At 32.1% G+C, this 278,019-nt stretch overlaps 15 protein-coding genes and 2 long non-coding RNA genes across 19 annotated transcripts; 9 read left to right on the forward strand and 8 right to left on the reverse strand.

The window, feature by feature from the left end:
• Positions 1–723: 723 nt before the first annotated feature.
• MFS3 (major facilitator superfamily transporter 3) lies at positions 724–13,308 on the reverse strand. The gene is made up of 11 exons (XM_085185301.1): positions 12,756–13,308; positions 10,675–10,883; positions 8,899–8,989; positions 5,546–5,694; positions 4,747–4,894; positions 3,949–4,109; positions 3,377–3,526; positions 3,128–3,260; positions 2,640–2,795; positions 2,122–2,207; positions 724–1,600 (listed from the first exon to the last, which is right to left on the reverse strand). The coding sequence occupies exons 1-11, from the start codon at positions 12,787–12,789 to the stop codon at positions 1,430–1,432; spliced, it is 1,488 nt and encodes a 495-aa protein (XP_085041427.1). The 5' UTR covers positions 12,790–13,308; the 3' UTR covers positions 724–1,429.
• A 337-nt stretch (positions 13,309–13,645) lies between these two features.
• Positions 13,646–28,956, forward strand: LOC146538861 (mitochondrial coenzyme A transporter SLC25A16-like). The gene is made up of 6 exons (XM_085185358.1): positions 13,646–14,075; positions 14,227–14,453; positions 24,011–24,199; positions 24,547–24,703; positions 25,233–25,374; positions 27,188–28,956. The coding sequence occupies exons 1-6, from the start codon at positions 14,012–14,014 to the stop codon at positions 27,363–27,365; spliced, it is 957 nt and encodes a 318-aa protein (XP_085041484.1). The 5' UTR covers positions 13,646–14,011; the 3' UTR covers positions 27,366–28,956.
• A 354-nt stretch (positions 28,957–29,310) lies between these two features.
• Positions 29,311–48,246, reverse strand: mts (protein phosphatase 2 catalytic subunit mts). Of its 2 annotated transcripts, none has more exons than XM_085185361.1 (7): positions 47,928–48,246; positions 41,645–41,854; positions 36,554–36,858; positions 33,809–33,994; positions 33,116–33,169; positions 32,419–32,502; positions 29,311–32,291 (listed from the first exon to the last, which is right to left on the reverse strand). In XM_085185361.1, exons 1-6 carry the CDS (start codon positions 48,027–48,029, stop codon positions 32,430–32,432), a joined length of 930 nt encoding a protein of 309 aa, XP_085041487.1. In that variant the 5' UTR covers positions 48,030–48,246; the 3' UTR covers positions 29,311–32,291; positions 32,419–32,429. The 2 variants fall into 2 exon arrangements, with proteins under 2 accessions (XP_085041487.1, XP_085041486.1); XM_085185360.1 differs by having other exon boundaries at positions 32,423–32,502; positions 47,928–48,245.
• A 987-nt stretch (positions 48,247–49,233) lies between these two features.
• Rack1 (Receptor of activated protein kinase C 1) lies at positions 49,234–51,379 on the forward strand. 2 transcript variants are annotated; one of them, XR_014877989.1, is made up of 5 exons: positions 49,234–49,409; positions 49,696–50,062; positions 50,262–50,468; positions 50,570–50,821; positions 51,127–51,379. XR_014877989.1 is itself a non-coding variant. In XM_085185359.1 (5 exons), exons 1-5 carry the CDS (start codon positions 49,301–49,303, stop codon positions 51,298–51,300), a joined length of 951 nt encoding a protein of 316 aa, XP_085041485.1. In that variant the 5' UTR covers positions 49,234–49,300; the 3' UTR covers positions 51,301–51,379. The 2 variants fall into 2 exon arrangements, 1 of the variants encoding a protein (XP_085041485.1); XM_085185359.1 differs by having other exon boundaries at positions 49,696–49,904.
• Positions 49,238–53,747, reverse strand: Mvd (mevalonate diphosphate decarboxylase). The gene has a single exon (XM_085185357.1). The coding sequence runs from the start codon at positions 53,611–53,613 to the stop codon at positions 52,459–52,461; it is 1,155 nt and encodes a 384-aa protein (XP_085041483.1). The 5' UTR covers positions 53,614–53,747; the 3' UTR covers positions 49,238–52,458.
• A 592-nt stretch (positions 53,748–54,339) lies between these two features.
• SCAR (wiskott-Aldrich syndrome protein family member 3 SCAR) lies at positions 54,340–74,639 on the forward strand. The gene is made up of 10 exons (XM_085185362.1): positions 54,340–54,559; positions 66,691–66,848; positions 67,594–67,745; positions 67,940–68,208; positions 68,540–68,717; positions 69,956–70,087; positions 70,377–70,527; positions 70,746–70,870; positions 71,005–71,208; positions 71,575–74,639. The coding sequence occupies exons 2-10, from the start codon at positions 66,727–66,729 to the stop codon at positions 71,769–71,771; spliced, it is 1,530 nt and encodes a 509-aa protein (XP_085041488.1). The 5' UTR covers positions 54,340–54,559; positions 66,691–66,726; the 3' UTR covers positions 71,772–74,639.
• A 2,134-nt stretch (positions 74,640–76,773) lies between these two features.
• Positions 76,774–77,554, forward strand: LOC146538866 (uncharacterized). The gene is made up of 2 exons (XR_014877990.1): positions 76,774–77,102; positions 77,368–77,554. It is a non-coding gene; the product is annotated as an uncharacterized LOC146538866 (long non-coding RNA).
• On the reverse strand, positions 77,492–78,859 carry LOC146538867 (uncharacterized). The gene is made up of 3 exons (XR_014877991.1): positions 78,329–78,859; positions 77,980–78,123; positions 77,492–77,821 (listed from the first exon to the last, which is right to left on the reverse strand). It is a non-coding gene; the product is annotated as an uncharacterized LOC146538867 (long non-coding RNA).
• Positions 78,860–79,510: 651 nt separating this feature from the next.
• Positions 79,511–82,429, forward strand: Ing5 (inhibitor of growth protein 5). Its single transcript, XM_085185581.1, has one exon. It carries the CDS (start codon positions 79,762–79,764, stop codon positions 80,584–80,586), a length of 825 nt encoding a protein of 274 aa, XP_085041707.1. The 5' UTR covers positions 79,511–79,761; the 3' UTR covers positions 80,587–82,429.
• Positions 82,430–84,070: 1,641 nt separating this feature from the next.
• Positions 84,071–94,484, forward strand: LOC146538869 (low density lipoprotein receptor adapter protein 1-like). Its single transcript, XM_085185799.1, has 6 exons — positions 84,071–84,231; positions 90,617–90,790; positions 91,490–91,595; positions 92,786–92,957; positions 93,256–93,318; positions 93,592–94,484. Exons 1-6 carry the CDS (start codon positions 84,183–84,185, stop codon positions 93,673–93,675), a joined length of 648 nt encoding a protein of 215 aa, XP_085041925.1. The 5' UTR covers positions 84,071–84,182; the 3' UTR covers positions 93,676–94,484.
• Positions 94,485–94,646: 162 nt separating this feature from the next.
• Positions 94,647–96,737, reverse strand: LOC146538870 (lysozyme 2-like). The gene is made up of 4 exons (XM_085185929.1): positions 96,689–96,737; positions 95,981–96,157; positions 95,235–95,308; positions 94,647–94,819 (listed from the first exon to the last, which is right to left on the reverse strand). The coding sequence occupies exons 1-4, from the start codon at positions 96,735–96,737 to the stop codon at positions 94,673–94,675; spliced, it is 447 nt and encodes a 148-aa protein (XP_085042055.1). The 3' UTR covers positions 94,647–94,672.
• Positions 96,738–100,824: 4,087 nt separating this feature from the next.
• On the reverse strand, positions 100,825–110,976 carry LOC146538871 (lysozyme-like). Its single transcript, XM_085185709.1, has 4 exons — positions 110,815–110,976; positions 104,063–104,236; positions 102,912–102,985; positions 100,825–101,126 (listed from the first exon to the last, which is right to left on the reverse strand). The coding sequence occupies exons 1-4, from the start codon at positions 110,879–110,881 to the stop codon at positions 100,980–100,982; spliced, it is 462 nt and encodes a 153-aa protein (XP_085041835.1). The 5' UTR covers positions 110,882–110,976; the 3' UTR covers positions 100,825–100,979.
• Positions 110,977–115,924: 4,948 nt separating this feature from the next.
• Positions 115,925–122,350, forward strand: LOC146538872 (PAT complex subunit CCDC47). The gene is made up of 11 exons (XM_085185372.1): positions 115,925–116,066; positions 116,782–116,927; positions 117,027–117,130; positions 117,562–117,666; positions 118,285–118,459; positions 118,975–119,105; positions 119,299–119,457; positions 120,171–120,361; positions 120,838–120,985; positions 121,362–121,496; positions 122,140–122,350. Exons 2-11 carry the CDS (start codon positions 116,789–116,791, stop codon positions 122,242–122,244), a joined length of 1,392 nt encoding a protein of 463 aa, XP_085041498.1. The 5' UTR covers positions 115,925–116,066; positions 116,782–116,788; the 3' UTR covers positions 122,245–122,350.
• Positions 122,351–123,187: 837 nt separating this feature from the next.
• LOC146538873 (uncharacterized) lies at positions 123,188–124,950 on the reverse strand. The gene is made up of 2 exons (XM_085185671.1): positions 124,811–124,950; positions 123,188–124,725 (listed from the first exon to the last, which is right to left on the reverse strand). Exons 1-2 carry the CDS (start codon positions 124,838–124,840, stop codon positions 124,246–124,248), a joined length of 510 nt encoding a protein of 169 aa, XP_085041797.1. The 5' UTR covers positions 124,841–124,950; the 3' UTR covers positions 123,188–124,245.
• Positions 124,951–125,123: 173 nt separating this feature from the next.
• Positions 125,124–131,030, forward strand: LOC146538874 (sperm flagellar protein 2-like). The gene is made up of 2 exons (XM_085185651.1): positions 125,124–128,468; positions 128,967–131,030. Exons 1-2 carry the CDS (start codon positions 125,167–125,169, stop codon positions 130,993–130,995), a joined length of 5,331 nt encoding a protein of 1,776 aa, XP_085041777.1. The 5' UTR covers positions 125,124–125,166; the 3' UTR covers positions 130,996–131,030.
• A 3,663-nt stretch (positions 131,031–134,693) lies between these two features.
• LOC146538875 (beta-1,4-N-acetylgalactosaminyltransferase bre-4-like) lies at positions 134,694–276,968 on the forward strand. Its single transcript, XM_085185373.1, has 10 exons — positions 134,694–135,004; positions 264,901–265,001; positions 266,012–266,216; positions 266,868–267,163; positions 267,368–267,503; positions 270,414–270,511; positions 270,957–271,146; positions 272,110–272,232; positions 273,440–273,535; positions 273,886–276,968. Exons 3-10 carry the CDS (start codon positions 266,047–266,049, stop codon positions 274,016–274,018), a joined length of 1,242 nt encoding a protein of 413 aa, XP_085041499.1. The 5' UTR covers positions 134,694–135,004; positions 264,901–265,001; positions 266,012–266,046; the 3' UTR covers positions 274,019–276,968.
• LOC146538876 (uncharacterized) lies at positions 276,294–277,765 on the reverse strand. Its single transcript, XM_085185374.1, has 2 exons — positions 277,607–277,765; positions 276,294–277,406 (listed from the first exon to the last, which is right to left on the reverse strand). Exons 1-2 carry the CDS (start codon positions 277,687–277,689, stop codon positions 277,202–277,204), a joined length of 288 nt encoding a protein of 95 aa, XP_085041500.1. The 5' UTR covers positions 277,690–277,765; the 3' UTR covers positions 276,294–277,201.
• Between the last annotated feature and the right edge of the window lie 254 nt (positions 277,766–278,019).

Below are 278,019 nucleotides of genomic sequence, written 5' to 3' on the forward strand. Positions count from 1 at the left end.
TATTATTATACTTGTAATTTATTATTGTTTGAAATAAACATCTATAAAATGAGAATAGATATAAGATGGCAGAAATCATTAAACCAATCTATTATTACTATGGTTTAAGTATGTACCTACCAAATAATAGATACATTTGTAACAATTTGTACATTTCTATAAAATATATATTTTATGTCATAGAAGTTCTTCTTCAGCTTCAGAGTTTATCCCGCACTCAGCAGGGTAGGCAGAGAGAACTTAGTGTTAAGACACTCCGTTACTCACTTTCTGCCGAATTCTGGAGGCATTGCGTCTTAAGTGGCAGAACTCAATGTCATATATTATATATATATTGTTTTTATAAAACAGAAAAATGAAAAAAAATGGATTTTGCTTTGCTACATTTATTGATACAGAATTGTCTTTGGTAAGAAAATATTTTATGAAGCGTTAATAACTATATCCATTTATATTAAAACAATGCTTCTAAAGACAAATAAATTAACAATATTTATATAAATAAATATTTAGACAAATATTGTATAAAGTATATATAAGTATATTGTTCTTAGTCCTAATAAGTACTTATAGTTTATAAAACATCTTAGTATTATGTATGGCTCACACTTACTTATTAAAATAAATTATAATTGAATAAAATTTAAATCTTACTTATATAAAAGTACAAAAATTTAATTAGCTCATATTATAATCAAGTATAAAAAAACTATATTTTTACGGTACGGTACCCTTAAAAAGTACTTTAGGGTTTCTAACTTCTGTTTGTTTGTCCGTTACTTGCACTTAGCAATTTTATACAAAGTTTAATTTCACTTGTTATAAGTGCTTATTTGTGTTAGTGTATGTGAAATTTTGCAGGTGACAATGAAATTCAATATAATCAATATTCTTATGCCATAAATGAATGAAAAATATATTTTTTATATACTCTAATCAGTATTAAATGCTTATAAAAATGTGTATTATCTATAACTAGTATTGTAAGTACTATTTTTATGGCACACGCATATAAACATCTTTACTTATTGTTTTATATCTAAGTAATTAGATTACATTTTTTAATTTTTTTTTATTTATTCAATATGTATGTATCGTAATGATATGATAATATGCATCATTTCATTGTATAATGAACATTTTTAGGCCGTTCAACTCAATTAAAAAAATATTTATTTGTGTAACAGGTTACAGGAGGTGTTCTTATCACAGTTTTTTTCTTTAACGACACGTACGATATTGAAAGTTTTCACTTGCAATTTACGTTAGTTCTGACTTTACTCGTTTGTTTAAAAAAGAGATTATAATACCCTTAGATAAGAATTCCCTTTGTTTTTTTTGTTTGTAAATGCTGATGCTATAATGCATCGTAACATCAAAAGTGTTCCTCCCCTTGCCTCCCTAATAACACTCGCTATAATAAAATAAATTAAACAGGAGTTTTATTTCCATTCTTCAATGGCGTTTCTTCTGGTTCATCTTCTGTCACATCGTTCCAGGGCTGTTGCTCTCCAGAGCCGAATAATGTATAAACTACTATTTCTATAATATACAAAGCGATTGTAACAAAGAATATAACACGCCAGGCTGATATCGTTTTCTGTAACGAGACAAGTTTTAGTTATATTAATTTATTTTGATTTAAAAATTAATGAAAATTTATAATATAAACTAATTTCCTATAAGTAATTTAATAAAAGCTATAAAACGCTAAAGCTATAAGCTACAATGCGATGATAAGCTATAATGCTAATTTGCACTTAGCATTATATCTTCATGCTGTATTATGCTGCATGCAGGCTGCAGTATATGCAGAGGGAACCTAACGCAAGCAATTAAGACAAGCTGTTACCCACTGCAATTATTTAAATTTGAATGACGAAACAACTCGCGCACTTTTTCTTTTTATCTAAGCAAGGAGTAGGAAATAATTCATTTCCCGGGTAGGAATTGAACCCACAGGCGTAAATATGTTCACAGTCATGCCTGCCAGTCGGCCTCTTCGCCACGAATAATTTTAATATATTGTTTTATAGATTTTAAAGAATAATTCAATATAATTATTTTTTTAAATGACAAAAATATTTTTCAAAATGTCAAATACTAAAAATGTCAACTTACATTATCATGTGTCAAGAATCCCACAAATATGGGCACCACGATTCCCGGTATAGTCGCCACGGTGTTCGTCATTGCCATTAAAGTTCCTATAAATCATTAGAAAAACAAATATAATTATACAAATATTTCCTATTTATTATTTTTTTAACTCCCGATGTAAATACGAGGATATTTTGTATTATAAGCTAGACGTGTCTGTATGTGATATAAATCCATAAGTACTGCATTTGTTCAGTAGGTATAAAGAAAATATGTAAAAATTTTGATATATATATATATATATATATATATATGTTAAGATAGTGTAAAAGATTTTGTATAATTTTATAAGAATGATTTAATATATTTGTATCATTTTATAAGAAAAGGAAGGAGTTGGTGGATTAAAAGCAAGTGCAGGTCTAGGATAAGTGTGCATCAAGTAGCGTTAAGTGTCAAGTTAAGCACACGTTAAGTGTGAATGCAGGTCCATTACAAGTGCAAGTCAGGTATGAGTGCAGGTCTTCACATATACTCACCAGCAAAATTAGGTGCAATATCTATATGATTTGATAGAAATCCACAAAACATTCCCCCAATAGAAGTAACCCCGATTGCCGTGAGCGCTACGGCGAGCGCGCGCGCGCAGCCCACGTAGCACAGCCACAGGAGACACGCGGCGGGGACGGCGGACGCTGGGGACAATCATTAAAAAAATATATTTTTTTATGTTATTTTTTTCAGCTGCACCCCACTCGAGGAAATGAAATATTTATTTAAATTTATATTTTCAATTCTTCGCTCTAGTATCGAGGCAAGGTGCGGCGTTGAGTTCCGCCACTCAACACACAATGCTTCCAGCATTCGGCGGAAAGTGGGGAACATTGAGTGTCTTAACACTTTCTTACCTTGCTGTATGCGGGATACAGCGTGAAGGTGATTTAATTATTTTTTTTAAAGATATACGTGATAAAAGATATGTGTGTAAAAGATATATTATATGTACAGGTACCATACGAAAACTTACCAAACAAAGTACCAATTTTCCTAGCAGTGGTTGTAGTAATATACGCTTTCCCGCGCATCCAGTCTAAGAACCTGCTGAGCCCAATACTAAAGATCCATAGTGAGAGGAATGGTAAAGCTGTTGTTACGGCATTCTGAAATTATTTATTTTGTATTATAATTGTAAAAATATTAAATTTTAAAATATAATAAAAGACAGACATATCAATTTTATTTATATGTATAGATATACAAGGAGAGAAGATCTTACCTCAGTCATATTGAATTTAAGCACTTGTTTCATATAAAAGGGCAGTTCAATGAGCAACATGTACCAACCCCAGTTGGAACACGCGTGCGCCACCAGGATGGCTAGGAAGGGGCCTGACGTAAATACGGCCTTCCAGGGCACTGGACGTTTCTAGAAACGTTTTTTTATTATATATAAGTTATTAAATTTAAGCTTTCTTATACAAATCACGGCTTTGAGTTGGATGGAAAGTGGAGAATGGAATGTCTTAACACTTCCTTCTGCTTACCCTACTATAAGCGGAATGCAGTATGAAGTTATAAAAGAAATAAAAACACTTTCTCAGTTATAGAAAACTTTTAAAAGATAACTTATTAAACAATGCTTTCGAGGCTTTCTATGCAGTGCATACAGCTTTAATTACATATAATACTAGTCAATGCTAAATGCACTCTAACGTCTACAATCCGATCTAAAATAATATCCGAGAAAAATTCTATAACTAAATGCTGAAATTATTATGTTTTGTAAATTATTATATATAATAATTTTTTTTTTTTGTAAATTATATTAAAACAATCTAACGGTACTACCTTATGTTCTTTATCGTTTCCTCCAAGTGATGCCACAATCATTGCTCTCTCCTCCTTACTGATAAGAGGTTGTGTTTGAGGAGAATCTTGCACCAACCACACCCACAGGATACACCATATGCAGGACAGACCACCCATCACGTAGAACACGCTTTCCCATCCTGGTAATATTAGTAATATTGTAATTGTATACATATTATTGACGCTCGCGGCTTCGCCCGCTTCTAAAGATAACTATTTATTGTCATATCATTTTAAAAACAATATCCATACATTGAAAACTAAAGTTTCAGTCCATTCGATGAGACACTTTTTTAGTAGAAATATATGTATAGATAGATATACATGTCGTATAAAATAAATTCTTAGCATGTTAATGTAGAACAAATATAGGTCCTTTATACTTATAAATAAGACTATATCATGTTATATAAAACTGCTTTTAAAAAAATTAATCAACCTAATTGAATGAGCGCATTTACGTAAGTCACAAGAGGACGTTAATGGAATTGAAATTTTTTAAATTAAAAAAGCTCAAACAATTAATATACATACTCGTATATTATTAATACGTTATTATCGTAGTGACAATATAATTACTTGCTTATAAAAAACATTAACAACTATTAATGTCTCCGCAGTCTGATAAACAAAATGCGAGTTTTAGACCCGCCAACCAACACATATAATTCTAAAAATAGCGAAAAATAAAAGGAAATCCCTCTACCTATTACTAGTATCAATGTCTAATATATACCTAACATTAAAAAATAAATTAACATTGAATAATAAATTTACCAATATTAGCAGTGAGCACGCCTGCCATCAGCATAGATATGACGGTGCCCAGCGACGTGCCCGCGTACACGAGCGCCGCCAGCACGCTGCGCTCGGCCGGCGGCGCCCACTTGGACAGGAGCACGTGCATCGCGGGGAATGTTACACCCTATTTATTATATAATAGAAATATATACATTAATTCGTCAGATGCACCCGCTACTACTGCAGCAAGTGGGAATCGAATCCACAACCTTCGCGGTCACAGTTGGAACCTGTCCTACTGCAGCACGATAGTCACGATAGTGGAATGCCTTAAAAATTATATTAATATCATTATTTACAATAATATTAAAATAGACTATATATTCATTTAAACGTCTTTTTTTAATGTTACATGGCTTTTTAATATTAAATTTGTAGAGTAGTCTCAACATTATTATGGGATGGGCACGGCCCGCTCGGCTTGTTCTATCCCTACGCCCATGATGGTGGCGCTGTAAGACTGTTTACAATTTTTTTTCAACTTCACGCTGTATCACACACACAGCAGGATTGACAGAGGAAACCTAGTTCCCATCGTTTCCCATTTTCCACCTCATTCTGGAGGCATTGTGTATTGCCGCGCTTTGCCTCGACGCCAGGGCGAAGAAATGAAAATATAAATTTAATTTCCTCGAGTGGGGATCAAATCCACACCCGGTAGCGTTTACAGCCACACACTTGTGCCTCTGCGCCGCTGGCCTAAATTAATGTTTAACGACAAAAAAAACGACAAATATACTTAAATTATGTAGTAAATTAGAAAAAATCGACTCACCCCTCCAATCCCTTCCCCCACTCTCATAACAACCACTGCCACGTAGTGAGCTTCGGCCATCACCGGCGTGAGCAAAGTGCATACCACGTTAATGGACACACTGAAGAACATCACCCATTTGGCAGAAAACAATTCTGCTATACGACCACCTGGAGGAGAAAGGTTAGTTTACTTCCTACTAAATACTACTATGACTATAGTATTAATAACTTTTATTCCTCCACCACATATGCTGTTATAAGTAAACGATGTTATGTGTGTCTGCTTTCTTCTTTTCTTGAACTTTAACAAATAGAATATACTTTTATTAAATTAGTGAATCAATTTTACATTTTTAAATATAAATTATTATAAAAAAGATACATTTAAAAATATATAAAACCACTCTTCCGAGGGCGGGACAAGGGTCCAAGCCATCGGTGGCTAGGGCTCCAGAGAGAGGAACCGCCGCACAATACGTGCCGTCTCAAGTAATACTGCCTTCTGTATCCGGTTCTTGATCCAACAGCTAAGCGATAGCCTCTTAAGGTGTTGGTCGAGGCTTTTCGCTATTAAACCGTTAACCGAAACCACTATCGGCACAATGATAGTCGCATTGACATCCCACATGGCGGTAATCTCATGGGCTAGGTCCAAATATTTAGATTGTTTTTCTTTTTCGGCCTTCACGAGATTGTCATCATGTGGGATAGTAACGTCAACAATCACTGCGCGGCGCGCCACTCGGTCTACTAGTACTATATCAGGTCTATTGGCAACAATATACCTGTCAGTAATAATAGACCGATCCCAGTAGAGCAAAGCACAGCTATTTTTAAGAACAGACATGGGATTGTACCTGTAGTAAGGCACCTCCAATTCTACAACGCCATATTGAAGAGCAAGTTGCTGGTGTATTATCTTGGCTACTTGATTGTGTCTATGCAAATACTCACCATTAGCAAGATGAGAACAACCAGAGACAATATGTCTGAGGGACTCCCCAGGTCGATGACACGCCCGGCAGATGTCGATAGTGCCATCTTTCATAATGTCTCTGGTAGTTCCGTGTCTTGATAACTTCGTCCATAATTACACAGACAAAACCTTCAGTTTCTCCGAAAAGATCCCCGAACTGTAACCAAGATAATGATGAAGCAGTATCCACGTCCTGGCCCACTAGGGCTCTATGGAATCTACCATGCAGCTCCTTGCTTTTCCATACAGCCATGCGATCAGAAGTAGTAAGTACTACAGGCCGACGTCAGTTCTCTTTGCCCAAAGAAAGAGGAGTAAGGCCTTTGTCAACTGTTACCACATCCTTGTGCATATCCACGTCAATCTTGAGAAAATATTCTCTAAGACTGCTCGTGGTTATGGAGGTTCTTGACATTCAAAAAGCCACGACCTCCACACTTACGCGGGATATACAGTCTCATTACAGACGAACGCGGATGGTGCATTCGGTATGTCGTCAACAATTTACGTATTTGGCGATCTACGGAGTCTAACTCAGTCTGTGTCCATCTTACAATGCCAAAAGTATAGGCTAAAAGCGACATAACCCAACCGTTGAAAGCACGCACCTTGTTGCCACCAGATAAAAGGCTGCCAAGCACTTTTTTCAGGCGACTAAAGAAACGCTCCTTCACCAATTGCTTTATGCTCCGCTCATCAATACCCAATGCTTCAGACATTCCTAGATATTTATAAGTCTCACCTTCACCAAGAGTTCTGAAGGAAACAGAATCTGAAATGCAAATATTATCAGATCTTATCACACTCCCCCGCACTACATTCATGCTAGCACATTTATCGACGCCAAATTCCATTCAAATTCAAATTCAAATTGAAAATATTCTTTATTCAAATAGGCAATTATTACAAGCACTTTTGAATCGTCGAATGAACATATGAATAAAAAGCTACCACCGGTTCGGAAGGCAGTTCTGCTGAGAAGAGCCGGCAAGAAACTCAACAGTTGCTCTTTTCAAAGTCAATGGTACAATCTATTACATTAGCTGACAGCTGTCCTGCATTACATTCAATAGACATTAATTCCATACATGCTTATCCTCTAAATATTCTTGAACTGTGTAATACGCTTTACTTGTTAGAATTTTATTACAGATATTTTAAATTTTTGTAGTGGCAAACTGAGAATACACTGCGGAATTTTATTATATACACGTATGCTCAGACCCATAAAGGATTTATTAACTTTTTGGAGGCGAAAACTTGGTGTAACAAGCTTATCTTTATTTCTCGTTCCTATCGTATGACTGTCACTATTTTTGCTATGACAATGTATATTTTGTCGAACCAAGAGAATGTTATAATATAGAAATTAGGAAGCAACTGTAATAATGCCTGCAATAATACCTGCATTCTTATATCACTACTAAAAGTTTGAGTTACCTTTAGTAGCGGCAAAAGATCAGAACGTTTTGACGCAAATAAATTCAGATCATCCATGTACAGCAAGTGAGATATGACCTTACCCCCCCGGCGAAGACGAAAGCCTAAACCTGAATCCTCTAACATAGTGCTAAGAAGATTCAGAGCTAGGCAAAACCATAAAGGACTCAGACTGTCACCCTGAAATATACCCCTCTTTATCCTTATCGGTTCAGACGTTGCAGGAATATCACACTCCCCTAGATGACGAAGGACAGTGACCCATTGTCTCATACAAGCCTCCAAAAATGATCTCAAAGTAATATCAATCTTATCTTATCTTAACTCCAAGACCTTCAAGAGCCAAGTATGTGGCACTGAATCATATGCCTTCTTATAGTCTATCCAAGCAGTAGTGAGATTTTTCCTGTTCCGTCTTACCTGTTGGCTTATAGTTGTGTCAATGAGAAGAAGTTCCTTTGTACCACGGCCACCAGCCTTACATCCATTCTGAGTCGGTGCCAAAATTTTGTTACGAACAATATGTCCTGTGATTTTTTTATTCAGAATAGATGTAAGGAGCATATAGATGGTAGGTAAGCATGTTATTGGGCGATAGTTTTTGGGCTCCGTGGTACATCCGGATTTGTATGACAGGAATGTTACACCTGTTGTCAAAAATGTTGGTAACGATCCAGAGTCAAGGGCATCCTGGAATTGTGTTGCGAAAACGGAATGTGAACTGCGAAACCACTTCATCTAGCCCGGGACATTTCCAATTACTACCATAACGAATAGTTACTAGCATAACGAATTATTATTATCGTACTTCGATCAGAAAATTTAGTATAATTTAAACTCTGAACTCTTGAGTTAGTCTCTTAATATAAGTTTCCTTGCAACAGTTATGGAAAAACCTAGATAACAAGTATTTAAAGCAGCTGGTTTTGATCATAGCAAATACGTTGAAGACTTACCGGGAATTTGAGACACGAAATATCCCCAAAAATAGCAACTCAATATTATTCCTTGTATTTCTGACGACCAAAGAAAAGGTCCATCTGCTTCCTAAAACAAATAAGTTGATGTTGATAATGATGCTAAACGATGTTGCGGGTTCGATTGTCTCCAGAACTCAGTGGAAAGTGGGGAACGGAGTGTCTTAACACTAGGTTCCCTCTGCCTACCCTGCTGTGTTCCTCTGCTGTGTTCGGAATGCATCGTGAAGTTTAATTTTAAAGTTTGATTTAATTTTAATTATTTCAGTATTCTATAATAATTTTCGAAATATTTTATTTTTACAGACACTTTAACACTTTAACAAATAAAATTCTAAAACTTATACGAAATAGCCAAAATAGGTGCAAATTTCCCAATCGTACCAAGTACGAGTACGAATATATCTTCAGTGAAGCCAAACTAATTCTGTAAATAGCCAAACTAATACCGTATGGATCATAAAAGCTCCATCAACTGGCGACAAACAGAAATTACATAACACTTTGGTTCTACCATTTATTTTCATTAAAATCCATTAGAAAGTATTCCAATAAATACATTCCAATTTCATTTGACCATACGAGTATATCTTATTGGTCTTAATTTTTATGTAAACTCAAGAGAAGTAAAAGTGGTTTCAAAGGAAATCTCTCTGGATACTTAGTTTTTAGACACTGTTCCCGTTAAAACACTTCTGTTTCTCATTTTCCGCCGAATTCGGAGGTATTGCGTGTTGAATGGTGGCCTCGTTACCAGAGCGAGAAAAATATCAAATATTTTATTTCCTCAAGTGGAAATCGAACCTACAAACTAACATCTTAACAGTCGCACACTTATGCTCCTGTGCCACAAATGGCCTCAACAGCAACACAAGTTACGAATTTACTTTAGTTATTTTACAATGTTCGAAAAGTGCAGGTTGATATAACAAATGATTATTTTGCAATGTCTATGTCTATAGTAAGGTCAATATAAATTTTTAGTATGCATAAATTTATTGGAAGCAATCCAAAGCAATATCGGAATTTATTTAGATAGAGACCGAAATTAGATTCGTTTGTGGGTGAAAAAATAAAAAGGCTTGAATACTTTGAAATTTGATGGACCATATCTACAGCTGTTTTTCAATATTTTTTAACGAAAAGATTGAGAATTAAATAACAATATATTAAAATATTTTTAATATAATGTTTTTATTATAAAGAATATTCGACTTTTTATTCCTCCCATACCACACGTCAATGGTAAGGTAATGTAAGGACTTAATTAAGTTATTATTATTGGTATATTATTTCTTCTGTTAAAATATTGGTATGCAGTGTACGCCATAGGCAAGATAACAAAAGGTCATTCCCTTCATCCCATTAACAGGCCGTGAAGCCGCATACATGTTTTGATATCGAAAACACCACAATTATAAATAAATTTATACATTAGTATCAATCTATTTATAGGTTCTAAAAATATCAAAAGGGATTTTAAAAAAATAGAGAGAAAATTTCATTAAAATTATCTAGGTAAGCATGCTCCACCATCGTTCGCATCGTCACTTACCACCAGGTAAGATAGCGGACAAATGCTTGCATATCGACAATAAAAAAAAATCTCTACTCCTAAAGGTTCTATGGTAAAAACGGGCAGAAGGAATTAGGTTGTGCAGTTCTAAGGGACACTCCCCGAAATGTATAGATTATACGTAAATGTGCGTATAATTTTCATTTCCTATATGAAGAACAAATAAAACATAACGTTACCTTAACAACGGAAGAGCTTCCAGCAGGCTCACAGTCTACATCAGTAACGACAGTTGAATTTTCTACATTTCTTGCTTCATGAGCTAATTCTAGGGCTGTGTGATTCAACATGCCCACCATAGCAACGGACAGGTTCACTTTCAACCCATAGACGATCGCCATTCCTATCGAACCCAAGACCGCGAAAATGTACCGCGCGGGTACTAATCCTATAACAAAATAAATAAATAGGATAAAATAGTCTTTAATGAAAAACAGAAACACAAATGCATATAATAATATTAAAGGCCGTTGTGGTGCAAAGGCACAAGCGTGTAGCTGTAAACGCACCGGTGTTGGGTTTGATTTCTACTCATGGTAAGGTTTACTATTGGCTTGAGGGTAAAGAATTTTTTTTTATGTCCTCGCTCTATTAACAAAGCAAAGTGAGACGTTGAGTCCCGCCTCTAAGCACACAATGCCTCAACAAATTCAGCGGAGAACGGAGTGTTTTAACACTAGCTTCCATTTGCATCTGCGAAAAACGATTCGGACGGAAATCAATAAAATCTTTGAAGGCCGTTGTTGTATGTGGAACACAGCGTAAAGCTAAAAATATAAAATGTATGCAAAAGTGTTTTATCGCTGCAATCAATCTCTTACAGATAACCTCTACAATGGACAGGCCGTACAATAAGAAAAGGGGAATAAGGGTGAGCCTTTATGTACTGAGGCAGTTCCCACTCGGGGGAAAAATTGTTGTTATTTCCTCGCTCTAGGAATAAGCAATATTTCGAAAATTGAGCTGTGCGTATGGAACGGAGTGTCTTAACACTAGATTTCCTTCTCCTACCCTGCTATATAACTATTTATCATTTCATTAAAATATATCCGAATGTATTTATTTATATTTTACTCATTACATAAATGAGTTTATAGGTCAGCCATTACCTCTCTCTTATCAAAATTCGTAACACATTTAGATATGGCAATACACAAAATAATGGCTGATCAAACTAGTTTTGACGATTCCATGGCGTAATTGTCATAACTTCCTCCAGATAATGATTTAAATTAAACAGGAAAATCTTTAAATTACGGAAATATTAATTTCGTAATAATTATTAACCATTTCTTAGAATTAGCAATTAAAATTCCTATATGACTAGGTTTAAAAATAGAAATAACAATGACTAATATCTGACCGACTTAAGTACAATGTGTAATATATTATATATTTATAGTAAAATATAAATAAACAACAATAATATTTAACTTAAATTTTCCTTCCTAGATATTCTAAGGAAAAACGTTAACAGAACCCATATCACGTTTCTATATACATACATATCAGTAAATAATTAGCTAATAGCTTTTCTAGATAAATTGCTTGTAGGCAGTAAACAGCAACTCTAAAGTTTCTTAGAAGACAGAATATTGTTGGGTATAACTTATATGAGAACTTCTATATACTTCGTATATATGATGTTATAATAATATAAAATAATAAATTTGAAAAAAGTTCAATGACGCAATTACGGGAAATAGCTAGGAAATAAAAAGAGGTGTTACATTCTCAACAAATATTATTAGAACTTCAAAAGTTTAAAGTCATATGAGAAAAGGGAATAGGAAAGTAAATTTACATAAATCGGGTCATTGACCTTTACGGTCGTAGCATACAAACATTAGCTTATTAAAAAATAGTGTTACTAAATTATAAACAAATAACTGTTCAATTAATTTGTATTAATTAAAGGTATGGATGAACTTTTTGGGAAATATGGTAAATGATTTACCAATGTAATGCAACATAATTGCAACACAATTTCCATTTTTTTTAATTTATACTTTATTTTTTTCGAATTTATTATAACACTTTTATTGTTAATATTATATTATTTGACTGAATACTTCTATTTTATTTACAATATATATATATTTTAAATATTTATAACAACTTTAAAATATAGACGCACTCAGAATTAACAAAAAAAATATAGTTATTTCTGTTTTATATTTATTCATAATAAAATGAACCTTACATACTTTCTAATTATTTAAAAAAAATACAGCAAAAATAGTAAAAACCAAATACTTACGCCCCAAAATATTTCCTTTAGCCGGAACGTCCATTATCACTTAAGTATATTTTATATTACAGTAATTTAAAGCAAATTTTGATTAATAATCAATTATTATTAATAAAAAACAAACTTTCAACACGTATTATTTGTAAGCTACCAACAGGACTAGTGAATAACTCTATACAAGCGTATTTCTAACGTGTATTATATCACGCAACATATTGAAATCTTATTTGACGGCGTCTTGTTTACTTTTATACCACAGTGCGATGTGCAACGTGCGGACAGGCATGCACCCGAAAATTCAAATGACTTCATAGAGCGTCCATTACTACTCCCATTTGAGCTTTCGCGCTCTTTCAAGGTGACCTTCAAACCTTCGAGGATCAATGACGCACGTAGCAAAAGCTCCTATTTCACGCCCCGAATGTTGAAAACTAACATTCCTTTTTTCTTTTTTAAGTAAATACTACTGTAAAAATGCTATAAAATATATTAATATACTATTTCCATATTTTAAATTACAAATATTTAGGAATTAATTATCTCTATTAATTACGTATGCCCTTTCATTGTAATTTTTCAAACGTTAATCGTAGTCCTTACTATAGAAATCAAAGAAAATATTCATTTTCCAATAATGATCGAGTTTCCTAGTTTAGTATACGTAAACTAGATGGCGACTCCATTTTTGCTTAAAATTTAAATATTAATTTAAACTGTTAAACAGTATGTATTCTTTTTAGTTTCTGTATTCTTTTTAGATATCATTATACATTATTAAACTACTTTATTATTGCCTAGTGCATGCCAAAGCCAAGAAATTTGGTTTTTTTTATTTATTTTTACTTATAGTAACACTTTTTTTTTGTAGAAATTATGTCAATGTGACGACTTGACGAGTGTCAGTTGTCAGGCGAACGTCAACCTTGTGACTAGGTTGGCAGTGTGAACTTGGAGCGATTTCTGTTGAATTATGTTTCTGACAATTATTAGTTAAAAAAATATATATTAACTCTGATCTAAAAATTCAAAATTATTTTTTTGTCCGCATTTTTAATTTATTGTTGTTAATGTGGCATTATACAAGTGATGAATGCGGGAAGAAAGTTTTGTTTGTCCAAAGTGAAAGTGTGTTTATTATGTTACGTGCTAATTCGTGAAGAAATGTCCCTTGGTCTTCATTAATAATTAGTGTCAAATAGTTAGTCGAAACGAGTATTAAGTGGACAACGAGGAAAATATTTGCACATACTTAATTTTATTTTAAGATGGCTCTTAAAATGGAACCGAAAAACAATCTCGATTTTATACTCAAAAATTTATTAGCTGGTGGTAAGTTTATTGACTTATCTTATAAACTGAAAATAAAACAATAAACACGTGTACTAACTAGTAGTAACTTTTTAGACACATATCAAATAAAATATAAGTATACATTCAACTTTATATTTATTTTATTAAAATATAAATATTATTCTTTCAGGTGTTGCAGGAATGTGTGCTAAGACCACTGTAGCTCCTCTTGATCGTATAAAGATTCTTCTCCAGGCACAGTCAGCTCATTATAAGCACCATGGGGTATTCGGTGGACTCATGGCAATAGTGAAGCAGGAATCCCTTATTGCTTTGTATAAGGGCAATGGTGCTCAGATGGTCAGAATTTTCCCATATGCAGCTACACAGTTTACAAGTTTTGAAATTTATAAACGAGTGAGTATTAAATGCATGTTTTATTTAAATTAGTTAAATAGTTATAAAAAACCAGAAAAATACATCAAATAACTACTTAAAATATAATTTATTTCTGGATTGACTGCTTTACATCTTTATCCTATTAATGTCAAGATATTCCATTCAAAAATTTCAACCCAAATTCAAATAGTTGTGTGTAGTGTTGTGGAACTCACAGCTATGCCTTATCTTTTTACTAGAATAGGGAAGTGATATATAGACATTAATTTGTCCCCCTTAATGAAAATCATCACAAACTACATACACACTGCTTTATAATATTCTTTGTGGTTACGAAAATTGTTATTTTACAACAACCTCTTTCTACTGCATGTTAACTTACTAAACATACAGTGCATATCACTAATTGCAATGTTGAAAATATCTTAGGTAACTTACACTAAGAAAAGTTACAAAACATTCATTAACTGCTTTGTGTATTGGACGAGAAGCAGCATAATGTGTGCTTTTTTACTATCTCTCGAAAATATAAAATTATATTAAAATATTTATTAATTCTTCTTATTGTGCAAAATTTAAATATATTGAATAAATTGCATTCTATCTAGTGTTGTGCTTGATTAATCTTAACAATCATATTCTTTTGTGTAGTGGAAATTCTCCCTATTTAGATAGTAACAAGAAAAATAAGTTATAACAGGCATACAAACAAATTCAATGCGAGTTGATAATGGGGGAAGTTTGCAACACATTTCTTATTTCGTATATAATTTTTTTATATATTCTGAAATATTTTTTTACAAATTTTCATCGTATTTTATAAGTTTTTATTAGTCATCGCCCATCAAATTTTAGACTATACTCAGTATTGCATTTTAAATAATATTTTAATGAAATGAATATTTATAACATTAAACATTAACCTTCTAGAAATATATATTAAGCTCTATTAATAGTAATATGATTACTACTTATATAATTCAGTCACTATGTTTTTTAGTAAATAACACATCATAAATATCTAAAAAACATGAATTCTAACAGAATAAATGTTACAAATACTTAATCGTGACTAGTATCGCTTATATACTGGAAAAACCATATAATTTTATGCTCACATATTAAATTATGTCTTAAACATCATATAGTGGCAAAGGAAATTAAAAATGACTTCAAAGTCAAAGTCAAAGTCAAAATATCTTTATTCCATAAAAATGCTTAACATTCACTTGGACATGTCATAAAAGATAAAAAAAAAATGGAAAACAAAATAACCAAAAAAAATGTGCAATTTTGACTTGAAAAAAGCCCGTTCAAATGGTTGAGCTCATGAGAAGATACAGGCAAAGAAACTCATGGCCACTCTTTTTAAATGCCAACATTTGTTATAAATCACAATTAACAATTTTAACTTAGAAATAGAGCAACTCATTTCCAAACATCTTTATCGCGAACATAATCTTTAACAGAGTAATAAGCTTTTTGGCAGAGCCTGTGCTTTACCACTTTTTTAAATTTGTTCAGTGATAAATTAACCACGTCGTTTGGAAGTTTGTTATAAAAGTGTATACTTTGACCTACGAATGAGTGAGACACTTTATGGAGCCTAGAGAAGGGCACAGCAAGCTTATTTTTATTTCTTAAATTATATTGATGGAGGTCACTGTTTTTATTAAATTTATTAATATTCTTATGCACATATACTAAGTTGTCGTAAATATATTGGGAGTGTAGTGTGAGGATGTTAAAGTCTTTAAATTTATTCCTTAGTGACTCCCGTGGACCCATTTTATAGACTGCTCGGACAGCCCGTTTTTGGAGCACAAAAATGGTATCTATGTCAGCGGCACTACCCCAAAGTAATAGGCCGTAAGACATAATGCTATGAAAATAGCTGAAGTATACTAAACGCGCGGTGTCAACATCGGTCAGTTGACGAATCTTACGGACAGCATACGCTGCCGAACTAAGTCTACCAGATAAAATTTCTATATGCGGACCCCATTGTAACTTAGCATCTAATGTTATACCTAAGAAAACAGTTTCATTAACTACTTTAAGTTCCTTATTGTTCATCAAAACCCTGGTTTCTACTTGTTGAACATTCTTAGTAAAGAACCTGATACATTTAGTTTTACTACTATTTAAAAGCAAGTTATTGGCACTAAACCAGTGCAATATCCTAGAAAGAGCATTGTTTACATCGTCAATTTCCAATTGCTGTCTATTAACCTTAAAAACTAAAGATGTATCATCTGCAAACAACACCATTTCACAGATATCTCTCATAAGGTGAGGTAAGTCATTAATGTACAAAAGGAACAAAAACGGACCCAGAATAGAGCCTTGTGGCACCCCCAATGCTACAGGTGACCCGTGTGATAGTTTCCCGTTGACATTTACCTTTTGAATCCTATCACTTAAATAAGAAGTGAGAAGATCCAAAGCAATGCCTCTTATACCATAGTGGTGTAGCTTCCTGATAAGAGTTTTATGCTGCACACAATCAAATGCTTTGGATAAGTCACAAAACACCCCAAAGGCATCACGTGACTCCTCCCAAGCCGCGAATACACTCTCTAATAATTTGACCCCAGCATCAGATGTTGACCTTCCACGAGTGAAACCAAATTGACCTGTGTGCAGTAATTTATTTTTATTAAAATAAGTAAGAAGCTGACTGAGTATCAGCTTTTCAAAAATTTTACTAAACGTAGGTAGTACTGAAATCGGTCTGAAATTTGTGGGGTCTTGCGTACTACCTGATTTAAACAATGGAGTTATTTTACTATATTTCATCAAATCAGGAAACACTCCACAATCAATACATCTATTAAAAATTGTAACTAAATCAGGAATCAAAATATCAATTAAAGAATTTATGATATTAACTGAGACACCCCACAAGTCGGCTGTCTTTTTCATACTAATTGATTTGAAAGCTACACTAATGTCTGAATAATTTACATGACGGAAAACGAAACCATTATAAAATTCGGGAACATTGTCTTTAATTAACGATTCTGCAATAGTGGTGGAAGAACCTAAATCGTTTGTTAGACTGACTGGGAAAGTAGAGAAAAACTTTTCAAATGCAATGGCCACTTCCAAATCGGAATCAACAATGTGACCGTCAATACTAAGTTTAAAATTAGAATCTTTCACCCTAGTTCTCCCAGTCTCGGCATTAACAACCTTCCAAGTGGCTTCAATTTTATTATTACTATTTCTGATTTTTGTTTTAATAAATAAAGATTTAGCAATTTTGCAAACTCTTTTGAAAATTTTAGAGTAAGATTTTAAGTACTCTTTAAACTCTTCACCACTATTAAACTGTTTTTCATAATATAACATATACAGTGTCTCCCTACTCTTATAAATACCTGCTGTGGCCCAGTCTCCAAAGATAGGACTATCAGTAATTGTAATCTCTTTGGGAGTAAATATTGAATGAAATTTATTAATAAAAGAGTAAAAAAAAGAATTGTACAAAGAATTGGGAGGTAAAGTTATATCTAAAACTAGTAAATTAGTTAGTAAACTAACTCTCATACGTTCCAAACGACTAGCTGTGACAGGTACAACAGCAATTCTTTTCTTAGCCACCTGTTTTTTCTTACTATAGAATTCTACTAGCTGACCAGAGTGGTCAGAATCCAATTTATTAATAATGCTTTTGTAGCATGGAATAATGTCAGTAAATATGTTATCTATACAAGTACTAGTCGTAGGAGTTATTCTGGTTGGCTCCATAAATAAATTAAGTAAATTGTGTGACTTAAAAAGACTTAATAAATTAATGGTGGGACTAAAACTTTCCAAAATATTAACATTAAAGTCCCCACACACTAACAAAGGCTTACCCGACTTGGTAAGTTTGCTTAAGGCCTCATCCATTACTTCTAAAAATAATTTTAAATTGGCGGAGGGAGGTCTGTATACACATATAACAATGAATTGCTCTAATTGAACACACGCTAATTCGATAGAACATTCTACAGAAAGGGACACAATATCTTTCCGTTCCTTGAACTTAAGGTTCTTGTTTAATATTATAAGCGACCCCCCGTGTATTGTGTTGATTCTGCAGAATGAGCTTCCTACCCGGTGGTTTCTGAAATTAAACATGAGCTGGTTCACCTTTAACCAATGTTCAGTAATACACAAAATACTAATTTCCTCCGAGTTCATGAATAATTCCAGCTCTAGCTGCTTGCCCCCCGTCAAGCAACAGATGTTCTGATGAACTAATCTAATAGAATTAACATTTTTATTATTATTTTTGCATGGATATTGTGATGATGTGCAATGTGCGTGATTATTGTAATTTAATTGTAAAGCTGGCTGGATCAAATGGATATTTAATAATAAATTAGAGCTAGAGGTTGCTACCTCTGTTGTCTGAGAAATTAATTTAAATGTTGAGAAATGTCAACAGAGTGTAAATTATTAGACATAATGTCAGTATAAATTGGAATGTCAGTCTGCTCAATAGAAGCAGTTGAAGTAGTAGCCAAGTTCTTGGCTGATAAGTCAAAACTTCTTAGGAAATCCTAAATTCCTTCTTACATTATAATTAAAGTTAAATAAATATTAAATATTTTTTTGTATAAAAGTATATATGTTCCAAGTCGCATAATAGTTTAATCAATTATAGTTCGAAAGGATGTCTCAAAAACAGTAATCTTATATATATATAAAAGGACTTGTCCTCACTGACTGAGGTAAGACGCACGCACAGCCGTAACCGCTGATGATAGAAACGTGGAATTTGGACAGATGTTTACTTTCGTAATCTGGACATCCACTAAGAAGGGATTTTGAAATATTTTAACCCTAAAGGGGTGAAATAGGGGTTGAAAGTTAGTATGGAAAAAAATTTAAATCGGCACTGATTCTTATAAAATTTAAAATTAAGACTCTTAAAAGTATTAAATTGAACACGTGTTTCATGGTTTTCTAGAATTTTTTCCATAAGGGTGCAAATAAGGGGTTGAAAGTTTGTATGGAAAAATTCTTAAATCGCCACTGATTTTTAGAAAATTTGAAATTTAGACTCTTAAAAATATTTAATTGAACATGTGTTTCATGGTTTTCTAGAATTCACCCCCTAAGGGTGCAAATAAGGGGTTGAGAGTTTTTTTGGAAAAATCTTTAAAACGCCGCCGATTTTTATAAAATTTGAAATTTAGACTTAAAAATATTTCATTGAACACATGTTTCATAGTTTATTAGAATTCACTCCTAAATATGTAAGCGAAGCTGCGCGCGTCCGCTAGTAAGATATGTGAAAATAACAGTAAATGAATATGTAACGGGGAATGAAACGCAACGTAACGTTGCCGTTACGGTGTACTAGACTTGCTTAAGGATTCAGCTTGTTTATTATACTGATTAATAAATTAATATATACTAAAATATTTATATTATATTTAAAGTAGCGACCGGCACGCGGCTTAGCCCGCTTAAACTAAATACAGTGAATTACACCGCAACCGCTATCTCGTCTCTCTTTTTTTTATATTTAATATTATTAATTTAAATATAGTGACAAAAGAAACATGCATAATAAAAATATACAAAAGTAAACACAGCAGGATCTTAATAATGCGGAAAATTTTTGCGTTACAAATTATCTTAAAATGCGTGCATAATTTATCTTAAAATTTGGTGCTAAATTTTATAATAATAATATCTTTATTTAAACACTTATAAGATATGCAATAGTTGGTTGAGGTACTGTCCTCTTAGATAGGTTACAAAGTAGCCCGTAGTAAAGAGAAGTTTAAACTTAAGTGGTTAAAGTAAAACTTTATCTTGAAACGCCATTACAATGAACTGTACACCACACTAAATTAAACTGTAAAATATTTTTAAAATAGCTTGTTTTATTGCAATTTTTCTTTACAAATTAATTATTAATTCTTTGTTGGAATATGTATGTTATTATTCATTTTAATAAGATTTATAAAAAAACCACACTTCTAGGATGCATAATTACTTTAATGCGCTTTAAATCACAATTCATGGCTAGAACTGTTAAAATCCAAAAATGTGATATATCACCTTTAGCAATGCATCCTCAATTAGTAATTAAGATATAGAATGGAATGTTGATAAAGCAGTAAAAAGATTTGATTCTGGTTGTGGCACACTAACACGGTTCTTTAAGGTGCGGTCGATGGCGTCGCGACCGCTATGACTGTGCGTGAAGCGTAAATCCGGAATCGAATTCATTACCATATAGGAAAAATAAATAAATGTATAGTACCTACACGCTACTAAAATACTTAATTATTTTATATATAATATAAAGTATTTACATAATAAAGATTGTATTGTTGCTTAGTAGAATGTTAATCAGTCTCAACAAGTTGTATTTTCAAACGGAATTACTTGACCGAGACTGTGCTTGTATCACAGAATTAAAAAAAACCATTCTCAGTGACTGGCTGACTTAACTAGCGTAACATTTCATCTTTTAATCCCATATTCTTTAACTAGAAATTGATAAAAATGATATTAAAAATATATTTTTAGTTCTGGCCCTCGATAATTGTTGATTTTCATAAAATATCGTAAAATTTCTTACAAGAAAATATAAAATATATAAGTACTTACAAACCATTAAGTTTAAATACTGACAACAATATTCGTGTTTTTATTATTTAGACGTGCAATTATAATAGCAAATGTTAAATGTAGCGTGAATGATTATGTTTTAAATGCAATATCACGAGACATGATAATGGCCTTATAATCAGGAGGGTTTTTCTTCTATTATCATATTTATAGTAATACAAAAGTTTCACTAAATATATATAAGTATTTATTTATAGGTATATTATAACATGGAAGAGTAATAATTTCTAATTTATAAACGTTTTATTTTATTAACATCCCACCTCATTTGTGTGATCACCTCTTTGTACCTCCCAAAGAGAGCTTACCCCCAGGCCATTACTTGCAGTGGAAGTGGAACTCGGAATTCGTTAAATCGATTACGTAGCCAAATAGGTCCTTGCAAAGAAAATTTACAGGGATACGCTCTGGAGGATCAAACACATGTGACTGCGGTGCCTTCCCACAAACGATGGCACACTTGCTGTCCATCTGGACTGCTCGTTTGACGATCTGACTATGGCAACGGATACTGCAGTCAGCGTGGCTAAACATTGGCAAACCTGAATTTGAGCAATCCAATCATATGATACGAAGAAGAAGAAGAATACTCAATTTTGAAAAAAATAAACATGAGTAAAAAGAAAAAATGGAAGCTGTTTTTTTATATTAAATCTGTAGGTACTATTAAACTAGGTAATGTCTATTTCAGGTTAGGTACGGTAGTTCATTTGAATGTTTACGTATTTTTTTATCTGATCGAGCCGCAGCCATGAACTTAACCTCGGATGCAAAATCAATATAGAATTTGTACCTTTTGAGAGGAAAAAAATCTGATATGCTTGTATTGAGAACGTTATCTCAATATGACAATATTAAATAGCTGTTTTTGATTTTTTTAGACGGCTTATTTATCTTTTATACCGTATATTTATATAATTTAAAGGATTTACCATAAACGCTTTTAATATTTTTTTTGTTTACGTTAATATTTGTGTCCATCTATCTTTATGTCATAATGTCTATAACTGAACATATTATTATGATACAATTATCATCAGCTTCACAGCAGGGTAGGTAGAGGGAACCTAGTGTTAAGACACTCTGTTCCCCACTTTCTGCCGAATTCTGGAGGCATTGCGTGTTGAGTAGCAGAACTCAACGTCGCGCTTTGCCTCGACACCAGAGCGAAGAAATGGAAATATAAATTTAAATAAATATTTCATCTCCTCGAATGGGGATCGAACCCACAACCACTCGACTCGCACCGTAATGTTATATAGCCTATACTACACTTCTGTAAATGCAGCATTCATACAAAACAAAAACAAAGTGAATCGGACTAGTAGATCCAGAGATCTTAGCGTTTAAACAAACAAACACTTCCGTATTATTATATTAGTATAGATAAATATATAGCTTACTAACTTGAAATTCGTTTAACTGAGTTCCCTCGAATTATCGAAATGATACAAGATTACCGATGAAATATTTGATTCTACTTAAAATTACAATATTTTTGTTCAATCGAAACTTATATGAGGTTGTTGACCAATATAAAGTTCAAGACAATTGCTTTCTATCGTGGCGTGATTAAAGGATATAAGTATCTGATATACAAATTGACTCTATTATTTTAAATTTGAAAGTCACGAGGAGACCATATGACATAATTTTAATCGATCAAATAGTTTAATAAAGCAATATATATATGCTTTCTCATTGATTGGTCCATTTTTTGTAATAATATTTTGGTAATCGAGTATTTTTCTAGTCATGGCGCGGGTTCCCAATGCAGGAAAATTAAATATTTAATATTTTAATTTCCTCGCTCTGGTAAGGAGGCAAAGCGCGACGTTCAGTTCCACCACTCGTAACGCAAAGCCAACAGAAGTGAATGGGGCCGTAGTGTTTTAATAGAGATTCCCTCTGGTATAGTCCTCCTTAAAACGTGTAAGGACCGTGTAAAAATATGTTATTGACGCCATAATGTAAGTGAAAATTTGGATTTTTACAGCCAAAGTACGGTGTTAGGTTCCACCACTGTACCTATGTATAAATTGTAACGAAGACGGAAAAATACTGTTTTCTGGGTTATTACTTTAAATAGTATATTTATTATTATATACTCATATACCTATTTGAGAATTTTTAAAAGATTTTCTTTTAACAATAAGATAGTCTAGTTTTTCATAAAACACAATCGTCACCGAATAGAAACGTAACAGAATTTTTAAAAGCACATTTGTATACCGTTACATGTGTAGTCGCAATGCATTAATGTGAATACAGGTTTTTAATGTCATTAGATTCCGTTCATGTAACACTTTTCTATAATAATACCTACTATTATTATAGGACTCACGAATTCACGAATCTTATGAATGTCTTAAGCCTTATCTAGTCTTATTATGTTACAAGTAAACTAACATTAATATCAATTTAGTAGTCATTGTATCATTACCAACTTTACATAAGTTCATTTGTTTTATAGAAAGATTTTTTTACTACATAAATTATAAGTAATTTATCTTAGGAGTTAATTATCTGACGTCAGTCAATAACTAAATGGAATTAAATATATAATTGACTTTGACGCATTATACTTAACAGCGTAAGCAAATCAATTAAAAAAATATTCATAAGAAAATTTTCTACTCCTCCGTCCACATAATATTCGTAAAAACAAGTACCTACAAAGTTTTTGTTTTATTTATTATTTATAAAAAAATTGTAAAACTGTAAGTAAATTCCAAAATTAAATCAGCTTCACGCTGTATCCCGCACACAGCAGAGTGAGTAGGAAGAGGGAACCTAGTGTTAAGACACTCCGTTCGCCACTTTCTCGACACCAGAGCAATAAAAATGGACATATAGATCTAAATAAATATTTGTGCCCCTACGCCACGACTGGTGTCAAACTAAAAGTAAATGAAGATTTCTTCTTCTTTCAGTATCTAGGTGGTCTAAGTATACCATTAGTTCAACACGGTGATAAGTTTGTCGCTGGTGCCGGGGCGGGAGTGACTGCGGTCACCCTGACTTACCCCCTGGACACTATTAGAGCTAGGCTGGCCTTCCAAGTGACGGGGGAACACCGGTACACCGGCATTGTACACGCTGCCACCACTATATTTAAGACTGTAAGAGTTTTATTTATAATTTATTTAAGTAGGTAGATTTAGATTATCGTAAAATAAGGGTTTCATTTATTTGATAACATTATTTAAATAAAAAAAAAGATAATAGAAATAAATCTATAAGAATTTGAACTCTAGCATAAGTCTAAATCTAAGTAATATCTAAAGAAAAAATAATGAAATAAAATGTATAATGTGATAAGTCTGTAATGTAAGCAAGAATTAAATAATTTTTTTAAAAAAAAAACGCAATTGAGTTACACATAATATATATATTTTTTTAGTTTTTCTGCATTGGGATCTTTAGTTTTTTGATTGAAGCAAATATTCCTTTTTTTTGTACATTTTAGGAGGGCGGTATACGCGCATTATACCGTGGCTTCGTACCGACTATGGTGGGGATGGTTCCGTACGCGGGGTTCAGTTTTTATTGCTTTGAATCTCTAAAATTCTTTTGCATGAAGTATCTTCCGAGCACATTGTGTCGGAAATGTGATAGGAATACCGGTAAGTGTACATTTCACTTTTAATCATAAAGTATTTAATTAGTTATGTCTTAACATATAAAATTATACTTTTAATAATGTCGAAGTTCTTCATATCTATACTAGCAGACGCGCACAGCTTCGCCTGCTTATTTACACCCTTAGGGGTGAATTCTATTAAACTACTACACGTGTTCAGTGAAATATTTTTAAGAGTCTAAATTTCAAATTTTATAAAAATTGGTGTGGTATTAAAGTTTTTTTTCTATACAAACTTTTAACCCCTTATTTTCACTCTTAGGGGGTGAATTCTAAAAAATAGTGAAACACGTGTTCGATTAAAGTTGAAAAGGCAAAGATATATTCCCATACTCAAAAAATACAATAAAGAAATTCGGAAACACGTATGTAAATCAACTTCTCGCTGTATTCCGCACACAACAGGGTATGACAGAGGAAACCTAGTGTTAAGAGCAAATAGCATTTGCCTTCCGTAACTCCCACAGATTAAATATTCATAGAATTAAAACTTATATAACTTTAATCGCTAGGTGGTCTAGTCCTAACCGTCCCAGGTAAGTTGGTGTGTGGTGGACTCGCGGGCGCGGTCGCCCAGTCTGTCTCATACCCGCTGGATGTGACGCGACGACGGATGCAACTCGCCTGTATGAATCCCGAAACAGCGAAATTTGGGTAAGTCTTATTTATTACTAGCAACCCAAACGCTTAAACTTATTATTATTATTATTTTTTTTCACATCAATTGTAGTCTATATGTTATTCTGATATATTAGATTTCCTGTCAAGTTTCATTTAAATCCGTTCAGTAGTTTATGCGTGAAAGTGGAACAACAAACAAACATCCATCCTCACAAACTTTCACATTTATAATATTCGTAGGATTGGTATACGTAGATTAGGAGTATTTTTAGTAATCGTTTCGTTTATTTTTTGTTTCTTTTTTGTGGTGTTAGAAAAATAGGGAGATAATTTCTGTAGAAAAACTTTTGGCTTGATTAAAATACCTATAAAATTTTATTTATTACTATAAATATATAAAAAATATAAATGAAGATATAGGCGTAATTAGCTTCAGCAAAAAATACAATTAAATATTCTAGAAGTGTAGACAATTTTATTAAAGAATCAGGTACGTATAGCCTTGCCATGAAAATGGTAAAAACAAATATTGCTTAAAAACTATTTATACATCTCGCATTCGGTATTTAGAAGAATATTGTTATAATAGTTTATGTAGTGAGATGAAATTTGCTTGTATGTTATTTTTGTAATATAGTCGTATTCTTGAATAGTCTACACTGAAAACTTCAATCTATACGAAAATATAAATTGATAAGCTAAAAATAACCCAATATTATTTCAAAAACTCTCTAAAATAACACGCAAAATATTTATTGCACAAGGTAAAACGCAAAAAAAAATTATGCACAATAAATATAATATTTGTAGCATTGCACCTGTAAATAGTTAATGCTACCTTTATGCTTATATTATATTTATATTTTAAAAAATTATATTGCTCACTTTCTTGTCCTTTTAGTTACTAATTTAGATAATAAATAATATTTTATTTTTTATTGCATATTTCTTGCACTGGTGTTGGCAACACTAACAGAAGGTTGGTATTACCTGTAGGTCTTAGTAAAATAGATCTATTTTTAATTATGCCATTTTTCATGATCATGCTTTTCATATTTTTGTTAATATTTTAGAGTACCGCTTCAACAATTTTTTACAAGCTTATTCATTAACCCAAGATGCTTTTGAATTCTTTTTTGCTATTGTTTTTCTGAAATTTTTCGTTAAAACTTAGTTATCATTACAATCCTTGTTATTGTTAATTATTCATAAAAAAAACATTGTTCCTAGTATTGGGAATGCTAAAAAACATTTAATTACTTTTTCAATTACTAATCACAATTATAAGAAAAGGTTTCAGTGAAATTCTTATTTTTAATTCCTATAAAATATTGTTATTCTAATCATTTATTTATTTTCATTAATATTTTGCTTTCTTCACTTAACCAGATTGGTGTAACGACTAAAATACTAAATATAAACAAAAACTATGAGTGAAATTTAAACCCACAACCATTATATTTAGTTGTTCGCTAATTCAAGGATAAAACTATTAATTTACCGTTTTCGTTAAACATTACATGATAAATACCTGTGAAAAATTTCCTTTTATTAAGTTACACAATCAATAGACATTTATTTTCCTTGGTATATTATTGTTATTTTTTTAACATTATCTCTGTATTCCGCACACAGTAGGATAGGCAGGGGGAATTCAGTGTTAAAACACTCCGTTCTTCATTTTCCGTCGAATTCTGGAGGCATTTACGTGTTGCGTGGCGGAGATCAACGCCGCCCCAGTGCCACGACTGGCCTCTAATATTGTATCTAGTCGTTTTATAAACGTTTTCGTTTTATAATGTGAATAAATTTAATTTAATCCATTAACAAAAAGGAACATTTTCAGAACGGGCATGGTTAAAACTCTGACACTCATATACCGTGACAATGGTATCGTCAAAGGTTTGTACCGCGGCATGACCGTCAACTACATACGAGCCATACCGATGGTGGCCACCTCCTTCTCCACTTACGAGCTTATGAAACAACTCTTGCATCTGGATACAGGAATGAAAATATCTTAAAAGATAATTAAGATAAGATGCAATAAATATTGTTTAGTTAGGACAATCAATTTTCTGCTGATATGTAGCGTTGTTAGTGTTGCCATTTCATTTTTGTTGGACAGTTTTGGGCGAAATTTCAATCTTTATAAGTTTACAGAGTTTGTAATCTATTTTCTTGAGAGGCTATGTTATAACTAATATAATGGTATGAACTTCTTATAACAAAAAACTTGTATTAAATTAATGAACTTATCATTTAAAATATATTGAAATAACTTTTTTACAAATAATTAACATTAGAAATGCTACATTTTCAACAGATTCTACACAAAGATATTTTATAGCGATATGTAAGTAATAAAGAACAGGTTGTAGGTTTTTTTACATAAAATTGTTTAAATTTATATAAATGTGAATTTTAACTTATTATTAATTGGTTAGGGTTAGTAAGGAATGAGGTACAGCTACCTGTATTTTTCCATTTTTTATATTTCAATTATTTTAGAAAAAAAAACTGACTTTTTTGTTCTTTCCAGTATTATATTTTTTTTACTCTTTTAAAGTACTTGATGTCATTTAACATAATTAAAAATTAACATTTAGCGTTTTATAAGAAAATAAATGATATTTTTAAAGTATAATTAATATAAGATTTATCTATAGTTTTCCAAATATTTAAACTTTATAGAATCTATGCCTATTTAATTTATTATCGTGTTATTTTTTGTTTAAAACATAATGCGCTCTTGACTTTTTATTGCAAAATATTTGATATTATTTATTGGAGAAAATATTTAATATTACTTGTTATATTATTTGGAGTCATGACTAGCAATTAAGTTGTTAAATTATGTTGTGTACGAGTTGTCTATCTACATAAGATTTATAACAAAAGGAAAGAATTTTGGTTTAGGGTACAAATTGTTAAAAAGACATAAGGCACCAACATGACAATTAGAACCTTTTTTTTAATATTTTCAGTGACTAAATTTTCTAATTTTACTATTTAAAAAATATATATATGATAAATACTTCTCGAATTACCAATAAAAAATATTCTCACAATCTCTTTATGTACAATGTCTCTAAAAACAGAAAAGTATAGAATTGAAAGAAGTAAGTAGGTATTTTGGAATAAGATGCGTAGAACTCAAAAGTAATAAGAATTAAAGTCTTTTTTCAATACCTATATTATAAGTTTTTACTGATTCACTATCAATTATATTTTACATTCCTTGACCTTAGGTCTTTTTTTATGTTTCAAAATGAAAAATAATAATGAGCATACATACATATTAACGAGTTATTTTTTGTATGTTAGTTTAAAAATCTTCTTAGAATTTATACTTTAACAAATATAGTGAGTTGCTTTATGATTTTTTTAAATAATTATGTAAATTGGATATTTATTTTTGTATTAAAATTTTGGCGGCTTTTATCATACCGTTTTTTATTGGACATCAATTACAATGGAAGGGTAACATTTTGGATTGTAGAATAGAAAACTTTATAAAAAGTATTGAAGTAAGAAGCACAACGCCTTGTAATGTAAACGTTATTGTTAAGCGAAATTATTTATTTTGGAAATAAATTTATATCTATGACAACATTTATTTTGTTTTCTTATCCTTCTACTACTAAAGTATGTAGCTACTTCTCAAAAGATTTTATTTTGTCTAGAGTTCACTAGAAAAATTCACATAAATTCACGATAAATTAAACAAATAAAAATATATTATATGAAAAACTACGAAAATTACTAGAAACCATGCGAAATAATTGCAACTCAATTACGTAGTTGTGAATTTAACACGTTAAATTGACATTTGCCGCTTAGCTATCGTATGGATCTCTGTGGATCATCTTTGCTTGTTGTGAAATGTAAACAAAGAAACGTAAAGAAATATGATTGGAATATTTTACATATTAACTTAAAAATCAATTAGGGAGATGTAATAAAACATTATTATAATTAATTTTATTTATTATCTAATTTTAATCATCGGGCATAGTACAGAGTTGAAAGAATAAACCGTTCCGTTCACTTTATTGCATTCATCGACTTCAAATTTGGATTTTAACCATATAATATAATGTGTATATAATAATAACGACGCAACAACGCAACACTACGACATTCACGTACAAAAGTTGTTATACTTGCGGGAATCGAACGTCGACCTATGCGGGTTGCCAGGAAAGCCTTATCAATAGACACGAGCTTCGTGCGTGCGAAATATTTCCAACGACGTAATAAAACCAAATATCAAATACGCCACACTTACTCAATTTCGCACAAACGAAGCTCGATTTCGTATATTTTTTTGAGTTTTTAATATTTTATTCGTTTACCTAACTTACAGACTTAATACTTAAACGAAACGTGTGGCTTCCGATCTCATTGGTGGGTAAGTCTTTGTATCGAGTACACACGCGTTCAATTGAAGTGCAGATTTGGAAATGTTACCTTGCTTTGTAAGCGATTATAAATTATAATAAGATGGAATCATACTTTAATTTTCATATAGAAAATTGCCACATAGTGAATAGTCAAATAAATAAAACAAGTCGCATGTTCCATCGCCACTATATATATTTTTAGTACGATTTATATTACAAGATGGACGATCATAAACGATGCTGATGAAACATTGCAAATCGTTGATCAATACTAATCAATGGTACGATACATTTGTTAATTAATTTTGACATTTCATTAGAAAATCGACCACTCATTATCGTCCATCATCTAAAAATTATAATTCCAATGTACATTTAACAGAGACCGATAAAAAAATGTATATTTCATTATCTATATTTTTTTCGAAGGGATACATCATATAATGCAATATGCCTTGATATTATGTTTTTACAAGAGCATATAAAAATGATGAGAAAGCTCCACGCTTGTGAAACATTATTCTGTCAAACAGGTACTGTGGCACAAGAACAGGAGAAACTAAGATATAATCAACCAAAAATGCACATCTCAAACGTTTTATGGCAGAATGGTACGAGCACTCTAAACGCACACATCTAATACTTTACGTAACGTCCTTCGGGCGAATATTATATATTAATTAATAATTATGTTAATTCCACCATTCTGTCATAAAACTAAATGCTTGCCATTGTTCTGCGAGGAGCGCGGCGAGCGGGCCCTCTGGAGTTGTGCGTCGCTCGTGACGTCACGTCCGGATACGTAAAATTGAAAAAACAAATTCAAATCTGTTATTCTGTATCTGTTATTTAAAAGCTAAACTTTAAAAGTATCAAAATCGGGTCTCGCACAATTTCAAGTGACAGATTTATAATGATAGATCGCAAAGTGCCAGCCCGGCCGGTATGTCCACGAGACGACGGGAAATAAAACTACTGGATAGCAAATGTACGCAGTTTAATGAGGTCTAAGTGTGAGTTTGATACATCGCAAGTTACACAGGTGAGGTCGCGCCGCAATGAACATACCAGCAAGAGTGCCTCCCGCTTCCCACCTCCCGCGTCCCGCCTCCCCTCGCAGGCGACGGGGGGTGGGGCGCGGACCTAGGACTGCTGTGAGCGGCCACCGCTGATTGTTGCAAACAAATTACTTAACGATTAAATTTTACATACATTTACACCGCCACAGCCTCCTCCCTCTACTCATCGCTCCTTCTCAATTATAATCGCTAGACTATTATACAATAAGAGTACTAAGCGCTGTAACGCCATTTTATATTACATTTACATACCGACATTCGAATTTAAATTACATTAATGGCTTCGTGTGCGGTTTTAGTATTGATAATTAAGAAAAATTTACGACATTCTCCTCCTGTTTTATAACCAAAAAAGTTATGATTCTTGAAAAATAAAATACCATAATGTTTGTTGTATTGTCTATCATTTAACCAAATAGAGTTACAGACGCGAATTTCATAAATTTTTCAATATTCTCAATATATACGTACATTAATACTACAGTTTCACTTTATAAAATTATAATTCACGTTACAGATTTTCAAAGTACAACCAATACAATGTTGAAAATAATAAAAAAACGCACTATTAATATAATATTATTGGCATGACATCTTGCATCAATGTGAGTGTGCGCAATGATTTATGTCAGCGACAATATGATGCTGACATCGTATTTTCGTTACATTTTTTTTATAAAAAAAACAACTCAAAATAAATACGTGTAATAAAGCAAAAGAAATAAATGGTTTTTTTTTATCGTTTCAATTTACACGTTTAAATTTTGTCATTGTGTGAACACACACACACATCTGCACTGCCATGCGTACTATGAAATGTACAAATCATAATATAGATTAAAAATATATTATTATTGCTTTTAAATTGGCATTAAAGAGTAACAAAAATGGTGTGTTTTCAGAAATAAGTAGTATAACAAGTGACAAGGGCGGCAGTTACCAAGAGTAGTTTGTATGTTTGTGTTGTACCCATCTCCTATCACATGGCCGGCGCGAGTGACGGTCGGGCACGGAGGTCGTTACACCGACGTTGTTTATATATCCTTATCAGATGTGAGTAAGTCGATAAGACTTGCATACATAATTTCTACACCATCATTAGCATTAGGATTGCTTTATCTATAGGGTGAATAAATGACTAAGCCGATAGATCTGTCTCTCAGTGCACAAACCAACCTTGTAAATTTTACATAATTCTCATACTGATGAGATAATTATGATTAAAAAGATGATATCTTCAAATCGAAATATTAACTTACTCACACCTGGCAAAGTATATACGGGACCATAAAGTTTGTTACGTTGGTAGCGGTGTGATAGAGGGTGGGTCAGATGTCGGCGAGCCAGTGCGCCACGCTGCGCAGGCCGTGGCGGCGGGGGCGGGGGTGACGGGTGCGGGCGCGCGGAGCGCGGCTGGCGGCCCGCCGCTCCTGCTCCAGGTGCACCTTCACTGCGAACGTAACAACTGTTCAAATTAAACACCAGTGTATTTATTTTTCATCAAATTTTAAAAAAAATCTAATAAAACTTTAAATTTAAGGACAAAACACTCGGCAAATTGCAAATAAACCTCAAAATAAAACATTAGCTACCTACGTGCAGCCTACATGAAGTAATCCGGCGTCCGCCGCGTCACGTGCGGCTCGCCGCGTCGCGGGGCCGGGTCAAACTGAAGGCTGTGCAACAAATCATATATTGTGTTTAATATGTTTAAATTATATTAAAAATCAAAGTGTATATCAAGTAATAAGGTCATAAAACTTCGATATCCACAGGAAAAGGACATTATATATGTCTCATTTAATTTGCTTACGCAAATTAAATTGTCATCACTTTGCGCTGCTAATCATTCCAAAATAAATCAGATATAAGATAATTAAAATACAATAGAAGAAGTTCTATCCCCATTCAATAATATTTAATATAACTATTTATACAATAATAATAGTATATTTGCAAGTGTTCTTAAGCTATACAAATAACTTGACGCTATATTTTTGGTTAGGATAGAGAAGATAGAACCTAATGTTAAGACACTCCGTTTCCCACCCCAATTGTCAAGACAATTTTGTTCAGAGGCGAAACTCAACCCCGCAATATATCATTTCATTCTTATTTCACCTACAACATTAGAGCTAGCATATAGCTAGAATACACGAGAATGACTATTTATAATAATCATTGTGTATTATAATAACACATATAACAAATTAAATAATAACAAATATCGTAAAATGTATTTATACATTCTAATGATACTATAAAATATGAATTACAAAAGAAACTTACAATGAGTACTTAAGCATATCATCCAATTCCATTATGGCGGCTTGGTTACCACACCTGCAATTAAAAAATATTATTATACAGGGTGGAATTGTCAGCACCACTTTAAATGAAACCACAGTTTTAACTTCTCTATAAAAGCCTAATATAATTCGGAAAAAAAATTATTCCCAAAAATGAAAGTTATTTTTTCAAACAAAATAAATAATAAAATTATCGTTTTAAAATAAAACGCCATTTGTAAAGTATAATATAGGCACGCACACACTTACCTGTCAAATCGGAAACGTCGCATACGTATGTGTGCGTCACACGAAATACAGTTATGGATAAAAATGGTGAAATGAAAAAAAAATCCTACGTCCAAACTGTTGAGGTACCTTGTTTAATTTCTTAGGTGTGGGTTTGAAATATATTACCCTATATGCAGTTTCAATAAAAGAAGCGCTGCCTCTTCCACCCTGTATATCATTGAAAGCATTCTTTCACACTAAAGACATAAAATTCTATTTACACAACATACACATTTTTACCATGCCGGAACTCGAACCGGCGTCTCTTGGAGACTTCCCACTAAACGTGCAACTTAGATAATATTTTTTTACACTTCACGCTTATTCTCAAATATAGCAGGACAATCAGAAAAAAATTAGTGTCAAGACACTCCATCCCCCAACTTTCATCAATTCCACAAACCTGTAACAATAATTAGGCGCCGAGAATATAGTGACGACGTTGCGATCGTGACACCAGTTGTAGCCCTCCATGACGAGCTGATGCGCGCGCGACACCAGCGTCAACCCGTTGCTGTGGTTGAACGTCTCCGAGATGTCCTGGCCGAAGGTGTAGCCGGCGCCGCGGGGGGATATACCCCATCCGCCTCTGTTAGAGCAAAATTATATTTATAAATTATATCCCGCACGCACCAGGGTAGGCAGAGAGAACCTAGTGTTGAGACACTCCGTTCCCGACTTTCCGCCGAATTCTGAATGGCCATGGCTCAAGGCCCAATATGCTGATATTATTTAAAATACTTTTACACGAACTAAATAACATATTTAGTATTTATATATCTTTTTCCTTTTAAAATACATAACATTTTTATTTTTCATAAATTACAACTAAATAGGTAAGATAAGACAGGTAATTATTTAAACATTATCATTGAATATTTTATTGTTTTTACTTGAAAAAGGAAAATTAAAAGAAAAAAAAAAGGGTTTAGGATTATTCTGTACATTCGAATTATTTATTATGATGATTTACCTTACTGCTTTTGAATATTCAATTAATATAATAAAAAAGGCATTTATGGTATAAAAACAGAGATATGCTAAACATTGATACATTAAAAAAATATTCGTTTAGATGTAACATCATCATAATAGGTATATTTTAATTGGCCACAAAGAAAAAGGTAAAAATCTAGGAAAATATATAAAATTACATAACATTTTATTCACTTATATAATAATGTGTTAAAGTAATTGTTGAAAATGTAATTACTAGCATCTTCTATAAAAATTATAATTGCGTAATAAATTATATTTAACAATTACGTAGCTAATTGTTATTTAAAAAAAATAGTAAAAAAATATTATTTTTATTAGAAAAACGTGCAGCTCTTACACGTAAAAACAATTTACCATTATTTATCATTAACTATTCAAAATTTCTTCGTTTGAAGCGCGTTTAATTAGCGGTTGGTATTTTTTGTAAACAAATACAATGAATCACAAATGAATAAATTACGATGCGATGGCTGCTGGTGAGGAAACGTGTGCGACCTCAGCCGGCTTATAAGGTCACGTTATGTAAGGACCAGAAAAAATGCACATACTTTTATATATATACAAGCCAAAAAAGATGAAGAATTTTCCTTGTAAGTAAAATCTAATATCTTTTTAGGGTCACATATCTCCAACATTTTTCGGGGTACGCAGAATGAAACTTCATAATACATCACTATGTTCATATCTCATTATATAATACTTGGCATTATACTTCATCTAAAAATAATCATTTTTATTTGAAATATATCGTTCTTTAAGTGGGAAACGAACTAAAAATATAATATAACTGTATTATATAACATTTCTTATCTATATATATAAAATCGAAAGGTCACTCACTCATCACGAAATCTCAGAAACTACATGTGCTAGGAATCTGAAATTTTGCATAGGAGTTATTTATAGGACGTAGGTGCTCGCTAAGACGGGAATTTGCAATATTCGACTTCTAAGGGGTTGTTTTTGGGGTTGAAAGTTTGTATGAAACTTCGTTACTACAAATGCTAGGAATCTCAAATTTTGCATGGACGTCACTTATAGGACGTAGGTACTCATGGAGGCAGAAAGTAATAATAATGTAGTTCACGCAGGCGAAGCCGCGGGCGGGCCGCTAGTACACATATATAATCATTAACGGCACCATAATTTGGTAACCGCTCCAAAAAATGGGATACAGCGTGAAGATTTAAATCAGTTATCCCGCATTCGGCGGAAAATGGGATTGGATGGAAATTTATTTAAATATATGCTTTTGTAGTGAACCAAACGATAGCGCGATTCAAGAATGCCATGAAAATGGTCAACGCCATCTCTCGACAATACAACAAACATTTATATACATCAGGGAGGGGGTGCTGCCGACTAGTAATATATAAATATTGCAGTGTAAACTTTTGCGGAAAATATATATATTAAGTGATATCAGTGAATCAATGTTTTGACTGCACTACAAGATCCGGGGACGTCTGAGGCATGCCCTTGTCATATCACTAAAAATGATTCACTATCACCAAGATAAAGCTACCAAACACTGACTGGACAGTGTCTGTTCATACCAGATATCTTGATTATATTTCCATATATTGATTTTTACGAATGACCCAGATATTTCTGTTGCGATTGATTTAATGATTTAAACACTGTTATTAAATCTGCTCAAGTTGTACATTTTAGCTAAGTTAAGTTTTCGAATTAATAATACGACTTTGGTCTTTAATAATAAGTAACACGATTTTTCATATTAATTACTTACGAAACGACATATAAGGATATAGTATTTATAATATATCTGTTGTATGTTCGTGCCATCTTAGTTCAATTGTGCGAAATAAGAGTGTGCAATATATATGTATAAGCCATAATAAAAAATGTTGGTGTGAATTTTCCGCTATTTTTATCAATATTTTATGAGATAATAAATATTTTTATTACTACTTACTATCTTTGTACTATATGTTTTCTTCACTTTAAGTTTTCTCACTGTGTTATAATAATTCAAGCAGTATAAATGTATTATTCACAGAAAGAAAAATTGTTTGTTTTTACAATTGCATGTATTATATCCGGATCCAAACCACAATCACTATTAACCAATAGACCAAATATCTTAATCAAAACCAATAATTTACAATATCAAAAACAATCTCACCTGTCATCAGGGTCACTCCACAGCAGGTCGCACATGGGTCCCTCATGGGGCACTTCTTGCACGCGATCCAGTGCGCGGATGTGATCCAAAGTGTCTATAGAAGGACTGAGCCCACCGTGAAGGCAGAATATCTGTCCATCTACTAAAGCAGTGAGTGGCAGGAAGTCGAAGAGATCCGTGAAGTGCTTCCACACGGACGCGTTGCCGTATTTACGGAGACACTCGTCGTAGAAACCGTAGACTTGGGTGATTTGACGTGACTCGTGGTTGCCGCGGAGGATTGTTATTCTCTCGCGATACCTAACCTGTAACGATAAAAAATAGTTTTAGTTCAAGTTCAAAATCAACTTTCATAAAAAAAAATGTTTTGGTTTTTTTTTTGTACAAAATTAAAAGTTATATTTTATATATAGCATATTTTATATATAGCAATAAAATGTTAACCTTAAAATATTGAAATGGTAAACCTGAGGTCGTACTATCTAAATACAGATACATACTATAAATGTCTTTTAACTACATAAAGACCAAATCTCAAATGTTATTATAAGCCTATTTAAGTAACAACGCCTACACTTTATAATTTTTTTATCTATAATTATACATTTATATATAACACAACAATTTTATGATCCATATATTCTTGTTTTTACCAATTAAAAATTCATTTGTCTACAGTATCTCTTGTAATATCATTCATACATTATTGGATGCAAAAAATTACATTAAAACAATTATTACATTTCTCACATTTAACTCAACAAAAACAATACAAACCGAGCAAATAAAATTACCTACTAAATATAGCAGATGCTTTTTGTATGACTTACTTAATCATTCCGTTTAATAAACAAGCCTGAAAAGTGATTCACATACCAACGCGAAGAATTAGTGTTACTATTAACACGCACATTGCTGCGACCTTCAGTATCTCATTTAAAGGTATATCTTTCCGATTCATGATGATTAATCAACGATTGAAATAATAAAATCAATTTCATTATTAATAATGATAAAAAACATTGTAGAGGCCGTCGCGTCATGGCGCAAAAGCTGTAATAACTGGGACTGTAAATGAGATGGTCGTGGGTCCAATTCCCACTCGGGGCAATATTTCATATTTTCATTTCCTCGCTCTGGTAACGAGGCAAACCGCAGCGTTGAGTTCCGCCACGCAACACGTAAATAACTCCAACAATTCTACGGAAACTTGTCTTAAGGGAGTATCTTAAAATTAGGTTGCCAGTTTTCCTTCTGTCTACCCCGCTTTGTATGGGATACTGCGTGAAGCTACACAATAAAGTATTTGCAATTGTATCTTAAAAATTTTAAAATTTTATTAATGTATTAACGAGAAATATAATTCTCTATATTTTTTCTAGACACAATACCTAACAATAGTTCTATTACAATTGAAATATATTTCAACTACTATACCAGAATGGTAAACTTGGTGTGTAGTTGGAAATATTGCACACAATCTAAACGAAGGAGTTGAATACGTTGAAATGCTCCAGAACATTTGTATGAAGCCATAACAAATCTGAACTTTAGAACGATAACAACGTCAATTTCCGTTTTAGTTGCCCTTTAGTATTATGTATCAAGGATTATATTATTATAAGTACATAGTACAGATGTGAAGTATCTAATTGTAACAATGATTAAAGGTTCAATCCGTATTGGGGAAAATAAATATATATCAAATATTTTCATTAAATTACTTGGGGATAAGGTCTATCTACTGAAAAACTATGATATGGGCGGAAAGTAGAGTACAGATATCTTCTCTCCCCACAAGAAACGGGAGACGTGTCAATATAAAAACTCTTTATAATAGCAGTTCATATATTTTTTTAACGTTTATCGTTGATTTAATTTGATTGATTCTGATAGATTACACACGTGTGAAGATTGTAAACAATGTAACTAGCAGCTGTTCGATCAATGATTTCTGGTACTTTTTGTGAGGTGTGTCCAATTTAAAAATAAACAAATATTTAAGTTATTGGGCTCGTTTTAAAGAAATTAATTGGAAAAATAGCAAAATTTATAATTTAAAAAAGCCAGACAATAAATATCACTACTATCTTAGTGTAGTGATTATTATAAGTTGTGGGTAAGTCGAAATAAAGCGTTGGTTTACCCAGTTGTGATCGGACATTAAACGTGTACAAATCAGTTGGCATTTTATTCTAATATTATCTCGAAAATACTACACTTAGTAAAGTGCTTGAACTATTAATCTTAATCTACTGAAACATAGCTAGCTAAAAACCACCGCCATGAATAAGGCTTAAGAAAAATCGCACTAAAATCGGTTCATTAATTCAGGAGCTACGGTGGCAAAGACAGACAGACAAACACGTCAAATTTATAACTCTCCTCTATTTGCTTGGGAGCTCATGAATGGACAATGTGTAGTAATAATAATGTAATAATTTAAATATTATTAAAAGAAAACGTGATAACAATATCGTACAAGGTATACTATTTGGCGACCTAATAAACTACAATTTGGCATATTTAGATTAAATCGTATCTACGGAAATTGTACCCAAATTGTACTTAGAGTACAAAATACTTGAAATTTATTGATCTTGCATAAATATGCAATATCAGTAAGGTAAATTCCTTAAATAAATTATATCTGTGTCTTGAAGTGAAAAATTTCAACTGATTATATTGCAGAATATAATTAAAGATTTTAGATTGCATTATTTTTAACCAAACCGAAAAAGGCTGAATTTGCATGTAAATTATCTCTAGCAGAGATTTGAACTCCCAATCAAATACGTAAAAACAAACGAGTCCCAATACCACAACGACACAAACACCACAAATAATTTCAAAAACAACCACGATCAAAACATCACCATCAGTGAAAGTAAAGCTGATGATAATAATCTATTTGATAAATGTAATACAAACAGTGACCCCGACTCTATCTGAGATACCGTCAGATACCGTAGATTGCTCTCGCATCGCAATGTTGGGAACAATGAGTGTTTTGCTATGAGCTTCTCAGTATATTTTGTTGTTTACAGTAGTCGATGACTCGTCGCCGCCTTGAACAGTTAGCTGCGTAGTTTTGAATTTACGGTTTTCCCTTCTTTATTTTTCGTTTCATACTATATCCCGCAAACAGCAGGATAGGCGATGGAACCTAGTAATTAAAACACTCCGTTTCCCAATTTCCGCCGAATTCTGGATTGCATGTTGATTGGCATAACTTAACGCCGCGTTTTGCCTCGACACCAGATCGGACAAATGAAAATATTAAATATTTCATTTACAGTCACATACTTGAGTCCTTACACCGCAACCGGCCTTATTCTGGATTTCTCTCAATTTTTATTTTTTTTAACAATGGAATTCAGAAAACTTAATTTCAGGGCGACCACGACTCGTCAACCCTACTGTAGCTGAGTGTTACCGTGTTAATTAGTCAACAGAATTAATACCGGTTGTAGTGGTCTACGTGACACCGACACTTGTTTATCTTTTACATTAAGATACATCTCATAACGCTACATCTATACTAATATAATAAAGCGGAAGAGTTTGTTTGTTTGTTTGTTTGTTTGAACGCTAAGATCTCTGGATCTACTGGTCCGATTTACTTTGTTTTTGTTTTGTATGAAAGCTGCATTCTTCAGAAGTGCTATAGGCTATATAATATTACATTACACATATATACTAATAAATTAAAATACTTTCTAATTTGACATGCAATTTATTCTGCCATGTTAATAACAACCGTCGTCGCTACGCGACCGCGTTCGTTACCGCGTCATTTTGATATTCATCCTTATGAAAATAAATATAATAGTCACTTTTAGCATTTCATCTAGATTGAAATTATATTTTTATAGAAATTATATTCTTATATTTCAAGCAGGCGTAGCCGCGTCCGGGTCCGCTAGTCTATAATATATGTATAATTCACAGATATCCATATAAATAGAAATCAACTAATCTTATCTTTACATAATTCGTCTAGTTAAAAGAAAATTAAAAAAAGATAATTCAAGAAAAAAAACGGTGAGTACATTTAACAATCTGCATTATATCGACTGGAATGAAAAGGTAAACAGGACGTTTTTGATCCGATCGATTTCTGGGAAAAGATTACATTTGTAGGTGATGAAGTAGTTTAAATATACCACTTTTTTTATATAGTACTTTACTATTTTTTATTAAAAGAATTAAAATCTTCAGAGGCATAGGTATTTTACTTGTGTTTTTGATATCCCCTATAGGAGACGAACTATAGTATAGGTATATAAGAATACAAATAAGCCTTGTCACTCCCTCGCACGTCGGTTACACAACGTGATGTCATTGAACGTAATGAACAATCTCAAGTATTATACAATAGAGATCCCACAGGGTTCTATTATGGGTTCTACAGTGTACGTTATATATTAGTCACTTATATTATACGTAGATTGAGCTTATGAATTGTCAAAATTTTAAGCAAAACATTTTTTTGGCTTCGCGCTGTATTCTGCACCCAGCAGGATAGGCTGAGGGAACCTAGTGTTAAGACACTCTGTTCTCCATGTTTCACCAAATTCTGGGGGGCATTGCCTGTTGACTGGACCTCGCTCGAGAACAGAGCGAAGAAATGAAAATGTTAAATATTTCATTTCCTTGAATGAGAATCGAACCTACAACATGTCGCATTTACTGTCACACGCTTGTGCCACTGCGCCACGACTGACTAGTAAATAAAATATAAATATAAAAAGACTATAATAACAACTGTGACTGGTAATCATAATTAAACAATTTACATATAATAAAGACTATTACTTGTTACGTAGCATAATGGATGTTTAATATGTGCCATTTTCACCTAAGTAGTTAGAATTTATTTATGAAACTATTACCAACGCCAGTTAGTCTTACTACCAGATAATTTACCTAAGACTAGACTCGTTTTATAAACACAATTTTACTCCAATCTCATGATTATATCCACTTCATACATATTATTAAGTAATAATCACACAAAAACAACAAACAAACAGTAGAAAATCCTATAAAATTTCAAAATAAAGCAAAAAGTAAATAAAGTTACCGTACCTTAAGGGCAACCAGCAATGTGACTGTCTCCACACTGTAGTAGCCGCGGTCCACGTAGTCGCCCATGAACAGATAGTTGGTGTCGGGCGAGCGGCCGCCGATGCGGAACAGCTCCATCAGGTCGTGGAACTGGCCGTGGACATCGCCGCACACGGTGACTGGACATTTCACCTCTTGGACGTTGGACTCTTTGCTCAGAATCTCTTTTGCCTGTAAATTAAAATTATTACATTAAAAATAAATTTTCAATGTAGCACAGAATAGAGAAATTTGATCAAATACATGAAATTTAAAAATTCGAGGCGTGGCGTAGCGTCGACAAGAAGAGGCACAAATTAGTGACTGTAAACGCAACTGGTCGTAGGTTCGATCTTCATTCGACTCGAATATTTCATATAATAAAATTTATATTTTCAATTCCTGGCTCTGGTGTTGAGGCAAAGCGTGGCGTGGTGTTCCGCCACTCAACATGTAATGCTTACAGAATTCGGCGGAAAATGAGGAACGGAGTCTCTTCATTTTTAACACTATGTTACCTCTGCCTACCTTGCTGTATAGCGTGAACCTGATTATTCTTTTTAATGTTTTACATGAAATTTATTACTAGACTCTACATGGCACATATACGAATTAATTCAATGTAATGTAAATTTAGTCGAAACTGAACAACCAAGATGTTACTTTCAATAGATATTCAAGGCCGAAGTGTAGTAATAATTAGATTACTTCATGTATTCATCAATATGTTCTAGCCTGAGCATAATGAGTACAATATACATATTTAGTCGTAAGGTTCTTGTAAGGACAATAAATTAGCTTCACGCTATACAACATGGTAGGCAGAGGGAACCTAGTGTTAAGTGTTAATATAAATTTAAAGTTGTATTTCATTTCGTCGAGTGGGGATCGAACCCACGACGTTCGCGTTTAGTCATACTTCGTGCCCCGGCACCACGACGGGCCTCTAAGGTAAGGTTCTTGTCCAAAACTAATATTTAAATCTAACACATTATCGAAAGTTTTGCTATTATAGCTGTAACATTGATGCTCTCACCTTGCAAAAACTTAGTGACCTTCAAATTCCAATATTTACATATTTCATATTATGTTAATCAGTTAACTGATAAAAGTATAAATAATCGACTACTATAAATATGTTTTTATTATAATATTGTAGAAATAATATGAATATAGGAAAAAACCTTTTAACAATTCATTTAATAATCCAGCTATTTCTTATTTAATTTCAGCTATGTTTAGTTGCAATAAAGTTGTAGCTTAAGAACTACTAATTACTATACAGTATGATAAACATAAAGAAACATTTCTCCATAAACGAAAGCATTTGGAAAATAAAACGCACTAAACGTAACCCCCGGTTACGAGAGAATCCGGCAGCCAGATGTTAGGAATAGGAAATTGTTTATTATTTCATCGCAAACGGACACGAGTCTCGCATTGAATACATCACAACCACCAGTCCCGCTGATATCACACACAGAAATGCAATAACACATCGTGTGTTTACAAAATAATATATGAATGATAATGTTAAAGTTAACTAATCGAGGCCACGTGATCGTAACGCGACGGTTGTGGGTTCAATTCCCACTCGAGGAAATGAAAAATGATTCATTTTCTTTCCTCACGTAATGCCTGCAGAATTCGGCAGAAAGTGGAGAAGGGAGTGCCTTAACACTAGACTCCCTCTTTCTACAGAACAACACGTATGACAATGTCTTAGTGAACTATTACTTAATTTCACACATTACATAATAATTACCGTAGAAACGAGACAAGTTATTATGTTTCGCTAAAACGGCGTGAAAATAGAATTGTTTTATAATATTCCTGATTTTACACAAGCCGTTGGTTTCCTTCAAGAGATTGGGTACAAGAACTTGTTACGTGACGGTCCAAAGTAGGTTCGTAAGATTTTCTTTAAAGCTAGCATCAGTTGCTTTGCAAATCTTTTTGTTTTATTTTAAAAGGAAATATTTTCTTAAATATACTTTTTTTTTAGAAAATAGTTATTAATTATTCAGACCGGATGAAGCTTTAGTATTTACTGGAAAAAGAGTAATAATCGTACGTAACACAATCAAGATGCCCTCTCGACGGGTTTTATATCCAACCAGTTACGGAAGTCTTAGTAAGGTATTTCCCTGAACGAGATTAGTGAGTTACATGTTGAGGAAATATAAGGAAATTATAAAACTTTCCCTATCTCTATGAACAAAACAACAAATATGAATATGCACTTTAGACTTGCGTCTCGTCTTAACCATTATTGAATTTTTAAATGACAAAAAACCGGACAAGGTTATCTATACGTCGAAAACGCATACGTTTTTTTTTGTTTAATCAATTTTGTGAAATCTCCAGCTACAAATTTAAATTCCATAAAAATGTTTTAGAAGATTTTTTTTCTTCTTATTATTCCCAGCCACTAGAAACATATAGTTTCATAAATATTTACGACTTACATATTATTAACATTAAATTAACTATAAGAAACGATTGGCTAATATTTAATTAAAATAGTAAATAATATTTTTATAATCATTTACGTAATACTATGATATCGAAAGTGTCTCTTTTATATCTTACAGATCTTTCTATGAATAAAATAAGTTTTGTATCATTGTTTAAACAACTAATTGGGGTCAAAACTTTCTTCTTTAATTGAAATCTTATTTAATTATGATAATCCTGTGAATTAAACATCATATTCATTTGTATTTTTCGAACACCACCGAATATTTAAAAAAATGTGAAATCAGCTTCACACAGCAGGGTAGGCAGAGGGAACCTAGTGGTAAGACACTCCATTCCCCACTTCCTGCCGAATTTTGGAGGCATTGCGTGTTGAGTGGCAGAACTCAACGCCGCGCTTTGCCTTGACACTAGAGCGAAGAAATGGAAATATAAACGTAAATAAATATTTCACTTCCTCACGTGGGAATCGAACCCACAAGCGTCGCGTTACAGTCACACACTTGTGCTTCTGCGCCACGATCGCCACATGTCATGCCAAAAAAAATTTATTTTAATGGTATCTAACTTCACATTTATCTCTTACAAAATTAACTACATCCTTCTTGATAAGTTATTATACAAAATGACTCCGTTATCTACTATTATAACATACTATAAATTTCATAAAGGGTTTGTATAGTTTTATCCATATTATACATATGTCCAAATCTTAGCAAAACATAAAATGACGACAAAAGATTTGGACTAAAAATAGAAATGACTTATAATTACAATTAATTCGTACTCTCTTCATGTTCTCCCAAATAAAATTTTCAAACACTATTTACTAACATGTTTACAATAGCAAGTAAAAGACTGAATAAACCTTTCCTTTCGTCATAAAATGTGTACATAATATACTTTAAAACCGTTGCCATTACTGTTCTTACATAGAATAAGTTTGCAAAACTATGAAAAATGACCTGGATATGTATTTTCAGGCTAATCCTTAACCTGCAGAGTGCACTCTAAAGGGGTGGCCGCTCGAGTGGGGTGGGCGTCGGGGAGTATTTCAGCGAGTTCAAAGGATGTATTTCGAGAATTTGAAATATCGAGGCCTAAAGTGAGCGCGAAATAATCTTTTTTTTTATTTAATTCATCAAAATTTTATCTCAGCAGAAAAGGGTATAAATTGTTTTGGTATGATTTCTTCTAAAGATTTTTTTTATTTATATATTATAACATTTGTTCAGATTATAATTATTTCAATTAAACATACACATAGCATGTGGCCATGAGCAGAGTTTACGAAATATTAGCAACCAAAAGTATATAAGTACAGTATGCAAAGGGCAAAGAGTGCAAATCCAAAACAAATTTATTAGTTACTTTATTGAAAATTGATTGTAAAAACAAAAACATTGTTATCTTATAAAAGTAACAGTGTATCTAAAAATAATTGACAATTATTAAAGAAATTGATGTATAAAGCCATTATATTTTCAAGAACAAATATTACTTGCTTCACCGGCAATTCAACCTTCAAAATTTGCACATATCATCATAATATATAAATTGTAAGTGAAATTTAACTCCACATTAAGCTATCCTAATATAAGAATTTTATTTTTATTTATACTTGTTTGAATGAGGGCAAAAATATGATACTCAATGGCCTGCATAACCATAGTCTATTTTTATTGAAATCTATTTTTATTTTATACATACATAATTCTATAACTATTAATGTTGATAAGAAATAGAAATAGCCACTTCTGGTGTATTTTAAGTGGAAATTGTAAGTCTCTATGTTGTTATAGCGTTGTTTAGCGTGTTATATACTTGAAATTAAAGATTTGTTAATTTCAATAAAACTAATACATGTTAAAATGTTTTGAAAAGCTTGGACCTATAGAAGTCATATCAAAACTAAAAAGTAGGATATCCAGATGAGAAGCAAAGATGATATATTGTGGACCAAGTGACAATCACAAACTGTTTTAAGCCACTCAATTATTACCCTTATAAAAGGGTAAATGAGAAAACATTATGTTGAGACAGCATTTATTTTTTATTCATTACATCTCAATATTATTTTTTTTATTAAAAAAAACTCTACAAAATGAAGTAAAAAGAAAATGTTGATTGTCATTGTTTATATACAAAGGTTTTATTGAACTTTGTATGATTATATTTATTGTTCATTGTATGAAGTGCTATTTAATCTTATATTAAAACATTGTAACTTTACAATTTACTTACTGAAATAATCTTTTTTACTAAGCAACTAGTGTGAATAACATGAGTGACAGCATATAGAATGATACAAAAGTACCTAATGTGTCACAACATTCTATTTTCTATTTTCTGCCCATATTCCTAACATATCATTTGATGGTAGAGCTCAACAATGCACTTTGTCTTATCAGAATGGGTAAACCAAAATAATTCACTCCCCAAGTGGGAAACCAACTATAATCATTTTAACAGTAACCCTATGCCACTGTGCCATAAAGGTCCCTATGCTATTATAGGGTTGCATTTATACATATAGTATTGACACATATCTTCAAGTAAATAAATCCATCCAGATCTGATAGAAATAATTTTGTATTCATTTATTTACGAACCTCAAATGAACATATCATTTTATTTGGTTATTTCATTTACCAAAGTAATAAATTAAGATTTAACATATTTCTTTACAAAGCAGAATAAAGAGAATGAAGGAATTATTTACTGTTTAATCCTGCCTTATAAAATGTATGTGTGACATGACATAATTAATTTAATTAATGGTACTTGTTGTTTACAGTTTTAAATGATTTATTTTTAAGGTTGTAAGAGTTGAAGAGTACAGTCTTGCTAGAAGAGGTAAGTTAAAAAAAATGCCATACTTTAAATGCATTCAAAATGTTAAAGGACTTATAGCAATAATATTTATGTTTACATTTATATATGATGTTATTCCTATTGGAATGTAACAATTACTTGGTTGTAATTAGCTTAGTAGCTACAGATAGCAAAAAGTATATATAATAGTACTTTTAAACCTAAAATTTGGTCAAAGTGAATATATTTCCTAAAGTTATAGACATGCTTCAACTCTAAACTAGAAACTATTTTACAAGCAATTCATAATATTAGTTCAGTTAACAATAATAAGGATTAACAACTGACTGGTTTATTCCTCTATATATTAGTAGCCAAGAAATCATAGAGCAATATAAAAAATAATAGCAAAGGAGGTTTAAATGCTTTATATCAGTAACAAAATGTGAAATTTATCAAAAATATAATATTTATATAGTCTATCAGTTGTGATACAGATATAAATGACTCATTAAAATATCATTAAATCAAAGCCTTTCTTTACAAAAGTGAAATGGAGTGTTTATTATTGTGAAGACATGTTCTTATTAATACTGACAGTATTGGGCCACAGAGGAGTAATAATTATTAGCATTAAAATCATTTCCGTGCCTCATCTATAAATATCCTATACAATTAGGCTATATTACTGACAGAATAAAAACTGAGCTAGCTGGGTGTGTCGACACAAACAAACACTATCGCAAATGTCAAAGCTATCTATTTGTATCATCCTTAAAAAGAATGATTATTAAACCGAGCTTTACTTAATTTCCACACTACATACGCGATCTCGTTCTCGCCTATGTATGTACATGAATCATTCGACATAAGTATAAGTGGACACCAACCTATACATAAAGTTTGAGCCTCAAAACAGAATCGATATAAGATAAAATATAAAAGAGTATTAGTTAAATTAAAGTATTATTACCTTATCGCATAACGTTTTCACTTGGTTTTCTGTCAATTGCTTGCATTCATTTAGCTGTTCTATCCATTGATCCAGTTCTTTTAATGACGCCTTGTCCTCCATAATTTGTGTCGGTGAATTAACGCACTAGACGTTAACTTTGTTTTAAGATATTTTTATCTATTTAATGTACACAAAACCATGCGAATTTTGTATTTTACACTGTGCCTAGAAATACTGACTATGGCAGACACTTACAAAATGGCGTAGGTACCAATTGCGTGACGTCAATTTGGTTCAAAAGAGCGACAGTATGAAGTATCCCCCAAGCGGAAAATAAAAGCACTACACTATGATGCTAAATATTGATGCATTCACTATTTCGAATTTTACATTATCGACGTATTAAACGTGTATATTCTTAAGTAATACATAACATTCATCAAAAATGTAGTAAACAGTAATTATATTTCTTACATTATTAATAAAATGCGATGAATCGGCCATAAAACATTTCTTACATAAATAACGTTACCTTTTAAGTGGCAATTTTATTTCTAAAATATTGCAACACAGATATCTTACAATAAGATATTTTTCAAAATATAGAAGGTGCAACGGTTTTCGATTCGTTTATTTTGATATTTTGTTAAGTTTTGTTTTCTTTTTCTTATACGTTCAATACTTCTTATGATGCATATTTGTTTAAAAAAAATATTAAATTACGGTGTCTCTATAAAATTTAAACAAAAAAGAGCAGAATTATGTTATGTTAGCAAGTAAGGGAGTGGATTTCCATTGGGGTTAGGGTTTGCTAACTTGGAAAGCTTTGACACAATTAATAGGAAGACAATTTAAAGATATTACCCACAAATTGATCAGAAATGTTATATCAATGTTACGAAATCTTTGATTTATTTCTGTACTGATAATGTGACAAGAATATAAATTGATTAAAATATTTATTTAACTTAGAAAACTTAGAAAATAAAAAATATAAGACATTTTTATCAAAAGTTACTACTTATAAATAAATATAATATTCAAATAAGACATTATGTTCAGAAACAATATGTTACTACAGGCAAAATCAGTTAATAAGAAGCAATAGGACAATGACAAGTAAAGCATCATATAAAATAATCTATATTTGTTGCATGTTTTCATATATTTTTAAAAATTAACTATCAGTTCTATCTATTACAGGCGCTGATTCAAAATATTTAAAATTATAATTTAAGAATTCGTTCAATTTGAATGAAATTTGTCTATGCCCTTCACAAAATTCCATTCATTCGTTCATTATTCACATATTCAGTGACGCGCCGGACTTTTCTTTCTTTTATCGCCAGCTTGGTGCGACGCGTAGTGGGTTTAGGCTCGTCGAATTGAAAATGTCGGAAACTTTACAACTTAGGGGTAACCTTTACGGGCATAGCGGATGGGTTACCCAAATTGCTACGAATCCGAAATATCCGGATACTATTTTGTCTTCTTCTCGAGGTAAGTTTAACATAATTTCAAAATGTGACAAAATAACCTAACACATACCTTTTTTAATCGTAGTTCATCGCGTATATTACTAAATTTATAACGAACACAAATGTGAAATATACAAGTAAACTTAATTTACTTACCGTTTTATTTCATATTTTACTCTTATTATGATGAAATCTACTTTTGCCACGCGATTCCTGAGCGGCAAGCGGATATGGGGCTGATAATTCCTTTATAATATCACATATGTAGATTAATGCCAGCAGAATATTAAGAAAACTTCATATTTCAGATAAAACACTTATTGTTTGGAAGTTGACCCGTGATGAAACCAACTACGGTATACCACAGAAGCGTTTATATGGACATTCTCACTTCATCTCGGATGTGGTTCTGTCCAGCGATGGAAACTACGCTCTTTCCGGATCTTGGGACAAAACTCTTCGTCTATGGGATCTCGCAGCTGGAAAAACCACCAGGCGTTTTGAAGACCATACTAAGGTGTGATAGAACTCATAATTCGTTAGGGTTAGTGCCGATGCGCGGCAGAAGATAGTTTTAAGCGCCTTTGCGAGGCAGAAGATAATGTGTTATCTTAGTGTGTATGTGCCTTTGCGAGGCAGAAGACATGAGACAATCATCATGTGCCTTCGGTTTCCGTAAGTAGATTTGTTAAAACTTATGGATAAAGGTAAAGCACATAACTTAGCTGTAGGATATTACAACATCGTCTTCAAATGTAACATTTAGAAAACATTTTCGTGTATGTAGTTAGTTATCACTTAACATAGAATTTTGCACTTAAACAGTATAATAAGGCTTGCATTTCTTTAATAAATCTGTTTTTATTTCTAACAGGATGTCCTCTCAGTAGCATTCTCAGTTGACAACCGTCAGATTGTATCTGGCTCCCGAGACAAGACTATCAAGTTGTGGAATACTTTAGCTGAATGCAAATACACAATTCAAGATGACGGTCACTCTGACTGGGTATCATGTGTGCGTTTTTCACCTAACCATGCTAACCCAATTATTGTTTCTGCTGGTTGGGACCGCACTGTTAAGGTAACTAAATTACAGTATTAGATTAGTAGAATTTTGTTTTTTTATACAAAATCCATGTTACTCTAGTTATTGTAAATACTTATATTTTATTTATTTAACAGGTCTGGCACCTTACAAACTGCAAGTTGAAGATCAACCACTTGGGCCACTCTGGATATCTTAACACTGTAACTGTTTCACCTGACGGTTCCCTATGTGCATCCGGTGGCAAGGACATGAAGGCTATGCTTTGGGACTTGAATGATGGAAAGCACCTTCACACCTTGGACCACAATGATATTATCACAGCTCTATGCTTCTCGCCCAACAGATACTGGCTGTGTGCTGCATACGGACCCCTGATCAGGATCTGGGTAAGTTCATAATATGATTTTTTGCTTCACACTGTTTACAAATAGCAGAGTATGTAAAGGGAGCTTATAGACACAACTATAACACTTTCTGCTCAATTTTCAAGACATTAAGTGTTGCACTATTTTAGCTTGCTACCAGTGTAAGAGGAAGTAACCAATTCCCTAGATTGGGAATCAAACCCACAACCGTTATTTTTGCAAACAGACAAGGACCACAACCGTCTCCAATTATGGTTTTCAAATTACAAAATGTGTATACTCCTGATTTTTTTGTTTATTGATTCTTATTACAAAACCTTCAACAGGATCTTGAAAGCAAGGAAATGGTAGAAGAATTAAAACCTGATGTCATCAAGGACACCAAGACTGATCCTCCTCAATGTCTTTCCTTGGCATGGTCTACTGATGGCCAGACCCTCTTCGCTGGTTACACCGACAACATCATCAGAGTCTGGCAGGTTTCAGTCTCTGCACGATAGGACGTAAAATAAGAAAATAGTTTCATTTATTTTTGTCCTAACATGAAGAGTATAAAAATAAATGGAATTGACTTGACTATTTAAGTGTTTTTATTATGATCTCCATGTAGATAAGCTACTACTCAGAATGCAGTTGTGTATCTGCAATCTTTTTGTATATTCGTTTTTATGTAAATAAACTCTTTGTTAAGTATTTTTAATCTTTATTGCCTCTTATCCTTAACTATAAATTAATAACCACAGATGGTGTATACATAGAATAACAATATATAATAAAGTTGACAATTAATTCTCTAACTATTAACACACAATTTTGTTTTTATTTATATAAAAACTTGTTTTGAAGCAAATAAGCATTTATGTAATTAAAAAAAATTGTTACAGTAAAAAATATTTTTTCTTAACACAAACCATCGTCTCTTAACAAGGATAGTTTCCGATTACCTATCTACACTATTAAAACTACTTGGTAGAATGAAAGAGATAAAAACGTAAGTTTTCCCTTTCGATACTTTACCTAGGGACCGTCAACATTATTTGTATTTTTTTTGTGTTAAGTAATTATTAAATTTGAGAACCCTAGTTGTGCCCTTTTTACCTTCAACCTTTATCCCTCATGCAAATAAATTAAAAAAATCCCACATTCCTAGTTAAGTGTTAAAACAGCATTTTACAAATAAAATAAAATCTAAAATACAGAATAAACACCATAAAAAAATAAATGTCAGGGGAAAGTTATCTTAAGTAATACTTATTATAAGTGATACTTATTTGATATAAAGCGGAGACCCAAATCCATCCATCCAATCCACCATGTAACCACACCACGCAACCATGTAACTATGGTTTCATACCACAGATTTGTGATTATACAAACACCCAACAAGATAAATATAAAACATACAGTCAAATTGATAACCTCCTTTTCTTACAGAAGTCGGTTAAAAAAAAAATCAGTGAAATTCAAATTCCAAAATATGCTTGCAATAGCAATGATACACATAGAGGTGTAGCATGTTCTCAGCCTGCTGCAGATCAAAATTCAAATAATAAACATATACTATATTGTTAATTTGAATTCCTAATAATAACAATAGTTTGATAAATTAAAATTCAATATTGCTGCATGCATATAAATGTTAAGTAAGAATAATATAATTATAAAATATTTCCTTCATTGTCCATAAGATGAGGACCATTTTCCATAATTTTTGGGCCATTCCCAACCTTTGTGTATATTAAATATTTTATAAAATCTTTTTCAAATGGTTGCATAGGGAACTCTTTTAGTATGCTTTTGCTTCCAGTATCAGGTAAATCTAAGCCCTTTACAAATTGGTCATTAGAGGAAGGAAAGATGTGTTTTATAAGTGATATCACTTCAGGTACATCTTTTTCTAATAAATACAAACAAGCATTAGGCCCTGCATCAAAAGTGTAAGCTACTTTTACTTCACCAGACAATTCATTATACTTATGTATAACATCAACTATTCGATGAGAAACATCAGTCATATAAACACATGGTGGATATGTGTCTAGACATACTGCATGAAATTGGTTACTGTCTTTCATTGTTATTTCTGCAAATTTGCCAAAATCTTTATTTGCAATAGCTTCAGTTATTTCTTTAACCCTCTTTGGAACACAATTTTCGACTCTATGCTTTAATAAATCTGACGTTTCTACTGATAATTTCATTCCTTTGGAGGAGCTTGTGTGCTTCATTGAATCCTTAACCACAAGAATTAAAATCCTCATTTCGGGCCAATGCAAAGAATCAGTAATTTGAGATGCTATAGAATCGCTTCCATCATTGTTACTGCCTGCATGCCACCTTACAAAACCACCATAAACACTTCTACAGGCACTTCCAGACCCCAACCTCGCAATTGCACTAATATCCTTCTTAATGTTATACAGCTTAGCCAGGGCTGCAACTAAGCAAGCGTATCCGGCTGCTGAAGAAGCTAACCCAGCAGCAGTGGGAAAATTATTCTGAGAGCAAATGCGAACATTCAACTTCAAAAAATCTTCATCAACACTATTTTGTTCTTTTGCTATACCTTTGATTGCACTTAAACAATTTTGTAATCGCTGATTATTAAATGAAGTTTGAACTCCATTTAACCATATATCATTTGCTGGGATGTTTGCGTGAGCACATACAGAAGTTTGCGCGCACATAACGCTCGTATCCAAAGTAGCGCTAACGGAATCATTTAACGGTAATATTAATTCTTCATCACGTTTGCCCCAATATTTTATCACTGCTATATTTACTGGGGCTACTACTGTAACAACGCCACTCATTTTAACAAATAATGTAGACAAATTTAAAACAAAGTATTTTATATATAACTTTTAAATTGACTCTTATTACCGCGCTTCTACTAAAAGACAACTGCCAGCCAACTGTCACGATAATAATCTGAATTCTGAAAAATATATTAACGTCAAAATACAAAAGTCATGGCCAAATGTATTCAGGGTTGCCACTTGCCAATACCGGTTAGTGATTTGGTATTATAATGTTATTAATAAAAATGTAATATTTAGAGACAAAATAATTATATATTCTATATGTAGATATTAATGTACTTATATTAACAGTTTATTGCATATTTTATTATCATATATATTTTAGCCAAAATAATTATAAAATTCCAAGGAGAACAATAACGTTCAAAAATCTTAATGATTTCTATACTTATAAGTTTGATTGGTTTCTATTATTAAAAATAAATAAAAGTCAATATTATAAAATATTATCAAATATTGTATTTTTTTAGCATTATAAGCTTACTATGGATGGTAAATATAAAATAGTAAAATTTACATCCATATAATAGAAGTATTTTAAGTTTTAGAACAATATAAAAATAATTCAAATTATACATTGTTTACTGGGCATTCTGTACAAACATGAAAATATTAAAAATCAAATGTATGATCGGATTATAAGCCTGCGTGGTGTATACGGTATGACATTCTAAACTCAGTAGAGAGGGTAGAGATAGTGTTGTCAGATTAAATTAAGCATTTTTTTTAGTGTGAAACATCAACGCTGCCATTTTCGTTTTGTGGCACGGTTAAAGCGGCAGCCGTAGTCAAATATCTTTATATTAACTTTTATTTATTAGTAGAATTAGTGCTTAAAATCAGTATATAGTGTTTATTTATATGTGACTGTCGTGTAATACATAAAATACGTGTGTTTGAACTATCAAGTAATTGTTGACTTCCTTGGGTGGATCGGGTGAGTACGTCTTGCATCAATATTTCGCTTATTTTCCGGCGATATATTACTTTTTTCTAATTGTTACTAATCTTGTGAAGATAAGTTCAGTTGTAAATTATATTTAGTCATTCAGTATTAACAATATAGCGCTAGAAAGAGTATATGCATTGCACCAAAGAAATGGGCGTTGTGATTTCAAGAGTTCATAATATCGTCATCCTATTTGTAATGAGCTTAATGATCTTATTTTGTGGTTTACCTAAATATTAATATTTAATTGTTATGTCATGAGGTGTATTTAGTTATATTTGCGTAAAAATAATAGAAAACTCTTATGAATTAGATTTTTATCAAAATCTAAAGACTAGTAAATGTATGTACTAAAATACTAGTAAATGTTAATGTTATTGATAAACTTTTATTTAATACTTTATCTTTCTACGCTTAGTTTATTTTTTTATTCATGCATGTCTAATATGGATCTCTATTATACTATACTATTATTGTTATGAATAATGATCATACTTATTAGAAAAGTAATATCTGTGTATAAACTGCCTTGTTAAATTGTCATATTAAATACATACTCTCCAATTAGAAATTATTCAATAATTAATAGTCAGTAATTAGTAAAAAATATATATATTTATAGTATTTTATTGAAATAGTTATGGTTAGGTTAATAAATCTATTCTTAATAAATCAGTGTCATTTGCTTGATGGTTTAATTTTCCTGAAGATAATTTACTAAACTATCAAAGACACTCTATATTTACTATATATGCAAAAAAATATATACATATATACCTATATATTATTTTATACTTTTTATTTGGCTTATTAGTATTGTTGTACACTTTTTAAATTATATTTAGTTATAATTATATCTACATACAACTATTTTAATAGGAATTATTAATTAAATATTATAATAGGTTTAAATTAGGCAGTTATATTTAATTTTAACTGCCCAATTTAAACTCTTAAGAAGATTTTCATTTTGTAGAAATGTGGTTAATGGAGCTGTGTGACACAATCACACAAAATGAGAAAGTGTCTACTGTTATGAATTTGTTACCACTCAAGGGAATGATTATATTTTAATTATTAATTTTGTCACTTACTATGCATATCTCGAAAATGTAGCATAAAATAGAGAATGGAGTGATTTAACACAATCTTCCTTCTACTATTACTATGCAGAATAAAGTGGGAAGTTGTTTTTGTTTCCTTTCTTTATTTTAATGTTTCTTTTTTTATTAAGGAAAATTAAATATTACCTTATAATGAATCATGCAACTGTCCCACGCAGTATATCTGTATAATGGTTATTGAGAATTGTCCCAGGTCAAAGAAATGAGCCTCATCCCCTCCCCCTTTTGTATGAATGTTTTGTTTTTTTTTCTTTGGAGATTTACTTTCATTCATGGACATCCTCCGGTTCAATAAAACATAGTAAGGATGATGAATGGTTTGGTTTTTTTTTCTGTCCTTTTAAATTTGTATACAAAAAGAATTAGCATTCTGTAATTTAAAACATTATAAAAGTTATTGACTTTGACATTTTGAAACCTGGCAGTTAACTGAGGAATATTCTAATCAAAATTGTCTTTGAGAAAACTGAAATGTTTTTTAAATATTATAATAACCTTGATGCTGAGATTAACCCAAAAAGTTATTTAAACATTTAAGTATTTTTTGTTCACTTCAAGTTGTAGTCCGTATGTTGCAGAGTAGACATTGGGAGCCTAGAGTTAAGACACTCTGCTCTTCACTTGCCTCTGAATTCAGGAGGCATTGTGTGTTGGGTGGCGGCCAACGCCACGCTCTTATCTTGTGACACCAGAGTGATGAAATGTAAATATTCAATATTTAATTTCTTCCACTGGAAATTGAACCCAGAAGATATCCTGTTTACAGTCTCACGCTTGTCCCCCTTTGCTACAACTGGCCTCCTATTAATATTGTTGCAACAATATGAACAGTGATTAGTATAAATATGGCTTATATTTGCACATTTTTATTTTATCAATTAATAATAATAATAAAATTATATCAACACATAAATCACTATGAATTATAAAATAAGTTTACAAAAATAATTAATAAAAATGTATAATATAAATATTTGAAATTGAAATTGATTGAAATGTCTGTTCCATATTGACGCATATAGTGATATCGTGCATGCGAGAGAAAACATGTCGAATAAAATTGGTTCGCCAATTAAAAGTACGAGACATTGGTGCTATTGTCGCTCCTACCTACCTATTTTTAAATTGCGTGTCGTACGAACGTTGCTAACTAAAATTAATTTCCATAATTTGTTTGAGGGGGACGTTGAAAGTGAATCACTATTGGAAATACTGTTTTTTATTAGCTTGCTTGTTTGTATATTATTTTATATATGATTATGAAAATCATAATCATATATAAAATAATATAGGCGTAGGGGACCGGGTGGCCCGTGCCCACCCCAGGATAAGGCCCAGGTTCTCCCCCTCAGAAAATATGACTAGATACGCCTATGTCGGAAACATAGAAAGAAAACTGCAGAGCTCGAGTTCCTGTCAAATATTCAGGTACTTCCACCTTGCTATAGTTCTAATGAATGGGGTTAATTAGGTCCTTCCAGATCTTTCGATTCGACCCGTAACCTTCAAGGCTATATTAATAAAACAAAGCAAAATATAGCTTATTTCGTCGATTTTTGTCAATATATGTGACATTTTCAATTTTAGACAAAATTACGACGTATTCTTTTACATAAATAATATACTACTTAATTAAAAAACTAAAAGTCTTAAAAACGTAATTTTTTGTTCTCAGGAAATTATAAAAAAAAGTGTGAGAATGGTCATTCAGCTATAGAAAGAAAGCAATGAAAGTTAGTTATTGTAACAGTTGCAACGATTGCAGTGGATAGCGCGCGTGAGAGATAGCGCAAGGCGTTAAAGTGACCCACATAATGAAAGGGCTCTCAGCTTTAATATATTTTTTGTTACTTATTAATACTGAGAATACTTTTATTTTAGAATTGCAGTTTTTGCATGAAAGACTTAATATATACAAGTAAATAAAAAGAATAAATATTGATTTTTACTAATATTCAAGAGAAAGAAAGAACGCAAACATAGAATAATAAGGATATCTGGAATATTGGTTGGTCTTTACATCGTATTATAAATATATAATGCAACTTTCGCATTTGGTCTTATAGCACGAGACCAGTACGTCTACCAGTTATTGATAATTTATGTTAATTGTAAACTTTTTTTTATTTCACATATATTTGCGCTTTATACGTTAGATACAAAAAAGTCCTTACATACGTAAACATCGCAGAGTTATTTGCCTTGACTAACTAATAAGATTGTCCCTTGAGACCAGTCGTGGTGTCGGGGCAAAAGTGTGCGAATATAAACGCGACAGGTTGTGGATTCGATTCCCAGTGAGGATATGAAATTTTGAATATTTTCATTTTCTCGCTCTGGTAACGAGGCGAAGCGCGATGCTGAGTTCGATCACTCAACACGTAATTCCGCATGAAGTGTCTCAATAGGAACGGAGTCGCTTAAAACGTGGTTGCCAGGTTCCCTCTGCCTAATTTGCTATATGCAGGTTCTTAAGGCGTCAAGCTAAAAAATCTAATAAGACTATATAATTTTTATAAGTATCCATTTACTCCAAACGTTAACATTTGTTCAAGTTATTATTGAACATTGAATAAAGAGTTTACAACAACGGATGTGTCAAATTTATTCCTCCCACACGCGTCGCTATTGGTTGTAGACTGTAAGTAATACTGATAATGCCCTAATTATTATAGTCGATATGTTATTATTATACAATATGTAGAAGTCGTTATTTCTGCTTGAATGATTTTGAATCTCGAAATCTGTAAATAATAACGGCTGAGTTGAGTTCCTGTTTGTTCCTGTAGTGAATGTCTCAAACCCGACGTGTTTTTTTTCCTTTTCTACTTTATGAGGGACAAAGTGTGAAGCTAATTAAAAGATCTAATTTTATTTACGTAGTAAAAATATTAATGAACACGTTATGGTTCGGTTCAGTTCAAATATCTGAATACAAATTTGTTTATGGGTTCCCATACTCCGATAATATAATAATATTGTACTAAAAGACATACTAAACATATAAAGCTCGCCTACGCAATGTTTTTAAGCATCACACTGTATCTGGCATGAGTAGGCAGAGGGAACATGGGAACCTAGTGTTAAGACACTCCGTTCCATTAAACATTTTCTGCCGAATCTCAAGGCGTTGCCTGTTAAATGGCGGCGCCGGCGTGCCGGCGGCGTTCAACGCCGCTATATTTCTATAAGCGGAAAGTGTTTTTTTAACCTTCGTATAATATACATTTTGAGAACATTCTCTAAACAACTAACAAGTAAAGCGTTTGTAGGTCGTGAAGTTAAACCATTTGACACTACATTAATCTTATCTATATGGTCTTGTAGAATCTGACGTAATCGCTACTTTTAAGAAACCTAGACTTGTTCCCAGTATCACACATGTATAAGTTGATTTAATTATAAAAATGAAATGTCATCTCAATGGATTACAAGCTTATATGTAAATAGCTTTAAAGCTATTTACATATAAGCTATTATCATAGGCTTAAGCCTATGATAATTTGGTGCGATATTGCAATATGCAAAATTTCATAATGTTTTCATATATATGTGGGTGGAAACACTTTCTTTTTATTTACGCCTTTAGCTTTTACATACATATATTAATGACTTAAACTTAAACTGATATTAAATTAATATTATGTTTAAATAATGCTTACATGTTATCTATAGTGTGAGTTAATGTTAATTTTTACTTCCTTGCACGACGTAAAAGAGGGTAATGTGTTTGTCAGTTAGTGTATGTATGTTTTTACAAACATTTATAATGTGTAAGCAAAAAAGCAATCAACTATATGACTACTAAATTTCTCATTTAACAAGGAGGTACGTGATCCAATTGAATCTTTTATGCAATATAAAATTACAAGGTCATTTCGTCTATGTACATGTTTCTTACACAAGTGTGAAATCGTTGTATTTCTTTTCCTTTAATTGCCAAATTGGGTAATGTGCTTCCTTTAGAGTAATTATTTATTAATATTATTATATCTATACTAATATAATAAAGCGGAAGAGTTTGTTTGTTTGTTTGAACGCTAAGATCTCTGGATCTACTGAATCGATTTACTTTGTTTTTGTTTTGTATGAAAGGTGCATTCTTCAGAAGTGCTATAGACTATAATATTACATTACACATATATACTAATAAATTAAAATACTTTCTAATTTGACATGCAATTTATTCTGCCATGTTAATAACAAACGTCGTCGCTACGCGACCGCGTTCGTTACCGCGTCATTTTGATATTCATCCTTATGAAAATAAATATAATAGTCACTTTTAGAATTTTATCTAGATTGAAATTATATTTGTATAGAAATTATATTCTTATATTTCAAGCAGGCGTAGCCGCGTCCGGGTCCGCTAGTTTATTTAATAAACCTTAGATATTTTATTTGCAATTTAGGTAAATTCCCCCGCAACCGCTAACAATAAAAGGGTTAATATAATAAATCAATGAAGCCGTCGCGGCGCAGCGGTGTGACTGTAACGCGACGGTTGAGAGTTCGATCCCCACTCGAGGGAGTGAAATATTTATTCACGTTTATATTTCCATTTCTTCGCTCTGGTGTCGAGGCAAAGCGCGGCGTTGACATCTGCCAATCAACACGTAATGCCTCCAGAATTCGGTAGAAAGTGGGGAACGGAGTGTCTTAACATTAGGTTCCCTCTGCCTACCCTGCTGCGTGCGGGATACAGCGTGAAGCTGATAAAAAATGAAATCATATTAAATAATATTTCATGTCGTCACTTCAGCTTTATGCGTGTATCATTATGCTAGTATAATGTCAGATAAACAAAGTTGCATCGATGATTTGAATACAAATAAATACGCTATATTTATTTGTTTCATGGCTATAAGTGAGTTACTTTTGAAAGCAATCGTTTTAGGAGCCTTGACATATAGCATAAGCCTTTATAAGTTTTATGCTATACGTTTATTCTGGTAAGGGCATTGGGATTTCAAACTATAAATTTCAATTATATTTAAATATATTTTGTACTTACGTGAACGTTTATTCGTTTAGAAGAAAAATATGACAAATGGATAGTGGGAAGCGGAAGTTAATGGGATCGGGGAAATTTAACATAAGGTTCCCAGGTTCCCTCTGCCCACCCTCCTGAGTGCGAGATACAGCTATAATATCCATAAATCGTACTAATTATACTATAAACGTATAATATTCGCCTATTTTCAACATAGTCGTTTAAGTACATTGTCGTTTCATACAGGATAATCTTATCGAGCACAGGATGAGACCGCTTCGTGTTGCATAAAAATAACTTTGTAAATACTGTTTCAACGAACGTGTTTTTTGTTTATAATATTATTTATATTTGTAAGTTCTAATTATAAGTAGTTTACCTTTACTGTTTCATAACTACGCAGCACTGGTAATGTTGTTATGCTGAACACTCGTATTTATATAGGGTAATAGCGTTTTTAGGGTTCCGTACCTCAAACGATAAGAAACGGAAATCTTATAGCATCATCTCGAGATCACGTAATGGTATCTGGAATCTGGAATTGATATCAAATTTTTAGGTGTATGGTCCCTCAGAGCACAGAAAAAATCAAGGTTCTAAGTCAACGCAATCAAAAGATACGAGCATTTATAGTTATGCATCGATTTTCCTGCATTTTTTACGAAATAATAATCAAATACAAAAACAAACGACAAAAACGACGTGAACGATTTGCCTTCTTGCCTTGCGAATAAATGTAAATATTAAATATTTCATTCCCCCAAAGTGGGAATCGAAACCACAACAGTCATGTTTACAGTCGCAAGCTTGTGCCTCTGCGCTATGACGGCCTGAAATATTAATGATTCATCTAATTATTTAAAAATATCACAATAATTACTTTTCGTATTTTCAAAATGTTGAGAATAATAAAATAACCCATACTTTTAGATTTCGTCCATTTTAAACGTGCAGAAACAAAATTACGTATTCATTTTGATTGATTAAAGCCTTGCTTTGGAGACTTGCCATTACGGCCAGGCAGATCTGGTATAATCTAATCATAGTGCTGTGGAACAGGTTTTCACCTAGAGAGACAGTCTACTAGTATTATTAGTATGCTCGAGCTTTTCACTTTATATTAAGAAATTGTTTTGTAAAAACTTATTTTATCTGTGGATATTAATGTATAGAGAAGTAATCATATTTTTTAAATATTTTATTAATTATTTTTTTTAGTAGAAAATACCTAATATTACGTTTGTTTTTGTGATTTCATTAATCTTAAGACTTTTTTTACTTATTTGAAGGTTAACTTATTCACGAACATTATTTTTTTTTATTAAAATTAAAGTCTGACAGAGCCTGTGAACACGTCATCAGGTTGTGGGGTCGGTTGCCATTTAATGAATGACACATTTAATATTTTCATTTTTCTCGCTCTCGTAACGAGGCAACAAGCGGCGTTGAGTTTCGCCACTCAACACTCAATACCTCCATAATTCGGAAAACGAAAGTATTTCTAACTCTAGGTTCCCAAGTTCCCTTTGCCTACCCTGCTATGTGCGGGTGAGGATGTGAAGCTAAAATGATATAGTAGATACACATTTGTATTACTCATCATTACGCATAAAAAAGTCCCCGAGGTTATAATGGTTGAAATTAGATAATCTGAACATTTAATCTGTTGTAAAACATGTGCTTGTATTTGAAATTATTTAGGTATCATATGTTTTCATTTTCTATGAAACGTCTAGACGTCATTGAATCCATGGTAGTCCATGATATTAATACTTGTATATTTATTTCCCCATAATTAAATACTTCTTATTAAATTATTTTATTAAAATAAAAATATATTAAAAACTAAACACATATAGGTAATGTAAAAACAATAATTAAATTGTTTGTAGTATGTCCAAGATCTTAATTCGGCTATTTCTGAATGAATTATTAATTGTATTGTGGTCTCAGTCTGTGGAGATTCGCAAAAGGTCTAACATATTCATTGAAGTCATGAAATTTTAAATTGACAGCTTGCCCACTTCGAGTCGGCTAGAATTAAAAATGGATTTCCTTTTATTACTATTTGCACTAACTTTCAATTGGATGATAAATGTTTAATTAATACTAGCTATTGCCCGTTTTCTTATAAACGGCCCCATATTAACGAACCTTTTTTTGTTAACTTTATATTGTATCCCGCATTTTGCAGAGTAGGCAGAAGAAACAAATTAAGAGAGAGAAGAGAGAGAATTAAGACACTCCGTTCCCCACCAACCAAAACGATTACCTAAAAAAGGGAAATTTATTATTACGTAGCAACATTAGAAAACGATGTTATAAAATTTTCATATCTTCCGAACTCTCCTCTCATTATATTTATATGATTAAACTTTCTTATTTATTCAGTGTTAATTTTATCAACCGTAAATTAATGCGCATTTTGTACCAATTTATATAATGTTGTAATTTTATCATATTTTATTCAGCTTTCCATTTTATCACGTTTTGGGTTTCTTTTAAAGAATGTGACACTCTCGTTATATATCTATATATATAAAATCGAAAGGTCACTCACTCATCACGAAATCTCAGAAACTGCAAGTGCTAGGAATCTCAAATTGCATAGGAGTTATTTATAGGACGTAGATGCTCGCTAAGACGGGAATTTGCAATATTCGACTTCTAAGGGGTTGTTTTTGGGGTCGAAAGTTTGTATGAAACTTCGTTACTACAAATGCTAGGAGTCTCAAATTTTGCATAGACGTCACTAGGACGTAGTCATGGAGTCAGAAATTAATAATAACATAGCCCACGCGGGTGTAACCGCGAGCGGGCCGCTAGTGTATGTATATTAAAATAATGAAGCCATGTTGAAAATGATTTAACAAATACTTCATTATAGATTTTTTTTTGAGAATAATATCGATCGTAACTCTTAAAAGCTTAAACTGGGTTACTGGACCTGAAGTGGAGCACACGACACTCTTTCACAAACGATCCTCTGCATTTGTTACTTAAATTTTTAAAACTATGCGTACCAACTTCAATAGAAAAATATATTTTTTTTCACTATCCACCTCGGCCGATGTGAAGGGCAATGTACTAAAACAAAAACATTTTGTCGGTTTTAGATATTAAACATTTTTATATGACGAATCAGTGTGTGTATTATTAATTGGCACAGCGTGGGGTTTTAGCGACGGTTGTGGATTCGATTCCCACTTGGCAGAATGAATTATTTAATTTTCTATTTTCTTGTTCTCACATTCTTGCATTGTCGCGAAAATTCGACGTAAAATGTGTGTGTGCCCATCATGCTATTTGTGAGATACAGTGTGAAGTTGGAAAATTAAAGAAGTTACCAATCTATGGACTCTACGTTTTATTCATATTTCCTTTTTAAACAGATTGCGAAATACCACAGAATAAAATTTGAACTTTTAATGAAATTAGTAAACTAATATTATAAATTATTTTTTTAACTTTTTTTAAAACATTTCTGTGACAGAAATAGGAAAAACTTCACTAATTTGCATGTTATATTTTCCACTTCCACGTGGCGTGCACGTTTCACGCGCGCTGAACATAGTGGCTTGGAGCGAGTAATTTACTAAATTGCCAGGAACTATGACGGAAAGTGGCCGAGCCGGGAAATCGTCAAGCGTGAATTATTAAATTTACTGACCAAAGGAAGTAATTGACTTATCAATCTATCGCTGACAAGTCCCGATCAAATACCAATTTTATTCTATAATTTTTGTATCGTTGACTTTTATCAGTATTTATTTATATTTATCAAGTATCTTTTATGGTTTTGAGGTCAGTGATGGCGTAGGGGCGTGTGTTTGTAAACGCGACAGGTTGACGGTTCGATGAAGTTCGATGAATTCAAGGAAATGAAATATTTAATCGCTCTGGTGTCAAGGCAAAGCGCGGCGTTGAATCCCGCCACTCAACACCTCCAGGATTCGGCGGAAAATGGGAAGAGGGGTGTCTTAACAGTAGACTCTCTAAGCCTACCACGTGAGATACAGCGAAAAGTCTGCTCTGTAAATTATTAAATTATAACTTATTACTGACCTAAATAAAAATGAAAACAACGAGTTATGCATATATATAACTTACTAATAATGCATATAAATATGCCTTATACATATTACCAGTAGTAATATATCCGTTAAGTAAATTCAGTGCAGTAAATTGTGAAACTTACGTTACTTACGTTATCTACATTATAATTATTTCAATTAACCAGCGACGAGGCGCGCTGCATATATATCTTTACAAAGTACCAGGAGCAATTAACGGATTAGTGTTTAGTACTATCTTATGCTAATACTACCACCACCAACAAACGCCGGTCCCGGCAGGACGGAAGCTGAAGGAATAATTATACGGCAGCAGACACATTAAGGGAGATGTTTTACGGATAGTGCTTGGGGTTTTATACCGGTGGAAGTTTTATGGTCTCGTTCTTCTTTAATTATTATATTTGTCTTGTTGGAAATTTCGTTTTTGTCTTGTTTTAAAGTCAGTCAGACAGGGGCACAAGGGTGTGACTGTGAGGTGATGATTATGGGTTCGATTCCCACTCCAGGTAATGAATTGTTATTTGTATTAATATTTTCATTTCCTCGTTTTGGCTCCAAAGGAAAAGACTGGTGTTATTTCCGCCACTCAACAGGCAATGCCTTGAAAAATTCGGCAAAAAATGGACAACGGAGTGTCTTAACACTAGCCTATTAAGCATAAACCCTACTTTGTGCGGGATGCAGCGTGAATCTAATAAAAAAAATGTATGGAATGAATGTAGAGTATCCATAAAAGATGCGTATTTCGTATGTTCTTTGAAAACACGTGTTCGATGGTACTAGAGGACGTTCATGTATCAATGATTGAAGAGTACCTGAGCTCATAGCATATAGGAATGTTGATGACTGGAAGTCTGTAGGAAGCGCGAGAGATTAACGCCTTAGCGTGGTATAATTCTGGTATCTTGCTACTAAGCCAGTGCGTTCCATTCGTGGGTTCAATCCCCATTCGAGGAAATGAAATATTTATTGAAATTTATATTTTCATTTCTTAACTCTGGTGTCAAGGCAAAACTCGGCGTTAAGTTTCGCCATCCAACACGCAACGCCTCCAGAATTCGGCGGATAGGGGAACGAACTGTCTTAGCACTGAGTTCTTTTTGCCTACCCTGCTGTGTGCGGGAAACAGCGTGAAGCTGATTTGACTTTTAAGCCAGACAATTCATAAAAAATAAAATAATGTGCTGTTCATATCGAGTCAATCGGAATAATTTTATTTAATTTACAAATTGATCGCGACTAATCTCCAAAACAAACCCCTATCTTCTCACGGTCTTTAAAGTGGAATGACGGAACCTAAACATTCGAGAATGTAGGTACACGTTTTTTACCTATACCAGTATAACTGTTTGTGGCATTATGATGTGATGCGTTCCGTTGATGGCCTCCAGTTCAGTTCGGCTAATGTTCGAATCTATTACTCATTATATATACGATATATCTATAGTAAACATTGCTGATAAAATGTATTTACTGTATGTCGAAGCCGAATGGAAAGGAAAAATTGATAAAATGATATTTTTTTTGTTGTCTTATCGTAATTTCACACTAATTCTTATATTTGTTAATTGTCGTTGTTTTATATTCACATTGAAACAAAATTTTTTTTACACATTTTCTGTATTCTTTGATATCTCCAGCATTTTCCGACCCATATTTTTCAGACATTTATCTTTGTCTTAGTTAGCTCTAGCTTGTATAAGGCCTATAGTTTTATAACCCTGCTCTTAACTCTGAGATCCATCTTGAGATTTTCATTCATACATTATAATTTATGAATGAAAACGATCACATCTCAAGATCAATCTCAGCGCTGAGAGCGATTTTTAAATACAGGCCTGTCTAGAACCATCGTTTTAACTAATATAATTATGTTTTATATATTTCATTCAACTTTAATCAATATAATATAAACATTATCAACAGTGATGTGCAGAAGGTAGCTGGCGGCGAGGTGCAGCCATGCCGCTGCCCAAGCGTTGCGTGGAGCCGGTGCACGTCTCGCGCGGCACCGTGCCCGAGCGCCTCACCGTGCCCTCGGAACTGGAGGCGGTCACCAACGGGACACTGGCCAACACTGTCAGGTAATGGACCTCTTGATCTGACTCTGTGACCTCTTCATCTTTGTGTCATTATGCTTATTTGAGTACAGTATCTTAAGACATTAATCGACATATTTCCTATATTCTTTTTAGATTCTGAAGTCATTGTATGTTTATTATAAAATTGAATTTAATACTTAATCGTAAAACTAATAGTATTGTAATTTAATATCAATTTATGGAAATGTTTGTTTTATTAATTTTTGTACCCGATATAAAATTAAAGCGAGAGAGATGTTTTTTTTTTTGGATTTTTATATTTGTTAGACATTAAAAGTTTTAGTATATATCTTTATTGCAAATAAATGTTAGATAGTAAAACGTCAATATTGTACAATACAGCTTGCATTCTCGCCAGGTCACAGCAAATTGCGCAGTTGTGCCGCATACAGACGGCACTGATTATCTCTTAACAAGTTGATATTATGATTTTTTCTTTTATTTCCTTTAGTAATCGTCTAGATGTAGTATAACATAGGATATAATGTTAGCATATAATTTTTTACATCCTGTGTGTGATCTGTCTGTGAATTTTACTCTTTCTCTAACTTATTTTATGGAAAAGACAAAAATAATTATAAATTATTTTTAACAAATATTAGAAGCAAAAAAAAGATTGATATATTTGCCAATTTTTTTTTTGCCTAATTTATGTATAGGTCAGACTAAGTTATTAGTAACTATATCTAGAATATTTTGTAATTTCCATTTTTACCCACTGTTACAGGCAATTATCATCGTTATCCAAACATGCGGAGGACATGTTCGGTGAGCTGACGCGGGAAGCGACGGGTTTGGCGGAACGCACTAATGTACTGCAAGCCAGGATAGACAGGCTCGCTATTAAAGTTACTCAGCTGGATTCTGGAGTCGAAGAAGGTAAGAATCTTAATATAGAATATTTCATATTAACGATTCAATAACACTTTATGTAAGTTATTCAAGTGTTCTCTAGAGCAAAATGTTATTTTTAAATATGTAACATATGAAAAGTTTACCTTTTTAGTATCATTACATTATAGACAACAAATTACTTAATTTAAAAAAATCTATTATTCCTTTATCCATTCCAGTGTCACTTCAAGACATACAAATGCGGAAAGCTTTCCGTTCATCAAGAACGTTCCAGCAACAGCTGTTCTCGCGTACGACGATGCCCTCGGCGATGCTCGCAACCTACGCCCGCTGCGATCGACCGCCGCCTTTGGAGAAACTCAACGAATTCAGAGACGACGGAAGGGATGCTAGGAAGTTCTATACAGATCCGGATTACTTCTTTGAACTGTGGCGTAGGGAGATGCTGCAGGATACGGAGAGGATTCAGCATGATAGGGGGAAGAAGGTAGTTGGCTTTGTGAGACTATTTATTGCGAGTTTTGTTAATATTTGTGAAATGTTTAAGTTAGTTCTGTTGTTAATAAAGCAGCTTAACATGTTTTTGCATTGTCTAGAAAAACTCTAGAAATTTAGAAGAAGAAGTAGAGAAAATCTTAACAAAAACATGAGATCATTGTTTTGAGCAATAACCATCTCTAGAAAATTGCCTGTGGTTACACAGAGATGGATTCCGGTTGATGCGTCATAGTAAATATTTTTATATTCTTTTTAAGTGTTCCAAAAAATGTTTCGTAAGTGTTAAGAAAGACTATAATAAAATATTTTTCTTTGCACAGGTCCGCCAGCCCCGCACTGGTGGTACAGATGGTCGTGGTACAAGGCGAGTCCGAGTCCCGCATTCCACTCGCGACAGGCAAAAAGCGGAAGTGGTGACCCGTGGTGAACATATAATGGCGCCCAATCAGTTGAGACGCTACAATATTGAACAGTACCGCCCGGATCCGATGTATCAGAGTTAGTATAGCTTTTGAGCCTTCTTTCTTTTTTTTTACGTATTTTTCCTATAATTTTTGAGATATTCCGTGTGTTGAGTGGCGGAAATCAACGCTGTTTTGTCTAGTTGTCAATGTGAGGAAAAGAAAATAGCTCATTCCTCCAGGTGGGAATCCAACCTACAATCATCACTCAATATACAGGGTGGAAGAGGCAGCGCTTCTTTTACTGAAACTGCATATAGGGTAAAATATTTCAAACCCAGAATAAAAAAAAATAATCAAGGTACCTCAACAGTTTGGACGTAGGATTTTTTTTTCATTTCACGATTTTTATCCGTACCTGTATTTCGTGTGACGCACACATACGCAGGCAACGTTGCCGCTTTGACAGGTAAGTGTGTGCGTGCCTATGTTATACTTTACAAATGGCGTTTTATTTTAAAACGATAATTTTATTATTTATTTTGTTTGAAAAAATAATTTTTTTTTTCTGAATTATATAAGGCTTTTATAGAGTAGTTAAAACTGTGGTTTCTTTTAAAGTGGTGCTGACAATTCCATCCTGTATAATAAAATCAAAAATCAATAATAAATAAATAAAATAATTAACATTTGTGTGTTAACTGTTTATATATTACAGTTAAAACAATTTTTAAGCTTAACACTGTATTCTGTATTAACAGAGTGAACAGAGGGAACCTTGAGTTAATGTTAAGACATTTATTTCCGATCCCCATTTTCCCCGTAATTCTCTATATTTCTAGTACATAAAAAATAGTATCTAAATATTGTGTATGTATCTAGAGTATAATACTTATAATACTTATTACATCTGTAGCAACAACAATAGTCTAAAATTGTAAAGTGTATGAAAGGTGGGAATTTATGTCAAAGATATTGTGTGCAACATCTGATAAATATGTTAATATATTTTCTTGCCTTCACGAGAACCATATTTAGTTCATGCATAATACAGATTCCTATATGATAATAATAATTTACATTCACTCTTGTATTGAATAATAAATTTAGTGTATTTAAAAATATTATTTCTTTTATATTATAAGTTTTTGTTGCCAGTTTTTGCCTGTATTATTGTTACTTGTTTATTGCTTATTTAGCAAAATATTCTATTTAAGTAATAACTTGAAAATTACGTCATAAGATACTTAAATACTTAATAAGATAAGATACTTAAATACTTAATATAAAATAAATAAATATTGTTTTTATTTAATGATTATCTTTTTATTATAGCAACGACAGTGACCGACGGCGGCTATAGAGCATCTCAAAACAGGCCGCCGTCTTCACAGCCGGCGCGACCGAATTCGATTGAAATAGAAAACCAGCAGAATAGAACTCCTAGACTCACTGGGAATGGACATGGTAATTACTTATATACTTTATTGCTTAAAACTTTAGTAGTTTTTAATTTAACTGCTAAGTAGGCAGAGGGAAGCTAGTGTTTAAAGGTTTTTATATAATATTTTCTTTATTTGATTGAATTGATTTTGCTTTGTAAGACCATTGGAGTCATATAAGCGATAGATATAAAATTGAGTAAAAGACTTACTGTAAAAATATTATTTATTATTTCCTTGTTCTTTAAAAGAATGCTAAGTATTGGTATTGTATGGTTTACGTTATAAATTTCCTAACACCAATTTAATTACAGTAATGGGAGAAGAAAGTCCATATGGTCCAATAGAGCCCATCTATGGGGGAAGCATCGCTGGGACTCCCCGACGGGCTCGACCCTCTATCCCTCCGCCCGCGCCTCCAGCGCCACTACAAGCTGAAACTCCACCCCATCATACTCCTACTAGGTCAGATATATTTTTTAGCTGTTTTGAAGCGTGACGCTTTATAGCAGGGAGAAATAACTCGATGCCGTGCTTTATCTTAGCAGAGGAGTAAAAAAAGAATTGAAATTCTCCAAATCCTTGAAAAAGTACAACGAAAAAAAAAGCTATGATAATATGTTAATTATCTTATATTATTATTATGTATAATATGTATATTAAAAGATCAAAAATATTTTCAGATCAGCCCTCCCGCCGCCGCCCCCGCCACCTGAGAGCGCATCCCCACCGCCGATCCTTAACGGCGCTTCGCCCCCGCATCGTACCGCACTCGATGCACATCTCGATCAGATGCATGCTGTTATTGGTAATTGACAATTTTATATATTTAGCAAATCCCATTAATAAGCTATAGTTTCTTATGTAGCAACACATACGAAGGTAAATCTATAAAGACCTCAATATACAGTATAACAAATATGATCTTGAATGAATTATCAGGTATGATGTCCAATGAGGACCTGCCACCTCGAGCTCCAACGCCGCCCCCCGCGCCGCCTGCGCCCCCGCCGCCCGAGGAGGACCGCCCTAGGCCTCCGTCACCTGCGTCCCTACTAAGAGGAGCTTCAGCCCTGAAGCCACCTCGCCCAGCGGCTGATCCGGCGCCCGATCCACGATCTGATCTGTTGAAGGCTATACGTGAAGGTAATTTATTTCATTTATTTGAGGTATATTATAATAAAAATAATATTTTACAAAAGTGTTAAAAAAAAAAGAGTAGCAAATGTGAATTAATAAAATAAAATCATCATCACAGCTATGTCGATAATCTTGTAGAAAAGCTTGTGATGTTATTTTATTAAATTTCATAATAAATATAATACAATTTTAGTTTTATAAGTAAAAATATATTACATTTTTATACCCATGAACAAAGTCCAATTATTAAAAACAAATTACTAAATCTTGGGGAATGTGTTTAGAATGTGCTTTAGAAAAAAAATGCAATAAGAAGACAGTGTTTTCGTATTTTTTCTCCATACACATTTTGAATAAAAAAAATATTTCCAGGTATAAAACTCCGCAAAGTGGAAAAGCGAAGCGAAGAATCCACCGGCAAGTACGACACGCTGCGAGGCGTGCCCGCGCTCCTCGACGTGGCGTCCATATTGGCGCGCCGCGTCGCCGTCGAGCAGAGCGACACCAGCTCTGGCAACGACTCCGACTCCGACTACGACGAGGAGTGGCCCACCGACTCCCGCGCGTGACGCAACGCCTCCCCGCGCCCACCGCGCGACCCTCAGCAACCCCAACTGCCCCCGGCGCCCCCCGAGTCCAAACACCCCCCGGATGCCCAGGACAGTACCCATATAGAGATCAAACATGCGCCGGCCACCAAGAATGATATGACGCAAGATGAGTGTTATGTGAGAAACTCGTCGTTTTTAAGCAAGGACATTGAAGCACAGAAAGCGAAATCCGCTACAAAAGCTAGTCCGCCCAAAACGTCCGTACTGGTTGCAGCTCCTCCTAGAAAGAGTAGTTTGATTAAAGAGAACTCGAAGGATGGCTCGGTTTCTAGTCCGTCGATCAAGACTCCATCTCCACCAGATGTAATAGTGGCGTCCCCGCCTAAGAAGGAGGTGATCAGTAAATTAAATCACATTCCGCCATTTAGAAATGATATAAAGCAAACCCAGAAAAATGAAGTTACATCACCACCAGTTAGTAAGGTTATGTCTCCGCCATTAAAGAAAGTATTTTCGCCGCCGTCGAGTAGAGATTCTCCTACGCAAAGTAAGAGCGAAGTTCTTTCACCACCTTTTAACAAAGGTGTAACGTCACCACCCATAAATACCTTTAAATTTAACAGAGCAGATTCGAAATCTGACGAAAATATTCTTGCGAGTAAGAAGAAAGAAATTGTATTAGGTAAAGAAGCGCCTATTAAATTGGAGAAGCTTTCATTGACCACAACTAATGATATTTCAGATAAGATTGCAGAAAATGATACTAATAGTTCTAATAAAATTGAGGAAACAGAAAATGGAGATAAGACTGCAAAGGCTGGGGAATCCAACGGGGTGGGAGATAAAATAAGAAAATTTGAGAAAGCCGCAGAAGATGCAAATGTCAACGCGGGCAGACTGTCGCGGCCGGGCTCGGTTCGCGGTCGATCTCGGTCGGAGAGAATTGGTTCTGACAGTAAGGATGATCTGCCACCACCAGCCACACCTTTCAAAGATCATGTTTTCTTCGACATAGGCAACACAGACAAACCTACTGAACCTCCTGTACAGAACACAGAAACACAAGAACGACTTGTAACTAAAGGTTTAGTCAGTTCAACCGCTATGAAGTGGCAACGCAACGAAGAGGAGAAGATACAAAAACCGGAACCACAAAAGATAATCAAGCCTGAATTTAAACCTATGCCGTCTCCTATCGACGTGACCATACGTTCCCCCAGCCTCGGAACTAAACTGCCAGATCAGTTTCCATCCCATGGGACCGCGTTCCGCAACGTCGCGTCTCCCGACACCGCCCGTCCCAAAGCCGATGATGTGAATACTCAAAATAGTTTTAAGTGTAAGCTTAAAAATAAGGAGAAGTACTCCGTCAGCAAAGGCTCCAGCTACTTTACACGAGGATCAGAGGAAATATGGCTTGTGAAGAAGAAGGATATAGAAGAGATCGAGGAGCGTGTGTTGGATTCGTTCCGGCGTGCCGGAGGTAACATGTGCATGAGAAGTGAGTCAATGCGCCCCTCGTCTGATAGTGGCCAAAGCACAGCCTTCACTCACGCTACTATGGGAAGAACTAAACGACAAATGTATGGTCGCAGTGAGTCCTTAGACCCTCAATGGGCAGGTGCCAGAGCACAGACCCTGAAACGACAGTCCTCTGTGGCCTGTACCTGTGGCCATGATAAGAAGACGAGGGCCAAAAGCGTCGACACAGCCCCTCGACCTCGGTCCCGCTCCCACGGTGATGATAACAACCAAGCGCATGTCCTCGATAAGTATGAAACGCTGGTATAGCTGATGTAACATCTCTTACCATTTGTTTGTGTGAGAGAGTTATTTATTTCACTATGAATATGCGACTAAGTTGTACGTACTCGGTGCGCTTTTGTGCTGTGTTTTGTAATTTAATCTTTAAATTTAAATCAGTTTTGGAGTGATGAGATTTCGCTAGGCATTAATGTATGCGGCTATTGATGATGATGATGATAGCTATAGGATTGAACAGTTTTAATGTAAACCAAATATATTACATATTGAATTAAACTAGTTACGAGACGAGACTAGAGTAGACTCCCCTAATCGTAGAGTTATAAGAGTTGGCAGATTTCGTATTTTATGTGGCGCTTGCGTTGTTGTTTGTAAGTCTATTTACTTTTAAGATATCAAACCCGTTTTCTTCTCGAAGCCCCACCTCAGCACAATATCTGTATATGGTGCTTTCCAAGCTTGTTGAAATTTGATATGTTTCTCATAAAAATCTTTAGTGGTTGTGACAATGTGTTTGAGATTTAAATATATTATAATTTACATCGTAAAATGCTTTAAAATATATTGTTTATCGTAACGTAGCTAGTCCATTTTTTTTGGAAAGAAACGGATGATTTATATTCTATTTCACTTTTTATTCTGCCGATTGAGTATAGTCTTGCAATTTTAGCGGAGAAAGTTTTCTATTGACATGTTTATTAGGTGATGAATATTTGTAATTTAGATGTCTATACAACTATAGCAAGAATTTGTACGTGAATGTAAGAAGTAAATTTAATATTCTGGTGAAAAAGACAATTTCAAAAGTAGCATAACTTAAACGGTGATAGCCTGACTGAATATCTCAATGTTTTTAATTTAAATAGTAAATTTACTTCTTATTTTTGTACTCTTTTAAGTAAAAAAATAACATTAAAATAAAACTAATAAAACATGATTATGACATATTGTGACCTGCATAAGTAGTGCCAATAATTAAAGTTATCGTTTAAATCAGTAGCTTCCATTTAAAAAACTATATTCAGCTTAGTCTTTGCAATATTTTAAATTTTGTATTAGAGGGCTAGCGGATAGCGAATGAGATTTTTTATAAATTTATATTAAATACATTTTTTTTTATTTTAGGAACCTTTGGTTTTTTTATTTTTATATGCATTCCACAATGTTCAGTTGCTCACTAAGTCCCCGCAACTAATGTTTACTATAATGGAAAAATGAGCAACGAATGTGTACCAAATTTTTTAAATATATAGAGATTTGTATGTAGCTAGGCTTAAGTTGACACTTCATTTAAGTACCTTATATTTTACTTATATAGTATATATATTGAGCGGAGTTAAGCTGCTTTTTAGATATTGAATTTGAAATCTTATAATATGGATGTAACTTGACCCTCGTATGTATATTCCTATATATACTCTATATTTATGCGTTTATATTTTTGTATACTGTGTTCCATTAGTATATAAGTAATTGATAAAAAAATTAAATCATCTTCCCAATGTACCCCGCACATAGCAGGGTAGGCAACGGGAACCTAGTGTTAAGGTACTCCGTTTCCCACTTTCTGCCGAATTGTGGAGGCATTATATTTGAGTGGTGAACTCAACGCCACGTTTTGCCTCAACAACAGAGACAAGAAATGGAAATATAAATGTAAATATTTCATTTCCTCGAGTGAGGATTACAGTCGCACTTGATGACCCTGCTCCATGATTGGCCTCAATAAGTAATTGAATATTAAAAATTTCTAATTATACATGTTGATTGTAACCTTCGAAAGTATTTAATCCAATCATCGATATCCACGTAGTCTGTACATCCGCGGACGGTGTTGTAGCATATTAGTAATAACTTACGTATATGATCACGGCTAGCGTTAAGAAAATGTAAATTATAGATGTAAGAAATTAATAAAGCATGTTTTATATTTTGTAGATTATGTAAACGAACGCTCCTTTATTTTTGTCGTTCGACCGACAAACGCTAATTATTTATTTGCATTTTTTACCTTTAAAGTTTATAATTTTAATGTTAAATGTAAAGCAAGTTGTTATATTCGCTGAAATTGAATAGTCCAAGTAAAAATTTTTGCATTTATTGTTTTGTGGGTTACCGAGTGACATCTGTATAATTGTTGTTCAATATATAACAAATAATATCTTTCATTGTAACAATATATATTTATTATATTAATCCAAATATGATCTTGTAACGTGATTATTATTACAAATAACTATATAACCCATATCACAATTTGTGTAAATTAAGCTAAAGTGCTTTGTATCCCGGACTAGTGTCATTTCTATTAAGAAAATATTTTATAACTTGTTTATTTGCTAATACAATAAAATATAAAAAAAATGGTTTTCTTATTTAATGACACGTCTTAACAGTTAAATAATGACAATACTTCTTGCATTATTTTTTTTGTTGTAACAATTGGAATAAACAAAATGGGTTTATATAATAACTAATTAACCCTATGAGATATAATTGCAACACTTTCTCTCGAGATTATGTTCATGGTGAATAGAAGAGACATTCATTATATATTTATTTCGCACCAAAGAAAGTGAAGGGAATCGTTTCGAGTGATTTTGACACTTTGTATAGCTCAGTACTTTGGCCATTTTTACCACGCAATCAAATATATCAAAGTAATAGTAAGAGTCCAGTACAAGGGTTACCTACAAGCTATATAACTATACTAGCGGACCGCTCGTGCCTTCACCCGCTTGAACTATACAATTATTTATCTGCTAATCTGAATTACTTTCGTGTTCTAATAACATTATCATTTTAAAGATATTATCTATACTAACATTAAAACCTGAAGTTTCAGCCAATTCAATTGAACAATTGTAGTAATTTAATCCAATTAAATACTCTGAATCGATATAATTTTTTTTATTTATGAACCGATTGAAATTAAATATACATTAAGTATATGCTTAGGCAACCTTTCCAAAATACAATAGTGAAAACTGATTTTTTATCGGCTGTGCCGATTCTGATATTATAACGCCCGAAATTAATAATGTATCTCCGATCTCCAGTTAACGTCAATCTTGGAATGTTCGACATATCTATCCAATCTCTAACCTGCATGCCAATAACCATTTCGGATAATGTCAACTTATCATCAAAAGTGGATTGCAGGGCCCTCCCTGCGGTAACGATAGTTTCGTTTTACGTATCTTTTTTTAATTAACAAAATCCTAATATATATGCTAAATTAAATTTAATTATTATTACTTATAAAAGTCCTATAAAAACTATTTTTAATAAAATAATAAATCTTTAAGTCCCAAAATATTAAAAAAGAATAAAAATTAATAATATTAAAACACTTTTTAAAACTTAATGCAATATGCTTAGGTGCGTACAATGGAACTTGAACATGTCATTTTGACAGCATATGTTTTTATAATATAATAATTAATTGTTAGTTTTAAGATACTTTATTCCTAACCCATTTTCATGTATAAATTATTAAACATAACTTGAAACGCCATAAAATTACAACTAAACTGAACTAAAGATAATTATTTTAATTTAATTAATGGAGTCCGGCATAGTAAGGTAAGTATCGTATGTATTCATAATTTTGTTTATTAAGTTTAAATATACATGCGAAAAATTATATAAAGGCGTTAGCCTCTATAGAATTTTTGAATTAATTATAATATTAATATCGTTTTGCTTGGCTATTTCAATTTCATATTGTTTATTGCTACATTGGATAACAAAGAATAAAATTTGAGATTAAATGCAAGATTATTATTTTAACTTATATTGATGAATGCTTTATTGAACAATGAACTAATAAATACTTTATTTTTTTCAGTAAAAACAAAACAGTGATTGCAAGATATTCACTAAATATTTTGTAGCTTATAAGAAATGTATGGAGAATAAAGCTGATAAAATTACTAAACATGGAGCAAGCTAGAATTAAGAAATAAAAAATATTTATATAAAGAGACAAATAAAAAAATAGGTTACATTTTTTTAATAATAAAAAAATTACAATACACATTGTTTTCCTTATTCACCCCCAAAAACAAGTAAAACTATGATTAACTAACAATCTTCTCACTGAAGTAATTAATAAATATAAAATATTTGAATAATTATTCATCTTATAAAACAATTATTTATGTCCTTTCTGTGATATCTTATATTGCAGCGCTGTCCTCATTATCTATCATGTCATGAAGGTATTTCCATTCCTGGTACTTCCTCCAAATTAAGATCTCTGCAAATGGAGTGCCATAATATGAAATTATCTTGCAAATGTTCTAAAAATATAAAATTTCTATATTTAGTATATAATTCATGAATATTAATAAGTTTAATACTATTTACACATCATACTAATAAATTATAATAAGATTTTTTTTTATATGGTCCGTCCCCTTTTTTCCATACCATAGGTAATATTAGGTTAACATAATACCTTTCTAATATGTTCCTGGTTTAATATATGCTTGCTTGCAGCTTTGCTTTAGTACTTGGATTAAGGACTTGTGTTAATAAATATGGTCTATTTGGTACTTTAATTCCATTGATTACCATAATGTCTTGCATCACATTTTGCTGCCTATAATAAAATATAAAATATTATTTTACAAATATATGAGATAGTAATTTGGAAAATCAGCAATTGAAATTAATAAGCCCAGAGCTCAAATTAAGAAATGATATGGTAATTTGTAACTGAGTTAAACTGAGACTTATACAAAAAAAAGTTTCCATAATTTGCCTGCTTTTGTAAAGAAAACTTTATATAACTTAATAATACTCACATGGCGATTAAAAAAATAAGTGTTCGAGTGCAATCAATTGCAGCAATAACTCCAGGAAAGGCACCAACTTGATAGAAGTTTTTAGCACTCTCTTGATATATTTTTATATTCTCACTGTATATATTTGTAATTGCTGACACTGACTACATAACACTATCATTACTATCACTCGAAGAAATGTCACTCCACATATTTATTTACTTTAAAAATCAAATATAATATAAATGCAATTTTGCAATCCGGGGATATGATAAAGTAAACCCCAAAATATGTCAGATCGCAATTAGCTGTCATTTTTGCTATCCAACGTAATGTCAAAATGGACAGATCGTTTATTGGCACGCACAAGCTGTAATTTTCATACAAAGTTCCCTCTTCATCTCCAGTTAGTCCTCCCAACGATAGATTGAAGTTAAAGATTGAAAATGAAGTACTTCGATAGGTTATTGGTAAGCTAAACTCAAAAAATAGATTGATATTTTAATCTATGGTAGCAATTTATGGATTAGGATCGATTATTAACATTGGGCGTAAGTAAACATACGTATAGACAGATAGATAAAAGATTAAGAAATCCTTGTGTTGTTTCTACATTAATAAATTACTAGAAAAATTAGCTCCCTAGGAATTATTAAACAATAATATGAATTTTGAATTAAATGCAATGTTATATAATACGCATGTTTTATTTATAATAGCTTAACTGTAAATTTGATGTTACAGTATGGCTGAAAAATTACCACACCAGTACCAAAAAACCATAAAGATTGACTGAAATATAACAGTAATGAAAATGGTTATTTCGTAATAAATTAATCTGTTCTTATAAAACTGGTAAAATTTAATTCATAATTATTATATAATTTATATAAGTTATTAAATTCTTATAATGTATATACATTATTTATCTGTGATAATGATGCGAAATTGAAAGTAAAAATTTAAATCACAGGTTCCACAGATCCGTTTTACGTAATGTAAGAGCTAATTTCAAGTTTACTTAAAATATTTTGAATCCTTATAGATTTTTCTTAAAAAATCCTGGTATTTTTTATTAAATATTGATAAAAAATGAGACAAAAATACGTCATATATATTTTAAGTAAAAGTAGCATTTAATTTACATTTTGCCAAAAGTTTACTTTTACTTATATTGTTCAGAAATTGACATAGGAACGTGCATCGTTAAATTTAGTTCGTTTGATTGGCAGACAGTAGAAATTGCTTGTTGTAATGTAATCTTAAATTAATACAAAGCATATTTTTTCGTTTTATTTCTTCGGTTATTCAATGATTTCGCAAAGTTTCTATGAAATATTATACTGTCTGGTTAATGAAAATTAAGTTAGTGTAAATTTAATTAATATCTTCTTTTCTTTTGGCGCGGTTGTATTATATTTTAATAGAGTGGAGTCGTTACAAAATATTACAAAATGACTTCAGCATTATATTTGGAGCATTATCTGGACAGCTTGCAGCATTTACCCATAGAATTACAAAGAAATTTTAAATTAATGCGAGACCTCGATGATAGGGCGCACGGTCTAATGAGGACAATTGATCTTATGGCCGATGAATTACTGCCCAATATTCCCAAAATGGATGAAGAAACAAAAAAAGAAAAGGTAAATACCATTCAAGGATTATTTAATAAAGCTAAAGAGTATGGAGACGATAAAGTACAACTCGCCATACAAACATATGAACTAGTAGATAAACACATACGTCGCCTTGATTCTGACCTCGCACGTTTTGAATCTGAAATTCAAGAGAAAGTAATGAATTCTCGCGCCGCCCAACAACCCACTGCGGACCAGGAATCTAATCCTGCTACTGTTAAAAAAGGAAGGAAAAAGCATAAGGGCAGTGAAAAAGCTGCGACAGCAACTGGTAAGAAAAAGCGAACGGGTGCATCAAGTGAAGAAGATGCTGTCGCGAGTGGTCGCTCTGCGGCCAAAAAGAAGGCGCAACGGAAAGGTGCTACAACCACAGCCATTGCGGTTAAGGAACAAGAGGAAAATGCGGATCTGGACTCCGTCGCGGGCATGGCCCACCCGAGTGACGTGCTCGACATGCCAGTCGACCCTAACGAACCAACGTACTGCCTTTGTCATCAAGTGTCCTACGGAGAGATGATAGGCTGTGATAATCCAGACTGCCCTATTGAATGGTTCCATTTCGCTTGTGTAGATCTTAAAATTAAGCCAAAAGGAAAGTGGTACTGCCCTAAGTGTACTCAAGACAGAAAAAAGAAATGATCCACAATTAAAGCACCTGTTAAACCCACAGAAAAGACTGTGACAGTGAAAAAAGAAACAAAGTGATTGTATTAGATTTTAGGCATAGTATCTAATATAACATATTGTTTTCTATTTAAATATATATTAATTAATATAGAATTAATTTATTTTTAGTGTAAATTGATCAAATTAATCTAAGAGTAAATTAAATTGACAAAGAATCTTATGCCTATATAGTTTATATTCAATAAGCAATATTGTGGTTGAATGGATGAATGTTATTTTATAAAACATTATTATTCATAATAAATTAATTAAAGCTACTAGTTCCAAAAATAAAATTCTCATTGTAATTTATTTTTATTACATAGGCAGTGTTACAATCAACTATATAAATGACAAAACTTAAATATTAGTGCTTCCATTGCTAATTCAATTATACATAATCTTGTATTGTATGCACTTTTGTAACAAATAGAAATATAGTAAACTTGAAGTAAAATTCAGTACTTATAAGTTACTCAAGTAAAGACTGAAATTAATTCTAAATCAAACATGTTTCAACTTGTTTATGTAAGTCGGTGAACAGAATAGGTGCCACTACAGATTTCATATTTTATTATGAAATTGAAGCTGTAGTTTATTCCATTAAAAAGTAATAAATAGTATGTGACTTATCAACCATAAATGGTGTTTAAGATAGTTAAGACATAGAATGACATGTATTTATTTCAGAAATTGTTACTTACATTTTCCAAACAGTTTGATCCATTTAATAATTAAAAATATATTTATCAGATGTTTGATAACATTTTTTTTTGTTAGTTGTAAATGCTATATCAATACCTTAGCTAACTTTATCTGCATGAACACCATTTTCAAGAGACTCGAAAACATTGTTATTTTTCACAGACTACTTATGAAAAAATATTTATGTTGGTAGATAATATATTAGCTATTTAAGACAAACATATATTTTTTAATAAGTGATCTGGTAACAACAAGGTTTTCAGTATTTCTTGTAAAGTTCACACACATGAAGTTGGCTGGTTTGTGAATCAAGGTAATAATATGTTAATCATCTATTTGGTAACAAAATTATGTTATTAAAATATTGTTCAAAAAAGAAAAAATGTTAAAATATTTTACAATAAGTACAAAATATAACTATAATACAGTTAAAAACACCAATATATGTGAATTAGGTAATCGTGTATCCACAATAACTCATTAATAAATAGTATAAGTGTTCAAAGAGAATGGAAATGGGCAGCGTATATTGTTCTTGTCATTGGAACCTTATATTGTTATTGATCTACTAAATGCTATATTTTAATTATAGTACATAGAAAATGTTTTTGTTGACGAACATCGCTTGTTACTTATTTTAAATGAAATTAAAATGCATTACTGTACTGTCCATAGCAATGTGCATTTATTAATAATTAAGGATTCTATTTCATATTAATTGACAAATCAAAAATGTTTTTTTTAGTTGCACATTAACAATGGATTGAGGCTGTTGAGTCAGAGTGGAAAATAAGTAGATTAATTAGATTATCTTTATAAAGTTTTTGAAGTTTGCTAGATTAGAAAGTAAGAAGAATTAAATAATATATTTATTACTATTATCAAACACAAGTCGTAATATAAGTATCAATTGTAGAGGAAATAAGCTTTACATTTTTATATGAGCTGTGTCACGCTGTTCTGCCTATGGTGGTTCAGCGTGATAGATGAAAATTTGCACTTAAATCATAATATGAAAATTAGGTACCAATTATTGTTGTAAAATAATAAGTTATACCATGCCAATATCTATATATCATTTATGTTATTTTTATTACATATAATGAGATCACATCTTTGTTTTATTATCTTTGAGAAATCCTTTTATTTACTAACCAATTTTTCTTAATTTGATATGTGGAGATAAAAATAATAAGTATACTATAATATATATATTAACATATTTTTCTATTTTATTTAATAATTAGACTTATGATAATGTAGGCTTAATTTTTTTGTATAAACTATGTTTTTAATTTTGAAAATTGCAATTCCTATATTATTTTATACAATCTTTCAATTATTATTTATTACAATCTTTCAATAAACCAATGTTATAAATTTATGTGATACAATAATTTCATATAATAGTTATACAGTTATGATTTGACTAATTCGTGATCTCTGTGCATTTAGTTAATGATTCTTTGGTACAAAAGTCTTTCCGCTCAATTTTAGTTATTGTGACCATTTCTAAATATTTGTTTGTCATAAATGATTGCATTAGATACAATTTTACACTGCTTGTTAAATAAATTATTATAGTAACAAATTGTTACAAAATCTACAACAAAATCAAAAGTTATTATTTTAAATGATGCAACAGTTGGTGATCGATCATATATTTTGGGGCAAGAACGCAGGCTTTGCGCGCGAATCGAGTTTTACCTCGACAGCCGTTTTTTGCCCACAAATAATTACTTTTCATGCACGAACAGGGTTCAACGTAACCTAATAACACAATAATTTGGTACTTTTTACTAATTTTCGTTCCCATAATGATATTTAGAGAAAATGAGTTAAAATAACATTTGTATGCCTTTTATGTATTTACATCTGCATGTTGTATCCACTTACGTACGTTTTAATAAAAAAAAAATAAAATTAAAAAATAGAATTTAATAGAAGACATTTCGGCTCGGTTCGCTCGTCACGCCCTGTAATAATAAAAATATAAACCAATTTTTTTGTATTACAGCCTACAGTGCTTCCTCATGTTCGATCTTCCTAATTTCACACTGCTACGGAAAAATCACAATATTTTTTTAAAATATAAGATGAACTAATGGAAAAACTTAAATATTGATTACCCCAGAAGTGTATTGAACCTAATTATAATTTCTTCTATTAGCATTAATAGAAATAAAAGTTAAAAATCTATGGAAGTACTTATTACTTAATTACGTACTTCTAGCAGAATAGCTGACTTTTTCAGAAATAAGTATCCGTCTAAACCTTTTCGAGTTAATCAAAATTGATAGTTTTCTATAGGTAAAGAAAATTAAAATTAATTACCAAGCAATGAATGACTTTTCGTCATTCAACTAGAACTATGATGTGATATGAAATTTAAATACAACTTGCGTGCGCCTTATTCCTTTATTCAACGATTCTACTAGAAATTGCTATATTTTTTAAACAGTTGAATTAATAAAGTATAATTTTATATACATTATTGTCCAACTGTGCCACAACCAACACAAAATATGTAGGAAAACTATTTTATTTATATTCCCTAAAGTAAATATCTTGATATCTCAGTAATTCAAATACTTACATTTCAAATGAGTTTTACGGTAAGTAAAAATATACATATAAACGCGAAAATTGTAGTTTAAAAATATGAAAGAACTGCTTTAATATTTTAATTATTTAATTATATTATATTTAATTATTATACACTTAAATTATAGCGGTTGTATATCGTGAGTCCATATCAAAGGGTTGTTCGCGGCTCACTTGCAGTTATCTGTAGAGCGCGCGCGGGAAAAGCTGTGTCCCACATTTATTTTTAATTTTAATAAAAGCTAAAAAGTAAAACTATAATGACAATGTTACTAAGAAAAATGTGGAAAACTCATTCGAAGCACAAAAGTGAGAATTTTATTTATTATTTTGTTAAATAAAAATTATATTTTTTACTATAATTTTAAGTTATTTAAAATAATATGCTACTTTCATGTGTTGTATTGTCATACTTTATTTTGAAAATCTATGTAATTTTTAAAGAATTATAGAAAAAAATGCTATTTATCTTTTTATAATGTTATTTAAAACTAGGCTTATTATTAATTTAATTTCGAGAAATACGAACAAAAAGTTGTAGCATGCGCTTTCTTGAACTTCTTAGTATTAAAATAAAGTTGTCGAGTTAGTGTTAGTTTTCTTTAAAAGTCAACTGTTAACAAGATATTTAGATTTACGTGATTTAACATTAAATCAATAAATAAGGTAATATGATAAAAAACTACAACATTTTTTTTATCTGAATACTGAGTAAATTATAGAAATAATGAAAAAAATATGCTATTATTTTTTTTTGGAAAATTTACGCTGATTGCTTTAACGGTGGTGTAAAATTGTATATATAGTGAAATGTCAATTACTTACAATAAATTGAGTTATAATTAATCGTATTTTACATATTGTATTAAAATTATAAGCATTATTTTTGTCTTATAAATTCTACTTACATTTGGTCGAAATATTTATTTTTGCCATTAATGATATAAAAAACTATTTAGACGCAATGTGGATATTTAGTTCGTTCTCTTAAATTTTTCATAAAACTCCGAATAACCAGATTTATTGTTTTTGTTTTTTTTTTTATTATGGGTCACTTATGGGTAGTAAGTAAACTTCATAAATAATATTTTTTTGGTATTTTATTTGATTTTGCATTTTATACCAATAACGGTTAGTTCAGTTCTAGGTATTTTAGGCCAACTCCGCGTAATTCCCTATCTCGCGGGAATTCCGAGACAAAAAGTAGCTTATATGTTGCACCATATTTTCTATCGGACAGTGAAACTAAAAAAAAGATTAGCATGGAAAGCTGGTAACGGAGTGTCTTAATATTAGGTTCCCTCTGCCTGTATCCTGCACATTACAGGATGTGAGGGATACAGCCTGAAGTTGAAAAAAGTAGAATATGATAACCTTGATGTAACTTTTAGGAATTTACTTTTTCCATATGGGTAAAAATGTTACCTTAAAGCTAAAAACTACTTATTTGCCAATTGCTTGGCACTGGGATTCGCTATCTCCAGGACACACCTAAGTCTGAGCAAGTTTTTTGTTTTGTATCAAGTTGGCTCATGCCGCCATGTACGGAAGTGAATCAAATACGTAGCTACACCCTGACTTACATATATCTATGTTATATATACTTCTACTATACTTAATCAAAGCACGGTCGCAAGAGGTTCCCCCAGGTTCCACTAGTATTGGGAGCAATAACTAAAACATTTTGCATTTAATAAATAATTATGACATTATTATAATAAAAAAAAATACTTGTGTGTTCTTCATCATTTCTATCTTAATGATATTTTTTTCTTATAAGATTTTCTTGTGGACATGATTTTCATAGTTATACCAAAAATTCAAACGTATAAGATTTATATCAATATGCAAGATAAGTAATAAAAGTTTTATTCATATTACAATTACACTTACTCGTACATTTTATAAAAGGACTTAATTTTCTGAATGTAAAAAAAAAACGACAACACGAAAACTTCACTTTTGACACTTGAAACAATGTCTGCCTCTATACGTGTCGGTTGTTAATTCAAATCATTGTCAGGGGAATTAATTATTTTTATTTCTAGAAAAAAAAAACGCGGTGTTCAAGGACGAAAACGGAAAATGAATCTTGCAAAATGCTGTAATATAAGCAACATATTTAATTCCCAACTTAACTTAAAATTTTATAAGATGTATGCATATAACGGCAAAGTAGAGATTCCGTTTCTCTTTTTTTCGCGACCACGTTAATTTTCCACGACACGTCAAGCCGGACGAGGAACGGGAATTTTGTATGACTATATACGATACTATCACTTTAATAAAACTACTATCTTTTAATGTTCCTGTAGTTAATAATTTTGAAGATACTATATATTTTTTTAAGATTCTTGTGATATTAATCACATAAAAATGACAAATAAATTAGGTATACTTAGCAAAAATTGTTTGTAAAAAAAGAAATTAAAAGCTTTTTAGTATATAAAAAGCTTTAGTTATTGATGAAGTTTTATAAAAGAAGAGATAATAATAAATATGTACGCGTGATATATATTTATTATTATCTCTTCTTTTTGATTTATTTAAATATATTTATAAGGTAACCAAGCAAATACTTGTAATAAAATATCTGTACCGTTTCGGGAATAAACCTTCCGCCGCCTACCCGCTGTGAAATCAAATTTATTAAATCAACAAATGCATAATTATTATATAAATACATAATTATTATATAGTGTTCCTAGAATTCTAATTTCAACTGACAGTGTACACAAGTACATCCTCTCCAAGGCTAGAGAGTCCTAAATTGATAAGAATTGCAAATTGTGTAACAATAGTATGGTTTGTAAACATGAATGAAAAATATAAACATAGATTTGTAAAATATTGTACTACCGTTTTAAATAAATGAAGAATAAAAAGATAATTTAATTGCAAAGCTTAAAAGAAAATGTTTTTGGGGACTCTATCACTAATGAGAAATTAATCTTTTAGTATTTTAGTCTTAATTATTACTATGAAAAAAAAAAATTAAATAAGGTAATATTAAAAAAAAACAATCACTCAAATAATTTTATTTTTTGAACAGGTAACCCTATCAAAGCTCTACATTATAAATTTAATAATAAAATAAACTCATTTTAAATAAAAACACTGTTATTTCTATGTTATCCATAAAAAGAAAAATAATATAGGCTGTGACATATTTGTAACCAGCTTTCTAAGAAGCAAAAAGGCATCCGTTTAGCCCACTGGCACTTTCTAGCGTCAACAGACCTTTATCTAGGGTTTATGAACGTAGCAATTATAACAGTGTATTTCTTTTAATTACTTTTATATATTGTTTTGTTTTCACTGTAAAGAGAAAATGAATCAGCATCTTATCGATTTAAATTAATTTCTTTTAAGGACACCTTTTTGTAAATCATCGTAGATATATAGTAGTTAAACTTTAAGCTTACTTAGAATATATTTCGTTTTAAATGTTATTCTTTTTTATGATTATAATTGTAATTAATAGTATATAAAGCAGTATAACTTGAAGTAATTATATATTTTATATTTTCATTTTCTTTACTCTGGTGTCGAGACAAAGCGTAGCCTTGAGTTTCGCCACTCAACACGCAAAGCCTACAGAATTTGGCGGAGAGTTGGGAGCGGAGTGCTTTAACACTAGGTCTGTCTCTACCTACCCTGCTACATGCGGGATACAGCGTGAAGCTGTAAAAAAATCAAATTAATCGTACCGATGTTACCCACTGTACCTGCGGTCAAAGTATTATTTCTATTTGACTACGAGAGCGAAGTTGAATATAAAAGTTAGTATTTCTATAAGTGGGTTTCCCAATCACATTTATCAAATCCAAACACTTATATCTATCATAAAAATAATAATTTTAACAATAACAAATATTATATGATTCATTAAATTTAGTATGTATGTATTTGCTATTATCAATTTATTTCATTTTTAATTACAGTATATATGTATATAGGATACATATCTTTAGATGTATATGTAGCTATTTATGTATTTGAATCATTATGTGTCTTCTTTATTATTATTACTTTTAATTTCTTATTTTATTTCTCTCAGTTTTAAAACTGCACTGCAATCTCTTCCCGCTGTTGGACAGTCATATCCACTTCTTTTTGTTGGCTGGAAGAGCGCATCTTTCATTTCGCGAATCTTTCAATTTTGTTTTACTTATATGTTATTTTTTAAAGTGCAATAAAGTATATATATATATATAAATATATAAAGTACAACTACAAACAAAACATATATAAAGTAAAGCCATATAGGAATGGCAACGATGTGTTTCTAGACATAGTTAATTTGAAATAAGTTGTGCCCTGCGACAGTTTGATTGTTGTGGAGAGTGGGTAACGGAGTGTCTTTAAACTAGATTCCCCTGTAGTACCCTGCGGGAAAAAAAATGTTGTAAACAAATGTTTTTTCGAAAAGAATTTGGGGTGTCTCTTGCAGGAATAACCTAGGAAAAAAGCTCAAAAAATAGAGGAAGCTTAGAAGAAAAATGAGGAACGGAGTGTCTTAACATTAAATTCCCTCTGCCTACCCTACTGTGTGCGGAATACAGTGTGGAACTGATTATTTTTAGAAAAAAAAAACAATAAATAGATTTTTCTATTTTTATTCAAATTACAAACGTTTAACTTATACCATTATTATGAAATTAAGATAATGAAAATTGTTTTACGTTGTTTTAGTATAGTAATTGCGCCTAATATCTGACTGACTGACCTATGCCCTATTTCCGTTATCGCCCGTCTGGCCTAGATAGTCGATAAATACTTTAATATAGCGGCAATGGCGCTCACAGATTTGCAAATATACTTTTAGGTTTTTATTTTGGGTAAACAAGTTTAATAACAGTCTTTGGGGTCAGGGTCGAGAATGATAAATATTTTTTGTTTTGTTAGTAAATCTGTTTACTTTGTTTTGTAAACATTTTAAGGAACTTTTGTTGCTTTTGGAGTCTTTTGGAGTTTTACTAAAGTAAATTTATTTTAAACAAAAAGAAAATAAATAAATGTAAATCTAATTAATATATCAATATAGAAAAACATAAATATCCAAGTAATTTTAACACATTAAAGAAATATATTTCCATAAATTTGACAAACTAGGTTAATTATAACGCCGATTTAAACTAATCTTGTTTTACAGCATGTAATAGCTATAAGCTCGCAATTTGTTCTCAGTATTACACCCTGTTGCAAAACACTTTATAAATTTAACCCCAAACCTTCAATTATGATGGATTTTAACGCAATAAACTCTCGTTGGGTAAGTAATGCCAGCAAATTATTTTCTAATTCTAGTGGCGCTTGGACATTTATGTACCTGCTTCCATAATTAGTTATCGTATAGACTATAATTTTATACTATAACTTTTTGTATAATTATATTTTTATATATAAAACTCTGAGAGATAGACAACGCACAGACAAGACTTAGAAAGTAGATATTTGAACCTACATTCATTCAGCTTAGGTAATAGGGAGTGTAGGTGTGCGTTAAGGGAGGAATTTTCGAAATTTCGATGGCATAGGACTGGATATTCTATTTTATATAATAGGTATTTATATGCTTAAATATTTAATTTCCATCCGTTTATTCTGCTTTTATTTAATCTGTATGAGTTTAAATATAAAGCGCACAAATATTTTTTTATTTTATTTGATTCACCAGGATAGGCTAGGATGGAATTAAAATTAATAACTATTAATTACCCCATTTTCTACCGAATTCTGGAGGCATTGCATGTTGAGTGGAGAGACGCAATTCCTCACTTTGCCACAACAGAGCGCAGACATGAAAATATTAAATATTTCATATCCTCCTACAGATGGAGGAGGATTTACAGTCACTTGTCCCTTTGCCCCACGACTGGTCTTCTTTGAGCATATTATAGCTTAAAACTTAATTAAAATCTATACTAATTTACATTAAATATGCACTCTGGACCGATAAATTGCAATTGCACAATAACGTTCGATTATAATAACAGTTTATTATTAATAATGATATTATTACTTATTATTTATTTTATAAAGGAAATCGTGGTAGTTGCGATTAGCTTATCGCGCTCCGGTCGTTCACTAGAGCGATTTATGCTTTCTATAATGTTATAAGATAGTTTGCATTTTTTTATTAGTACAAAGATGATAAATTTATTATTTATTATAATTTATTATAAGGAAGGCCAGTCGTGGCGTAAAGGCACAAAGTGTGACTGTAAATGCGACAGGGTGTGAGTTCGATTCCCATTAAATATTTCCATTTTCTTCGCTCTGGTGTCGAGAGAATTCGAGGTGTTGAGTTACGCCACTCAATATACAATGCTTCCAGAATTCGACGGAAAATGGGGGATGGAGTGTCTTAACACTAGGTTCCCTATGCCTATCCTGCTGTGTGTGGGATTCAGCGTTACGCTGAAATAAATATAATTTACTAGCTATTCATAACTAGTATTTTCAATAGTTTCTCTATATTTGCAACGGAAAGCGAATAGTTCAATAGAGTTAATTAAGAGACGTTACGTGGACATATAAATAAAGAATTGAATTCAGACATTTTAGACAAACAATATAGTAGAGTTATTAATATTAAATTAATATTTTTTATATATAAAATAACCAAATAGTATAAGAATAATCGTAATTTTCTCTTAAGATCTAAAATAAAATTAAATTCAATTTTCAGAGCTTTGCGAAGAGTGGGCTTTAGCAGAATGCGAAGGTGAAGGTTGGTGGCGAGAAGCTCGCGAGACTAGAGGAAGTTGCGAAGTACGGTACGCGGGGGTCGCGCCGGTGGAGCGGGCGGCTTCAGCACCCGCTACCGCTCTCGCTGTGCGATCCGCTTTACATACTGCTAAGAGTAAGTACTATTAAATCTATATATATAAAATCGAAAGGTCACTCACTCATCACGAAATCTCAGAAACTACAAGTGCTAGGAATCTCAAATTTTGCATAGGAGTTACTTATAGGACGTAGGTGCTCGCTAAGACGGCAATTTGCAATTTTCGATTTCTAAGGGGTTGTTTTTGGGGTCGAAAGTTTGTATGAAACTTCGTTACTACAAATGCTACGAGTCTCAAATTTTGCATAGACGTCACTAGGACGTAGTCATGGAGACAGAAATTAATAATAACATGGTTCACGCGGGTGAAACCGCGAGCGGGCCGCTAGTTATGTATAAATGGAGATACCTGAGTAAATTCTTATTTATATTCTTATTTATTATAGTGGCGGAACTCTACCCCCACTCAACACGCAATGTAATGTCATATCACTAGGTTCCCTCTGTCTTAAAACTCTTTCGTTCCCCACTTTCCGAATTCTAAAAGCATTGCACGTTGAGTAGCGTAGGCGAGGGAATTAAATTATTCAATGTTTCATTTTCTAGAGTGGGAATCGAACCTATAACCTGCCACTCTTACGCGACATCCCAGCTTATATTCTGCACCGCGACTGGCCTCAATACATTCTTTTACAATTTTACCTTGTAAACTGAAATAAGTATTTTAATTTTATTTCTTTTCTGTGATATAAAATTCTATCATGCTTTTTTCAGCTTTGAACAAGAAGTTGCAAAGAGTGAACTTGGATATAAGTGCGAGGGGAATATTAGTTAGCGATGCGGAAACTAATAAAAATGTCTTCAGCGTATCGATTTACGAGTAAGTATTACATATTTTTTTCACGCTCTATCCCGCATGTAGCAGGGCAGGCAGAGGGAGCCACTCTCCACACTCTCTCCACTTTCAGCCGAATTCTAAAGGTTCTTTGTTTTTTCGCCAGAATAAAGAAATGGAAACATTAAATATTTCATTTCCTCGGTTTGGAATCGAACCCACAACCTGTTGCGTTTACACTGAATAATACATAAAAATAAAATAAAACTATTATCAATATTTTGTCCATACTATTTTATTCTGTCGTAACAAAACATATAATAGAGACCATAATGGTAATGTGGAGCAGGTCCTAATGTTAACATAATTATTGTGAGTTTAATGCCTACTCGCAATGCATATTTTTTTATTTTCCCGTTTTAATAAGATACGGCGTTAAGTTTCGCCATTCAGTCTCTACCTATTCTGCTGTATGTATGTCGAATACAATGTGAAGAAAATAGAAGGTTGTATAAAATATAAGTAGATTGTTATATTTGTGTATTATACATACGAATCTATTATGGACATAGAATAATAAAAATATTATTATAATTCATAAACAAATCTGTTTATATAAAGAGAAACCAGAAGTACCTATATATTTTTTATGTAACCACAGAAAAATCATTGACTTCTTTATCTGCTTCTGACCTGCAAGTCTCATCTTACATTTAATGCTGTGATAAAAGATTTATGTCAATAAATTTAACTGACATGTCGTGACTATTTGTATAATAAAAAAATTTTATAAAATTAATCGATGGCTAGATTGATTTCTATAAAAAATTTAAGGTTAAAGGTTATCTTAGAATTAAAATCAAATTCTCGCCTCCACTCTCCGAGCTCTTTCCTTTACTTGACCGAATATATAGAGATATTTTAATAGATTTTGGAGAGATTTCGTTTTATACTAATAAAAAAACATACTCAAAACCTATTCCCTGGTCAGCTCATTGCTATGTTCGGACGTCAAAATACTTGACATTCGAATGGAATTCCATTGACATGGAACATGGAACATGGAACTGTAAATTTTCTCAATAGGTTACGTAATCTATGTTTTCACACAGGATGTTCAAGAATAATACTTAATTAAATTGTTCTTATCGTATTGTTTTTATTTATTATCTTAATAATAGATAGTATATTTGAGGTTATATAGATATAATAAGTAAATATATATATTTTTCTAGGATCTCATACTGTTCTGCGGACGCGGCAAACGCGCGAGTCTTCGCGGTGGTGGAAGGCAAGAACATGGGTGGAGATGAGACACATGTTGTACACGTGTTTGTTTGTTCACGAAGAAAACAAGCGCGCGCCCTGGCTTTGTCCCTGGCACACTCTTTTAACGATGCCTATCAGGTAGGAATAACTGCAAGTTAATTTGGAAAGTTATTCTTCCATCTATCTATGTATCTATCAGCTTCACCTTGTATCTCCTTATCTAGTCTTAGACACTCCGTGTCCCACTTTCGGCCGAATTCTGGAGGTATTATGTGTTGAATCGCAGAACTCAACGCCGCGCTTTGCCTCATCATCAGAGCGAAATTTTAAACATTTCATTGTTCCTGCGCCACGACGTCCTCAAATTTACAAATTATATTTTTGAATGTTTACGAGCTTCTTTGAAATTATTATGACTCTCTTTTGTTCGTTTCAGGCTTGGCAAGCAAATGAAGCGGCTTCGTTCAAATCAGATGGCAAGCGCTTAGTAGCTCCTTGGGTAAGTTACCATATTACACCTTTTATATCGATATATATAATATATATCGTAAAACTTTTCGTATTAAAAATAAATCTAGAGGTAAGAAGTTTTGTTCTGTGTGTTTTCGCCAAATTATGTGTAATAAGCATAATTTGGCGAAAAGATAATTGGATTAGATTGCTTTTTTTATTTACCTCACCATTATTCTCTTAACTACACTACATGAAAAACCACTTTGGTCTATCTTTATTATGGTAATTTTAACTTTATAATATTAAACTTTACAACAAGGAGGTGCATTTTCCGGATGAATCTGAAGAGGAAACTGACAGCGAACAATGGCTTGCCCCAGCGCCGCTGGTCACATTCGCTTAAAATATTTTATATTATACTCGTAGGTTATTATTATAGGTTTATGTATCAAAATACAAATTATTTGGTAATTAGTTTTAATTAAATGTATCTGTTCTATGGTATAATGCTTTCAATTCTTTTAAAAATAAGTATAATATAGTTATACATCCAAGTGACAGTTTTAAAGCTGATCAAAAAAAAATTGCTTAATTTTTTTAGTAATGATGTAAGGTTAATTTTTTTTATAATAAATAATGAGGCTTTATTATAATACTGTAAATTATTTTTTACACAGTAGCGAAAAGTAATGAAAAAATATATTGGAAACATTCTCTATGTAATATTTTAAATAAAAATTACAATCTTCCATGTTTTATTGTCTCGAACTGTAATCGTTATTGGAAAATTAATATGAAATATATTTTTCGTTCTTTTTCACATATATAAAGATCCCAGATATAAAAAAATATAAGATATACAGATATATATGTACATACTATGTGTACGTATCGTATATACATAATATAATGGATATGAGCTGTATACGAATTATTTATTTAGAATTTTGCAACAGATTGACGATTCTATGGTTTTCTTTTCGTATGAAAATATTTTATTTAACGTTTTTTAGACTTAGTGTACGATACCCAAATAAAAGATAAATTTTAGATAATAAGTATATTAGCCTTTATATAAGTTATGACTGTTACAATAATAATAAATTAGTACCTACGATAATAATGATAAGTCATGTTATAATATTATTAAACCTTTGCAAATCATGTATTAAGAATTTATGAAAATGAAATATACAATTTTTAATATATCAATTTGTTTTTCATTTCACAATTTTTTTCTTTAATTATTCGACAGTACCTTAACTATATTAAAATTTTAAAAAATGTTACTAAATGCTATTGTAAATGTACTTTCGTGTGGAAACTATGTACAATAAGAGTAAAAAAAAGTCAAAATTGATTAATTTATTACGTATATTTTGTATAAAATAATAATCAATCTAAGTTTGACCTAACCGACACTCCTGATAAAGCTGAAGTCTCCGTCTTCCCAAAGGTGTAAGATGGAGAGGCTCTGAGCAGGACGCGCCGTGGTGGTTGATCATCATGTAGTCGTAGCAGTCCGTCACACCGTCTTCATTGCAGTCCTAGAAAGTGTAAAAATAGGTTTTAATATATTTTAGTGAATTTCTATAAAAGTTTTGTTTGAATTTTGGCTGGCTTCTGGCTTTATTATTTCACAGAAGAACTTTAAATTTTCTTATGATATTGAGTTTGGAATAGAAGAAGTTTCGTTAATTTCGGTAACTGTAATACATTTCGTAAGTAATTAATATCGTCAAAATCATTTATGTTCAATTTTCAATACCTCTCATAGTTTGTTTTGAACTTTAAGCATTCAATCAAGTTTTGACTACATTTATGAAAAAAATTATAAATAAACAAATGTCTACAAAAATAAAACTTTATTAAACGTTTATTAAAACTGTAAAACTTTATTACAGCAACTTCAATACAGATACAAGATAAAACAAATGAAAAATGGTGTGAAGGCGACCCTACCTTCCCGAATTTCGCCATGTAGTTTTCAACAACTCTTCTTGCACAGTAATATTCTCTAGCGCAATCTTCATAAGCTGAAACATTAATATAAAGGTTGGTATTATTACAGTATTATTGATATTTTATACAGGATCAACATTTTTTTTTTTTTTTTCTACATAAGAAATTATTCGCTAAGATGAAAATTGGCTGCTAAGCAACATATAAAAAGTACAAGTACTATTAAAATATATTGTTATATCATCATGATATAACAATATATTTTAATAGTACTTGTTAAACTTAGTTTAAAATACTTGTATAAATTAGTGAATCAATTTTACATTTTTAAATATAAATTATTATATAAAAAAAAATACATTTAAAAATATAAAAAACCACTCTTCCGAGGGCGGGACAAGGGTCCAAGCCATCGGTGGCTAGGGCTCCAGAGAGAGGAACCTCCGCACAATACGCGCCGTCTTAAGTAACACTGCCTTCTTATATATTTATTACGATTATTGTCAAAGAAATTCCTTAACAGCATTGGAAATAGGAAATAATAAAAAAGCATGAAATTCACGTTTTATCGCGCATGAGTAGACAAACACACAGACACAGACTCTATCCTGGTAGACACAGACAGTCTTACAAAAATATTCTTTCTACCCAATTTTTTGTATTTCTTCATAAAAAACTTTTCTGTTAAAAATAATTAAATGTTTGCAGAGTTAGCTACACTATAATATATTACTAAATATTCGTACCTTCTCTCCTCTCTGGGTTATCTTCAGGCAGCGTTGGCTTTCCAGCGTCTATCCAGTACAACCTGGAGATATAAAAGGGCCCACAGTATCCCCCTGAACAACCGTGTGATAAGTCGCACCCAGCGACATGACATAGGCAGCGTAAGCACGAGTCATTTAAATTCGAAACATGGATACCTGAAATTTGAAAAATTAAAGGATATATTACAAAAAATATAGTAGTTTTACGGTATAGTTGTGAATATATGTCATATATATATATATATAGGTATATGATTCGATTCTTACAAGAGTCTCCCAAATATCTTTAAGCGTGAAAAATTGAGAAAACAAATGGAAAACATCTCAACATTAGATTTTTCACTTGATACAACGAAATATTAAAACGTGAAAGAGAAAAGTATAATAAAACCTCAACACCAAAAAAATTCAGAATCAAAAATTTATATGTTTATACACATATACCTACATATATACCTATAAGAAATATACATATTATGTTACTAAAATAGTTGGGAATCAACAATTGACTTCAGAATATAAAGTTTCGTGATTTAAAACCGAATTAAAAATATTCAATGTATAAATTAATGTAAAATTCATACCTATTACATTTTCTAAAAATAAACCACAAATAAAAACAATAAAAAATATTTTCAAAGACATTTCTTTATCCAAATAAGTTATGTAGAGACTTTCTTCACACACTATTTAGCTTAGAGTGTTGCTTAAAAACAAATATGTCGAGAGGTGACATAATATACACAAAAACCTCTAATAAAATACCTGTGGGCTCTCAAACGGATGTAGAATAATTGCAAAAACCCAAGACTTCGATACTCGACTGTAGATCACGTACGGACTTATTAGTTCCTACTTTGCTATATAAATTACTATGAGATGCTATTATTATAGTAACTATTAGTACTTACTTACCTACGAGATGAGTGTCGTGAGAAACTTGTTTAAACTAGCTTTTAACCTTTTACCACATATCGATGTTTCTGTTTTCTGAACTACGTTTAAATATTTTTGGCTTAAAAGCTTTTATTTTCTTCGATTAATTTGTGAAAACACAGGCACATAAAGAAATATTAATTGGTTCTTTCTCTTTTTAGATTAACGCTGTAATCGCATATAGCAGAGTTCCCCACTTTCCCTCAAACTGTCGGGTTATTACGTGTTCAGTGGCAGAACATGGAGTTTTAAGCGCTACGTTACCAGGTTCCCTCTGCATACCTTGCTACGTGCGAAATATAGCATGAAATAAAAACATATTCTATAGTGAAGGACATTTTGCAAAATTAGTTTTTATATTCCACCTAAAAATTTACTACAGTCTATTAGGTACAGTTTGTGTAAACATTGGTAGGGTCTCAAAACAAATTATTGTAATATATCAATCATATCTTCTTGTTATCTTATTCTGTGAAATAAATGACATTTGAATTGTCCATTGGATCGATGTATTAAATGTAACATCCGGTGTAACAACTCTAAAAGCTCGGACGCTTAGAAGGTTACTCGAAATAAAGGTCACTTCATTTTTATTTCTTTTTAAGTATTACTAAAGACCGGATAGGATTTTAATTGTAATTGGGATTTTATATTTTGTTTCTTTTTATTCTTTCATTAGACATGTCGTGCAGAGTGGCAAAAAATAAATTTATCAAATTGGGATTTGTAAGTAATAAATATATTCCCTATAGATAATTAGTTCCTGGGGTGCGACCTCCCGGACGCCCAAGGAAGCGCTGGTTGGATGTCGTGATGCAGGACATGAGAGCCAATGGTCTAACCATCGAGGACGCAAAAGATCGTGCAAAGTGGAGTAGGTTGAGTAGGAAGGCAGACCCTGGTAATAGCCGGGATTAATGCCAGGAAGAAGAAGAGATATTTAATAATACGAAATCCATTCCTTTTAATGAGAATTCAATCCACAATATATTTATCCTTATTTATTTATTTATTTGGGGTAAAAATGGACCGGTTCTTAGTAGAGTACCTACTTAAAAATTTTTTTAGATATTTAAAATACTGCCAATTTGCCATTGCCATATATAATACTAGTGGACGCACGCAGCTTCGCTTGTTTATTTGCACCGTGAGGGGTATATTCTATTAAACCAAGAAACACGTGTTCAATAAAATATTTTTAAGTCTAAATTTCAAGATTAAAGTTCAAGATTTTTCCATACAAACTTTCAATCCCTTTAGGGTTAAAATTTTTCGAAATCCCTCCTTAGTGGATGTCCAGATTACGAAAATAAACGTCTGTCCAAATTTCTACCATGAGCGGTAACGGCTGTGCGTGCGTCTTACTTCAGTCAGTAGGAACACGTCGTTTTATATACGAGTACTAGCGACCCTATTGCGGCTTCGCCCGCTTTTACTACTGGATTATTCATATAACGTATGTTTGCGTTTGCAAAGCACTTAAGATAATGTGAAAATTAATTAAACCCTAATGCAACCCGCATTTTCGTAGTTTCAATAAGGATTTTCCAATTGTTTTACACAGCAAGGATTTTTTAGTAGATACCGTAATTTTAAATCTGTGCTACTAATCATTTCAAGTACTTATTAAAATATATTTAAATTACTATTTTTAGATAGTTAAATGACATTAAATAATACAACTCAACTCGAATTATCCAATATGTGCAAACGCATCTAAATCTTCGTTGCTATAAAGGCAGGCGGGTTTTTTTTTTTTCGAGCTTGTGGTTAATGCTGAAGAGGGTATTCTGTCCCTGATGAAAAGCAAGCACTACGTGGCTGCCTGTGACGAAAATTAAATAGAATGCATCGGCCGGGAATTGAACCCGGACTGCCCGCGTGGCAGGCGAGCATTCTACCACTGAACCACCGATGCGTGTAAGGCAGGCGGGCGCGGCGGACTCGCTTGTATAAGCATAACGTCGCGAGGCGCGTTTCGCAGGAAGGATTTTTTGATATTGTAACAACTTCTAAAGTACTTATTAAAATGAAACACAGAAAAGACAGTTTTAATCTACATTAAATGGCCAACGTAACTAATATACTTATTTATATGCTGAGAGTAAGGGATAAGTGAAACTTGACTCGATACAGTTGATGTGTGAACGGCGTGATGTGTCAATAATTAAATGCGTTTTTCTCTAAAACTATTCGCAATTTCGAAATAGTGTAAAAAGCAAATTTTATCTTCGTTTAACGTAGAAAATTAATAAAGTATTTTAAAGGATAAGGATTAATACCATTATAAAAAAATATCCCTCACAATAAAAAATATATTCAAATTACTATTTTTAGACAGAAATATGATCACTACACGTTATTCTTAAAAGATACGAATATGCCATCCCGGACTTTTTTGTAGATCTTATTAAGAGGAACAATACTCCAGTACATTTTTTTTATGTAGTATTTACCATTAAAGCAGCGCATGCGCCTAAGTGTCTCAGCGGGTAGGACTTTATACACATTTATCGTATTTATGTTAATTTACATAAGAATGTACAAATAATAAACTATATATAAACCTTCCCTGAGAAATACTCGACGTAATGGTGAAAACCGCATCCAAATCCGTTGGGTGGTTTAGAAGAAGAAGAGTTCAGACAGACACAAAAAGCGACTTTGTTTTATAAGATACTAGCGGCCGGCTCACGGTTTCACCCGCGTGAACTATGTTATTATTAATTTCTGTCTCCATGACTACGTCCTAGTGACGTCTATGCAAAATTTGAGACTCCTAGAATTTGTAGTAACGTAGTTTCATACAAACTTTCGACCCCAAAAACAACCCCTTAGAAGTCGAATATTGCAAATTTCCGTCTTAGCGAGCACCTACGTCCCATAAGTAACTTCTATGCAAAATTTGAGATTCCTAGCACATGTAGTTTCTGAGATTTCGTGATGAGTGAGTGACCTTTCGATTTTATATATATAGATATATATATAGGATAAAGATTAAACAGATCAAATGTTTAAAGTACATTTAAAATCTATTGATAAGATCAAATATAAATAAACAATAACATTGATTAGATATATCTTGTGTAAATACACGTTATAAATGTTATCAATAATCTTAATATCCAAGTAAGTACTAATTTTGTAATTTACAAGAAAGTTTTTTTCTAAAATGACATATCGGGTAGGAGGAAGCAAAACTTAGTCGAATCGAGGTCAGCGCAGGGGCACAAAATGTAACTGTCAAACCGACTGGTTGTTGGTTCGATCCTCACTCGAGGAAATTAAATATTTATTTACATTTTTATTTCCGTTTCTTCGCTCTGGTGTCGAGGCAAAGCGCGGCGTTGAGTTCTGCTACTCAACACGCAATGCCTCCAGTCTCTCCTCCTCCAATCCAGCGGAATGAGGGGAACGTAGTGTATTAACACAAGGTTTCTTATGCCTACCCTGCTGAGTGCGGGATACAACGTGAAGTACCTGATTATTAGTACTAGTTTCCATTAGTGAAGACTGTGGGAACTTGATTGGTTTGTTTAAAAAAAAAATGTGTACTATATTTAATGTTTACTAAATTTAAATTAAAAAAAGGGATAAAGGGGTCCCATCAACTCCACAATATTAAGGTTGCAAACTATAAGAATAGCTTTGTCTTTTGTTTTGTGTGACAAGAGGCAGCCTTAAGTTTATTAGCATATTTATTACGTATTTATGTTTTTATTCTTTTGCTTTTATACTGCTTGTAATAATGACCCCTAGCTAGTTTGTTAATGTAAAATGAATTGGTAAAATAAAATAAAACGAGTAAAATAATATTATAACTATTTTAATTTTAAATACTATATGAAAAAAATATATTGCAATCGCCATTAAATCATTTTTTTCACTTACTAAAAAACTTATAAATCTAAAAATGTATCGATATTCAAATGTAACGTACATATTTTTTTACTTTTAATTAAATAAATGACATTTTCGGTTTAAACTATTTTATACTTATCAAAAATTACATCACAATGAAAATGAGCAAAGAGCTAGGACACTAGCCCTGGTATGAGGACACATAGTCGATACACTGATTAAAAACGTTAACGTATTGGAAAGGTAAGTCCCCGGAGCACCCGTATCCTCCCAGCTTGTGGATTGCCATAAAGTCGAGGCAGTCGATTTTACCATCTTTGTTGCAGTCCTGAAAAACAAAAAAATATGGTTATTTAGTTAGGTAGTTGATGTGGTCGTAATAATTTTAGGTTACTTAATATTTGGTTCCCACATTTAGCAGGGTAGGCAGAGGGAACCTAGTGTTAGGACATTTCATTCCCCACTTTCCGCAAATTTTTTCAAGGGATTGCGTGTTGAGTGGCGGAACTCAACGCTGGGTTTTTGCCTTGGCCAGAGTGAAGAAAATAAAAATATTTAATATTTAATTTCCTCGAGTGGGAATCGAACCTCAATTGGCCGTATTTGGTTATTTATAGTCAAAAATGATATGATTGTGGCACATGGTTAATGTGTTAAGTATTTTTTCAATTTCACTCGAAGATGTTAACTATTTATACGTATTATTAGGCTTTTTTGTCTTTTTATCAATAACAGGAAATTATTGAAAAAATGTTAAATAATAAAATAAGTTAAAATTATTTATTCTTTTTCTTAAATACATCCTGTTAGATGCCCTTACGTTGTTTTTTATCTAATCTAACATCTAAAAATATATATTTCCATTTAACACAAGTGACATTTCACGGCCAAAAAAACCGCGAGGACTAAACTAGTTTAATGACATCACTCTCCACATATTCGACAATGTCAATGTTGAACGATTATGCAAATTATTTAGAATGAATTACGTCAAGTACAATACAAAGATTGTTTTGTTATATTTAAATGTCATGAGTTCTTTTAATTTTGATAGACTACAACGAATTTTGTTAAAGCTAAATTTTCATAGAACTGCCATAATATTTTTTCCTTATAAAAATTGTTTACTGAGCCATACGAACCACTAGGCTAAATAAATATTTTTCTTTCCTAAATGTTAAAAATGTTGAAAATTTCTACTCTCAATTTCGCAATATGAGGAAAACCATTGGAAAAACAATGTTATATTGATATTATTGCCCAGATATTTTATTGTCTACTTAATCTGAAATTGATAATTTAAATAATCAACTTATTACATATATTTTTTCTAAATTTAATTAACTTTTAATATTTTATATTTTGTTTATAATATCTACCCCAGTAATATAAGTAATATAAGTAATATATAGTGATTCTAACAATTTATATAACCTAGATAGCTCTAACTTCCTTTATCTATAATTTATTATCTATAAGTTATAATAAATAACCTTTGGATAAGCAGAAATTATCAATTGTTTTTGTTTACATGTCAACTTGTGAGTAAAATGATCTCACGCTTCTATGCAAATTAGTATAGACTATAGACCTAATAAGACATTCTGACATGCAATCCACCCACTAATTTACATATATTTAATAACCATGAGTAAGTAAGTTATAGTTAAGTCGTCTTTGTTTGCAAAATCCGGTTAATTTTGTTCTAAAATAATGAATATTACGTTGACATCATATAGCTTAAGTCATATGTGAAAAAGGAAAGAAAATATCTTATTTTTTTTCGTCAGTTGTCTTGTTTAAATCTAAGTTTCTAAGTAAAGAATACTATTGACTAACACTAAAAATATCTTACATCAATGTAGCACATCAGCACAATATTTGACTGTAAGCGCGACGGTCGCGGGTTCGATTCCTACGGTGAGGAGTGAATTATTTTTACTTCGTCGCTCTGAAAACCGCCATTCACCATGCAATGGAAATTTTGGGGAGAAAATTAAACGGGCAGAAGGCTACGAAGTGTTTAACACTAGATTTTCTCTGTCTACTCTGCCACGCGTGAAGGTATTATTGTTTTTCATAAAGTGGAGAAATAAAAAAAATGTAGTGTTACCTGTCCGAATTTCCTCATGTATCCCTGGACGGCACGAGCCGCGCAGTAAGGATCGTTGGTACAACTTGGGTAAGCTGTAAATAAAATAAAGGTTTCATTAAGTACACATTCCGGGATTTGATTCCATTACGTTAATAATTAAGAGATTTTACTAAAGAGCGGAAGAAGGGATTTAGTTTAATAAATTATTTTATCGAAATTAGTTTTTTTTAAATGTAAATAAATAGATACAAATCGCAAATTAAATTGTTATCCTGCTGTCGAATCTTATTAATAACTATTTTAGCTTATTGTTAAAAGAAAAGATTTTGAATCACAGATACTGAGAATTTGATATTCAACTTTGACCTAGAGGTAGAACCTTGGTGATCCACGGTCAATGCTTACTCATTTTTAAATTATTATCATCGATTCCGAAAACATAATATAACCCTGATATTTAAGTACATATATATATAAGTATTTACGACGTAATATTTTCCTTATGTCATCAATAATGGGACTTCCTTTTAAATTTGTGGCTAAAAGACGAGAACGATCGAGATTAAAGTGAATTGTCTTAGGTGAATTCACACAATGTCTTATTTTAATTGCTTTCGTAGGTATTTTAAGCTTATAACATATTTTATATGAATACTTTTGGAATTTGTAGGTTGCTTTGGAATATTCGGATTACTTTGACCCTCTGATTTTTTTTAAGATGATACTTATTATTCAAATTCAAAATATTCTTTATTCAAATAGGCAATTATTATAAGCACTTTTGAATCGTCAAATGAACATATGAACAAAGAGCTACCACCGGTTCGGAAGGCAGTTCTGCTGAGGAGAGCCGGCAAGAAACTCAACAGTTGCTCTTTTCAAAATCAATGGTACAATCTTTTACATTAGCTGGCAGCTATCCTGCATTACATTAAATTACCATTAATTCCATACATGTTTATCCTCTAATTATCTATTTTGATGATACTATTACTTTTATCCATATATGGTAATACATCACAGATTAAAATTATAGATTAAATAATATTACTTATTAAGAAATCACGAAAATAATTTTATTATTTATCAATTTTTCAACAAAATGTAAGAATAAGTATTTGAAATTTTCTTTCTAACAGTATAATATTACATATTTTCAAAATAATTACCATCAGGAGCATCAGATGACCTTCCATCCAGGGTTGGTTTGCCAGCATCAGCCCAATACGCCCAAGTTATGCGGAACAGACCGCAAGCGTCTCCGTCGCACGTCAGACCCGCTTTACAGCCAGACACTGCTTGGCAAACACATCCTAGACATGCTTCTGTGACTGGATTCTCTCCTGGAAAGGAATAATAAATTTTAGTGAAGATGATGATAGTATATAAACTTATAATGCCCCTTTTTGTTCTTTTCTTTATAAAAGGTAAACAATGAATAATCACTGTTGGCGCTACGTGAAAAATATTTATATATGTAAATATTTTACCTGTAAACCGCAGTTTTAAGAATTGCTTTGTGTAATTTTTATAAAATTTATTTTTATTTATATTTTCATATAAAAGTAGAAAGAATAAAAGAAAAAATGTTCTGCAGAAGTATCTGTATAAAAATACATTATATAAACTTGGAAAATCTATGTTTAACTTCATTTAATTAGTGAACATCCTTCTTAAATTTTATAAGTAGGTACTTTTAAAAAATTAGGTTAATTGATATTATGCAATATGTATTCAATAATATTCATAAAAATAAGACAATTTAAATGCGGACGCGGTTTCTAGATAATTCCACTAACTAGAAAAACAATTAATTAACAATTTAAAATCATTTTCACAATAATAATAATGCTAAAACTATTAGTAACAGGAGGTCGTCGTAGAGCAGGTGCACTAGGGTGTAACTGTAATGCGACTTTCGTGGGTGCGATCCCCACTCGACTGAATGTGTTAATATTTATTAATATTTTAATTTCGCCATAAGGGCAAAAGCCCGGCGTTCAATTCCGCCACTCTCGACACTGAAGTGAAAAACAGAGCTTATTAACACTAAGTTGCCTCTGCTTTCTTTATTGAGTGCGGGATACAGCGTGAACTACTATTTTTATTAATATTAATAAATATAGGCATTATAACTTTGAGCTCTTAGTATAATATTAAACCTATTAGTAATACAAATGGACTCATTTCCAAGCCTTCACTCAGATCCGGTACGAGTGTTCGTCATAACTCACAGTTATTATTTATCTCATAGTAATGTTGCGAGTGACCTTTTATTGCCGCTTAATTGAATGATAACTGAAATCGCTTTATAATATTCTAAGAATATGTAAGCGCAACTAATATGAAACATTTTTTTATATTAATTTATTAGAAGATCTATTATAAAAATATGCTAGGAATACGTTCTGATTTATATGTAATAATATAGTTTTCTTATTTTAATGAAGTTTTTGTTAAAAGTTCAAATACGAGTATATAAGATCAAATTCATAAGTCTCGTTGACTGAATGATACATTTTAATAATACCAAATATTCAATTTGTTCTTAAATGTTCCGGCTTGAAATGTGAGTTACAGTAGTTTTATAAAGTTAAAATTTAAATGCACATGTATTATACATAATGGAAAAAGTTAATGACGTACTTGATACGGGAGATTAAATTAAAATTAATTTTCATGAATTTAATTAATAATATTCTTGAATTAACTAATATTCCCAATAGTTCGGAGTGTCTTCACACTAGGTTCCCCCTAAAAAAAATATTTAATATACAAGGCCACAACCAATTCATCCAGTTACACACACCAGAAGTAAGAAATATGGAATAAAGTAGTTGCATTGTTTCTATATATGTATATTAATAAAGTCATACATATAATATGCACATACAAATTACAAGGCCATCTTAACATTATGTTGTTGATATATATAAAACTTGGCATTGTAAATAGGATACAAGACGAAACAATGGATTTTAAAATATATTATTTTCGTTATAAGTTATTTATTGACATTACTGGACTTAAATTAAAATATAATTTGTTTTTCAATTTAATACATATTAAGATATGTAAAGTGCACATATTAAATAATAAAAAGTCATATTAATAAGTGTAAAAACATAGTAATAGTCCATCTAATGCTGCATCTGTGCATTTAAGACATCTCTAGTGACTATTTTTCATTGCGTATATCAATTCTGGATTGAATGATATAATACTAGTTGCTATCGTGTTAAAGGGAGAAATAATATAATATATAGTACATTTCTACGATTGGGGATTGAACCCATAACCACCACTGCGCCTTGACGACCTTAAGATAGATGAACATAAAATAACAATCACTGTGTAATTTGATATATGGTTGTGTCTGTATATCCTCTAAAATGTTCGAGATGCGTGAAGATGAAAAAAAACCTTAGCAAAATATACTTAGAGGAAGCAGAGCGAATAATTGACCTATAGATCGTGATCTAAGTCAATAAGTATGCTTACGGATGTAGAACGATATGATACACATATCTCAGGAACCGTCCAAGCGAAGAAAACATTGATACTCATTTACATAACAGATTGTTATATTAATTATTTAACAAGGATAATTATTGTAAATATTATTATTTATTACTAGCATTTGAATTTATTCTATAATAATCTCGCTGGCGCAATGGTCCAAGCGTGTGTCTCTAAACACGACCGTCCTTGGTTCAATTCCCAGTCGGAAAAATTAATTATTATTTATTAATATTTCCTTTTCCTCGATCTGGTAACAACTGCCACTCACTACATTAGTAAAAATAAATCAAACGTCATTCATTCACTAATATAGTAAACGCGTTGATGTCTTTAATATGCAAAAAAAAATCAAACGCAATTCCTCAATTATTTGAGTCTTGAGTCTCTTTGAGAAAATTATTATATATTATAAGTAAATATATGAATCTAGAAATCTGTAAACGGGTTGAAAGAGGAAAAATCTCTCCGATAATTACTGTGGCCATAAATAATAAAATAAATAATGATGCATTAATGTTATATACAATTTATGCGTAAAGGTATATGATTATTTATAAACAGGTTTTTCTAAATAATTTATAAATCATAGCGTATATATCGATTATATAAAAAAATCACACTAATATTATAAATGTGAATGTAAGTTTGTTTGTCACGTTTTCACGCCAAAACTAGTCAACCGATTATCATAAAACTTTATACATATATTCTTAGAGGTGTTGGATTTTAATTTAAAAAAATAATATATTTTTAAAACATATTATTAACCTTTATCTATAATATGAATAAATGTCAAGAACTTGTTCTGTATGAATACAGTAAATGCAAAGTATTAATGTCGATTCGATAAATAAATACATTGTCAGCTTTAATATTCCCATATTTTTTTGTAAAATTTTAAATTTTATTAGCTGGCTTACACTCTTACATTAAAAAGGAGATGTTACGTGTGTAAATTTAAATATTTACAAGATTTTCTATGTAAAACAGTCAGTTAATATGGTGTACAGCAAAGACCTAACAACTATGTTGTCAGACGAGTGCTTCAGGAGGAACCGGTCGGCATAAAGAAAAATATTCATAACCAGAGTAAATTAAATGTAACTTGTTTTACATTTAAATGGAGAGCTGGTTTCAATGTGGAGGGAATATAATATTATTATATGTATAGCCACTTGTTCGAGGACCTCTATGGTTTTTATATAAAAATAATTTATAAATTTAATTTATTATACATGACTCGATTGACCGACGACCTGAAGAAGGTTGCTGGCTTCGACTGGATGCGGAAGGCGGAGGATCGGGAGCTTTGGCGCACCCTGGGAGAGGCCTATGTCCAGCAGTGGATCCGAAAAGGCTGATTTGATGATGACATAATACAAATAATGGAACATTTACATAAAAAAGACCTTAAATTAAAAAGATAAAACAAGAAATACAAGTATAAGTAGAAATTAAGGTTGAAAATCCCTGAAATAAATAAATATTCTGTACATACATATATTGAAGAATTCAGAAGCGAGATTTAAATATTATGTATAGCAAATGTCATTACTATTATAAATAAAATATTCAAATAGCCGTACCGTGCCACCATAAAACGTAAACAAAACGAAAACGATTATTATAGTATTATGCCATATTTATTATAACTACTCTATGAATTAAGTCTAAAATTATGCAAACTTGTTATGGAAAAAAAAGTTAACTTTAATATTCGAACTATTATTATATTTTCCTTTTCGCATAAATGTGTGAACGTGACTGGTTGTGGGTTCGATCTCCACTTGAGATAATGAAATATTAATATGAATTTATATTTTAATTTCTTTACTCTGGTGTTGAGGCAAAGCGCGGCATTTAGTTCCGCCAGTCAACACGTAATGCCTTCAGAATTCTGCGGAAAATGGAGAACGGAGTGTCTTAACACTATGTTCCCGGCGGCGTAAAGCTGATTTTAATTCAATATTTTCCTTTTAAACGGAACAATTTATTTAAAAGGTTGATAAAAATTTGCAAAAAAAATTAACTTCTGAATTTTGACCTTAACCTTTACGAAAAGATGGTTAAATTACGTAATGTCGTAGAGGCTCTATAATTTATGTCACCATGACTGACATTCAGAAACTACAATGATAAATATAAAGAAGGTGGTTTGGCTTGCATAATGACCTCTAGTGTTGAAGTTAAAACATATATGTGTAATATTAAAGTGTTCTTATTTAAACTTACAAGGTAAATAATATTTTTACTTTAGACATGTCTCCATATTGAGTTTACTTGTAAATGTATGGGGGAAAAATATCTAAAGTATTCATTCCATAATTAGTTTCTGGACTATCATTATATTTATTATTAAAGCCATTAAAATTATTTGCACATTCTTTGCTAATTGAATATAAATGTCTATTACTATATATACACAATAATAACATAATTGTTGCTTTTACCAACTTTAGTAATACTTTTTTGCTTCACGCTAAATCCTGCACACAGCAGAGTAAACGGAGAAATAGGGTGAAGAAAACACTTTATGCCCCATTTTTCTGCTGATTTCTGGGGGCATTGCGTACTTAGTGGCAGAACTCACCGTGTTTTGGCTCGATATCAGGTCGAAGAAATGAAAATATTAAATATTTCATTTCCTCGAATGGGAATCGAACCCAAATCTGTCATGTTTACAGTCACACGCTTGTGCCCCTGCCAAGACTAGCTTCAACATAATTATTAATAACTATTAATGTATTTTCCGTTTTATATGTGACAACGAGAAAATTTAGATTTAAAAACCAAAATTAAGTTTTAGTATGTTTTTAAATATGAAAAAATAGCAGGAAACACTACAGCCGTCAGTACCTAGGAGCCAATTATGCAAAGTATGACGAATCCGGAAGGTTTTTTTCTTGCTACGTATTACTCGCATTGTTATATATCATTAACATAATTTTTACAGTTGAAGTTAATTGCATATATATACGTAGGTATCATCAATCAAATATTTTGCAATAAGATTAATTAATGTATTGCAAAATGAAGTTAAATTGCTGTAATTGTACAGAGTTTTCTTATTAATATAGTCGAAGCATTCTCTTTGCTTAATGTGGGTTAAGATTTACTTTAGAAGTAAAAGCTACTGTTCAATAGAAATAGAAATAGAATAAGATTATTATAAATATATGTAAACATTTTTTTTATAGGGGCTTTTAAATAGAGAAAAAAAGCTGATTGAGACAGAAAGAGAGATCTCGTATTTTTTATGCTTAAATTTTTTTTAGCTATAAAGCTAAAAAAACTCGCACATAGTAGGGTAGGCAGAGGGAACCAGGGAAACTTATGTATGCGGGCGCAACGGGCATCAAAAGGAAAGGGGCATCAAAGTCGACGATAATTTTTTTTTAAAGGTAGCCCCTTTAAAAAAAGGCGTAGTCCCCTAAGCCGCACCGGGCAGCAAATACCCTAGCTACGCCACTGGAGTGGGGATCAAACCCACAACCTTTCCCGTTTACAGACACATGCTTGTGCCCCTGCGCCACGTCTGGCCTCACGTTTTGATGTTACTAAAATCGACTTATGTTCAATGGAAAATATCTCGGTATATTTATACGTTAATTATATCATTCATCAAGCCTATACAACAATTATAATGTCAATATTAATTCTAATACTAGCTTATAAAGTTATTAAATGTTTTTCTTTCTTCTCATATCCGATTTTATAGACATTTTCTACTGTAAGCATTAATTATTTAGATATTAGTTAGCATTTTTAAAATTTTATATAAATTTTCCTCTATAATTAGTTTAAGGGTTATATAATAGGTTTAATTTGTTTATCTATATTTTAAGAAAAGTTTTTCTGTATTATAAGGGACAAAAACAAAACTCAATTACGTATATATAGAATGGAATCTTTATTAAATAATTCTTATACATCTCCGCCAAAATTTATTATAATATAACATAAAATATATAACATTAAAACAATAAAATATATAACATACTTTTAACTTTATTTATTTATTTTTAGCTTCACGCTGTATCACGTACTTATAAGGCAGAGAGAATACCTATGAGACCTAGTGTTAAGACACTTCCGTCGACCACTTTCCACCGCATTTTTGAGACGTCTTAAATGGTAGAACTGAACGCCGCTCTTGAAAATATAAAATATTTAATTCCCCTATGTGGAGATTGAACCCACAACTATCGCGTTTTTAGTTGCACGGTTGCCTTGTGCCACGACGGCCTCAATTTATTAATACCTAGTATATACATACGATATAAATAAAAGAGTAAGGACTATTTTATAATGTCCATGTTATTTATTTTAGTTTATTTTTTCAATTTGAATTTTCCTAGCATGTGGAAATTAAATTTAAATATTAAATAATTTTACTGACCAATATCGGCGAAGGCGACTCCAACCAGCAATAATATGGCACTAAACTTAATCACGGCTGACGCCATAGCGACAATATAAAACTATATAAATAATATTAAAATATTTTAAATTGTAAACGTCGTATGCGCACGCGCATCTGCTCTCAACTGGCATTGGTCTTGGCCTTAAACCCTCTTATATGCGCGTATGTTGAGTCAGTGGATTCCATAAAAATAAGTTTATATTTAGATTTTTTGTTTTTCATTTTATTGCAAGAAGGTTTTATATTTCTGGAAGCTATGGAATAGATTTACTTGATATTTTTTTAATTATAAAGATAGCTGGTTCGCAAAGGTTGTAAATATCAATGTTATTGTAAACTTTACACATTATAATGTAAATATGTTACTATATAAAGTAAATTAAAATTTAAAAAAATAATGAAGTCAGCTTCACGTTTCAAAATACATAAAATAAAGAATAATAATATAAAAAGTAATCCGATTGCCTGCATTACTATAGATTAAATATCTTAAATGATAATATACCAGGTACCGGGTGCGCAATCCGAGACGTTTGTTTTTCATATTAATATTCGTGGAAGACTCTGTATTGCGTTCCCAACGACGGTGTCAACAAGTTTAATTAGAATATCACCCTAACATATATTATTACAGATATTTCTGTTGACACGTAGCTTATAATTAATTAAAATTTAAAAGAATATATTAGTTTATTTTTGAATAAAAATATTTTTTAATAACAATTAAAGGTTCCAAAACTTGACTATATATATAAATAAATAAATAAACATACACAATTATATAGCCTTTAGATAAGGGCTCTATAATTATTAAAAATATGCGAAACAAGTAGGAAATAAATATATGAAGTATTATTGCAAGAAAACAAGAGTAATTAGTTAAACCACTCTTAAATATATGTAGTAATAAGTATAAATAAGAATTTATAATTGAGCTATATATGTAGGTCTCAAAGTTCGTTTATGTTTTTAAATATTATATTTAATACTAATATCGATTGAATCATACGTGTTTGTGTTTTTACGTCGAGATAGCCTTGACGTATAAATTCATATTAATTAAATTTTTACAAAATAAAATCCGGGAAAAATATATTTTCTCGGAAGCTCTTCCTCAATTGCTTATTACCTTGAATTCAACGCAAATAAATAAGTAGCTGTCTACATCTACTATCATAGAACATAATTTAAAAACCGGACAAGAGCGAGTCGGCCTCGCCCACAGAGGTTTCAGTACAAAAATGGGAAGTCTCGAGCTTTTTCTGAAATTCAATGATTTAACCGCAAATATGTAGTTTATTTCTTACTGAACTTATACCACCTGTAGATGCTAGCTGCGAAATTTCATAATTTTAGGTTAACCGAAAGTACTCTATCAATTTGGATTCTCTTTATAGTGTTAAACAAATTATTTGCTATATAAAACGGCCATATCTTTTTTTAAGTAAATGTATAAATATATTTTTTTCAGGAAATTATGGGTCCGATTTAGGTATATGGTTTGAATTTCAACTCGTTATCTCCAAGCGATAAAGCCTCTTGACGGACAGAAGGCAGATAGACGGACAGCAAAGTGATCTTATAAGGGTTCCTTTTTTCCTTAAAAGGTACGGAATCTTAAAAATCGGACAAGTGCGAGTCGGGTTCACCCACCGATAGTTGTGTACAAAAATGGGAAGTTTCGAGCATATTCTAAAATCCAAGCGGAACCCTAAAAAACGAAACAACTATGATCACAGGGTAAAAATTATCTTAACTTCACGCTATATCTTTAGCGGGGTAGTCAGAAAGAACGAAATGCCAAACGCCACAGTCTCTGCATACGTCTCGTTCATTGTTATCAACCTCTTCATACATGCCCTCCGGGGAGGTCTTCATGCTTTTTACTTGACCTTCCTCAAGTATCATTAATACTGTGTTTTCGAAGGTCAACCGAGGTCTCCCCCTTCCTCTCTTACCTCCCACTTTTCATCACTTTCATCACTCATTCGTTCGACGTGCCCAAACTAACTGAGCACGTTCTTCTTCATTCTTTGCTTCGTTCCCAGATCGAGAAAAAGAAAATATTAAGTGTGAATCGAACCCACAACCATCGCGCTAACAGTTGCACACTTATGCCTCTGCTCCACAACGGCCCCAGAATTATAACTATATACTTTACAAATTTAGCATTATTTGTGTTATTAGTTAAGCTAATTATAAAATACTTATATAAATTGGTCAGAAGAAATTGAAAATTTCTTGTATACTTAAACAAATATATGCATAAGCACTAAAAACAATCATCACATATACCATAAAAGTATTTTTTAATAGGTTATTTAAATACGTAAGAACTGGCTTCAGAAAAGTTTAAGAAAAATTGTATTAATTGGAAAATAAATTAAAAATCATTTAGCGGGTTCCTTACATTGTGTAAATGACCTACATATAGGTCTTAGGACTACATTTAATTGTATTATTAATTTCTAAATGTATGTGACATTTACTAACACATGATAAGTTTGTTTTAGACGATTGTTTTTAGGCGATTAATTACAAGCAGCAAAACCTGATTTCTAAAGAAATTAAATAATAATAAAATTAAAAATATCTATAGATGATATATATTTTTTAAAAAATCTAAACTTAATTCGTGATTAGTAGGCGTCGTGATTGTATAACATAATATATTACAGATTCATATCTTCAGAAGGAAGGGAAAACCCAGTCCCGACATGGTCGTGATTTCATTGTGTTAGTATTATCACTAAGTCAAAATGCTTTTTTTTTGGTATTGACGTCATAATTCGTATATTTTTTTTATGGTCACATATCTTCTACATAAGGGCTATGCTAGTGATAAGTGATAACTACTGTTTTTATTGCCAGTTTGGCTTAGAGACATTAGGAAAGTAAAGAATAGATAATAATAAGATCAAGTTTACTATTTTTTTGTCAATTAACAAAATGAACTATATGTTTTTATAGCTACTCTGCACATAGCAGGGTAGGCAGAGGGAACCTTATGTTATGACACGCCGTTCCCACTAAGACACTTCGGTACCCTATTTTGCGCGGAATTCAACAGAAATTGTGTGTTGAGAGGCGAACCTCAAGGCTGTGCTTTGCCTTGTTACCAGAGCGAGGAGATGAAAATATTAAATATTACATTTCTTCGAGTGGGAATCGAAACAACAACCTGCCGCTTTTACAGTATCGCACGCTTCTGCCACTGGGCCACGACTAATTCTATTCAATTACGCCAATTTATGTCAATTAACGAATATAAATATAAAATACCTAACTAACTAAATATGACTCTTAATATCCAGAAATTTCAATTTTTCAATATATGTAAGTACGTAGTGAACGTAGTAAGTATAAGATTCCGTAAAAAATATAAGTTAATCTGTATTAATATTCATACATTATACCTATTTGATATTTTGTCGTACAGGATTTCGATTACACATTGTATTGAATCATTGAATCGTATATTGTGCAGGAAGTGACATTTAAAAAATATAAGTACGTACAAATAGGTACTATTACTTTATGATTTGTTATTTTAATTAGGCTACATGGATTCTATATTAAGTGTTATTGGACAACCTAATAGAGCAGTGGACTGTAAACACAATGGTTAGGTGTTCGATGCCCGATCGGGGAAGCTTACGTTTAAACTATTTTCGCTGCCCGACGATTATTGTCTTTTAAATTGATAGAAAATAGAAAACGAATACTCTTTTTTATCCTTAGTTCCTTAACTCTAGGATTTCTAATTCCTTTAATGTGAGATAAATGTTACGATAATACTTATTATCTTATATCCGTTGTGGCTCAGTGGAATAATGTCTGACCGTAATCGTGACGGTTGTGGGTTCGATCCCCACTCGATTTAATTAAGTATTTTCATTTCCCTGTCTTACTAGATAAAGTGCGGCGTTTAGTTTAGCCTCTTAACGGAGAATTTCAAATAGAATTACGGAAACTAGGGAATGAAGTGGTTTAACACCATGCTCTCTCATTCTAACCTACTATTTTAACTTTATTGTTCAATAATCGTATTTGGTCAAAAAATATAAATTATATTGTAAAAAAACTACTTTAAAAACATAATTAACAAGTATATATATTTTTTATGAAATAAAAAAAACTAAATCCCAAGTGATTTGAAACAATTTTGATTATAAGTCGGTATGCAGTGCAATTAAGCTATTGATTTAAAGGCAACAATAAAACATTTATAGCAACCCCAAATATACATTTTGGTTTTAATAATTATCTTGTTTGACAACTCGTTCTGACATTACAGTATTTTACAGATTAGCATTATAAAAACTTGTTTGTATTGTTATGAGGACATTAACCTGAGTGTAGATGGCTTGCTGCCACTATTTTATTATTAATTTATACATAGATACCGTAAGCGTATATGAAAATATGATTCATAAATTATTATTGATAAGAAAGCCATAACAGAATACGCAAGAAATTAATTGAAAAATACGGGGCTCGTACTAAACTTAAGATTTACAATGCTCTTACGGCATCATACTATTGAAAACTTACTAAATATTTTGCTACTTTGAAGATAGAACAAAAAAAATGTTAGATGCAATGAAATTTCTATTAATTATTCTTGAAGCCAGAAATAAACTGAATATGATAAATTAGTGAAATAGAAAATAGCTAAAAAATAAGATATATATTGCTTTTTGTACTCTCGTTTTTTTCAGTCAGTAGTTATATAAAATTGCAAAGAAAAGTTAGCATACTATCGTTTAAAATACTTAGCTATATTTATCACAATAATTTGTTTAATTTTTTATCTACTTGAATATGATTATCAATTTTATATGATATAATGGATGCATATTATATTACTTTAAAGTATGATTATGAAATGGCAACACTGTATGACCAAGCAATGTCATGTGACGAAAGAGAGTAATGTCAATGTCAAGAATATTAAATTGTTTTATATTACCATTCTTGTTATTTTGTATATTCTATTTTACAACGAGGTTCCTGATTGGTTGAAAATTTGATCCTAATGTTATTCAACCAATCAGATATTCCTTAATCGTACGTTAAAATCTATAGAAAACGGTACTATATATATTAAATTTTGTGCAAAGTAATGTAATAGTTATTTAGAGTAGAAATTATAAAATCTTATTAGATAAGTTAATTGAATTAAATGAACTGATTTATTATTTGTTAAGTAGTGCTGATCCTAACAGGTAAATTATTGAATTGTAATAAGTGATAGTAAATAGCATTATAACGGACATAATACGCAATGCGACGGACTGCATTTAGATTAGGGTTTTCTTTAAAATATAGACTTAAATATATGTTTTACTCTCAAAATATCGGTAATTTTACGTCAATGGTCTGTAATTATGCTGGAAGAAGGTTAATTTGTTGGCAATTTTATCACGTATCAGACTACTTAAAATAGGTCAGCAATAAATGCATTATATTGTATGAACTGTAAGCTCTTAGTAACTTGTTACTTCAGTTTAACTTAAAATCTGAAACCTTATAAATGTTTACAACTGTTTCATTTTAAATTTGTGGCAGCCTTGGCCTAAAAATCCAACCAAACAGAATGTTTATGACATCATTTACTTAAATACTTAAAAACACCAATAATAATAATTTGCATAAAAATTAAAGAAAATTAAAAGTTAACTTAATATCTTCTTAACTTTTAACTTCATAGTTTTTAATATTCTTCCTAACAATCATACCAAATTCTTATCAGATCAAACCTACTTACCATTGTAAATAACCTTGGAGATAAATTAAAATATTTATTAAGTGCTTAGTCTCTTAACAATTATATTTTTTAAAACAAAACAAACATTCTCTTGTTTAAAATAAGAGTAATTATTGTTTAATTTACTTTAAACTACTGTATTTAATTATTAACAGTCACATTCTTGATTTCAGAGTGAACATGCGTATAATAATATTTTCCATAGCATTTTTGCTATGTAGTGTCTACATGACTCAGGCTTTTGAGGACACTACATTAGAGGATGATGATTTTGCTGAATTTGAACAATTTGAAGCTGATGAAGATACATCAGATGGAGGTAATATGTTTAACATGTTAGTCATTAAATCAAGTTTTATAGATCTGGTGGCCTGGAATAAGTTTATATGTAACAAAGGGTAAAATCATATTTTTACAGCATTTAGTGAAGAAGAAGCCCCAATATTGAAGCCAAAATTAAATGCTGCCAACAAAGATCAATTTGATGTCACAGTTGAAATAGAGGATGACATTATTACTGAGGTAACATTCAATATAATACATGAATATTATTAATATTTACTTAGGCACACCATGTTGGTGTCAATTTTTCCTCAATATAATGATGTTTATTGTAGAATACATACTTGTTTATTCATTATTCCTACTTAATTAATAAAATTTTCAATATTTAGTAATATGAGGTTATAAAAAATAATATTAGATATTATCATACATCACACTTTCTTTTAGGTTGTATATTCTTAATTTGACTCAGTAGTACTTAGGCAATTGCAATGATTCTATTGGTTCTATTTCTACTTTGGGGAAATGAAAAATTTGACAGTGTGGCATTAAGCTCCGCTGCTCAGCTTACAATCGTTTAAAAATTAGGTAGAATATGGGGAATGGAGTATGTTAACACTAAGCTCCCTCTGTCTACCCTTCTATGTTAAAGTTTTTTTTTTTTTCAGGAGGAGGATAATGAATTCGAACATTTCCAAGACCCTGAAGAATTTGAGGGCTTCCAAGAGACCACCCCACGGACTGTTGAGCAACCAAAGATTACAATTTCAAAGGTAGTTTTAACAACATTGTAAATTTATTATTTTTGAATTTGTCATGTTAAAAGATCACTTGTTTTAAGTAATGTTGAAAAATGATGATATTTAAGCTTAATAATTGTACTATTGTGTATTTTAATTATTATTTGAATGCTAAAACAGACTATAGTTGTGGATTTGATTCCCACTCAAAAGAATAGATTGTTTTTATTTCGATGTGATTGTGTAAGATTAAATGTGGGGTTCAGTTCTGCTGTTCAACATATCTTGACTCTAGGTTATCTCTTATCTTACTATCAAGGAAATAAAAAATGAAATTAAGAAAAACTTCATTTTTTAAAAAAAGTCTTGAAAACACTAATATTAGAATCCCACAGAGATTTGCACTTGTGCTGCTTGGAAACTGTCTAAGAACATAATTCCTATACACTTATTACATTATTAATGTATAGAGTATTAAGTATAGTAGAGTATTAAGCTATAGATTAGATTTTTACAAATTTCCTAAAGAGATTTTCAAATCCCACAATATAAATAAAATTTATAACATTTCAAAAATATATTTCTTTTCTAAGTGTATAATAACTTTAGAAATATAAAAAATACTAATCATATACAACAATTTGTCCCTAGGTTCCTATAATGGTGCGTCCACGATGGGACGCATACTGGTTAGAAGCAATACTCTGTTGTCTACTCGCTTCATATGCACTGGCATATGCGATAGGTCGCGCAAAGAATACTTCTATAGCTGTTAATTTCTTAAAATTACATAAGCCATTGCTAGATGAGAATTTTACTTTGGTTGGTAAGTCAATTTTATCTTTTACATTTTATGAATTAATGTTAGGGTATTATTAATTTTTAATTGTCTTTATTATATTTAAGGGTCGTAATTTTCACTATTATGTCGAAAATATTATTTGTAACATAATGATAAGTAATGTAATGTGTAGTAGTAATGTAAAATGTAAGTAATATAGCATAGTGGGACAAACTCTGGTAGACAAAGCTCGACGATGAGTTGCACCGTTCAACACTAGTAATGATAGTAAAAAAAATCGGCGGAAAGCTTAATGGAAACGGACTGTCTTAACACTAGATTGCAATTGCCTACCCTGCTATGAAGAATGCAGGGTGAAGCTAAAATATTTATCATTCGTTTTTGTGTACGTACATCTCATTTTCTTACTACAAATCCTTAGAAGATTGCTTACAATAACAAAACAACATATTTTTTTTTTTTTTTTGTCTGTATTATTTATATTTTTTTATTTGTGTGCAATAAACTATATGTTATTTCTATATTATTTTAATTATCAGGAGAAACAGGCCTAGATGTAGTAGCGGCAGACGAGCGCGGGTGGAGACGTGAAGCGGAACATTGTTTCACGATGTGGTGCAGTGGTCGTCAGTGCTGTGAGGGGATGCTGCTCACTTTGAAACTTATCAAGGTATATAGGTTCAATTCCCACTTTTATTGAATACTTGAAGATAATTTGTGAATTATGAGAGTAGATGCGCGTAATTTATAAATTTTTATAAGTTATATTTTTCGTTGACCTATCCTAATCCTAAAATTGGTACGAGTGGGCGAGTCCGACTTGCACTTAACCATTTTTTTAATATCTGAATATTTTTCCACAGCGTCAAGACCTAGTCCACGTGTTATTAGGTGTAGTCAGACCGACACCCGACACGTTACTAATAAGAGTGGAGCTCGGCAAAGATGACTGTGACCCGTTCGTGCTGTGCGTGGCCCAGAAGAAGATTGCTACGCGTTTGGCTAAGGAGATGCAGGATTTGGTGAGTTTTTTTTTGTAAATTTGACCGACTTCTGTAAGGAAAAGAGGCTATCAATTCGACTTTAAAAGGTAGTGCTTCCTGTGTAGTCCCATTTTAATTTGGTGGATTTATGACAATTGTATCCATGAGAAAATCACATAAGTCGTGCATGCATAAATGGACGAATAACTAAATATTTAATCAAGCGTTTCGATGATTTTTTTTTTTGGAATAAATACACTTCAAGGATAGTTTAGGGAAAGTTTGGTTAGGTTAATCAGAACCTAACCAAACTGTCCCTAAACTATCCTTTTCTTTTAAATTTCAACCAGATCCCACAATCACGTGGGATTTGGTTGAAATTGGAGAGGTCAGTTTTTTTGTTAAAAATTGTAATTATGTATTGATATGAGTCGTGGGACTGAGGCACAAGTGTATAACTAAAAGCTAAATGCGAAATGGTCGTGGGTACGATTCCCACTTGACGAAATGAAATATTTAGTATTTTCATTCATACTGGGAATGGAGTGTCTAAAAAAATGTGTAAGTTGGAAGCCATTGAGATGGTCATGGGATCTTCACTCAGATAACTGAATTATTTTTATTTTCTCGTCTTGTTAACAAGACTGTTGTGACGATGAACAGAGTATCTTATCACTTTTTCAGCGTACATTTGTATGCTGGAAACGGCGTAAAGCTAAAAAAACATATAAAACTGAGAATTACCTTTCCAGAGCGTGTTCTGCCCTGAACGCCGCGCGGGCGACAAGCACGGGCTGCCGGCGTCCCTCGGCGTGCTGTCGGAGTGCGCGGAGGCGACGGCGGGCGTGCTGGACGCGCGCGTGTGCGCCGCGCTGCAGCGCTACCACCAACACGTGCAGTACGTGCACCTGTCCGACAGATACGCGGGGGTGAAGCAAGTGGAGTGGGTACCGTTTTATTTGTTTGTTGAAGTTAGATATAATTGATAACTAGCGGCCTGCCCGGCCCCTTTATTTGGTTGTTATTGACGCGAAAAGCTCTAAAAAGTATACGAATAATTAATTAGGAAAGATCTCATTATCTTTAAACGGCTGAACCTATGTTCTAATATCATAGCTAAGGACACTCAAATAAATTAATTTTTAAAGAATAAAACTAAATCAAAATCGGTTCATCCTTTTGATAACTACGATGCCTCAACAGACATAAGACACACAAACACAGACATGTTAAGTTATAATGTACCTTTGTTTCCGCCGGGGGTTAAAGAGTATCTAAAAAGCGTCAGTATGTGGCACGTACTCGCCGTCTCCTTTCTTGAGATCTCTGCCTACCCTGCAACTGCTAAGTATAAAATAGCGTGAAACTAAAAAAAACCAATTAAATACATATATTTAACACCTTTATTACTATTTACAGAGAAACCGTAGCAACAAAGCCGCCAGTGACTGAAAAAGTATTGTTAATCAGTCTCGCCATTTCTCCTGAAGGTGAAGAGGTCAGACCGCTACTGCAACTAGTCTTTTATATATTGGATAAGATAAAGAGACTTAGGTTAAGTAAGGAGGTGAGTTTGTGTGGATTTCCTCATTATTCATATATCAAAAAGTTTATATACTTTGTAGTTTAGTTTTTACATATGTCCTTATGTAGTAGTAGTCAACGGCACAAGAGGCGCCGTTAACGCGACTGGTTGCATGTTCGATTTTGACTGGAGGAAATGAAATATGTGGTTTATTTTCTCGCTTCGAAAAGACTTTACGTCTTTTCGAAGCGAGAAAAAGCGCAACGTTGCGTTCCACTGAAGTTGTCAAGAAATCGGCGGAAAGTGTGGAACGGATTGTTTTATCCCAGGTTCCCTCTGCCTATTCTATTATATTCGAGATACAGTGGCAAGCTGAAAAAGAAAATACACATATTAATTAATTAAACCAATTAAACAGGCATTAGCTAAATGTGAAAAACGTCGTGTCAAAGCGGCGGAGGCGTGGATGAGAGGCGCGCACGCCGCCCGACAGGAGCAGGCCGCTCAAAGGCGGGAAGAGAAACGCAAGTTGGAAAAGGAAAAGATTTTGGCGGTAAATTTAATGTCATTTTTTTATTTTGACAGGTACTCGTTTTTTTTTTTCAGATATAGCTAGAGTATGTAGGGTAGTGTTTGAGTTTTGATTTTAATTTATTTTCTTATTTTACCATATTTTAAATATTCACTCTAACTATACCTAGGTGGTGCGAATATACGAATGATTTTTTTACTACATGTTTATTTTAAATCACCGCCCAATTTTTCTTACTTTGTGTGAAACTTTGTTTGAAAAATCCTTATATCAAAACATCTACAAAATCAATTAAATAATGAAACAAGTTATCATGTCGCACGCAATGGGACAGCGTGTGATTCTACACAATGTTTGTTGATTCAATTCTAATTCAAACAATTATCATACATTATTGATTTTCTCCCTCTAAAACAGACAAAGCCCGGCCTGTCATAGCGATCGACACAAGAGTGTGACTGTATACGGGACACGTAATGGTTTCGATTCCCACTAGAGTAAATGAAATTTTTAATATTTTCATTTGTTCGCTCTGGTGCCGCGACAAACTGCGGCTTTAACTTCAGCCACTCAACACTCAATTTCTCCAGAATTCAGCGAAAAGTGGAAACAGAATGTCTTAACACTAGGTTACAACATAGCATTTTTTTTCTCTATGTTACAGGAGGACGATCCGGACAAACAGCGTCGTTGGGAACTAAAAGAACAAAAACGCCAGCAAAAGCGTAAAGCCCCCAAAATGAAGCAACTCAAAGTGAAAGCGCTTTAATTTAAAGCAATACAAGTGCAAAATAAATGAAATATTATTTATCTTTTTGTTACTTATCCATAAGTGTTACGTTCAGTCATGTGAATAAATAATTTTTCTTTACACACACGGTTGTTTGATTTTTAAATAACATGTTATATATTTTTGGGAAGTATTAGAAACTGATAATATCTTTAATTTTCGCGATTATTACACATTTTTGGAAAGCCGACTAATCCCGTTAAATAGTTAATTTAAAATATTAAAAAATTGCTTTAGTTTATTTTTATAGTTTCACAGGATACAGATCCTGCATATAGCAGAGGTAATCTAGTATTAACACATTCCTCACTTTCCATCCAAATAGCGTGACGCAGTCAGATGTTGTTGATTCAATCCCCACTTGAGGGAATGAATACGGACTCAGGTCCAGTCGAGAAAATGAAATATTTAATTACCGTTACGCGAGCGATGATATGAAAATATTTCCTTGCTCTGGCAAGGAGGCAAAGTTCGATGTTAAGTTCCGCCACTCAACACGAAATGCCTGCAGAATTGGACGGCTAACCGTCCACTAATGGAAAACTGAATTGCCTTAACGTGAACGGAGGGTCTTAACACTAGGTTCTTCCTCCTTGTCTATTACTAGACTTCATTAAAAAATAAATAAGTTTGCGACTTTTTTTGGTTTAAAATATAGTAATATTAGTCTGACTGCTAATGTAATAGTTGTAGGTTTGTTTGCTGAAGGGGGAATTGTTTTCATTTCTTTGTTTTTGCTCAGATAGACAAAAAATTGGGTAAACATACATTCTCCATTTAGGCAAAAGGTTAGAAAAATCATTATACACACATACATTATCATTGTACACATATTTTATATTTCTTGTATGAAATGTGTAAAATTTATATTTTTTTCTTTTCATTGCTCTTCAAGGAAAGTTTAAAATAAATAAACAAAAATGCATATTTCAAGGCAATATTTATTTAAAATATTTGTTGTTTAATAAGAAAAAAAATAACAAAATATGTTAACAAACATATTATTATACATTTAAAACTAATACTAAGTCACAAAAGCTGGTAAATAAAAGTGAAATTTAGTTTAAAATCAACACAACACTTAAAATTCTCATCAATATGTGATGATATGAGATCTCCTTTAAACACTTATTATTTAACAACTGTCTCGACTACCACACATAATTTTTTATTAACTATTCTAAAACAAATTATAAATAACTCAAACACAAATAAACAAACGGAAGCCAGTATTATATCTGTAACTTATAATAAACTAAAGATTTGTTCACAATGATCTTTTAAAATAGGTAACTATTTGACCTTAGTGGTATTTTTTAGGTTTACAGAAAGTAGAAGTTTGCTATCAATTGTATAGTTCATATTAGATGCCATCTTTAATTTATTTCATATGAATATTATGACTTTTTGACACTTCCCCCATACCCATTTTGCAATAGTAATATACAATTGTTAAATTTAAACTGTAGTTTGGAAATTATTTTTTTATTAAGCACAGTTTTTGTTTTAATAGTCAGATATTATATTTAGAAATATGATGTTATTAATTTAAGAACCCTTCCCACATTTATAGATGGATCTTTAGTAATAAAATCAATTAAATATTTTAAAAATGTTAAAATAAAAAAGATTTCATTTTATTAATATGCCTGCATAATCTTATGTGAAGGAATTAATAGACATTTACTTGCAACTGCAACCACTACTTACAACTATCTAGATAGATTATTTTTGTCTTCTACAGCTGTTGAGCAATACTGCCATTTTCCTGATACTCACCATCATTAGTAAGTAAGACAACATGCAAAATTAATTTAAATTAGGATCTAGGAACATTTATAATCATTTACTAAATTTTCGTACTATCATACAAATTCATACACAAAAAAATAATTTGCAGTCCTTTGATCACTCAACTCTTCTAGCTACCAACTGTAATGTACATGCATAATGCACTGAGTTGAAGGTTTAATTTGACTGTCATTCATCAACTTGCAACTTCTGAATTCTTGTGGAAACACAATCCATATCAGGAGAAACTTCCGCATTCGGCTGGGTCTCTACATTGAGATTTAAATTTTCCAGTGACTGGCATCGCTTCGCGGGGCTCTTAATATCGAGATTATCCCTCATATAGGTACTAGTAGATGGCTCCAGCAAGTTATATTTAAAATCACAGCTGCTGTCGTTCGCGTCACAAGCAATGGCATCCGAGTTTTCGCTCTTAGTTCTATGCCTCACGGGCAAAACGTACGGGCAAAGTCTGTTTTTGTTTGTGCTTCTTTTCATGCAATACCCCACAGTGACATTCGACACGTACCGCGTGTTCAGTCGCATTACGCCCAAATTAGATTTAGATTCCTTTAAAAATTCACGCCTCGCTTCGGTTATTGCGCTCAACATACCCAAGTCGTGTAATGCCTTATCCAAATTGTCCAGGTTCATATGATGGCGAGGTTTCTGTAAACAACGTAATATAACCACATGAAACAATGCTGATATAATGGCGATGACTTTTTACTCACAATATAAAACATATATGTACATTTTTTTCGAATTCATTGCATTTCATCATGAATTGATCCCAATGATATTTATGAAATATGCAAAAACCGTGCGAAAATAAACATCACAAAAAAGTCATAATAAGTGATGACATTTAACGTGGCTTGCCATGTGTAGGTTATTAAGTTTGTTTATGTATTGCCAGGTTTCAAAAATATTTCATATATTTTGTAGTAATTTTAATCCAAGACATTTAATTGTTTTAAAAATATTTTACATTTAAAAGTCAGACTGACTACTGACATTTTAATTTCATTTCATATTAATTCATTACAAGGTCAAATCAACTCGTTTCAATACAGTAAGAGAAAGCCGTTAAAGGTTAATAATTTGGAAATGGCAGAAATGCTAAAAGACTGGCTTTCTCAACGACTACAGCGGACTATATCATGGCAAGCTGAAGAATTTGGAGACAAAATGAAAAATGGCCACATTATTGCGTCCGTCTTACGAAGTTATTACATCATTAATGACGACAAATATTATCTTATGAGACCAAGTAATCTAGAGGAAGATGTCAAAAGAAATTGGAACTATCTTAAGGAATGGCTTCGTGATATTGAAATCATTATAAATGACGTTGACTTAAAGAGTATCATGGAAGGAAAGGGTTCGACATTACTTCGTTTATTTTATCAACTTTTTCTACATTTAGACAAGAGAGATCGAACTAATTTCATAAAACAAGAAAGGAAAGCTGCATCTAAATTAATAGATAAACTAGATCATCGTTTTGTAGTTGAAAAGGTGCCCGAAGTTCAAGAACCATCTTTTGATGATTTATCTAAGCCTATTTTAGACCATACTTTATTCATTAAATGGCAGAAAAAGAAGGCAAAAGAAGTTGAAGAAGTATATAATTATATGAAACATAAATATTCGAAAATAATTAACAAAATAGACGAATCTAACGTACCTTTTAAGCATGATGCCGTTAAACTGAATAAAATGTCTTCTAGGGAAAAACGAGATATTGAAAAATTTTCTATGAAGTATCCTTGTGAATTTCATAATTATACGTATGATGAATTACTGGAATTAGAACAAAAGGCCAAAGAGAGGAAAAGAAATTTAATAAATTCGGAATCAGCAATAAATTATATGGATAATCTTTATACTAAAATGCACATAAAAGCTGACTCGGAGCAATTTCAAAAACAGATGTCAAATGCGATTAGTGGTTCATTATGGGATATGACTGTAGCTGAAGAAGAAAGTAAATTGGATACAGAATTTGCTAAAAAAGTAATGAAGTTATCGCAATTTGAAAAACAAATGTGCACTCAAATTATGGAAACAAAACAGCAAGCTCGTAATTTAGTAAAGAACAGAATTGCTGGTGAAACTGAATTTATAGATCAAAGGACACAACAGTTTGAGCAATATCTCGATAATGTTAAGGAAGAAATAAATTTAGGGCTTGGTGAAATTGATTTTGAAAAACAACGACAGAATATGCTGCATAAGAAACTATATGACGAAAAAATGAAAAGAAAAAGGCAACACTATTATGAAATTTGTTATGATACGATGCTGTCTATAGTTGATTTTGCAGTGAAATATGCTTATTTTAAAAAATTACTTGAAGACGATATTCCGAAGAACTTTTTACATGAATGGAAGCAGTTATATTATAAACAGCAACCGATATTTGATATTCTTGAACCAATGGAAAACATTCTAAAAGAAAGTCAGGATGAAGAAGAAAACATACAAGAGGAGCATATTATACACTTAGAATTAGATAGACAAGAAGCTTTGAATGAAAGCGAATTTACAGATTATCATAATTACTTATATCCATGGACTCTAGATTCTTTAATACCTAATTATGACCCTGAATCTGAAGAAAGAAAGTATGAACGATTAGGTGAACATATACTAGGCCATGTAGTTTATACTTTACTTGAAATTAAGTACCCTTATCCACCACAACGACTACCTGCAAATTTACCCAATTTCTCGTCAAAAGCTATTGTACGTGGCATTCCGGATAAGCCTGTAGCAACAGCTATGCAAACACTGTTACTTGCCAAAAAAATTCATGTTGTGCGATTAGAATGTGCTATTAATTATTGTCTTAGAAAATTCAAGACTGAAATGGTTGGATGTACAGATATTGAACTGTCTTATGACAAATTCATTGCAGCAGCTCAGGAAGAGGATAAAGATATGATAAAACTAATGAAATCTGAAGATGAATTATTAAATAAAAATAATGATCTTAACGTAACAGTAACATCGGGTCAATTAATTGCTAACGTCAAACAAACGCAAACTCCAAAAACGATTCCTGAGGAAGATATAAGTTTATCTGAATCTGCCAATCTTGGACGATATGCTTATGAATGCTTGAATTTTGGTGATTCACTCACTGACCATTTGATTTGTGCTATTATTGTCGAATATATAAAAGGACTGGAAGACATTAATGGATTTGTTATCGTTAATTACCCTAACTCGTATCGCGAAGCGCAAATTTTAGAAGAAACTTTTTCAGGGCTCGCACCGCCTGACGATAATCAACTAGAGGGCCAAGACGATATTTATCTTGAAGAAAGTATTATTAAACATAGAAAAAAAGAGAAAGATGAGTACAAAGAACTAAGAATATCGCATCTTGTAAATGATCCACATAAAAAACAAAGTCACATACCTTTCTCCAGTTATTTTACATGTTATCTAAGGTTACAAGAATCGGAAGATATTCTTAAAGAATTTTTCATATGGAATTTAACTGATGAAAACTCTGAACTTATTGATAGGTTTTACGCTATAATGGGAATAAATTACAGTATGTATTATGAAGTAATAGAAAAATATCAGCTTGCATTAATATGTAAATATATTATTGGAGACTATACAATGCACCTAAAATCAACTGACAAACTTTTTGGGGAAAATGTGTTGAGTACTCTTGATTTTCCCTCTTCTGATGACAAACGCGCTAAATCAAAACTGATAAAGCCAGAAGGTTCTAATGGAAAATCAAAAGAAACATTACGTCGTAACTCTAAACTAAGTCGTTTATCTTTTTCAAACGAATTGAAAATTGTAAAAGAACCTGATTCATCAACAAATTTCCAAGAGGAAATATTATTTGAAATGAATGAACAAGAAAATGAAGATCAAACGTCGACAATAACAACTACTTCAATTGAAATTAAATTATTAGCAGGAGAAGAAGATTGGATATATGGTGACATACCAGTTCCCGAGGATATTGGAATAGCATTATCTACTTGTTGGGAAGAAATAGAAAAAAATTATATAAAAGATATGCAACAATTATTTTTTGGAAAGAGATTGCAAATGAATTGCATTATACCATATGTTAGGTTCATTAGGGATAAAATGGAGCAAATTATTACACTTCCATCTCATAAACAAGATTTAGTTAGTAGATTCCAGAAGGAATATAATGATTTTGAAAATGATTGGCGTGATATTCAATTGACCAAAAATGAATGGCACTGCAGAATTAAAGAGCTGCAATATAATTTGTTCAAAATCTGCGATGAAAGAAAAATTTTTGCAGAACAACAAAAAAAAGCCCTTATTTGTGAGAACTGGACAATGGAAGAATTGACTTTAATGGCTAATACATACATTTCGTGTATGCAGACTGAACTAAATAGGTATGCTGTTTTAAATTATTCAATTAAAATTTTGTATAATGAGTCACACCAACCCATCAAAATTTTACTACAACAATTACTGCCTTTAATGGGCATAGTCGTGCAGATAATAATAGTTTTTGTTTCATCAAAATCGGGCCAGGATTTCCAACGTTACATCATTGCAAAGTTTCACACATTTTTATTCCGTCAAGACCCTACCTGACGTCACGCAGTAGCGGAATAATAACGAAACCGGGAGAGAACAACGAGCTGAAGTAAGAAGGTGTTCGCAAGCGCCTATTGGCCAGACGCGACATAACATCACACGCTCAGTGGCGGATGTCGTACTTTAATGTTTAATATCGCAGTCATTTTTGTAGATAGGAAAAAAATAAAAACAGAGTCTTTCGTTTTCCTTAGAGTTACCTATTTTTTAGATATGCTGAAAACATAAAAGTTGGTGTGAATCAATTATATTGTGTTTCAATAATTGAAAGACTTGTATTTTATTTACAGATTTATTTTGACGTATCAGATTTTGCATGATTTCTATTTCATTATGTTAAAGCGATCTCCTCCTAGTGATAGATTGGTATCCAAAGAACTTACAAAAATATTAAGAGAGTCAGATGAGACAACTGGTAGTAAAAAAGGAGGAGAAGATAAAATATTTAAACAATTGAAAAATTATTTTCAAGATATGCAAATGAAAAATATTGAGGTAGATTATAGTAACAATCCCTTTAACATGATTATTGAAAATAACGTAAAATTTGCTCTGAAAGTAATCAAAGAAATAAATGATTCCTACAGATCGTTAGTAAGTAGAGAATACAGTGAAATAGCAAAGATAGTGCCATCTGCGAAGAAAAAGGAAGGAAATACTTCAGAAGAGTCAATTACTTCGGAAGAAGTTTTTAAGAGTAACGCTCTAAAATGTATAGAAGAATGGACTGTGGGTATAAATGGAGAAATGTTTAGGGCAAGTTTACGAATGCTAGTTTTACAATACAAATGTTATAAAGACATGAAAATTTTCAATGACAATATATGCAAGGCATTCTCAGATATTCAGAATGATATAAATAATTATTATTTAAATGAAATTAGGTCAGTTGATCGTCTGTGTAAGTTCTTGCAAATTGCTGTTGAAAACGGTAAACGAGTTCCAGAAAGTCTTATTTTAGAGGAAGATTTATTACTCATCGATCCAAATATGTTACAATATTCTGAACTACAGCTAGAAGCAGACGGTAGTGTCTCGAAAGAATTTGTTATCAGCGACAAGGAATTTAAAATAAGCCAGCTAGCTAGATTACGCGATCAGTTCAAAATATTAGCTCCAACTGGTATCGCTCTACAAAAATCGTTTATATATCTGGTACAAGATTTTATATTTTTCGGTAGAGAGTCGTGTGCTGGACCTATGTTTCCTGAAGCTTGGAAACATGTTGATCCTGAGCAAATATCTAAATTAGTATTCTTATTATTTGGGGAGACATCGTTCATTGATTGGCGAGACTTTTTAATATATTGCTTAAATATTCCATTTCCTACATTAGAGGAGTTGTTATTACTTCGCAAGAAATTCCGATGCGAGGATCTTGATTCTACAGAGTTGATTTCTAGGAATAAATTTATCGAGGAAACACTTTGGTTTGAAAAGGATATAGATGTTCAAAATAGAAGCACAAAATTAAGAAATATTTTGACAAAACATTTCTTATTTGAGTTGTTTGAATCTGATGAAAATTTAATGAATTATTCTGCTTTCTTGCTAGCATTTTGTAAGGGATCAAATCCAATTGAAGGTTTTACAATGGCTTTGTCGATGGCTATTGGAAAACAGTTATGCTATTTAATAGAAGAATGTGAAGAAGTAATTTGTAAATTAATTAAAGACAAAAGATATAAAGATGAATGCCTAGCGTGTGCTAAAAAGTGTGCAGCCCATTTTTTGGAAAAATTACTTATAAATGTGCTAAATATATGTGAGGGCATTACTGTAGTAGAATTAGAATATACTGAAACTGTACCTGAATTAGACAAGAAAGGTAGAAAAACCAAAACTGGTGCAAAATCAAAAAAAATTGAAAGCGCTCGTACACCCAAAGCCCAGAAAAGCATTACAAGTGGTAGTAAAATATCTCCATCTACGATTGATGTACAATCTACATATATTTGTAAGCCATGTGAAAAAGATATTGAAACATCAGAAAAATTACTTGAAGAGGAAGAAATAAAGGAGGTGAAAATTGAGCCGGAGCCAGATCCTAACCTCGCATATGCTGTCAGTCAGTCGGTTATATATAACGTATTAAAAATATGCCTACCGTGGTACTTTACATTGACTGAAGAACAAGGAGCTCCTCAGCATATGGAACATATAAAAGAAGTCTTAAAGCATCTTGAAGATGATACTGATAATAAGGACATTTATGTTTGCAAATTTATTTCTGACCCAAATATATGCAAGCTGCTACGCTCGACTAAAAAGTTTGTTGCTGTCAACCTAGCAGAAGAAATTATCAAAGTGTCTATATAAAAAAGTAGTTTAATTTTATTACATTCAAATATTATGTTGTTATGTTCAAATATTACATTGTTTTAGATTATTTTGAAGATATATTAAAAAAAATTACAACAAACCCAAACTTATAATTTTTTTATACTAGTAATAGTATTATATAGGTAATATAGCATGCACGCCGCGCTTTACCTTGTTACCAGAGCGAGGAAACGAAAATATTAGATATTTCATTCTCCCAAAAAATGGAAATCGAAGCCACAACCCTTTACAGTCACACGCTTGTGCCGCTGCGCTACGACGGCAACGGTTGTGGGTTCGATCCCCACTCGCGGAAGTGAAATATTTATTAACGTTTATATTTCTCTCTTACGTTTTCTTTTCTTTCTTAACGTTTATATTAACGTTTATAGTCTCGAGGCCAGCGCGGCGTTGAGTTCTGCCACTCAACACGCAATGCCTCCAGAATTCGGCAGAAAGTGGGGAACGGAGCGTCTTAACACTGTTCCCTCTGTCTACCCTGCTGTATGCGCGATACAGAGTGAAGCTGATTTTGATTTTATTGTTAAAATTCAATATAATGCACAAATACAAAGTACGAAGTTAAATATTGTGTTGCGTCACATAGAAATCGGTGTTGCACAAGATTTTTAGGTCAACAAGGTATTTTCTATCTTCAAACCCACTCTTCTGAAGCATAAACACACATAGCTCGACGGTAAGAGGGTTGGCAAGCGATCAAAAGGTCGCGGGATCGATACTCGTGTCTGGACCTTTTTGCTGTCCATGATGTTTCTGTAAGATTTTTGTTGTTTGTTTTATTATTCTTTTGGACTAGCAAAATTCGTTGTAATAAAGTTTTTTTTTTATTTTTGTAACAATAACATACGGATTTAAGCTAAAACTTTAACGCTAGGATTACGTAAATAGGTATTTACTTATTTACGAGTACATTTAAAAAGCTATTCTACAAACATTTTAATTAATGCCCAATGAATTTTTGAGGCCAGTCTGATTATTATAGCATTAGGGCCTATTCTAGTACGATGTCATATCAGTAGAGATGACCTTATTATAAAGAGAATTATAAAGACAAGAAAAATCTTCACGTAATACATTCCAACTTTGCAACGAATAATACTTATTGGATTAATAAAAATGTTTAAGTTTTTTATTTATTTTTTAATATTATAATGAAGATAAGAATATAAAAGTCCATTCAAAATAGAACCTCATTTGATATTTCTACTTCCTAAAACGTCCGTCTTAATATATTTTCCGAACAATGTTTGAACGAACGTCGTTTAAAATAGAAAATTCAGTAGTCTACTTACAATAAAAAGAAGCGGCAGGAAAAATCTTTTGAGTCTTGCTTGCGTTGTATAGAGTTACATAATAGCCCCCATTTTTTACTATGAACGTAACATCGCGAAGAATACCGTCCTCGATTTGATACAAAAATTTGAATGGTTTACGTAAAGTTTTCTTACTTTATTTTTATGAGATTAAGTAGGTAAATGATGGTCTTAATTGCATCTGTCTTTAAAATATATATATAGAGAGAGAGAAAGAGAGATTTTTTAAGTTCACTTAGTATCCCGCACACAGCAGAGTAGACAGAGGAATTCAGAAGATACTTAATGTCAACACACTCCGTTCCCCATTTTCCGCCGAATGCTGGAGGCATTGCGTGTTGAATCGTGGAACTCAACGCCGCACTTTCCGTCGACACCAACGCGAATATTTTATTTCATCGAGTTGGGATCGAAACTACAACCAGTGGCGTTTACAGTCACACACTTATGCTCTACGCCACGACTGGTCTCAAAACAAAAAAAAAATGTCTCCGTAAAGTGGGGAATGAAAGTATCTCAATGTAAATAGCTACACGATGTATCCCGCATTTATTTAATAAACTGCTTTATTTTTTTATATTTTTTTATTTTCTTACTGTGGAATATCACTTTAAAGTAGCTAAATATTTTATTCTTTGACCCCATTTACCTACAGCTGTAGTTTGCGCTATCATTCAATAGTGTTCTTTTAAAATCAAAGATAGGTTTATACTATTGGATATTTAAAATATTATTTCAACATTGGATATGTTTACAATCACATCATTATTTTTGTTTACATACATTTAAGGCATCTCATGTATTCGAAAATAAAAACCGGTCAAGTGCGAGTCGGCTCACTCACAGAGGGTTCCGGATAAATTTTAGGATTGTAGGTAAGTCAACGGTAAGTACCTAAAACGGATCTATGAACTCATTTTGTGTGAACTTAATAATAATCATTTCATAGTTTCTAATAGTACGCTAAGCTAAGTAAATCTATAAATATTCATTTTTCAGACTATCAGCCAGAAACAATAAAGGCAAAGGAGTAAAGATTTTACGTTTTTATATTAAACATTAGTTATTAAAAAAATATAGTCTGTCAGTTTATGTTTGAAAAAGAACAGCTTTTTACAGTCCAATATATTCGCTATATATAAATATTTAATACCCTAATACTCTTATAATAATTGTATTCAATCGATTGCAAGGCGTTAGCAGTGACGTGGATCGCCCACGTAGTGGGTACTTTTATGGAGAACAAACACAACTGATAACGTCATGCCGACTTATGTATTATTGGGGGTAATTCTTTTATTAATGTTTATTTATAAATATAAACTAGCATTGTATTGCATTGATTTCAATTCTTGAATTGTTAGTTTTTTGACATATTGTACGTAAGTTTTCTGTTTTGCACGGAGATCATTTGTCTTTGTGTCTTTCACTCAAATAATCTAGTAAAATAGTGCTTCTTAAACTTTTTAATTTAAAATTTCTATTTAGGTATATGTGATGCCATAGAACAATCGGTAGTCAGATTCTCAGTCATGAAAATACTATGCTTACAAAACTGCGTAAATAAGCTAATTGTAATTTAAAGTTACCATCGAAAACAATAGCAAATAATATAAGCTAACTTAAAATAATATTTTCAAAACAAATGAGAAAATAACACACGCCATTGATGAAACACGATTTAGTTTTGAACAGTTTTTTGGACCGTTAGTTTACTTATAATAATTAAACATTTCTTTGTTTACATCTTTCTCTGCGAACCCCACAAAATCCGATAATATGCAAAAATTATAGCAAAGATAAAAAAAGATATTTTATTATTTTAGGGTATTCTAAAAGAGAACAGGCATCTTATTTTTTAGTTGGCCGGTTTTTGTTCTGCTATTTATACTTACTAAATATATTAAATATTTTCAAGAGGCGAAAGAGGTATGTAGAAACCCTAGTTTGGCGCTCCGTTCTACCCCGCTACCCAGCCAGAAATAAAGCGAGAAGCTATATAAGTATGTATATAAGAACCATTTTTTTATTATATCACTGCCTATCGTTTAAGTTCTTACTATTTCAAGTTATTGTCAAATGTATTCTGCTTTTAACGGAACGTAAACGTAGTATCGAAGTGTTACCCTATTCATTAAAATTCCCTCATTTGTCCGAACAACATCAGGCGCTGCCAAGGACGTTTTTACTTAAATAATTTTATCTTCAAAATATTTAGGGTTCGTTGTAACTTATAATATTCTTTTAGTTCTAGTTCCTTAAGAAGCAAAAGAATGATAGTTTTTCACAAAAATATGGCGATATTTTTACACAGAATCAGGCAGCTTTTGGTATAGAATATGGTAACTCGTAGCCCAAGTCTTTAGCAAACGTCAGTTGAATATTGCGGCTTGCGGTAGTTGGTGACCTCTTGGGGGATATTTCGTATTTTCTATTATTATATTTCGCACTTTCACCGTTTTTTTCTCATGTTTATGACATTATAAATATTTTTATTTGTGTTGAACATATTATAAAATCGACGAACTTTGTTATAATTGAGTGCTTTGTAATTCTAAGTTGTGTTTAGCAGAAGACAGCAGTGTGTTTTTTGGACTGACAGATTTTTTGTGGGGAAATCTGTAACCGTTCTGGCGCAAGTTCTTCGGAATACATAAAGGAATATTAATAAGGTTAGAATTCAATGTCAATTAATGTTTATTTACATATGCACTAAAATAAACATTGATAGTTGTTAGTGTGCGTCGTTCTATATTTAGCATGTTGTCCTCCACTGGGAATAATGATTTAACACAACTTATATTATTTTATTCAAAAAAATACGAAAAATATAGATAATAATTTACACATTTTTTTATCAATTTTTGTCAAAGCTTATTGTTTTTTAAAAATATTTAAAAATATTTTACATTAAAAATATTTAAAATATCATATGTCAGTTTATTCATTATTATTATTACCTAAGGGATAAATTAAATTGCTAATTAATAAAACATAATATTTAATTCTAATATAACTAGAATGGTATATATGTGTGAATAGTTTTTTATTTTACTTTATTAGGAATAAAAATATTCTTTTATTATTTTAAAAGCTCAATATAAGCTTTTCTTCTTCATTGCTAAGAAGCTGATAAATAAATGAATATAAATAATTTTGAAATTGCTACTCACACAATATATTAATTTTCATTTCCCTGCAATGGTAAGAAAGTGCAGCATTGAGTTCCACTAATCAATGTTCAATGTCTTAAACTTGGGTAGAAAGTAAAGGAAACGGTGTGTCTTTAAAGTACTGTTTTTGAAAAAACTGTGTCTATATAATTTGTCTCTGCCTCTCTAAAATCAAGTATTTATGATAGATTAGCAAATAATGATAAGAAATTTAAATTGTAAATAACATTATTATATTCATTACAGTTCTATTTTAGTTTATTAAAATTATCACTCCTGACACTCCATTCCCATTTAGGCACTTCTATTTTTCATATTCTGACCATTCTGGAATGGCATAACTCAATCCCACACTTTGCCATGTTACCAGAGTAAATGAAAATATTACATATCTCATTTTCTCAAACCCACAACCAAGTTCAATTTACAGTTGCACACTTTAGTTTTAGTTATTTTAGTAATAAATAACATTGTTATATACTGCGATTATTTGTGGCAAGAAAACATTTTTAAATAACTTTATCTCGCACATCTTGACATTTTGACATAATTTCTAAAAAGCATACTTTTCAATCAAATTTAATATTATGCTATACATGAAATATTTGAATGAGTGCCTGAATTTTTCATTAGTTATATTGACAATCAATAGAACTTATAAAAAAATTATAAAAGTTAATTAAACAAAATAAATGTGCGATTAAAGCATTGCACTGTGGAGTAACAATGCATCTGATGATAATGCAACAGTTGTGAGATTATTTCCACATAGAGGAATTAATTCTTTACATTCTCGTCTTGCGTCCCTACTTATTTGTTGGATACAGTATAAAGTAAAAAAGATATTAGAGTTAATGATTGAAAGACAGAATAATATATTATATATTTTGCATAGAACTATGTTTCTATAAATTAAGTGATAAATAATAACAGTAAATAGATTATAATTTAATTTGTACAATTCTTTTTTCAATTTTTAAACCATAATAAGTGTAAAAGCTAGTTCAAAAGCTTATTATACTGTCAACACCTTATCACATGTAGATTGGTGTTAATGGTATAACTGACTGACAGACAAAATTGGTTTTTAAGTGGCCATTATGTGCTTCTCAATGTAAAGGACAGTAAATTTGAAAATATATAAAAATACATGATTTCAAATGCAATATGTTAAAGTTATTAATTTCATATATTACAATTATTACTATATATAACATAATTGCAGCATTCTCAAAAAAAGTATCCAAGTTTTAATTTTAAAAAAGAAATATGTACTGTTAGTTATAATTTGTCATCATTTTCTTTGAAGACTAACATGACATATGGAAACATTTCTTTTTTACTTTACTTTCACTAGGTAAGTGAGTTAAAACACGTATAATATTTAACGCATTTGTAGGGTAGGTATAAATAATCTGAGACTCTCCGTTAATCAGTTTTCACTCGAATACGAGACATTGTAAGTAGCGGAACACAACGCAGCGCTTAGAGAGAACACAGAGTAAGAAAACATAAATAATGCATTATTCCGAGTGGAAATCGAACCCACAATGATCGTATTTATAATCACACGCTGTTTCATAATAGCCTAATTTCGTTAATATTATGCTAAAATATTTTGAAGCATGCTTCAATTTCGTTTTGCGCAAGTGGCCGCACGGTTGTTGCGTACATGACAGGTGGAGCTGACCGCTCGGTGGACGTTGCAAGGATGCGGTCTATTATCTCTATACGTTCTAATTCATTTAACTTGCCATTTTCGTAGCTTTATTTTTACTTTTAATATTTTAAAATATTGTAAAGAGACACTATTGCAAATTAAAAGATAAGTACGTGGCGGCTGGTGGTTCCAATGCCAATTTTTGCTTTTGCGGAGTTTAATTGAGTTTTATCGAAAACATCCCTAAACTGAACATGTTTTCGATTCGTTTCATTCGATAAAATGAGAAACAAATAAATATTTTTATTAATATTTTTTGATAAACTCGTAATTAAATTAGTTAAATTAGAAGAACTCCGAGTTGTAACTTTATTTGTTGATGCTGCCCCGCGTTAACATGAAGTTGAGATTGTGAAGCGTACCTACATGATTTTATATCATTCACATACTTTAAGGGATTTCCCCTTGGATGGAAGTGCTGCGTATAACTGTCGGGTGTACTTGCCTTGCCGGCTATGTCCTTGTAAAGTTGAATAAGTTACTATATTTCTAAAATTTTACTTTTAAATAATAAATATAAGAATTCAGTCAAACACGCATAAAAATTATTTGACAAGATCAAGCTTTGACCGTTACTCAGTTAATAATTTTTAAATTGAGAATAAATAAAAATACCATAATTATTTTTTTTACCTCGGTTTTTAACTAGACAACTATCCTACTAATAAAAGTTTGTAAGGATCGATGCTTTTTCCACTTTTACGTAAAAACTACTGAACGGATTTAGATGAAACTTTAGAGTAATATAAATTATTATTATGTACATCAGAATAACTTAGGCTAAAATTCATGTAAAGACTTATATTCTATAATTTGTCTATAATACAACAATAAATTTAAGCGGGCGAGGCCGCGTGTGTCTCGCTAGTAATCAATAAAAGTTGAAAAAGTAATTAATTTTCCAATCTTTCCTGTATACAATTAGGGTATTAGTATTTAGCTTGTTAGCTTGTCGGTCTGTATCCGCCACGCTATTATTATTTATATGAATAATACATCCGGATATAGCATATAGTTTCTTCGAATTAGGTGAACATAGCACATGGTCTTACAGCTTCTGTGTCTAGTAAGCATGTGCTCAACTATTTAATTTGTGTATTAAATAAATGGAAATTAAATATTTAATATTTTCATTTCCTCACTCTGGTATCAAAGCAAAATGACGCAACTCTAAAGTTCGTCGAAAAGTGGAGAACGGAAGTGTCTTAACAGGAACGGAGTGCCTTAATACTAGGTTCTCAGGTTCTCGCTGCCTCTGGTAAATGCTTGTGGCTTCTCACAATAAATGTTTAGTATAACTAACATTGACTTATAGTTATCAAATGTAAATAGCCGAGTTGTGAATGGAATTTGACACACTAGATATCCGAGGTAACTTGACCTGTAAATATATCTCGATAAATGGACACAATTTTTTTTTAATTTGGACTAGCACCTACCTTAGGTTAGCGTGTTCAATAAAATAAACTCTTCATCATTATAATATTAACTATACATATATGTATTATTTTTAAACATCTGTATCTTGCACATAGCGAAGGAACCTGGGAACCCCATGTTAAGACATTACGTTCTCCTTCAAGATACTTCTGCTCCCCACTTAAATAGTTGTTTGATGACGTAATGTACCGCATAATCCATTTATTAAACATGTAAATCACACTCCTCACAAAAAAGTTGCCAGTCAAATTTGTACAGTTAGTAGTTTATCTTATCGCTATTGTTAAAAGTGTTTTATAAGTTTGATGCTTATATGCTTAACCACTTCATTTTTATCAGTAGGCATACAGTGTTCATATTATTTGATATATGTTATATTTTATTTTTATTTGAGGCCAGTTGTGGCATAGGGGCACAAGCGTGAGACTGTGCCATTTTGTGAGTTCGAAAACTTAGAAAATTCAAATATGAAAATTCTTGTAATTCAATATATTTAACCGAACGTACGACATACGACGAAATTTTTACAAAACCATAATAGCAAACTAACTTTACTTTTTGTGTTAAAAAGGAGGAGGACCTCCTTTTTTCCAGGAGAATGAAATTCCTTGTTAATTTTTTTTATTAAATTAAATTTCATTATTATCGTTACACACAATTTTCTTATCTATGTATGTAAATTACGAGAAATTGTAGTTTATATTTGTATAAATAGAATTTTTATTAGCATTTTGATAAATTTACTCATTCCACTGGCAAAGGCAACGGTAGTGATAAGTTTAAATGACGATAAAGCCAGACTGCTTTTATTTTTAGTTTTCATTCAGACAAGATATTAAAAAGTGAGTTGCTCGAATGAAAACCAGACGCTTCTAGCGCTTTCTGTGTTTGTTTCTAACTAGGGACCGGGTGGCGTCAGTCAAGTGGAAAATTAACAAATCTAAACGATTTGGAGTTTCGCATCACTAGATGCGCTTGGTTTGGTAATTTTGTATTATACTAGAGACCCGCTCGCGGCTTCGCCCGCTTTAACTATACTGTACTAATTTACTAATCTGAATTAATCTTTCGCGTTCTAATAACATCATAACTTATAAAATAATATTTATAGATATATTGAAAACTAAAGTTTCAGCCAATTTAATAAAAAAATTGTAGCCATTTTGCCGAATTGATTACTTTAAGTTGATACATATGAAATAAAACAAATACTATTGAATTTTAAAGGAAGCTAGCCAAAATACCATTTAAATTGGTTAAGCCATTTTTGAGATAAGCTTGCACAAACGCACGGATAAACAATTTGATGTTAGTAGATATGTAGATTTTGAAGATTATACAATGTCCGTTAAATAGTATAATTAAAGATATAATTATAAAAAATATAGATAAATCCGAATACCTGATATTTTATATTTATAAATATAGCCGTCAATAAATATTATGGAAGAATCAAGAAGTCTTACGACATGCGCCATATTTAGCTTGAAAATATAGTGACTAATTAATATGCACTATCATACGACTATAAGCATATAAATACATATGTTAGTATATAGTAATTCTATTGTAAACATACAAATCTATCATTCTAATTAATTACCTCGAGTTACTCGTGTTAATGTAAACGTGACAGTTCTAGGTTCGATTCCTACTCGGGGAAATGAACTATTATCGATTAGTATGTTTATTTCTTCGCTCTGTGATAACAAGGAAAAGCATAGAGTTAAGTTTCGCCACTCAACGCATCGCCCCGAAAATTCAGCGGAAAGTAGAGGACGGAGTGTTTTAACACGGGGTTCCCTCTGCCTATCCTGTTATATAACAAAATACAGCGGGATACAGCGGGAAGCTGGAACTTAATTAACTAGTTATAATCTGAATAGGTCCAAGCTCTTTACTCAACCATTATGTTAGTCCGCGGTTTTATTACCGAGTTGAACTTGACACCGACAACACAATTAACGGTCGTGCTGTGTGATCCAATCCCTCAATGGTCCTCCACAAAATTGTTAAATCGTTTGGACAATTTGTATGCAAATAGTTTTCAAATATCTTATCTGTGAAATAATATTTATATAAATTATACGCACTCTTTTCTCTAGGCACAGGGAACCTGGGAACCTAGTGTTAAGACACTCCGATCCCATTAAGACTCTTCTATTTTCCACTTTCTGCCGAATCATGGAGGCCATAGCCGAGGTTTGCATTGCAATAAACTGTAAAAAAGAGCTTAACATCATAGAAATTAAATAATGATAAGTAAATATGTAAATATTATCCGATTTCAACAACACCACATACAAACATACATGTTAAACTGATAACTTTCTTTAAAGTTGGTTAAATAATGAAAGAAACCATTCCATTAGCATAGATATACTCGTATACCAGACTACAGTATTACCAATTTCCTTTCGAATACAGCACGAATCAATTAGTTAAGTTCTATTTCCGAGCCAGTTTATTATTCAATACGTAAGATTTATTTGCACTGCGTGACTCGGACGTTGGCGCCGCTGCTGGAATTCTGAAGTAAAAATTGAGAGTATTGGCTGAAATGAATGGAAAACTCCTTAATGTTATCAGTTAGTTGTTTTCTTTGCTTCACGCTGTATCTCGTAGCAGTGTTGGCACAGAGAAAACAGTGTTGAGACACTCCGTTTGCCATTTTCCGCCGAAGTTTGGAGGTATTAAAGCGAGTAGCGAATGAAGGAACATATTAAATATGTCATTTCCCCGATTGGGGATTGAACCCACAATTAGTCACGTTAACAGTCACACACTCGTGCCTCTGAGCCACTAGTGGCCTCTCCACTGGCCTATTAGTAGTTTAAGTTTATAATGCTTTATGAAAGAGACGTTAGTTTATTTTTTGCTCGTTGCCAACGTCACAAGAAACGTCTGCCTTGACTTTTGACTTATAATAGGATTACTTGTAATCTTGTGGTTAGAATAGTCTCAGAATTATACAGGCTTCAAACCGGCTGGAAGGACTGTTATGTTAAACAGAACATATTAGGTATGTATGTTAAATAGAAAATGTCAATGGAATGTTTAATTTTTCCCCTAAAGTTTGCTGCACGTAATACTAAACGTTTTTCAACTTTTACATGGTATTGTAAGCAAAGGGAACCTGAAAACCTAGTGTTAGGACACTCCGTCCTCATTGAGATACTTCCGTTCCCCACGTTCCGTCTAATTTTATAACAAGCAAAAGTACAGCGCTGAGCTCCGCCACTCAGCACGCAAGCCTCCATAATTAGGCGGAAAGTGTGGAAGGGAGTGTTAACATTGGGTTCCCTCTGCCTACCTTGCTGTACCATTATAGCTTATGTTAATATCTTGTATAACTTGAATATAATATAAGTATTATATTCAACTTATGCAAGATCTATTAGTAATATGTATATATTAATACACACATGCAAATATCTTGCATTGAAATAACAACACAAAGACCATCTCCAGTACGTTCGTTCGTGTTCGAGTCTCTCAACTAATATCTAGAAATATGTAATATAGTAACAGTAATCTGTGTAAAAACGAATGTCAATGTTTATAATGGTTTGAATAGCATAAATTAGTTTTAGTAACAACGCTAATTACATCGGCTACGGGTTACATAGAAACGTATGAGTTATTAATGCAGTAGGAGCCTTGAACGTGTTTACGGTATTATCTACTGGAGATAATAGTGTAAGACGTATTGCTTTCTAGGTTATATATATTTCTATATGTATGTGTTTATATTGTTAATATTTTACGCACGAGTGTGTGACTGTAAATGCAATAAGTTGTGGGTTTGATTCCCAGATTCTCGAGGTGACGAGGCAAAAGCGCGTAAACGCATGCATCGTCGAATCTTACCGCCGAATTCTGGAGGTTAAACAATTCAGCCTTCGAATTCGCCGGAAAGTGTCTCAATGGGACTGGAGTGTTTTAACACTAGGTTCCCAGGTTCCCGAAACAAAAAAAAATATGTGCAAATTGAAGGAAATTTCGCCGTATAGGTACATTCATATTATGAGTTAAAGTGATTGCCTTCAAAATGTACTAATTTGGCCGTGGGCCGTAGCACGATTTGTTTTTCTCGTTTGTATATAATATTATATTTATGTAAATAAGGAAAACAACTGTCTGAAACTATCATTAGTTCATATCTAGAACGTATTTCCAAGACGGCGTTAGTAGGTTCATTTAAAATTGTAGAGGCAACCGTTAATGACTTTTCGAAGGAGCCTAAATGTTTTAGGCCACAGTTCCCAGGCACTGCTATGATTTGCTCAACCGACACCCGCATGGTAAAATAATAGAATATTCAGTAATTTGAGGCCAGTCGTGGCGCAGGGGCACAACCGTACGGGACAGGTTGTGAGTTCGATTCCCACTCGAGGAAATGATATATTTCATATTTTTGTTTTCCGCGCACTTAACACGCAATAAGTACCTTTAGAATTCAGGGGAATGGGGGTAACGGAAGTGTTTTAACACTAGGTTCGCACGTTCCTTCTGCCCACCCTGCTATGTGCGGGATACAGCTTGTGCACGTTGAAGAAGAAATAGAAGAAGATTTAGTAACTTCTTCTCTAATTAATTTTTAATTACATACTTAATTTGTACTTCTCCCATAAAAATGTTATATACCGTAACAACATTGACCGATTAAATACCGGTACGTTATTACATGTCAAATGATAAATACAATAGATTTATTGACGACAAACAAACAACTTGGCTATTGTAATGAGTCGACAAGTAATCAATGTGTTATTAGTGTTTATATATATTTTTTTTATAATATCCATTGTATTCAGTTATGTGTTCTTTTATTTTTTTTATTATCTGTATAAATACTACATACCTATTCTTTTTAATCGTATTAGAGGACTTAGGTTAATGTTTATAGAGGAAAAATATGATTATTTTGGTATCTTAATAATTTATATAGCACAAATACATGATAAAGAATTTATTGTAAATAAATGCTAATATACATAGATACATTTAATTTAATTTAATGTAAATGTATCAATTTTAATGCATATTTATCATGTGACAATAGTCGTTTTACAACACAAATTAAATATGATTAAAATGTAAATTTATAAGAAAACATTCAATATTTTTAAAGTATATTATAGTTATATATATAGCACATTATATTATAGTTATATTAACATACTGGCTGCAGCCCGCAGCGTCGTTTGCAAAGAATGTAAAAACCCATTTTTTTTCGTTCCTGTAGAAATTTCGAGAACTCCCCTGGACTCCCCCAAGGTAACGAACCAAATTTAAGTTTTCTACAATCTATTATTATAGAGGCCAGGCGTGGCGCAATAACATAAAATTTTGGCTGTAAACGCGAAGGGTTGTAGGTTTGATTCTAAGTTGAGGAAATTAAATATTTCATATATATTTTCTTTATGATATATGCTTGAGATGTTATTTCAAGTATGTCGAACTAAAAATTAGTTAATTTATTTAAGTTAATTTATTTATTATTAAATAATAAAAAATACCCATAAAATATTGTTATGGCATTTGAATTGCGGTTAACGATTAAAGAGAAACATTGTTACAGAATTGAATTTATACATGACTGTGTGATAATTATTTAAATCGACATAAAATGCTATCTGCTAACAAACTTGTTTTTGTGAATTATTTATTTTTTATTGCTAGTTGCTATATATTAATTGTTAATGTGTTAAAAATACATACATTTGTAGATTCTTATTACATATGGAAATATTTTGTTTTCTTTTTATGGTTGAATTAAAAGCGAATATGAAGTACCTCATTAAACATTTTCAAAAAAACGTGTTTCAAAAATGAGTGGGAATCGAACCACAGCCGTCGCGTTTATAGTCACGCGCTTGTGCCTCTGTACCATGACAGCCTCAAATATCTTTGTCACGTTACCTCTACTATTTAAATACCTATTTTATAGAAGAAACCTAGATCTGTGTAAAATTTATTTAGATAATAACAACTCTCACAACATTAGAATAAAAGATAGTGCTTACTGCATACTTATATAATAATTATATGAAAACTATTTTAATATAATAATGTCCATCTAATATTTGTCTAAAAATGTCTTTATGAAATGAGAACAGACAGATATGCGGAAGTAAGCGGCTTCTACAAATTATGTAGACAGGTATTGAAAAGAGGCTTTACCCTCGTCTGGGAGTTACTTTAAATCGCTTTCGTATATTATTTTGATCTTACTTTTCTTTTAAAATAACGTCCGGAATCATTATTTGTAAAAAATGTGTTCTATTTTGTAAGCAAAAACGGTAATTCAACGATAGAGTTGATTCACCATCACTCCATCTAATGTAGTTACTCTCTTTTCCCGTCTGCTTAAAGCCTTTTTGGGATGTCTTAATAGACGTATCAGACAAGAAACACATCGCAACATTCGAACACATTCAGACTTGTGTGAAAAATAATGTCTAAACAAAAGCATTTTTTTTGCTTCACGCAGTATCCCGCACATGGCAGAGTATGTTGAGAGCCCCTGGGAATCTAGTGTTAAGACGCTGCGTTCCTAATAAGACACTTCTGTTCCCCACTTGCCGCCAATTGCTAATTGCCAATTCTAGAGAAAATTTTCTTAAAAATATATTTAATAAATTTTCTGTTGTTTAAATATTTGTTATAATATTGAAACGACATAATTATTATAGTGAAAGCTTTAAGCTAATCTATATTATATAAAAGGACTTGTCCTCACCGACTGAGGTAAGACGCACGCACAGCCGTAACCGCTGTGCGTAGAAACGTGGAATTTGGACAGATGTTTACTTTCGTAATCTGGACATCCACTAAGAAAGGATTTTGAAAAATTTTAATCCCAAAGTGGTGAAATAGGGGTTGAAAGTTTGTTTGGAAAAAAATTTAAATCGGCATCAATTTTCATAAAATTTTAAATATAGATTTTTAAAAGTATTTAATTGAACACGAGTTTCATCATTTTCTAGAATTCTCCTCCTAAGGGTGCATATGAAAATTTGAATTTGGGTTGAAAATTTGTATAGTTTTTTTTTTAAATCGGCACCAATCTTTATAAAATTTGAAATTCAGACTCTTAAAAGGTTTTGTAGAATTCACCCCCAAAATACGCAAGCGAAGCTGCGCGCGTCCGCTAGTAATAATATAATCTTAAGTAACAACGTACAAAGGAAAATATCAACTTAGCTTTTAAACTTTGCTTTTTAAACCGCACAAGTTAGTTGTTGTGGCGTGTCTAACTTTGCTTATCACACCTACTGTGCCTTCGAGGCGTTCCGTTTTACGGTAACTAATGATTAGAGTACGGTCGAACGAACTCAATGGGAAGATAGAGTATAGAACAAACCTTTGTCGGTTCTAACTTTTAAGTTAAAGAATAGTTTATTCAAGACAAATGAGACACGGAAAATTGGAAAAATTTGAACAACTAAACTCGTATCATTTTAAATTTAGCCAATTTTTATATCACTCTTTTTTTGCTTGTACTAAATTGTAGTAGAAGTATAAATTAATTTTTAACAAAAAGAAAACCGACTTCTAACAACGAACTAAAAAGTGAAAAATAATGATACAAAGATTTTATAATTGTGAAGTCGGTGTCAAGTAAAACAAACAGGCTTAGTAATTAGATATTGTAGTATAGGTGTTGTAGCATTAGCTCGACACCGACTTCAAAATTATAAAATCTTTGTATCATTATTTTTCACTTTTTAGTTCGTTGTTAGAAGTCGGTTTTCTTTTTGTTAAAAAATAATTTATTTTACGATTTTAAGTGATGGGTAGATCTTAAAATGAGTGGTGATGGTGGTGGTAGTGGTTGTCAACGAGTGGTTGTGGTTGTCCTATGTAAAACTTTATCTAATTAGGTATTATTTTTGTGCAAAGTTACACTTTGGTATATTGACAAGAACATACATAAAGAGTATTCGGGCGAATTGAGAATCTCCCTTTTTTGAAGTTGCTTGAAAATGAGAACATCCCCTTTTTTGAGGTTGGTTGAAAAGAAATGCAACGATCAGGAATCTCACTTCTGACATCAATTTTAAAAGTTTTTGTAACTATTATAGTATAATCAATTTTTTACCAAAAAAAAAACAAACTTTCTCAATTTTCACCGGATCCCATAATCGGAACCTAACCAAACTTTCACCAAATTATCCTTGAAGTGTATCCTTTCAAATAAAAAAAGAATCATCAAAATCGGTTGGCGCGACATTGAGTTATACGTCTATTTGTCGCGCACATACCTAATGCAAATTTAAGACTTATGTGATTTTCTCATAGATATCATTGTCAAACATGGACCAAAAAAAATGGGACCATTCGGGAAGCTTCACCTTTCAAACAAAAAAAAAATTTTCAAAATCAGTTCACACAGTCAAAAGTTATGAGGTAACAAACATAAAAAAAAAATTAAAAAAAAATAAAAAAATACAGTCGAATTGATAACCTCCTTTTCTTACAGAAGTCGGTTAAAAATGAAGATTTAGTAGAAAAAATGAACGTTTCTCCCATTGCGCAGAGATCACAGCGTATTAGTAAAACTAATATAGTGCAGTACCGTTTATAATTACCTATAGTTTATTTAGCTTTACGCTTTATCTCGAGCAGCAGAGTAGGCGGGAGAACCTACCACCAAGATACTCTGTTCTCCACCTTCGGCCCGACTGAGATTCAGTAATTGCGTGTTAAGTGCTGGACCTTGCTTGTTTTATTAAACGAGGGAAAAATATTTATTTAACTTAGATTATTAATTAGAATTTTTAATACCTACTTAAATCTTATAATTATTTCACCAAAATTACCAGCCTAATGCACAAAGGCTTCGTAATATAAACAAAACCTTTCGTACTAATTAATGAAATTAATTGAAATCTCCATTTCCTGATACCCATCAGCTTAATTGGCAAGCAACAAGCGACATTGGCAGGTGCCATACTTCACAAGCCGACTGCCGCCGCACCGTCCACGCCCCAATTTATTAGTGCCTAAACACGTTCAGTCAAGCTAATTGAGTTCGATTTCGTTTGTTTTTCCATAGTGAATGAATATGATATATGTTTTGAACTATGGAAAATATCTGTTTTAGTATTTATTACTTTAAATAAATATTAAAATTTTATAAAATGAAAATATATATCGTAATTAAGCAATTGGGATTAGTCTTTCCTAAATACAATTGCCTATATACATGTAGATTTTGTCTATTGTATCCAATTCCACATTGAAATAGTTTTGTGTCCGTGTGCCTCATTAGGCAGAGAGTAAGATTGCGTAGAGTTTCCACATCAAATTCGCTTTCTCTTAAAAATAAGTTACGAAGTAGACCTTATCAATACGTGGTATTTTTAATTCGTGTAAACAGTATGAATTTATATTTAAAAAAAACTTTTGAATTACTTACTTTAATTAAGTACTAGATACATATATTTTTCATTTGAAAATAAGAAAAAACTTAATCATATAATTTGTCGATTGCTAATGATTGCAAACAGGCCGTTCATTTAATTAAATATAAAGACATTTCGTAATAGCTTTGTTACAGTTCGCAAGGTTAAATCATTTTAGTACGAATTAATGTCCTCATAATGTACTAGCCTTGATTTCGAACTAAATTGGTGTGCAGTTCATAAATGGAGTCATTAAATTACAACAACGAGGTCTGTAGGCCCATTTTAGCTATAAAATGTCTCGTAGCGTGGACATTATCAAGGGACACATCAAATATGTCCACAGTTCTGATGATGGGCTTGAAAAGATGAAATAAATAATGCTGCTAGATGCTATAAAAGCTAAAGATAAAATCATACTTTTTTGGTCCGTATGTTATAATCAATGTGGAACGTCCAGATTGGTGGAATGGCGATATATTATGTACTTGGCAGTATCGGTGTTCATCCTAATTGGAAGTTATGCCATTGGAGGCCTATAATATAGATGGAGATAAGCTGATAATGATAATAAAAAAAACTCCAAAATATAGACTGACGTGATTAAATAAACTGTGGCGTTGGGTCACGCTACCGAGTATGAATGTGAGAAATATTGAAAACGTAGTGACTTTTCTAGAACTGTCAACTGTAGAAAGTGAAATCATTTGGATTCGGTTAGATAAAGTAGACATATTTTATAGGGGTTCTTAAAGCCCATGTTTGGGATGCAATTCCAGGCACAGAGAAGCTCCTATCGAGAATCCATGGAATGCTAAGAACACACCCAAAAGACGTGAAGAAATCTCTAAACGTACATTCTATTACTGATCAAACAATAAACCTAACACGTGATGAGTATCCATCGTCCCGTATGATTTCGTACAGTTGGTATTACCAATTGCGTGGACATGTAATTTCCGTCAATCCACAAATATGTCAGGGCAAGATGTAGGCTCCTTAATAGAAAAATCCTTCGCCAGTTTGGACCAACATTATATTGACTTTAGATGGTTTAAAGGTGCCGTGTGTAATATTCTTCGTATCTAGTTCTTTAAATTAACGTAGATAGGTTTTCATTTTATTTATCAACTTATGAAATTAACAGACCGACATCGATCCGCTACGATTTTATTATAAATATACATAGATAGGTATAGATAAGTTTATTTAAAACTAATGCTACTCTTCCGCCAGATAACTAATATTTATATATTAACTTATCGTATTCGATCTTTTGTGCTTCACAAGTGGCTTATCTATTTGCTTATCTTTTAGCAAATAATGTTTTCGTGGGCCCGTAGACTCTGCTCAAATAGCGTTGTACAACAATATTTACTCTGTTTTCACTTTATTATATAAACATTTCATCATTTTTTACGTAATAGAAATGCCTATAATGTAAGATTTTAAACGATGGTGTGACTGTAACGCTACAGTTGTGGATTCGATCCCCACTGTGGCAAATGAATTATTATTTCTTAATCTTTTCATTTAATTTAATTTTGATTTGATAATGCTCTTCCTTCGTAATTATCCAAAAGAATACGTAATTATGTAGGTACCTACCAGTATAATAAATTTAACATACAGATAACTTAACTTGTTTAAGTTGTATATACATAGGAGGTAAATAATTTATCAATAATTAGAAAGAAGATCATAAATAATAATTTATTATTCTGCCATGATTTATTTTATGGTACCAAAATGTACAAGGACACCGTTAATAACACTTCATTTGACGTATCATGGGAGTTCCAGTTCAATATGCGGATGTAAAAAATATAAAACCTGGTGTATTTTAAAAGTAGTCGTCTCGAAGTAGGGTCGTGCCTGATTTCGTACGATAGATCAAATCCTAATCCGTGGATTTTTTTTTTTTTTTTTAATATTTTGGTTTCTTGTTTTAGTTAACTAACCTAACGGGATATTGGTTGTCTCTTTTTAATGGCTTATTTATGTGTTTGGGCAAAAAGAGTGTAAAACAGTGATTACATGCCAAGTTTTTTTCTGTTTACAGAGTAAAATGCGAGAAGAGAAAAGAGTAAAATGTATGAACTTTTGTCTTGGTATTCTTTGCATTATGAAAATGAAAACATCGGAGAAATGAAAATATCAATAAATAATAATTCACTTTCCCGAGTGGGAATTGAACCCACAACCGTCACTTTATATTCACACCCTTGTGCACATGCGCCACGACTGCCTTTATAAATCACTAGCGGACCCGGACGCGGCTACGCCTGCTTGAAATATAAGAATATAATTTCTATAGAAATATAATTTCAATCTAGATGAAATGCTAAAAGTGACTATTATGTTTATTTTCATAAGGATGAATATCAAAATGACGCGGTAACGAACGCGGTCGCGTAGCGACGACGGTTGTTATTAACATGGCAGAATAAATTGCATGTCAAATTAGAAAGTATTTTAATTTATTAGTATATATGTGTAATATAATGTTATATAGCCTATAGCACTTCTGAAGAATGCAGTTTTCATACAAAATAAAAACAAAGTAAATCGATCCAGTAGATCCAGAGATCTTAGCGTTCAAACAAACAAACAAACAAACAAACAAACAAACAAACAAACAAACAAACAAACAAACTCTTCCGCTTTATTATATTAGTATAGATTTGAATTGAATACATGAATGTTAAATAAATATTTTCAATTTTCGTTATATGCGTCAACGGAGGTTGTAACCGTTGAAACGACAACTGACATTTTAGCATGCAGTTGTTGGCACCACATGGACCAGAATGAGGTTTATGGGATGGAATGATTTCGGCAGCTGCTTCCGAGTTATACATAGATTTAATTTATAAACGTGTTGGAAAAGTAATATGTTTTTCTACAATTCATATTTTATTTTTTTATTGCTTTACATTGTATCCAGTATTTAGCAGGGTAGGAAGAGGAGCATTTGGGGTGCGTTGCGTGAGTTACGTTGAGCGGCGGAACTTAACGCCGCGCTTTGCCTCGTTACCAGAGCGTGAATGGAATCTGTCCTGCCTCGAAACCAAAGAAAATAAATGTGAATATTAAATATTTCATTTCCTCGAGTGGGAATCGAATCCACAACCTGTCGCGTATATGTATAGTCACACGCTTGTGCCGCAAAAGACCGTGCAAAGTGGAGTAGGTTGAGTAGGAGGGCAGACCCTGGCAATAGCCGGGATTAATGCCAGGAGGAAGACACGCTTGTGCCTCTGCACCAGGTCTGGCCTCAATATTTTTTTTTTATATGAAAATAATTGTATTTTGAAAGAAAAAATGGATATATACATATAGAGTACCTAATATAAACCATAAATTCCGTATTTCATTACAGTACAATATAATTTTATTAACACATCGTCCCCCTTTACTTTGATATATATAAACATGTAAATTAAATTATTGCTCCAACACTTACCGTTTATCTCATATCAACAGCTCTGACCTCCACGTTCACATTGACTTTAATAAAATCTGAATATTCTATTCATATTAATGAGACACTCAGCTTCCATACTGGTTATACATATTTACGTATGTATTAGTATCTAAATTATTTGCACTAAGGTTTGAATCTGACTTTTCTTCGTTGGAAAATATGTTTACATTTTAATGCGTATATGAGGCAATTAAAGCAATTTTTTTTTTATGGTTTCTAATTATAGCCATTTTGGAAATCAATCTTATATGCGAAAACTGCGTTTGATAGACATTTTGCCCATATCATCTCGTTGTGTAAACACATCGTATAAAAACATATATTTAAATAGAAGCAATAATCCTTATATACTATATAAATATGTAAATAATGTTTTGCAAACATCTTCAAGTATATTCACTCGCTTCGAGCGTCGCGTCGCCTCCGTTGGAGAAGCTAATAAACCGTCTATCAAGTGTCTTCATTTCCGTAGGATGAGGTCACCCGTCATTTCGCGCCAGAATATTACACTCGGTTGACAGCCACAGACAACCAATATTTTGCCTTTACATTCGTACGTTATTTATTTAAAAAAATAATTTTAAGTATTATTATATTAGTAGTATATTGATATTGATAGAAATGAAACAATTATTTTTATATTTATTTTTTAAACATAAATAAAATTAATTGAAAATTGTGTCTTTATTTAGTTCAGGTTTCATATTTTTCTTGAATTTTTCATTTTAAACATATATAACAGTCATTGCATGAATAAATTTATATTAATGGTTGCCTTGTACAAAACTATTGTATTAGAAATACATTTTAATAAAATAACAGTAAGATGATATGTGTGTATGTATATGCCTCTGTATACTATAACCTATTTTTTTATTTTGTTATGCTTTTAGTTTTTGTCATTGACAAGACAAAAACGGTGCTTTTCCTTATATTTATAGCTTAAGGATGAAAAGAAAGGAAAGGGTTGAAATGCGAGTAAAGAACTCTCATCATTTTTTCACTTTATAGCGGGCTCTTACAACGCAATCACTTAAAGTTATTTACGTGTATAGGAAAATTGAATTTGTATTTTCACTTCTTTATAAACTTTGATGGGAATTTTTAGTTTTACTAAGGGCTATCTTATATATTATAATATAATATATAATTATAATTATATAATTTAGCGTATTTTTTTTTACTTTTAACAAAATTTATTTATAATCTAAAGTTAAATTATAATGCACTCTAGCCTAGGTCCATTAGTTATATTTTTATGGAAGATATCATTAAAAATGTCTATTGTAAGATCTATCTTTAAAATGTGAAATAATTAATAGTTAATTTTAAAATTATAAACGTGAGTTAAATTTTAACCAGATGGCTTTCATTGAGATAAATAATAAATGTTTATACAATCCGTTACAAATAATAATTATGTATATGGACCAAATATACTTTGTAATATGAACACTATGCAGGCACAGTATGTACCTACATACTCGTATATTTGTATGAAAATAAACACTGACATGTCATATCAGTTGTTGTGATAATATAGTTTAATTATTTTAATATTGTTGCACTCGTAATACCTACTCCAGTTAAAACACAAAAAATAAAGTTTTTTTTGTATCTAATATTTAACCTATCGAATCCTATGAAAAGTGTAATTGAAGTTAAGATAAAGATTCATTGTTTGAAGACGAAGCCGTAGTGGAGGCCGAGACGAGGAGGTAGTGGATTTGATTCCCTCTCGTGGAAGACATTCATGACATTGTGCAATGATAGCGGAGGCCGTACTGACAGTTGACAGTCGGTTCTCCTGCCTATCCTGTTAGGCGAGGAAGGTGTGAAGCTGCTTCTTCTTATAAATACTATATGGCTAATCATAGTGCGGTATTGGATTTTGGAAAACCTACGATATTTTATATTGTAGGCAGGAAAGGAAGTGACTTATCACTGGGTTTTTTGCTGAATGTTTCCAAAAAAGGAGAGTGTGACTAAATTAAAACATTGCGTTAATGTAACTCATCGCTGATGACAGAGAGTGATTTGTTTTGCATATCTTTACCGTTAAAAGGTGAAATCCTATAGAAGGTTCTTTTAAACTTCTATTTTTTTATTAAAAGTAACACAACGAATTATAAAAATTAGAGCCTGGTGCTTCTCTCACTACTGGTCTTTTATTGTCACTGCAAATTAATCTAAACTCTACGTTACTGCAAGTCTAAGAGTTTGTACGGAACTTCTTAAAACAATAATATAATGTCAGTTCATAGGGACTAACTCAAGGACTGACTGAGGAAGGATTTAATAGATTGAAGAATAATTTGAGTATTTATATTTTCTTATAAATTTTACGCATCTATGAAAAATTCAAGGCAACGCGCGGAAATCTGTCTTGCAGGAAAAGCGTGCAACTACTATTTTTTATAAATCTATCTATATAAATACATAATTTTATAGGAAAGTACTTAGTATACATTCTTGTACCTTCGCGTGTCTATGAGTCTTTTATATCAACGAGTGTTATCGGTCGGTGGATTTTAGACGAAATCCGTAAGGCGGAAAAGGAAATCCAGTTTTGGTGCCGAGGGTCCTTTGACTGGCTCCATTCTTAATGCGATTTGTCTTTGTCCGAGGCAAGGCACAGTAGGCACTGAAGGATTAAACTGAGGATGTGTAGATTTTTTGTAGAAAATTCTATAGATATAAGAAATTATTTGGTTATTTTCATTCTCGTTTTTATATAATAAACAATATTAACAACAAAGCTTAATTAATAATTGATTTAAAACGTCATTAATAATTTATGCATTCTCATTAAGACGCATCCTAGTACCTCTGCGCCACGAATAGAGGCTATTCGTTTTTATCATATATTTTTAGTGTATTTTTTTAACAAAACGTTATAAAAATGTAAACTTTTCTGTTTCAGGTAATTTACCAGTTTTATTAGTACGTGAAATTTATGCTCGACCAAGCGTAAGTTTTTATTTGTTTCCAATGAATTTCCCAATTAACAAACAAGAAAAAATATCAAAAAATTATACATTTTTTTTTGTTAATTTTCTATTTTGTTCAATATGTTTGAAAATTATTAAAATATACTCACATTTTATTTTATTACTTTAAAATAAGGTGAAAAATTAACAATGTTTATAATTATAATGAATAGTTTATAGAATCCAGGTGGAACATTATCTACACCTAATTTGTAGATAGAAATAGTCAGAAATTCAGGTATTTTAATTCTATTCAGTAAAAATTTAAAAATCTAATAATTTAAAAATATAAATAACTGAATCTATTATTGTTTAGTTGCAAAACGACTTCGACGCCTACTCTAACAACGATTATTGGCGTTAACTGATAGGATACCGCGTATTCTACCCCGACCTTGCGGTTATGGAAATCAATATCCACAACCAGGAATGCTGGCTATGCAGAGTCCAGACCGCTGACCGGTATGCGATGATTAACCATTGGAATTTTTGACAATAACATGTTGGCATCCCTGTTGTCTCGGAGTTTGCAAAGTTGGCCACTCTCGTTCCATTATTACTTCACAAGCTATATAGGTACGTACTGGCTTATAAACGTGGGGTACTCTCTTGATGTTCTTTCTAAAGTTATTTCGCTTTTACAAAGTAACCGAATTAAAAATAGTTCACTTAACTATTTATTCTAGTTAACTTGACTAAAAGGTATTGCAAAATGTATTTTCTTTTTAAAGTTGTTTTACGTTTTCTTAGATCAATTTTTAAGAGTTGTTTATTAGAAAGTCGCTGTACAACTATCTCTATAGTGATATATATTTAGCTAATATCAAAAAATATAACGTAAATTAATGAATTTTGAGTATAATTTAAATCAAATTGGCGTAATTCTTGATAATATCAAAAATATATGATACGTAAATATATATAGAAATGTTTTAGCAACATCTGAACAATTAACTGATATTTAGATATCCTTACTAACTTTGGGTCGCTAGTTCTTACTCTCACACTCGTATAATTAAATAACTATCAAAAATGCATATTTTTATAAGCTTTTTTCTTAAAATATCTTTCAGAAGTAATATGAGTTAAAACTATCAAGCGAAACTTTCTCGTTTCCTTCGCATTTCGTTTCATGATTTGCATAAAATTCTTGAAACTTCGCTTAGAGTTGTCAGTTTAACTTGTTAGGAAAACTATTAGAATAATAAATAAATTGTACGTGATATTCTTCTTTTTGTGACAGTTGGATAGGGTTGTGGGTTAGAACCCTAGAATAATGATATGTTTATGTTTTTGAATGATTTGAAAGCATTTATAGGAGTCTAAAAATAAGAAATCTATAAAAATTATTTCGAATTTATTTTTTCAAAAACAAGCTGAATGTTGAAAAAGGAAAGCGAAAAAAATAACATTTTGACACTAGTTTCTCTCTGCATTCCTCGAAACATAAAAGTAAAAAAAATCTAAATCATTGTTTGTATAAATATACCTATGTAGATTTAAATTCTAATCTGAATTGTTGAATCCTCCGATAACTTATCTTCGTAAAGTTGTTCGATGGCTTATCTATAGTTAGATATCTGTTGTGATTGCTTAAAACACTCAACTGTCATGATTAGATCGTACGATAAATAATGATATTACGAATAAATATTTACATAATAAATGATAGCAACCAAAACATTGCAATTGCAAGGCTAAGCACGGGGTTGAGTTCCGCCACTCAACACGCATTGTTTCAAAAAATTTATGTGTGGGGAACACAATGTCTTAACCATAGGTTCCACCTGCCTATATACGGGATACTTAAAAAAATATTATTTAATTAATATTCTAATTTCTATTAGTTTAAATGATACAGTACAGTACACCTCGACTGTAATTTCACATATTTTCAAGGTAGCTATTGTAATATAACCAAATAAACTACATATTCCATTAATAAATTCCATCTAAATCAGTTCAGTCCTTTAGTAAGAGTAGGGTGACAAACACACATACAGAAATATTATATATAAAACGTTCCTAAGTAAAATTAATTTATCTACATACATACCATTACACAAGCAAATTTTGTAATGTAATATTAATAGCAGATGTTGTTGAAATGGACTAACAGTAAATAATACTGCATTATTATATAATTATATTATTGCCATGTAATAATATATTTATAAAGTCAATTAGTGGCAACATTAGTATTAATATTCAAACGACAATCGTATAAATAAATTAAAATGTCTTTCTATCCGTTTAAAATATTTTCTTGCTTGCAACAACACTTCATGAGCATTTTATTTTAATAAAAAACTATTTATAATAGCGAAGTTTATATAAAAGAAGCTTTTTCTTGCAGTGTTATGAGTATCTAATTCTTTTTTTTTTAAATTGTCAAAAGTACCTAGTACATTTTATTTTTCTAAATCTCCATACTTTTTTCCACATAGTAGGCTCAGTATTTTTTTCGATAAATAATTTCATGAGGATTGAATATGCAACCATCGCGTTTCCCACTGTGCTACGATATCCTCATTACTAGATATAATATTAATTTAATTATAATTACATATGAATATACTATATTTCATTTATATAAAAAAGATAAACGTAAATTCCTTAAAATGTATAGTAGTGAACTAGGCAAGATATTTCTGACATCTACCCACAACGAATGAAACGAGGTGTAAAAGCTTAGGCATACGAAAATTGTATTCCGTGTCTCCGAACAACACATATCAACCCAGTTTATATCTGAACCCAAAACGAACAAAGCTAGTATAAAAGCTCTTTTAAATCTGAAAGCTCGTCATAAAACAGTAGAGTTACTTGGTGTATTAAAGTTGATGTGTATCAGAGTAAATGATCGTAAAATTTTGTGAAACGAAACTAATGTTACGGTTTTTGAAATGGGAAGTAATGTTGTTAGTTTATATTTAACTAGTGGACCCGGACGCGGCTACGCCTGCTTGAACTATAAGAATATTTTCGCGTCGGTCATACTCATACTATGCCGCCCGAAGGCTAGGTCATTTCGAATCAGTGACATCTCCTTAATTATGTATTTGAATGTTATACAGTAAACTATAATTTCAACCTAGATAAAATGCTAAAAGTGACTTATATTTATTTTCATAAGGATGAATATGAAAATGTCGCGGTAACGGACGCGTAGCGACGCGACGGTTGTTATTAAAATGGCAGAATAAATTGCATGTCAAATTAGAAAGTACTTTAAAATATATTAGTATATATATGTAATGTAATGTTATATAGCCTATAGCACTTCTGAAGAATGCAGCTTTCATACAAAACAAAAACAAAATAAATCGGACCAGTAGATCCAGAGATCTTAGCGTTCAAACAAACAAACAAACAAAGACACAAACTCTTCCGCTTTATTATATTAGTATAGATAACTGGATTTAAGTAAACTATTTGAATATATATGTTTAGTGTTGTTCTGTTACTTAATTGTATTTTTTATTACATCTATCTACACTATATCATAATAAAGCGGAAGAGTTTGTTTGTTTGTTTGTTTGAACGCTAAGATCTCTGGATCTACTGGATCGATTTACTTTGTTTTTGTTTTGTATGAAAGCTGCATTCTTCAGAAGTGCTATAGGCTAGATAATATTACATTACACATATATACTAATAAATTAAAATACTTTCTAATTTGTCATGCAATTTATTCTACCATGTTAATAACAACCGTCGTCGCTACGCGACCGCGTTCGTTACCGCGTCATTTTGATATTCATCCTTATGAAAATAAATATAATAGTCACTTTTAGCATTTCATCTAGATTGAAATTATATTTCTATAGAAATTATATTCTTATATTTCAAGCAGGCGTAGCCGCGTCCGGGTCCGCTAGTTTTTAAATAAGGCTATAATGATGGAATGATAGGATGGAACCTGTAAACTATAAAGGAATTAAATTCACCCTCATCGTGTCTAAAAGTAATTATAAGAATTCAGATGCCATCCCATTGTGATACTGAAGCCTCAATTATTTTTTACACCACTTTTCTCATTAAAATTCTGTAACCTATAACATAATTTCTACTATCTATCAATAATAATAATTATTAAAAGTGGTTGATACATCAATACATACATAAATTCGCTGATAATAATATCAGTATATATTATAAATAAATTGAATCAACGTTCCGGATATATCCGTATCGGACATAACTAAGTAGATATAGTATATATCTCTTTCGATATCTAATATATCTATTTTGATGCGTTGGGTGTCGATAAATTGCCGAAAATTTATCCCGCAGTCGTATCGCGTATAAACAAATTGAACGATATATCTTCGAACAGAACACAAGTTCACATACATATGTTGACGGCGTCAATAACTTGTGCCTTATCTTGTTGGATTTATATTTATTATAGGCCTCTCTGGTACGTGACGTTGTTGATGAGATATATTGTCTTTTTATCTCTTTTTTTTCAGTGAAAAGGGGTGAAATGAGGGTGAAACGCATTTTCATCGCATTTTCTTACAACTAAAGAAATTTAAAGCTATTCGCAATTCTTCCGCACAGATTAAAATGATTTAGATGTAGTTATTCTTCCGACAGAAAGCACAATATGCAACCATAGCGTTATCGGCCAGACGTCCCACAGCGCGCAGCGCCACGACGCGTCGTGTTGAATGTTTTTTTTTTCTTTTGTCCCCTACATATAGCAGAGTAGGCAATAGGGAACCTGGGAACCTAGTGTTAAGACAATCTTGTCCCATTATGACGTTGAGCAGCGCAAGTCTACACCGCCGGATTAAGGAATATTTCGAAGTTTTAATGAAAGTACCATGTTTAAATATACACTGAGGCAAATCGTTACGCCATTGTATACCAGCTATTATAAATATATAAATATTTTATATTCAGTTATTGATTCCTTTGCCCTCGCTATCTACTGACTAGCCATATTCCTTCTGGCCAATTTCATTTATAATTCAAGGAATTGGAAGCTGTTCGCAAGCAAAAATAAATGTGTTTATCTAATATGAACTAATAGAATTATCAATTAATAGTAGCTTTGTATTGATTTTAGAGAAGCAGTTCATGTTTTATTTTTTATTTAAAAACATGATCAATATATTTTTTATATTTAAAAAGAAGTGTGAAATATGAATACAATATCGTAAAAGAATGATTATAAAAAGCTTATAAAAAATTCCTGGCGTCAGTTGCGCAATTACGCACAAACCAACATGGTCGGTGCATTTCTGCAGATTTTCTGTCCTCTTTTAACAGTACAGAAACGTAGAGGACAGTGATATATTTTATCCTATACCATCAATTTTATTGAGGCATACTAGGAAACTTTGACGTGTCCATTCACAGTGCCGCCAGTATAAGAGTTTTATATAAAAGTTTTCCATTAAGTAATTTCCATATAGGAACTCGTAAGAAGAGTTAGTGAAGTATATTATTGTTAGTGAAAATAATATCTTTATTTAGAATACAACATTGCTAAAGAACTGAATTGAAGTGAACTAAAACGAAATTAACTTACATTACAAAAAAAATTTAAAAAGTAAAGTAAAGCAGCTTTTGATGCTTTTTTCCGTATAACATTCGAGATATTGCGTGTTGAGTATCGAAAAAAACGAAACTATTTCATCCTCCCGAATCCAACTCACAACCGTCACGTCCACAGTCACGCTGTGCCGCTGCGTCACGGCGACAATAATTTTTATTATTATACTGTTATGTTCTTCAAGATTACCAATCTAATCAATTTTTCTTTAAAGAAAGGATAATGAAGTACAAACAAAGCAGAATACTCTGCATATTTATTTAAAAACCCCTTAAGAATTCGAACAAAGCAGAATTTAAAGACGCATCTATTAAAAGCTCAAGTGCTCTAACCAATTAAGCTATACATATCCTCCTGCTACGGAGAAATGTTGTTATATTTGATGTATATAAGCATATAAAATACTTGCAGTGTGCAGTTCTAAAATATTATTTAAATTAATTTCAATATGTATGTATTTGTTTCACTGTTGTTTTTTTTAAACAAATTTTAAACGATATTTTATGATGGATCAAAGTAGGTAAATAATACCTACTTTGATCCCTACCTTAGTCTTTCAAAGTCTCCGTCTGTACTTTCTCTCAAATCTGAAGTTACTCTAACAATTTTACATATTACCATTCCTCCTGAAAATCTAACTATAGGTCACAACCGGCTATAACAAATCAAATAAAGAATTATTTTGCATAATATGTAGAGATTATATCACAAAACGCCATATTTTGTACTAATTTCCATTACCGGAATAAACTTCGACTATTGTATAATAAATGTTTACAATTTACAAACACTTCGTGTAGCTATTGCACAAATAAATGAACACATTCATGTAAATTAATAATATCGTAGAATATTATTCCAATCGAATAATATACTGTTTGTGTAATTCAGAATGCTACGAGCTACGCGTATCAAAGGCACTCGCCGAGTTTCGTAGCAATTCGCTACGGCTCGTAGCAATGCGGTGAGTCGTAGCTCGAATAGTTTCACACGACAATTATTCACGCATTGGAAGCTGTGTTTATTGGTTAACTTTCTTTAATTTAATATTAAATTTCTGTTAATTTGTGTGTAATATGCTTTTTATATTATCATTATAATTTTTTGAGGCCGTCATGGCGCAGCGGCACAAAGGTGTGACTGTAACGTGACGGATGTGGGTTCTATCCCCACTCGAGGAAGTGATATATTTATTTACGTTTATATTTCCATTTCTTCGCTCTAGTGTTGAGTCAAAGCACGGTGTTGAGTTCTGCCACGCAACACGAAGGCCTCCAGAATTCGGCAGAAAATGGGTAACGGAGTATCTTGGGTAACATTAGGTTCCCTCTGCTTACCCTGCTGTGCACGGGATATAGCGTGAAGCTGGTTTAATTATAATTTGTTTCTTACTCGGTCCTTTTGAAGATATATGAGTTAATTAAACAAGCTTCGGAACTTTTCGAAGGCCGTTTTTTTAACAACGTTAACCTGAACATAATTCGATTACAATTACATTTTTCGATTACGTACATATTTTTTATAGTCGTTTAACTGAATTAAAATATACTTATCTTATAAATAATGCTTTCCAATTATTATTTTTTTTTAAAAGCTTATTTGTAAAAACTTTTTATAAAAAAAAAAAAATCAAAAATATCAAGTAATCTATATTATTTAAGCCAAGTGTGATGATTACAAAAAATAACGTTTTTTATGTGCAGCAGAATGAATGCCCCAATTTATTAATTATGATCAAGGAAATTACTATCTAGGTATTCTAAAAATGTATTCCCCAAAGCGATATACAAAGCCTGAACTATCGTATATATTTAAGTACTTCTCATTTAACATTTTTTTTACGGTATTTTAAAATAAGTCTTAATTCAAAGAATAAATAAATTGGAATGAAGCAAAAATATGATAATTAGGTCATTCTGAAGTTAAAAACTACGTAGTGATGAACAAAAGCACGTGAAAAAAATTTCAACGCAAAGCGAAATAGTTCATTCAAATAATATGCTGAAGCAGCGAATAATGTAGCTCGTATTTCTAGGGTAAGTGATATTTTAGCATGGAAAAATTGAAGTTGGTATACATTTTCATACATTAGCAACATTCAGATCTCTTGAAATGCCTTGACCTAGTGCAGCTTGAAGTAATTGTTCTAGTTCCTAACAAAACAAAGTAAACAATACGTCTACGACAAGGTTGCCAAATAGAGAGAGATTACGTGAGAGGATAAAGATGGGTCAAACTTTATTTCTAAGAAGCTCTCTTGCTAGTTGAATATACTATTGTATAATAAAATTAGCTTTAAATTTCTTATTCAGAAGTAGCTATTTGTATAGGTTTCTTTGTTATAAGTTTAAGACAAGCTGTATTTTAGAACTATTCTTGTCGTTGGTGAGAAAGACGTTAAGTTTGATATTTATTTAATGTTAATATCTTAGCTCTTTAAATAGCTTTAATTGTCAATAAGCAGAAAAATCTTATAATCCTACTAATAGTATAAAAGTGAAAATTGGCGCGGATGGAAGGTTCTTTCACTTTCACGCAAAAACTACTGAACGGATTTAGATAAAACTTTTCTGTTCTATAGCGTATTCATTAGAATAACATATACAGCGAGATAGGGCTTTTTCAAAATTTAAAAACAATCGATGTGATCTCAATTGGTCCATTTATAAGGCTGCAAGGAATCAGTGTAACCAGTTGGGTAGAAAATTAAAACGCCAATACATCTTTAATAAAATACGCAATTCTTCTCCCGAAGCGACTTTAAAATTTTTAAAGTCCCTCGGTATTGGCAAACTTTCATCTTCCTCAATTAATCCTGATCTTAATTTGAATGTCCTGAATATGCATTTTTCATCATCTTCTGCCCTTGATATTAGTGTTAAATCCTGTACTCTTTCTGAAATTCACAGTTTGCCGAAAATTAACCTCCCTACCTTTACCTTTTCTTCTATCAGTGATAATGATACCAAGAAAACCATTCTAGCTATCTCCTCTAAAGCAGTAGGATCTGACGATATTAGTCGTGGTATGATCACCCTTATTTTACACATCCTTGTTCCTGTAATAACCCACATTATTAATTTTTCTTTTTCCTCTAGTCAGTTTCCCGTGATGTGGCGCAAGGCATTTGTTCTCCCACTTCCTAAAATATCTAATCCTACGCTACCGTCACTTTTTCGTCCCATTTCTATCCTACCTTTCCTCTCTAAAATTCTAGAATCCACCGCTTACCAACCAATCTCTAGGCATTTTTCTAAATACAATCTATTAAACCCTCTACAGTCCGGATTTAGAACTGGTCACAGCACCACTACTGCTTTACTGAGAGTCACTGAAGACGTTAGATCAGCAATGGAAAATAAGCACTTAACTGTGCTTATTTTAATAGATTTCAGTAATGCATTCAATGCCGTAGACCATGATCTTCTTATTGCACTCTTATCCTGCGCTAACGTTTCCAGCACAGCTTTACAATGGTTTTCGTCTTATCTTCAGGGGCGTCGGCAGTCGGTTCGTGTAGGCCAGACCTCTTCTGACTGGCATGATGTGACAGCTGGTGTTCCTCAAGGCGGTATTCTATCTCCTCTTCTTTTTTCATTATTCATTAACTCCATCACTTCCGTTATAACCTCTCGAAACCATCTTTATGCTGATGACTTGCAGCTTTATGATCACGCTAGTGTAGATAATATTGTTGGTGTTGTTAATTCTCTTAACAATAATCTTCGTAACATTTCGATTTGGTCGTCCAAATACGGAATAAATGTTAATCCTGACAAATGTCAGGCTATAATTATCGGCAGCTCGCGACAGCTAGCCAAGCTCGATTACAGCAAACTGCCCAACTTAACTTATAATGGCACGGTCATCAATTTCACCACCACTGTAAAAGACTTAGGTATTATAATTGATAATAAATTAACTTGGAGCAATCATGTGGCAGATATGTCCCGCAAAATTTACGCTTCCTTGCACTCAATGGTGCGCCTCAAAAATTTCTTACCTGTGCAGACCAAACTACAGTTGGTCAATACCTTGCTGCTTCCTATTATTGATTACGGTGATGCTTGCTCCTTGGATGTGAATAAAGAACTGGTAAACAAGCTCGAGCGGATACTCAACACTTGTATACGCTTTATTTATAACCTCCGCAAGTATGACCGTATATCATCTTATAGGAGGCAGCTTGGCTGGCTTTCTGTGGCTGATCGCAGGAAGTCTAGAATCCTTTGTTTACTTTACTCCATCCTCTTCAATCCTCAGTCTCCCACTTATCTATCTTCTGACTTTTCCTTCCTTTCCTCTTTCCACGATACATCCTTACGTTCCCAATCCAATTTTATGCTGTCCACACCCCGGCATACGTCAGGGTTCATGTCTGACTCCTTTGCGGTCGCCGGTGTCAGGCTATGGAATGAGCTACCCGAGCCCATAAGAAAAGCTCCCTCTCGTGAGGTATTCAAGCGCCGGGTAAAAGAGTATTTTTTTAAAAATAACATAAATATATAATATTCATCTATTTAATTAATTGTATATATTGGAGTATATATGGTATGCTATATTATTATATGGTTTATATTTTTATGTATTTTTTTTTTTATTTCTTTTATTTATAATATCCGTAATATTTTATTATAATTATATATTATATGTATAACTATTTATTATATGTATATTTATATATTTATTGGATGTGTATGTATGTATATGTATGTATATTTTACTTCTGCACACCTGCATACTTATTATCCCACATGACAAGGTTGGCTCGGAGAGAATGCTTTTAGCGTTAAGCCCGCCTTTTGTACATTGTTTTTTTGTAATTTTGTGCAATAAAGTATATATAAATAAATAAATAAATACATAATTTGTGTCGCTAATTATTTAAAAAAAATTTGAATTAGGAACTGAACTTAAATAGAGAAAACTAGAATTTAATTCGTCATATTTTATCTGGCTACAGTACTGAGTAAATTATTACTACATTCCCTCACCGAAGAGTACAAAAACATGTTTGTAGAGAAAGTTGCAGTCGATAACTAGGAAGAAGGACTTTAATATATATAAAGCTTTTACATGTTTTATCTTTCTATATGTCCATTACTACGTTATATCGTCGTATTGACTTTATGAGTTTGATCGACACTCTGGGGAATATTTAAATGATAAATACTTTCCTTTTACCGGCTTGGTTAGACTAAACATGACTATGGGTTCCGCTTCTCTGCATGCTAAATCTTTTGTAGTGGTAAGTGAAGAACGGATTAATTCTTCATAAAGTTTGGGCAGAGGGCACCAAGGAATTATGGAGGCACGTTGACTGATGGATCTCAACGTCGCGATTTGCCTCATTACTAGAGCAACGAAATAAAAATATTAACTATTTCCTTTCTTCGTCCTAGTAGGAATGGAATCCAGAACCTTTCGCGTTAACAGTCGCAGGCCTGTGCTTTTCCGTCACGGCTGGTTTCGAGAGCAGAAAATAAAATTAAACGTTAATAAAAAAATACTACTTAATTTATTATGTCCAATTACAAGCGTTTCGTTAGCTTCGTTTAAAATAGTACAAATATTTTAGCACTAAACCTTTAGACAAAATAAACTCATTATCTCAGGTAATATAACCTCAGAGGAGTTGAAACTAAATACAGGTCAGATATCTTTATTAGGTCACAGTGCAAGTATAAGTTGGGCCAAAGTTTGTCATCTATTTAAAGTACCGAGGGTCATTGGAGATAAACCGTTGGCACAAATGTTGGCAACTATTAGACAAGTTTCGCAACAGAAGAAGTTGGCCTCTGTCGTTATGCGGAGTTGTCAAACTTGGCCCGTTTTATATCTTGTTAGATGTATACGACATATCTCCTCAGTGCCTTACGCAAGTGTGCGGAAAAGTGTTTTGTTATTTTGTAAAATTTTATTATAACTTCGTAACTGAAATAATTTGACATTGCATAGATTTTTGTAATGTTTTTTAAAAAAATGTATCGTAAAAGTCACACTAAAAACATTAATATTTGTATTATCTATATTAATATAATAAAGCGGAAGAATTTTTTTGTTTGTTTGTTTAAACGCTAAGATATCTGGATTTACTGGTCCGATTTACTTATTTTTTGGTTTTATATGAAAACTACGTTCTTCAGGAGTGCTATAGGCTAGTTCTAAATAAATTTGTAGTCGCTATCGTAAACATTTGCAAAAAATGTACTCTTCTTCATTTAACTCTGTCTTAATTTAATTCCATAGTAGTCTAGAATTCCAACAACCCTTTCTTATTACGTAATACGACTTTTCTGTAGAGTTTGGAATAAAATAGTCGTTTGTAGTCCGTCTCTCTGTTCTGAAAGTAAAATGTCCAATGTGCCGCGAGACAGCGTCACGCGGGTCAGTACTGAATTAAGAAGCCTATGCATATGCAATTACATTCTAATTTTTTTGTCTCTCGTAGCTACTTTATACAATATTCAACTTTAATATTTGGCTGTAGGCTTATACACTGTAAATATTCAAATATCTTAAAAAAATATTATTTTTTAAATATTTATTTAAATATATATTTTTTTGCTAAATTACATTTCTGGAAAGATATATTCATATATTTAGCATTCTCGAGCTGCATTGTTGCCACAGTAAGATGTTTCGTATCAGCCCTCACGCCGAGGACCGGCCGAGAGGCTCTCGACACTCGCAACTAGGCCGCCTCGCCCCAGCGCGGACAGCCGCGAGAGACCTCTCCGTGAATAATGTCAACATTGCACTACCGACGACAATTCCTCACTTGTGTATAATCTACCAAATTAACTTTTAATAAACTTTTAAAAATCGAACCTTTAGCATTTCTTAATCCTTATAAACTATGATAAATGCAATTTATCTCCAGATTGCGCTTCAGATTTAATAGAAAAAATCAGTACATATAAGAAATTGTTATTTGCAAACTTAAGTTTGTCAACTTTTTTAAGTCATTTTTCCGTTGACCTACAATCCGGAAATTGGGACGAAAGTCTCGGTGGGCGAGTGCGACTCGCACTTGACCAGTTTTGTTTTTTATATTTAATAATGAGATAGTAAAAACACGCAGAAACAATTGTTTTTTTGTACTAACAATGCTTATGGATAACAAAGCAGCTGGCTTACAGGAACTTTTGTGTTTATATAACGTCAGCTTATCATGTAACATGACATAGTTATAAAGAAATATAAGAAAATAACCAAATGATTTCCATTTCCATGTTAACGCTAGAACATTGTAATTTGCACCATTATTAAAGGAGCAACGTTGTATTTGTGTACGACGTCGGCATGCAAATACGAGTCGTGAAGCCTCCTACGTACTTGTATAGGGTCTAGGAGTCACCTCCGGCGCTACAAACTCATTAAGGGCACCCGGAGACATCACGAGTTTGGAAGTAATTTTGTTAATGACACCTACCTGCCTCTAAGGCTTTGGATATGCCTGTTAGCTTAATTGGCTGGACATTTTTCTTATTTTTGCACGGATTATTTTTTTTTAGCTTCACTCTGTATTCTGTACGTCTTCTGGGAACCTAGTGTTAAGACACTTTCGTTCCCCACTTTCCGTCAAATTCTCGAGGTGTTGTGGGTGGATCGCCGTGCTTTGCTTCCTTACCAGAGCGAAGAAATTAAAATATCTAACATTTCCTTCCTCCAAGTGGGAATTGAAACCACAACCATCGTGTTTACGGTGCATGCTTGTGCCCCTGTGCCATATCGGCCTCTATGGGTTATTTATTTTATGCTTATTACTTACTAAAGGAAGAAGAAATAATAATTATTAGTCGTATTTTAAAAAAGTATGTCGGATATTTGGTTCTCAACCGAGATTAAGCACTCAACAGTAAAAGCTATTTAATCTGTCTTTTAAGCTTTAAAAAATACTTTATGTAAATGTTTTTATTTATTAAAAGACATCGTAAAATCATTGTGAATTTAAGCGAGTATTTAAAATAGAAACGCAAGAAGCAACACGACAGATTTTGGGTTCCGTTTCCACAAAAAACAGTACCTTTTAATTTACGTAACGTATATATATACGTACGTATGGTATATACGTATATACGCACGTAATATAGATTTCTCCTTTGTTTATATTTTCGAAATTTCAGCAAATCCACGCTAGAAGCTAGCTTCTAATAATTTCTAATATTTCCGTCTGGATGACATTCTATTCTATACTTAATGAAGCTCACGTTCACTGTATACTCGTACATAGGTATGTAACGCGCATATCCATTTTAATTCTCATGACCTCCTGTCTCTGCTGCTGGAACATCTTATTTAAATATCTCGACTAAACTCGTCTGCAGCTTTATTAAATTACCGACTTCGCGGTGTTGATTTCCTTCGCTTCCCACCTTTAATAATTCAGCAAATTACATTTTTAATACTGAGAGGGACTTCCTCGGCGGCTTATTTCGTAGGTTAATATTATGTTATTTAAGAGCAAAAAATCTTGTAAATTTAAATAAATTATTTGAAATTAATTTATTATTTCAACAAACCTTTTAGTGTGTGTTAAACCTTAGGTGTTAATCTTTATTTTTTTCCAGCTTCACGCTGTGGTAGAGAGAAACTAGTGTTAAGATACTCCGTTTTCCGATTTTCCGCTGAATGAGGCATTGCATGTTGAGTGGCGGAACTCAGCGCCGCGCTTTGCCTTGTTACCAGAGCGAAAAAATGAAAAAAAAAAATAATAATTAATTACTTTGCTAGCTTGCACGGCCCAAATATTTTTATTAATATTAAAGTATTAAAATATTGTTTAAAATTTCCACTCCGCCTTACAGAGTACTAAAGTAGTTTTACAAACTCATATAATTCCCTTATAAAGTGTTTTCATTAAAACAATAGCCCTCGAACTCACGGGATGTGGCGGGGATAGGTAATTAAGCCCGCGCCCTACATTGTTTCTTGTTTCTAATGAGTTTTATATGAAAAGGAAACTGTTTATTATATTGATTTTATTCAATATCCACTAATAGATTAGGTATTGTTATGCAAAACAGATCCTGGTCAGTGTGCCTGATGAGACAGATCCTGGCTGGGGAGTGTGTGAGGTCCCCTCTGCCAACCTTGCTATGGGCGGGATACAGAGTGAATCCAAAAAAATATTAATTATAAAATATGTAATGTAATCATGCAATTATTATGTAATGTAATTGTCAAAAATAATCTTACAAATAAATATGCAACATCTATTTCATAATTTTCTTCCAGAATCAAATTCATGCAAATATACAAACACGAATTTATCTCCATATTCTACATTCTCCACCTAACCACGTGTGTCGCGCTCGCTCACAGATTGCCGTTTTAATTTAAAAGTTAAAACTGACGCAGCCAGTTTGCCCAGTAGCACAGTATCATATACCACTTAAGCGGTGCACGTCTGCTCTGTACGTAGTAGGTAGGTACTTGTAATTTCGTCGGACGTCGCATTGCAGTTGTTTGGCAAACGCAGTTTCGACTATATTATTATATTATATTATGAAATTTAAATGGGTGGGATGGGTACCTATGCAGACGAGGCTTTTGAGGTACAGGGGTACCAGCGTGCGACAGTTTTGACGTTTTCATTTTCTCGTTATGGTAATAGGGCAAAGCGCGGTTTTAAGTTATAGTCTATCTAGAAGATATGTCTTTCTCTAGGTTTCCAGGTTCCCTTTGCCTACTCTGCTATGTGAGTTTTTTTTTAATTAATTGTTACTAAAAACCTGTTTAAAATGCCTAAGTAATAGGTACTGTTATAAGTTAATTAACTAAGTCGTCTTATTTATCTAATTATTTTTTTGAGTTATGACCAGTAATAACCCCAGAGATCAAAATTTACTTTCTCATTATGTACGGGCTATGGATATAAAGGAAAGTATAAGAGGAAAAATTTAAATTAAATCAGCTTTACGCTGCACAAAGCATGGAAGGCAGAGGGGACCTTGTGTTAAGACCCAAGTTTCCCACTTTCCGTCCAATTGGAGGCATTGCGTGTTGAGTTGCGGAACTTAACGCCGCGCTTAGCCAAGTTGTGGTTACAATACCATAATTATTTTTTTACTTTTTCCTTTCCCTTTTTTGATGTATGTAAAAAATTCATATAAACAAAGAAGTCGCGGTTAGTATCAAAATTTTGTTCTAGTTTTTATTTTGTGGTTGCACACTATGACTGACGCTTTTGCCCAGTGGTCTGCATTCAACACAATGAAAAAATCCTTTCAAAATATCTCTAAACTAACGGCGTTTTATATTTTAAACTTTGTATTGACAGGAAAATATATCAATATGACAATCTGACGTGCGGACGTGTGGATATATGGTTTTTGGTTATTTTAACCTGCCAAAGTAAAAAGATGACTGCTGTGAAATTTATGTATTCTATGCATGCAATCAAAATTAAAAAACGTATTTTGTAACGGTATAGATTTGGATTTAGTACGTCTCTCTACTACACTCTCTCTTATTTTTTTTTATGTTGAACATGTCTTGACTTATAAATTATATATATATTTTTTTTATAGTAATTGATTAAGGTGCTCTATTACTCTAGCTTCATAATGTATCCCGCATATAGCAGGAAAGGCAGAGGTAACCTAGTGTTAATTAGTGTTTATTTTCTAGAGATTACGTAATGAGTGACGGATAATCAAATAATTCGTTCCACCGAATGGGAATCGAACCGGCGACCGTCGAGCTTATCCTTTATTCAAACGCTATGCCGCTGTGCAAGTTAATTTAAATTATTACTATTTGTCACATAATTACTTATTAATTTTATTCAAAAAACCATTAAGCTTTAGTATGTCTAATCTATCACTGTCCTGATACTGTCGATTTAAATAATCGCCTTTTTTATATCAACTAATATACCACTGTCATGCTTTTGAATTGTTATTTCTGGCTGCTGACTATTATTAATGACTGCTCTACACGTATAGAAGGCAATCAAACTATTTTATCAGGTAACGAATTTAACATCCATTTATTATATTATTTAATTTCTTTTCAACCTATGAGGGGGAAAAGGAGGGGTTTTGAAAACGTGTCTGCGTGTCTATGTTAGCCCCTGAATAAATGAAACAATTTGTTAGTAATATAAGAGCTACAAGTAGTCCGCCAAATGAGGTAGTGTTTTGAAGTAGTGTTTTGGGGTTTTTTAAATTTAACATATAATTATTTATTCTAATATACATATAATAAATAAAGTTTGTTTTAAATATTATAAATATATATTAGACAGGAGGCATAACAAAAGTACATTTACCTACTTCAAAGGAGGAGACCATAAAGGAGTAAATTGCCTTTTCCATTTCCTTTCGGGGAAAAGAACGTAAATGACTTATGTAATTCTAAATATATTTATAATACATATAATCGACAATAATAAAAACCTCTGCATTTTTCATTTGAATAAAATCTAAATGAATTTTAGTATTCCTAAAACAATATCAGTAGGTAAGTAATTGCTATGTAAATTGTACCTGGGTAAAGTACTTGTGAGCCTTGTTAACGTACCTTTGGGTTGTATTACATTGCCTTTTATACAGTTGACGAACTAAACAATAAAGCTTCATAAGTAATAGAATATCGCATTAAGATAAGGAACCCCATTTTCAATTTAATTCTTTCAACGTTTTCATGGTAATATCTCTCTGAAGAGGGCATAAAATTTGATGATTCGGATCGAATGAAGTACCTGAGTCTCAAATCTAGGAGTTAGTATATATAACAGAAGATTATTGTTATTATTATATAGTAGAGTGGCTTCATTTTTAAATGATTACTTTAATTAATTTTTATTTCGATTTGATTTTGACATTTTTATCGTATAGCATAGAATAGAGAAGGCGAAGAGTTCGCTAGTGTTAAGATACTCTCTGTTCCCACATTCCTTCTAATTTTTAAAACATTGCGTGTTGAGTGACAGAACTCAACGGGCTCACTATATCTAGTTATCAGAGCGAGGAAATGAAAATAATTGATTTCACCGAATGGGAATCAAACCTACAGGCGTGACATCTACAACCAGACATTGTCCCGAGACGGCTTTAACGGAGCTATTTATTATATTATCAGATATAGGTACTGTAACAGTTATCACTTCGTTTTAAACTTTAGAACGATGTGAGAACAATATACCTATATTTTTTCTTGCAAGTATTTTTCATCATACACGTAAATAAAAGAGCTTCCGATAAAATTCAGCCACTGAATTTTTTTTTAGTATTAAACTTGAACCTGCAACGACTCGCAACAAGTTATGGTAGAAGAGAACGGATTGCGTCAATTAATTAGTTACATCAGTAACATATTATTAACTATAAATCTTGGTTAGAGCATGGACTATATATACATACATACATATGTTCATATTCAATATAGATTACTCAAAGTTTGATTTATGTGATAACCAAATGAACCAGTCCTTTCAATCTGAATCAAAAATAAATATATCTAAATATTCGAATATTCGCGGATGTAAACATTCGTAATATCACTAGGCTGTATTTACTTAAAAACATCTTCTCTGCTCAGCTCTTTGCTCGTCAAAGTCCTTTAATATTATTTTATATGTAACAAGGCTAACGGGATCAACCATTATGTTCCGTTTTTCTTCCATTATTGTCGTTATACGTTCACGTTGTTTAATGTTTCCATAATTATTTTTTATGTGGGATAAATGTAAACCTTAATTTTTCTTATATTATTTTTTCATCGTATTTAATTTTTGATTACAATGAATTCAACTTAGAGTACAGTGGAAAACAGTATCGTAACACAAGGTTCCCTCTGCCTAATTTGATGATGTACGCATTATGCGGACAAATATAGTATTGATTTAAAAATAAATGTCTATAATGTCTCTTCCTATCACAAAAAAAAGGCTTTTGATCATCAATTAAGTGCACTGCTCGCTAAGCTCTTTAACCTTCAACGAAATTTTGTAGCAACCGAGAGGCTTTTTTAAAAGTAGGACACAAAGTTGGTTGTGACTTTAGGGTTTTACTTCCCTATTACGTCAGAGTTTATATGTAATGATGTAATAGCCGGGTGTATCATATATTATGAAAGCAAGTTTTTATTTTTATGAACGACTTGTTTAAATGTGTACAGTGAAAAGACGCGGTTATAATTTTATATAATACGCCTAACATATGGCTTAAAGTTGATTTGCCATGTCTAAATTGAAAGAATAAGTATTACTATAAAATAACAACCATTTTTATATAAGAAATCTTACACTTACATATGTAAGTTAAATAATTTTTCTTTTGTACAGTCTCTTAAAAGTATTTTAAAATATTGTCTTACAGTTATAAATATGTTAGCGGCAACACCAACGCCCCACGTGTTTCCGCGCGATTGCTCGCCTTTTTCCTTTTTGTTTTTCCTTTTTACTCCAACGCCGTAGCAAAGACACAAAGTTTAAGGCTTTATCCGCTGTGCTGAGATTTACATTTTACACTATGTTAATTTAGTATGTATAAAATTCAGATATAAAGGAAAGTTCGTTTTGGTTTATTTTAAATTTTCTTCTGTCTTCATTTCCAATTAAATAATGACATAAGCGTGTTGACTGTAACGCTGCAATGTAATGGTTGTGAGTTCCATTGCCACTCAGAAGAATTAATTATTATTTGTTATTAGTTTTACTTCTGTCCTCTGTTACCAAGGCAAAGGCGCGGCGTTTAGTTTCGCAACTCAACACGCAATGCCTTGAAAGTTCGACGGAATGAGGGAATGGGAAATGGAATACAGCCGGAAGCTAAAAAACACACTCATTTTTTTAAAATTGGCTAAACTTTTACAATTTTGCATTGCACAAATTTTCAAGCAACGTCTTTGTAAAAGCTCACATCTTTTATTTAAAACATACTTTTTCATCAACATAAATTGTCTGAACTCCTAAAGTAAAATATAAAATGTAGCATAGAGGCTGAACGAGGTGAAATCAGAGGGGCGCTATTATGGTGCAGGCTTTGTGTGGCTTAACTATCACGTTAGTTCTGGGCTATCCTGCACACGATCGGTATAAAAACTAAATTGTATTTTTTTTAAAATAGATGTTATAAATTATTTGAACATATATTATTATTAATTGATTTCATATAACTTTTACATATGAATATTTAAAAAAAAACCAATAAAGCCATAAATCCTTTTTAACGAAGCTTTTTGATGCAAACTAAATTAATTTCAAAATATTAAAAAAAAAATACATCTTGTTTTTTTAAAACATGCATAACAACAACACTACACATTATATCTAAACAACTTTTTTTGATATATTTTCTCTCTGTAATATTTTATGTTTAGATAGTCAGAAACAGCTGTAGGCCGCCATTATATAGAAGCTGGCTTTGTGTGGCTTAACGATCACGTTGGAACTAGGCTGTTCTATACACGATAGGTATTAAACCAGCGCTGTAATACTAGCCGAGGATCGCAATGGACGCAAAACATAGAATAAAGTCACTGTAATCTGTATATAGTGCAGAGAGAGAAGTTAGTAGAGAAGGCTGTGAGTTGTTCGTACATGTAACATAATTATGTAAGCTTAATTATGTTCTTATGTATATGTATTTCAATTTCATTGCTCTTGCCACGCCGTTGAGTTTCACCACCATTCAAGATGCAATGCCACCAGAATCCGGTGGAAAATGGGTAACACTGTGCTCCTTCTGTCTATTCTGCTACATGCGGGATACTGCGTGAAGCTGAAATAAAATCAATTCAATTCAATTCACTGTGACGCATTCTTCAATACACTCATATACCTACTATATATTGAAATGAGTTTGTTTATCATTAAATACTTAATTACGAAACAATTTAATTTCTTATCAATATTTAGAGTAGAATCCAAGTAACGTCACAATAAATTTTCCGAAAATCGCATAAAAATAAAAATCTTTAATAGGTAAACAACCATTTTCCAGAATAAAAAATAATTAATTTTATTAAAAAAATACTAATATTTTATTTAAAAAATATTCACCATCAAGACGAAAGAAGTCTACAGAACCGCTAAACGACTTCTACGATGCTGGTTTTTAGTTTAAAAGTACACGTTGCACTTAAAGCATTTGTTTAAAAAACTTACTGTCGTAACGTGCACAGGGCTGTGCAAAGGAAAGCCACTCAAACGAATCTTCTAAGGTAGTACAGTACCAGAGGGATTTTCTGATTTCGCTAAGAAAAACATAAAAGAAACTCACCTTTTATACTTGGAATACGAAACAAATCTTTTCCCTGCTTGTTTACTTACGAAATAACAAGAAAATATCTAGTAATAGCATTTAAAAGGATTTACTTTAAAATGTACTAATTTAAGTCAACTTTACTATTGAAAGCTTGCTCTTATAACACTGGTCGTCTGCAACTTTATTCGCGTGGATTTTAATTAGTTATATGAAATAGAAACTTTGGGACAGTTGTAGCGCAGGGGCACAAGCGTGTGATTGTGATTGTGAACGCGATGATAGTGGGTTCAATTACCAATTGGTTAAATTATTATTTGTAATATTCTCATTTCTTCGCTCTGGTACAGTAGACAAAAAAGTATGGCGTTCAGTCCTGCCACTGTTTGAAAATTTCTATATTATGTCATTAAAAATATACTTAAAAAAATATGATTTAAAATTACTTTCTATAAATAAACCTAACTCAGTTCTTCTGGGCCCGTCCATTAGTTAAGTTGTTAGTTACAGGCGTGGGCTGAAGTGAGAAATATGGCCTTGCTTTGCCTTCTTAAACGTTAATGAGAACGGTAATACGTTAAGTGGTAATGATAAAGTAGGCAGCTCTGTTTCAGTCCCGTAGTAGGCTTTTAGGCTAATTTGTTTTCTTGCAATTTGTCGTGTAATTACTTGTAAAAATAAGTTTATACTAAATGTTGAGAAAATTTATGTTTGTATAATAAAATTTGTATAAGTTACTTTGGGTTAAATATTTTTAAATAAGGCTTTAAAAGTATAAATAAAAAAGTAAAAGAGATGTATGAAAACAATCTTAATATTATTCGAAAAAAAAACTTACATTAAAATCATCTATTATAAATTTACTCTGCGAAAGTGTCAAAACAACTACGAAAACGTCAAATATACGAAAATATACGAAAACGTCAAATATACTTCGCAAACATTACTTATATAGCTCATAGAGATAGAGAAGAAAAATAATAAATAAAAATAATATTTTACCAAAGTTTTATCGTAAATCAATGTAAAGCAATCTATACTAATATAATAAAGCGGAAGAGTTTGTTTGTTTGTTTGTTTGTTTGTTTGTTTGTTTGTTTGTTTGTTTGTTTGTTTGTTTGTTTGAACGCTAAGATCTCTGGATCTACTGGTCCGATTTTCATTGTTTTTGTTTTGTATAAAAGCTGCATTCTTCCGAAGTGCTATAGGCTATATAACATTACATTACACATATAAACTAATATATTTTAAAGTACTTTCTAATTTGACATGCAATTTATTCCGCCATGTTAATAACAACCGTCGCGTCGCTACGCAACCGTTACCGCGACATTTTGATATTCATCCTTATGAACATAAATATAATAGTCACTCTTAACATTTTATCTAGATTGAAATTATAGTTTGCTGTATAACATTCTAATAAATAATTAAGGAGATGTCACTGATTCTAAATGACCTAGCCTACGGGCGGCATAGAATGAGTATGACCGACGCGAACGGGCAGATGACGTTGACGGTTTTATAAATTTTCATACATTTTCGAACTATTGTAAATGTTTATGTAATTATTTGCTGTTTATAATTAATTTTAACTACACTTTGGTTCTCTTCTTATTTTATTTGATATTGCCCGCTAAAATTATCCTACTTAATAGAGAGAAATGTTTAGTTATTTCATAGAGTCGATATCTATGTACGCACGCACGGAAAACTTTAGGTACTTTTTCTAATATTGAGAATACCTATCCTTTAGTTACTTTTAATCCTTTTGTTGGTTCATTTCAATAACTCAGATATTTTTTTCTAATAATGTGTATCTACTTATTATTCTTTTGATTATTTAAGCTTATATTTTCTTACTAATTCTATTGAAAATTGAAAATAATTTCATGAATATATTTAATAAATATTCTTATAGTTGAAGCAGGCGTAGCCGCGTCCGGGTCCACTAGTATTATATAAACACTCAGATCCGTGTACGCAGTAAATACAACACTTATAAGTAAGGGCTCTCGAAATAAAATGATCCTGAGAACGAAGACTTATGCTTAAGTACTTTTATACAGATTACACATTATATTTATGTTTGGGACAAGTAAATAGAACTAGCATTGGCATGGAGAGGTGCCAATTGCGATTTAAGTTTGGTCAAATCCGTATAATTTCCATAAAAGTCTGTATATTGATAATTTTAAGGTTTTACTAGTAAAACTCAGAACTCACCAACATGAGTTACTAAGCGCGTAAAATCTTGAAAATACGAAGAAAAGTGGTGCTCCTGCGTTTATATAACAACATTACTGCATATTAACATATTTGGTAGTGGTTATGTCGAAAACTTTAAATACAAGTAAAATTCAATGATATATTCATTGCCACTAAACAATTGTTTGGAAGATCTAAAGTGAAACGTCCCCAAAAGAGCCCTTTACTCGGGTGTACCTACTTTCAAATTACGTGACAGCGCGATGGTCGTAAATAATGGCGTTCGTTAAGTGGAACAACAGCTTTATAAGGAAGTGGAAGATAAGATGTTGATACACAAAAATGATACTGTCGTGATAGTAAAACGTGACAGGTTTAGCTTGTGTTCCTTTCCGCATATAGTAGGGTAAGCAGAGGGAAACTAAGAACCAAATGTAAACATTCTGTTTCCCATGTTTCGCCGAATTCTGGAGGCTTTGGAACAGAACGTAGCGTTTTGTTCGATTATCAGGGCGAAGACATAAAAATATTAAAAGTTTATTTTTTTCGAGTTGGAATCGTATCCATTTTTCATTCATTCATTCATTCATTCCAATTATCTGGAATATCAAGTAACTTACAGACAAATATTTGTTGATTCAAGGATACCCCCTTTCAGGTCCACAACCCTCAAACCGGATCTCTTGTATTTTTAATACAAATTGAGAGGGAATGTTATTTCTATTTGCAATCGCACTTAAGCCTCTCCACAATTTAGTAATTATGTTCATTAATTATTCGTAGCTGTATAATCTGTTTATTTTGAGCTTTGCGAAGGCTTCCGTAAGCCGTCGACGGTGAGCCCCTAATCTTTCTTGCCCTGAATCTATACTGTACTTCCCTTAGTCTTGGAACATTTTGTAAATAGAATTTACAAGACAATTAAATTTATATAAACTCTATAATCTTATTGTGAACATTATCACTGTTAAAGGTCTTGTTGGTTTTAACTTGTAAATTGGTTATATTGTAGCTATTTTTAAACAAACTATTATTTTCCATATAAGTTTTCTGTTTTCAATGCATATTGAAAGAGACTGAAGAAGAAAAACTTTTCAACGTTTCAAACTATTGTATTTCAGAGGCCAGTCGTCGCGTAGGAGCAGGAACAAATGTGTATGTAAACGCGTCAAGTTGTGGGTTCGATTTCCACTCGAGAAAATGAAATATATAATATTTTCTTTTCTTTGTTCTGGTGATTCGATGAGATTCGACTCTCAACACGCAATACCTCAAAAATTAGCTGAAAGGTTGGGAATGGAGTGTCTTAACACTAAGAAAATTAAACATGTCTTATCAATGCTCAAAAATGAATTCTGTAATTAAAATTACCTTATTTATATGTTACATTTAATACTGTGTTTGGAGGAACATTATTTTATTATATACTAGCGGCCCGCTCGCGGTTACACCCGCGTGAACTATGTTATTATTAATTTCTGTCTCCATGACTACGTCCTAGTGACGTTATGCAAAATTTGAGACTTCTAGCATTTGTAGTAACGAACTTTCATACAAACTTTCGACCCCACAAACAACCCCTTAGAAGTCGAATTTTGCAAATTCCCGTCTTAGCGAGCACCTACGTCCTATAAGTAACTCCTATGCAAAATTTCAGATTCCTAGCACATGTAGTTTCTGAGATTTCGTGATGAGTGAGTGACCTTTCGATTTTATATATATTGATTGATATAGAGTTACACATGGAAGGAATAAGCTTAAATAATTCTCCACATAAACAATTAATGAACGTAATTGCTTATGTTATAATGAACTCCAGAGCTTTTAAATGTTTAGTAAAATATAATTGAGATAATTTGAATATACTTACATAATCATTAGCAATGTTCAAATAACTAAATTATAAATTGTTTTATCATTGAAAAAATATTAATGTCTGAAAGAGCGACGTTAAATTCCGCAATATGTTGGAAATTGGACAAATTTGTTTAAACTATGAAAGAATAGAAGAAAGGAAGAAGTGAAGCTGTGTATAGCTATTTAAAACAATAGCTTTTACAGTATGAAAACATAGCTTCACTTTGTTACTTTAAAATTTATTTTTTTTATATACAAAAAAAGATTATATAAAATACTAGTGGACCCGGACGCGGCTACGCCTGCTTGAACTATAAGAATATTTATTAAATATATTTATGAAATTATTGGATAAATATCAAAATTTCATTTTGGGTGACGTTTTCTTAAAATAACAAACAAACTTTGCAAACCGTTCCTTAGCAACGACGGTTGTTATTAACATGGCAGAATAAATTGCATGTCAAATTAGAAAGTATTTTAATTTATTAGTATATATGTGTAATGTAATGTTATATAGCCTATAGCACTTCTGAAGAATGCAGCTTTCATACGAAACAAAAACAAAGTAAATCGGACCAGTAGATCCAGAGATCTTATCGTTCAAACAAACAAACAAACAAACAAACAAACAAACAAACTCTTCCGCTTTATTATATTAGTATAGATAGATTGTTTATTAATGTCATAATATTCTAATAAAGTCTTCACAATTACTACAATCACAATCATCTTTCAATTAGCTAAGATTCGAAAACAATACAGTATTTTACTTTTATATTCAAGTTATATTTTTCTCTTAAGAGATTCTCGAAAAGGATTCGAGTACAGCTTTTCCGTAATTATTCGAGTTCGAAGTACTAATGGCGACAGCGTAAACAAACCTGTTCTGCAAATGTTACCTTTTAACTTAATTCCGTTCCAGTAAGAGCTTCGAGAGGTTCGTTAAATACTCTCATTAGTATATTTCAATACAAGTATAACAATATTTTTGTTTATTTAGAAAGACGTGATGTTCTCTTAAATATATTTTGTTTTATGGTTATATGCATAGAGGTCAATAGTGGCGGCACAAGTAAACGCGACAGGTTATGAGTTCGATTTCCAAACAAGGAAATGAAATAAAAATATTTTTTAAGCTTCACTCTATTCCGCAAATGCAGAGAGCCAGAGGGCTTTTTACTGAATTTTGAAGCCATTGTGTGTTGAGTGACTCAACACCGCACATTTACGCCCGCACCGTACACCCTTACATTTATCAGATTTGATATTTTTTTTTACTTTTACAGTAAAAAAATCAACTTAAAAATTTTACATTTAAAGTGTAATATTTTACAGTATAATATTTTAACACATTAATTAGGCCATGTAACACATATGTATATTTTAGTAATATGTAACCATGTCTCCAAGAGCTCTTCAGTTAACTTTTGTTCAGTAATGAGAGAAGTTCGCCCTTTCATTACAATTAAAAACACTCGTAATATTATATTAATAAGTTATATTTTCTTTTTATTTTGTTGTTATAATTTTTAATAAAATTGTAATTAAATATTTATATTTACTTATACTATTACCGGGATCGAACCCTTAACCAGTAGGTTTTACAGTCACATTGTGACGCGCCACGACTGGCCTCAATTATGTTTTTGGTTTTCATTTGATAGATTTTATATTTTTTAAATATATTAAAATATATATTTATTTATTTTTTAAAATAAATACAGACTAACTATAGTTAGATCTATAGATCTCTATAATAAATTTCATTCATAAATAAATATGGACACTGTAATATATATATACTCTGGTTATACAAACGAAATTAAATTTAATTTCATACAACCACAAACTAGACCCCAAATGGTCCCCAATTAAATGTGTTTAATTTTAAAGCAGGTGTTCGTAAACGGTGGAATTTTGGTCGGTGCTGTAATGAACGAACCATTAAGCCTATAACCTCTTTTATTTTACATTTCTTAATATCTGCTATAAAAAAGTATTGGAATATATTAAATAATTCCATTGCCTATTAAATATTTGCATTTATATACATCCAAGATTTACAAAGTACCGAGACCATTCGTGGCGTAGTGGCGTGTGCGATTGGTTCGATTCCCATTTGAGAATTTTTTTTTTATTTGTATTTTCATTTCTTCGCTCTGGTGTAGGGGCTAAGCGTGGCCTTGAATTCCGCCGTTTAACAGGCAAGGCATCCAGAATTCGACGGAAAATGGAGAATAGAGTGTCATAGCAATAAGTTCCCTCTACCTACCCTGCTGTGTGCGGGATACAGCGTATAGCTGATTCGATTTATATATTTTTACCCTTAAAAAAGGTTCTTCTTTCGTTATACTTTAATGCAACGCTACAATTTATCATCGCGTATATTTTACTTTTTCTTTTGTAAGCATTTTCATTGTGCTGCTTGCTATCTGCTCGCCATTTGCATCTTCAATAAATCTTTTTATATCTATTGATTGTGAAGCGAATATCGATGCGGGGGTATACAGTGACGTCGTCGCAAATATTTTTATATTCAAATTATGTTGGTTTATTTTTCTGGATCATTATAATAAAATAACATAATTGTAAGTAAATTGTAAATAAATCGTGATATATGTAGCTTTTTTAAAGATAACACACTTTCGTTTCCTACTTTCGTATCTAGTGTTATTAGAGTGAAGAAGTGAAAATATTAAACATTTCATTTTCTCGAGTGGAGATCGAACCCGCAACCTGTCGCGTTTACAGTTTGTGCCCCTGGCTTCAGTTTTCGGCTTCTGTTAGATGAAAATTTCATGATTTATTTGATAAGTGTGCCTAGAAAGTACAACGAGAAGCTAAGGCAGAGGTTACTTTAATGTAGATTCCTTATATCATAAACTATTTAAGTATACAAACTATCGGGTAATACCACTAGCGTTTTAACGTTTCTACTATTAAAATTGATATCGATATTTAAGTAGTTCCATACATTTCCGTCACCGACCTCTAAGCCTTCCGTCTTTCAACATACTTGTCCTTAAGATACCATTATCTTGCTTCAACTCAGTGCTTTTACGAACAGTAAAACTTCTGCTAAGCCCAAGGCTGAGCCGAGCTGATTATGCTAATGCCGTAAAAGGAACCAAGACCGCCTTGTTTGACGAAATTTAGTGAATGAAATTATTTTATTTAATTTTCGACTTCGACACTTTTTATTCATTCAGTTTCTTTATTTCATGTAAAAAGATTGTACTAAATGTTACTTCGTATATAGTATGTTTATTTTTATTATATTTTTAGTGTTGCTCGCTCTATCTTCCCCTTAAAACCTAGTGTTAGGACACTGCGTTCGCCACTTTCACCCGAATTCTGGAGAGGCATATCGAGACAAGAGCAATGAAATTATATTTTTTTAAGGTTTTCGTGAAAATGTATTGCCGTAATATATTTATCTTTTTTTATTTACATCTTTTGAAAACTTTCCACGTAACTTTTAATTAATCTTTCACTTTCGTATTCCATTCGAACATCTTACATTCAAAAATTACGTATGCAGAGGTTCTATTTACATTCCTTGGTTTTAATTATTTTCGTGTTCGTTTTAAGAAGCGTGAAATTTTCCGATTAAAATTACAATTTTTTCGGTCGTTGGGCAGTGGTTTTGTTTTGGAATTGGTCTTGGAATTGGAATATTGCAAGGTCAACTTACTTAAGTATGGAATATAAATATTTAGTCTATTGCCATTTGTTTTGGCTACCGAGTTACGAAACGATCTTTTGTTCAGAAGTTTAAAATGATTAAAAGAAACGTATGTAATGTCGATCTCGATTTTTGCCGTTTGTTCGTCATTGACCTTGCAACATCTAGAAAATGAGGGAACGGAGTGTCTTTCTTGGGTAAGTTGCTATGCGGAAAAATGCTTGAAGTTGCTTTATACATCAAAAAAAGAGAAATTTCTTTTATTTTTATTCTCTTTAATTTTCTCGATCGATGAGGAGCTTTCGTTGATGAGGAGCGTCGACGAGGCTAGTCATGGCGTAGGGGCACAAAGTGTGACTGTAAACGCGGCAGGTAGTGGGTTCGATTCTCACTCGAAAAATGCATTATTTAATATTTTCATGTCTTCGTTCTAGTGTCGATGGGGAAATGGGATATGGAAAGCTTGAATACTAGATTTCTTCTGCCTACCAGATCTATCCTACCTTATAGCCATGAGGTCAAAAGTATAACTTGATTTTATTCACTCACTATTATAACGGCTTATAAAATATATTTGAATTCATTTCGCTCAAATTTACGCAAAAAATATCTCTAAATATTTAGTTTAAAATTATATTTTAATTAATAACTATTATTCAATGGCTTGTTAAATCTGAATTTATTTACACAGCCCTCATCCCACTTCAACTTGTACTTGTTCTAATTTCGTTCCGCCGTTCACTCGCTGTTTGCCGCTCTTAGTGGTCTGATAGCTCTCAGTGGCTCGTGGAGGTTATGTTATGTTAACTTACCTTTTCAATTTGTACCAATTGTACACTTTTTAATTATTCGTTTCTCATTTTACTCAGGTTTTTGAGTGGGCAAGAGATTCATCTCGTCAGTCTAGCTTAGAATGTTGGATGCTGTAGGCTTGGCTATGCACCTGTGGTGTACGCGTTTTAGACTAGAAATTATAGACGAAGGCTAATGCTTTGAGTTCGTGTAATCGATACACCACTAAATTTACTTGTATATATTTTTTTTACTTCTTCTACATACTGCTAAATAGGTAAAGAGGATATATTAGAAAAATGTTTTTTGCGCTGTGGCACAGCGTCCGAGTGTAATGGCCGCCTGTGATTTAAAATATTCTTTCTGCGGTCTGTCTGCCCTGCTACGCGATAAGCGTAACGCTGTTTCTTTTATCACCTAAACTAATGGAATCCTATGCCAAAATGATCAGACAAAGATATAATATTAAATTATTTTATATTCTTTGATGTAAAAATAATTTTAATATTAAAATCAATGGTTTCCTTTAACAAACTTTAGCTCATTACAAATAATCTAAAAACAAAGCAATGAAAAGAAAATTTACTACAAAGCCTATTGAATACACAGTCAAAGTATTTATTAAAGTACCAATTAATATCATGAAAGTCAAAGGACTTTCTGCGCCACGTTTCTAAAAGCTCCTTTTTTTGTTCGTTCTCTTTTAACTAGTAGTGTACTGGACCATGAGAATATCTTTCACCCACCAGCAAATTTAACAGCTTTATATAAAACGGAACTTCTCGTAGAATTTTCATTATATTCTGAATAATGAACTGTGACAAAAGGTGGAATTTTTGACGTTTATTCATAGTTTCAGTAGCTTTTTTTTAATGATTAAGTAATCTTCTTTTGTTAAGTTCATATTCTTGGTGTTGCTAAATGATTGGTTATAATAATTAGTTATAACCTTCTTAATTTTCTATTATAACTAGCAGTCCACACAAGGCTTCGCCCTTTTATTTAAACTTAATTTAAACTTATTAGCAAAATATTTAGCTATATTACTGTGAATTTTCAGTTAAATCCGTTCAGTAGTTTTTGCGTGAATGTGAAATTTCGTCACCATTGTTTAATGTTTTATGCAAACTTAGATATCCATAATGTGGATCATTAGAACAAGACCATATTGTCGTTCGGGTGAGTGATCTCACTAAACACTAACTATTACTACTATGAGAGCTATAACCCTCTGCGGCCTCGTAAAGATTCATAGCGCTCAGGAAGTAACATCCCAGTCGACGACCGTTAACTGCCCATATTCTCTTTATTGTATTATTCATTGGGGACGGCTTTCTTTGTAGATTTTGCTCAATTTTTTCCTTCCTTGTTTTATTTATTATACACACATTTTATGGGTAAAGTTGGAGATGAACCGTTGCGTAATTTCGCCTCATAAATTTTGATGTTTTGTCAATTTTTATTATGGATTCCGTTTTGTTTTTCTGTTTTTGATGTTTTTTAGTTACGGTTGATTAAAACAGATGGCTACACCCGAAGTTATACTTAAACGTATATGTCCAAATTAAGGTATTTCCAAAAAAACATACCTACTATATCTCCATACTATACTTACATATTATACCTACTATATTAATGTATTTCACATTGTATCCTGCTTCTAATAGTAGGCAGAGGGAGCCTACTTTAAAGACACTCCGCTCCCCACTTTCCGTCGAATTTTGGTGATCGATTGATCGCATAAACTTTAATGTTTATATTAACTTTGGCGGGCTGTAAATCGTCAAGTCTACTGGCAAGACTTCATGATGATCCTGGAATGGATTCTAAAAAAAAATATTTTACTGCGAATTTAATAAAAAATGCAGCAAAAATGATTCTTAAATATCCGTATTTTTTTATTATATTGACTTAGTAGCTTGATCCTAAGGGAACGTATCCATCCTCCATGTGGTCTTGGGATAAATAGTCTTCATAAACAGACGGACGACATATGATCCTATAAGAATTGTGTCATTCCTTTACAAATACGGAACCCTAAAATAAATTTAATGTAGGCTATATTCGTTGGTTAAGTCTATTTTATATATTTTTCGTATATAACGAGTTTCAGGATATATTAAAACATTAACAAATATAAAGTGACCCACGTAACATATCTAATGTTTATTTTACGGCGGGTCCCAACGACTTCTGGTTGGAAGTTAATTATAAGCGCTTGGTCCAACCTGCAATAAAAAGGGAAGATAATCTCATGTTATGGAACATTTTAAGTATGTAACTGACGTCTTATACAAAATGTTATAGTTCTATAGTGGTCGATCGGTAAACTTTATTCAGATGTGCCCACGTGGCCATGTAAAAGCGAAGAAATGTAAATATTGAATTTCCTCCAGTGGTAATCAAACCCACAACCCCACCTGCGCCACGACTAACAAGACAATATACTTAGCTAGAATCAAATAAATATACGCCCTAAAAAGCACACCTTACAAACTTACATAATAAAAATAATATGTAACGTCTGTTCATTTTCGTGAATGCTGCTCTATATCTTTTCTCTTTTGGTAACAAGTTGAAATAACGTTCTGTAAGTTTGCAAATGAAAAACACAAGTCTATTCATTCTACGATGTTACAATTTTAAGCGAGTAGCCTTTTCTTTCACTGAAACTTAACTTTTTGCCATCTGCGCTAGTTTCAAGTTATTTTGACTTTTCATGTTATGGAATTAATTAAAATTTTCGTTAGTTTATTTAGTGTTTTTAATTTTTTTTAGGTTCATGCTGTATCCCACAAATCGCAGGATAGAACAGGGAATCTAGTGTTAAAACACTTCCAGTCCCCACTTTCCGCCAAATTTTGGAGGAATTGTATAGCGGAACTCAACGCCGTGCTTTGACTCGTTACTAGAGCGAGGAAATAAATAAATATAATATTTTATTTCCTCGAGTCGACACCCCTATGTCCCTGTGTCACAACTGGTATTTTTTTACATGTCATAATTACTTTGCGAGGGCATGAAAGGATTTGTTCGAAACAAAAGTAAATGAAACAAAAGTTAAAAATGTTACCATTGAATGAATACATTTATTTTTTGGGTGTATTTGGTTTCGATACAATGCAGATATTTGATTGAAAACCAGAGCACGTGATAACCACACGTTAAGCTGACGTGACGACGAGATAACTCCGGTGTGGTATTTGAAATTTTTTTTTGTGGCTTTCTATATTTTTGTTTGTGTACAGAAATTCTATTCATTTAAACGTATTTACGGTTAGATATACATACAAATATTAATCTCTTAATTTTTTTTGTATAAATTACTTTAAACGTAGTGTTTGACACTCCATTCTCTCTACGAAATGGAATGAAGCGTGAAGCTAGATGAAAATAGAAAAAATGCATAATGTTTAGTATATATTAAATATTAATTTATTTATTTATATATTAAATTTATATAATATAATACAGATAATAAATAAATATAGATAGCATATCGATGTATAAAGTTGTTGACAAAGTAGCATACGCCATATGGCTTAACTCTGATAACGAGTGACTGAATCGCAAATATTGATATAGTCGAACGTGAAACCACTCCAAGAGTTTTATGTTTCAATAGCTTATAATGTATGGATATTTGCCTCTCGTTTTTATAATAGCTTAATGATATAATAGAATATATAATCCTCATAATGCTATTTACGTGTTATTTTTACTATGCATATGAAGGTTGTGGGTTCGATTCCCACTAGAAGGAGTGATATATGTAATATTTTCGTCTCCTCTCTCTGGTAACAAGGTGAAGCCCATTGAGTGCCGCCACTCAGCACGGTAGTGTCTAAATGGAAACAAAATGTCTGTACACTAGGTTTCTAGGTCCCCTCTGCCTACATTGCTACGTACGGAATACGACGAGGATATTATTAAAAAAAGGGGAAACTTACAAGCTTAAGCCAGTTAATTCATGTATAATATTTATGAGAGCCTATCCAAATATTAAAGGAGCTTAACTTTAAAATGAAAACAAAACAAACTTCTTGTGAAAACATGTCGGTACCGAATTTAATACGCAACGTGAAGGGTTGACAAGCATTTCATTAAACCCCCACAAGTGGCTAATCGGCAAAAATGACCGCTTGCTAATATAATTTTGTACAAAATTTCAGAACGGACGAATAATTTAATTTACAAAAGGCTGATAACACATCAGCAAATGTACATCGAGATCCTTATAGCTCAGGAGCATGGGCATGTGACTGAAACGGGTGAAATGGTCGTGGGTTCCACTCGGAGGAAGTAATTATCTATATATATAAAATCAAAAGGTCACTCACTCATCACAAAATCTCAGAAACTACAAATGCTAGAAATCTCAAATTTTGCATAGGAGTTACTTATAGGACGTAGGTGCTCGCTAAGACGGGAATTTGCAATATTCGACTTCTAAGGGGTTGTTTTTGGGGTCGAAAGTTTGTATGAAACTTCGTTACAACAAATGCTAGGAGTCTCAAATTTTGCATAGACGTCACTAGGACGTAGTCATGGAGACAGAAATTAATAATAACATAGTTAACGCGAGTGAAACCGCGAGCGGGCCGCTAGTTATTTATAAAATTTTAATTTGTTCATTTTGGTGCCAGGGCAAAAGCTTGGCGTTTACTGCGTCACTGAACACGCAATGACTCGAAAATTGAGCAGAATGGAGAACGGAGTAACATTAGGTTCCCTGTGCTTTGCCCTACCCGACTATGTGCAGGATACAGCGTGAAACGGAAAAAAATGAATATAAAGACGTGATGTCCTTTGAAAAGTATAATTTATTAAAATTCTGCGCGAAAAAAATGCATTAATTGCAAAGAATAAAAAACGATCATCCCAAAATTTTTACTTTTATACAATTAATAGAAAATTAAAAACGAACGAACTTTTAACATAATACTTTTGAATTATAATGTGCATTTTTTTTATTATGAATAAATAACAAGTTAGTGGGCGTTTTAAATTTTATTGCTCAATCGGTAAAATAGTCTTAGCACAACGCTTGCACTAAAAAGACTAGGTACATACTTTAATTTAGAAAAAAATAATTTTATTTTTAATAATCCTATTTATCGTGAAGATCCTTCTTCCCGATTGACAGCTACTCCATAGACGCGCCCAAAGCCTTTTGGAATGACAACCTTCGTTAACATGATGGATAACGTTTCCCCGCTTGTAAAACTTTGACGCACAATGCCTATATTGCTTTTTTAATAAAAAGTAAACATCTTAAGCTGAGCCTGTCGTGGCGTTCAGGCACTGGCGTGGCATTGTAAATGTGACAGGTTCTAGGTTCGATTCCCACGTGAGGAAATTAAATATTTAATATTTTAACGTAATGCCTCCAGAATTCGATGGAAGGAGGGGAACTGAGTGGGGTGTCTTAATTAAAACGGAGTGTTTTAACACTAAGTTCTCAAATTCCCTCTATCATCGTTACGTTTACGACTTAAATCCAGTTTTCACTATAATATACAGCGGGCAACATAAAGCTTATAATCCAACAGACGTAGCGCACCGAGCAAATAATGACTTACATATTAAAAATTCAACGCCACAGTCAAAGAAAAACGGGAACGTTTTGGGACTTTTCGGGGTTTAAACATGAAATAAAACTCGTGTCTACTGTAATTTGGTCGTTGCAGCTTGTTAGGAGACAATGCAGTTTAGGAGCAATACTGCCGTGATTATTGCAGTCGCTATCTGCATAATATACGCGGTACTGTTCGTTGTACTTGTCATATAATTTAAATCTCGTTATTATATATGAAAACGGAACTAGTTTAAGGTTTTCGCTTATAACTTTGATATTAACTTCGATTTGTTAGTTTAATTTGAAATATTCATTGTTTGGTTCCTTCTTTATAATCTATATTCTATTCGAAAATCAATTCCTTGTGATGTTTAAAGATATATAATGATTTGATAAACAAAATTTATTTAAAACCAAGGTGGTGCAGTGGAGAGTGTCTGGCGAACGCATAGGTTGGACTCGATCCCCACTCGTGAGAACTAATGTTGACTTTGAACACTAACATTACTTTCTCTCTGTCGACCTTGTTCTTTAGATTAAAGAATAAAATTGATAATTGAGGAAAACAAAATGTAATATAATTTCGTATTGTAATACTTTAAATGTTAACTTCTCTAAATAAAGTAAGTATAAAGAAAACATATAAATAGTAAATGTTCTACACGCGACAAAGAAAAATATCGCAAAAGCTACTTTTGAGGTAAAACAGTTGTTTTTCTTAGGATATATTCTTACTTCTTTTTGTACCACTTGTACTTGCAGTAAGAAAGAAATTACTGCTACTAAAGTGAATGTATTTTATTAACGTATCGCTAAAACTCTTGTCTTCTTAATATCGAGGTCGTTATTGTTTTTGTGTTCTTCCTTTATCCCGCAAGCAATTTGAGAACCGCATTGAGAACTAAGTGCTTAGACACTGTCTTTTTCTTTCTACCGCTACTCAACTATGCTATGGCTCGAGAATTCGGCGGACAGTGGGGAAAAGAAGTATCTTAACATTAGCTTCCCAGGTTCCCTCTGGTTACCTTGCTATGTATTTCTTCTTATTGAACATACTTAATTATGAGTAAAAATATTTATATTTTTTTCTCCTACGAATTATTGTTTTCGAATTGAGGACCAACGTTCTATAACATGGTAATGGTGTATTGAGATATAATTCCATATATTTGGTGCAAAACTAACTATAACTAACGGTTGTTATGGGGCTTTCAGAACATATTTTCCGATTTCAGTCATTACATGTAATTTATTGAGCTATTTATGGTCCATGGGTGACTAACGTTTACAGATTAAGGTGTAATAAAATGTGGTTGTTGTAAATATCTATTTTTCCGGATGACTTATTTTTAAAATAGGTGATAAAGTGCGGCGTTAAATTTCACCGCCCACCACGGAACGCTTCAAAAAGTGGACGGTGCGTAGATAAGGCAGTGTCTTAACTCTAGGTTTCCTAGCTACTCTACGATATGGAAAAAAATGTGAAGCTATTTACTTTTAATATAATAACAGATTCTTTGCTTTTTTTCCATTCCATGTTGAGTGGCGGAACTCAACACCGCGCTTTGCCTCGACACCATAGCGAATCCACAACCTGTCTCGTTTACAGTCACTCGCTTGCGCCCCTCCACCAGCTCTAATGCTATTAAATCATAATGTGCAACCATTATGATTCATTATAAACGACAAATGAGTGGGCGTTTTATATTTAGCACTATATTTGATTGCGACGAGCGCTGTGTAATAAACAGCTGTGCCCATTGACGCCGATTACGGTTTTACTGATATTAATAAAAACCCGTCAAGCGTGAGTCGGCCTCACCCACCGAGGGTTCCGTCCCAATATCAATTCAGAAAGTCCTCACTTCGTGCCCAATTTTACATTTAATTGGTTTTGATTAATCGGCAAAATTTAATAAAATATGCGGCAAAAGCATTGTATAAATCCACATATCTTTTAATTGAGTTGACTTTTTTCAGCGGTACCGTAGATCAGAATTTTTGATAGTAAATTTAGCTTGATAGTCTTGACAGACGGACAACAAAATGATCCTGTAATGGTTGACTTTTTCCTTTGAGCTAAGTAACTCTAAAATTTCTCTGTACCAGTTAAATTTGTAAATTATTACCGATTTAATGGCTTTTAGAGTTTATTGATATTTTAATTTCTTCGGTCTGGTGACGAGGCAAATGGCGGTGTTGAGATCCGCCACTAAATACTTATTGCGTGTGTGGATGCAGCGTGAAACCTCAAAAAAAAATATAGAATGTTGACTAAGTCTTTTTTAGGTTACCTAAATGTTACCTAAATGAAATTTTCAAGGATACTCCATTATCTAAAGCTCTCGTTTGTCACGTACACTCACATAAAGTTTGTCGGCAATTCGAGAGTGCTCTGGTTTCAAATAATATACTGACAATGTGACAATAGCGTTTTCGTTAATGTGCAAAGTTACCAAGTTATTTTTGAAATACGAGTAGAGTAGGTACCTATAGCTTAGGATTGTTTTCAAATATTAAAGTTATTGGTTTTTTATTCAATGTTTTTGTGTTTCAATGTTGATTTTTCGGTAATAAAACAGAAAAAAAGTCTAATAAGAGTTGGTATACATAGATTTTACATTTACATTTTGTATAGTATATCAGTTTTATTTTTGTCCCATTTTTGTAAAATAATTTAAGAGTTTTTGTAATAAACTTTTATATTTACTTTTATGTAGTAAACTAGCAGTGATATTATCTTTTTTAAATTCCCTTTATAGCCTTCAAACTTTCCTCTTTAACTGTTGATAATATTAGGGTTAATATTTCAAACCAATAATTTACTTCACAATTTACTGCTTATAGGCTTAGATGCGAGTTGATTTATCAACAAAGGATCAGGCTAATCATACGGATCATCCGTGAATGAAATATACCTAAATTATGTAAGAAATTTTAATTAACTTACAACGAAACGTGATTAAATACAAGACTATAAACAATGTTAGCATGATGTTTTTGTTTTTTTTTATCAGGTTTACGTTGTATCCCGCACACAGCAGGGTAGGCAAAGGGAACCCAGTATGTCATGTTAAGACACTTCGTTCTCCATTTTTCGCGAAATTCTGGAGGCATTACGTGTGCATTATGTGTTGAATGGCGGCAGTCAATGCCGCGTTTTTGCCTCTACGCCGGAGCGAAGTAAAGAAAATATAAATTTAAATAAATATTCCATTTTATCGTGTGGGGATCGAACCCACGACTAGTCACGGTGCCTATCAAACACTTGTGCCCCTGCACCCCGACTGGCCTTAATATGATATTGTCGTTTTAATGAATATGGATATTACATAATCTTAATTTTCTCTCATCCTCCCGCAATAAATATAATAATTTACAAGGCGCTCATATAAACTTTGAGTCTCGTCCCTCCGGCGATGTGAGGTCCTCATATGATTTATTAGAGCAATAAAGATCAGGGAGGGAATTTCATTTTAACTTTCACACATTATTCTCGTATTTCGAATATTGTAAATTTTTGTATAGTTTTGTATTAAACTTTGCAACAACATATAGACACTGCATAATAAGCGATATCATTTTAACATATTTATCAGTGCTAGTTATCTTAGTTTAGACTGCAATAAACCAAAAAAGTTAGCCTCGTCTGGAAAAAAAGCACTCCGCTACTCCTCACAATACCTCTATGATTTGGCGGTAAAAGGAGGAACGATTTGTCTTAACACTTGGATCTCTCTGTCTATCCCGCTGTGTGCGGGATACAGCGGGAGCCTACTTATTACGTTTGAATTAAAAGCTTTAGTGTTCTCTATAAAGATTTTTCTTTAAATATAATTTTGAAGTACCTAATATAAAACATAAGGTATTATATCGCTTGAACGATTTCCACGATATCAAGTAGGTACAAGGTCTACTTAGCCGTTGAAATTGTGCTCCTCGGAACGCTATCAATTATGGACACTCAGTTCGGAATATTGTTTCAGAAGTAGTTTCTGAGAACATCGATATTCCATTAATATCTCATTACTGTGCTACGTCGCTTCCTCGCCTACTGTAGAGTCTACGAGTAGAATGTATGGACTTCTATTGTTATTCTGTTGAATAATATGTTGAATGATTGTCTTTCTTTGGTTAAATGGTTGGAATGCATAGTTAAATTCTATTTGAATATATTTTTAGTAGAAAATATATTGAGGCCGTCGCGTCGTGGCGCAGCGGCACAGGGGTGTGATGGTAACGCGATGGTTGTGGGTTCGACTCCACTTGAGGAAGTGAAATATTTATTTACGTTTATATTTCCATTTCTTCGCTTTGTGTCGAGGCAAAAGAATTCGGCAGAAAGTGTGGAACGGAGTGTCTTAACACTAGGTTGCCTCTGCCTACCCTGCTGCGTGCGGGATACAGCGTGAAGCTGATTTTGTTAATCTATATTATTTTTATTTATTCTTATTAGATAATTTTCTAATGCATATTTTTTTTATTTCAGGTATGCGAAGACGACATGAAACAAACCTCAAGGGTACAATCTATAGATTTAAATAAAGTAATTGCGCATTGACTATCGAGTAACAGAGTAAGTATTACGCTGCGCTTTATCTATTCCTTTTTTTCAGTTACACGCTGTATCCCGCATTTGGAAGGGGAGGCAGAGGGAACCTAGGGTTAACACCCTTCGTTTCCCACTTACCGTAAAATTTTTGAGGCACTGCGTGTTGAGTGACGAAACTCATATGTGCTTTGCCCTGTTCCCAGGACGAAGAAATCGGTCTTTAAAATATCTAAGTATATATCTTTTTTTTCTATAAATAATACTATAATTTACTGAAACGAGTACCTATTACCAACATGCAAATACTCACATTCAGAATGCAACACTAGTGCTGGAGTATTTCATATAAACGTTATTGGAAACGTTTTGTTTGTGATGCTGCACATGTACCTACTGTTGCGGGAAATTATGTCTTGACCTTTGGCTTTATTCCAGGGTGTTATTTTTTTGTAGTGGTAACAAGTGCGGCGTTAAATTCTGCTACTTAATAAGCAATGTCTTAAAAATAGGGCTGAAAGTGGTCCGAGTCTCTCAACAGTCTGCCTTTACGTTATATACTGGACACAAAATATCTATATTTTGAACTTTAAAAGTAAAAAAAAATACCTACTCGTACATGTTTAAAAATCTATGAATGGCATGCTTGTGATAAAAAATGTCTGAAAGTTACACCACTCATTTCTCTAATAATCTAATAAACCCCTCATGTCTTTAATAAGGGCAAAATTTAATATTGAGAGCAAATCTTTTGGCAGTGGATATAAAGAAACAAATTACATAATAAGATTTCATCTACATCTTCTCCATTTCTTAATTTGAAGAAATCTCCAATGTAAAATTAACTTAGATGACAATTCTTCCTTTATAGCTTACTAATGTTAAATCTTCTTTCTTATAGATAGATAAAACTGGAAAAAGTACTAATGTTCTCTGAAAGCGACGTTTTCTTCAAACATATAAAATCAATTAGAGGGTGGCGCTATAAGTGCGGACAGGTCCTGAAGTCGGACACTTCGGAATTGCTTCAACAAAGTGGTTTTCTCTTTTGTAGGGTTTGATAACGCTTTGAACGAGATAATATGAGGAAATTGGAACAAACAGAATAAAACCGACAATTCTAGTAAGAAAAAAATTGTTAATTTAATTCCCAGCATATTACTACTGAGAAAAATGATTAATATAAAAAAAAAACACTTTTCTCCTTATACTCAAAACACATTGTGATAAGAGTGGTGGATATCAACGCCGCCCTTGCGGCGGGCGGGCGCCCAAGCGGGCGTATGAAAATAATTTAAATATAAATCCAACACAATCATAATAACTCATATATGACGTGACCTTACTACATAAATAATTAAATGCCTCGAAAATAGAAGTTTATCGAAGTGGGAAGCGGCGTATTTTAACACAGGTTCCCATTGCTCTTGTCAAAATAAATTTAAAAAAATCCCCGAAATGGTATCAAACCCACGACCTTCGCGTGTACAGTCAGGGCCAGTCACTACACCATGACGGACTCAGTAATAAATAATAATTGTAATAAACATGTACTTATTACTTAATACATTTAAATAATAAAATACTTATTATTCGGCTGACGTTCATAAATAAAATGACATACATAAGTTAACCAATCAGTGTGATTGTGTTGTCTGTGACGCCCACTCCCGTTTTATTACTATTTAATGACTGTGTCATTTACAATGATGTTTGCTTTAAAGAATTTTTTATGTTTTACCGTAACCGTTTTGATGTTTATCTTGTAATGGACATGGTATTTATTTTTTTAAACGCTATGCTAAGTCTCAGTTGTCACTTTCCGGTGAATTTTTCAAGGCAGTTGCATTAAGTGGCGCAACTCAACGCCGGGCTCTTGCCAGAGCGAAGTAATGAAAATATTTAGAAATAATAATTCATTCCCTTGAGTGGGGTCGAACTCACAACCGTCACGTTACAGACACATTATGCCCCGGCCTTTATTATAGCAAAAGTAAAAAATAAACACTTTTGAAAAAATTTTACTGTAGTTTTTAATGTAATGAACGCGTATAATAAACATACGGAGAAGGCAGCGTGCTATATAAAGTTACAAGAGATACGGCGTCAATTTACTCTTCGCATATAATTTAATTCACGTTCGCGATACACAGAATTATGACAGTGATTGTCTATAAAATATGATTTTATTGAAAGATGGCTAGTATTGCCCAATGGAAGTTTTTTTTTATGAAAAAAGACAATACGAGCGTACCTACTTAAGGTAATATAGATTATGTACAAATATATAATCTGATAGCGGTAGTTTTGATAACCCTCATACAATACGATTTAAAAGAAGTTATTTAAAATATTCTTTTACTACTTCTATTTAACCAAACAGCAAAGTGCAAAATTCAAGTTGTCTTATTATTTGTAGATGACGAAATTTCACATTGTGTTAAAAACATCCTGTTGTTTTTATTATGTTAGCTAGGGAGCAAAAGTAATAAAACATATATTTTTTTTATTTTTACATGTGGACTGAAAGTATAGAATGAGAATCTATCAGTTGTCCACTTCTTACTAATTTAAAATTGACTTTCTGTTATCATATGCAGTTACATAATATGCTTAAATGCAGAGCTTTTAAAAAACTAATATATTTCAATTATAATTCGCGGAAAGTAGAATAAAGTGTCTTAACACTAGATTCCCTCTACCCTCATATACGCGGGATGCATCTAAAAAAATATTCATAGAAGATATACTCAGAGCACATCTGTGTTAAGTCGCCTAAAATGAGATTTGGTCGACAGTGGGTAGTCTCGAAATTAATTTGGCTTTAGCTCCACGTAGGTGACGCTAACAAAATTAAATCTGTGTTTCATATTAACGTTTGAGCACGGGTCATGCGATGATAATTAATTAATTCTATTTTAATATAACATTTCTAGTATTTGAAATTTTGAAGACAATCGTGGCGCAGGGTTCGATTCCCGCTCCACAAAAATAAATATTTAATACTTTCATTTCCTCCCTCTGGTATCGAGGCACAGCGCGAAAGTTGGTAAGGGTATAAGCTTAATAGGAGCGGAGAGTTTTAACACTAGGTTTCTAGGCCACTATCCTGCTATGTGTGGAATACAGCACAAAGCTAAAAACAATCGTACCTAGTGTAGTTGATTCTCTCAATGTTTTGTGCTTTCAGTGTGGGTACACTGTAAAAGTACACAACAAAGTACTAAATTAGATTCTGTCACAGATGCTACGATAGACTTATCACTCTCTCTGTCTTTTCAGGAAAATGCGTAAATTCCAATAATGTTAAAATGTCAAACCTTCGAAAACATCAATGTCTGGTTGTCAATTTCGTAGAGTGCTGAATGTGTTTGAATGAATTTTGACATCCATACATGGTAATATATCTATGTATGTATATATGTATGTATATAGCATGAAAAACACCCGTTTACGCATACCACCAATAAATAAATACAGAGTGACCACATTTTCCGCCGAATTCTGGACCATCAATACTAGACACTAAAATCCAGAAGAATCTCGTCGCCACATCGAGACGCCGCAGAAAACTTCAACAAACATGTGATAACTTGGCTTCATATAGATGCTACTAGCCTTGACCTTAGGGGATGATGTGACACAGCGCTTGTTGACACCTATGCTACTTTTAATATGTAACTTGAAAATCTATGCGGGTAAATAGTTATATAAAAAAATTATGTGAAATTTATATGTTTATTATATTCTGTGGAAATTAGACTCTATTTTAGTGCTTTTGTATCGGATTCTTTTATATACGTAGTATAAAAAGAGATTGCTTAAAGCAATAAGACAGCCTTTGCATACGTGTTTATATTTTGTTTTGATTTATGTTGTTCATTCTAAATATTTCTTTCTTTTATGTGTCCAATAAAGTATATTCTATTCTATAAAAAAATAATTATCTAAAATTTTAAATAGTTATTTCCCTCTCTTGTTTTGTATTTTATAACTTCACTGCGCTACGCTTCGCTGTGCTACGCAGCTACGCTTCGCTGTGCTACGCAGCTACGCTATATTCCACACACAGCAGGGTACGCGGAGGTAACCTGGGAACCTAGTGTTAAGACACTCTTGTTCTTATTAAGAAATTTCCGTTCTCTACTTCCCACCGATTTTTCGTGTAAAAAAAACAAAAGTAGTTAAAAATATCTTTACAGTAAAATATATTTTCCATTAGAAACAATCGTGAAAAACAAAAAAAAAATTAAACCCTGCAATGTCTATATAGTCGATCAAAAACCTATTTCAGCTTCGGAGTTCCTTTGTTCCATTGTGCAGATAACAAGACTGATCGATGCAAAAGTTTGCTTTCCAAGATATAGAGAGAGGTCAAATTGCATAGTTTGAACTGGAACAGAGAATATAAAAGATACTAAATTTGTTCTAAAATCAATGAGGAATTCTGATGAATATATATATGATTTTGGTAATTTATTGTTATTGTATGAAAGTTGAATCGTCTTAAACATATAAAAAGTTATTTTAAATATATAAAACTTATATATGAAAATATTGATGAATTCGGTGGTTGTTATATTGAATTCTTGACATAAAAATTTTTAACAGGGGCTATTTTAACACACCTAGCTTTATAGATACGTAAAAATAAAAGAAATAAATACATAAGTAGGTATGGGGTAATATATTAATTTCTATCCATACCTATATTATAAATTCGAAAGTAACTCTGTCTGTCTGTCTGTCTGTCTGTCTTTTATGCAATCAGGGCCAAACCGCTAATTTAATTGTGATAAAATACTCATATAGAGATACTTGTGGGTCCCGGGATGAGCATAGGATACTTTTTTTTCTCATATTTGTAATATTTTCGATATATACCAATATATTAAAATAATTAATTTGACATGCAATTTATTCCGCCATGTTAATAACAATCGTCGCTACGCGTTGCTAAGCAACGCCTTGCAAAGTTTGTTGTTTTAAGAAAACGTCACCCAAAGTGAGTTTGCTTAATGCATACATAGCGCGCGCCGATATAGATTTATATACATTAACAAAAATTTGATGATTTCTATAATTTGATATTCATCCTTATGAAAATAAATATAATAGTCACTTTTAGCATATTATCTAGATTGAAATTATAGTTTACTGTATAACATTCTAATAAATAAGGAGATGTCACTGATTCGAAATGACCTAGCCTACGAATGGTATAGTATGACCGACGCGAACGGGCAGATGACTTTGATGGTTTTGTAAATTTTTATATATTTTCGAATTACTATTATTTTTATGTAATTATTTGCTGCTTATAATTAATTTATTTCAGTTAGGTTATCTATACCGATGTTATACACTTAAAATACAGTAATTTTAATCATTTCGGATTTTATTTAATATTGTTCGCAAAAAATAATAATTAGTTAATATAGAAAAATGTATAGTGCGCGCGCACGGCAAACTTTAGGTACTTTTTCTAATATTAAAATTTTCCTTTAGTTACTTTTACTTCTTTTGTTTGTTCATTTCGGTAACTCAGATATTTTTTCTAATAATAAATCTTCACTTATTATTATTTTTTAACTTATTTTAATTATTTAGGCTTATATTTTCGCGGGCGTAGCCGCGTCCGGGCCCACTAGTAAAAAATATAAAAACTAATTGGACCAATAAAAATTTCCCATTACGTAGTCGATATGGGCTACTTTGTAGGTTGGTTGTTATAATTATCTCTTGATGCACAGCTCCAATGAATCTAATATATAATAAAAAAAGAAATAAAAAAAGATATAGCAAAAAAATACTGTATGTGTACTGCGTCAATAACATTAAAATTATCACAAATATCATTGTATATAATTATAATATATGATAAACTTATATAATTCAAAGCACATTACCACGTTACTCCAATCCGCGGCGGCGGAGATTGACAACATCGAGTTATGAGCGAAGTTGCGAAGTTTTCAACACGACCAAGATTATCTTTCGCATTAACATAATTTCTCTGTTTAAAATTACTCAAATTGTTTCAACGGAGTTACTTTTTAATTATTCCAGTATTTTATTATTTTAGTATCCGACTGTAAACGTTATATGTGTGGGTTTGATTTTCATTTAGAGCAATTAATTATTTTCATTTCATTACTCTGGTAATATGACAAAACGCGGCGTTGAGTTCTGCACACTTAATGTTGACGACATACTTACGAATATATCGAGTATAACAAATCTAATATATAATTTGGTAAGTATCCATATCACTGTATTTAAACATGCATAATCGGATTGTACGACCGCAAAATAGTTTTCCCTTTTAGTTTACTATCGGATCAGGGCCGCTGTGAGGGCTTTGTGAAAATATATTTATATTTGACAAAGGAATTTTATGTTATACTAAAATGAATATTTATGTAAATAGTAGTTTTTGTATTTTAGTTTAGTTATATTTTATATCTTTACATAGGTATGTGAAGGCAGGTCGTGGCACAGGGGTGGAAGCGTGCGACTGTAAACGCGCAAGGTTGTGTGTTCGATTCCCGCTCAAGGAAACGAAATATTTAATATTTTCATTTCTACGTTCTGCCGACAAGATAAAGCGCGGCGTTGAGTTTTGCCACTCAACACGCAATACTTCCAATATTCCCTTTAAACGAAATTATATAGAAGCTAGTCAAATTTAAATTATTTCATTTAGTAATCTGACAAAGACATAATAGTCGAAACCAAATATCAAATAATGAGGTCAAGGTCGGGGGATTTCCCTCAAGTTTTCCCCTATTTTGTTAAAAGTTCTCCTCGGAAATTGATGACCTTTTTGTACATAATATGAATTTTTTAGTTCACTCATACCTTCGACCCGTGTCAGGGTGGAACAGTGTTGATCCGTTTTGATCCAATTTGTTAAATTCATATTCTTGGTCGTTCCTGAATCTCCTAACGGGTAGGTACTAGGCGTCAGCTGGGAAATTTAATAATATCTATAAAAGAAAATCGTAGTGCTTAGTTTTTTTTTACGCTATAACGTCGAATATAAATTAAAAATATAATGTGAAAGTTCATGTTATTACTATGAAAAGAATATAATATTCTTCAATTGTTACAGAAGTATTAATGTAATTTTCTGAGCTCTACAATATTTATAATTATTTGGGCTTCATTATTTCGTTTCACAATAAATATGATGTAGTTTATGCATATTTTTTTTCATCTTTACGCTGTATCCCGACCTAGTGGAAGAAGGAGCCTAGTGTTAAGACATTCCTGTCCCCCCTTTCCGCTCAATTCTGGAGGCATTGCATGTTGAATGGCGAAACTCAACGCCGCCCTTTGCCTCACCGCCAGAGCGAAAAAATTAAAATACTAAATATTTCATTTTCATTTTTCCTTCTATATACAAATTAAGTATTATTTTAACAAAGTAACAGTGAGTTTCGAACGAATGTCTTTGTTCGTAAGAAAAACATTTAATTTCTTGTTAGCTAGTAGACGCGGCGTCCTGTAAACATTGTTCTAAACTTTAAAGCTACTAAGGCTCGGGGGTGGTACAAATATCCTTGCAACGGTTAGTGTTTACACTCTCAGAAAAACCAGTTAAGTGCGAGTTGAATTGGGTTGAGTTTGATTTTTTCTGTGCTTTAAGGGACAGAAAAAGGGAAAGAGACGGAAAAAAAATATTCTATAAGTGTTCCGTTTTTCCTTTTGTGGAACGGAACCCTAAAAAAACAGAAAATAAATATTTCTGTCTTGTAACAAATTTCTTTTGCGTATTATATTAAAAAGGCTACGTTTCGTGACCTGCGTTAATTAATTAATACACTTTGATTAGTTAAATAATTTATTTTTTATTAAACTAGACGAGGTTGGCAGTTATTTTTTTTTTTACCTTAAATGTTAAGGCCGAAGTTTTAATATTAGAAGTTTATTTAAGCTGTAGGTATAAACGTAGAGTTATAGAAATGTCAACGAAATCTCCAAAGTACCGGTGTCGTAATTAATACAAGCTAGCAGTTGGCGAGGCGCCAGCTCGCGAGGCGGAAGGTTTTCTGAACAATAGATTTTATTTTATTTTTATACGTGTGCCCCTCGTTTTATATTTAAAATTTAATCTCTCTGGAAGACTTGGAAGATATTATTATATAATATGGAGATATATTCGATAGAACTCAAAATGTTACCAACGTATATTGTTATTATATAAAGGGGTTCAGTGATTTATTTAATTACGACTCTTCTCAGTGTTCATGCATAATTTAAACAATTATGTTAAATGAAATAGTCGTCGGCTTAGGCACTGTCGAAAATTCTGTTTTTTTTCCGTTCACTTAGGAAATTTGAGAAATCCTTTCTAAAAATACACTCCCTATAAAATTTAAATAAATGTCATGTACAAATTTTAACTTTATAAGTCCAATAGTTTTATCTGTGCATCGTCAGTCAGTTATTCAATTACTGGCATGTTTTTTATATATGTTATATATAGTTCTAGCTCTCTCTATAATAGAGAGAGCTAGAACTATATATTAGATAAAATAATTTATTACATAATCATATTTCAAAGTTTCATCGAAAACTGTTATTGAACTGTACAACTTGTATCGGTGCGGAGCATCTGTCGCCGAACTTCACGCTTATCGACAACGTTAGCAAAACTTACCACTGACAAACTGATCTCTCATTCTGTTTGTATGAAGCTTTGAATTGTTATATAAGCCTAGAATTAATGCTTATTGTATTATTTGATACAATGTTTATATAATAAATCAATATTTTGTTAATTTATAATCTATTAACTCCATAGTGAAGATATCGAAGATTTATTAACAAATATTATCATATTTCTTTAGAAAACGTATAGAAATTTGAACGTCGCTGAATTTGGACCCGCGGCTCTTGGAAACCGTCCAAGCGCTCTGCCTTACCACTAAGCCATAGGTACACTCTCATCAAGCTACGTCGAAATATTTACACGTTTTTTGCAACTTATATAACATAATTACAGCACTAGTCTTATTATATTACATAAGTTGTTTTCTTTATTTTTTACATGTCGATAAAAGTATGGGAATCGAACCCACTATTTGCGCGATTACAATTGCACGTTTGTGGGTAACAAACGCCCTTACGCCACGACAAGCCTAATTCGCGATATTTAAAGTAAACAATAATAACTCTAAGTATAATGAAATTTTACTTAGCACCAACTTATCGTCACTGCGAAACTTACTTTAATATAAATGGAATATTCATGAACAACTTGTGAACTATAAAGCTATTAACCTTATTAAATCTAAATAAGTAGGGAAGTATTTATACCTAAGGCAGTTTATGTATGTCATTACCGGCTAACTAATGGTTCCACCAAGGAACTGAATATATTAGTGCTATTTAAAGTTTAATTATAATATTCTAATAATATGGCTAGTGGCAACACGCTACGGACCTAGAGGGATCGTCGAGCCAAAATATAATTGCAGAGCAGTAAGTCTAATATAGTTTTTTGTGACAGTTGAAATGTTTAGGGATTTGAACCAGCGCCTAGAAACTGTCCAAGAATCACTAAGCATACGCATACGTTACGTAGAACCTATGCCTTAGTAAGCAGAGAGATTGTTTTTTGTAAAAAAAGTATTTTTTTTCATAAGTGTTTAAAAATGTATATTATTTTTTCTTTTTTGACATTACATAAGTGTAATGGACCATTGCACTGGTATAATTGAAGTGTGTTTAAATCCCGCCGTCTCACGAATTCAGATATAGTAATGTTTTAACTGTTATTTTTGTCTCTAACTATTCCTCATAGAGATAATAGTTGTTCTAAAACAATTATTATTTAACTCTACATCACCCCCCCCCCCCCATTCAGTAATCACGAATCCCCAATTACTCCCCGCAGACAAACACAAACGCCCATAGAGCCATTACCTCCATTAAATCTCAACGATCAACAAAGTGCAAAGTGTTTGTACAAAGTCACCAAGGTCTTAATAATGGTTCAATAATTTAAATGACAAACAAGAGCTCGGTTAGGTTTCGTGTCTCACGTCTTGGAAATATTATGGTTTTTTTACATCTATACTAATATAATAAAGCGGAACAGTTTGTTTGTTTGTTTGTTTGTTTGAACGCTAAGATCTCTGGATCTACTGGTCCGATTTACTATGTTTTTGTTTTGTATGAAAGCTTCATTCTTCAGAAGAGCTATAGGCTATATAAAATTACATACACATATGTACTAATAAATTAAAATACTTTATAATTTGACATGCAATTTATTCTGCCATGTTAATAACAACCGTCGTCGCTACGCGACCGCGTTCATTACCGCGTCATTTTGATATTCATCCTTATGAAAATAAATATAATAGTCACTTTTAGCATTTTATCTAGATTGAAATTATATTTCTATAGAAATTATATTCTTATATTTCAAGCAGCCGGAGGCGTAGCCGCGTCCGGGTCCGCTAGTAAATAATAAAATCAGTCGTTGCCCAAAGGCAATAGCATGTGATTTTTAACGTGATAGGTTGTGGGTTCGATTCTCAATAGAGGAAATTAAATATTTAAAAGCGCGGCGTTGAGTTCCGACGTGCAGTGCAGAATATGGCGGAAAGTGAGGAGCAGAGTGTCTAGGTTCTATCTGCCTACCCTGCTACATAGCGTAGCGTGAAGCTGAAAAGAAATATTATATTAAGAAAAGAACCGTTTCTATTTAATCTGGATGGAAAAAAGTGACGCTACTTTCAAAATTTTGGCACAAACTTATATTTTAATTAAGTTGAATGTTTGAGATTTTTTTGAATAATAACTCCTTTCATAATTTTTCAGCGACTGTTAAGAAGTTCTTTTCTTAAATACTTTCTTTCTTCTTTCTACTCATTATAATTATTTGAAGGCCTTCAGATTCTTTTACAAAACTTAACAAGACTTTTTAATTTCAAAATTGAATAAAAAATTCTGTTAGTAACAAAAAGACTAAACTAGGAAATAAACTTAAATATCTTCGACGATAGAATAGATTTGAAGTGTTACCTATGGAGAAGAAATTGTTTGATAACTGATATAATATATGATATTTCCACGCACATTAATTCAAAGTACTGCAAAACCCTTCATTCCGTCACAAGCGGGAAATCCCCTGCGTTCGGAAGTTCCGGGATACGATGTTCGCGAGTTCATAAATAAAAATTCGCTTTAAAAGCCGAATGACCTACTGAATTGTGAATTACGGTCACAGATAAGGCAAAGTTATTGACGTTTTAAATATTTAAGCAAATCCATGGTTTATTTTGCAAGTATTAGGCTAATAAAATTAAATATTTATTTGTCTATAAATAATTGTATATTATATATCACATTATTTTATCGCTAGAACGGATATGGAGAAAATTAATAATAATAAAAAAATATAAATAATAAACATTATTTTCTTATATAAACAAATATAATCGAAAATAAACGTTTCTTAAATTAAAATTTAAGCATTATTGGGTACTCAGTAACGGTAGTTTACGGTAACATGCCACATATTTACCTACTAGAAATTAATTAATTAGAAATAACCAATGTACGTTAAAAAAGTCAATGTAATAGTACGATACAAACTGGTCTACGCAATAGTGTGTTCGATTCCCATTCGGGGGAATAAATTATATAATATTTTCCTTTCTTTGCTCTGTGGTACAGGACAAAGCGAGGCGGTGCGTTTCGCCACTCAAAAGACCAAGGATGACGTCTTTAATTTTTTGCGGAATGTGGAGAACGGAGTGTTCTAATACTAGATTTCCTCCGCCGACTCTGCTATATACGGGTCACAGAGTGAAGCCGAAGAAGAAAATGTGTAAAATTTGTATACACTAAAGTTTCTATCTCGAGAGATAGATAGATAGATAAATAGATAGTGAGGATGAGGAGTTTCACTTGACAAGCCAAAGGGATCTCCGACGCCGCCAACGTAATGTTCAGAGGTAACCAACTGGAAATATTAAACCGATTACGACGTCGCTTTTCAATTAACGCGGGGTTTATAGTTCACGTTTCACTTACGATCGCGGATGTTTTAATTTAAACTCGCAAATTAATTTTAACATTTGAATACAATTAAATTATGGCTTTTTTATTACTCTGATGTATGTTTTTGTTTGTTTAGTTAAGTCGCATACATAGAAAGGTAGGCAGGGAACCTAGGAACCTGGTGTTAAGAAATTCCATTCTGTCCATAAAATTATTTTATAAGTGATGTTTTAATTTAAATATTGATTGTGCATTTCTTTCAAAGTACTAATTATATTCCACTCTAAGTCCATAAAAATGATACCTAATATGACAAAATATAATCTTTACATTTTAATAAATTAAAAGAAATAAATTTCTAGCTTATAATTCTGCACGTCCATCAATTTCCATTAACGTTCACGATCATTTAATCATTTCGCCCTTGCATACCAGATCCTCGTTATTGCGTTAGACCGTACTCGACATCGGAAATATAACGTTAAATATGTAGGTAAAATATAACGTTAAATAAGATTAGTTTAAAATGTAGGCAATAAATTTTATTTACCGCAGATTTACTGAGATTTAATCTTAATAAAAGCTATATCCGTTCCCGTTCCGTTCCCTCCGACTATCCCGCCGGGATATAGCGTGAAATTTAGTTATAAAAGTTGTATGATGCCAAGTACCTGCCTTAGTAAAATATGTATGTGATAAAGTGCTAAAATTCTCTAGTATATATCTCTAGTAGCTAATTTTCAAGTGCAGATAGTAAGTACATAATATTATTATATTGTTGTATGTTATATATAATTTTTTATAAAATTCTTAAAAAGTTGGAAGACTCGTGCGATTGTAAATGTGACGATTGTAGGTATTTCTGGTAGCAAGACAATGGGCGGCGTTGAGTTTCGCCTCGAGAATTCGGGTTACGGGCTTAGTGGAGTGAAACTAAAAAAAAGCTTTTTTTTAAATGTTGTATCTTTTATAACAATTTACAAATATAACGAAAAATGTAATCAACTGAGTAAACCTAAAAGCTTGCAATTCATTAGTGAACTTTGACTGGCATTGAATAAATTGAAAGCTTGGATATTCGTGTGAAATGACAAATAGAGGATGAATTTTATCCCGACTATACCTACTCAGAACTCTGCACCATATTTACTCGTAGATATCCCATATTTTAGTAGGAAATGTCGGCATAAACTCGGCATTCATTTCAGATTTATGTTTTTTTTTTTATTAATTTTTATTTAGAAATTATTACTATTAATCTAAAATCATAAAGAAAAAAATCTATACATTTGAATTACTTTATAATCATAATACTTATTTTTTTTACTTTCTCGATAGTAGTTATTATCAATAAAATTATTATCAGTTTACAGATTTTTTTTCCTATATAGTACATGTATTGGTACCAAATATCAAATTTCTAGGTTACCTAGAAGTGGTTAGGTTTTTGTTGAAATGAATATATTAAATATTTCCCCCGAGAGGAATGGAACTAATCGTCGTATTTACAGTCGTCTCTATACGAATATAATATGTACAACCTATCAACCTATATAAGTTATATTTTAGCAAAATTGCAAATATATGAAATTTCTTTCTATTTTATATATATTTTTTATACTAAGGCATTAAAAGCTAATTTTTAATCTACTGCATCCACCACCACCAGTCAACCACTGTAATTAATACGGCTTAGTGAAAATACCAAGAATATTTGAGCATTATCTGCGCGCTGTAACTCGCCACCAGCCCGCGCGTTAATTGATAGATTAAGCCACAGCCACGCTTGATTAGGTCACTATTATAGTAAAATGGTTTCGAACGTTCTAATAGATCTTTTTGACAGAGAAATATAAGAACTGGTCAAGTGCGAGTCGGAGTCGCCCTCAGAGACTTCCGTACCAATTTTAGGATTTTAGGTCAACGGGAAGTATAACTTATCAAAGATGACTATCGTAAATTTGTATGAAATGAACTATAGATTAAGTTTTAATTGTTTTTTTTTATATACCTATACATTTTTATTTACAAGCTTGTTTTTTTCTGCTTTTAGGGACTATACCTAAATAATTGATTTTAGCTTGACATCTGCTGGCAATCTCAAGATAAATGGTCTTGACAGACGAACAACACAGTGATCCTTTAAGGGTTCCGTTTTCACCTTTAGAGGTACGGTACCCTAAAAATTAATATATATCAACCATCAAAAAATAATAATTTTTTTCCATAATTAGATTATAGCATGGTTTGTGCATATAAGTCAATAAGTTTTATTAAATCCACTCGACGCGACGCTTGCAAAGCAAGGCATCGCCTGTTAAATAATTCAATGGGTGTTTATTATTCATAGATCCATAAATTTCTGGTAGATAAATGTGGCTCGAGCCAAATCTCGCGTATTTTACAACTTTTCTCAAGTTATTTTATATCTGAATTGTTTATTCTGAATGTACCTATATCTTTATCCCTTAGATATGTGATATGAATGCTTTGGGATGTTTTTATATGTTTTCAATTCTAGTTATTGCTGGGATATTAAATGAGGATATTTTTTATTGGGTTTGGATCTGTTAAATAAAAATGTCTCTTTCCTTTATATAAAAAAATGACATGAGCATTTGTCTTATTAATTTGTGATAACAATTGCGAACTCGCTTTAAACATTTTATTATGTTCCTAATTGATGACCCAGTATCACTTAAAGAACACCGACCCTACTTTTTCTTTATTTACCCTTAAAAGATGTCAGCATAGATAAGATACAAAATAAAATACTTATTACTTTTTTCCAAGTCAAGAAAAATTATCTATGTCAAGTAGAAAATAGTTAATTTAATCGGAAAAGTCCGCGGTAATGGACGCGATTGCAGTCAACTTGGTTGCAATCTTATTTAAATAAGTCTAAGAAATTCACTAAAAATTAATGTTGAAATTCTTTTTAAGTAAGTATTAATTTAGATGTTTTTAGTAATAAAATCTTTAATACGTTGGTACCCCTGTACGGTTACGTTTGGACGAGTCTGCCTAAAAGCGTGTAGTGAGTTCAATTCTTACTCAAGGTAATGTACGTGTGATATATGAATATATGAATGTAGAAGAAATCTTACTCATCTTATTGACCGAAATATGGTATTGGGTGTCGGTATCATCCAATCATATATCATAACACCACATTTGATACACTCAACACCCATTGTCTCAAATTCGGATGGAAAACGAAGGACAGAGTGACTTGACACTGACTCTTTTCTGCTACTTTGCTGCTTAAAAAACTTCTGTTTAGGGTTCCATACTTAACGGGACTTATTTTCTGTTGTATAAGTGATATAAATGAAAAGTTGAAGTTGAAGATCTAAACTTCATATTACCTATATCTTCCTCCTTTTCTTGTAAAGTACGCTTACTGAAGTCGATAAAACACTTAAACAACAGCTTCACAACATACTACAAATCTTTATAAAAACTGAAGTCGCGACTCCGCGGAAATCTGCAATGCAAATAGTAACTCTTGACACCGAACTTCCCCCCCGAGGGACTAATGGTTTGTGAAATACGAAAATAACTTCTCTTTATACGATGTAAAATGATAATTTAGTTTATTAATCTGTTTATTTTTATGGTAATATGTGATTATTTTGATGATGTTCTTTGGGTAAGAAATATATGATATATTTTATTTAGTGGTCAGCGGAGTGTCCTAACACTAGGCTCCTACTTACCATTTTACATGCAGGGTGTAGTGTGAATCTTGTACTTATAAATATGAACTCGATTTTTATATTAAAAGAAAATATTTTTGTCTCCAACTATTTACCAGAGCTAATAAACGAACCAATTTTATGTAAGTCTTCTTTGTATTTTTGTTGAAATGAGTAAAAAAAAAACAACCCTCACGTAATCTATATATATAAAATCGAAAGGTCACTCACTCATCACGAAATCTCAGAAACTACATGTGCTAGGAATCTCAAATTTTGCATAGGAGTCACTTATAGGACGTAGGTGCTCGCTAAGACGGGAATTTGCAATATTCGACTTCTAAGGGGTTGTTTTTGGGGTTGAAAATTTGTATGAAACTTCGTTACTACAAATGCTAGGAGTCTCAAATTTTGCATGGACGTCACTTATAGGACGTAGGTACTCATGGAGACCGAAATTAATAATAAAGTAGTTCACGCAGGCGAAGCCGCGGGCTGGCCGCTAGTTTAAATATAAAAACAACAACGTACTAAGTTGATGTTTAGCTAATAAAATAAATAATAAGTCCTATTAACTTTATTTTGTAAATAACAACTGTAACTACGGTAAGATAATTAATATATCTCGTTTTCCTATTGCAGATCGCTCGTTCGTACTCAGTTTGTCTTTTTTGTTCACGCATCAGTCTCACAGCTCACTGTATATAAGCTATTCGCTTCATTTGCAAATCGGTGTGGGAAATGTGACTTTTACAAAATATAATGATTTATCGAAATCAGAAACAGTAAATAAATATTTGTATAAAATTGATGCAAATATATTTATTTATTTTAATATTTGTCGCCATTGTAACGAAGTTTATACACTATATTAGTGATGTGCAGCATCGACTTTTGAATTCGTATACTTTTTTGGGAAAAATACAGTTACTTACCTATACCTAAATGTAAATTGTATTTGTCCTGTTTTGGCAGTGAATTTAAATACTTAGCTTACCTTCTTGTATATTTTATTTTAAAAATGTATGAAAATCAAGGTTTATAGAAAAATTGCTAAATAAAATGTGGTACTGATATATAAGTCTGGGCCCTACGTTTTACATAAGTTTTTTTAAAACGCAGTTGTTTCTTTTATCATTACAAAACCCCTAAACAAGGCCTTGGCTGCCATGAATGCAATTTAATTTTTGAATTTCAAAAAATCTAACTTTTATTCTTTCAAATCTCTAATGCTTGTGCCAAGTGAAGCGTAATTCTTAGAGTCGTCTTTGTGACACACGAGATACGTTCCGTGTGAGACAGCTGAGCGTTAAAAGGCAACAATAAGGAGTCCTTCCTCCGCAGTCAGCAGGAAAGGGATATACATAACTAGGGCAACAGTTTCACAAGAGTTTTACTTTCTTGATCTTCTTCAAAGTGGGACACATGTTGCTGGCTGTTTGATAAAACGTATTCACACTTCAAATACATATTCTTAGAAGGGTTAAGCCTTATGGAATGAAATATATATTTTATCTTTTTAAGAAAGTTAGAAATAATTTATTGTTTTTTGATGTAATGTTCCCATATTTACACGGAGTTAATAATTATTTATTTCTCAACTTTCAGTGCACAATATTCGATTTTGTGTTTATTAATACTGTTTCTATACAAACTATAAAAACAAGTAGAGCTTACATTTGTATAAATTCAGCTAAGCTTAGACCTCGCGCACGGTACTGTTACTGTTCTCTATAAAGACACCGTACTTTCCGTTATCCATAACAGCGATTTCATCATATATTTGACAGGAAATAGAATAATCGATATACAAATAAATCCAACAAAATACATTCACATCACTAAACACTCGCATATGACGTACGAATGTAATTTCACTCAGTGCTTTTCACTACTCAAATACCTAATTACGTCAGCTGCAAGTGTCTGCTGGGAACTTGCTCTAATTGCTAAAGGAAATTAAACAACAAGGTATAACTGTAACAAAGGTACACCTGCGAACTAGCAATTTGTAGGGGAGCCGCGTCAGCTTTACAACTTGGTACATTTTTCTTTCAGACTGAAACAATTAAACTTTTTTTCCACCATAATTCCATTTGAATGGCATTAGGCGACCAATTTAAGGGTGTCATTTATTTTTCTTATCATATTCTTGAAACGCTCTTGTAATAATTAAATTTCTTTTCTTTTTCTTTTCTCTTAAAGTATCTATAAATAAATGGTTTGTTCGGTCTTGTTTGAAAACATGTTTTATAGTATCTAAAATTGTACCACTAGAAAATAAAAAAAAAGCCAGAAACCTGTTCCAACTACTATAGTTATACTATAGTTGTACATCCCACAACAGTTCTAGTTAGTTCCTAATGATATATTAAATCAGAAGTAAGAAATCAATACGCAAGAATTGCACTCTCATACAAATAGCCTATTTTGTGTGGAATAATAAAATCGTAATAACGTCATACTGAATCCGTAGAGTCCTCCTCATTTGAAGATGGTATGAGTTACGAGATGTTAGCGTCTTAATATCCACTCTCGTACTGCTGCTGCTGCTTAAGATCTAACTGAAGATAATGTTTATAATAGATATATAAAATATATAGATATATAAGATAAATAGATATATATTATAATAGAAGTTTAGTTCGTTGCACTATTTTTATACAAATATTGACGGTAGATTGAACAGGGACTATAGTAGGAGTGGTAGAAATTTCTGTTGAGCGTATCAAGTGAAAATCAAAATATGTATTTTGCAAAGCTCTACAAATATGTATGTATAAGTTCGAAATAAATAATATTAGAATATAATGAAACAGCGGTTATGTGAACTTAGTGTTAACACACTTCGTTCCCCCCTACCCGGCGAAGTTTCGAGTCATTGCGTGTTGAGTGGCGTCAATCGTGGCACATGAATTGCAAACGTGACAGGTTGTAGATTCGATTCCCACCAAAGAATTCGACGGAAAGTGATGAACGGAAGTATCTTAATGGGAACGGAGTGCTATAACACAAAGTTCCTTAGTTCAATCTACCTACCCTCCTATATGACTATATATTCTGAAAATATATAGTCATATAGTCGTCTCGGCTTAACGCTGCACAAAGCTCTACTTATCAAAAATGTATATTTTAGTATTATATTAATAACATTTAAGAACTTCATAAATCGTAGAATCAAACATTTTTCTTGGAAACATTGTAATATTAAAAATTCCTGGCGCGCTACAACCAGATTTATTTCATAGCGTTGTTGCAGATCTCGTATGATATATTCATGCGTGAAATATTTTTGATGCTTATTATATTTTCTGTTTTGTAATTTTTGTTATAAGCTTGTAATATATTAAACTTTATTCTGTTTATCCTGTGTTTAGGCTTTATTTTGCTTTGTCTATATTTTAGGATACAATTACTCACAAAGTAGACGCTTACTGATTGAAAGCTTATTTATTTTAATTTAAATATATTAATAATTAATAATATTTTATTAATAGCATTCTGGTCTGGTGACGAGGCAGAAACGAGGCATAGAGTTCCACTCAACAGGTAATGCCTCCAGAATTCGGCGGAAAAACTGAGTGTCTCAACTCTGTCTACCCTGCTACTCTAAAATTCAAGGCTATAATGACACCAATACTTGTTTATTAATTTGCTAAAACAAAACTTCTTTGATATTTCTCAGAAATATTTTTCCGAATCCATGCCATAAGAAAAGCTTACTCGCTATTTTCCGCTTCTTGCACCATCTCATGGCGACACTAAGTCCCGTTGTCAAAGTGACAGCTTGCTGTACAAATAAAGGAAAAATCTGAAAAGAGAAATTTTATAGATATTTAATAGAAAAAAATTATTACAAACTTATAGTTGTAGTTTATTTCACACATGAATGCATACGTCCACAAACTTAAGTTTGTGTTCGTATCGGGTTTTTTTTTATTTCGTATGCAGATTTCTAAAACAATATTAAAATTTAACATTTGAATATTAAAAAGGACACACAAATCCGCTATGGCAAAACGTATTGTATTCTCATCGGTTAACTACAGATGACAGTATCATTCCATTTACATTTCTCAATATCCATATATATAAATCTGAAAAAAATATATATAACCATTTTTTTTCTTTTATCAATTATAATTTTATATAGAACATTTAAGACTATTAAGGCCATTCGTGGCGCAGAGGCAAAAAAAAAAGTTAAAGCGAATCTATAATTTACAAAACCTTAACTTATTTCTACTGTACTCACAGTCAAAGCGAAGTCTTTAGAATTCGTTAATCAAACAAATTAATTAACGCAGAACCCGCAAAGGGGCACTTTTTTGTAAGTATTTTGCAATTCTAATGATTCTGTTTTTTTTTTAAAGTAATATTTTCGAGATGTTATACCGAAAGAACAAAGAGGAACGCCCGCTTTATACTGGAGCGTAATTCCTCACTGGGTTCCGTAGATTTATTTTATTATTTAATTACAACGTCTCTAGCATTGTTTGTAATGAAATACGTGCGGTGTTGGACGTACAAACATTTTTTTTCCATATTTCGTTATTAAATAAAATTGTTATTCTAATATCGTTGTTGAGTTGAAGTTTTAAGCTTTTAATTTGCGCAAGCTTATAATGTGAGCTTTCAATTTTAAGTGTTTACGTTCAGTGAATGTGAGATATAAATGTGAGTACTGGCAGGAAAAAAATCAATGAAATATCATAAAATATCTCTCTTTCAAAGCACCAGATATGTGATCTGTGAAAGAGAGTTGCACAGGGGCACAGGTGTGGGAATGTAAAAGTGACAGGTGTGGGTTCGATTCCCATTCGAGTAAAATAAAACATTTAATATTTACGTTTCCTCGTTATGGTAACTAGGCAAAACACAGCGTTGAATTTCACCACTCGACTTAATATCTCCAGAATTCGGCGGAATGTGGAGAGCGGTAAGAGATCTTAATAGGAACGGGGTGTCTTAACAATAGGTTCCCTCTACCTACCCTGCTAGGTATATAGAGTGAAGCTAAAGAAAAATAATAGATAAAATTAATTTAATATTTGTCTTATATGACTTCAGTCATACATTTCTCTTTGTTCTTTCAGTATAACATCTTGAAAATACATTTAAAAAAAGAAATATAAGATAGACCTCCGTCGCCTACCAGAAATTTGTCTAACATTGATTCCATCCATCAGCCTTTTAAGGTCCACTGCTGGACATAGGCCTCCCCCAATGCTCGCCACTCCGTCCGGTCCTGCGCCCTTTGAATCCAGCGGTTTCCCGCTGTCTTCTTAAGGTCGTCGGTCCACCTGGTTGGAGGGCGGCCTGTACTCCTTTTGCCGAGACGTGGTTTAACATTGATTAAAAAATAAAAACCGAGTGTTGCTTTGATTATTTCTCTAAGCGAAGTTAGCGAATTACAAAAATACATAACTTTACATTATTAGCTTCACGCTTCACAAGAAACTTGGTAGCAGCCAGGCACCAGTCAAAATTAGTAAGGTACAGGCAACGATAGGTACTTACTTAGTTAAAATAGTGTTCTTACTCTTAAATTATGACAGCATTCTGGTAACTTTCTACTTGAAACTTGTTAATTATAACCTTAAGAGTTAAAAGTATTGGAAAATCATTTGAAAGTAATGAAAATGAAATAAAAGCCACGTGAATTTTATTAAAGAACTTTAGCACAACTCGTTCGACTCGGGGAATGGTTCTTATAAGAACACAGCACAGGCAAAGCAGCGTGCGCTAATCTAGTTATTTAATACAAATAATTGAATTAACTCATAGCATTGGTAAGTACTTACTTAGAAACGTGCTTAGATTAATCAATATTATTACTACTTACACCTTGACCGAAGTAATCCCTTTAACTTATTATCTAACCGTAACCATGAATAAGTTGTAACTAAATGTGGAAGCCTATTTGGTGTGATGTTCATTTGTATTATGAAACATGTTTATCCCATTATGGCAGGTAGTACTTAGGTTGTCATTTGTATTTAAATAATTTCATATTCTTAAAATCTTGATTAATTATTTTATATTCTTTTTTTATTTATTTTTAATTTGTGATTTTATGTTGCAATAAAATATTATTACTCTATACTTAAATTTATTATTACTTAAAATATGTAGTTAGATTTGTGAAATGAAATAGAGATAGTCTCAATTGAGAATTACCCCAATTCTACCTATTTTGTTTTTACTATTTTCGTGACATTGCGTGTTGAGTAGCGGAGTTTAAAACCGCGCTTTGTCTTGTTGCCAGACCGTAGCCATCAAAATATTAAATGATCCATTTTCTCGTGTGGAAATTGAACCCACAACCGTTGCTTTTCAAGTCTACAAGCAGTGGCCTCCATATTACATCTTATCCATAATACAATACATTTTTTTTCAGCTTTACACTGTATTACGCAGAAGGGAACTAGTGTTAGTTAAGTTAGTTCGTGTCCGTTCCCTACTTTCCGCCAAATAATCGAGGCATTGTGGCGAAATTCAACGCTTCGTCATGTTAATAATTAAATAATAATTCATTCCCCCAGTTGGGGATCGAACCTATAGCCGCTTTTACCTACTACCAAAACGAAACGCGCTACTAAACATTTACAATGTTACCATTCCTATAAGAGTGGACCTACTCTGTAATCAATTAAGGTGTTTGTTAGTTTGTACAGTATTCACACTGTATTGTTCAGGAAGTAGTCCGATAGAGCACCTCTCTAGTCAATTTCCTGCCCTTAACGATTTCACTCACGTCTCTATTTTCTTTCCGCCTTCACCCTGCCTCTTGTACATTAGGAGCGGAGATTTAGTTACGAAACTGTATATATTAAAGGTGTTTCTAGAAGTTTTTGTTTATAAAAGGAATATTAGGTGAAATAGTACAAAATGTGGTCATGGTATAGGTACAAGTGTGTGAAGCGTTAACGTGATGGGTTGTGGGTTCGATTCCTATTCGAGGTAATGAGATATGTAATATTTTATTTTTTTTTGCTCTGATTTCGAGGTAAAGCAAGTCATTGAGTTCCACCATTCAACACGTAATGCCTCAATAATTTGGCGGAAAGTAGAGAGCGGAGTATCTTAACACTAGATTCCTAAGGTAACAAAATTACAAGCTACAGCGTGAAACAAAAAAAAGTATAAACATATTTCAACCTACTTTCAGGTAGTATATCTGAAACGTTTCTTTAATAATATTCCTAAAGAGATTCACAAGTCATAATAAGATAATTAATTATAATAAAGTAATGTATTTTGAAAGGCATATATATCAACAAATCAAGTAACAGTCTGTTGTGGACGATCACTCTTAATGAGAAATAACGAGGGGCAAGTCCCGTGCTGATGCTAGCGACAGCCGGACCCGACACCCCCTAATCCCTTCCTTTATAATAATGACGAATCACGTAATTAGGTAATTATATATGATTAGTGTATATTGTATACCTACAGCTGCACGCTACATCCCGCATGTAGCAGGGTACCCAGAGGGAGCCTAGTGTCTCCTCAGCTCTCCACTTTCCGCTAAATTCTGGATTCACTACGTGTTGATTTGTTGAACTTGATTGATTGGCTGAACTTAACACCGCGCTTCGCCTCGTTACCAGAGCGAGGAAATTAAAATATTAAATATTACATTCTCTCGAGTGGGCATCGAACCCACAATCCACCACCACACGACCACGACCTCTCAATTTAAAATAAATAAACTGATCTCCCATATTATATTAGAATAGATATTATGAAGACGTTTAAATTATACGTGAGCTAGATTGAATAAAAAACTAGGTTTATCTACTTCTGTGCTAAATTCAAACCTATTAAAATCCATTTATGATTGGAGCATCTGCTTATAAATATTATGTTCCACATTTCAACGTTAGTATTTTGTTCTGCCATGAAACAATGACGTAGTTTGATTACGCAATATACAGTGTTCTGTTCCGTCATCCATTATGTATTTTCTCGTACCGTAACTTAACCTAGTGTGTTTCTAATTGCCCCACAAACTCCTGCCGTAGACACTAAAAGATAATTATTTTCACGTAAGGTAAACAAGGTAACTGATGCCAATCGTGGCGCAGGAAAAGAAACGTGCGAATGTGAACGCTGGAGATTGTAAGCTTGGTAAAATGAATTATTTTATATTCTCATTTCCTCAGTTTGGTAATGAGATAAAACGCGGCGTTAAGTTCCGCCACTCAACATGCAATGACTCTACAATTCGACGAAAAGTGGAAGTTTCTCAGGTTCTCTCTGCCCATGCCTATGCTATGCTCGGAATGCAGCGTGAAACTAAAAAAAAATTTAGTTAACTAAGTTTAGTCTGTAAAAGTTTGTATAATAGGATCATTTAAATATTAAAGTTTCTATAAACAGATTCAAAGTAGTTCCAACGAGTGAATAATGGTAATTGCCTTGAGAACTATAAGGCGTTATTTATTTATATTGTTATCTTTATTTTATGTAAAGCAAAGTATATGCTTATACATAATTTGTTCATTATCCAGTATTTTAAGTGAAGGTAATTTTGTTTTTATATAAAGAAGCTATTTATATTATATCTCAGCTATCACGGCGCAGTGGAGATGTATCTTAATAAACGCATTAATTTTGGGTTCCAATCCAAATTGGGTAAAAATTGAAATATTTTAGCCACTTAATTATTTGGTATATACCAGTTGTGATGGGTTGTGGCTTCGATTCCTACTTGTGGAAATGAAATATTTCATATTTTTATTTCTTCGTTCTGGTATCGAGGCAAAGAGCGGCGTCGAGTTATGTCACACGAAATGCTCCCAGAAGTCGGCGGAAAATAAGGAACGGAGTGTCCTAACACTAAGTTGTCTCTGCTTACTCTGCTGTGTGTGGGATACAGGGTAAAGCTTAAGAAAATTGTTATATAGAAGAACGAAAAACTTAAATATTAATTTCCACCGTATAATATTATTAAAAGCCTTCACTTGCAATATAATATTAAATTTGTTACACTGTAAACAAAGAGAGATGGGCCAACGCAACGTATGAAACCATCGTCGACAGCTTGTTACGGGCGCTCTCGTCGAGAAATTTCATCTAGCAACAGCCTACGCGGTATTCTGTTTAGCCTTTGTGGGCTTATGAATGTATATACAGTGTGTGTTATATTTTGATATTTTTTATACAGGCTGTTCGGGGCGGGCGTGAGTGAAAAAAATGATTTATTTATATGTATATGTTTCCTTTTCATCTGGTTACTTGGAATGTATATATGTATAAACTTATGGATTTATTCAGAAATATAATAACAGTTACGAGATACGAGGCTAAGTAAGTGTTTCGCCACTCAACACGCAATGCCTCCAGAATTGGGCGGAAAATTGGGAACCAAATTTCTTAAAACTAGGTTCCCTCTGCCTACTTATTAGGCATCATATTAGCGTATCATTTAAGGCATGTAAATATTATATTTGGCATTTCATTGAATATTTTCTACTTGTGCTAAGTTGCCTTATTTAATTAAATTATGATTCCACGAGCAACTTGAAGATTACATTTTTAACGTTTAAACTTTTGCTTCCATGACCATTTTATGTCATACTTTACTGCAATATTTAGCAGTTTATTTTTTAAAGGTTGAATTAATTAAACTGAAAAGTTTTATTATTAAACTAGTGGCCTTTGGTGTAGCTTCGCCCGCTTGTACTACACAATTATTTATTTTCTCATCTTATTTACTTTTATGATATTACTAGCGACCCTCTTGCGGCTTCGCCCGCTTTTACTACTGGATTATTCATATAATGTATGTTTGCAAAGCACTTAAGATAATGTGAAAATTAATTAAACCCTAATGCAACCCGCATTTTCGTAGTTTCAATAAGGATTTTCCAATTGTTTTACACAGCAAGGATTTTTTAGTAGGTACCTATTATTAAACGGTAGGACTATTTTTAAACGGAAGAAATTATAAACAAAAGCCTACCTACTAATAACTACTAGAAAAAATATGAAACCAAATATTCGCGCTGAAATAATACATTCAACTCCAATTATCCAATACGTGCAAACGCATCTAAATCTTCGTTGCTATAGAGGCAGGCGGGTCTTTTTTTTTCGAGCTTGTGGTTAATGCTGAAGAGGGTATTCTGTCCCTGATGAAAAGCAAGCACTACGTGGCTGCCTGTGAGGAAAATTAAATAGAATGCATCGGCCGGGAATCGAACCCGGGCCGCCTGCGTGGCAGGCGAGCATTCTACTACTGAACCACCGATGCGTGTAAGGCAGGCGGACGGATGCATGGCGAGTGGCGAGCCGTTTCGCAGCAAGGATTTTTTGATATTGTAACAACTTCTAAAGTACTTATTAAAATGAAAAACAGTAAAAGACAGTTTTGATCTACATTAAATGGCCAACGTAACTAATATAGTTATTTATATGCTGAGAGTAAGGGATAAGTGAAACATAACTCGATAAAGCTGATGTGGAAACGGCGGGATGTGTCAACAATTAAATGCGTTTTTCTGTCAAATTATTCGCAATTTCGAAATAGTGTAAAAAGCAAATTTTATCTTCGTTTAACGTAAAAAATTAATAAAGTATTTTAAAGGATAAGGATTAATACCATTATGGAAAAATATCCCTCACAATAAAAAATATATTGAAATTACAATTTTGTCTCAACGGGTAGGACTTTATACACATTTATCGTATTTATGCTAATTTACATAAGGATATACAAATAATAAACTGGTCACTGGTGTGGTCTGCGACCGCAGAATACCGCCCAAGCTCAAGGGGCTGATATACAAGAGCATCATCCGACCGGTTCTTTTATACGGCAGCGAATGTTGGCCGGCACCATCCCGGCACACTCAGGAGCTTCACGTCACGGAAATGAAGATGCTGAGGTGGATGTGCGGCGTGACGCGGTCTGACCGCATACGCAACACATTCATTCGAGGTAGTCTTGGAGTCCGTGACGTAGCGGATAAGCTCCTAGAGCGTCGTCTGAGATGGTTTGGCCACGTTACGCGCCGGCCTAAGAACTATGTCGGATGCAAGTGCCTTGCTATATCAGTCCTTGGAGTCAGACCTCCTGGACGCCCAAGGAAGCGCTGGCTGGATGTCGTGATGCAGGACATGAGAGCCAATGGTCTAACCACCGAGGACGCAAAAGACCGTGCAAAGTGGAGTAGGTTGAGTAGGAGGGCAGACCCTGGCAATAGCCGGGATTAATGCCAGGAGGAAAGAAAGATACAAATAATAAACTATATATAAACCTTCCCTGAGATATACTCGACCTAATGGTGAAAACCGCATCAAAATCCGTTGGGTGGTTTAGAAGAAGAAGAGTTAGAAAGTTCAGACAGACACGAAAAGCGACTTTGTTTTATAAGATATAGGATAATATTATCATTTTAAAGATAGTATCTATACATTGATAGATAGATAAAGATTTAGTCAATTTAATAAAACACTTATTTTATAACACTTATTTTTTTAGATTAGCGTGAATGAACGCACAGATAGACAGTCTTCCATCGACAGATAAAATATACTACCAAATATTTCTTTAATCATATTTTCCATACATTTTGTGACTATTTATAAAAAAAAAATGTTAAAACAAGATACTTGAGAAAATGGAGTGTCTTTTTTGCTGTGGAGATGCTTCAATATTAAAACTTTCTTCTAAAGACTATTTTTATCATCTTTTTAAGTTTACAGCATAATATGGCGACTCGAGCAATTTTGTTGTTTCTTATTTTTCCAAAGATGCTGTTCTGTGAGGCTTCATCTTTTAATAACATAATTCATTAATTTACTTTTACAATTTTTATTTAAAAATACATTTAACATAGTTTTTTCGACTGGCAACCAAAATTATTTGATGGTAAAATATTTGATTTTTATATCTTTAATAAGCTCTAATATCTTTAGTAAACTTATTTTTCTAAATTTTGTAGAATTTGATGGAAACATTCCCGTATAACAGCTTCCATTTCCTTGATAAAACACCACTTACACGCATCTTTTATTTTTATTGCCCAAAAACCTTGCAAAGCTATTACGAGTTATATCTAAGTTTGACGTGAACATATTTATGTAATATATGAGTTGCAAGATTTTTTTTATAAAAATAATTTATTGAAACAAATTGTCAACAATATTTTTATTTAGGAACACAAATATAGGTATTTTATTATAAAGGAGGAGCTTTATTACAATGGATGCTGTACAAAAAGATTTTCTTTTTAATTTTCTAATATCCAATCGCCTTCTTTTATTCTAAATATCTGTTTTACTTACGATAAAGTGCTTAGCAATGAAGCAAAAACTTCCATTTCAAAATAAATAGGCACTTTCTATTATTGTACGAAAATCGTTCTGCACATATACGTATTGTGTATGTAAAGAAACGTTACGTTTCCTCCTAAAGCATTTTCACACACGATTGCTAGTAATTTAACATTCGAGCTGTAGTAGTAATGTAAAAGTGTAATATATTTTTTACATTGTAGTGCAGCAGTGCGATAGTATTGGGTTCATATGCCGATCACCCAGATTTTCATCGATTTAAATATCTACGACGAATTATTATTTTTTCTGATATTTTTAAACAAAATTGATGAACTAACTTCGAAAAATTCTGAGACGTAAAAGAAAAAACTTGTTCAGATAATTGATTAAAGTTCAATCAATTTTAAAATAAATATATTGAAAAAATACTATTTCATTCATTAATATCGTACCAAACAAAAAACTTACAAAACAAAAAAAATTGCAGCTATTGTTATTTACAGGCTCGTAAAGAGATCTGCTAATAATATTACCTCAGTAATCCCTTTGTAGATTCCACGTTATTGTCGTAATTGCCCCCCATTGTATCTGTGGTTGTGGTAGAGGGAACCCTTGCAACAATCTGAGCAAATGCAATTGATAAACAAATATCTCATTAAAATTATTGCGCATATCTCTAATAGGTTACATTGTTTTAACGTTGTACTCGCTTCGATATAAGAGCGAAGTGGAAATATTAATTTAAATAAATATTTCATTTACTCGAGTGGGCATCGAACCCACTGCCTCTCGCGTTTACAGTCAAATTTTGTGTCACCCCACGACTGGCCTCAATGTAATATTTTTCAAAATATAGGTTTTTTTTTTAATTAATTTAAACAAAATAAAAGTTAAAAAACAAGCGATCTACTTTCCAACTACCCTCATAAATATGTATAATAAATAAAAACTCGTACATTCTTGTCATTGTTCGAATTATTCTTCAGAAATCAATGAAATAAAGAATATTCAATTAATAAAATGCTTTATATATAATATTTTGCTAACAAAAAAAAACAATAACTTTTGTTTGTTCTTTCATAAATTTTATCGATCTCAATTAACATCACAATGACTGCTGAAAGGATTGGCGAGTCTCCAAAAGCATTCTTGATTCTAAATTATGGAATCGACGACTAACAATGGACTAAGCTATTGATTTCTGTTTTTCTATAAGAACAATGTAATAATAGACTGTATTTTTCTTTTTAATTTTAAATTGAAAACGGAAAAAATAAATAATTATAACTATTTAAATGGATATATATAATTAATATTGGCCCGATTTGTGTGTCTATCAGAGTTTGTATTAATTTTAATTAATATTTGGGGAAACGTTTATGGTTTTCAATTTAATAAAGGGAAACCCTTGAAATTTTGAAAACTAAATTAATTATCATTCGGCTGTCTCTGGCTGCTACGCAAAGTTCATTTCTTCAAATATTCAGGATTTTTTAGGAAATCTCCAAAGAACTGAAATCAATATTATGTGTATTCCAGAAATACTTAATATTGTATATACAAACTATAAGATTAACTATAAAACAGGGAAATAAAATTCTCTATTTTATTCTATCCGTGAGATATTCTATTTCTATTTTTAATATCTTATTATTTGGGACCGTTGTGACTCAACCTCTTACTGTCTGAAGGTAAACGCGACGGTAGTGAGTTTGAGTCCAGCAAGGGGAATTAATTATTTTCCTATATTATACTAAATTTGTTTAGTTTTACCTCTCAACACGCAATTTGGAAGTGATGTTTCGGGAGTGTCTTATCACTAGGTTCCTCTGCCTATCCTGGAATATGCGGGATAAATCCCACTGTAGCATAGAACTAAAAAAAATAGAGAGAGAAAACCAAAGCACATCGTTCAAGATTTCAACCAATCATCGGGAGTAAATAGGCGGAAAGTGGAAAACGGAAGTCAAAGTCGCTATATATGTATGTATGTATTTCGTAATACAAATATCTAACTTTACACACGTATTCGTATTGAACGTTCTGCCTGCGGCTTCGTACGTACATACACACGTACGAAGGTATTTTTAGAGTTTGTTCAGAAACCGAAGGTGTAGATTTATATAGATATTTATTTATAGAGTACATTTATATACTGAGATAGAGTTATTGTTTTAGCTTTAGGTTTAATTTGAAAATTGGAGATAAGTCTAAGTGATAATTCACTCAATTATACTTATTATTTAAAAGTAAATCGCTAGATATCAAAAACATATATGTATGTCATTTAAATTAACAATAAAAATATTAAATATTTCATTTTCTCCAGTGGAAATCGAACTCACAACCTGTTTTGCTTACAATCACACGCACTAGCCTCAAAAAAATCTCCATAAAATAAACAATCCTCAAATGCTTCACTCTTTTTGCTGTTTTTTTAGGCACACCCCTCTGTAGGAATGAAAGTGTGTGTGTGTCAAAAAATGTGCTGAATATTTTTTACGTAACTAAAATTCATCACTTTCCAGTTTCGTCTATCAAAGGCTAACTAACGGCTGGAATAAAACATCTTCCATTGTTTATTTTATCTCTTTCTCTCTCTCTCTCTCTCTCTCTCTCTGGCTCTGTGCCGCTCGCTGTAGTCAGTTCCAGTATTGCATCGGCTTTGCAAACCTTTCAAACTAATCAATTTTAGTCGGTCGTTGCTGTTGGATATTGATACGAATTATTAGTGTGTGTTAACATAGGGTTTTTTTTTTGGTTTTGTATCTGAAGCAATTAAGATTATGGCACTGCGTCTGGGTTCGATTCCTCCTCGAGGGAATGAATTAGTTTCATCTTTTTCAAAGCCCGACGTGGAGTTTCATCACTCAACTTCTTCAAGGGATTCAGTGTGAAACTAATTTATTTATTTACAATAAATTTTAGGAAAATTGATTATTCCTTTAACTTAATTTTTATTATATATACGAGTATGAAGACAGTATATTACTTTTTTGTCAATATAGTTTTGGTTTTCTCTTGGAGACGGGTTAATAAATAATCTCGATCTCGATGGCCTCTACGAAGATAAGATCGGTATGGCCTTACATAATAAATTGTGTATACATTACCCATTTACTACATTGCCCTCGTCATTTTGACGTAGAAGTGTCAAAACCTGTAGGTTCAGTAATTGAACCAACTATTTCATCATTGACCTTTAATCTGCCAAAACGACAGTACCCATTAGTAAATATCTAATGAAACCCTCTTTAAATTAATCCTTTACTTGTCACATTTTTTTTTATTCTTGTATTCCTCATAAAGCAGGGTATGCAGAGGGAACCTAGTGTTAAGACAGGCCGAATTTGAAGACGTCGCTTAACGCCGCGATCTTTCATGTTAATAAAAAGTTGTTAATTAAAATATGGTATATTACCATACACATAGTAAGAAGAGCAAAGTTGAAAGGGATGATTACAGTAGGTAAATGACCGAACTTAAACTTCTCCATACATTCCGGGAGACTGCGTGACCTTTTCGTGATCCTACTTTGAACCGCAATACCTTTTAAGACGTTGTAAATGTTGTAATGAGTGAAGTAGTGTTTTAGTAAGAAATGTTTATTTTTTGCTTAGTTCTAGTTATACTCGTATACTTGTAAAAAAAATATCGACCTAGAATTTCAACACAAATTATTAAGTTAAACTTATTTATATTGAAATATATAAAAAGTATAATAAAATGAAAATGCAGTATACGTAAAATATATTTGTAACATATCTTTCTGAATACTTTTGTCATTCCAAAGAGATTTGACTTCTTAGAAATAAAGTAGTATTATATAGGTATGCATATACAACAAACTTTATATTTGAATTCTATATCTCTATATATATAAAACCGAAAGGTCACTCACTCATCACGAAATCTCAGAAACTACAAGTGCTAGGAATCTCAAATTTTGCATAGGAGTTACTTATAGGACGTAGGTGCTCGCTAAGACGGGAATTTGCAATAATCGACTTCTAAGGGGTTGTTTTTGGGGTCGAAAGTTTGTATGAAACTACGTTACTATGTTAGCAGTCTCAAATTTTGCATAGACGTCACTAGGACGTAGTCATGGAGACAGAAATTAATAATAACATAGTTCACGCGGGTGAAACCGCTAGCGGGCCGCTAGTATATATATATATATAAGATATTATTTAAAATACCTATAATCCATTCCCACCCCTTCCTTTTCACCGAATAAAAATTTTACTCGCTGTGTATCTTGACCGTACCATCAAACGAAATGAATGGGACAAACTAATGAGATAAAACGCGGCGTTAAGTTTCGCCACTCAACATGCAATGACTCTACAATTCGGTGAAACGTGGAAGTTTCCCATGTTCTCTCTGCCTATGCCTATGCTATGAAACTAAAAAAAACTTTAGTTAACTAAGTTTAGTCTGTAAAAGTTTGCATAATAGGATCATTTAAATATTAAAGTTTCTATAAACAGATTCAAAGTAGTTCCAACGAGTGAATAATGGTAATTGCCTTGAGAACTATAAGGCGTTATTTATTTATATTGTTATCTTTATTTTATGTTAAGCAAAGTATATGCTATACATAATTAGTTCATTATCCAGTATTTTAAGTGAAGGTAATTTTGTTTTTATATAAAGAAGCTATTCATATTATATCTTATATCACGGTGCAGTGATGTATCTTACGCAATTAAACGCATTAGTTTTGGGTTCCAATCCAAATTGGGTAAAAATTTAAATATATTATCTATTTCGTTATTTGGTATATACCAGTCGTGACGGGTTGTGGCTTCGATTCCCACTTGTGGAAATGAAATATTTACGAGTAATATTGTTATTTCTTCGCTCTGGCACCGAGGTAAAAATCGGGGTCGAGTTCCGCCACTCAATAATCACTCAATGCCCCCAGAAGTTGGCGGAAAATAAGGAACGGAGTGTCCTAACACTATGCTGTCTCTGCTTATTCTGCTGTGTGAGATACAGGGCGAAGCTTAACAAAATTGTTATATAGAAGAACGAAAAATTTAAATATTAATTTCCACCTTATAACATTATTAAAAGCCTTCTTGCACTATAATATTAAACACTTGCAATATATAATATTAAATTTGTTACACTGTAAACAAAGAGAGATGAGCCAACGCAACGTATGAAACCATCGTCGACAGCTTGTTACGGGCGCTCTCGTCGAGAAATTTCATCTAGCGTCAGCCTACGCGGTATTCTGTTTAGCCTTTGTGGGCTTATGAATGTATATACAGTGTGTGTTATATTTTGATATTTTTTATACAGGCTGTTCGGGGCGGGCGTGAGTGAAAAAAAATGATTTATTTATATGTATATGTTTTCTTTTCATCTGGTTTCTTGGAATGTATATATGTATAAAATTATGGATTTATTCAGAAATATAATGACAGTTAAGAGATACGAGGCTAAGTGTGTTTCGCCACTCAACACGCAATGTCTCCAGAATTCGGCGGAAAATTGGGAACGAAGTTTCTTAAAACTAGGTACTAGGCTAGGTGCCTACCTATATAAGTTAGCGTATCATTTAAGGCATGTACATATTATATTCAGCATTTCGTTGAATATTTTCTACTTGTGCTGAGTTCCCTTATTAATTAAATTATGATTCCACGAGCAACTTGAAAATTTCATTTTTAACGTTTAAACTTTTGCTTCCATGACCATTTTATGTCATACTTAACTGCAATATTCAGGAGTTTATTTTTTAAAGGTTGAATTAATTAAACTGAAAAGTTTTATTATAAAACTAGTGGCCTTTGGTGTGGCTTCGCCCGCTTGTACTACAAAATTATTTATTTCCCATTTTAATTACTTTCATGATATAATAATATTATAATTTTAAAGACAGTATCTATACATTGATAGGTAAAGTTTTAGTCAATTTAATAAAACACTTATATTGTAGCAATAATGTATCGCATGCTACTCTTTATAATTTATATTGACATAATTTTTCTATTTGTGAACCGATTTAAATAAAACTAAATGTTAAGGAAAATTAGCCAAAATAGAATAATTAAAATTGCATTTTAGGGTTAGCCGTTTCTGAGATTAGCGTGAACAAACGCACAGATAGTTCATTAACAGATAAAATATACTACTAAATACTATTTAAAAAAAATGTTAAAACAAGATACTTGAGTAAATGGAGTATTTTTTTTGGTGTGGAGATGCTTCAATATTAAAACTTTCTTCTAAAGACCATTTTTATCATCTTTTTACAGCATAATATGGCGACTCGAACAATTTTGCTATTTTTTATTTTTCCAAAGATGCTGTTCTGTGAGGTTTCATCTTTTAATAACATAATTCATTAATTTACTTTTACGATTTTTATTTTAAAATACATTTAAGATAGTTTTTTCGACTAGCAACCAAAATTATTTGATGATTTTTAATATCTAATTAATATCTTTAATAGTAAGCTTATTTTTAAATATTGTTTTCTAAATAATTTTGGAGTATTTTGTTGTGTTTGAAGGGAACATTCCTGCTTTCATTTCCTTGATAAAACACCACTTAGACGCATCTTTTATTTTTATTGCCCAAAAACCTTGCAAAGCTATTACGAGTTATATTTAAGTTTGACGTGAACATATTTATGTAATATATGAGGCGCAAGATTTTTTTAATAAAAATAATTTATTGAAACGAATTGTCAACAATATTTTTATTTAAGAACACAGATTCATTTTTTTATTCTCTCCTTTGTTACAATGAATGCTGTACATAAAGTTTTTCTTTTTAATTTTCTTATATCCAATCGCCATCTTTTATTGTAAATATCTGTTTTACTTACGATAAAGTGCTTAGCAATGAAGCAATGGAATGGAATGGAAGTTCCATTTCAAAATAAATAGGCACTTTCTATTATTGTACGAAAATCGTTCTGCACATATACGTATTGTGTATGTAAAGAAATGTTACGTTTTCTCCTAAAACATTTTCGCACACGATTGCTAGTAATTTAACATTCGAGCTATATTAGTAATGTAAAAGTGTAATATATTTTTTACATTGTAGTGCAGCAGTGCGATAGTATTGGGTTCATATGTCGATCACACAGATTTTCATCGATTTAAATATCTACGACGAATTATTATTTTTTCTGATATTTTTAAACAAAATTGATGAACTAACTTCGAAAAATTCTGAGACGTAAAAGAAAAAACTTGTTCAGATAATTGATTAAAGTTCAATCAATTTTAAAATAAATATATTAAAAAAATACTATTTCATTCATTAATATCGTACCAAACAAAAAACTTACAAAACAAAAAAAATTGCAGCTATTGTTATTTACAGGCTCGTAAAGAGATCTGCTAATAATATTACCTCAGTAATCCCTTTGTAGATTCCACGTTATTGTCGTAATTGCCCCCCATTGTATCTGTGGTTGTGGTAGAGGGAACCCTTGCAACAATCTGAGCAAATGCAATTGATAAGCAAATATCTCATTAAAATTATTGCGTATATCCCTAATAGATTACATTGTTTTAACGTAACAAAGTGGAAATATAAATTTAAATCACTATTTCATTTACTCGAGTGGGCATCGAACCCACTACCTGTCGCGTTTATAGGCAAACTTTGCCACGACTGGCCTCAAATTAAATGTTTTTCAAAAAATAGGTTTTTTTTAAATTAATTTAAACAAAATAAAAGTTAAAATACACGCGATCTACTTTCGAACTACCCTCATAAATATGTATAATAAATAAAAACTCGTACATTCTCGTCATTGTTCGAACTATTCTTCAGAAATCAATGAAATAAAGAATATTCAATTAATAAAATGCTATATATATAATATTTTGCTAACAAAAAAAAAACAATAACTTTTGTTTGTTCTTTCATAAATTTTATTGATCTCAATTAACATCACAATGACTGCTGAAAGGATTGGCGAGTCTCCAAAAGCATTCATGATTCTAAATTATGGAATCGACGAATGACAATAGACTAATCTATTGATTTCTTTCTGTTTTTCTATAAGAACAATGTAATAATGGACCGTATTTTTCTTTTTCATTTTAAATTGTAAACGGAAAAAATAAATAATTAGAAGTATTTAAATGCATATATATAATTAATATTGGCCAGATTTGTGTGTCTATCAGAGTTTGTATTAATTTTAATTAATATTTGGGGAAACGTTTATGGTTTTCAATTTAATAAAGGGAAACCCTTGAAATTTTGAAAACTAAATTAATTATCATTCAGCTGTCTTGGCTGCTACGCAAAGTTCATTTCTTCAAATATTCAGGATTTTTTAGGGAATCTTCAAAGAACTAAAATCAATATTATATGTATTCCAGCAATATATACAAACTATAAGATTAACTATAAAATTCAAGACTGGGAAATAAAATTATCTATTCCATTCTATTCGTGGGATATTCTATTTCTATTTATCTTAACTTATTATTTTGGGACTGTTGCGCGGTGGTGAGTTTGATGCCAGCTAGGGAGAATGACTTATGTTCCTAAATATAGGCGATGTGTTGGGAGTGTCTTATCACTAGTTCCTTCTGCCTATCCTGGTATATGCTGGATAAATCCCGCTGTAGCATAAAACAAAAAAAAATCCCAGAGAGAAAATGGAAGCACATCGTTCAAGATTTCAACCAATCATCGGGAGTAAATAGGCGGAAAGTGGAAAACGGAAGTCAAAAGTCGCTATGTATGTATGTATTTCGTAATACAAATATCTAACTTTACACACGTATTCGTATTGAACGTTCTGCCTGCGGCTTCGTACGTACGTACACACGTACGAAGGTATTTTTAGAGTTTGTTCAGAAACCGAAGGTGTAGATTTATATAGATATTTATTTATAAAGTACGTTTATTCTGAAATAGAGTTATTGTTTTAGCTTTAGGCTTAACTTGAAAATTGGAGATAAGTCCAAGTGATCATTTACTAAATTATACTCCAGTGGAAATCGAACTCACAACCTGTCTCGCTTACAATCACACGCTTGTACCACTGCGCCACGACTGGGCTCAAAAAAATCTCCATAAAATAAACAACCCTCAATTTTTTTTAGGCACACCCCTCTATAGGAATGAAAGTGTGTGTGTGTCAAAAAATGTGCTGAATATTTTTTACGTAAAAATTCATCACTTTCCAGTTTCGTCTATCAAAGGCTAACGGCTGGAATAAAACATCTTCCATTGTTTATTTTATCTCTTTCTCTCTCTCTCTCTCTCTCTCTCTCTCTCTCTCTGGCTCTGTGCCGCGCGCTGCAGTCAGTCAGTTCCAGTATTGCATCGGCTCTGCAAACCTTTCAAACTAATCAATTTTAGTCGGTCGTTGCTGTTGGATATCGATACGAATTATTAATAGTAACACATTGGGTTTTTTTTTTGGTTTTGTATCTGAAGCAATTATGATTATGGCACTGCGTCTGGGTTCGATTCCTTCTCGAGGGAATGAATTAGTTTCATCTTTTTCAAAGCCCGACGTGGAGTTTCATCATTCAACTTCTTCATTACGGGATTCAGTGTGAAACTAATTTATTTATTTACAATTAATTTTAGGAAAATTGATTATTCCTTCATCTTAATTTTTATTATATATACGAGTATGAAGACAGTATATTACTTTTTTGTCAATATAGTTTTGGTTTTCTCTTGGAGACGGGTTAATAAATAATCTCGATCTCGATGGCCTCTACGATGATAAGATCGGTAAGGCTTTACATAATAAATTGTGTATACATTACCCATTTACTACATTGCCCTCGTCATTTTGACGTAGAAGTGTCAAAACTTATAGGTTCAGTAATTGAACCAACTATTTCATCATTGACCTTTAATCTGCCAAAACGACAGTACCCATTAGTAAATATCTAATGAAACCCTCTTTAAATTAATCCTTTACTTGTCACATTTTTTTTATTCTTGTATTCCTCATAAAGCAGGGTATGCAGAGGGAACCTAGTGTTAAGACATTTCGGTCCCCAATTTTCGCCGAATTTCATGACGTTGCTTAACGCCGCGGTCTTTAATGATAATAAAAAGTTGTTAATTAAAATATGGTATATTACAACTAGGTATAGTTACTTGTAAGAAGAGCGAAGTTGAAAAGGATGATTACAGTAAATGACCGAACTGTAACTGCTCCACACATTCCGGGAGACTGCGTGACCTTTTCGTGATCCTACTTTGAACCGCAATACCTTTTAAGACGTTGTAAATGTTGTAATAACTGAAGTAGTGTTTTACTAAGAAATGTTTATTTTTTGCTTAGTTCTAGTTATATACTTATTAAAAAAATATTGACCTAGATTTTCAACACGAATTATTTGCTTGAAATATTTTAAATTTATATTTAGAATTAAATTAATATTTAGGTATTATTTAAAATACCTATAATCCATTCCCATCCCTTTCTTTTCACCGAATAAAAAAATGTACTGGCTGTGTATCTTGACCGTACCATCAAACAAAACGAATGGGACAAACGTATTTCATAGCAATTAACCCTAGACCTAAAGTTAACAGACCCGGCGGTCTGTACCCGTTTGTAACGTACAGCCGTTGCTATCAAGATCTTTTAGCCAATATATTTGTATGTGTATAGTTACATATTAAAGGTTTATATCTATGTTGTTATGTAATTACATTTACAATTACATAATATAAAAAATCATCAATTAAGCTTTACGCTGTATCCTGCACACAGCAGGGTAGGCAGGGGGAACCTAGTGTAACACTCCGTTCCCCACGGCAGATATTCTGAGTGGCAGAACTCAACGCCGCGCTTTGCTTCAACACCAGTGCAAAGAAAAGGAAATATAAATTTAAATAAATATTTCATCTCCTCGAGTGGGGATCGAACCCACAACCAGTCGGTTTTACAGTCACACTTTGTGCCCTTGCGTCACGACTGGCCTCCAATAGGTACATTACATAATATAATATTGATGAATACGTTTTGTTCAAAGAATGGATTATAAAAAGAAAAAAAGTTTATAAAAGAAAAAATCTTTGTACTTTTCCATGATAAAATAATACAAAACTATCTGAATATATTAGCGAAATGTATTGTAGAGATATGTAAAACTAATGGAATTAATTGAATGTATGTTCAGATTGTAAATATTTTTATCTATTATGTAATATTAAGTAATTTTATATTTTTGTTATTTAATTATTATATTTTTTTTCTTTAGTGTAAATAAATCATTGTTATTATTGATGATGAATGATGTGTTCTCCTATAATCAGTTGTACATAATAGTATAAGTATATCCTAAGAATGTATCTAATGTCAACCAATATGTACGACAGTTGGAGATCCGTATAAATAAATAAATAAATAAAATTAACTACTGTATACATCCGGCACATAGTTGCGTAGGCAGATACAATCTGGAGACATGTCTGTCCTCCACTTTCCGTCCATTTCTGGAGATATTGAGTGTTGAGTGGCGGAATTAAACGCCGCTTACACTAATTTAGTTTTAGTGACACCAACATAAGGACATAAATCAAATCTATTTTCCTAGACGTTCATCTTTATTGTGAACTTTTTCAATTCTGAAAACTAAAATAGCCAGCAAGTATTCTGTAAAGCAAAGTTGTTTCAAGTCAATTCTTGTACGCGGCTCGTGAAGCAGCGAACATCTGGAGCTGTCTCGAAATAGAAATAAGTTTGCGAAAACCTTTCTCATTTCCGTACAACTATTGATATCATTTGAAATAAAAATGATGAAATAAAAATGATGATGAAAATGATATTTCTTACTCCAAAATATAATAATGTAGACATGTTTCATCTGAATTCACGCTGTATCCCGCCAATAGCAGCAGCAGGGTACGCAAAGGGAACTTGGACACCTAGTGTTAAGATACTTCATTCCTCTCAAGACATTTTCGGTTCCCACTTTCTACCTAATTCGTGAAACAGACTCGACATCGCACTTTGTCTTGTCAAGTTTAAGAAATGAAAATAATACATTGCTCCGACTAGAAATCGAATCCACAACCATCGCGTTTAAAGTCATAATCTGTTACAGAACGCCATGGCATAAATAAAATAGCGTGAAAATATGAGATTATATTGTAATTCCAATTGAACGAAAAGAAAATTTAATTGAGATTTTTGTTTTTTTTTCAGGTAACTTCCTCCTCCAGATCAATTTTGTAAAGGGACGCCCACTCACTTATGTAAGTCAATAAAATTTAATTTTCATCTATTAAGATTTTCATTAAAACTTAATATAGATTACACAAAAGTTAATTTTAATCAAAGATCCATTTTCAAATAAGTAAAATAATTTTATTGGAGGATGCCAGTCGTGGCGCGGGGGCATGGGGGGGGGAGTTCGATCCCCACCCGAGGAATATAATATATTTCATTTTTCGCTCTAGTGTAGAGGCAAAGCGCGGCGTTAAGTTCCGCCAATCATAACGCAATGCCTCCAAAATTTGGAGGAAAAGGGAAACGGAGTTTCTTAATGTTAACACTGAGCTGCTTCCCTCTGCCTACCCTGCTGTGTGCGGGATACAGCGTGAATAAATGAATTTAAGAGAATTTCGCAGTAAGAATACAAAACAGTAGGTACATACTTTATTTTACATAAATAGCTATAAACAATCAGACCTCGACATATTTAGGGCGAAGTTAAAAACCGTCGAGTCATAGACGCGGCCGGTCCGTGTCGGGAGCAGTTCGGCCGGTGATATATGCCTGATAGTACCCTTCTTTCTGCCTTGTGAACGTTTGTTTTTGAAATGTTGGTAATACTAAATTTTAATGTCGCATTTCTCTTAGAAATTACGATTCATTGAGACATTTCGTATGTATTCTTCTAGATACTAACCTCTTTATTTTGATTTAAATTGTAGTTTTCTTTTTTGGATTTGATTTGCTATGATTTTGTGAATATATTAAAGACTTAATATTTTTATTCCTTTGCTCTGGTACCAACGCAAAAACCCGGCGTTGAATTCTGCCTCACAACACGCATCCAAAATTTGGAAGCAATTGGGAAACGGGGTGTTTTAACACTAGGTTCTTTCTGCTTACTCTGCTGCCAGTGGGATACAGCGTGAAGCTAAAAAACAGAAATAAACATACTCACATTAGTACATGCTTACATTTTAAAATTGTAAACGTAAAAATATAGGCAAATAATTATCAATTCTGATGCATTTAGTATGGTAAATACGAATATATGTAATCGAAAATATAAACATATTTTCTATTTAGAATTTTCATTATTATTTAGAATTTCATTTATCATAATAAATATATTTTAAAACATTTAAAAATCCTTGCAACGTGATTTAAAATACTTTTGACTTTTACGTAAAACTTAGATTTCATTTCCCCGAAGCGTGCTATGGAAATTTGTCGTCTCGAAACACAATCATAGCCTTTAGTACAATAGACATAAGGAATATGATTGTATGCACGAACGTTGTTATGGTCCACAGTGCAGAATGTATTACACATTCAACGCTTGCAGCTGCTGTCAGGGAAACAGTAACATTTGGCCTTCCCAAGTGAATATTGAATTTAAAGTTAACGTTTTGTTTTTTTTTTTTTATAGAAAAGATAAATTACATCTTTTGCGTATCTTTGTAAATATTTTTTACAAAGCTATGATTACAGAAGTAAAGATACGTTTTTAAAATTGACTTTACTATAGGAAAGAATGTAAATTTTGTAGCTTCTCTTTATCGTTAGTTGTTTTATCTTAACAGAAAATTAAAATGTCATAACAATTTGTCCAAAATTAGGTAAAGCTTAATAAGGAAAGCTGGGTAAGATTTATATATTTGTCGAAATCTAAATTATAGTGAAATATTTAATATTTTTATTTCATCGCTCTGATAACAATAGCGTGGCGTTCAGTTCCGCCGCAAACACGTACGGAATGCCTCTACAATTCGGTGGAAATTTGGCAAAGAAAGTGTCCTAGTATGAAAACCTATTCCAGGTTCCTTCTGCCTACTCCGCTATATCTGGGACAAAACATGAATCTAAATAAAAAAATATATACAATCAAAATAGCACAACGATTAAGCAATTAGAAATGTTCTTTAATTACCAAATAACGTGTTCAAAAAGTTTTACAGCACAACAGTTTATTAGATCTAACTAAAGGATTATATGAGTATGCCATAACGTCTTAACCTGACCGGCTATAACTAATGGTTCCTTTTCAAAACGCGAGGGTAAACGCCGCGAACTCGGAACTACTTATCGGTCGAGTATTGGAAATTGATATGGATTGCGCTGTTGAATGGAACCGTTACGGTGATGTATGGTGTGATCTGCAGATGAAGGTGACTTAGGTCCGCCATTTGAACAGGCTTGTATGTGTGCGGTAGTCAGATATTTAATAAAATTAATATCGTTTAATATCGTAAATACTGGTCCGATTTTGATGAGATTAAACATGATGTTTGTATATAGGATATATTTAAGATTGAAGAAGTTCTATAGTAATTTTACCTATTTATTCTTTAAAAGTACTTAGATTTGTAGTGTTATTTTTGCGGAATAGTGGACAACGGAGTATCTTAACACTAGGCTTCCCCTGCCTACCCTGCCACATGTGGGATACAGCGTGAAGTTAACAAAAAAGTATAATAGCACTATATTAAATAATAATTCCCCATACATTCAAAGTCTTGGCATGTAGAGATCAGAGTTCCGAGAACACGTTATTAAAGTTTTTCAATAATCTGCTACATATCTGTCGTTAGTGTGTGGCATGCCTTAGAAGTCTCTAAGACCATATGCTCAAAGCGCTAAATTGAACTCTATATCAAAGTAAATGTGAGTCAAAATGGCACCATTAGCCAAGTTTCATCATCGTTCAAAGTTTCTAACGTTTCCGCTTATTTTCAAGCGGTCTCATAACTTTCAGGGACATACATACATACAAATTATATCTCTCTCATAGATTTAACAACGTATAATATTAGAGCGCTTTTATGAAATAAGATGTTTTTATTTATTATTGAGGCCGTCGGCGATTGTAAACGCCATTAGTTGTAGGTTCGATCCCCACACGAAGGAATAGCTATGACAGGTCATCGTGGCTTGATGGCACAAGAGTATGACGCAAAAGCAACGGTGATGTGTTCAATTCCCACTCGGGGAAATCGAATATTTAATATTTTCATATCCTCGCTCTGGTACCGAGGTAAAGCGAGGCCTTGAATTCCGCCACTCAATTACATTTATTCTAGTTACTTGAAAAGGGTCAAAAATATTTATTAGAATTAGGATTACAAAAACCACGGTGTATATCGGTTTAAAACTAAGTAAAAACGTATCAAACCACAGATAGACAAAGCATGGTGTTGAGTTCACTTACCTCCTCCTCTCACCGCGTTATGTCTCGAAAATTAGGCCGTCAGTGTCTCTACTCTAGGTTCACTCTGCCTACCCTGCCATAGACAAAGGACCATGAAGATTATTCTTCTAGAAATGCTGCATCACATTAAGCTCAAATAAACACTTTCATCAAATTCTATTTACGACGCATTCAAAAAGGTTTTGCCGCTCAATCATATTTGAATAAGAGAACTGCCTACGAGAGATTACAAAAGCGACTCGATTGCGATTCGATTTTCAACTTTATTCCCTTGTAATAAGATCAATCGTTTCGGAACAATTGTTGCAATGCGGAATGATATTATATATTCGTAGCGTATAATTCAGTCCATAATACAATATGGATGCCATTAACGATGTTATATTTGAAGGAGGGAATTATGATTTTAGAGTTCATTTAACTTGGCTCTTAAATAGGTGATGGAGATTTTGGTAGTGTTTTTTCTCTATGTTTTGATTCGTATTAGAGGGGGAAACTCGGAACCTAGTGTTAAGATACTCCGTTCTCATTAAAACACTTCCGTTTCCCATTTGTATTAGTATAGAGATCCCAGGGGGAGGCCTATACCCAACAGTGGGCGAAATGCTCATATGATGATGGTGATAATGATGATTAAAAAATATATATGTTGATATCTCAATATTTATTTATTATTACTATTAATGTTATTTTTGTATATAAATTACTCTTACAGTTTGTTTTTCTTTGTACGAAAGACCCGTCGTAAGACCCGTCAGACGTGCCTCTAAAGGCATATTCAATTTGATATTCGCCTTTTATTTATTTGACAGCTGCCAAACTGTCAAGCAAAAGTTATTAGAAGTGTAGGGGTAGTTTATTTAAATATAGTAGTATTAGCTATTTATAATAGTTTTTTATAAAGGTATTTTTTGTTGTCTTGGCATTCCGTCTGAATTCGAGAGCGAAGAAATTATTCTTTTCTCCGAATGAGGATCTACTATCACCACGCTTGCAGCCTCAAAGCGGAAAACGGACTACAGAGAGTTGTAACACCAGATTCTCTTTCGCCTGTCCTGATATATGATGGATAAATCCTACAGCTAAAAAATATACTTTTCATTTTAAAATCAATACGTAAAAGCAAGCTAGTAATAAATATTTCACAAATAAAATTTTGAATCCACTAATTCCGTGGAAATATACACAGTTTTCAACCAACCTTTGCCATAAGTAAATACGATATATGTATACAAATATATATAAAAATTTGTAAAGCGTTATCGGAATTTATAGGATCTAACGAATTATTTATTCATCGAATTATATAATCTCCACAATTCTCGAACAAAATCTACAAACTAACGGCCTATTTCATCAAAATCAGCCTTCCAAACCATTGAATAATAGATAGGTTTGCTTTGCCAAAGTAGGCCTGAAAAGGTCGCCCCGTGTCGATATCCCTTTTCCAGGGAGATTAATCTTTCGCTGCCGAGATTAAATCCCTCGCTGTCTTATATCAATCAAGACTAACGCGGACAGTTTTTGTGTAGATATCTAATCGAAATCTGAAATGGTTGTCTTTTTTTTTTTAATTTAATATTTTGGTATAACAGGAACGGAATTTGCTGTTTCCCATTTTTGGTATTGTTAGTTTTCCCAGTATTATTAATAGATTACGGTCAGTACGATATGGGTACCTTCAACAAGCGCGTCTATCACCACCTCAAAGGCCGGCAACATATCTGTAGCTCCTCTGGTGCTGCACGGGGTAGTGGGCGGCGGTGATCATCATCAGGTGACCCGAACGCTCGTTTGCCTTATCCTTTTTCCATAAAAAAAAAGAATTTTTTTTAGCAATTGTTTTGTGGAGATTGTACAGGATTTTGATAAGTGAGTATTAGACTGGGATCCGACCGTTGAATCCTGCATAAACGAGTTTTCTTAATTAAACCTATATTAATTAATAATACGTGATTAGTAGAACAGATTACACCTGGGTTGCCTGGAAGAATCCTGCCGCAATCACCTTTAATTACATTTTTTCGTAACTCGTTTTTGGAGAAAATTGCACCCATACGTTTTTTATATGAATCGCACATCATTTGAAAGATAATCGCATAAGGAATTGGAAAATTAAGGGTTGCCAGCTCTCAGTCTGCCGCAAGTCTGGGGTTGCCTGGTTTAAACATGTCACTAAATGTTAATAATTTGCACTCATGTGTTTTTTTAATGAATTATATATCAAATTAAAGCTTATTTTTTTCTGAACACTATAAAACAGGGTTGCCTGGAAAATTCCTGCCGCAAACAGGGGTTGCCAGCGTTTGAAATATTTTATTCCGGTTCCGTTTGACTATGAGAATAGACGATGAAATGCGCGGTCTGCCTTATGTTTTAAAGTAAAATATTATATAAAAGAAGGTCAATCTTAAAATCAATGTTTATTCTAATTGTTCACCTGTTAAATGAAGATTTTAATCATATTAAGTACACGCAGAAAACTATTTAAAGATCATAGGGCAGAAGAAATCATCCTTATTTTTCAAGTAAAATAATGAATCTATAATATCGAGTCTTTGCAAAATCTATTTTCTAAATACTAACATTTATTTATTAATTTAAATTACCATTTTGAAACAATTAAATTATCTAATTAAATAAATGTTTACAAATATCGATCTTCTATAAACTATTAATATACATACATATACATCATGTTCCCTTAATATAATGAAGGGTGACCATTATTGCGGATATTTTTTTTATTAATTATATTGAAAAATACATTTCAATGAACTCTCTCTCTCTCTCTCTTCGTCCTCTACTTGTTTGATTTGATTTGATTTTTTCTCACGCAATTTTTAATAATTTGCATAGGAAAGAAATATAAATAATAGAATTATAATAAACAAAACTAAGTTAGCAAAATAAATTCGAAGAAAATCCGACAGTAATGCCGACTGATAAACGCTATTTATGGTTTATGACCAAGAGTCGGCAAATATCAATTAGTTGGCTATTTTTTACTATAGATAAACATTTTTCCGCGCGATACAAAGCAAACCAAATGCAATAAAATTATTTTCGAAGATGTATTGTTTCTAAATGCAATAAAAGTGCAGATGGCCAAATGAGTTGTTTTTGAGCATATTACTTAGTTACTTACCTTTCCTTTTGGAGTAAAGACGTTTTTACTTGACAAAAATGAAGATGTGAAAATGTGATAGAATTTAATAAGGAATCTTTCCAAAAGTGTAAAATTATGTTATTGATTCGCCAAAAAATAAATTTTAAATACAGTGACATTTTTTTAAATAGTGACACTATGCACAGTTATCATTTACAGTGTTACAAAAAGTTCATTGTTTAAAAACAAAAATATAAAGAAGTATTTTTTAATTATTTTCTAATGCAAAACGTAAGTATACTTTAATGTTTAATATTATATAGTTTAATAAAATGTGACAATTGTGGCCATGGGAATTGCCTCAGTTTTGATTACACTAAGTTAGGGACGTGAGTGAGTGATTACGCTTTATTATAATTATAAGAACAATTCTTTCAGACCTAAATGCCTTAAAAACTATCAGCATAGACGGACAAGTTGTTGCTAGCGACATTTTTTTATCTATATTTTTTAATAGTTTTTATTAGTTGAATAGTTTTCATTTACTTTGCAAAAACGTAAATATTCGTACCAAAAAGATGGGCGCCATAGTTCTTTCTACGGATACGGACGGCGTTGTCAAATCAAACAAGCAGAGGGCGAAGAGAGAGAGAGATTGTTTATTGAAATGTAATTTTCCATATTTTCTTAATAAAAAAATATCCGCAATAATTGTCACCTTTCATTATATTAAGGAAACATGTTGTAATTATTACCTTATAGTAGATCGATATTTGTAAACATTTACTTAATTTAGTTGTTTTGAAAGGGTTATTTAAATTAATAAATAAATATTAGTATTTAGAAAATAGATTTTGCAAAGACTCAATATTATAGATTCATTATTTTACTTGAAAAATAAGGATGATTTCTTCTGCCCTATGATCTTTAAATAGTTTTCTGCGTGTACTTAATATGATTAAAATCATCATTTAACAGGTGAACAATTAGAATAAACATTGATTTTAAGATTGACCTTCTATTATATAATATTTTACTTTAAAACATAAGGCAGACCGCGCATTTCATCGTCTATTCTCATAGTCAAACGGAACCGGAATAAAATATTTCAAACGCTGGCAACCCCTGTTTGCGGCAGGAATTTTCCAGGCAACCCTGTTTTATAGTGTTCAGAAAAAAATAAGCTTTAATTTGATATATAATTCATTAAAAAAACACATGAGTGCAAATTATTAACATTTAGTGACATGTTTAAACCAGGCAACCCCAGACTTGCGGCAGACTGAGAGCTGGCAACCCTTAATTTTCCAATTCCTTATGCGATTATCTTCCAAATGATGTGCGATTCATATAAAAAACGTATGGGTGCAATTTTCTCCAAAAACGAGTTACGAAAAAATGTAATTAAAGGTGATTGCGGCAGGATTCTTCCAGGCAACCCAGGTGTAATCTGTTCTACTAATCACGTATTATTAATTAATATAGGTTTAATTAAGAAAACTCGTTTATGCAGGATTCAACGGTCGGATCCCAGGGTATATTGTTAACCTTATTTGCGGTAAACATATTATGAGGTCAGTCGTGCCGCAGAGGCGTGATAGATACAGTGTGAAGCTAAAAAGAAAATAAAAAAAATGCGATAAATATTCAATAATAATGTATTCTAATTTAATTATTAAATTGAACTTGTTTTATTTTCTCACGTATATCCAATTTTGTTTGTGTTAGAAAACTCTCAAAAGCATTATGGTGAAGCTTGTCTTTCAGATTTTGTTTGTCCTTAGATTATAATATACAAAAAAAAAAACAAATAACTTTAGATTTTTTTTACTTTTATCACGTAAATTTTAACACATAAAAAACACACACCTTACCCCATTTCGCTGGATAGCGAATTGTGAGATATGACGAAGTTTGCACTTCCCAAAAGAAAACTTAGACAATCGACTCAAATTATGCGAGAGGAGGTTTTCTTTAGCGATGAAACTTCCCATTTTTATCTCTACTAAGGGAAGAAAAAACATCTTTTCAAAAAAAATTCGTTTAAACGAATGATTTAACCCGGCTGAATGAACTTCTTAAATGAGAATTTATTAATTGATGGTTTTTGGAATTATTTTTTTATTGAGGACAATAACTATTTTATTTTCATATATTTTATGGTTTTTTGTTGCGATTTTTGGTTATAATATAATAATTATAAAGATTTATGACAATAGCTTGAATAGTGAAATGGTCCCAATCTGTAAGTATACAAAAATATTACTATTATATAATTATATTTTTTTATAGATAAATATATAATTTATTACAATCTTTTACATATCCTTTTTTCATAATTTCTTTCTTTTGTAGTTAAATAATAAATTTACAGAAGAATTATGAAAACATGAAATAGTGTCATATTTATTTTATATTTCACTGTACAATACTCATTGTTATTCTCTAAGGAGACCCTGCATATTTTTGTATATTTAATAGTCACATGTGTCGGCCATCATTTTATCAATATATGTTGGTAGTACTTACGTACGTGCTATATTTAAATATTAAATACGTATCTCTCTAGAGTCTTTGCTTCTCCTTTAACATCGAATATAGACATTCATTAGTGTAACCACTGCGCCATAGGTTATTAATGGGCATTACGCATCAACAAAACATTTTAATTGATAAGTTTTGTATGTAAGAAGTAAAAATGATAATAAATAAATAAATAAATCACATAGTTATTAAAATGCCTTATATGTCATAATTATCTAATAAATATAAAATAAAAATATTAATTCAGGCTTGGCTTATAATAGAAAGAACGAACTGACATATTTTTCTCTTGTTACTTCACCCGGGGCTACGTCGTCGACATTCATTGTGCGAAATAAACTCATCTTATCGAAAACAGAATCTTGGAATAACAGAGCGCGCCTGCCTGTTTTTACAACAAAGATATGTTTTATTATTTTTTTATGTTCCCCATTCAGGATTCTTCTCCGGTGCCTGTAAAATAATTTGATTGCTATATGTAGAAAATAATATAAGAACAAAAATCACTTTTTTATTTCATTTTTGACAATTTTAAATAAATTGCATACCTAGTTCCAAAAAACGTGACGGTTGTTGGTTCGATCTCCACTCGGGGGAATAAATAATTATTTATTAATATTTTAATTTCTTCATTCTGGTACCAAAGCAAAAGCCTACCATTGAGGCCCGTCACTTAACATGCAATGCGAAGAAAAATTCGGTGGAAAGTGGGGAACGGAGTGTCTCTTAACACCAGGTTCCCTTTGACTACCTTGCTATGAGCGGGATGCCGGTTGAAGCTTCTTAATTTGATTAGTTGCAAAAACTATACAATATATGTATCTCAAATTGTCGCTTCGCTTTTGTAGTTTGAAACCATTTGTACCTCGACCCGTTGCGGTCAGTTAGATGCACGAATTGCGCTAGGATGGCATCAAATTGAATTTTTCCCTTTTGTTGTGGCGAGAATACAGTATTTTTCTTGTCTATTTTTAAACAGTTTCTTTTTTTTAGTTTCAAGTTATACCCAAATTTGAAACACACTTTATCTTGTCATGGAAATAAAAATTAATTCAATCCCCCCAGTGAAAGTCGAATCCCTGCAACGTTTAGTTAAAAGCAGACAAGCGATTGATTGTGCAACGTGGGTTGTGGGTTCAAATTCCACTCGAGGAAATAAATTATTATTTATTAATATTTTCATTTCTGCACCTTGGAACGAGACACGCAACACACAATGTTACGTTAATTCGTTATAAACTGGAAAATAGTGTCATGACTCTAAGTTCCTTCTGCCATGCTATAAGTGAGATACCGCGTGAAACTAAGAAAAAAATAATAAGGTAAATAGAATTTATCTAAAAGAATATAAAAATATTTATATATAATATATTTTTTCTTAACGACCCTATAGAGTATTTGTTGGGACGGCCAACGTATTTCTAAGCCCAAACTTACTGAAACGACCGCTTACTGTAAAGGTTTCGGTCTGAATATTTAAGTATTAGGAGACTTGGCTAGACTGTTTTTATAGAAGTCATTGTTTTAAATGCAATATAATAGGGCTTTTATTAAAATATTGTTAATAATATAAAAAACAGCCATTAAATCTTATTTCTTAACCGACTTCTTAAGAAAAGGAGGTTATCAATTCGACTGTATTTTTTTTACTATAAGATAGTATAATAATTCCAGGTTTCAATTTGTTGTCCTTTTTTATATATTATATCAGCTATTTATATTCACTTTTACCTTATTGAATTGAATTTATATACATAATTATATACTAAACAGTTGAATAGTTAGACCAAATACGTCCTTCAATTCCAACATTGCTATACAAAGTATCTCCTAGAAGTAAGAAATGTATATTAAAATTAAAAGCACTGCACAGCACACAAGAAAATGTAGTTTTCTTTTTATTGAACACATTACATAAAAGGAAAAACCTTGCAAATGTTTCATTGACATCTTCAATCAAATTATTCTTCCACTTCTATGAGATTATAACGAACAAGAATTTATTATGAAGGATGGCCAATCGAATCAAAGTTTCCGGTTAGTTACACGAGGTTCATAGATTATCAGATGACATCAGAATTTCTGATAGAACTCCCGGTCGTCCCCGTTTGTTATAACTACGTTATAGTGTGGTATTACTTTGTATGATGTATTGGTTAACTTAGAGAGGGTTTACTAGTGTGTGTTTTTTTACAGTTTCACGCTGAATCCCGCATACAGCCGGGGTTTTTTATCACTTTTATCTAAAGCATCAGTATGTCACATGCGTATGAATGTAAAAGTTAAAATCGAATCCACAGCACAGCAATGTGTTTATTTATTCATAAAATAATATTAATAAATAAACATATTGTATGGAAAATCCCAATTAAATTAACATAATAAGTACATCGTAAATAGAGAAAACAACGAGGGAGCTTTTGAAGAAAAAGGCATTTCAAAGCACTCGCCTAATAAATGTGTCAATTTGAACGTCATATAAACATGACTAAGAATATTATGTTATACATAAAAGAAACGAGTGAATAAATTTATTTGGCCACCGAGACCCATTTCGAGTCGCCTCGTAAAACAAGAGTTCAGCTGAGGCGAAGTAGATCACATCCTGAAGGAGTGCTCGTCTCAACTTCTTCTCATACTTGCTTACTTTGCGTCTATTGCTGACTTTTAGCGACATGATGGAAGCTTAATAAAAACTCTAAGTACTCGATAAAGTTTTTTTCTTTTTATTTCCTTTATGAATTCTTCTTCTATTTCCTACACACTACGTTAAATAATTTTATTCTTTTTGTGAAATAAAATTGCGATCAAGACTTGCCCATTGAGTGTTTCATACCAGTTTCAGAATTGTAGGTCAACGGGTAATACATAAGTTGTGTAAAGGTTGACAAACTTAACTTACAAGTTAATAGTTTTTATCTGTAATATAAATATTTCCATTTTTCCGACTTTTTTCTTTATTTGTACTGCAACTTCCTGCATTTTGTGAAATTTCTATAAAATACCTTTATAATTTAAATTTTTAATGTCAGTTATCTTTAAAAATAATAGTTATAGTATCAATTTGGTTATAGGAATAAAATATAAATAAGATAACTCACTTGTACGCTTTATTTAATTATATTTTATTTTAAGATAAATACAGAAAAGATATTTTAAGATAAATACTGCATGCTATTTACCAAGCATAGAATATTTAATATAACGCTCGGCACGTCGCCAAGAGACGCGCTATACTAATACTTCAACTTGGCAATCACGATTTTCCGTGAGCTACATTTTTGCCCAAAGTGTCATTGTCTATACCGTCTCCTTAATTAACGTTAATTGATCCTATTCCCTTATTGGTAATTTCCTGTTTTCTTATATATAAACTTGTATGTAAACATAAGTAAATAAGTCGTCGTTGTGCAGGGGTTAAATTAAGCAACGCGACGGTTGTGGATTCGGTCGCCACTCGTGGGAATGCATTATTGTTTATTAATATTTTCATTTCTTTGCTCTGTCTGGTACCAAGGTAAACGTCGTGCTTTGCCTCGATACAAGAGCGAAGAAATTGAAGTGTTAAATATTTCTTTCCTCCCAGTGTGAACTGGGGGTGAACTCACGACCTGTCACGTCTACAGTCACACTCTACGCCATGACACTCGTTATGTCAGGCCCCAAATTGTCTGTCTGTTTATATTGTTGTATAAGCCACATCAAGTTTCCGTTTCAGTTTGAAGTGCGTCTCTTGGGGCACGACGAATTGCGCTAAAATTTAGTCGTCTTGTAGCTGAACCCACATCCGACCACAACCGTTGTGGTGCTGCCCCACAACTGCCCCTAATATATTTAAGATATATATATATATACCTGGCCGTCTTCAAGGAAAGAGTGAATAGGCATTTTCTGGGTAAGCATACTCCACCATCGTTCGCATCGTCACTTACCACCAGGTGAGATAGCGGACAAATGCTAACGCATCTTCAATAAAAAAAATATATTTTGTATATACAAATCTTGCACCAGCTTTGGTTACCATCGTCTCTGTCAAAAATAATAGGGAAAACTTAAAACAGCTTCCGATGGACGAATATGGGTCAAATGCATGCTTCGTCACTTATGAAGTCAGTCCTGCGGTCGCACTAGGCAGAAGCGGCGCCTCCAACAGTCTAGTATAAGTAATTAATATAAGCCGCGAGCTGGCATCTCGCCAGAACGTGCTGAACTCTTCGTGGACGTGAAGTGTGCTGGAGATGTAGCTCCTATGAAGAATAGAATTTATTTGTATTATTGTATTATATAACGTGTCAGATTTATGTATGTGTATGTGCGCGCTGTCTCTTATAGGCATATTTTAAATTAATTACAATTAAGTACATTATTATATACAATAAAAAAAAAAAACAAAAAAGTGGTAAAAGCGCGGCGTTAAGTTCAGCCACTGACGCTATATCTTGAGTTCAGCGGCGGTGCAAAGATAAAAAATAAATTAAACGAGCTATTTAGCATTATAAAACTTAAGCCTGACTCGTATAAACTCATGAAATATAATCTAATTTATCTCTGCAGTAAAAGTTGGCTAGCGATGCTGCTGCGAGGTAATCTGCATATCCCGGAGGAACTCCACTACCATTTGTGAAGTATAGTACTTATGAATTAAAAACTTATTATTTTTTTATATTTTCCGCTTTATTTTTTTTAATCTTACTGCCACAGAAATGACTAATGAATAAAATAAAAATTAGGACGTAGCATTTTAAAGCCCTCTTGGATGCCTGCCTGCTCTAGCTTTTTTAATTTGTTAGATATTTATATGAATTTTCAATCCTTTATTACTGTATTCTGTATGTAGCAGAATAGGCAGAGGGAGCCTAGTGCTAACACTCTCCGCTGTCCACTTTCCGTCAAATTCTGTAGGCATTGCTTGTTGAGTGGCAGAAGTCAACGCCGAGCATTGCCTGGTTACCAAAGCAAGAAAATAAAAACATTAAATAATACGTTCCTCCAAGTGCAAATCGAACCCGCTACTACTACTTTTACAGTCACACATTTGTGCCCATGGACCACCACGGCGTTAAGCATGACTTACACGTCTCATAAAGCATGCAAAGGCCAGGCTTAGAAAAGTTTTAAATTTTTTTTAACAACCTCAAGCAGAGGTAATATATACATATTAGATACCAAGATTACCAGGTCAATGGAGCACGGTGGTCATACACTAGGTACTAAGCACTAGGAGGTAGTTCCATATTCGCGAACAAACAAGAGGAACTCTGCGTGCGCTTATTGCGGGATGTTTGTCTTGTTGTAACTTGTGCTAATGCTGCTTGCGTGATGGTGTACTTTGAACAGCTAGAGTATGAACTAATGAGATATCTTGTGTTCCTTTTCTCTATTTTATTTCTTCTTGTTTTGACTTGGAAATTAATATAATCTTTGAAGTTAAGAGGCTGTCGTCCACAGTAGACACACACACTAACGTGGGATACATTGGGAGAAGTAAATTATTTTTTGTTAATATATATTTTTGTCTTCGCTTTGATAACAAGGTGCACATTCACTGTATTACGGAGTTGAGTGGCGGAAGTCACCGCCGTGCTTTTGACTTTAACTTGTATTCTATTTATTATAGTTTATGGATTATTTACTTCCCAATATTAAAATTCAAAATGTAAAAGCCTCAAATCCCACGTGGTTTTGAAGTTGGATACCGTCCAAAAACGATTAGTAAAATTACATACTCAAATTTAATATGAAATATACATATTTACAATGTTTTTTTTTTTCAATGAAAACCAACTAAAATCAATCACATATTAAAAATCAAAACCGATTTTAACGTCAATCGTAATTACTGTTGCACACGAACGACCTTCCCCATGCATTTATTATATGAATAATTAACACTGCGACGCCCGAGTCATCGATATGGGGGCATATTTTATTCAACAAAATCGCTACCGGCAGCTTTTGTATGTCGATAAATTACATGTTACTATACTGACACTAATAATTTTACTTACATATATGTACATAATATGCTTCGTTTGGGTATTATAGAGGCCGTCATGGCGCAGCGGTACAAAGGATCCTCACTCGAGGAAGTGAAATATTTATTTATGTTTATATTTCCATTTCTTCACTCTGGTGTTGAGGCAAAGCGTGTCGTTTAGTTCTGCCACTCAACACGCAATGCCTCCAGAATTCGTCAGCAAATGGGGAACGGAGTGTCTTAACACTAGGTTCCCTCTGCCTACCCTGCTGTGTGCGGGGTACAGCTTGAAGCATTTTTTTTTTGAGTATTATATTGATTTTTATCTAAATGAAATTTTTACTATGGTATTTTCAATAAGCGCGTGTTTAGGGTGTTATTTCTAAGTATTTATTTTAAGCATTTTGTACATATATTTTTTTTATTATAATATGATTTTTCAATATATTCATGAAAAAACTGGACACGAAAAAAATAATGTCATAGTTAATGCTTTTTTTAACTTTTAAATCTCACTCGATTATTTTTGCAATATTTTCGCAAACATTTTCCCCATTTTCCGCCGAATTCTCGAGGCACATATATAACACGTATATAAAGAAAATTTAAATATTAAATATTTCACAAGGAATCGAATCCACTACGCACGCTTGTGTGGACAAAAATAACAAAACAACATAGAATAAGTTAATTGCATTTTACGTATAACCAGATTTTCTCCTAAGATTAATCTTAATATGTGACACGAGCGGCCGCCACTCAACACGTACTGCCCAAATAGGCGGAAATTGAAGTACGAGTACTTCCGTCTATTCCGACCCCTAAAGTAATAACATGACCCCTCGGCGTTCGTCGTATGTGATATGCGTGACTGCAAGTAAATTTATATATTATTTTTATCTATGTTTGTGTAAGAGCGTTTGAGGCTAGTCCTGGAGCAGTGGTGTGGCAGTGTGACTGTATACGTGACAGATTGTGAGTTCGATTCTCAATCGGGGAAATTAAATATTTAATATTTCCTTTTCCTTGGCGGTGTAGAGGTATAGCGTAGTGTTGACCTCTGCCACTCAACATGCAATGCCTCTAGAATTCGACAGAAAATGGGGAATTGAGTGTCTTAAGAACAGGTTCCCTCACAGCATGAAGGTAAAAGAAATACCCTTATTTACTTTTTAAACCATAGCTCGATTTTAAATTTAATTTTTAATAAAACAATTGTATTAACAATCAATTTTTAACATATAGCCCTTGGGTGGCGCCCGAGCTAATAATATACAAAATTAGTTAAATTCAAAAGTTAATATCTATATATATAAAATCGAAAGGTCACTCACTCATCACGAAATCTCAGAAACTACATGGAATCTCAAATTTTGCATAGGAGTTATTTCTAGGACATAGGTGCTCGCTAAGACGGGAATTTGCAATGTTCGTCGTCTAAGGGGTTGTTTTTTGGGGTTGAAAGTTTGTATGAAACTTCGTTACTACAAGTGCTAGAAGTCTCAAATTTGCATGGACGTCACTTATAGGACGTAGGTACTCATGGAGACAGAAATTGACAATAACGTAGTTCACGCGGGCGAAGCTGCGGGCGGGCCGCTAGTTTTTAATAAAACAATTGTATTAACAATCAATTTTTAATATATAGCCCTTTGGTGGCGCCCGAGCCAATAATATATAAAATTAGTTGAATTCAAAAGTTAATATAATATAATAAAATAAATGCTTTTGTTTATATCAATAAAATTTTATTTTTAGTAGTACAATTCGCGTAATCATATTCTATCGACGAACAACAATAGGCCAATGTGTAGTTTTATGAAGTAGGTAGTGTGTTTGACAATTGTGTTAAACGAGCTCATACGGGTGATATTTCAATTCAAAATAGATATTGATAAAGCCCCGATACAGTTAAACAAAGGTTAATGTTATAGAAAGCAAAAAAATGTACTAATACTTAAATTAACAAAAAAGATTTAGGAATCATTCATGGAAGAATATATTAATATTCTATTATAATTTATACATTTTTCGGTCTAATTAGAGAGTATTATACTACGTACAAATCCGCTATCCGGAAATGTTATTAAAATTTGCAGCAGATTGAGAAATGAGTGACACATCTCTACATTCTCTTTCTTTTATTTCTCTTTTCTTTGATATTTTTTTTTTCAATATTAAATTTTAAAAACAAGTGTAAATAAATAAATGCACAATTTGCGTTAGAATCTATTTCTTATCACCAGATCTGGAAACAAAGCTAATTAACTTAGTAAACGCGGCTAGATCGACGTAATGAGGTAATCAAGGTAACTTATAATGGAAACATCATCATTAGTGACTTCACTTGGAATTACTTCATTAAATCTTCAATTGAGTTATTTACCTTCATTTACAATATATACATGTTGTGTTTGAGCTATATAAGTAAGAATATTTTTTTGTAAATGAATATCCTATCTTGTATTTACATTTAAATGTAATTAATAATAATGATCATTATTATTTTCCCTAGCCTGTACTATCCCAGTGTTGGGCAAAGGCCTCTCTGCATTTTTTCCACTCTGGTGCTATTTCGTGCTATTGTGCACCAGATTAATCTAAAGTAAAAGGGTTCTCCCCTACAACTTAACTAAATATCTAATGAATGTAAGAACACTCGCGTGCAACACTAAACTCAAACGTAAAAAGGTCGATGGGGATAAAGCAAGGAGTACCGTAATACCTGATGACTTAGATTCTTGATTAGAGGCGGGTGGTCTAATGAACGTCGTGAACAATAGCAGGTATTTACAGTCTATAGTCTATGAGCTTAAGCGAATTTCTTATTGTGACAATAGTTTTTTATTTCTTTTTATGGACATATGAGGCCAGTCGTAGCGCAGAGGCACGGGCGTGTGTTGTGATTTCGATAGGCAGAGGGAACCTGGGAACCTAGTTTCAACACGGGAGTAATGATACTTTTGTTTCCGCCATGAGGAACGAACTCACATCCTGTCGTGGTTGCAGTACAGGCCTATATTATTTTTTTATACATACATTTTTTTATCTACTACACATCATCTTAAGTAAAATGTAATGATAACATTTTTGTACAAATGAGGATGACGAAATACTTCAGAGATTTATCAGATAATTTGATAAACGAAATTTCAAAAAGATATGAGATGCTCAGATTTTATAGTTATAAGACAGTCAGTTAAATAAGGCGTTTAAACATTTGTCACGTGTATTTTGACACGTATTAAAAAACCAGAGAAATTTAATTTATTATAAAAAAATATAGTTTAAGTTTACAATTGTAAAAGTTATAATAGGTAAGTTACCTTATTTTTGTATTTGTATTACATTGCAATAATTAAGTTATTAATAAATATGATGGTTATATGTTCGATTCCCACTTTGAGGCACAATTATATTTATTTAATTTCTTCCCGAGATAAGATAAAGCGTTGAATTTCGAGTAAACGATGTTACGTTTTTAGATAGAAAATTGTTGAACGAAAATGTCTTAATGGGTATGGAGTGTTTAGACACTAGGTTCCCAGGTTCCTTCTGCTTGTCCTGCCCTGTGACTAAAGAGTATATATAAATAAGTAATACGTTTATACAAATGCATCAAACTACACAGCCACCCGATCTTCACTAAATTCGATAGATAGTTGCTCCGAATAAACAGTTTTTACGCGGACCATTAGCGCGTGGGTCACGTTATCGTGTTATCTCGATCCCCATCTCGGCTATGTCGGAGATTATTTCCGATATCCTTGTGATTTACCCCTTATCTATATAATAAGATGTGATGGTGATAGGCCTTGCCTGTTCCATGGTTGTCACGGGTTTGTTCTTGGTTGTGGTACATATTTGTTATGTTATAGTAGCTAATAACGTTAACTTTTGTTTTTGTTTTAAACTTATATGTATTGACGTGCTAATATATATTTATACTCTTATAATATGTATTCATTTCTCAGCAGCATAATCATGGGTGTTTTAACAAAAACATGGACTAATAAAAGTATAATATTCCAACTATATTTAAATAAAAAATATATATACTAAAAGAAATCCATTCAATTTCAAACTAAATACTGAAAATTAAAAGATATTTCTATTTCAATATTATCATTAGAACGTGTCCAATAAGGTAAATTAAAAACGTACAAAAGAAACGATAGAGCCGGAGCACTCATATTAGCACGATCGACGACAACGAGTTCGCTTTAATGACCGATTCAGCGATTCTGACAATGAGGTCCTGGCGACGGGATGTCGGGTTGGTGCAAATAGAGAGGTTGTTCTTCTTCTTACCTAATACTTACTTGTAGTGTAGGGTTATATTAAAATTTACAGTATGGAATTATTCTATGTTAGGACGAGAGTTTTAAAACAGAATCTGTATATAGTAAAATTCTTCTTAATACGTCTAAATGGCATTCTCTTCTAGAATACTTTTATAATATTATAATCTATAATTCTTCTAGTGAGATGAGTGAAGAGTTTATTTCTGGCCTTTGATGCTTTCACATTGGAATTTGGATTGGAAAAATTACATGACTTTTAACATCATGTATTAGAATCTTATAAACTGTAGGGAGAAACCAGAAATAAAAATTAGAACTTTAAATAGAACATTTGTCAGGCAATCGAACCATGTTATTTACATAGTAGATAGATGAATTTTGCATTTTGCATTTATGGGTTTGTACTTATACAATGATTCTATAGTAAACCGTCGCCCTTACATACATATAAAATAATAAATATATACCACATGCGATATTATGAGTGTAAAAAGAAACTTAAGGGATGGCTGACTCCACTTTCATACGAGGAAACTGAAGCACTTATTGAGCATGCCAGATAGCATTACACTAAATATATTTATATACATACATACGTACACCTATAATTATATAATAATCAACTGCTACAAATACACAACATAATTTGGAATAGATAAACAAAATAAGAAGAAAAAATATAAACAAATAGGAAATGTTATAATAAGTAAATATATATTGTAAAATAATATACTTTAACTTAAGGTATCTATCATTGTTATGGTTTTTTAAATGTTAATGGAAGAGCGGAGTCTCCTGGTACAGGCAATAACATGCTTAAAAGGAGGCTCCAATCACTAGTGATTTTGTAAGAAATTTGCTTAATAAAGTATTTATTATTATTATTATTAATGCGTGCGACTGTAATATAATATAATAATATTATATTACAGTCGCACGCTTGTGCCCCTATCGGCCTTACAATAATAACAAATATTATTTGATCTTATCTATTTTACCTATAGCGGTGTCGTTGTTCACTGATCGTCGATGATCGTTGGGAGTTCAAATACCAATCGTATTGCATCGTGCTGGGTTATTTTTTTCTGTCTGTTTACACAAAAAAAGTGAATTTAACTTGGGTCTTAATACAAAATACTAGATTTATGTGGGAAATTGTGAAAATAATATTTTTTTCGCATCATTTAAGCGAACACAAAATACGTGAGAAAAGTTTAAAAAAATGGTAGATTATCAAGCAATATTTGTTTTAACGCTACTTTTTGGCAGCATCAGTTTGGTAGCAAAATTCATTATTTTATGAAAATACTGACCTCGCTAGCTGAAAATAATTAGATGAGAGATAGTACCTACGACACAATATTAAATATTCAACAAAGTTTTCACGAGCCTCTTGTGAAATAGCGATGAGCTAAACTTCTTAACGTAACAAATAGAAAATTGGATTTTTATCAAACCTTATTTTAAATTTAAAATAGCTAATATTGTAATATAAAGTGTCCTTTTTAATGTGAATTGAATAGAATAGGTACATAAAGACAACACACAGATATACCTATAATCTATAGGTATATATAAAAGGACTTGTCCTCACTGACTGAGGTAAGACGCACGCACAGCCGTAACCGCTGTGCGTAGAAACGTGGAATTTGGACAGATGATTACTTTCGTAATCTGGACATCCACTAAGAAGGGATTTTGAAAAATTATAATTCTAAAGGAGTGAAATAGGAGTTGAAAGTTTGTATGAAAAAAAAATTAAATCCGCACCGATTCTTATAAAATTTGAAATTCAGACTCTTAAAAGTATTTAATTGAACACATGTTTCATGGTTTTCTAGAATTCTTCCCCTAAGGGTGCAAATAGGGGTTGAAAGTTTGTATAGATTTTTTTTTAAATCGGCACCAATTTTTATAAAATTTGAAATTCAGACTTTTAAAAGTATTTAATTGAACACATGTTTAATGGTTTTCTAAAATTCTTCCCCTAAGGTTGCAAATAAGGGGTTGAAAGTTTGTATGGAAAAATTCTTAAATGGCCATCGATTTTTATAAAATTTTAAATTTAGACTATTAAAAATATTTAATTGAACGTGTGTTTCATGGTTTTCTAGAATTCAACCCCTAAGAGTGTAAATAAGGGGTTGAAAGTTCGTATAGAAAAGTCTCTAAATCGCAACAGATTTTTATAAGATTTAAAATTGAGACTCTTAAAAATATTTCATTGAACACGTGTTTCATAGTTTATTAGAATTTACCCCTAAGAGTATTATTACCCTATTACCCGCAGGCGAAGCTGCGCGCGTTAAAAGTAGTAGTTAAATTATAAACCTAGTGTTAAGACACTCCGTTCCCCACTTTTCGCTCCTGGTTCCTCCGTTAAGAACTTAACGCCGCACTTCGCCTCACGAAGCGTTGGGTAGTGTCATATACACTACACCAGGATCCCTCTACCTACCCAGCTATAATTAAGTTAGAGCTTGAACCAAAAGTCAACTCTATAATTTAGTAATATAAAACACTGACAATATACAAAATGCCTTTTCATAGTAATACAAGTTGAATTTCTAACGCAAAACCCATCCGTCTAATGCACAATTGTAGCGCTTATCGCCGTAATCCTAATCTGTAGCGGCACAGGCGACTATTGTTTACTCAAAGTGCATTGGACCAGCTGCTATTATACCAAGTTGGTAATGACGATAGAATCTAGCAAATGGTTGAAAATCAGAATTACACATGATTTGTATGTATATAATATTATTTCAACATTTACGACTTATAAGCTAATCTTAAGCCTCATTTTGATTTCTTTTATGACGTCTATAGAGAAAATAATAATTATGTATTTTTGTTTTACACTCTTATTGTTTAATATTTGCAGAAATCGGCGGAAGGTAGGGAACGGATGTGACTTAATACTTAACACCAGGCCCCCAGGTTCCCTCTGCTTACCCTTCGGAATATAGCGTGAAACTGAAAAAACATATAAAACTTTTCCATTACTGACTGGCAGACAACGCACAAACAAACTGCTGGACTTGACAAGTTGAAAGTTGGCACGTACATATGTAGGTAAGTTAGAGACAGTTTAGAGGTCATTAAAAGAGGATTTCTCGAAATTCCAACGTGAGCGGGTAAACAGTTTTTTTTGTCATATTCACGCTATACCCCGCTTGTGCAAGAATAGGAAGATAGAAAGCACGGATATGACAATATTAAACATTTCATCCTCGACTGGGGATCGCCAGAACTAACCCCTGGGGAAAAAAAATTGCTTTTCCATTTTAATATAACTAGTGGAAAATAAAGAGTGAGTCTAATTAATACAGTTACCAAAATAAACAGCAAATTTTGAAATAGATATTTCGCTTTGCGGTTTACACACAATAGAAACAGCATCACACAAAATACGTTACCAAACTAATCTCGTTCTCTTTATAATTCCTACCAAAAAGCCAAATAAATAATTCATTTAATAATACTGCAAAACATTAATTACCTCCACACAGCTCGGCTATCATTTAAATGTCGGTCGGTGTTAACGCACGCACGTAATTTGGAACAAAGGATTTTGGTAAATACTCGTCACATTACAAACTTATGTTTGTTTATTTATATTGGTATAAATGACTGGTTATTTATTTATTTATGTTTTATTTATTAATATAATTTTAGTAAGTTTTTTTATGCAAATTGTTAGCAAAATTGGTTTTTTTTTTATTGGGAAAATACATCAATTGATTAGATATATTGGGATGTTTTAATTTGTTGTATTATATTGGATCTATTTTAAATGAACTGGAACTGATGAATGAACCGGATGGATGCGAGAAGTCCAAGACCGGGTTGGTTGGCGCTTGATGAGGGAGGCCTACGTTCAGCAGTAGACGGCGATAGGCTGATGAAAAAAAAATGAACTAGTAATTTAGGTTAACATTTAGGTATTTTAGAATAAAAATATCATATTGGCAGAATAAACAGGCTAGGTAAAATAATATAATTAGCTAAAATATTATATTTTTTGTGATATAATAAGATTAGCATTCTAATATAAATATAGCAGCAACAAATATTTCATATGAATTTATAATTGAGCGTGTACAATAAAATATTAATGACAATGATAGAATTTGAACTATATATATCACTAATATTATGTATATTTTTTTAGCTTTACGCTGCATCCATATACCTACGCTGTAACCGTAGCAGAGTAGGCAGAGGGAACCAAGCATTTCGTTTCCCATTTTCCGTCGAATTCATTGCGAGTCGAGTGGCTGAACTCAACGCCGCCATTTACCTTGATTCTACAGTGAGAAATGGAAAAATAACTAATGTACTTATAATATAACTAAATACCTGAGCTCCTAATGTTTGAAGATAACAGTAATTCAACGTGTAGAATCACAATGAGGAATTCCCTGTTGACTCTAGTGGCCGCAGTCAGCAGACCAGCTCTCATTTGCACTAATTTATTGGCCGGTGCTTCCATTAATTTCTTTTTTCTCCAACATTAATTGCTATCGCTACTTCGGATGAATAAATCGTCGTCTACACGAAACCGTAGACTGTTACACTTTGTGACCTTTCCACAGAGTAAAAAGATTTAAAATTAAAAACTTTTTCACCATTACACCTTTGTGGTAGAAAGTGTAAAAGTTGAATAACAATTATAATATTTCTGTTGAAATCGTTTTTAATTTTGTTAGTTTGATGCGTTTTTAAAGGAATTTAAATTAGTTTTTAGTATTATTTTACTCATATTAATTATATTATAAGCTTACTTTATTTTATTACTTGTAATATAACAAATATGATTATTTATAGATGATAGTTGATAAACACGCTGTGTCGATAACGGTACGAACACACTACCTTTTTCAAGTATAGATATCACTTTTAAGCCAGTTTTTACAGTCTACTGTAAAAAAAAACGTATTTTTGCAGTTGAAAGGTACATCTACACCATAGAGTATTAGTAATTTCACAAGTAAAATATAGTATAATATGTGATGGAAAAATAAAGGCCAGGTAAGGCTAGCGCCAAAATCTCTAAATTTAAGCAGTCTGTGTTGAAGTGTTAAACAGAAATAATGAGCCTAAAAAAAAGAATTGAAACAAGCCCGCATTGTTAGTGAAACCCCTTTTGGGTAGTTTAGGAAAACTTTTGTAAAGGCTATAAGTGATTTTATCGTAGGTATAACAAAAAGGTCGCCTCTTCAAAGAGATACCTTCTCTAATTACAAAACTACGTTTAGTTTGTTTGATGAATCGCTACAACCCCCTAAAGCTAATAGGGAAAGTTAATCTATTCTCTGTCAATGTGGATTTTGGAAATTGCGTCATATGTCTAACATATATTTTACTATACTTAGAATTTGTTATTTTACTATACTTAGAAATTTAAGATTTAAGTTGTTAATTTTTAATCATGATAGAGGCCAGTCGTGGCGCGACAGGTTGTGAATTCGATTCCCACCGAAGGAGATAAAATGATTAATATTTTCATTGCTCATCATTATCACAACCTAATTATTATGTTTTAAAATAGTTGTTTTTTATTTTCGCCCACAGATTTTTCATAAAATATTATGCGAACAATTATTAATATCAAATACTACATTTAAGAGAAAAAAAAACAAATGCAAAGTTGCAAACAGAAATGGGTATCTTCTATATAAAAATAGAACGAAATGAGGAAAAATATTTACGTAGATTAAAAGTTTTCGTTTGAAATTCAGTTCTGAAAGCAGTTTTTATTAAAGTTGTCTGAAAAGTTACTTTCAAATAAGTTGATTTGAAAAATACATTGTAAGAGTATCTAATGTAAATTTTAATGTGTTTTATATTTATGTGTACACTTCTATTTATAATATCGTTTTTTTACATATTTTTATTTGTGAAATTTATTTATGTCAGTCACTTATAATCGAAAAAAGTCCTAAGTTTTGTTTTTCTTAAAGTATTTAATTTTTTTATAAAAAAATTTAAAACAGTTTTAATTATTATGCTATTGCTAAAAAATGTGTTAATATATTTTTTAATTTAACTTGATTTGAGAACAAAATTATGATTAGCAAGTGCTCAAATGACGAACAAACTGACGACTGAAGAAACAAAATTGTTACAAAATACAAAAAAATAAACATGCATTATATATTTTTTATTTAAAATCCTAAGACATAACACTTCCGACGGCTGAATTCTAATAAACTAATTTTGTACTTTCACGGCATTTCTGCCATTTTACTAACTACAAAATATTTCTAGCAATCTACCAAAAAAGACAATCCTTTGAAACGTTTCTTCGAGTAAACGAGCTCTAATTAGAATTTTTTTTTTCAATGGCGCTTAAACTTGACGCCAGCGAAATTCTGAAATATAAAAAGTTTGTTTAACAATCACAGGACATTTTTGTTAAGATTTACGATATGTCAGACTTGGTTACTTTAGTAGGAAATATGTAAATTTTAGCTTATCCATTGATACGTAATATAAAGAGAGATTTAGAAATTACTGAGAATTTGTTTGATTCATCAGGAACGGCACCGGAAGTGTCTTAATGGGAACGGAGTATCTTAAACCTAGTTTTTAGGTTCCCTGTGTTTCCCATTCTATGTACGGGACACACCGTGAAACTAATAGTACTAACGTGAACTAATATATCTATGAATAATACTTTAATATAATTTTTCTTTACAACAGAACAGATTTTAGACACAGAAATAAATTTGTCAAAAAAAGGTGTGAAGGTGATGCTGAACTATTTATCTTCTTTTTTCATAAACACAAATGGAAACAGATCGATCACTAAAAGCTTGTGCATGTAAAAAGAACAACAATGGAGAGGTGCCAAAGACCATGCATTACACTCAATGTGATAAATGTACTTCTACTCCCCTCTAAATCCCACCATTAAATGTAGTTTGTGGGCCGGAAACTCCATCCCTTTGTAGGGCAATGGCAATTTTTCTATCCGTTCCCTTAAAGGGCTATTCATATCAAAACATTTTTTTATTGATATACGAGCAACTGTGTACCCAGAATGTTCATTCATTCTGCACCTGGAAGTTGAAAGTTTATTGTATTTTTTTTTAGTTGTACGCTGTATCCTGCACATAGTAAGGAAGGACGAGGATTCTGGACCTAGTGTTAAAACACTCCGTTCCCATTAAGAGACTTCCGTTCCCCACTTTCCGCTGAATACTGGAGGCATTGGAACATCGGAACTTAACGGCGATGAACTGAAACTATTAAACATTTTATTTCCTCGAGTGTGAATCGAATCCACAACCTGTCGTTCTTACAATCGTACGTTTGCGCCCCTGCACTACGACTGGCTAGCATTGTATAACTTATTTCTATTATATTCTCGGAAGTCATATATAGTTGGAAAACTCAGATATGTACAAAGTAAATATATTTACATTTTCAACGTGTGTTTGACGACGCAGTAGTAGGAGGTCGGGGCACGTTCCAGAGGTTCGCTGGTGGAAAAATTACAGTTTACACGGCATGTTAGTTTAACTTATACACTCACTTGGCGGTGGAAATATTTTTGCAGTACAATTTTATTATTTGCTTAATTAATTTTGTAATCCAATGTTTTCACCTGCCTTGTTTTAATATTTACATTTTTTTTAATGGGTTGTAACTATTTAATGTATTAGATTTGAGGCCAGTCGTCTCTATGCCATGTTATACCACATATTTACTTTAATTTATTAGCTTTTACTACCATTTTTAAGGCTATTAGTCTCACAGTGCTACAAGCGTGCGTCTGTAAACGTGACAGGTGTTGGGTTCGATTCCCACTCGTAGAAATGAATGCATAGGTTCATTTCAAATGCTCACGGTATTTGCTAACACATTGCTCACGCGTCAAAGCCTACCTATTTCTACTCAAAACAAATTTAAACTCAAAGCAAAAAGTTCCTAGCGGTTGTTTGATGTAAAGTTTTTATACAAATATTTTGCTTGGCTTTGTCGGCTTGTAGATTATACACTGATTAGTATTTTTATAATTTGTGCTGGAATAAAAGTTTGAAAATATATTCTTCAAATTTAATATGTTGTTTCTTCGACTTCGTAGCATCTTGTCCATGGAATATTCTAAATCTATTGAGATATTGTAATGGACTATAAATAACAATCAATAAAAAATATACTAAATATGCACATAAAAATTAATAAAAGCACAATATTTATTATCACAGTAGGCAGAAAGACCTACTTTCAATACACTTGTTTGTCCACGTGTGAACTAAATAGAGATTATCCATTCCCCCAAATAGGAATCAAACCCACATCGGCAAATAATATGTAAAAATTGATATTTTTACAATTATTTTAATATAAATGTAACAAATTGTAATTTTAGTAATGGCTCCCCGAAATATATAAAAACATGGCAATTAATAGTGATTGCTCGTTCTTGGAGCTAACTAAGAAATGGAAACAACAGCGGCGTTAAAATATACCGTCGTTAAACCTCCCTAGCTCTGTGACGGCGGGTGGGGGGATGTTGTTATTATTAATTGAGGTCACGGAATGCTCCATAAAACTTATTAGTGATAAATTTCTTTTTATGATTAGTGTTTGTATGTCTGTTTAGAAATGTATATATAAAATCGAAAGGTCACTCACTCATCACGAAATCTCAGAAACTACATATGCTAGGAATCTGAAATTTTGCATAGGAGTTACTTATAGGACGTAAGTGCTCGCTAAGACGGGAATTTGCAATATTCGATTTCCAAGGGGTTGTTTTTGGGGTTCAAAGTTTGTATGAAACTTCGTTACTACAAATTCTAGGAGTATCAAATTTTGCATGGTCGTCACTTATAGAACGTAGGTACTCATGGAGACAGAAATTAATAATAACGTAGTCCACGCAGGCGAAGCCGCGAGCGAGCCGCTAGTATGTGATAAAGTTGATAATAATGTTTAAATCACAATCAAATTAAATGATCCAGAGGACTGTTACGGCACGGGGGCACAGAGTGTGCCTGTAAACGCGACAGATTGTAGGCTCGATTCCCACTTGAGGAAATGAAATATTTAATACTATGTCTTCAATTGAGTTGCGCCACTCAACACGAACATTGTCTTAACGCTAGGTTCCCTATGCCTAACCTGATGTGTGCGGGATACAACAGCGTGACGCTAAAGAAAATGGCTTGAAATTATGAAAATTATAAATTTAAATGAGTATTAGGAAAAGACAAATTTAGTTAATTATATTAAAATATAGGTATACCTATGTATTTTATTATTACACTTTTATTTCCATTTTTAATCATAAGCTTTTTTTTAATTAAAATTCATACACGGAAAAATCAAGGGTATCCGTTCGTTTTTTCGTAGTGCTTGAAGAATTGTTGCGTAGTAAAAGAATTGTTATGCCTATTAATTTGTTTTAGTGTTTTTTCTTTGTTAGGTCAAAAACTTTTTATTGATTGTGTACTCAAATATTGAAAATCATTGGAATTCGGTTGTTAAATTTATAAAACTCCGAAATACTTTATATCGTAACCAACATTAGATTAAGGTTATCTTACAAAAAACTAACAAAGAAATAGAATATATATATAAAACGAAACTTTGTGTTTCTGACATAAGATGAGCGAAAAACTCTTTCAAGTTCCTTTATTATTGTGGAAGAAATCCAATATACCGATTGTGGTAGCAGATGGCGGAACTCAACGAAAAATGAAATTATTAACTTTGGTTGTCGATTGACGAGGCCAGTCGTGGCGCAAAGGAAGGAGGAGGAGGAGGTATCGAGACAAAGTGCGGCGCTGAGTTCCACCACCCACCACGGAAAATGAATAACGGAGTGTTTAACTCTAGTTTTCCTCTGCCTACCCTGCTATGTGAGGGAAACAGCGTGAAGCTGAAAAAAAAACTTTGATAATCTCACAATTTGCTTAAACGATCGACAATTGTATATTAATTTTAACAACAGAACACTGCTGTATTAAATATTTTCGTGTTTCAGTATTCTACGTGTTATTTCGTACATTTAGCTTAATTTACCATGAACTCGCATTAATTACCGCAAGCCTGACATGCCGCTTCCCTTCCTCGCTTCCTCTGCGTCATAATACGCTTATTAAATTAATTTACCTACATCATCTTCAGCTATATGCCGCAGGTGAGGCAGAGGGAACCTGGTTAATACACTCCGTCAGACATTTTCCATAAAAAAGGATTTTAGCGGGGTATTCAGATTATGCCCTGAGTGGGATTCGAAGCCACAACCGTCGCGTTTCCAGTCAGACACGTGATGCTGCTGCGCTTCTACCTTTCCATATCTTTATTTTTTATAAAAAATATATTATATTATATATTTTTACAGCTATATAAATCGCTATAAGGGATTTATGTCACGTCGCAAACTACTTACGTGCTCTTCATATCAATAACTCAGTTAACCTCTAAATATAACACTATTATCTTTTATTGCTTTATTTCAGTATTTACAAATAATGTTGGAATGTGTGTGTTTTTTTATAATATTAAAACTTTTACATGTAATTTTTTTCTTCCATTCCGCGATCAATCTTCACTCGGAATAATTATTTATTTTCATTTCATTTTCGCTTTGCTTAGAACCGCAGAATTTAGTGACTTGGCGTTAGGTTGCCTGGTCTCTGCCTGGTCCCTGTTAGATGCAAAACTCGTTTTGAACTCGCTTTAGCGTGAAGCTAGAAAGAAATAAATTTTAAAGGTGTTAAATTTTCGTGTTTTGACTAAGTGCTAAATATACTCGTAAAATCACTTACTTTGTTTGTAAAATCAACCCTCCGACGAAATTATTCTGTTAAAAATGAAATGTAGGTATTTGTTATTCTTTCACTTCACACATAATAATTTTTGTAAGAAATGAAATAAATCACCTCAGCCTAATACACTAATATTAAAAAAATGTACAACTACATAATAAAAAAATAGGAAAATTATAACATCAAAAAATTTATAAAATATAAACATTATTAAACCCATTATGGAGGTTCTCTTATTTTCGGTACGCTCACAGAATGTTTATCTAAAATTGTGCTGCAAGCAATTACCGCATTCTAAACGTGTACCCTGTCCCTTGGGTACCTAATACATGGGCGTTTTAGAGATGGGGGAAATATATTTTTATATATAGCGCAAAAATAAATATATTTATTATTTATTTAATAGTTATTGTATAAGTACTATATGACTGAAATAAAATATATTTTTAATAAATCGAATTATTTTGTACAATAAAAAACCTGTTTGTAAACCTTTGTGCGCAATCTGGCAATACTGCTAAATAAGCGAAAAGGTTTTATAATTATTAATAGCTAATCTAATCTGAGGAAATGAAAATAATAAATATTACCTTCTTCCAATTGGAATCGAACCCACTACCGTCGGGTGTACAGTCACATCTTTGTGACCCTGAGCCACGACTGCCTCATTCTTCAAGACAGTCTTTTCTTAATTGATTATTCATCTTTTAACTTATATTAATGGTAGTTTTTGTTACCTAAATACAAACTAATAACATTTTATCCTTTTCAGATTACAATGGGTGGAGCTAACAACGTGCCGGGTAAAGGTCTCTAGTGAAAACAATGGGCCATTTCCATAGAGCTCCCTCTTTACACACTTTCCAGAAACAGGTAAATACACCCATTTATAGGTTAAGATATGTATGCATATCTTTACCTATTTTGAAAGAAAAGTATTTTATAATAGTAACGCAAAGAGTCTAAGAAATATATCTACAACTAATCGGCTTATTAATTATTGACCATTTATAACTTTCGATCAAGTAATCTATTCTCATCTTCGAATGAAAAAAAAGTCTCATTTATAACATTAGAAGTCCTTTTCCCTATTTCTTTAAAATAACTTTTCTTGTACACATTCCATGTTACAAAAATGCTCAAATGTAAATTCTGCAAACAAAAATAATCATAAAGGAACGTTTGCAATAAATCTTATCCAGAAGTCAAAAATCTGTTAAGACTAATGCTTACTGAACTTCACGAGAACAGGCGCTCACGACAGCCTTTTAAAGTAACTGCCGACTGTAAACCATTTCTCATGGCCCACTGAGTCGAGTTCCTGGGGATTTTTCAGCAAAAAACATATTTCTACATACATTTCTAAATAAACTTCTCAAGCTCCGCCTGGCGTGTTCGTGTTCTTTATGCACGCCTTGATCATATTCAATGGCACGAACATTTAAAATCTTCTTAGGTTTATTTGGTATTCGCTTTAGGTACTCAGGCCACTTTGCAGTTTGTCGTAAAAACGGTGGAAAACTATTAAATACATTTAGTGTGCTATTATCGTAAAATCTTAATTACTTTCTTAATGCATTAGCTATTATTTTGTAAGTATATCTTAACACATTCTCAATTTACTTTCCATCTATACTAAAATATTTTACAAAACTATTTGGCGAACAAGCGTATTTCTTTGTATTTAAAGAATTGAACAAGTAAGATATTATATTATTTTTCAACTTTTTGAATTATCTATCAAATACGTTCTTACGTTTACGCAACGTTAGCTGTGGATGGCTACGCAATTTAATTTTAGTATTTTATTTGTTTATTAATATATGATTATATATTATTAAGTAATAATCAAAATTAATAAAGTAAAATATCCTTTAAAACAGGGCTCGAGTCGTGCGCAATCGCACCGCATGCGTTGATGGGCGCAGCCGCGGGCGGCGGGCGAGCGGCGCGGGCGCTCCGCCTGCTGCTGCTGCTCGTGCTGGCGCTGGCCGCTGTGGAGTACCTGTTCGGGTCGATCCTGGACGCGTCGCCGCTCAGGACCTACTTGTACACCCCGCTGCATAACGCCACTATACCTACTATTAGGTAAAATTGCTTTTGGTACAGAATGTTAAATATCTATTTATTTGTGTGTTTGTATTCTTTTATTTTTTAACTTGTAATTAAATTCTATTTTAGTATCGTCATAAAACGGTAATAAACGTTTTTGAATTATGAGTTTTTTAATTTATACAAGGTACGTCGATAGACAATTATTATTGATCTATTAGATACAGGAGGTTATATCCAACTATTTACCCCATATAGTATGTATGGACATACATAAATTAGACAACGTGAGGATGTTTTTACAATATTTGGCCAAAATTTTTTGATGAAAAAGAAATGAATTGAAAATTACAACTTGTGACAAAATTTAAACATTTTTAAACTTTGTCAGCTAGTATACAAGAAACTAGAGCATTCAGACGCCTTTATGTTACACGATTAAATGAGAGAATACAATAATAACAATAATAGGTAAAAAAACACACAAAATTGTTTACTTCCAGCATTTTATTGCTAACATATGTTATTTGGGTATTTATTTCGAATGCTAGATATCAATCTCAAAAACGGCAAACTTCCATCAAATAGTTGGAAATGACTTCCTCCGTCACCTATATCAGTTTGCCTACCGATCTGCCAAACACCCTGTATAATATTTTACAAAAATTTTCATTCATTTCATTTTAGATCCAGTGAAAAGTTATCACAAACTTGGCCTAAAAGAATTTCACCTTCGTCTACTGGGGTCGAAAATCTTGTAAAAAACTCTACTCACAAAGCCGCTTTTAATAATACAAATAAAAATAACTCGAGCAGAGAAGCGCCAAATATGACTCGACAGAACATAACTGATGATTCGAGCACGCCACTTTTGATTACGAAAATTATGGATGGCATCAAGAACTTTGTAACTACTGAAGATGGAGCTGTTAAACCCTCGGAACCAACGATACAATATTGTGATGAAATGCCACCAGATCTAGGTAATTATAGCAGAAATATTTTTATTACTGTATTGCCATATTTTAATAAAGATTATATTTAGTTGCCAAAACCATTTTTCACAGATAATCCTAAAAAAAATAATAATAATTTGAAATTGTATTTTTTTTATAAAGTGTAAAAATCCAATTTAATATAAAAATCCTTGTCAATTGTCATGTGTAATAAAAAAATATTTTGTTAAGGTCCATTATCAGTGAATAAAACCGAAGTGGAATTGGATTGGGTGGAGAAAAGATATCCTGAAGTACAACGTGGCGGTTTCTATTCACCCCCTAACTGTACCGCTCGTCACAAAGTTGCCATAATTGTTCCTTATAGGTAAGTTTTACAATTTCAACTGGTTAAATTGGTTCTTTTTATTACTTTTATATGTGTGACAAACTAAAAGTGACAGTCAGTCTCTATTTTCCAACTATTTTCCGACATGGTACATACTGACTTTGTAATGAATATGATAGTTCCCCCAAATAGAATTTCAACCAGCACCTATTACGACTAAGTAAAGAATACACAAACGTCGCGTTTTCTGCCACTGCGTCCCGACGACCTGTTTATATAATAATAAAAATGAATAAGGCAATATTTTAACGATTTTTTAAAAAAAATATGTTATCTAATTATTATTATCATCATTAGTCTCGTTTTACATAAAGTCGTTTTTCTTTTACGAGCAAAATTTGAATATAAAACAAATTTACGTCAATCAAATGTGTAAAACAAACGAAGATAATAAGGTTTGTTACGCCAATTTGTAGCTAATTTGGTCGCGCCCCCGTATTCTTAAATCAGAATTTTGCTTAAACTCAGGCCGGGATTTTCCTCGTCACACGTAATAAGATAAAAAACACAAACAGGTACTTCCCCAAATCTCTTCATGTAATTCTGACATGCCAAATTTAAAATTTAAGTGAAAACGAGAGTGTTATTTATGTTATACGGAAGCCGTTGTCCAACTAAGCAATCTTTATAGAGGTATCGTCAGCATCTATCTCACCTTGGGAACTTACGTCGTTTTCCTCCACTTTTTCCCTTATCCTTCCTGGGTCAGATTTATGGTGGGTTAAATTTAACATGCGTATAAAGTATAAGCGTTACGGTTTAAGGTAAATCTGCCAATTTCGCCGTCAGATTTTATTAATATAGCACCGACCCCATTCTGGGATTGGGATTTTAGTGTTACATTTGAGTTATTTCACGTAAAAACCATAATTTAAGTCAAAATTCTTCTTTCTTTTACCTAGTAACTATTTTCTGTGATGTTTTTGGCAGAATGAATTGGGATTTATCGGATAACTAATTTAAATTTATAGAATTCCAATTTTATGGAAGCAAATTTCATTCAAATCATTACAGAAGGATTGATCGTGAAAGAGTAACGAACCAAAAAAAGTTCATTTGTGTTTCATTATAAACTGCGCCACGACTGGGCTCAATCAATAAATTTTACGCACAAATATTAAAAAAATAAAACCTCTTTAAGACATTGTAGAAATTGAAAAAGAAAATTGTTAACTCATTTTCTTTTATGACTATTTCATTCTACGTTTCCCCCTTTTGTTTCAATTTCGTTTATCATTCCAGTATAGACTTCTTATATAACGCAATCGTATAGACGTCCAGATTTTCATTACTTGCCAAGTTTCTGTTTTGTTGCTTTAATTGGATTTCCTTTATTTTGTTCTGTAGAATACGTAACAAACATTTAACTTATTTATTAAGACCTGAAGTTACCCTCAGGGACACATGTGGAATAAGGTCCTCCAATATTCGTATATTTTTAATTAACGTGCGTGTTTTTTGTTGAAGATTTCCAACGAAACAAAGATATATTATATCTATTATTACGGAGTATATCTCTTCTACCTTTTAGGTAACCGCTAAATGTTTTTGTTAAAATAATTCGTACTTAATTCTTAAATTTGGTTATGCAATTTACGATGTCTAAAATTTTTTTAATAAAAAATGTTTTGCGTTTTGACGCCGAGAATGGTTGAGGGTTCGATTCCCACTCGAGGAAATTAAATATTTATTTCAATTTACATTTTCATTTCTTCGCTCTGGTGCCGAGGCAAAGAGCGGTGTTGAGTCGCGCCACCCAACACGCAATGCCTCTAGAATTGTGCGGAAAATGGGGGACGGGGTGTCCTAAGACTAGGTTCCCTGTGAATCCCTCACAGCGCGAAGCTGTTTTTTTACATTTCCATTGTATGAATCTACTAAAAGTAAATTAAATAATTATAAAATTAAATTTAAAAGAATACGTTAATTATTATCGTTATTAAAAACAATGTCATAAACGTCACGTTAATATTTATATCACCTTTAGAACTTCGGGTATTTCCCTCGTCTTGTTCCCTTATCATATTCCTAGCAGATTTATTACTTAGGGATGTATTTAAAAGCCTCACGATGGAGCGATTAGATAAATTACTTAATAAAGAAGCAACCAAAAATACAAACCTTTTAAACGGAATTATATTTCTTTATAGACAATAATTCTTATTTCTTACTTTACGAGTATTAATATTGTTTCATCATAACATTTTCAATTAAGATTTTCAGTTACGATTTTCTGTTATATTTTCTGAATTTAACAATCATATACTGACGTACAGATTTCACAATTTGCCAAGCCTTAATTGGACGCCATGTTTATTTTACTTTACGTTTTACATTGTTGCCGTCGACACATATTTATTATTAATCGTTTAAATTTAACAATTGAAATGTATTTAATTAGAGTGTATAATAATATAATGAATATAATGAATATTTGATACTATTACATACATTGTGGCGCAGCGGTTGGCGGTTTGTCTAACTATATTTAATTATATTAGAATTTTACTTGCTTTCCCGATCGTGAAGAATATGGGCGCGGCTTTGAGTACCACTACTCAATACGCAGAATTTTCAAAAAATGTGTGAAATGGAGAATGGAATGTTAAGCCTAGTTTCTTTCCACCTTCCCTGCTATATGACAGAGAAACTAAACATATGGTTGCGGCTGTCGTGGTGGTTTGGGACAGGCGTCATTGTAAGCGCGACGATTGTGTAATTGTTATTTTCATTTCCTCGCTTTGGTAATGAGAGCTTAGGGGAAGGACTGTCGTAACACTAGGTTCCCTCTCTCTAACGAAGGGTAGCCCAAGCGGGATACAGAAAAAAGCTAAGAAATAATCTTTTTTTTTGTCCTAATTTTCTTCTAAAATCTATTAAATTTTACAGAGATCGCCAGCAACATTTGGCAATGTTCCTAAACCACATGCACCCATTCCTAATGAAGCAGCAGATTGAGTACGGGATCTTTATCGTCGAACAGGAGGGTAAGATTTATACTAAAACGTATTTTATCCATCACTAGAGAGTAATAAAATAATATTTACATATATTTCCCAATTTATTTATTATTGACTCGGGCTCCAACAGTAATATACCTTCTCTCGTTTATATATTTGCATTTTGTTTTCTGCCCTACGGGTTTCTTCTAAATTGGAAGCACAAGTTGATGTTAAGATTCGTAGAATTACTTTGATGATATTATAAAAGAAAATGTTCTTTAAAGTATGAATAAATACGGCATTGGAATGGAAAATGGAAAAAGTTTATGCTGCATACATATTGCATTTATTTTTTTTAATAGAGTAATTGGATTTTTAAATCCTTGCTCTTTAGATTTTACTTTATAAAATGGTAAGAGAATTAAGAAAATTTGCTTATTTATATTTTATAAAGTAATGACAAAAAACCTATTTTTTTTAAATATTTTAGGTACAAACGACTTCAATCGTGCCAAACTGATGAACGTGGGGTTTGTAGAGAGTCAAAAGCAGAAACCTGGTGGATGGCAATGCTTCATATTCCACGACATCGACCTCTTGCCGCTGGACTCCAGGAACCTGTACTCCTGCCCGCGGCAGCCGCGGCACATGTCCGCCTCCATCGATAAATTAATGTTTAAGTATGTTTCCTATTGCACTCCATGTTTATTCTTTTTATTTATATTTTCTACTATGGAATAGTACTATTTATTGTTATTTATTTATGTAAATATTTTTATACCATTGTCGTGCTTGGTCATTTGTGACGAGAGATCTTTTATAGTACCTATCAAAAATATGTTTCAAAAGAACTAATTATATTTTTGGAAATTAATTACTTATAATCAATTATTAAATAACCGAAGAAATTTAGACGAAACATTTTGTTAACTAACCCATAGAAGTCTATAACTTCTATAATATATTTAAAGGAGGAATGAGTCTACAATCGTAATGGCATATTCAGATTTATTAAGCACAAGCAATAGATCTAATTTATTTTAATAAGGCTATATTCATTTGCTATTATATGTAAAAATCCAAAAATAAGTAAATAATTGACAGAAAAACCTAATGTTTTATACACCCATAGGTTTATGTTTATTAAAAATGAATTCAATTCGTTAAAAATGTTTCTTTTAAAAAGCAATGTTCTGTGAAAACATTTATATAGAGACGATGTCACGAACGCTGGCGTTCGGAAGAAAAATTTTATCATTAATTCCGTTGCACATCGGGAATTGGTTCAGTTAGTTAGTCGAGGGTCTTGATGCTACCGCTGGGAGTTCGAATTGGTGTTGCTTTTTAAATTAAACTCTTTTAATACATGTGACGGTTTGTGTCTCTAGTTTATGGTGTAACTACTTGAACTTATCGTATTTCAATTTCATTCACTTTTGTATTGTTCTGTTATATTTCATAGTCATAAAACTCAAAAAAGATATCGATCAATAGGAAAGCAACTTTTGTGTTATAAAATATTTTCGTACGTAGTAAAAACATTATCTTTTATATTAAGAAAGTGTGTAATTATATTCATATATTTAAATTAAATAAATGAATTCTTTATTGTTGTTATTTTCTAATTATAGAATTAATTTCAGGTTACCATACGAGGATATATTCGGCGGCGTGTCCGCCATGACGTTAGAGCAGTTCACTAAAGTGAATGGCTTTTCTAACAAATATTGGGGGTGGGGAGGGGAAGATGACGATATGTTCTATAGGTAAGACAGAATATGTCAATTCTTAGCTTTACACAGATACTAAATAATTAGTAATATGTGTTTATTATTGTACCATTGCGTTGTGGCCTTGATATAAAAATATCGCACAGATATTTCAACAATAATTATAAAAATATAAGTATAAAATAATATAAAGAGACAGAAAATAGCTTCTAAATCTAGTGGAACTCGAAGTGTTAACCCGTAGAAGCGCCAATACGTGCGCAAATAAATTGACGTGAGTACTCTAAAGTGTAAATTAAATTTAGGGTATCGTCGACTGGCGCAGTTACTAGGGCGGGCTAGTCACACGTTGTCCGACAATTTAAGAAAATCAGTTTATTTTCATTTCCTCTCTCTACAAAAATAAAACGCGCGGTTGAGTTCCACCACTCAACGTTTAGAATTCGGAGAGAAGGTGAACAAAAGAGTGTCTTGATATTGGATTAGGCTTATTATCTTTCTATATTGGATGATGTGTGAATACTAAATAATAATTAAAACTGTAATATAATATTAAATTTTAATTTTTGATGGTTCGTAAAAAGGACAATATTTCCGATAATTTTTTGCCCGAGGGACGGTTGAATATCAATTTTATGATACGTTCCATAACTAGATCAGTATATTGTAAGCGTATTTTATCCGGAAATAATTCCGGAATAAATTTCGAAATTTGTATTTTGTAAATAACTATATTAATATAAATGCAATATAATATTTACAAAATTGTTTAAATTACATTACAAAATATTTATAGCGAAGAAAAAATTTTTCAGTAATTTTGTTTTTCGAGGATGTTTTTATATGCATATTGTAAAGTTATTTGAGGTCGTATTGTCCGATTTTTTTGCTTTAAGTGCATCAAGTACTCTTCTTGGGGTTCGTCGTGGCGGAATGGCCCAAGCATGCCACTGTAAGCGCGACAAGTTGTGTCCTCGAGTGCGAAGAAATGAAAGAGTTTAATATTTTAATTTCTTCGCTCTGGTGTCGAGACAAAGCGCGGCGTTGAGTTCCGCCACTCAACGTACAATGCCTCCAGAAATCGGCAATAAGGAAAATGGGGAAGGACAGTAGGTCCCTCTGTCTACCCTGCTGTGGGATACTGTGTGAAGCTAAAAAAACTACTCTACTTATTGATTGTACTAGTCTTTGATTAAACCACTTTATAATAAATAGTAAAATTGATAATTTTTTATTTATACAGGTTAAAGAAGATGAATTACCACATAGCGCGGTACAAAATGTCAATTGCACGTTACGCCATGTTAGATCATAAGAAATCTGCACCTAATCCTAAGAGGTAAGCTTGTTTAATTGGAAAGGCGTCTACCTTGCTCGTAGGGGTCCAGCGCCTGACTTAAAATGCGACTATTATGGCTTTGATTCCGACCCGAGCTCAAGTACAAACTAAAGAAAGAATTAAAAATACTGAATACTATACTACTAATATTATTTTATTATTAGTCTACTGAATAAACAATATAAAATGTTTTTTATACGATATGACAATATATGAGTTGATGAGATATGTGGCGCATGGACACAAACTGTAACTGTAAGCGTATTAAATATTTATTTAAATTAACGGCAGCCGACACGATGACAATATAAAGAAAAATAAACCTCATATTGATTAATAATTCGTTTCAGGTATCAACTTTTGTCACAAACAAGTAAAACATTCCAAAAGGACGGCCTGTCCACGCTCGAGTACGAGCCCGTGAAGGTCACCCGACACCACCTCTACACCCACGTGCTGGCCAACATCGAGGAGCGCAGCTGACGGACGTATCTCGCCAAACTCTTGTTTGGCGACAGGTAGGCTTACACGGACTTCTATAATTTGTGTTTCTATTTACACTGTTATATGATATTTTGTATATTTGTAATTGCTTTTTAATCTGTATAACACAGATACTGACAGACAGATTAAAGAAGTAGATTTTCGTTAATATAGATATATTTATTTTTAATAAAAAAAATAACTTACAACATCCTTTAAGATACTTCAATAATAAAACAAAGTTAGCACAGATAATAATTACATTTTATTCCTAAATAATACAAGCAGTCTTTATGTCAATTATAGTGTAAATAAAAGCAAATTAGTCCGTGTATACTCGCCCTTAGGTTTCGAGATAACTGCAGATTTTTGAATTCCTCCTCGAGTGGCCTTTACCTGCGTTTAAACGAAATTATGTTGCTACGTTTGTTTTTATCTTTATTTCATTATATAATCCCCTTAATTGTATTTACCTATTAAGTTTTTTTGTATTAATATTTTTCTTTTTATTTTAATTTTTCAAGTTGCTAATGTTGATAGTTATTTTTTGTTACAATTACTTTTTCATTTATATGTTTAATAAAATTTGCAGATATATCGAAATATTAATATAGATAAAATCATGGTTACCAAGAATTGTATGATCTCGGTCAACTGAATCTTTGAATTGTCGAATATGTATATATATTTTTGACATATAGTGAGAACAAAACAGTCCTTAACCATTTTAAGTTTAAATTTTTCATTACAACCGCACATTATGAATGTCAAAATATAGATATAAGTTACTACTTGCATATTATATAAAACTTATTTTCGTATAATTTAATTAAAATATCACAATATTGAATTTCCTAGTATTTTAAGCGAAAATGTGTAGAAGAATCTGTTTATCTTTTTTTATTTTATATCTAAATAGTAGGAGATGCCAATTATTTTTACTTGTAAAACCCAGATTGCATTGTATTAGTTTTTCCAATAAAAAGACAATAATTTCTGTTGGACGTGATTAAACCCAAGGTAATTTCATTTAATTTATAAAATGCTATCACAAGTTTCCTACAACCAGTACATGTAAAAAATGAATAAGACAATACTTAAGAACAATGTAGATAGACTTACCTTAGACAAGTTGTACATAAGAACTGCATTTTAATGCAAGGAATTTGTCAATAATAATTATTATTATTAAGAAAAATTCAAATGTAATCTCACACTAAAGTTGAATGTAAACCGCGGCCTAATGAAAATTAAACTTTTCCATTATTTATCTCATGTGTCAACAAATATTATTTATAAGATTAATCTGAATTTTAGTTAAAGCATTGCTATCCATTGCTTGATCTTTAGTTTTAGTATCTTTATATGAGAATATTAATAATTTATAAGCATTATTTTATTTATATGTAACATTTGTATATTTACACCTTGATTGTTATATGCGTAAAAGGATATAAGAGCCTAAAAACCTTTACAAAAGGTGCTTATGTTTATGTCTTAACGAAACCAAAAAGTATAGATTAAGTTAGCTCATCACAATTAAAAATTGTCAATATTTCTTTACTTGTCTATAGTAAAATGTGAATCTAATCTGTGCATTGTTTATTAGTGTACTTATAACTTTAGAATTAAGAAATATGTAAAATTGATAAATAAGTAGAGTTGTTGTTAAGCCAACGTTGTCACTCCGGTAAACAATGTTATATTTACCTAAAATGAAACTAAAAATTATTATACCTAAAGATTTCTAGGCAAAACAAGAAACAGTTGTAACATTAATTATGCTTTTGTAGTTTTACTTAAATATTTAGAATTGTTTAATCCTATTATGTGATAGCTAAGCGAGATTGCGATTTTATTTCTGTATGTTTAGTTATAAGGCTTAAGATTGTGATACGAAAATATATCGAATTGTAATCACGTTTATCTTATGTAAAGCGAGTCTCAAAACTATTGTCCGACTTAATAATATAATTTATTATCAATTTCGTATAAAAAAATGATCTAATTATAATTTTAGAAACATTATTTTAATCTGTGTAGTTATGCTGTCATTTATTTAATAATAAACCGTATCAATTAACGACTACAATTAAAAAAAATCGTTTTTCTTTTATTTAATAAAATTTTATATATGAAGATCCATCACTAATTAAAAAAGTATTTATAATTAATATAACCAGCTCATCGATTTCTAGTCGATTATTCGAAGTACAATCGATACTTCTGCATTGGCATTGGCCTATAAATATCTATATAGTTAAAATTACATATAGACTCAATAAATTCCAATATAGTGCTTTTATAGAACTAAGTTATATTTAAGTATCTATATAATTTATGTAATTTGTGTAAAAATTAAAACTTATGTTATTATAGGCGTTTGCTTTTCAAAAAAAAATATACAAAATGTTTCCGGACACACAAATAGATAATTATATTGACGTCCATTTTTTTATACATTATACTTTTTATGAAAATTGTAATCCTTATTGTAATTTTGTAAGAAACAACTTATAAATGAATAATGTCATTGAAGATGAAAAAAAATGTAACTAACACAATATTTTATTTTCTTATACTTAATCAAGATATAACTCTTTCATTTGAGAAAAAAAACTATCTAGATGTCAAATACATAACTATAGAATCTTATTTCTTGGATACCAACATAGGGAATTTATATTAAAAACTAGAGTACCAACTACGTCACTGTTCCTTCATCATATAAATAAATGCTTTAGATCGTTTTCACTATATACCTATACTAAAATAGCATTTTATACATGCAGTTGTCGGTAATAGTAAGCTATGAAATAAGTGTACAGACTTCGCTTAGCCATCCAAGTGTATTGTAGAAATAGAAATATGTTAGACACCATTGAGTTACTTAAAATATAAATGAATATTTGTTTTATTTTGTAATAAATATATTGTTTGTTTTAAAATACATAGATGTTTTATTAATTTCGCCTTTATTTACCCATTCAGGTAAGTGGTATGTACAGACATAAATTAACATAAACAATATATACACATTTTTCGAATAAAATAAAACTAAAACATTCAAATAAATTCTAAATTCCAAAGAAAGATCAGGACCAAATCAGAACTAAAATTCCGAAACGTCAATGCCATAGACTAAAAAAAAATCACAGCAAAAAGAGAAAAAAACTATTTATTTTAATTAAAATCTGTTTGTGGCATTTTGAATATGAATATCGGCCGGTTAGTAAATTGCAATGAAGATCGAAGACCTGCAGCAAACTGTCGCGACAAGCCCGCTACGGGCGGCGACTCCCGCCACGAGGTGCGCCGGAGGTACCACGACGGCGCTAGTGAGCATGCTAACGTTAAATCCATCCAACCCCTATCATAGTCCTTATTCCTTAAATCAAAAGTTATTATTTTGCAATATACAAATAAACTAAATAAAGTTTTACAATATATATATATTAATTATAGTGGCATTATTCTCCTATGTTCCCATGTTTTAGTATTTCAATAGACAGGACATAAACGAACAACTTGTCCCTGATAATTTGATAATATCAAATAGTCGTTGTTTACAAATAATAAAGTGTCTACCTGTCCTCATCTTTTTCTTTTTCTTTACTTTTCCTTAATTTCCGAGTAGGTGTTGTAGCCCTAAATCTATAATATTTTGGCATTTTGAACTTAAATTTGGCAAGAAATCATACTATAACCACATAACAATCTAAAATGTCATTTTGTTTTCCATGACTGACTGATAAATTATTTTTTAAATTTTCATTCACAAAAAAGGTTATATATTACAGATATAATTTTATATCGTTAAAGTGATGGTTGCTATATATTTTACCTTATTCCAATTCGAGGAATATGTAACGTTTCTTTTATTCTGGTATAGAAGATAAGGAAATCTATATAAAATATTAAGCACCTAAAACTAAACATGATATAAATGTTTTCAACGTCCATCCTTTCCATTTAAATATCATTAACAAAATTTATAAGAA

Source organism: Heliconius melpomene, chromosome 5 (assembly GCF_056956725.1).
Source record: "Heliconius melpomene rosina isolate 202511_hmr_F chromosome 5, ASM5695672v1, whole genome shotgun sequence".
NCBI classification, from domain to species: domain Eukaryota; kingdom Metazoa; phylum Arthropoda; class Insecta; order Lepidoptera; family Nymphalidae; genus Heliconius; species Heliconius melpomene.

Bases quoted from the DNA above. Each gene is read 5' to 3' on its own strand.
- MFS3 (XM_085185301.1), bottom strand. From the start codon at position 12,789: ATGGACGTTCCGGCTAAAGGAAATATTTTGGGGC. The intron at 5,695-8,898 runs GTAAGTCTTCAA...TTTCTCCTCCAG, and splicing joins TTTCGTGTCTCAAATTCCCG to GTGGTCGTATAGCAGAATTG. The intron at 1,601-2,121 runs GTAAGTTGACAT...GTCTCGTTACAG, and splicing joins GATTCTTGACACATGATAAT to AAAACGATATCAGCCTGGCG.
- LOC146538861 (XM_085185358.1), top strand. From the start codon at position 14,012: ATGGCTCTTAAAATGGAACCGAAAAACAATCTCGATTTTATACTCAAA. The intron at 24,200-24,546 runs GTAAGAGTTTTA...TGTACATTTTAG, and splicing joins CCACCACTATATTTAAGACT to GAGGGCGGTATACGCGCATT. The intron at 25,375-27,187 runs GTAAGTCTTATT...GAACATTTTCAG, and splicing joins CCCGAAACAGCGAAATTTGG to AACGGGCATGGTTAAAACTC.
- mts (XM_085185361.1), bottom strand. From the start codon at position 48,029: ATGGAGGACAAGGCGTCATTAAAAGAACTGGATCAATGGATAGAACAG. The intron at 36,859-41,644 runs GTACGGTAACTT...TTATCGTTACAG, and splicing joins CATTGCTGGTTGCCCTTAAG to GTTAGGTATCGCGAGAGAAT. The intron at 32,503-33,115 runs GTAAGTTTCTTT...TTTGTTGCACAG, and splicing joins GATATGCTTAAGTACTCATT to CCTTCAGTTTGACCCGGCCC.
- Rack1 (XM_085185359.1), top strand. From the start codon at position 49,301: ATGTCGGAAACTTTACAACTTAGGGGTAACCTTTACGGGCATAGCGGA. The intron at 49,410-49,695 runs GTAAGTTTAACA...TTCATATTTCAG, and splicing joins TATTTTGTCTTCTTCTCGAG to ATAAAACACTTATTGTTTGG. The intron at 49,905-50,261 runs GTGTGATAGAAC...TATTTCTAACAG, and splicing joins GTTTTGAAGACCATACTAAG to GATGTCCTCTCAGTAGCATT.
- Mvd (XM_085185357.1), bottom strand. From the start codon at position 53,613: ATGAGTGGCGTTGTTACAGTAGTAGCCCCAGTAAATATAGCAGTGATA.
- SCAR (XM_085185362.1), top strand. From the start codon at position 66,727: ATGCCGCTGCCCAAGCGTTGCGTGGAGCCGGTGCACGTCTCGCGCGGC. The intron at 70,528-70,745 runs GTCAGATATATT...AAATATTTTCAG, and splicing joins CCCCATCATACTCCTACTAG to ATCAGCCCTCCCGCCGCCGC. The intron at 71,209-71,574 runs GTAATTTATTTC...AAATATTTCCAG, and splicing joins GTTGAAGGCTATACGTGAAG to GTATAAAACTCCGCAAAGTG.
- Ing5 (XM_085185581.1), top strand. From the start codon at position 79,762: ATGACTTCAGCATTATATTTGGAGCATTATCTGGACAGCTTGCAGCAT.
- LOC146538869 (XM_085185799.1), top strand. From the start codon at position 84,183: ATGACAATGTTACTAAGAAAAATGTGGAAAACTCATTCGAAGCACAAA. The intron at 90,791-91,489 runs GTAAGTACTATT...TGCTTTTTTCAG, and splicing joins CGCTTTACATACTGCTAAGA to CTTTGAACAAGAAGTTGCAA. The intron at 92,958-93,255 runs GTAGGAATAACT...TGTTCGTTTCAG, and splicing joins CTTTTAACGATGCCTATCAG to GCTTGGCAAGCAAATGAAGC.
- LOC146538870 (XM_085185929.1), bottom strand. From the start codon at position 96,737: ATGTCACCTCTCGACATATTTGTTTTTAAGCAACACTCTAAGCTAAAT. The intron at 96,158-96,688 runs GTGTGTGAAGAA...TTCAAATTTCAG, and splicing joins GCAACACTCTAAGCTAAATA to GTATCCATGTTTCGAATTTA. The intron at 95,309-95,980 runs GTACGAATATTT...TTAATGTTTCAG, and splicing joins TAACCCAGAGAGGAGAGAAG to CTTATGAAGATTGCGCTAGA.
- LOC146538871 (XM_085185709.1), bottom strand. From the start codon at position 110,881: ATGGCGTCAGCCGTGATTAAGTTTAGTGCCATATTATTGCTGGTTGGA. The intron at 102,986-104,062 runs GTAATTATTTTG...TTTTATTTACAG, and splicing joins GTCATCTGATGCTCCTGATG to CTTACCCAAGTTGTACCAAC. The intron at 101,127-102,911 runs GTAACACTACAT...TTTGTTTTTCAG, and splicing joins ACATGAGGAAATTCGGACAG to GACTGCAACAAAGATGGTAA.
- LOC146538872 (XM_085185372.1), top strand. From the start codon at position 116,789: ATGCGTATAATAATATTTTCCATAGCATTTTTGCTATGTAGTGTCTAC. The intron at 120,986-121,361 runs GTGAGTTTGTGT...CCAATTAAACAG, and splicing joins GACTTAGGTTAAGTAAGGAG to GCATTAGCTAAATGTGAAAA. The intron at 121,497-122,139 runs GTAAATTTAATG...TCTATGTTACAG, and splicing joins AAAAGGAAAAGATTTTGGCG to GAGGACGATCCGGACAAACA.
- LOC146538873 (XM_085185671.1), bottom strand. From the start codon at position 124,840: ATGATGAAATGCAATGAATTCGAAAAAAAT. The intron at 124,726-124,810 runs GTACATATATGT...CGTTGTTTACAG, and splicing joins GCAATGAATTCGAAAAAAAT to AAACCTCGCCATCATATGAA.
- LOC146538874 (XM_085185651.1), top strand. From the start codon at position 125,167: ATGGCAGAAATGCTAAAAGACTGGCTTTCTCAACGACTACAGCGGACT. The intron at 128,469-128,966 runs GTATGCTGTTTT...TTTTATTTACAG, and splicing joins ATGCAGACTGAACTAAATAG to ATTTATTTTGACGTATCAGA.
- LOC146538875 (XM_085185373.1), top strand. From the start codon at position 266,047: ATGGGCGCAGCCGCGGGCGGCGGGCGAGCGGCGCGGGCGCTCCGCCTG. The intron at 267,504-270,413 runs GTAAGTTTTACA...TAAATTTTACAG, and splicing joins GCCATAATTGTTCCTTATAG to AGATCGCCAGCAACATTTGG. The intron at 270,512-270,956 runs GTAAGATTTATA...TAAATATTTTAG, and splicing joins CTTTATCGTCGAACAGGAGG to GTACAAACGACTTCAATCGT.
- LOC146538876 (XM_085185374.1), bottom strand. From the start codon at position 277,689: ATGCCAAAATATTATAGATTTAGGGCTACAACACCTACTCGGAAATTA. The intron at 277,407-277,606 runs GTAGACACTTTA...TTTTGATTTAAG, and splicing joins AAAGAAAAAGATGAGGACAG to GAATAAGGACTATGATAGGG.